The 243,793-nt window shown below is 43.0% G+C and overlaps 14 protein-coding genes, 2 long non-coding RNA genes and 2 other non-coding genes across 61 annotated transcripts; 7 read left to right on the top strand and 11 right to left on the bottom strand.

Moving 5' to 3' along the window:
• The first annotated feature begins 687 nt into the window (after positions 1-687).
• On the top strand, positions 688-16,954 carry LOC119005927 (histone-lysine N-methyltransferase ASH1L-like). Of its 8 annotated transcripts, none has more exons than XM_037074050.1 (14): positions 690-1,359; positions 4,126-5,029; positions 5,896-10,024; positions 11,409-11,757; positions 11,941-12,114; positions 12,206-12,300; positions 12,380-12,453; positions 12,556-12,601; positions 12,705-12,745; positions 13,565-13,635; positions 13,746-13,915; positions 14,455-14,568; positions 14,658-14,803; positions 14,889-16,954. In XM_037074050.1, the coding sequence occupies exons 2-13, from the start codon at positions 4,337-4,339 to the stop codon at positions 14,759-14,761; spliced, it is 6,060 nt and encodes a 2,019-aa protein (XP_036929945.1). In that variant the 5' UTR covers positions 690-1,359; positions 4,126-4,336; the 3' UTR covers positions 14,762-14,803; positions 14,889-16,954. The 8 variants fall into 8 exon arrangements, 5 of the variants coding, with proteins under 5 accessions (XP_036929949.1, XP_036929948.1, XP_036929945.1 ...); XM_037074049.1 differs by having other exon boundaries at positions 692-1,359; positions 14,455-14,546; XR_005070617.1 differs by lacking the exon at positions 14,889-16,954 and having other exon boundaries at positions 13,746-13,910; positions 14,455-14,546; positions 14,658-14,799.
• Positions 16,955-19,061: 2,107 nt separating this feature from the next.
• On the bottom strand, positions 19,062-36,635 carry rusc1 (RUN and SH3 domain containing 1). 7 transcript variants are annotated; one of them, XM_037075241.1, is made up of 13 exons: positions 36,520-36,635; positions 30,449-33,816; positions 27,378-28,223; positions 26,237-26,359; positions 26,059-26,135; positions 25,872-25,889; positions 25,438-25,612; positions 25,038-25,143; positions 24,871-24,917; positions 24,307-24,785; positions 23,977-24,212; positions 23,622-23,792; positions 19,062-22,631 (listed from the first exon to the last, which is right to left on the bottom strand). In XM_037075241.1, exons 2-13 carry the CDS (start codon positions 33,687-33,689, stop codon positions 22,466-22,468), a joined length of 5,685 nt encoding a protein of 1,894 aa, XP_036931136.1. In that variant the 5' UTR covers positions 33,690-33,816; positions 36,520-36,635; the 3' UTR covers positions 19,062-22,465. The 7 variants fall into 7 exon arrangements, with proteins under 7 accessions (XP_036931136.1, XP_036931137.1, XP_036931138.1 ...); XM_037075242.1 differs by lacking the exon at positions 25,872-25,889; XM_037075243.1 differs by lacking the exon at positions 26,237-26,359.
• Positions 36,636-38,038: 1,403 nt separating this feature from the next.
• Positions 38,039-42,573, bottom strand: fdps (farnesyl diphosphate synthase (farnesyl pyrophosphate synthetase, dimethylallyltranstransferase, geranyltranstransferase)). 2 transcript variants are annotated; one of them, XM_037075493.1, is made up of 10 exons: positions 42,354-42,573; positions 41,730-41,882; positions 41,506-41,646; positions 40,258-40,338; positions 40,040-40,162; positions 39,874-39,962; positions 39,709-39,781; positions 39,440-39,517; positions 39,220-39,354; positions 38,039-38,856 (listed from the first exon to the last, which is right to left on the bottom strand). In XM_037075493.1, exons 1-10 carry the CDS (start codon positions 42,354-42,356, stop codon positions 38,656-38,658), a joined length of 1,077 nt encoding a protein of 358 aa, XP_036931388.1. In that variant the 5' UTR covers positions 42,357-42,573; the 3' UTR covers positions 38,039-38,655. The 2 variants fall into 2 exon arrangements, with proteins under 2 accessions (XP_036931388.1, XP_036931387.1); XM_037075492.1 differs by lacking the exon at positions 42,354-42,573 and having other exon boundaries at positions 41,730-42,222.
• Positions 42,574-43,377: 804 nt separating this feature from the next.
• fam189b (family with sequence similarity 189 member B) lies at positions 43,378-53,048 on the bottom strand. 2 transcript variants are annotated; one of them, XM_037075490.1, is made up of 14 exons: positions 51,803-53,048; positions 51,665-51,721; positions 50,494-50,601; positions 50,223-50,339; positions 49,198-49,305; positions 48,862-49,022; positions 48,671-48,770; positions 48,420-48,492; positions 47,211-47,508; positions 46,752-47,140; positions 46,628-46,669; positions 45,240-45,415; positions 44,976-45,122; positions 43,378-44,889 (listed from the first exon to the last, which is right to left on the bottom strand). In XM_037075490.1, exons 1-14 carry the CDS (start codon positions 52,034-52,036, stop codon positions 44,635-44,637), a joined length of 2,265 nt encoding a protein of 754 aa, XP_036931385.1. In that variant the 5' UTR covers positions 52,037-53,048; the 3' UTR covers positions 43,378-44,634. The 2 variants fall into 2 exon arrangements, with proteins under 2 accessions (XP_036931385.1, XP_036931386.1); XM_037075491.1 differs by having other exon boundaries at positions 46,752-47,116.
• A 1,874-nt stretch (positions 53,049-54,922) lies between these two features.
• rab13 (RAB13, member RAS oncogene family) lies at positions 54,923-61,307 on the bottom strand. The gene is made up of 8 exons (XM_037074105.1): positions 60,551-61,307; positions 59,669-59,729; positions 59,288-59,348; positions 59,075-59,152; positions 57,601-57,690; positions 57,294-57,359; positions 57,111-57,161; positions 54,923-56,984 (listed from the first exon to the last, which is right to left on the bottom strand). The coding sequence occupies exons 1-8, from the start codon at positions 60,672-60,674 to the stop codon at positions 56,913-56,915; spliced, it is 603 nt and encodes a 200-aa protein (XP_036930000.1). The 5' UTR covers positions 60,675-61,307; the 3' UTR covers positions 54,923-56,912.
• Positions 61,308-62,289: 982 nt separating this feature from the next.
• rps27.2 (ribosomal protein S27) lies at positions 62,290-65,841 on the top strand. 2 transcript variants are annotated; one of them, XM_037074106.1, is made up of 4 exons: positions 62,290-62,421; positions 62,964-63,072; positions 63,779-63,889; positions 65,571-65,841. In XM_037074106.1, exons 1-4 carry the CDS (start codon positions 62,416-62,418, stop codon positions 65,597-65,599), a joined length of 255 nt encoding a protein of 84 aa, XP_036930001.1. In that variant the 5' UTR covers positions 62,290-62,415; the 3' UTR covers positions 65,600-65,841. The 2 variants fall into 2 exon arrangements, with proteins under 2 accessions (XP_036930001.1, XP_036930002.1); XM_037074107.1 differs by lacking the exon at positions 62,290-62,421 and adding an exon at positions 62,459-62,477.
• On the top strand, positions 63,424-63,555 carry LOC119006864. Its single transcript, XR_005070917.1, has one exon. It is a non-coding gene; the product is annotated as a small nucleolar RNA SNORA13 (small nucleolar RNA).
• On the top strand, positions 64,729-64,860 carry LOC119006866. Its single transcript, XR_005070918.1, has one exon. It is a non-coding gene; the product is annotated as a small nucleolar RNA SNORA13 (small nucleolar RNA).
• A 1,632-nt stretch (positions 65,842-67,473) lies between the features above and the next one.
• LOC119006240 lies at positions 67,474-81,033 on the bottom strand. 3 transcript variants are annotated; one of them, XR_005070726.1, is made up of 6 exons: positions 80,957-81,033; positions 79,735-79,899; positions 76,946-77,044; positions 69,557-69,706; positions 67,840-67,947; positions 67,474-67,631 (listed from the first exon to the last, which is right to left on the bottom strand). It is a non-coding gene; the product is annotated as an uncharacterized LOC119006240 (long non-coding RNA). The 3 variants fall into 3 exon arrangements; XR_005070727.1 differs by lacking the exon at positions 76,946-77,044; XR_005070725.1 differs by lacking the exons at positions 67,474-67,631; positions 67,840-67,947; positions 69,557-69,706; positions 76,946-77,044 and adding an exon at positions 77,524-77,662.
• Positions 81,034-82,486: 1,453 nt separating this feature from the next.
• Positions 82,487-130,214, bottom strand: kcnn3 (potassium intermediate/small conductance calcium-activated channel, subfamily N, member 3). Of its 2 annotated transcripts, none has more exons than XM_037074738.1 (10): positions 130,019-130,214; positions 128,248-129,374; positions 116,921-117,016; positions 104,934-105,230; positions 103,671-103,792; positions 102,043-102,184; positions 95,807-95,917; positions 87,972-88,099; positions 85,496-85,565; positions 82,487-84,514 (listed from the first exon to the last, which is right to left on the bottom strand). In XM_037074738.1, the coding sequence occupies exons 2-10, from the start codon at positions 129,346-129,348 to the stop codon at positions 84,086-84,088; spliced, it is 2,496 nt and encodes an 831-aa protein (XP_036930633.1). In that variant the 5' UTR covers positions 129,349-129,374; positions 130,019-130,214; the 3' UTR covers positions 82,487-84,085. The 2 variants fall into 2 exon arrangements, with proteins under 2 accessions (XP_036930633.1, XP_036930635.1); XM_037074740.1 differs by having other exon boundaries at positions 84,086-84,514; positions 130,026-130,214.
• Positions 107,094-109,753, top strand: LOC119006241. The gene is made up of 2 exons (XR_005070728.1): positions 107,094-107,245; positions 108,406-109,753. It is a non-coding gene; the product is annotated as an uncharacterized LOC119006241 (long non-coding RNA).
• A 12,294-nt stretch (positions 130,215-142,508) lies between the features above and the next one.
• adar (adenosine deaminase RNA specific) lies at positions 142,509-159,597 on the bottom strand. Of its 4 annotated transcripts, none has more exons than XM_037073909.1 (16): positions 159,468-159,597; positions 154,497-156,258; positions 153,598-153,923; positions 152,794-152,989; positions 152,373-152,557; positions 151,483-151,636; positions 151,042-151,280; positions 150,171-150,327; positions 149,427-149,595; positions 149,080-149,173; positions 148,861-148,977; positions 148,533-148,660; positions 148,232-148,414; positions 147,955-148,067; positions 146,886-147,013; positions 142,509-146,201 (listed from the first exon to the last, which is right to left on the bottom strand). In XM_037073909.1, exons 2-16 carry the CDS (start codon positions 156,123-156,125, stop codon positions 145,877-145,879), a joined length of 4,143 nt encoding a protein of 1,380 aa, XP_036929804.1. In that variant the 5' UTR covers positions 156,126-156,258; positions 159,468-159,597; the 3' UTR covers positions 142,509-145,876. The 4 variants fall into 4 exon arrangements, with proteins under 4 accessions (XP_036929804.1, XP_036929807.1, XP_036929806.1 ...); XM_037073912.1 differs by having other exon boundaries at positions 151,483-151,618; XM_037073911.1 differs by lacking the exon at positions 159,468-159,597 and adding an exon at positions 158,955-159,247.
• Positions 159,598-163,289: 3,692 nt separating this feature from the next.
• On the bottom strand, positions 163,290-167,929 carry LOC119005741 (homeodomain-interacting protein kinase 2-like). Of its 3 annotated transcripts, none has more exons than XM_037073631.1 (12): positions 167,806-167,929; positions 167,242-167,424; positions 166,688-166,879; positions 166,417-166,598; positions 166,125-166,248; positions 165,773-165,880; positions 165,545-165,625; positions 164,717-165,444; positions 164,449-164,531; positions 163,985-164,362; positions 163,581-163,662; positions 163,290-163,495 (listed from the first exon to the last, which is right to left on the bottom strand). In XM_037073631.1, the coding sequence occupies exons 1-8, from the start codon at positions 167,812-167,814 to the stop codon at positions 165,262-165,264; spliced, it is 1,062 nt and encodes a 353-aa protein (XP_036929526.1). In that variant the 5' UTR covers positions 167,815-167,929; the 3' UTR covers positions 163,290-163,495; positions 163,581-163,662; positions 163,985-164,362; positions 164,449-164,531; positions 164,717-165,261. The 3 variants fall into 3 exon arrangements, with proteins under 3 accessions (XP_036929526.1, XP_036929524.1, XP_036929525.1); XM_037073629.1 differs by having other exon boundaries at positions 167,242-167,460; positions 167,806-167,854; XM_037073630.1 differs by lacking the exon at positions 164,449-164,531 and having other exon boundaries at positions 167,242-167,460; positions 167,806-167,854.
• A 17,780-nt stretch (positions 167,930-185,709) lies between these two features.
• On the bottom strand, positions 185,710-192,875 carry LOC119005737 (homeodomain-interacting protein kinase 1-like). 5 transcript variants are annotated; one of them, XM_037073609.1, is made up of 11 exons: positions 192,687-192,875; positions 191,768-191,956; positions 190,369-190,560; positions 190,098-190,279; positions 189,820-189,943; positions 189,601-189,711; positions 189,360-189,443; positions 189,112-189,260; positions 188,145-188,990; positions 187,859-187,947; positions 185,788-186,039 (listed from the first exon to the last, which is right to left on the bottom strand). In XM_037073609.1, exons 2-11 carry the CDS (start codon positions 191,942-191,944, stop codon positions 185,816-185,818), a joined length of 2,178 nt encoding a protein of 725 aa, XP_036929504.1. In that variant the 5' UTR covers positions 191,945-191,956; positions 192,687-192,875; the 3' UTR covers positions 185,788-185,815. The 5 variants fall into 5 exon arrangements, 4 of the variants coding, with proteins under 4 accessions (XP_036929507.1, XP_036929504.1, XP_036929505.1 ...); XM_037073610.1 differs by having other exon boundaries at positions 192,375-192,873; XR_005070567.1 differs by lacking the exons at positions 185,788-186,039; positions 192,687-192,875 and adding exons at positions 186,599-187,080; positions 187,396-187,773 and having other exon boundaries at positions 191,768-192,366.
• A 7,105-nt stretch (positions 192,876-199,980) lies between these two features.
• Positions 199,981-202,385, top strand: LOC119005742 (neuronal acetylcholine receptor subunit alpha-7-like). Its single transcript, XM_037073632.1, has 4 exons — positions 199,981-200,093; positions 200,582-200,626; positions 201,682-201,791; positions 201,937-202,385. The coding sequence occupies exons 1-4, from the start codon at positions 200,085-200,087 to the stop codon at positions 202,049-202,051; spliced, it is 279 nt and encodes a 92-aa protein (XP_036929527.1). The 5' UTR covers positions 199,981-200,084; the 3' UTR covers positions 202,052-202,385.
• Positions 202,386-203,720: 1,335 nt separating this feature from the next.
• Positions 203,721-210,440, bottom strand: LOC119005740 (homeodomain-interacting protein kinase 1-like). 5 transcript variants are annotated; one of them, XM_037073624.1, is made up of 11 exons: positions 210,289-210,440; positions 209,370-209,558; positions 207,981-208,172; positions 207,710-207,891; positions 207,432-207,555; positions 207,213-207,323; positions 206,972-207,055; positions 206,724-206,872; positions 206,073-206,600; positions 205,787-205,875; positions 203,721-203,969 (listed from the first exon to the last, which is right to left on the bottom strand). In XM_037073624.1, the coding sequence occupies exons 2-11, from the start codon at positions 209,544-209,546 to the stop codon at positions 203,749-203,751; spliced, it is 1,857 nt and encodes a 618-aa protein (XP_036929519.1). In that variant the 5' UTR covers positions 209,547-209,558; positions 210,289-210,440; the 3' UTR covers positions 203,721-203,748. The 5 variants fall into 5 exon arrangements, with proteins under 5 accessions (XP_036929519.1, XP_036929521.1, XP_036929522.1 ...); XM_037073626.1 differs by lacking the exon at positions 210,289-210,440 and adding an exon at positions 209,977-210,282; XM_037073627.1 differs by lacking the exon at positions 210,289-210,440 and having other exon boundaries at positions 206,073-206,155; positions 206,315-206,600; positions 209,370-209,968.
• A 172-nt stretch (positions 210,441-210,612) lies between these two features.
• On the top strand, positions 210,613-221,565 carry LOC119005738 (neuronal acetylcholine receptor subunit alpha-7-like). Of its 10 annotated transcripts, XM_037073619.1 has the most exons (12): positions 210,613-211,516; positions 212,129-212,191; positions 212,797-212,909; positions 213,470-213,609; positions 214,098-214,142; positions 215,195-215,304; positions 215,468-215,547; positions 215,814-215,981; positions 216,478-216,672; positions 217,110-217,196; positions 217,311-217,420; positions 219,187-221,565. In XM_037073619.1, the coding sequence occupies exons 4-12, from the start codon at positions 213,532-213,534 to the stop codon at positions 220,072-220,074; spliced, it is 1,761 nt and encodes a 586-aa protein (XP_036929514.1). In that variant the 5' UTR covers positions 210,613-211,516; positions 212,129-212,191; positions 212,797-212,909; positions 213,470-213,531; the 3' UTR covers positions 220,075-221,565. The 10 variants fall into 10 exon arrangements, with proteins under 10 accessions (XP_036929514.1, XP_036929511.1, XP_036929517.1 ...); XM_037073616.1 differs by lacking the exon at positions 212,797-212,909; XM_037073617.1 differs by lacking the exon at positions 210,613-211,516 and having other exon boundaries at positions 212,067-212,191.
• Positions 221,566-227,397: 5,832 nt separating this feature from the next.
• Positions 227,398-236,918, bottom strand: snx27b (sorting nexin 27b). 3 transcript variants are annotated; one of them, XM_037075616.1, is made up of 13 exons: positions 236,403-236,918; positions 232,717-232,948; positions 232,271-232,463; positions 231,970-232,034; positions 231,770-231,874; positions 231,569-231,647; positions 230,145-230,308; positions 229,960-230,049; positions 229,295-229,444; positions 229,072-229,200; positions 227,918-227,977; positions 227,758-227,820; positions 227,398-227,641 (listed from the first exon to the last, which is right to left on the bottom strand). In XM_037075616.1, exons 1-13 carry the CDS (start codon positions 236,732-236,734, stop codon positions 227,597-227,599), a joined length of 1,707 nt encoding a protein of 568 aa, XP_036931511.1. In that variant the 5' UTR covers positions 236,735-236,918; the 3' UTR covers positions 227,398-227,596. The 3 variants fall into 3 exon arrangements, with proteins under 3 accessions (XP_036931511.1, XP_036931510.1, XP_036931512.1); XM_037075615.1 differs by having other exon boundaries at positions 227,772-227,820; positions 236,403-236,917; XM_037075617.1 differs by lacking the exon at positions 236,403-236,918 and adding an exon at positions 235,650-235,834 and having other exon boundaries at positions 227,772-227,820.
• Between the last annotated feature and the right edge of the window lie 6,875 nt (positions 236,919-243,793).

The raw sequence follows: 243,793 nt of genomic DNA, 5'->3' as shown, positions 1-243,793 counted from the left end.
TTTTCACAGTTAATTACCAAAAACTGTTGAACATAGCAAATACAAGGGAAACTGTGCTGACTGTCTGCTGTGTAGGCCTACAGCTGATCCATGTAGTCTGTAGTGTGGATGATACTGGAGGTGTTGGGAGGTTCGAGAGTTCACAGTTCACAGTGCACAGAGAGCAGAGAGCAGGAGGATCAGGGGGCCTGTGGGGGGCCTGAAGCCTCTCTTTATCCCTGAGTCCCCACAGTTGGCTGTTCCAACCCTGTGTGCACACCTCAATACAAAAAAAATATTGTTAATGTGACAATATTCTCGATTCTTAAAATAATAATGATGGTGTTACTGCAAAAATAAAAACAATTAAAAAAAAACCAAACATACAAAAGTAGATTTAAAATGTGATGGCTATATTATTATTATTATTACTTCATTATTATCAGTTATTACTTAAATTTTAAGTCAATGTTTGATGTTTACAATATGCCTGTATATTACAAATAGGTGTAGTAGTTTGTTGTGTTTGTTAGTGTGCTTCCTGTTGTACTCCGGGATAAAAAACACTGCTTGTAGTTTTTGGATCAATATCCCCTGTTTAAATGATGCATGATAAACAACTCTCCCATATTAACTTTTTAATAAGTGCTCGTAGCCCAGCCTGCCTTCTCCTCCCTCCCTCCTCTGCCGTAAGCTGAATCCCATATTTCATTACGCGATGCAACTTTTGCGCCGCTCCTCAAACCCGACCAGCAGCCTACTTTAGCCAAGTCGTCGCCATTTTATTAAGCGTCTAAATAGCCCTCCCCGATCGCCTATTATGAACCGCAATGAGATCCTGTGCTGTGTTCGCCGTTTTATCTCCTCCTCTGGCCACATGAAAATGGCCACGCAATTGCATTCCCGCACATCCACCAACCCCTCCGCGCGCTGTCAGCCCGTAACGCACACAGGCAGCCCTCCGCGCCTCGCGCTGACACGTTAACGGGCTTGTATGCAAACGAGGGGGCGAACAATCCGAGCCATTATTACAGGCGGGAGGCGAGATGTAACTTTCCCCGAAGAGAAGAAGTGAGGCGAAATAAGAATCCAGCGTAACCAGTCCGCCACCTAGCTGCGGAGACGCGCCGACGGAGATCTGTCGACTGTATGATTATGAAAACACCCGCGCCAATGTTGTTGCACAGTCGGCTCCGCGCTCCGATGAGACTGAAACTCGGTTTTAGGAGGTGTTTTAACCTCCGCTGGCCTTAGTTATGTAATCAAAGCAACATCTAATGCACCAAAGGCTCCGGATTGCTGTTGGTGCGAAGGGGAGAGCCGGACAGCAACACCTTCACCTCCTGCCTCAACGCAGTTGGCTCCGGGACGCGCTCTCGGGTAAGTAGCCTACGTAGCCTTATTACAGATTTTCATGGCAGTCTCTATTAATGTGTGCAGGCCTGTCATCATCAGCGAGCTCACGGCGGCGGCACAGGAGGGTTAGTGGGGATTTTTTTGAGTGCATCCGCTTTGGGCTAATTTTATCCCTTGTTGCTGAGTACGTTTCTCTCCTCGCATGGTGATATTTCTTATTTCAATGTTGCTGACACCAGCAGAAGGGCTGGCAGAGGACAGACAGGAGCGAGGAGGGGGAGAGGAAAAAAAAAAAAGAAAAAAAAAAAAAAGAAAAGAAGGTGGCTCGGGACTAATCCACATCACAAACAGCACCAGCGAGCACATTTTGATGCTACGTAGCACCCCACTTCCATGTTGAGTTTCAGTGCGCGGCGGCGGCGTGCGCGATTTCGGACGCCTAAATGTGCGTTTTATTATTCGATCAGGGGAGATAGGAGTGACGACAACAACAACACGTGCATGTGTGTATCATTTTGTAAGTGCGACAGCAGGCAGGCGGATAGTGATTTTCAGAGGTGCGCAAAGTCATTATGGAGAAGGAAGCCCCTGTTGACGTCCTCAGTAAACCAGTGATAGGTTGCTCCAGTGCGGTAACACCCCCAACTGCCCGTACTGTATCTACAGTAGCAACATCAGTCAGCCTACGCAGCTGCGACCTGGGTACACAATGTACGACCGACACACTTCTTATTCACTAACTAGGCGAAAGTGCGTGCGTGCATGTGTGTGTGTGTGTGTGTGTCTGTGTGTGAGGAGGAGGAGGGAGACTCACGTGAGAAACTTCCCTCTGTGTGAGGCTTCATGGTTCAATATGTTTGAGATGCCATCACATCACAAGCAGCCCTCGTTTCCAGCTGGGCTGCCGGCGCTCCTGCTGTTGTCAGGCAGACGATAATGGTGTTGTAGTTATTGATGATAACACCGTCATGGGATGGTGATGATGGCTGGAAAGATGGTGGGCCATTATCGTGATTTAATCGTCGCCTCAGCGCTGCCGAGGAACCACACTGACTGTGGTGTCAAGTCCACCCATCATCCTGTCACTGGAAATAGCTTCTGGTCTAATGTTGGAATAATTTTGAGTTATGTTGGAGAGGTATAGCTCTGGAGAGTATAAAAAGCTATTAGTACGCACTTTGACTGATGTTGAATGGGCCTGGCCTTTTTTTTTTTTTTTGAAGTTTGAAAACCTGCCACTCTTATCCCCTTGTAGTCACTTCGCACTACACCCGCGTCACTCATGCGACTCGTGCCTGTGCTCACTCTTCATCTGCCATCAAGGTCACAAAAAAAGTGGCCGCACTTCTTCGAGAGGGCCACTGTCCATTTCTAGGCCCATTTTTCACTTTATTGTAAGGAGGCTCGGCCTTGAAAAATAGTCTCCAAAACTGTTACATAACAGCAGTTACTGGAACAGATGTTGATTTGAGCTCAGTATGATTCAAGGGAAAGAGTTTGGGTGTGGAGTGACCAAGAGGCAGGAGAGATAGCCCACTGAGCTCTTAAATGAAAACATTATCTGAGATGCTCTCGTAGGTTTAAGGGGGGCAGCTCGGTGCGTCGAGAGACAGAAGAGCTATTTCGCAAGGGGCTCTCAGGAGAGAGCTGCAAGAATGCTCGGCAGGGTGTGTTTTATTAGAAAATGGATGAGTGTCTCCCTTAATGAGAGAGGGAGTATAATGAAGGAAGCATGACAGAAGATGCTACTTCCCTTCGGTACGTTAATAAAAACCGGGCTGAGCACAGTGCAAAGGAGAGTGAAAGTTTTTTTTTCCTGGTGAAGGGGAATGTTATTTTAGGGTGTGTTACTTGCTGTAATGTCACATTAAAAGTCAATTTACAATGGGGTCAATGAAAAGCTTACTTGACTTAGAGGAAGCAATGGGAGGAGGAGGAATTTGCACTCCTTTCCAAAAATAAGTTTTACCCTTTCCTACGGATTTGTGTTACCACTACTGAAAGGGGAGGAGGGGACTGGTCGGACCGTGAATGGAGGGATTTAGGCTGAAGAGGAGGAAAAGAACGGAGTGGAGGAGGAAATATGGTTCTGATTAACATGGATACAGTGTATGAGTTTGACCGTTTTACTGTGTGGTCTACAGAGGGAGAGAGAGGGAGAGGGAGAGAGGGTGGATGGGACTAATAGAGAATGCATGCAAAAGCTTTTCTGCCAAACATGAAAAGGGGAGTTTTGGAGAGAAAAGAAAGTACAGCAGAGGGAAGGGTGAGGAGACGTGCTTGTGGGAGTAGCTGAGAACAGAAGGCGCAAAGACAGTGGGGAAAGGAGGGGAGGAGACTGGATCAAGTGTTTGAATTAGTCCGGAGCTGATTGATTGATATATTGATTTTGGGGGGAGAGTACGGATAAAGACATGAGTAGAAGCGAAGAGGTTTAGGGAAGGTTTGCCGTCTCTTAGAGCGGCAGTTATTTACAGATTGTCAGAGAGAACTAGCTGAAGCTGTTTTTAAAGAATGTGAGTCGGTCTCTCTTCCAGTTAACGTCGACATTCTGGGAATCGGCGGCGTTGATTGGCCCCCTGGGTTTTCTGTATGATGAGATCATCTCTGTGGACATAGACTTTAGCACCTCTCCACAGCTGCTTACAGGAAGGGGACTTTCCCCTCAATTCCTGTACTGCTGCTACTCAGCATCTGAGCTCACTGAAATGACTAATCGCTGGCCTCTGTATCTTTCTGTCTGTCTTTTCTTTTCCTTTCTCTCTCTGCCTTAAACTTATTCCTCTTCAGCTGAAGCCAAAAGGACAAGAGAGAGATCTGCCTTCGCTGGATGAAGGAGCCTGACTCTCCTTGGACCTATTCTGGATATTGTTGTGGAAATCTCTCGACCTTCACCTGCACTCTACTCTTTGCCTTTGACCCCTCTAACCCCATCTAGGTCATTTAAAAGTGTTATACTGGAAACCCCACAGCGTGCAACTTCTCCCCCCTGACTTCTCTGATGGACCAGAGAGTGAAGGGGGGAACCCCTCCAACCACAAACTCCACTCTGGACCCCACCTCCGCACCTGAAGACTCTGGGCAGGAAGTGGCAGAGAAAAAGAGGAGAGGTGAGGGGGAGAATGGGCATGTAGGGGAAAAGGAGGAGGAGAAAAGGGGAGCAGGGAGAAAGAGAGAAGGAGACAAGGGGGCAGTGCTGGAGCTGCTCATCGAGGGGCGCTGTGGAAGCGCGGGGCAGCAACAGCTTCAGATCTCCGGCAGAGAGACGAGCTGCCCTGAGGGGAATGTACGACTCCGCATCGGACTGCAGGCCAAACGCACCAAGAAACCCCCTAAGATCTTGGAGAGCTACGTGTGCAAGCCCACCATCAGGACCTATCAGAGGCAAGGCAGGGGGGCACTGGCGAGGGGGGATGGCGAAGGAGGAGGAGTGGGCCAGCAGCAGAGCAAAACCAGCTCGGCTCCAGACGAGGCAACCAGAGATCATTGCTCAGGCTTGGATGCTGTCCAGACCACATCCAAACAAACTGCATCTGCTGCTGCTTCACCGCCACTCGCATCATCATCATTATCATCGCCGTCATCATCATCCTCGTCATCGCAGCCACTGTCCTTATCATCGACATTTACGACAGCTTCCAGCCCAGCCTCAGTCCCTGCCATAACCAGCCAAGGGACCAAGTCAGCCAAACAGGTGAGTTAAGGACAATTTGCCTTCACACATGTACAGATTCCCTCATTCCAGCTGCCAGTACTGCTATTAGTGTAAATTAGCTTAAAATGGGAAAACAAGCCAAGAGTTACATGGAACATACTGTACACCGTAAACCCCCAGACAGGCTTCTCTGGTGCAAAATCACCCAGCTTTGTGCTCAGATGTAATAAGGTCAAATGAGCTATTGTCTCGATACTGAAACCTAAGCAGCCCATTTAAATAAACAGACCTATAAATAGGACAACAGCACGGCAACCACTTGGAGCTATTACAGACATTGGTCCATCAGTCCCTATGACAATCGCCTGAGGGGAAGCTTATTGCTTTAGCCGTGCTAACGCCGCTCAAGCTGCAGCATACCAAAATTACAGGACAAGTACGAAATGTCAAGCCTTCTCATCTGTATTAGTGGCAATTTATAGCTACCAATCGCACAGCTTTCTCTCTCTCTTTGCCCGTCTCTGCCTGGCTCTCTATATCTGTCCCTCTCTTCTATTTTTACTTCCCCTCTTTTCTCTACCTGCTCTCATTTATCTTTCACTCCCCCTTCTGTCCCTGTCCCACTCCCTTCCTCTCTCTTTCTCTGCCTTTGTATTTCTCCTTTCTGTGTCAACCCCGTTCCTGTTTCCATCACCTCACTCTCTTCTCCTCCTCAGTATGCCCCCTTTTCTCTGCCTGATTGAGTCATTTTGCCCTCACTCTCTCTTTTAATGGGCAGACAAAAACAAAAGCATTTCAGTTATTGTCTCTTTCGCATTGTCCTTCACTGTTATTGTCAACAACAAACTAATGGATGTCGCAACCGTTGTTGTCTCTGACAGAGATTCCATTTTTGCCTTCCCCAGGTTCCTATCAAGCTGGCCGATAAGCCAGAGGTGAATTCAAATGGCTCATCGGAGAGGGTGAAGAAAGAGAAGGTAACGAGTGTTAATGGCCAGCCTGTCCCTGCAGGACACAAATCGTGTTCGCCCACAACAGACCGGACAGCTTCATCTACTCTTTCCACGCAGTGCATCCAAGCCCTGTCTGCTTCAGAAGCCAGGACTGAAGGAAAGACCTCCAAGAAACACAATGGTTTGGTACAGACGGCAAAACAGAAGGGAATATCGAATGGGAAAGGCTCCGCCGACATCATTGGCACTTCCACCTCATCAAAAGTCAAGGTTGGAAAACACAGCAGCTCTTCTGTTTCTTCTGTGGACTCCTCAACGAGACCTCCAGTCTCCTCCAGCTCCCACAAAGAACTGTCCAATAAGGGCAGGCCAGACTCTCCTTCCTCTCTCGCAGTCAACTCTAAACCACAGTCCTCCCCTACTGCGGATCTCTCCTCTGCCCAGTCCCAAGATCAGGATCTAGAGAAAAAGAGAGAGAAAGAAAGGAAAGTGGAGAAAGAGAAACGGAGAGACAAAAAGTCAAAGCGGGATAGACTGGAGGCTGAAAGAGCAAAGAGTGAGAGCAGGAAGGAGGAAGGGAAGAAGAAGAAAAAGAAAGGGAAGGATGGAAAATCAAGACACGGTAAAGAAAAGGATGAAAGACGTAAGACTGATGATATATGGAGGGATGAGCTGAAGACTGAAAGAGGAAAGACTGAGAAAAAGAGGGACAAACTCAGCCCAGACAGGCAGAGGACAGAGGATAATAATGCAAAATGTGGTGAAACAGTTGATGGTGGCAAACTAGATAAAACCAGCAAAGTAGTGAATCCATGCAGAGCAGATGAGATAGACAAGACAGATGACGGTTGCAAGCCAGTTAAACAAGCTGAGCCTGCAACAGGTGATACCAGTAAATCAAAAGAACAGGACGTCTCAAGACATTCAACTGTGCCTCCAAGCCACCCCTCTTCTTCTGCTCCTCCCTCTCTGCCCACTCCTTCTGCCCGTGCCCCTGTTTCCCCCCCTTCTTCCCCCCAAGAGCAGGACAGCCGCCCGCTGAAGAAACGTAAAGCCAGACGGCCCAGCTGGACCAAGCTGGTGCACAGAGCTCAGAGAGCGGAAAATCAGGAAGCCCCTTCAGATTCCCAACATAATCCTTCGCTAAATTTTCCCCAGAACCCAAAAACATCACTTCCTGCCAAGGCCACAATTCAGCAGACTGATGAATCACACCCAGCTCCCTCTAGCTGCTTAACCAGCGGCTCCTCCTCCGTCTCTTCTGCAACCAAACCTTCATCTCCCAAGCAGAATCACCCCACATCAGATCCAAGCCCCCCTGTTTCCAGATGCGCCATCACCCCTGCCCGAAAAAGGGGCCGCCCTAAATCCCACAGCTCTAGTGTAGATGAACCTCTCCCTAGACTTTCACCAAATGCCATCCCAGCTGAGGTGCCTCTTCTGGGGTGTGACAGAATTAAGAAAGCGCCCGTGCTGGAGCCAAGTCCAATCCTGCAAAGTGCTGCTCAGTTTAAACCCAGCCCCAAGAAGCGTGGCCGTCCTCCCAAACGACCCCTCCCCGAAGACCAGAGCGGAGATGCACTGAATCGCACTGAAGAAACGGACAGATGTCATCCTCCTGAGAAGGGCAGGCAGCTAAAGATCAGGAGGCTGATTAATGAGATGAAGAAAAGAAAGAAGAGGAGACTCCAAAAGGTAATTCTGTCTGGGTATGTAGGGAAGGATGGACGGGCTAGCCAGGCAGCAGATGGTGAGACCTCTTTGAGAATGTGTAAATCAATAGAGACGACAACAGTACAAACGCTTTCGGCCCTGTCCTCGTCCTTTGGGAGTACCCTGGGCCCTCAGATCAATGTGAGCAAGAGAGGGACCATCTACATGGGAAAGAGGCGAGGACGCAAGCCTAAAACCCAGACTGCTCCGACAGTCCAAACCAGCTCCCAGAACTCCTCTCAGTCGTCACTGTTTACCAACCCCTCTGAAACATCTCTCTTCTCCAACCAGCCCCAGCCTCCTCCCTCTCACCCATTCCCCTCCCCTTCTCTCACCCACTCCAGCGGGGCCCAGAGCCCTTACAGCGAAGGCAGCCTCACAGAACCAACAACCTCCCTACTTTTTCCTCACCCCTTCTCCCTCCCCTCCCCGTCATCCTCCTGTACCTCCCCGCGTCCTCCCTCCTCCTCATCCCTCTCTCCCTTTGTGAAGAAGAGTTGTCCGTGTCAGGGAAGGCATCACTTCCCCTTTCACCAGTCGTCATGTAAGCTCTCCTGCCCTACTCCTCCACTGCATCACGCTCCCGGCTCCCCCGGCCACCTGAAAGAGGCCACACCCTCACCCAGGAGCGAATCACACAGTGAAGAGACACTGCCTAGCGATAGCGGGATTGGAACAGATAACAACAGCGTTTCTGAGCGAGGGGAGATTCGGGGCGCTCGAGGCATGCTTAGGTTGGGTCAGGGGTCAGGAGTGATGCTGGGAGCTCAAAGGCACCCTTCCTCTCTTATCGACCGTCCCTCTCCTGTCTCCTCACCCCTGTCTCACATGCCCAGACATGCAAACCCCATCACCAACTCAGCATCTGTGGAGCGGCACCGAGACAGACACAGGCACAGGCGGAGGGATTACGACTGTTCCTCCTCCTGTACTTGCATGTGCCCATGCCCGTGCCCAGGACACAACAAGTGCACTCATTCAGATTACTACCCTTGCCTTGGGCACAATGCACTGAAGCGACAGAAAAATAAACACAAAAAGAAGCACCAGCAGCTGCACATGCAGGATCCAGAGTTTCTGGCTGAGCTAGAAGACCTGATCAGTCAGTTCAGCGAGGTCCATATTGGACGGCGAGGTTGGGCGAGGACAGGACTGGGACAAGGCTTTGATGGGAGTGGGAACGCAGCTGGAGGAAGGCGCCATCACTCCTCCTCCCATTCGCACCGCTCCAACATCTTCAGGATCAATCTGAATGGCTTCTACTCACCTCACCCTTCACCTTACTCTGCTAATACCTCCTACTCCCCGCAGCCCTTCTACCCCTGCCAGGCTGTGCATTGTAACAGGAAGCCAGACCGCAGGCAATGTAGCTGCCCATCAAAGTTTCAGGAGACCATTGAAAATATGGGATTTTACAGCAGCTACCCCCCGGCCACAACACTTTACCACCACCTCCCCAGCTCCTACCCTCTTCCCTCCCCGCACCAGTATGCTCCCCATCAGTCCCATCATGCCCACTTTCTCCTCAACCCCGCCAGGTTCCACAGGCGGAGGAGCAGGTTGCTGAGGGAAGGAGCTTTGGGAGGAGATGTGGAGGGAGACATAGGTGGAGGAAGCAGTGGAGTAGGAGGCTCACACCTCAGCTCAGGGTTCACATCCAGCCTCTCGTGTGGCTGTGGGAGGAGCGAACACAAACACAAGCATAAACACCGCCACAGGCACTGCGAGCAAGATATGGATGACGAGGAGGAGTTGCACGAGGACGAGGAGGAAGACGGGATGGAGAGAGAGGGGTTGGCCAGTTCAAAGTCAAGGTCAGGGTTCATTTTGGGCCAAGGAGAAGGAGGAAGGAAAGGGGCAAGAGGAATGGGGAGTATGCTGTCTAAAGAATCACCTTGGTTATGTGAGAACGGAAATGAGTCCTTCTCCTCCACTGCTGCCGCCACGTCATCATCATCCTCAGCAGAGAGGTACAAACACACATCCCTCACATCGCTGGGGCTGGGCTCCTCTCACCTGTCGTCATTCGGTGGAGGCTGGGGCGGACTGGGCCAGAGCTGGACAAAATTTGGTGGCATGGGAGGGACAGGATTTGGGAACTCAAACCCCAGCTGGAGAAGCTTCACCGGGGAGCAACGCACAGGCCGAATGATTGCATCAGACGGAGAGGACGACGACGACGAGTCCGCTCAAGAGTCACAGTTGTATAGAACGTCGCCATCCCCAACGCACACCAACCTGTTCACATCTGCTGCCATGGCAACAGGGGGGAGGGGTCTGAGGAGCAGATTGGCCGGGAGGAATCCAGGAAGTGGAGACAGGTCATGGAGGAGAGATGAGCCAGCTTGGACAGAGAGGAGAGAAGCAGGTGAGGATGCTTGAACGATTTCATCTATAAATAGAGCGCTGACATGCATGTGCTTCTGTTTGATGCCAAGGTGGTGCAAACACTTGGACATACTACAGTGTTAGTATGTCTCTGGCTGGGAGCTGTCTGTGCTTCAAAAATCTCCATTGTTAATATTGCCTCTTGAATTGTGTGAATGCATAGTTGTATTATGTTATTATTTCATTGGCATAAAATATGAATACATCGAGTACGGACAGTAATTTAGAACATCAACTGAGCTTGTCATTTTAAATCCATGAATAGCACCCAGATCCTGACAGCTTGCTGAGTGATTTTATGCCAAGAGTCTCTTCAAAATGCACAGCGTGACAGATTTTTATGTTTGCAGAATGTGGAGATGAGACCAATAGTTTGCCCAATATAGTGGCAGCACTGCTTTTTCTCAGGTGTTGTTGAGCCACACATCAAAGCCTGGAGGGTGTTTGAGAGGAAATCAGACTCCGTTTCTTTTTATAGCCAATTTCAGACTCCCTCTGCTGTGAAGGGGACGTGCTGAACACCAACCCCCCCGACACACACACACACGCAACCACTCTCTGCTCTCTGTTGGAATTCTTAAAAAGTGTTATAGCAAGAGGGCAGCATCTTGATGGGAGTCCTTCCAGAAAATCTTTGAAATCTTCCCGGTCTGCAGTGAACCGCACGCAGTTGCAGGCCGGGGCTATACCCAGTGAACACAGTCATTAGTTAACCGCCAGATCGGCTATTTAAAGCCTGGCCTATCCCTCACTGCTGGCCAACGGGGCCTATTTGACTTGGAAAAATCAAATAAGGAAAAGAGTGGCCAGTCTTGTCGGGTACTGCGGAAAATGGAACAAAAAGATAAATGACCTCAGGAGTGATTGATGAAGGAATAGTGGGGAAGGTCAGAATGGGGGCAACGAGAGCTTGTGAGTGGAAAATGTTGTTATTGAAAAAGGTAGAATACATTTGACAAGGGTTCATCATCTAACTGAACACACATGTGTTTTGAAGTACAGCACGCTAGCACGAGCACACACTTTTTTCTCTCTCAGCTCAGCTTTTTGGGATTGTGCTCCACGTGTGCATGCTCATATTAAAACGCATGCATTCTGCAGTGTTTGTCTCCGTTCTTGTGTTTTTTTGCTGTCTGAGTTTGTGTACATAAATCACTTCTTAATGCATTTCCCAGAAGTGATCTGGTCAGAGGAAATGTTGTGACTCACCTAATCTGTGGCCCCGCATGACTCAGCCTAGACTAGCCTCACCTCACACCTCCTGCTGGCTCAATCGCTGATCCACATCTGTCTCATTTCCTCTCTGCCACTTACACCCCACCCTTCCCTCCTGCCCCCCCCCTTTTCTATTTCAATGACTGCAGGTTTACAAGGTGACTCGAGAAGCCTGGGGCTGCAGAAAAGTGTGCCAACGTCAGACAGTGTGGCAGGGAAAAACAAAAGGAGGCCAGGGCGGCCCAGAAAGCACCCACTGCCCACCACCGTATCCTCCCCCGCGCACTCATCTGCAGCTCCCTCCATGTCATCGCCTGACCTCTTGCCAGGACACGGCCACAACAGAGATGGGAGAGAAGTGGGAGGGAGAAAAGAGGAGAGAGGGCCAGAGAGAGATCGAGGAGGCGACACAGCGCAGCAGGTGACAGATTTTGAGCTGCAGGCCAGGAGGAAGAGAGGACGGAAGAGAAAACATGGTGACTCTCCTTGTCATCAGAGGTAAACGCTCACAGCTGTGTTATGAAGTACCTGAGCTGGTTGACTTGAAAATTCAATACAACCACTCACTATTGCTATATTAACCCATCGTTTTCAGCACTGTGTGCTAAACCAGTGCCTTTTCTCTCTTTCTCTTTTTCCTCTCTATCGTTCTATCTCTCTCTCTTCATGCTTTCCTTTTAGCGTCGCCGAGGATAAACCCGAGGGTGACACCCCCACTGAATGTTTTAGCCAATCAGATGCTGACCAGGCTCCTTCCCAACCAGTTACCATCCAAAGAGAGGAGCGAGCAGATGGTCCTCCCAGGAAGAACTTTCTGAGGGCAGGACTTTACTCTGATGATTACAAAACCACAGAGTGAGTTGGAGTCATAAACAAACTGTTAAAACATTGTTCCTGTTATCATTTTTTTTTCCCTGTTTATGTATTTAATGTGTTTCTCTCCCAGTCCCCCCTCCTCCCAAGCCCAGCAGTGCAGAGAGAGTTTGGAGTACACACCAGAGGAGCGTGAATACAGCCTTTTACCTGCTCCCATGCATGTTGGTGAGTAAATAAGAACACGATGCAGCTGTAATTTGTTGTAGCTGCAGTAGCTCATCCGAACTCCCTTTGTTTCCTCCAGGGAAGTACCTGCGGCTGAAGAGGATTCATTTCCAGTTACCTTATGATGTTATGTGGCTGTGGCAGCACAATCAGGTATGGTAGAGCCCGATAACGCAGAATCAGGATCGAGCTGAAGCATCTTTGAGGATTAAAGTGATGGAGGCACATGTTAACTCTCATGCTGTGTTGCTGCAGCTTCAGAGGCAGCCTGCTGTCCCCCTGAAGAGGAAGCGGCGCTACTGTGAGTTGTCAGAATGGGATGTGTTGTCTTAAGGTTTAGTTGATGGATCAGATCAATACTCTTATATACTGTGTCCCTTTCTCTCTCTCTCTGTTTCACTTAGGCCGGCTGAAGGAGAGGACTTCATCCTCTCTCAGGACAGCGGTGAGTCCATGTGGCTTCGAGGGACGGTTCACCCCAAAATCAAAAATATATATATTTTTCCTTTTTGCCTGTACCGCTATTCATCCATCCGTAGTGTTGAGAGATGTCTGCCTTCTTTTGAATGTAATGGAACAAGAGGGGACAAAAAAAAAAAATCAAATTCAAAGACTCAACAACAGTGTTTCTGTCCAGAAATTATGACACAGTTACTCAAGATTCCTCCTGCCAGAAGGAAGCGTGACCAGTCTTCCTCCTGGACTGAGCTGTAACATTAATTAGTTTAGTTAGCTTGCCTCTCATCCACCATGAGGTCTGTAATATTACTCGTATTTAAGTGTGCGTTACACTGTGTAATCTACTCAGTTACTTCTTAACCATTCCGTTTTCTTTTTCCGCTTTTTCCTTTAGGGTTGCAGGGATGTTGCCACTTTTATCACCCCAAGGGGTTGCAGGGTTACTCGATGGGCGAAGGCAAGGGTACACCCTGAATGAGTTGCCAGCTCATCGCAGGACAACCCAGGACAAACTAATACTTTTTAATTCCAGTAGTTTTACTTGTAATTAAGTAATATTTCACTATTGTAACTTTACTTCTTTCAGATTTTCACTACTTTTTTCACCACTGGATACAATACACGTTTCAGTAAAACTCCTGATCTAGAAGGATAAATAATGTCACAAAAAAGAAAAATATAAAAATAAGTTTGACTTTGGGGTGAGCTATCCTTTTTAGGTTGATTCCCTCCACTAAAGAACGCTGCTCAATCCTACATCTGTTAAAACATGCTCGTGTCCCTCTGTTTTCTTTCTATTTTACAGGAGGAGAGCTCCAGTGACATCACCAGCCTGTTTCCTCACCTCGACATGGATCCTCTGACCAGCAGTGAGAGGTATGGAAAGAACACGGTGATGCACTATTCAAGACAAACTACTTAATGCGCTGGTACTGAACTGATGTCAGCGCGGATGGCTTATGTTTCCCCCTGTGTGCCCGGGCCAGGAGCTTTGTGGTGAAACACCACGTGTTCCTGGTGAGGAACTGGGAGCTGGTGAGAGACAGACAGATCCGACTGAGGATAGAGAGGGAGAGAGACGCAGAGGGAGAGGAGGGCGACGCGCCACATCCGTCCTGTGATGAAGCCAATGGGGACAACAGCCACATCAAGTCAGGTCCATGAAGCAAGTGTGTGTGTTAGTTTTTGTTTCTGTAGGTGTTTGTGTATGCTTACCTACGTGTATGTGGTTGAACTCTATACATTTTCATTTTGACTGTACATCTGTATAGATTTCTCCTGGTGTCCCGTGTTGTGTCTTTTACTTTACGTGTGCATGTATGTGTGCGTGTGTGTGCTCTGCTTACAGCCCGTCGTCCTCATATTTGGCTTGTCTCTCCATATCATACTCAGCAGCACAAACTAAGTGGTTTTCCAACCACAGAATTTCAGCCTGCAGAAATGTTTCCCCATTTCTGTCATCCACTCTTGGTGTCCAAGAAACCCAGCAGGCATCAACTTTCCCCATTAGCAGTGAAACCACACAGTTTCCATCAAAGCCTCCCTGACTGATGGCAGATAGGAATCAAGGGAAAATAAGGACATCAATAAGGAACAATCAAAGATAAATCAGTAAAAGAAATGACATGCCGTTTATATTCCCTCCTGCAGCGCCTTTACTAACATACTGAAAACTGTTTGATCTCTGACCCGCAGGTCAGCCAGTGGGGGTGGAGGTAACGGTTGTCAGCAGTGACCCCCACCATCAGAGTCAGGACACCTCCAGCTCGCTCACTGCCATCCCCTGTGTGAGTGAACAAACGCACCCACGTAAAACGATCTTTCCTTTTAAGAATGCAAATTTCCGCAAGGATGAAAATCTGCTTTTGCAATTAGCTGTGCATACTTTTTCACCACAGCCCACCAAAACCCAGAGCAGACCAGAGGAGGAGGACGGAGAGGAAGAAAAACGAGGGGAGGAAGAGGCCTGCAGCAGAGAACAGAGGAGGAAACGGCTGAATGATTTACTTTTGACCCTGCAGCATTCATAAGCTAACAGAGAGAGGTGAGCTGAGCATCGGACACTAAAACAGGAGGGACTCAAAGATGTACATGCGCGCTTTTATTGATCGTATCTTGCCTTTGTGTAGGTGGGACCACTCTTGAGGAAGGGACCAGGCCCACCACTGGACAGATGAACGGGAACTGATGTCATAACACTGCTATTAACAGTAGCAGTGCCACAGAGAACAAGCGAGCAAAAGGGAGAAGAGAGCTGGAGAATATTAGCGCCTGAAAACGCAAGAAAGACATCTCACACACTGACAGATGAGTGTGTTGAACCTAGCGCTCTGAAGGGCATCACACCAAGGATGAAACCATGGCAACACATCTTTTGTCCAAGTGGCGAGGGATGAGAGAAACGGAGATGGATTGTCCCGCATGAAAGAAAGAAACAGACCAGCTGAAATGAATTTGCACTAGTGCTGGATGAACAGGCACACTAAAGACTGTATGTATGCTGAGTGGACACACTATAAACACACACACATACACTTTGATGGCTCTTAACTTCGGCACCTTAAGACAAGACAGCGGAGACTGAAAAGCGGACACGTGCGGTACTCAGCATTTCGGCTCTGAAGTTTCCAAGAGACGAGGAGTTCACAATAACTGCCCGAGGGAACACAAATGTAGCCTGGGCCCTAACTAGGTCAAAATCGAACCCTCATTTAATCGTTAAGCTTTCAAAGTCACATTGCACCTTTGGGAAATGACACGAGGAGAAGTGAACCAGTTCCGAGCTGTTGAGACAGTGTTAGGGTTTTTCTTCACTTTACCAAGACAGTGTCTGCTATGTACCAGTGAATAGGCAGGGGAGGGGGGTGGGCTTAGTGATAGGAATTTTGGCATCGCTGCAAGAGAATTTCTAATGAGGTTTTAAGAAAGAAGTTATTTTTGAAAAAAAAAAAAGAGGACAGCTTGAGTACTGTCTGCTTAAGAAATGGACAGAATATATTCATGATAGGAATGTTTATTGTTGACTATTTTCAGTATTGCTTCCTGGGGAAGGGAGGGAGAGGGGTAAAAAAAAGTGTTTTGTTTACTTCGGACTGCCTTTGAGAATGTTTCGCTCTTTGCTCCAGAGCTGTGACAATCAGAATGTCCTCGGGGTGGGGGGGGGGGAGGACAGAGGAGGAAAGGGAACGAAAAAGAAATTGATTTGCCCCAAACGCTCTGTAGAAGTGCCATGTTGTCTCGTGTACGTACCTAAGCGAACTCATGCAGTCTTTAAAAGCAATATCTCCTCTGATAAGGACTATATAAGGACTTCCTTTGTTATGTTTTTTTTTCCCTTTTGTTTTTTAAAGTTGTGAATATTTGAGGATTGGAAGTCTTTTTTTTTTGTTTCTGTACAGTTGCAGAGTAGATTGTTCTCTTCTTAGGAGCATCGGGCTGAGAAACCATAAGCGTTTAGTTTCATGTGAATGTACATAGAGAGAGAGAGAGAGAGAGAGAGAGAGAGAGAGGGAGGGAGGGAGGGAGAGGGAGAGAGAGACCTGTTTTTCCTTCTATCAGCAGTAGCGTGTTAAAGTAGTATTATACATGACAATACTATTGGGATTATACATAAACTTAATAATCAAATCTTTCATTTTACTAACATGTTTTTAACAGATTATACAGCTGACCAATATACCAGTCATTTCTCCTTCAAGTTGACTATGATTGTATATGATTTTATTTTGTAGAATGACATAATTTTGTCTCTTATTTTTTAGCCGAGTGTACGTTGTTTGTTTGTTTGTTTTTTTTATTGGTCAGACAATCAGTGACAGTGACTTAATTTTTTTTCCCAGTGTTTAAACTTCTGCTCTCTTTCAGTAGTGTGGCTTCTAATAACACAAAGCCAAGAAAGTGCAATTTCTTTGATTGTTTACATACTGTATGTATATTTTTCCTCTTTCCTTTTTTTAACTAAGAGCACTACATTATTGCCAGTGGATGATTAACTTTATAGCAAAGGTACACATACAGAGTTATTTATCTAGTTTGCATGACATGTAACCTTTGCCTGTTGCCTCCGACTACGTGCATCTGAAAAACAAAACATCAAAAACAGTTATAACTTAACGCCATAGAATGTCAGCTCCAACTCTTTGCCTCTATAACCATAATAATAAAAGCATTTTATGTCTACTAGTACTAAACCCTGCGGACTTGTGGTGTGTCGGTCGTTCGGGGGAGGTTACTGCAGTGATTTTAATCAGTTCGAGCTAACAGTGCTATCTAGTGGTGTTAGATTGTATATCTCGCACTGTGTTGTCCTCCATAATGACCCACAATGGAGGACGCTATCAAAGGAACACGGTTACAAGATGGGGGAGGGCTGCAGCTCACGCCGGCGATTTATTCTCCTCTTTCTGCCCTTCACAACATCCGAGGGCATCCGGGGATCTGTGGATCGGAACAAAGAAGTGAGAGAAGTATTCTCTACAGACTTAAAAGGGACGGAGTGAGGTGTTGAAAGTGTTTTATAGAAGAAAGAAAGAATTGTGAGATTTCACTTCCTTTTGCAATCTGACTCATGTGGGTTGTTTCCTGTCGTGTTTCAGAGAGCAACAAATACCTGCTTTTAATTTATTCTGTCTGATGGAGGTTTCCTCTACATTTATCCATAATGGCTCACAGTTTTGAAACAAGTAACCTGAAGTCACATATGATATTACTATAATATTCACTTTTACCAAAATATTACCATGGCAAAAGTGAAGGTCACCCTTATATAAAAAGAAAAGTCTTCAAAAAACAGATATTAAGTATTAGAAATAAATGTGCAGCAATAATTGTTGTAAGATAAATTATACATATTTACATAAATGTATATACTGTTTACTGAGGGCAGACAGGCTACAAATACGACACAAGCACTTACACACTTGCACCTACACAAGGTGTTTTGTAGTGTTTGAATGTGACTCAGGTACTCTAAAGTAAGTCTAAAGTATTTCCATTTCATCCATCTATGCCATCCTTCTACTCTACTACAAGCCGGAGGCAAATATTGTGCTTTTTGCGCCACAATATTTGTGTGACAGCTTTAGATACAGATTACAATCAATAAATTTAATTTTCTCATAAACTGTAAGACTAAATGTTTCTTTATGTGTAAAGACAATTCTCCTTATTCTTGAGCCATATAAACTATTTAAAACTGTGCCAGTACCTTGACTCCAATACAGATCCCAATCCATCACATTTAGAAATCCGAAATATTTCATGAAACATTACAGTAAAAGTCTTTCGTCTGCTGTTATTACAGACTCTTTTACAGCAGTTTCATAACACAATGCAATATAAACCTAATTACCACAGTGTGGTATTCTCCGTCTCTGGGCACGACCTTGTGTTTTTCCTGCATGCTTCCAGTCAGCCAATCACCAGCACTGTTAGATCTTTGCATTGCTTGCTTGCTGCATTCCGATCAGCTTGCAGAGGTTGGCGAGGTGATTTCCCAAGGTATGAAAATTTGGTATTGAATGACACAACATTTTTCAACATCAAGTGGCATCAAGGCAGGTTTGGTCAGTGCCATAAAAGTATCGAAGTTCAGTACCGAGCCCTAATTGTCACAACTCTGACAACAGGCTGTTCTTCTGAGCTAATAAAAGTGGACATTTAAGAGATAAATGGTTCTCAAAAGAGTGCAATAATACAAATATATCATAATCTTATAGATTATAATATATTGACATTGTTCACATTGTATTACTTTGGTAAAATGTAAAAGTCAACCAACAGAACTTGAGTAAATATCAAAAGAAGGAGTAAATATTACATATATTTACAAGTTAAACCTGATAATACTATGCTTAATTAAAAATGTTGTAATAGAACCCAAAATTCATACTTTAGTAAAAGCAAAAATATTGTGTTAAAATGTTACTTTGGTAAAAGGGAAAGTTTTCCATACAAATAGAACCTGACTACCTGGCCGATTATCACATCTTCTGCTTGATATTCAGCATTTTCCTGATTTGTCAGAATTAATGTTTTTCTTTATTTCTTAAATCTGATTGATGTTCAAATTAATTAATAGAAAAATGTATGCCTTCTGTTATCTGCAAAGTAACACTTGCCTCCAAAATGTAGTGTGAAGTAGAAGTAGCAGAAGATGGGAATACCCAAGTAAAGTACAAATACCTCCAAACCGCATTGAGTAGCCTACATGTACTTAGTAACGTACCGTGGCTCAACATATACACCATAATGAGGCTTACATTAACTAATGTGCATGAATATGACTCAAACGGCATCACAGGTTTGGTTTATACTGATCATTTTATTTGGTGTATTTACAAACAAGCACATGCAGGAGGTGGACAATGACCGACACTATAGGGGCACTGAACTATATGCAATAGTAGGACACGGGGGGATGTCTACAGGCTACATGACACCAGAGAGAGCAAGAGAGGAGGAGGAGCAGGAGCAGGAGGAGCCAGAGGAGGAGGAGGAGGAGGAGGAGGAGGAGGAGGAGGAGGAGGAGAGGGAGGTATAGAACTCATCGTTACACTTGCACACACACACAAGTGAAAGTGCAGGATGTGCAGACACACAGAAGTGCTCACACTCATCTCTGCTTTCACCGCCACACACACTGCCATGTGCACGCTCCCGCACGCACACACACACACGCACACACACACGCACACACACACACACACACACAATGAACCCAGATAGATAGAGAGACACTAGATGGGTCAGATAGAGCTATTCCTTTCAGAAACCTCAAGATCAATAAATAGAACATCCAATAAATTAACAAATTTCAAACAAAATGCATTTAGACTATCACCGCACATTGGAATAGAAATACATAAACAAAACGAAAAAATATTCCAAACACATTGTAATGTGTCAACTGATATTTTATCTTTATCTAGACATTATTTCTTGTAAACATCTACGTATCATCCATTTGATGGCATCTTTTGTAATGTGATGAGCACTGGCGTAACTTAATGCTACCGGACAGGTGTCATAGTGACGGTAACGTCATGCTACATGGCATTGACACAATAACACACTTTCAATAGCTGAGCGTTCCCTGATTGATCAATGGCGATGACATTTTCTTGCAGAATGAAAAGAAGGTCCTTCCTGTCCAGCTGAAATCAGACTCTTTTATATTCATTTTTACTATTGAACCCTCAAAGACCTTGACTCTTCTGTATTTATTTTATTTCTCCTCCCCTATTCTAGCAGTCAGCATCTTACAAGTGTCATACATCATATGATTCAGGAGAACATTAAGTTTCAGTCTGGCTAATAAAGGTGCAATATGTAATTGACCACATGCAGGGCAGCATATCACTAGAGTAACTGCTAACTGCTGCAACCTTTGGCTGCTGTTTCTTAGGTAGCTCAGTTAGCTTTGCAGTTAGCGGTCCAGACCGGGAGCTCGATGCACCAATGAAATGTTGTTGTTTATACTGCTGACACAGGAACTAGCTTGTTAGCATGCTAACTACATTAGATTTCCCTGCAACACAATACAAAGATGTCATAATCAGAAAACTGCTATTTCTTTAAATTTTGGTGATTTTTCACCTTAATCTGCTAAGTTTTTTAATGTGAACTCAGACAGAACCTCAGGAACTTTAGTTTTAATTGTGAAAAAGATGTACTTTTTGTTTTAGACTTCAACATTTTTGTCAATATTAGACCTTTACTAAGCAAATTAAACCAATCAGTTGAAAATTATCCTCTGCGTTTTCCAGTGTAAAACATTTGTAATTCTACATTTCATTGTCTGAAATTTGTCTGAAAAAGTTTGGAGAGCAGGACTCAGGATGTTTCAAGGGTGTGGGCGCAAAACATAAAAATGGCACCAGCTGCATGTGGTGTGGCACCAGTGCGCAGAAGAAACTGTGTGGGTTTCCTTGACAAATCGATGCTGCAGAACACAATGGCGTAATAATGTTCACAGTGGAGCCCTGAATGCTCAAACAAGACAGAAAACTCCACTTTACACCAGGTCTTAAAGCAGATGGATTGGATGAGCGGTTCAAACGCTATCAAACATTTTAGAACAACAGCTCTTTTTAGCTGCCGCCGGGGATCGTCCAGGTCTTTGAGGGTTAATCTATTGTTTTAGGCTTCAGGTGGCAACTTGCATGGGAACACCAAACCAAAATGACTGTCAGACAATCAAACAAAAAAGTAGTTGTACAATTAACCATATGCATAGTCATCAATACAGAATCTAGAGAATAAATATATGACACAAAGCAACATTAGAATCAACATATCACTTCCACCACGACCACTATCATTAATATCAATGATTATGATGAGAAGCAAACATGGCAGGAAGGGTTAATACAAAAGCTGAGGTACGAGGTGAAGACCAGCCACCAAACCTACAGACTTTACAGTAGCATTGATGAATTAACCACACATCTGGGACTTTCTCACTGCATTGAATTCAAGGTCAGATAGTGCTGAACAAGAGCTGAGCATAGTTCTGTGAAGGTTTCCGATGAGTAGCTACAGATTGCTGTTGTCTGATTTTATCTGACAACTGTGTGTGGAGTAGATAGATAATTTCTGGCATTCATTCGAAGCATTCATGGCACATCACAATGCATACAGTTTAAGATATGAGGCTAAATGACTTAATGAATACGACGTCGAGACGTTGGCAATACATAAAGCACACAGGAGGGAAGATACTGGATTTCATTCTCAAAACAAACAATGTTCTTCTTTTTTTTTGCATGTATGACAATCATGTAGTGAGTGTGAAGTCGAAGAATGAATCCATTCATTTTGAATCTTCCTCATTGTGGCCACAGTATTATTAAGCTGCTTTCTCTTGTTCATCTATCTTTCTATCTATCTTGGTAATATCAATCTCAATTTATATACCTATATATAGATTTTTTTATGTATATTTATACAGTCAATTATATTAGCAGAAACATGTCAAACACTCATGAACCAGGCGATAAAGGTGAGAGGTCAAAAGGGGTGAAAGGTCAAGAGAACACAGATCTACACGGCTACAGTTCACTACATTACTACGCAGTATGCAACAGGAGCTACGGCCCAGTACTCTAACGCGCTTTCTCCAATTGTCAACCCGCTAGTCGCGATCCTCCACAGCTAGAGACATTAACGTGGCTGCAACTGGGCTGTGGCCCCCTCGCAACAGGCAGCCGCTGACCTGAAAGCGCTTGAAGCTGCGAGTGGTTCATAGCACAGAATCCCCCCCCGTGTTTGTTTTCAGACCAGCGGCTGACGAGGATGGCAGAAATTGAGAAAAAGGACGTTTAAAGGGATACTTCACTCTGAGATCAAAGGTCTTCCAGCGTGAAATGATCTGAATTTGACTTGAGTCATTATTTCACACCATCTGCCGCGTTCCTGCTGCTACAATCCATTAGTTTAATGCTACCAAACTGGATGGATTGTGATGGGAAAAAACACTCCCATATGTTCATAAAGGGAGAGGACTGCAGGCTGCTCCTGGTGCACGTGAGGCAGAGCAGATGGCGTGATGCACTCAACTCAAACTCTCACCAAGCAAGCGTGAAATATCCCTTTCAGAGTAGTGGAGCCTCACCGTAACCTCTCAATACTCGCCTAAAATATATATTTATATATATATATTTATTTTGTTTTTTTTATTGATTGAGTGCAGCAGTTATGGCTGAAGTCACATGATGAGGGAGGTGTAGCCAATAGGTACGAGCCCCTCTCTGTCTCCCTGACGACAGCGGATCCAGTCCTGATCGACTCCTCCTAACACCACCAGTTCCTCCCCTTTGCGGAAGCTGAGCTCCGACTCGGCTCCGGTGTGGTCACACAGCGTTCGTACTGACCTGAGGACAGACAGCAGAGATTGTCTCAGCCAATGCGGTCAACGTACACGCCAACACAAACAACAGCATCACCCCCAACAGGCCATGTAGCCAGTTCTTTGATGAGTCACAATGCAGGATCACTCAAAGTCAGACTGGTGAGTCATCAATTACAGTCTTTCGAAGACAAAAATGATAACAGGAGCTCTTCTGACGTCTGCTACACCCAAAGCTGCTGGGAAAGATGTAATTTTGAGAAAGAGGAGACATGCCACAACCTGAGGAAGGCAAGTGTATTTTTATAATGGATTAGCAATGTTTTTATTTTTAACCATCCATTTTTCATGCCAAACCCTTGCTATGGATGAGGGCCTCTTTCTTTATCCTAATGATATTCCTTAAGGGATTGTGTTATAGACACTAAAAATACTGACTTCCCATCAGACCAGTCGATGTTTTCTAAATGCAGGAACACAGGGGCCTGGAATGTGACAATCATGCTAAATTGAATTTAAATTGCAGTGAAAATGAGTTGTGTCCACACAGAAACTTACAATATCAACCCCCAAATTTAAGAATGGATTGGTGAGTGGAACTGCAAAGAATGCTACTTGAGTAGAGTAGAAAAACAATGAATACAGGGTGTTTCCAGTTTATACTAAAACATTTGATTATATTTAAAAATCTGCTGATTGAAGAAGTAAAAATTGTCTGAAAGCAAGTCCAATGCATCCAGCTTTAAATGTTTTTTGGATGTGCCTGACTATTACACATTATTTGTCATCTAAAATTAGACAAAAACAAAATCGAAAGAAATCTGACCATTTTAGGAAAATTTAGACAACACCTATATGTTTTGTTCTTCAGTCAAAAAAAAAAGGCGTGTAATAGTTCGCCTTATGTTCAGGTATCCAAGGTGTCCACACACAGTTTCACTGCATCTCAGCCAACAGAAACACAAAAATCCACTCTCCCTCCATTACCATCAGCATCTCTTCATGTCTGTTGTACCTGAGTGGTCTGGGTTTGTCCTTCATCTCCAGTGCATCGACTTCCTTCTCAGACTCTGGCTCACTTTCTCTCTGCAGCTCCGGGGCCCTCCTCATTATTGGGGTGGAGCTGCTGCTGCTCACCATTCGGGTCAGTGCGGTGACACCAGGAGCCAGCCACTGAGAGGGACGCCTGCAGAGACAGACAGGAAGAGGACGAGAGGAATGAGAAAAACAAAGAAAGACTGTGACCATTCATGCAGGTTTTTTTTTATATGTACAACAGTGACCTTAGAGTTTCTTAATGGATGAATGTATTGCTTTCTCTTGAACTACATGATCACTCATCAGTATATGTGCTAAGTTTGTTGACTTACCTGGTCGGTGGTGTGTGACCTGTTGGGCTGTTGGGACTTTTAGAGGCTCCAAAGAGCCGTCCCAGACCCCAGGGAACCTGAGCACCACCGCCGACCGGAGTGAAGTCACTTCCTGCCTGGACCTGGAGGTCTGGCAGATTCGCCCTCATCTCCTCCTTTTTCAGGCTCAGCTCAGACAGGTTATGGCTCAGCCTGCCTCCCCAGCGCACCACAGCCCCCCATCCCTGCTGGATCACCTATAATAATAATAGTAAAAAAAAGTCACTCCTACAGGATAAAACAAACATATTTGAGTTAAAACACTGCACAGTGAAAATCAAAGGTGGGTACCTGTCCTGCCTGCTGAGCAAAGCTGTCCTCCTCGATATTAGGAGGAGGTAAGTCTCCGATTTCCTTCTCCTGCACCCACATGAGCTGCGGACTTGTCTGCCCGAGACTGACTGAAGCCTTTACAGGTGCAGCGCCATATTGACTTGACTCCCCTGATCCTAAATTCTTTGGATTAGCCAATGGCAATGCTCTCTCTGGGCTTCCAAAATCTACCTCTGACAGGCTTTCAATAAACCTGCTGTTTTTGGATTTGGAGTCTTCTGTTGAAAGCTGGGACGTAGCGTCCTGGCAAGGAGGACTATGGATATCTGGACTGTGGCTGTCTGGCTCTAAGTGGTGGTGCTGGAAGAGCAGGTCGAGGTTGAAGGTCAGCAGGCTGAGAGGCTGCAACACGAGGAGCAGCTCCTCGAACAGAGGCTGGCAGGTGGTCAGCGACAGACGCATAAAGGAGGTGGGGCGGTAATATGTCTCCAGCACATCTGAGAGGAAGGGGAGAGAAGAGGTCGTGGTTAGGTACATGGGCACCCAAAAGAGTGAGATGACATTAAAAGGAGGGAAGCTTACCGCTGCAAGACTGAAGGTGAGACAGCCAGAAATCGAGAAGTTTGGTACTGGAGGACAAAAAAATAGAAAGAAGAGAAAAAAGTGAGGATACAAAGAGGACATGTGCAGGCAAAGTGACATATAGTAAATTACCAGAGGAAAACAGAGGATTTGGAGGAAGCGCTTACTTTAATAGGCCAAGAAGGAACGCGTTGAACCTGTGTTTGCTCTGTCTGAGCTGGGGGAGCTCTCCGACTCGATCTTGAAGGCTGAACAAAGCCTGTGTTTTTGGGCCTAAGAGATGAAGAGAGAGGAATTTGACGAGGTGAGCGAAAAACATTGCACCGAAACTTGGCACTCGTAAGGCCAATCAATACTTGCTTCCTGTTGTTCGCTTTATTCAGCATTTCAGACACTAAAATCAACAAGTATTGACTGATGTGTGGGAAAATGAGAGACGGACGAAGCCCAGGGTTTATCCTTACCATCCAGGGAACAATACAACAGAATTAACAGCTTGATGTCATATCCAAATCTATGTATGCAAATTTTCCTACGTTTCTATTTTTATTTTTTTTCATGTGCTACCTGGCCTGGTGGAGGCCTGGACCAGACTCCAGGCTGAATTTGGCCTCCTGCCTGCAATCAGGTCACTCTGGTGGGGTTTCAAGCCATCGGTCAGCAAGCTGTGCAGGGCTGGGCAGAGGCACTGCAGCACCAGACGGCCCAGAGATGGATTTATGGTGCTGTCTCCTGATAAGGCCTGAGAGGAGAGAAGAGAGACACGAGAGGAAAGTGGGATGGAGTGAGGAGGGAGAAGATGTGCGGTGATAAGGAGAGACAGGGGGATGGATGAGGGAGGATGACTCAAGAGAGAGGGAGGAGAGAAAAATAGGACACATCAATGAAAGTGGGGGCGGTGAGGGTCAGTGCGATGTGATGTGGGGTGATGTTGAGGGGGAGGGGGGGTTAGTTTGCAAAGATATACTAAAAGATTGGGTTAGCTTAAGATATTCTAGTACCTTGTTAACTGAGAGAGACTGAGGAGAGACGGAACAAAAGAGTCACAATAAGAAAAAAGGAAGGGATAAACATCACATTCAATATGACATTTTGTTTCTTGTAGTAAACCAATCCCACAAAAACAACACAATAACTCAAGCCTTCATCAAAAATCCCACGGGTGATGTAAATTCATCGTCGACTGACCTTCTGAACGACCGTCCGAGAAGAACTGAACTGGGCCAAGATGGCTTCCACTGCCACACTGACCGCACTGACCAGAGCTGAAAGACAACAACAGTGAACTTCAGTTAAACCGTACGAGTTCCAGACATCAGGGATGAAGACAAACACACACACAGACACACACATGCAGGACGCACACCTTTTTTTTCCTGCAGGCACAGAGAGGACAGGCCCAGACCTCGCATCGGATGCTTCACATCCTCGCCCATCCAGGACGTCTCTGTCCTCTGCACAGAGCCAGCGAATGAGACACTGCGAACGGCTGACAGCGACAGTAAGGGTGCAAATTACTTACTGTCCGAAACAGAAGCAAAATGAATCACCACAGACAGAAATTCCATAACTGAAATATTAGCGTTAGGAGCAATTAAGCAATGAGAAGCACTGGAGTCGGCAGATAGAAGCAGATGGTGCTACTGACAGCAAACAGTGTGTGAGGACAGCCTGTAAATATTGGTTTACTACTGTGACGAGCGTTCAACATCTGGATCTGTGAGGACGACGTTCTGTATGCATGAGGGATAAACAGGATCTCATGCATTCATCTTGACTCGAACACACAAACGCACTCGTACAAACACTTGTAAAAGCATAAGAATATGTTGGAGTAACTGCAGAGCTGGAGTGGGGGGGGGGACAGGTGTACAAGCTACCACATCAGTCAGGTCAGGTATAATTAGACACAAAAGGCAGGTGTTGTGTGTAGTTGTATATATATGCAGACATCTTGAAAAGAACAGGATGCAGTGGGTCTTAATTACTGTGAAATTGCTCCGAATGTACACGCACAACGATTAAAATAAACTTGAAATAAAAAACCATCATCAACCAGCTACTTGTGTTGTGCTTGGCATGAAATGTTTCCAATTCAACACGACATGCGAACACAAAAACAACAGGTAGACAGAGCAGACGAGACGGACACAAAGACGGACAGACAGACAGACAGGGGAGGACAGAGAGAAAGAGAGTGATGAGAGTGGCTCTAGACACCCTCTGACAGGAACAGCTGTTCCCCTTCTGAGGGCCCTTCGCAGATTTGAAAGGACAGGGAAGATAAGACGTATTGGATGACCTGCAGGGAGCTGCCTACTGATACATAAAACAGCTACAGTTACCCAGTTCTTTCAAATCTGCAAATCCCTCGGGTCGAAATAGGGACAGAAGTGTGAGGGCCACCATATCAAGAGGAGAGAGGCAGACAGACTGACGGGCATGCTCGCAAAGATGTCAGACAAAGTGAGAGGGATGTAGGGAGAGAGAAGAGAGAGAAGTCTTACTCGCCACGCGTGACTGCGGAGGAGCCTGGTGGAGTTTTGGGGGTAGGGGGGGAGCCCTGGGCGGTATAGGAGGGTAGAGGTTTGGATAGTAGAGGGGAGCAGCGAGGGCAGGCAAGGTGTGAGAGCGGGGGAAAAGCGGGGAGCTGAGGGAGGAGCCTGCTGCGCCTGGAGGGGGCGCTCCGGAGCGCTGGGGAGGGGAGAGGGCTCCGATTGGGGAGAGGCGAGGAGGGTGACCTCGATGCAGAGGGCAGTTTTTAGGGTGGTAGAGGTAATACGTGGGGAGAGGAGGGAGATCTTTCGATGTTCTGGCCTTGTAGCTGTTGTGGTCTGTCTGTGAGCGTTTATCTGAATACAGAGAATCCATAGCACTGTTTGAATACGTCATCATGACATCGATGTTCTTATACGGGGTGGTGCAGCCCGGAGCCTCTGGGGTGCTGCTAACAGGGGTGTCTGGCTTGGTGTGTGTGCCGCTATCCCTGTCTGAGTCACTGCAGTAGAGGGAGTCAAAATTGCACACAGAGTCGGACGCAAAGTCCCTGAGTGTGTCGAAGATGTTTTCATCATCGCAAGGAGAGTCTACACCAAAGTCAGCCAGGGATTCATAGCCAAACACAGCATTTAATTCAGCACTGGAATCATCTCTGTGGATACAAGCTGAGCTGGGAGCAGGAGCCCACTGTGTGTTGCACCGCTCGTCATCTTTGGACTCCCTGCCTACATGCCTGTGGGGTCTGGGATCTGCAAAGGGCTGGGAGTTACAGTAGCCTGGGCGAAAGGGGGGGAGGGCAGTGTGGAGGAAGTAGGGTTGGGAGGACTGGGCAAGGGACAGCGGGGGGGAGGAAACTGCTTGTCAGAAGGGGTAAAAATCGTAAAGGTGCGGGAGTCAGGATGGAGAGGGCAAGCGCGGAGGCAAAGAAGTGACATGAGGGAGCAAAGCGGAGCGATGGACAAACAGTGGAAAAACAACCGAATGGGATGGAGAGGTGAGAAAAAAAAAAACAAGATTAAAGTCAAAAAGAAAAAGAAAGTGTGGCAAAGAAATGGGAAGGAGAGAGAGAGATGCAGAAAATGTTAGCGTCTGTCGAGAGAAAAATGCACATTCATGAGTGTATCCCAGCAAGAAACCCGTCATCATGTAACATCATGCGGTAATGCAGCATTTAAAAAACAGTTGATTGACAGTTACACATTGACAGGGCATGAGAGTCAATGGGGTTGATTTATGAAGAGCAATAACCACAGTCTTTCATTTAAGAGGGTTTGACACAACAGGAAATGAGACCGTGACTGCACAGGAGGAACACTCAGTCTGTCAATCAGACACTCATTCACCATAATTAAAATGCCAAAGACTCATCATATCTGGATTCAGAGGCTTCCTCACGGTGTTCGCTTTTACTTTCATTTTTTTCTTTTGCATCGACAGCGATGAATATTAAGTGTGTGCCAATCTTTTTTGCACTGCAGTACAAGCGAGACATCATCACCTCTGGATCACCTTCGCTCTCCCCCTCTCTCTCCCTCCTCTCTGCCTTTGTTTCCTACCTCTCTCTAGCTCTTTCACCATCACCCACCACTCCCTCCCTCCGTCCCTCCTCGGGCAGTATAGCACACAGTACAGTGTAATGCTGAGTCAGTCAACTGATTCAGATAGAGTTCTCTCTCCGTTCCTGCTCAATCACCATGTCTGCCTCTGTGAATAATCAGAGTGTGGCAACACAGTTTTCACTACACTCAAGCACTTGTGACACACTGCCAGGCTACGGGCTACAAAATGAGCTGGAAAGCAACCATACCTTGGTTAGACTTGAGCTGTCTTTGAACTGTAACCAACACATGATACTTCCTATTTTTCTGACACGAGCTCTCAGCAATTGGTTCATGTGCTAAGATCCACCCCTTGGACTCTTAAAGGTGTACACACCTATATCTGACTAGTTGCAGCATCATTACTAGTATTCATCTAACTTTTTTTCTGACCAAAAAGCAAAAATAAAGTCAAGAATTTATGATACAATATGGATAAAATTTGAAGAATGTGAAAGTGAACAATTTAAGCTAAACGTTCACCCTGCTGCATTTAGACACTGACAATCTAATCATGTCTATGCAGCCGACTGCAGCACTGTATGAGATAAGTAACTTGATCTTGGCTATCTGTGCCACTCCAGGGAGCAAGGGTGGAGGGGAGGGAGCAGAGAGACGGCAACAGAAAAGCATATACACGTCCCACGTTGATGGGATTTAAAACCAGGTGAAAGGGGAGCTGGAAAAGATTTTTGGACACACAAACAGAAAGAAAAGAGAAAGTAAAAGATAGACGAAAGAAGGGAAAGATTAGCGAGCTCACTGGGCGCTCCATTATCCCCCTCCCCTCGGCCTGAAGGGTGGATGAATAATTGAATAAGGCGATGATGACATCACACTCTGAAAAACCAGCGCAGGAAATACTGGCTGGAAAGTTTCCAACCTCCTCTTTCTCTCTCCTCATATTACCTTCACTCCCTTCACTGTCCTTATCCCCCCATCTCTCTCACCCTTGTTGCTCATGTTTCTTCTCCAGCTTTCACTGTCTTGTTGAAATCACCCTCTGTTTATCCCCCGTCATCACTCATCCATCAAATCACGCATCACCCCTCTCTGTGACTCACGCTCGCCCTCCATCTCTTCGCTCTCTCGCTCCATACATCATACATCATTTTCAAATATGAGTCAACATTTTCACCTCCCTTGGCTTTCTGTTTCTCTCTATCTTTCTGTTATCAATATATTATTATTATTATTATTATTATTATTATTATTATTATTATTATTATTATTATCATTCTATTATGTTCTGTCCAAGGACATCATTTGTGTGCCACTGAGAAACTGAGCAAGCTGAGCGCTAGTCCGACTTTTCTCAATCTGTTCCTCTCCATCCTCTGGCCAACCTAGATTTGTTGTGTTGCCAAATCAGAGTTACTTTGATGTGTTTATTTACTCCCATACACACACACAAAAAACACACAAACATACACATTGCCTCCTTAATTGTCATCAGCATCATCACTGAAATTCATCCTCACCTGAAGTTCTTGATTCAAAAGTCCTCCCTCCATCGGCTCGCCCTCTCACTTCCACCTCCACCTCCTCCTCTTCCTCTTTTTCTTCTTCTTTCTCTTCCTTTTTCTCGCTCCTAATGTCTTCACACTCCTGCTCTCTGCCCATGGTCCACAGGCTGCTATCACTGACAGAGCAGCCGATCTTCTGTGAGGGGCACAGCTCTAGTTGTCCTCCCTCCTTGTCAGCTCTCTGGAGCATTTCCTTCAGTGCAGCCATCGAGGTGAGGGCTGGCGGAGGCTGCATGAAGAGGGCCTGAGCTTGTGAGGTGTACTCCCATTGGTTTCCATCGCTGCCTGCCGTCTCTCGCCTCCACCTCAGGTTGTAGAGTATGTCTGGATCTGGAGTAATAACATTTGGATCAGGGTCTGGGTCAGTGATCACCTTTGTTGTAGGGGAGGCGCTCTTGTTGCGGTAGCGCAGCTCTTTGAAAGTTGTCACCTTTGGAGCAGGAGATGAACCTGATGAACTGAGCTTCTTTTGAGTTTCTAGTTGAGATTTTCTCATCTCCAGAGGTGGAGGCTGTGGTGGGGCATCACAATCAGGTGTGAACGCTATGAGCCAGTCAAATCGCTCAGGTTGTGCAGAGTTGGCAGGGAGAGTGCTGACTTTGGTAGGGGGCAGAGATGGCGGGATTGGGGGTAGGGGACGAGGTGGAGGAGGAGGGGGAGGTGAATCTGGTAATGCAGCAGGATAGCGGAAAGACTCGTAGCTCATATTCTTTGTTTTAGTTTCATGAGTATTGCTAAAAGCAGTATTGTAGTAGGAGTCAGAACTTAGGCCGCTGTTCCTCTTCCTTCTCCTTGCCATCTCAGTGAATGAGGTGGTTCTTTGTGCGTCCTTGCTCTCCTCTTTCTTTTTGCTTTCCTCAGCTATATCTACTCTTCGATCTCCATCTAACTTGCCTCTGCTGCTCCATCCATCTCTGAACATCAACCCGGTGTCACATTCCTTCTCATCCTCCCTTTCTTGTAGTCTGAACTCATATGGAGATTTGGACAGGATAACATTATTTCTGTCTCCCTCATCCTCCAACCCTCCGACACAGTCACCAAGCTCTGGGCTGAGTTTGAGAAGCTCAGCTTGGGTCAATCCTGCTAGCATCAGTAGTTTCCGGATCTCTACATCCAATGCATGGAAAGAGGGGGGAGGAGGCAGCGCAGGTGGAGGCGGTATTGCAGGGGGAGAGGAGGAGGAGACTGAAATAACTGGTGGAGGAGGAAGAGGTGGGGGGCGTGTGGTGGGAGGAGGAAGGGAAAGAGGGGTCTTTTCCTGTTCGGCTTGAAGAGCAGCGAGCCGCTGCGCCTCCTTCCTGGCAAGGTGTCGCTTCCGAGGTGGAGGAATGGGAGGAGTTGGGGTAGGGATGGCAGGAGGCGGAGAGGAAGTAGTATATAAGGTGAGGTAAGGGACTGGTTTAGAGGCAGGAAGAGGAGGAATAGATGGTGGGGATGGAGGTAGGGGTTTCTCACACCTGAAAGTGGTGAATGTAGGGGATGAGGAGTTAGTGGAGAAAGTGGACAATGTAGGAGAGGTGGACACCGCCATGGAAGTTGTCTCCCTGCTGATATTGATGTAGGTGTGGAGGTCAGAGCTCACACTGGCATGACGTGCTGGAGGTTTAGGGGGTCTAGGTGGGGGCTCAACAGGGGAAGGGGTGAGGGAGTCGGGAGCGAGAGGCTCATCACAGTCTGACGGAGCAGTGAGGTCAACCCCCGCATCCGAAAACTCCTGAGAATCTCCCATCGATCCTCCACGACTTTTATACAACTTCCAGGGAATGTCAATGTTGCCCATTTCATCCATGACATCCGACAGATCCTGTTCTTCCAGGTCTCCAAGATCAAATCCCTTCTCGTGGAGTCTGGCAACGTAGGCCAGCTTCACTTCCCTGTTCACCTTCTCCAAGCGATCCAGGTGATCTAGCCGATCCCTTAGGACATCCCAATGTTGTTCCCCCTCCAGATCCCAACGGGCCACTTGGATCACCTGACTGAAGCGCTCCATTTTCCCAAACTCCCCTACTGACTCTAGAAAGTCAAGTAAACCTAATTTGGTGACCTCAGATTCGCCTTTGACTCCTAGATAGTCAGGCGAAGGTGAGTCGAGGGCAGAGGGGTAGCCCTCATCTGGGGAGCAAGGAGGAATTGGGGAATGGGATGTTGAGGAGAAAGGATTGCGGTTAAGAGGAAGGGATGGTGGTGAGCACAGAGAAGACTGGCACTCAGGGGCTGGTGGAAGAGCGTGCTCTTTAGGGGACAGAGAGATGGATAGATTATCTTGGTCTTGGGAAGAGCAGATGGAGGTGGATTGATCTGCACAGTCAGACTCCAGATCAGAGCAGGAGCTGATGGAAGTGGAGGATGAGGAGGTAGAGGAGGACAGTGAGAACTCCAGGAGGGAGGGGGGACCGTCACAGCAGGAGGGGACCAGGGTGTCATCATCGTCATCGTCGTCATCATTGTCAGCTTCGTCTTCATCATCATCAATGTCTATATCCCCACTGCTCTCTTCCTCATCGTCTTCCTCCTCTACCTTTATATTTTTCTTGTTGTCCAGTTCGGAGCGTTCATCTGCATTCTTGACGTTGTCTTCCAGATTGGCAGCAGGGCGGGCAGAGGCTTCCAGCTTGGCCTGAGCTTTCAGAGAAGGCTGAGGCAGCTCCTTGGCCATCTTCCCATCCTGCCTCTGGGGTAACGGGCCTGGAGGAGGCGGTAGCTTCAGTTGCTGTCTGATAGAGATGGTGTTGTTGTTATTGTGGTTGTGGTTGAACATGCTGTTGTTGTCCTGTGGGGAGCGCCCATCGCAGCACAGACATGGGAGGCTCGGCTCGTTGCAATTCGGGTCGAGAGGGAGAACAGACGGAAGCGGAGGAGGAGCGGCCGCTGGTGCAATTTTGGTTGCGGCAGATGCACGAGCATTCTTGGGTTTGGGTTTGACTGATTTAGAGATGGCTGAAACCTGTTTTTGTGGGGCGAACCTGGACTGGCTTACTGGTGGCCGTGGCTGCACTGCCACCCTAGGCCTGGTGGGTGCAGTGGGGCCTTTGGTAGCCCGGCGTGGGGAGGATGTGGTGATCGTGTTCATGTTTTTATCCTCCCTCTGATAACCAGGGCCATGAGACTTTGGTGCAGCTAAGGTGTTGGTCCGTCTGTTGACGTCAAAGCGCCGTGGCTTTGTAGGCTGAGAGGAGCAGCTAGAGGACTGCATTGTGGGAATGGGACTTTGTAGGATACTGTGATATTTCTGTTGCTATAGAAACAAGTGTTGTAAAGACTGGACAGATCCAAACTATGACGCGCTGTGACGGTCACATCTTGGCTTGACTCCCAAGATCCTGTAACATCAAAGAAGACACACACAGTGAATGAGTACGAGAAATCAGCTCTTCAAAGTCGTTTTCTTGCTCTACATGTGTTTTCATATTGTGCTAAGTTGAACTCATCATCTGGACCATTCATTAAAACGCAATTGCTTTTGGGCTTTCTGATTTATAATTGTCACACCCCAGGTCCTGGGAGGACACACAGTCTCTCACACAGTCCCGTAAAAAACCTAAAACATTAACACGCATCAACACTATTCGATTTTTTTAAATTCGATTGCAAAAAATGGCACGTAGTTACTTCTTCCAGCTTCTCAAGTGTAAATATTTGCAAGCTTTGACAATTCTTTTTTTTTTTCTTTTTTCTTTTATGAGTTAACTGAATATACTTGGGTCATTGGCTGGACAAAACACAACAGCAGAGGACATCACCTTCAGAAACTGTGATGGTTAACTTTAACCTCTTTTTATGAATCTCTCTGTTTTACAGGTCCAATTTCATGGGAAGTATAGGTGGTTACCAAGCAACATATTTAAAGTTTCTTTGAAATTACCCCAGATAACCACAATAATGACCTAAAAATGTCTTGAAAATTACCCAAATGTTATTTAAAGGTGCCCCATGTAGAATTTTAGACGAAAACATTAAAAACTAACCAAAGCTATCAACAGAGCATGAAGAACCAACGGTATTGACATTATGTCATAGACATCTGTGTATTGTGTTGCAGAGATATCCACTGCAGTTCGCATGCTCACAAGCTAGCAACAGCCCCTTTACGGTAACACTTTTGTGTTGGTGTTGCAGCTGGTTTCTATGAGGTCTCATTCTGGCCACAATATGCAAGGCTACTCAAGCTAACTAGCTCACAGCAGCTACAGTTAGCAGCATCTAGTGGTTACTCTCGTGATATATTGCCCCGTGTTTGAGTATGAATTCAACAAGATCTAATTCTTACATATTGCACCTTTAAAAATAACATTCTTCTACTTTTCTAATAGAAATTGTTGGAAATGTAAATGGTCAAAAATTGACTTTGATTTACTGACCTGCAGAAGTTGGGCTAGAAAACGGTTGGAAATTAAAATGTCACATTAAGAAGGAGTTAAAAGTGCACTATGTAGTTTTGGATACAAAACTGAAATCAGAAGAGAAAAATCTTTGTGAATTTCTTCTCAACATCATGCCCCTTTAAACATAAACCAGTTGGACATTTCCTGGAAATGTATTAAAGAAATTACAAGCTATTTATTGACTGCTTGTTGGCAGAATATTATTATGATTTTCATTAAATATCCAGGTAATTATTTTGGTGACTTGGGGACCTGTAAAATAGAGTGTCAGCAAAAAGGCTTGATCTAGAAAAATAAAGGTGCATGAGTTTTATATATAATATATTCTTTGACCGTAGAGCTCCTATGATCTTTTTGTTCCCACCCCACCATATCTCAAAATACAAGCTTGTTCTGCTGTCATGTTTATAAACAAAAAAATTAAGCATAGCTTTACAGCACATCTCATACTCATGTACTCATGCAGTTTGCATAATCATGCAAAATTATGCTCATAGGCCTTGCATAGCGCACCTTTAATCGATCAATTGATAATGAGGAAGATTTCAGGTTGCGACCCTGGTGTATGTAAAAGGTTGCTTCCCTACAACATTTCAGTGACAGCATTAAAACTACGTTCATTTAAACAAACAGTCTACATGAAAATGTTCATTCAGGCCATCTGATCCGTTTGCATCCTATCATCCTGGCTCTCAGATGTTATCTATCTTTTCAAATTCACACACACACATATACACCCACACACATATCACATGAGATGGTCACTGTGACAATGATTGTCAACTAATATATAGCTTAATAGCTGTCACTCATCATCTGCATCAGTCATGTTGAGCCTGGCTGAGCACTGATATTCATGAGTTTACAGTAGTCAGCCTGTATCTCAATCTGTGCCACTCTCTCCATCTCCATCTCCATCCTTACAGGCTGACAATAAGACGCGGATCAAAAGAAGAAATAAAAAGCCCTGCACCTAAAGCAATGACTGAACATAAAAGCACATTTTAACTGGAGCATGAAATAATCAGGCAGCAGCAGGGAGCAGCACAGAGTCTGCTGTTTTAAAGCCCATTTACCGAAGGCTACTGCTCATATTCCTCCACAGTGCCCTTCACATCACTGAGGAATATAAATCACTCCAGTGCCTGGGCCTTTCCGTGGGAACGGCCACTACGGCCAACAAAAAGCCTTGACACGAAATAAAAACAAAGAAACTGCATATGCTCATGTGTAATTTAACCCGTCCTGTGCTCAGTATTTACCCCTGCATGTATCGATCCCACAGAGCTGATGGAGACAGGGAGGATGGGAGGAGGAGGAGGGGGGAGGAGGGGGTACCTCCGACCGCATCGCCCTGATATACAGGCCCACCCGCCCCTGTTATCACTCACATAACACACATTATATTTAGATTGTAATCAGAACAGATCAAAATAACATAATAATACAATCATGTTTTTTTTGTTTTTTTTAAATAGTCTAAGAGCGATCCGATAGACATCAGTGCTGGAATCGCACGACTCCTGATCTACGCAGGCTCCGTGTGGGAATAAGAGATAATTCTAACACGACTACGCACCGCAGGCTCGCTAACAAACTACAAATGTGCACAATCAGAGGATAAATGAAGACCCGACTCACGATCAGATTCAGGTAAAGATGGATGAACGTCTCCATCTCCGGTCCGTGTGAATGCGAGTTCTCTCTCCGACGTTAAACAGCCTCAGCATCTGTCTTCTCGCGAGCATCCAACAAACTCGCACAACCCCCTCCCTCCTCCACCACCACCACCATAGACCCAGCCAAACCACACCCCTCCCCTACTCGCCTTATCATCACATCCCAATTTTTCTAGAAGTCATTTTAAGCTTCACCTCCTTCCGATGATTAGTTTGGAACCATGGCCCAAGAGGAAGAGTTACACTTCTCTTCATTTCTCTTAAATCTTCCTCTCTGAAAGGTGTTCATGCTTTTATTAGTCTGTCCTCAGGAAAGCCGAGTAATTCTCCTTTCTATTTTACTACATTGTATAAGAAGTAGTAAAAATAAAGATTGATTCATTTTTTTTAAATTTTCATCTCTGTAAAGCATATAAATATTGTCAGATTGCCATAATCATATGTAAATATGTGCAAGACCCTCCATAAAGGAAATTGGCTAATTAAGAATGCAAACCTCACACACAGCCAACTGTGATCTCCACCCATGATTATCACTGTTAATCTATCAGTGATAGTCTCAAAAAAATCATTCATTAAGTATATAAGATGTCAAAAAATAGTCAGAAATACACATTTTAATGTGACAAAGCCTGAGCAGATGTCTTCAGTTTTCTTCTTTTATGTGATTAGAAGTCCAGCCCCCTTAAATATTTAATTTACTCTCGATTTATGACAGACAAAAGCATTGAATCCTCACATTTGAAGACAATGAAAGAGAGAAGTTCTAGCATTTTGAGATTGACTGAAACAATCAATCTATTGTCTGGTGACCCTTTAACAACCTTGCTCTGGCTCTCTGATAATTTTTTTTAAAGTAGCTGAATAGGCTCAGTCTAAATAGTTTATTTTTTGTTTAAGGTTGGTTTTATTACTACAGTTAATACTACTAATTATCTCATGCGCATAGACTAACACTGGTACGGTTAACATTTAGAGCTCCATAACAATCCCCTTTTCAATGTGTTATGTATCAATGTACATGTACATATGTTAGGCGATTCACTGTTCTTCCTCAACTAGGCTAGTTGTTATTTTCCTTAAAATGAATAGACAGCTTTAAATTGAAGAAGTACATTGTTCGGAACAAAACATTTATGAGTAACAAGGCTACTTAAGTTAAAAAAACAACATCCAGAGGCCTCCAAATATTTTCATAACAAAATAATAATTACAATTGTTTCATTATTGATTTAAATGAAAGGTACCTCATGTAAAGTAGCACACGTGTACTCAGAGGCATGTCATGCGTATGCGACTCCCAATGACAGCAGCTATTACAGGCAAAAGGAGGGACCAGAGATTGGATCAGGGTCGCTGTGACCCGCCCCCATCATCCCTCTGTGGCACTTACACAGGCAACACACACACAAATGGCCTTCAAAACTCTAAATTGAAGAAAAATATGATGGGAATTAAAAAAACATGAAACAGAAGAAGAATACTGTTCATAAATTATTTATTAAAAGTAATAACATCCTGGCCAGAACAGACTTTATAGCAGCAGTATAAAAATATATGGACTTAGAGAGCTGATCAGGTTTCACTCGCTGTTGGAATACATCTACAGTCATATACAATGTCCCTTAAAGTTCTTACTCCAATAATGCGTCTACAGTATGCCTACAAAATCAAATGATTTTGGTTTTGAATGTTGGATTTGATTTGTCACATCATCCTGCCATGAAATCTTCAGGGCAGAAAGCTAGACCATATGACTCTTTTAGAGCGCTTCTTATATCCATGCTTATTCCTCTTCAGTGCAGAGATGACAGGGGACACTGTATATTACGCACTGGGTTCAATAAATAGATAACATGGAACAAAAGAAACAGGCTGTCGGATGACATTCAAAACCAAGTATCAACCAAGCATTGTAAAGTTAAGAAACTGCCTGCAGGATTTCTAAATATCACAGGCGTCTTCGGGTCATGCTGTTGGGGAGTCAGAGCATTATCCCTTAAAGTCCTCTTTGAAAACAGAGAGATCTCCGTCATGATAAAAGTCAAAAGGGAACCCGGCTGATGCACCTGATACCATTTGTGACCACCGTTCTCCCTCACTTGTTCCTCTTGTAGATCTTATTGGCAAAGTTGTGGAAGACTGAGTGAGGGAGGTTCTGAGCGTGACCTGTGATGAGTTTCTGTAGCCGCTGGTAGCTCTCATCTTCATATTTGCGGTACAGCGCTGGCATTTGCAGGGTGTTGTACAGTGCTTTGACCTTTTCCACACTGGCATCGTCGTGGCGCCCGTAACATGCCTGAGGAGGAGATGAAGGTGAAGTTATGTTTTGGTAATGAACGATGTAGCGAGCGACTTTAGTAGCTTTTTAATTAATACACTTATTTCTACCCCATTTCTGGTGTAAGCCCCGCCCATTCTGGCTATGTATACAGATACAGATGATTTTGTTATCAGTAATAATAGCTGTTGTAATTGTCAGCAGATGCTCATCCCTATTAATTACATTTGATCTTTGAAAAGGATACACACCTAATATAACCTGCATTGTAAATTTACAGTATATTACACATTTATTTAGCTTCATCTGACTGTGGCCCAAACAACATCTGTACAGACCACTCTGCACATGGTTAGAGAGCGTTACTGTGTGAAGTCCCACCTCCAGCTCTGCTCTCTGTTCGGGAGTCATGATCTCCAAAGCGGTCACCACCAACCAGCTGCATTTGTTATCCTGGATGTCTGTACCAATCTTTCCTGTCACAGCAGGGTCTCCGTAACAGTCCAAGTAGTCATCCTGCAAATGAAACAACATGAGGTGGTTACTGATTCTGTATAGTTGGCAGCATATAGTTCCGCATGTAAGGTGTTAAAGTAATTACCTGTATTTGAAAGAACTCTCCCATCTCAAGCAAGATGTGTTTGGCATTGTTATGCTCCACTTCACTCTTAATTCCTGCCTACAAAAGTAAAGTACAATAGTTATAGGGAAGACTAAGACATTACCCTGTTACTTTCCCTGTGCAGACTGTGTCAGCTGGTTTTAATTTAATGTTCTTACAAGACCAGTTCTGTAAACTATAATCGGCTGCCATCACCATCCTGTCTATGAGTTCCTTCTGCCATGTGTGTACAAGACAAATACACTCACAATGTACATCGCAGCTGCCACCGGGAGGTAGAAGGAGTAATAGGCAGTCTTGTATTTCACAATAGCTTTATACCTGAAAGCAGAGGAGAGAAATAATTACATTGTTTTGATTTGGTTAAAAACATCTTTCTCTGGAAATGTGCTACACAGATTTAATTTCACCACCTCTCCATGGTGAATCTGTTGAGGTCAATCTGACCAGGAGGAGCCGTCATGAGGTCCAAAGCTTGGCCGAGCTCGGTTTGGAAAGATGTCTGAAAGAAACAGAGATGCTTTAACAGTCCTGTGGTAGTGTGTGTGTGCCTGTATAATTAATCAGGATGTATAGTACCTCAGTAAATAGCTCCAGAAGGTGGACGTAGTAGGGCTGATCCCTGCAATGTCTGCGAAGTAGTCTGTAGATCGACCCCTCTAAGAGAAATGAATCATTGATGGCATCCAGACCTATTCCATCCTTAGAAACAAACACACAGGATTGTCCTAAGAAAGTGAGCACACTGGCAATAGTGAAAAATCAATAAACTTTAGCTGTAATGTATCAAGTCTCACCTTCTTGTACCAGCAGGGCTGTCCTCTCCGAGTTACAGACGCATCCATAATATCATCAGCCACCAGGAAAAATGCCTGAAGCTGCAAGCAACAGAGATACCGTTGTAACAGTTAATGACTGAACAAACATAACACCCCTGCAAAGTGTCATTACAGCAGCCAGTCTCAGTCTGTGCATTAGAGATTAACTTGTAGCGACCCATTAGGCAGCACATAACAGCTCCCTACCAAATAAAACACATTTAAATAAATTTACATGGTTAAGATTAGATATGGGGATCATGTGAATTTATTGGATGGACGCATAATCAACCACTCTTTCTCTGCTTTGTTAACATCAGCATTGGTGAAGGACTTCTTATACTTCTGTGAAGTTGACAAGATGGAAATCTGACCATGGATTATTCCAGACAAGCCCTCATAGATAACAAAACTACAGGGTAAGGCTGATATCACATTAAATGTTTCTTTTTAATCAACAAATCTCGTGACATGAGAAAACCAAACTAACACCAAAATTGTGTCCACAGGTATCATTAAACTTAAACTTCATGCTTTTATGACCTTTTCAAAATAATTTTAAACCTCTGCAGGTAAGACTAAAGGTAAGTACTTCATATGTGAAAAATTAAAAATGGTTATAGAGTGAGTTAAGTATGAAGTAAAAAGACTGTATTAGGGTCAGTGTGAGTTTCAAGATTTGTAACATCCGAAATGTGGACTTTCATGAGAAGGACTTGACTCTTTAGATGGATAAATGAAATTAAGCTAAATGATTGTGTAAGTTAAGACCTCACGCATTCAAGTTTAATTTAATCTCAAGACTATCTACTGACATTTAAAACCTAATATTTATAAAGTTGAATTTAGAAATACATTCTAAGGAGCTGCACAGACCCTGTGCCCATGTCAGATTGGTCCCAAACCCAGTTGTTCATACTGAAGACATACATCTTTTTTTATAATACATTCTATTGTATACATGTATATTTTTACCTGCCCAGGGACTACAGACATTTATTAACATTCTTGTTAAATCCAAAATGATAACACAGAGGTTTTTTTTTTATCCTGATTTTATACTGTTCTGTAACAAGTTCTGTCCCTATCAAGTACAACACACAAAAACAAAAGGTGTGGCAATAGTTTTTGTATAAGCTACATCAGGCTTTGGCTGCACCACTACAGTTGGTTTTGGCCTCAATTCATAGGATTTATTGACAGTAAGTGAGCAGACCAAGGCCTCACCAGCTCAATGCACCAGCCGACCAACAGAGCCCGCTGCACCACATCCTGTGTGAGCTGATTGGGTGGGAGAAGTTCCCTCAGTGAGCCAATCACAGACAGGCCTCTGTTCCGCTTGCCTCCAGGAGAATTATACACCAACACCTGAGAGAGAGACATGCAGATACATGAAACAGCAGTACGGCAACTGTCAATGATAGTTCAGCTTAAGACGAGACAACACACACCTCTCTCAACCTGCTCAGAGCGTCGGCCAACGCAGGGTCGCTGAGGTCCCTCTCTGTCAGCTCCGTCACCAGCTCCTCAAACTGGCCTTCAAAGAGCTGGCAGTCGGACAGCAGCGCCTTCTTGCCGTGCGTCCCGTTGCAGAGGTTGTCTCCCTGGAAAGACGAGGTGCACAACATCAGAGATGTGTTCTTTAACTTCAGAGGGGAGGCGGCTAACGTTAGCCACATGGTTCGGATTGTTTTAGGGGCATTAATGACCCAGCTCAGCAGGCGTCTCATCCCCCAACGAAGCGTTCAGATGTCCGACCAACCGTAAACAATCTGCAGTCAAACTTGTGGGACTGTCGCGGTAACTACTCAGTAACATTGTAACTTGTTCCGGTTGAGGAAAACTGCAAGGCTAGTTAGCTCCATGGTCTCATAGCCCACTGAGATCAGTAGCAACAGGAGCACGGATTAGCTTAGGTATAGAATACTAATATTAGCTAGCCAGTTCCCTGGTAACGAAAGGAAGCGTTAGCTGACATTAGCTCATGTTATTTTCCTATAACCAGCCCATTAATAACACCAGCCATGACACACCACATCGAAATATTTTTAGCTCAAACATATCATTTTACGTACCATAATGATGCTGCGCTCTTATCCCAAACTGTTCGGTTTTATACAACAAAGTTGTTTATCTTATGTTTCTTCGTCTTGATGTCTAACAGAAGTCTGTGAACGTCTCCTAAGACCAGGATGTGCCGCTTGTAGTTCACTGTGATGCTCCTGTCCGTTTTATTATAAAGCAGCAGAACTAACTTTCCCAGCATGCCTTGCGAGTGGCGCGGCTGGGTGTGGATTTCGAAGGCTCCATTTGACATTGGACGTCTTAATTGGTCGGTCGAATCGAACCAGGATGGGCTTTCACACGGGCTGACCAATAGGGTTTGAGAAGAGGTGTGGTTTAAGTGGAGTGGGGAGATTAGTGAAGCAAAGGCTGAGCCTCATTTGTTACATTTTTACTGGAGTGAAAAGAAGGAAACTGGATGAAACATAGACAACAAAAGAAAGAACATTAACCTTCCAAAATAGTCTGATAATATGACCTTAATTATATGTACAAAACATCAACATATATATTTGATGTCTATTATTTATTTCATATTTTGAAATACATAACTTGCATTGAATGTTTTGCCATTGACACTGCATTGAAAATCTGGAATAGGTGTCATACTTAGATACATTTATTATTCAGGTTTCAAGGCTCTGTCCTGTTAAGCCTGCCATACAGATATACATTTCTTCAAATTAATTATGTTTTATGCAAGACAGGAGGTAGAAATACAGCTCAGTGCCTTATTAAGGGAGTGTGTATGCGTGGAAATTCTTAAAATTAGTTACATACATATGAGTGTATCCAAAATGTGCCTTTACTAATACAGACTCAGTATCATCGCTTAGTGTGCACACACCTAAAAATTCTTTCCAATGATGAGAATAATAATATTAAAAACCCCAATCTGACACATATATTGATACACAAATCCAGGATCCAGAGCTGCCAGAGCAGTCATATGTCACTGTGACTGGACTGTCAGCAGCCTAAGATTTTTTCTTCAACCACCCATCCACGAAAGAGACCAGTGCCAAACACACAGAGTGATGTCCAACCTCGTGAAAAATGTGTCCGTACGTTTATTGCAAGAGACTCATGTTGTCAGAGTCACAGTGCAATTTACACCTCTTTATCTCACAGGATCAAGCTGCTTTAACCAGGTTGAAACATTTTCAAACCTTACCGCCATCAAATTAGGATGCAAAGTCATGTTTGGAGCCATCTGGCAGAAAACTTTGGGAGCACTGCAACATCTTTGACTCTCACCTTAACCTTCAGCTATCTATGAACACAAACACATTTCAAAAGGCTACTAGCATAGGTCTTGGGTGCAAGAGGGAAAGAAAAGTAAGAAGCATTGCCAAAACATGCAGATCAAGACATTCTGAGGACATGTTACGTAGTTACACAGACATTCAGGATCGAATGCACAAGGTTCCTGCTGTATTCGGGAGGCAGTAGCAAAAACATGCACATACGCAAATCAAACCACTGTGTCCAGGGGCCACCCACAGATAATGCATTTTAAAGGCTGAGCATGTGTCTGTGGCGTGCAGTGATGTCAATGTTAAAAACGCTGGCTGCCTTGTTTTTTAAGGCCAATGTGGAGGTGGGAAAGCGTGGCGAAAGTGAGAATCTGAATTGCAAATTCAAAAAAGACAAATTTAGCAACAAGGATTTTCTATTCGAGAGTATTTATCCTCATGTGCATCCTCATCTGTTTATCTTACATTGTACTCAGCTAAACTATATGGTTATTAAGATGCATTGTTTTTTTTTGTTTTTTTTTTATCAATGGAAGACAAAATAAGGGTTTTCGTGATCACTTCACCTGAGCAATCCTGTGGATGAAATGCACTGTACAAAAGGGTCAGAAGCATATTGCAACCCATAGTTATGTAATTGACTGAATGTACATGGGAGTTGTAGCATGAATGCTTGTTGAGGTCCGTCTCCGGTCTTGAGGATCAGAAGTTTTCGGGATGAGTATTGAGAGAGGGAGAGAGCAGAAAGGATGCTTCTTGTTGGGTGTCTCGGCCAGTTGTGGGTTTACTCTGTTAGAACTGGGTTGTCCAGAAATGAGCATCTTGTGACGGGTTCACTGGAATTAAGCAGTGAGCTCTAGGCTGATGTTCAGAGTTATAAAGAGCACCACTGAATAAGGCCATTTGCACAGGTGGCTTCAAAGAGGAAAAGGAGAGAGGACTTCAAAGATTTCAGGTCTGCCTTACTTCCTCCCATACCTTTCAACTCCACCTTTTTTCCTCCATCTCCTCCTCCTCCTCCTCCTCCTCCTCCTCCTCACAGTGCAGACTCTGAGTACAGAGCTCCTGATGACCCATGCGGTGGATTGGGTGTCATCAGGCGACGTAGCGACGCAGAGGAGGAGGAGCTTAGATCTCCACAGCTGCGCAGGTGGATCCCCTCTGGTGCCCGACCGCCGTGGTGGCGGTTGTGTCGACTGTCACTGTGGGAGTGGTGGTGTCCACGGCGGTGGGGGTGGTGGGTATGATGGTTGGGGTGGCCTCGGCTGGTGTTCCAAGGTGTCAGCAACACCTGAGAATAAAATTTAGACAAAGAGCAGATGCAGCTATTCTGATACAGGTGAAATAAATTAGCTTAGTCACAGCATGTTGTCATACTTGTTCCAAGGGCAGGTGGTTGGTGGCAGCGCCGTCAGTTCCACTCCTCCTCTTTGGCCCCTGCCCTGTGTTCCCAGCATACTCGGTGGAGGGCGATAGGTTGCGTTTGGAGCGCTGCAGGAAGCGAGCCACCAAACCTCGAGTCACCTGAAGGAAAGGTAAACGGGGAAGACAAAATAAGATAGTCAAACAATATCCCAGCTTCTGCCAAGACTTACATAGAAAGGGGTTGTTGCTCCCGTATTTTCTATCAACAGTTTTCACCTTAAGGTCTCCGAGGGAACGGTGGCAGTCTTTAGGTAAACGCAGTGGTGAGGTGGGCGTGGGTTTAGAGGGCACCTGCACCCCTGTGGCTGCTGATTTCACGCTGCCTTTCCTCGGCAGAGCTGCAGCAGGAGGCAAAGAGGTGCGAGGCAACAGACACGCCTCAGAGGACGGACCTTTGAGATGGAGTAAGTAAAAAAAAGAGCTTTAACTTTTTAAGTTATAATACTTTATGACCACAGATGGGTTCAGGGGACATGAAACAAAATGAAGAATATCAGACGTCAGCTTGCTGTGCTGTATTCCCCCTCTGTCTGGGGCGCTCTTCTTTAGCTCCTGTCTCTTTAAAGGCTCCCCTCCCAAATACCAAGCCTGCTCTGATTGGTCAGCACAAACATGCCTGACCCAGCGCAGCTAACAACAACAGAGCAGCTGTGCTAAATCTATTCTTATATGCCAAACTAGCTGCAAGGCATAAATTCTGCACGTGTGACACAGTGACATATTGTGATGTCATGAAGTCACAGAATTAAAGGTGAGACTACTGACCAGAGGTTTAAATGTAACTTCTTAGCTATATAAATAAGGGGAAAAAGAAGGAAACAAGATGGCAGGCATCCCATACAGAGCTTCATGGCAAAGATGTACATTTAGAAATTAAGTTTATGAGCAAAATAACTTGACAGTAACAACATCCTGTTAAAGAGCTAGGAACCTGACAACATATCTCAAAATACACATATAATCTTTATATGTATACCTGGCAGCAGAAATGGGTAAGCAGTCTCAATCTGTTCTTAATCAGTTTTTATTTTTTCTTTTATTATTTCTGCCTGGATAAAGCCTTGTTCTAAAGAATTATACTGTATATATTCACCAACTATGGAATACTGTTGAAATGAATATGCCAGATTGTCATCATGCTCTGGAGGAAAGAAGACCATATGATTTTGTGTTGAAATATAATAACTGATACAACAAATCCACCATTAAAAGTCCAAATTTGGCTGCCTGAAATCTCAAAAAGATGCGTTGTTCCCTGGCATATCCAATATTGATAAATCAGTGTATCAGTTCAAAACAATGTACACGAGGAACTGGTAAGGCACTTTATTGCTCCCACAGCAGAATCTAATTCATCATCTCTAATCAGATCAGTGCTAATGTAGATGGTTGGATGTTGTGGAAGAGAATCATAAATCATCTGCACAGGGGGACAGATTTTCTCCTGCGGTGTTTAAATCTGCATTTGTCTCTAAGAGGGTTTGATAGATGACGGCCATTAGGTGCCATTGTGTTAAATTATATCTCACCAAAACAATTCTGACGTGTTTTCTTTTGGGCTTTTTGACCTTTAATTGGACTGTCAGATGTGAAAAGCCTCTTACCTGTGCCTGTTGATGCTTTGCTGCCAACAGAGCCAAAGTCAACTAGATAGAAGGAGATACAACAACAGGTTATCGCACAGGAATAGTGACGTAAATGATGTACTCATTCTCGTGCGTGACTCACCTGTATCAGTCGAGGAGCCGAGGCCTGGCTCACTGTGCGACCTCACCAGGCGTAGGAGCCCTGCGCTATCCCTTCTCACTCCTTCTCCATCCTTCTCGACCTTCCCAGCCCTCCGTCGAAGGTACAACGGCAGCTGGCCCAAGAAGGGTGGACCGTTACCCTGCCCGCCACTCTGCTCCCTGGCAGCTGGGGAGGATAAGGTCGGAGGAGCAGAGGAGGCTGGGGTAGCTCCATGGCGTGAGGGAGTGGAGGGGCAAATTCGAAACTCTGGGATGGAGGATCGCTGTTGAGAGGTGGAAACTTCTATTGCTTCCAGCTGGGAGCAGCTACTGGCTAGCATGGCCTGGCGACGCAGGACTGGAGACCTGGAGTGCAAAAACAGGAGAGAACTAAAAAATATTAGTTGTAAACTGTGAGGTCCTCCATTAATAAACTGTATGCACGTTTGTTCATCCTCACCTGTATGTAGTGGTCGCTGTGCTCGGTGAAGAGCAGGAGTTGGACCTCTCTCCTCTGATGAAGCGCCTGGCTCTTGGTCCTCCTGCCAGAGGACTCTCTGGTGTCTGACCCGCGGGACCACGAAAGCTAAAGTGCTCCCCACCCTCTACGCCGTCTCCTCCCTCACCAGCGGTCCTGTTGCCCCTCTCCCCCTGGTTCCTCAGACCGACCTCCATCAGACAGGAGTCCTCAGAGGGAGAGGAGTCATCGGGGATGTCCACGATCTCTGACATCAACAGAGATCCACTGTCCATGGATACTAAGAAAAGAAATGTAATCTTTTATCATGAAGGGACAACTTTGGCTTTAGTTTAATTTGTATTTACAGCCTGAGAGACTATTTTTATTTGTTTTGTGTGCAACATTAATCTGGCAATAGACAAGTTTTTTGTTTCAATGTATCATTATTAAGGCTTTGTTGATTGCATAATGTGAGATAAAGAATGATGACAACATTAGCGTTTATTTGAGTTTCCTATAACCTTGTTTTCACTGTGCCATTTTGTCTGCCTACAGGCACAACATCTGTGTAAAATGAAGGCTGACTGGTGATCCAGTCGGCTGGCAGCCCAGCACAATTTAAATCTGCTTCCATGTCTCCATTATAGACTAAATGAATGAGTAAAACGGTTTCTTCCTGTGTAGTTGGAAAACAGAAACTCACCAGTTGTCTTTGCTACAGTGGCACCAACAATAATACCATTTGGAAATGCTGTCTGATTCCACTTTATAGTGCTGTGAGTAATAACTGACTTTAATCTGTGGTCCATTTAAAAAAAAAAAAAAAGGGTTTCACAGACAGAACTTTATTGTTTTTTTTGCATAATAATATTAAAATGAATTGATTGTAACACTTGTTTTGATTAATTTTCCATAATTTGATAAATTGTTAAAAATATCACATTCTCCATCTTCATGTATATGAAGTCATGTTACATTACCCATTTACTATGTCTACCTTTGCACTATTTGTATTGTTCCCAATTTACAGAAACATGTGATATGCATAAAGACATTGTATGTTGTTGGTTATTGTTGCTTTTCCATATATTTACTATATTTCTTCCACTAACTTGCATGCACATTAGATTAGATCCCTTCTATGTGTACACATGCTTGGCCAAAAACAGCTGATTCTGATGCTGAAGTGAGTCTGTGATGGTTTCTCACCTTCTCCACTGAAGGCAGTAGAGGTTCCTCTCTCTCCAGACAGCTCATTGCCGTGCTGGTCATACACTGTTGCCTTGACAGTCAAATTAAACCAGGATCAGTACAGGCAGCAGGTTAATCACACTTAGCACACACAGATACATACACACACACATATATATATATATATATATACACACACACACACACACACACACACACACACACACACACACACACACACACACACACACACGCACATACACACTCACCTGGCTCGCAGCTCTCTGGCCCATCACAGCTTCATAAGGAGGGGGGCAGTCAGTGGGGTACAGAGGAACAGGACTCTCCATGGAGCCATTGTACGTGATGCTGTCAATAAGAAATGTTACACAGATCATTTCCTTTAACATTATATTTATATGTATGTTTAATATGGGTTTATTAAGTGCTGATGTGGTACCTCTGAGCGTCTGTTTCGGAGCTGCAGGTGTACTCAGGAGGGTAGTAGGGGGGTGGAGGAATGGGCGGGACAAACTCCTCAAAGTCCATGATGTTGGTCAGGAAGGCGTCCTGAGGAGTGGTGCATTCTGGGTTGACTGAACGAGAGCGATGTGGAGCCAGCTAGGATGGAAAACATGCACAAAAGTTACATGCAATGGGCCACAGCACTTGTGCATAGTCTGTTTTTTTATGTAAATCCTGATGCATGAATACATGCATATGTATATGGTATTCGTCATTTGTAGGAAGCAAAAAAAAGCCAGTCTGGTGAAAAATGTGCTGTATCTGCACTCACCAGGTGCACAAGGTCCAGAGAGAATATGTGGATACTGCAGGTCACAGTGGACAGAGTACAGATGATGGTGGAGAGAATGCTGAGACCACACGCGCTGAACAAAAGGTCCTGAAAAGAGATGCGCATTCAGAAAATGTAAATTTGCCGTCATGTTTAACATTTTGTTGGCAGGAATATGTCATATTTAAAGAATAGGTTGACAATACTAACAAATCTCTATTGAACATTGACAGAATCTGTCCACAGACCACAGAAAGAAAGACAGACATAGACATATGAACATCTAACAAAATGACTGGGTTACACCGATCTGCAACTTCTAACAAGTGGGGGCCAGGGCCGTAAAGTTGTGAGGTCTAATGGCCCCTTTCCTATATCCTAACTCTCTAGCTCCAGCATCCTGGCTTGGATGACAACCATCTTCAATCTCAGCCTTCATTATAATCTCAACTGCACATCTGAGATAGTATGAGGCGATAGAATCACAGCAGTGTGGGAGAAAGTCATAACGCTTGACTTTCTCCCACACTGCTGTGATACTATCGCACTGACAAAAATCTGTCCACATTTGGAGAAATAATTAGACCCTCTTCTGTCATGGTTACTTCCTACAAAATGTCCTCAAGGAGCACATTTTGCCATAATGATACGTACACACAAACACACACACACACACACACACACACACACACACACACACACACACACACACACACACACACACAAACCCACAAAGGGAAAACATAAACAGCTGATGCTGTCACGACACTAACTTGGAAGACACCCAATCTGCTGAGGCCTCATGCTGGCGTCAGATAAACTTTTGAATATATTCTAGCTCAAAATGAAGGCTTGAGGTCTTTGAAATAAATATATTTTAATGACTACAGGACAGGAAGAATGATGACATCAAGCAAAACCTGTTTCAGTGTTAACATACACACCTGACAAACTGTGAACTTTTCCTTTAATGGTTAACTTTGGCATTAAAACGATTGTCTGGGTCTCCAGTACAGAACACCTACCTTCAGCTGATGTCTGACTGAGTGACAGTCAGCGATCTGATAGAGGACCAGGGTCTCATCCTCCGTCATGGAGCAGGGTTGAGTGGGTGCGCAACACACACACAGTCCGTTCTCCACCTACACACATTCCCATACAGAGTGGGTTGGTGTGAAATACTGAAGTCCACACTAAAAACATATCCATAGTTATTCCTGGCACGTTCCACATGCATCTGGCTAGAAGGGCATTGCAGCATGAGGCAGAAGACAATACTTGCATAAAGTTGTTTACCTGGCAGGTGAGCATCGACTTGACCATCTGTGCGTTCTGACAGGAGAGCATGGAGCCGGCCAGGCTGAGGATCACACACACTGCGGACAGCAGCATGAACAGTGACACCTGTGGAGGAGCACACAGCCATGTTTGGATTTAGAGCAGCATGTCAAAACTCGGGTCATGCAAGGCCAAGAGTATGCAGCAGATTTATCCTTTTTTTTTTTTTTACTGAGTCAGTAATTCCCTGAACATTCAGTGAGAGAAGAGCATCTAAAAGTGAAGTTGAAAGAAGCAACCAAAAGTCTTATAAATATCATGTTCAAATACTAGTTTGGTAAAAGGGAAATTCCCCCATACATCTAGTGCCAGACCAATGTCTTAAACATATCAAATGTAAAAATTAAAAAAAGCAATTTTCTCGCAATAAATGTACTTCAGTAGCAGTAAAGTTAAAATTAATTGCATATATATTTACATGTATGTATAGACTGTATACAAGGGGCTGACTGGTTATCACACTGGATATGTTTATGTATTGGAGTCTGTTTTTTTAATCTGACTGCCAATTCATAAATTCATTTAAAAATGTCTGACTTTCTGATGCTGCATGTAATCCGCAAAGTTTTGAGAAACTATCCAACAAATGTGGTTAGTCAAAGGTACAACATCTGGCTCAAAACTGTTGTGAAAAGGAACTAAACAGTAGCAGCAAATGGAAAAACTCAACAATCATGTACAATGTGAGAACTCAGTAAAAGCAGTATGAGTACAACTACACTTTGTTAGAGGGCGCCGTAACAAAGGGCTTCAAGATTTCACACAAATCACAACTAGGATTGGCTTCCATTCTATCCGTGATGTCACAAATCATGCTCGAAGACCCGTCTCTTTAAAATCTGATTTTCAGTGAGCACAAAGCAACTTTCCACTTTCATCAGGTAAATGTGTAAACAAGCCTTCAGGTGTCAAAAACATGTTTTTGTATAGAGCTGTCGTTTTAACTTTTGTTTTTCTTGCTTTTTTGGGGCATATTGCGAGACCAATCTGGAGCCAATCAAAGGGCCATAACCACTGACCCTGGGGTTTTTATGGGTTTCTCTTTACCCTGTTGTTGATTTGTTACATGCTTTTGCACTTACAAATAAGGGACTCGAATTCCCTTTTCAGCGGATGGAAATATACATACCACCAGCGTCAGAGGTCTCCTCCATGAGATTATCCCAACTATCCCTGACGCCACCACCTGCAGACAGACACCACATCCATCAGAACACCGCCCTCAGGATGTCTTTGTTGTATCAATTCTGTATGTTTTGTCACTTACAAAGAAGCCGGCCCAGAATGGACAGGACTGCCTCACGCGGGCTGAGGACGTGAAGGCCATGCTGGTGAAAGAGAAGGCCAGGACCATGGCCCCTAGGCCCAGGTGGCACAGTCCCAGGTACAGGAGCAGCCGAGCCCCACCAGGCCCCCGGCCCGACATGCCCCTGCGGCTGTCCGACCACCCCCGGGACCCCGAGGCCGAAGCCACGCTGCTCGAGTCCGACGGCGAAGGCATGTTAGGCTCTTGTGTGTGTGTGTGTGTGTGTGTGTGTGTGTGTGTGTGTGTGTGTGTGTGTGGAGGAGGCTTGGAGAGGCTTCACAGCTCACTCTGCGTTCATGAAACAAACTTGTGTTGTGTGGGCAGAGGTGCAGGAGAACACAAACGCTGGCTTCAGAGCTCCACTCTGTCACAATTATGCACCAAGCAGCTCTCCACTGGCAGGTGCCATAGGTTCTGCGCAGTGCCCCATGGTGCGCACTACGGTCCAGCGAGCCAGTCCAAGAACTCCGTCAGCAGAAAGTTGAGAATTGAGCAGCCACTACGCCGTACTCACCTCATTTTGACGTTACAGCCATGACACCAGGATTGCTTCGGTCAATACAGTGTCTCAGTTCACAGGCCTCCTTGCTCTGTCACCCTCTCTGACGAAAACACAATCACGCAGCCGAGGCGGGTTTGTTCTCACACATCACGGTCACACGCTCGTTGGCTTTTTCGCTGCTCCCTCCTCTCCGTCTTCTGCCATCTTCCACCTCTCCCTCCTCTCGCCAGTGGCACTGCGGTAACCGGAGACCCGAGCAGGCCGCAAAATATTCAAGCATCCCACAGAAAGATAGACAGCTGATCCCTCGTTTTGTTTCCGCCGCTGGCAGCGCACAACAGACGACGTGAGCCGGTCAGTCCGTGTGTCCGGTCAGGAGGAGCATGTGCGCTCCCCCTCCCCACCTCCTCCTCGTCCCCCTGCACCTCTTGGCCTTATGTTGAGGTGCTCATCCTGTCACGGAAGAAGAAAGAGACGGCGTGCGGGACCGGAGCGCCAAGATCACATCGGCACGTTCGGGAAGCGAGACTAATTACCTCGACATGAACAGGAAATAAATATCCTCCATCGATTTTCAAACTGCACCAGAAATAGCAGCCGGGCCGGGAGGAATCTTTCCTCACGGGTTTCGATCTTTGACAAACTCCACCTCGGGGGTTTTGCGGTGGTACACACGCGCACCTAGAGCCCCCCACCACCCCCCTCCCTCTCCTCCTCCACCTCCGCTGCCTCTTTCCTCCCTGCAGTCACGCGGGCATCCCGTTCAGCCCGTGTGTTTGTGAGCGTGTGTGTGTGTGTGTGTGTGTGTGCGCGTGTGTCTCCCGGACGTTTACCTCAGCGTCTCCCACCAGGTGTCACATGAACCGGACAACAACATAGTTCGCAGGGTTAGGGTTACCTATGGTCCGGGATCACATGTTTAAAATCCACCCGAGTTAATTTGTGGTTCTTCTTTTTAACTGGCCCCTCCCTCCGCTGCCCTCACGTCCTTCTCCCGGTTCCTCGGTCGAGCTCTGGCGCTGCGAGGAGAGCGTATCGTGTTTGCAAACCGAAACCTGCCCTGCGTGATGACAAGGCACGCAGCGCGGCGTGCAGGCAACTTGAAGATGCGGCAGAGCGCGTGCACACCATTGTGGTGCTGATGCTGGGAAGGAGGGGCGGTTGCCTAGTGACGGGTTCCAGCTCCTGGTGCTGCAGCGGTGGGGGTGGGGGGTGGGGGGTGTTACTGGACTGACCGCCAGGGGAAGAAGTATACAGATCCTTTACTTAAGTAAGTACTAACATTATACTGTGAAAATACTCCACAACAAGTAAAATCTTACTTAAAGGATTAGGTCACCCAAAAAATTAAAATTCTGTTATCCACACACTCACGTGCCAATCTGAAGTCGGGTTAAGTTTCTCAGTCCTTAAAACAATGTACAGCGAAACAGCATTCTCCTTGTAGATGGGGACTTGTTTCAAACTGTAAAAACATAAAATGGCTCCATACAGCTCGCCTTTATTTTGCTGTGAAGCTCAATAAATATTTTGTGGGCTAAAAAACTTCACCTGACATTACATCGGCAGGGGAGTGAGCAGATAATGACTGAATTTTCATTTTTGGGTGAACGTATCCTTTAAGTAAAAAAAATATTTTAAAAAAGTATTATCAGCTAAATACCAAAAGTAAAATGGTCCCTGTCAGTGTTTTACTGTAATATATCATGTTTTTGGATTAATATTACTGCTGTTTTAATTTGTAAGTTGCATTTAACTGCCGTTGAAGTGTAAGGTTGATCTTATATTAACTTCCTTATATATTGTTGTTGTAGAACCAAATGTTTTTGACAAGACCTCAAGACGTTTCTGGCAGTGTTTGTAGTGACAAAAACAGGCACTTTAAGCCAAAACACAACCTTTTTTTCAAACCATAACCAAGTGGTTTTTGCACCTAACCCTAACCAGACCGTAACCACAGCCATGTCACAACATACCTAAAGAAATTAAAGTTGTACAGTACTTCACTATATGTGTTTTGTTTTATTCCACCACTGGCTGCTGTACAGGGAAGGTAGTAATTAAAGAAAGGCAGCAGGGGGTGCTGGAAAGTAAGCGTGTCCCATAGGTGTCTGGTCTAATTTAGACCTGTGTGTTCACCAGCACTGTGTCTGTCAATAAAGCTATTTCCTGTCAGTGTCCTTGAGACACAAAACCCCCTTCTGCTCTTTATCTGTAAACTGCCCAGCTACTTACTAATGAATAGATATTGAGTATTTTAAATAAGAAAATGATTGACAGACAGTGTAAACAGGAACACACTTCAGTAGTCTAACAACTACAAAAAAAACCTTCTCACAATCCAGAAGTGTGATTTTTTCCATATTTTTCGATCCTTGTCGATCTATCTGCTTAATATTGTTATTCTGATTTTATATTCTGACCTATGTCGTTTCTACTTGCTGTTATTTTTCTTTCTTCCTCTGTCTTACCCTCTAACCCTAACCCTGAGAATACACAGTGTCATATATTCATGACCATCAAACAAATCCAAGCTACGTACTCTCATTTTCTTATTCAGCCAATGAACAGATTCAAACTACAACACACTCATCATGTTTTATTCAGCAAGCGGCAGGCGTCTAAAAAGACACCGAATGTAAAAGGAATGCATAAAAAGTGTACAAAGGAAACACAGTTTGTGATCGGAGCTATGTTGAATGAACTGAATCAGCCTGAACAGGTCTGTCATGTCAGATGTAGCTGATGTGTGATAGCGTTTAGTCAGAGATCTGTCAGGCACTTCAGATTAAAGGCAAGACCCACTAACTCATTTCAATGAGGGGCCACGGGAGTAACGCTGCTTCCCTCACATCCGCTCCATTCACATGCATTATCCATCATTCTTTCTTCTCCCCACTCATCTTCTCATATTGCACTTATCTCCCTATCTTCCATATTCTCAAGCTATTCACCACTTAAAGGCACAGTTCACCCCGTAATTAGAAATCCATATCTTTACTCTTAGTTCTATTTACCCAATAGATGTGTTCGATGTGTGTTGGCGAGTTTTGAGGACAGTGGCCGTAGAGATGTGTAACTTCATCTTGAACATAATCAAACTAGACGGCAATCGGCTTCAGGTGCTCAAAGGGCCAAACAAATATATTTTAAAAAACTAGAAAACTGATCATAACACGGTTTGTGGATTATCTTCAGTCACAGGGTCTGGATTTCTGGAAGGAAACATTCCTGTTGAGTTTTTCAGATGAATCTTTTGCTGCTTTGAGTCCCACAAGCTGAGTGCCATGTGGTTTCATTATATACGAGATACCTCTATGGTGAATACCTCCAAAACTCAGCAGCTCACACATGAACTATCTAGCTGGATAAACAGTGGTTCAGGTAAGAGGAAGGATCTGTGTTTTGATACTGGGGTGAGTTGTCCCTTTAAAACAAAGCGTGCATATCACCAGGGTTCGCTTCAGATTCAATTCCATAAAACCGACATCCACAACTCATTAAATCCATTACCATCAAGAGCACTTTCTCCAACTTCTTACATCGACTCAAGGCTTTCAGTGACATGTTTCTGTAGATTCTGTTGAATGCATTAAAATTCAGTTCACCATGGAAATATTTCATCAGTTCTCAAAGGATGAGCACAGCAAAAACCATAAATGTAGTCACCATTTGAAGCGTCTCTGAATTAAATTTACATGCTGCTAAAATGTGGGGAAACAAAAATGTGTCTCTTCTCAACAGTTAACTGACAAGGCACAATGTGAATTTGTGAGTGAGTACATTTTATGATTGATTAATGAATGCATTTACCAACTGTGTCCAGTGCTTTAAAACCATTGAACAGAATCGCTGAGATGCACGTGGGCCGCTTGAATTTAACATGAACAGGAAATGACAAACATTCAGGGTCAAAGACTACGACCAGAGGCCCACTGTGTGTGTGTGTGTGTGTGTGTGCTGTCTGTCAATCTAAACACTTCCCATCAGACTCCTCTTTTGCCACTGAGCTCCTCAAAGCTACATGTGTTCACACGTAAGAAATGGTTCCATCAAGCTGAGCTGGTTCTTATATTGTTAACCAGCTGGAAAAAAAGATTTAAAAGATAGCTCTTTTAAGACATAAAGCAGTGACTGTCATAGGGGTGATACAGTGGTGATAAGCCAGAGAAACACAGGGTGGAAAAACAACAGTCTAACTTAACTACACATGGTGGGAACTACTTGCCGAAATGCCGTCTAAGCTACCTGTTAAGAGTCATCTAGGACGCCCACTTTGCAGCATATTCAAGATCAAGGTGAAATACAATCCCCCTCAACAACTTTTCAACTCAAAGAAGGAATCTATAAATTATATTTCTGGCATAATTCATTTTAAAGGTTCAAACACTTATAAATGGGACACCAGTAATTTAAGGTTTAAAAACATACTCTTTGCACCTGCATGTGACATTTGAGCCCACCAGATGGAGACAGAAAACCTGCTGGCCTGCATTTCTCCTCAGTAATACTGATGTGTTCTTTATCTTGTATGGCGCTTTTTCTTATGCGTGCTGGCCAGTGTCTTATCTAGAGAAGAGCACACTTGGAAGATTTCTTCTCTGAACTGCTCGTGATTTTCACCTCTCGACCCGTGGGGCCCTGCGGACAAGGAAATACAGACAAAGACAGGAAATCACAGACAAGGTTTGACACAAAGTCTTATGTTCAGGGGGGGAAATGCTCAAGTTTTGTATTATTTGGTTTAACAAGTCTGTTGGGACTTACTGGTTTCTTGCTGGATTTCTGTAGTATGTCACGGGCCAAAGCCAGAAAGGACTGAAGGTAACAGAGATAAGAAGAAAATGAAAGTCAAGGCATTAGTGGCACAGTAACACATAACCAAAGACACATGCTCATACGCTAAAGATTAATGAGGTATGAAGGCATTGTTTGGTTTTTCCGGCTCACCTCCTCCACATTGATGCTGGACTTTGCACTGGTCTCAAAGAACCTGATGCCGTGATCCTTTGCTAGCTGTTAACAACAGACATGGACCTGATTACAGCAGGTCAGGAGCTGGGTAATAATCACTTCCTGCTTCTTATATAAAGTAAGTGGAAGCGGGTCCATCAAAAACATGCGTGACACACTCAGTCCTTCCTCAAACAACCACGCCCTCTTCTTTTTTCCATCGTCTTGTTCTCACAGTGAAACAACTGACTACTACTGCATGGTTACACTTTTTCAAAGCTGTAATTGTTATGGATCACCTCACCTTTTCTCCCGTATCCTTGGTTACTTTCCGCTTTGCTTCGATGTCGCACTTATTTCCTAGCAGCATTCGACTGACCCCAGCCGACGCATTCTGGGAAAGAAGGAATGCAGGTAATTGATTAGGGAGAGTTATGTTTGCATAGCAGAAAGAACATTTATGAAGAGATCAAACATGAAGTCTGAACTGATTAGAGCGCATTAAACTGCACAAGACGGTTACTGTGCAGCAGCTGCTCAGCAGGAATCCTGTCTCTGTACTGAAGACCAAGATATTCCCACAGAAATGATTAGATAAAATGACTTATTGAAGTAAAATTGGGTGAGTGGGTTGTTGATTTTTATTTAACAGCGATGTAGGGACACACGCATTTGCCATTTTTGTTTCAATTTCGATGAGACTGTGGGCATTTGTATGCGCAGGAACGATTCTCTGTATGAACGCAAACAAATTACTTTTATATCACATTGTCGCCTTCGCACCGATTAAAACAGAATCAAGAGTTTAATGAAAGTTTTATGAAATCCTCTCAGTTAAAGGGTCCATCTGGCAGTATCTAAGTTTGCTGCACACAAGTTGTGTACGATCTAAAGCCTTTTAATGAGAAAGAACCAAAGACTCACACAGCCTGATGGGCAATGGTGGTACTCACTGTATTAATGACATTTTAGATCAGGAACATGTTATTTTACCTGACAAGACATGATTTAACCTGATAAGCGGATATGTGGAGCCAGCATGGGCTATTGTTTGAGAACCTATTGTAACATACAAGTTAAACATATAGTAGTATATATATAGCATAGTTAAGTAGATAATGACATTCCCCCTCACTGCTCTGTACTAAAACCTCCCGAATTTTTTTCTTAATGTTCAGATGTATTCCTATGGTTTACAAAAGATTTGGATTCTGTGTGCCAACTTAATTTACACTGACCCAGTGACATGTATACTTATACTGACACACCTGAACAAACATTTCAAGTGGTCCCTTTATTATGATACCAGGATTATTCAAATAGACCTTGTAGTTGCAAAGATAAACACGTGGAGACACAAAATAGAGGCTGGTTCTTAACAGGTTAATGATGTGTCCATGACTGTCCTGGTAGAATAGGGGTTAAGACTGTAATACTGTAACTGCAACATCAGCAGTTTAGTTCCGGGTCATTCCCCTTGTCTCTTTCAACTATCTACTATCGACTGAAGCCATAAACACATTTAAAATATTTATATAATAAATAATTAGGAGGGTGCAACTGACAGACAACCTCAATTTGCTCAGTAGAAAAAGCCCCAGAGACAACTCAAAGGTAAGAGGGGAAAAGGTGCTTTTCATGTAATTTAGGTGAACTGACCCTTTAAAATCACAAGAAGTTGGCCCATGCTTGAGACTAACATGCATCTAAATGACTAAGCACTATTTTTAAGTCTTTCCTGGCTTTCTTTTGCTGCGGCGGAGTGGAAAGAGACTCACTTCTTTGATGCTCTTCATCCAGTTCTGAATGTTTTCGAAGGACTTCTCGTCCGTGATGTCGTACACCAGGATGATGCCCTGCCACAGAGCGAAGGGGGAGAGACAAAGAGAAGGGATTTAAGGAGTCAGTGAAAGGTACAGAGCGAGCACAAAGGGGCAGTGATGTCAGCCTGATTATCCAGTCTGCTTGTTCGGCAGGCGTCCTGCGCTCACCATGGCTCCTCTGTAGTAGGCTGTTGTGATGGTCTTGAACCTCTCCTGACCTGCCGTGTCCCTGCACACAGCACACACACATACAAAGTGAGAGAATGTGCGCTGAGGCGCGCACATCGTGCATACAACTATTGCAAACATTTCATTTGATTTTACACTGCGATAGCAAGCTGAGTTGACATTGCTCTAACAACAGCCTTATATAACATGAAGAGAGCTTGTGGCGGCCATGTGCGATGGCTTCTTGGACAGTAAACCCTGTCACAAAGTCCTGGTTTGGAGAACAAGAGGGAGGTTCCTCTTTCCCTCTCCGGAACATGACTCAACGCATCACTCAGCGTTATCTGCTTTCAGAGAAAATCTCAACTAAACACCTCTTACCACACTTGTAGTTTCACTTTCTTTCCATCCACTTCAATGGTTTTCACTTTAAAGTCGATGCCTGAGAGGACAGGAAAGGGACAGATAATGAGTTAAATACCTCGGATATGAACTAAAAACACACCCACCCCACACAGCAGGATATATAGGTCAACCCCCTCACACAGGGTGGAGACCTATTCACGGTCAGTCCCACAGGGATTTTGACCCCTGAGTGCACAGACGGTAAGGATAGACCCCAAAGAACGCTGTGTTTTTCGAGTCTTCCTGCTGGATGGACAGGCTGACAGAGGGATAGACAGTGAGAAAGAAGATGGGGGGGGGGGGGGGGGAAGAAGAAGAAAAAAAAAAGAAGGCTGTGCATGCCAGACAGCCAACCATTCTTCTGGGAACGTAGAGATGGTAAAAAAGATAGGAATGAGGGTGGGTGGACCTTCTGAGAGCAGAGTGAGAGGAATGAGATCTGAGGGAGAGATGGGGGAGAGGGTCAGTAGGGGGGAGAGAGATATTCAGTAAGAAAGAGAGAGAGCGAGAGAGAAACAGAGAGAGAAACAGAGAGAGAGAGAGAGAGAAAGAGAGAGAGAAACAGAGAGAGAGAGAGAGAGAGAGAGAGAGAGAAAGAGAGAGAGAAAATTAAGATAAGAGAATGAAGAGGAAAGAAGACAGACAGAGAGAAAGAGAGCTCAGACTAGTTCAGACATGAAATACAACAGTCTGAGGAACCAGTCTGTGCAGTGTTGGGCATCAAATAGAGGAAGAATGACATGTCAGCATTCAGTAAACACTGGCATGTCCCAAAGTTTCACACTCACACACTCACACACACAGAGGCCAGTCATGAGCTAGTGGTGACATGTTAAACATTTCACTCAAACAACGTACCGATTGTGGAAATGTACGTGGAGTTGAAGTTGTCCTCGGCGAAGCGAATGATCAGACATGTTTTGCCAACTCCGCTGTCCCCGATGAGCAACAATTTGAAGAGGAAATCATACTTTTTCGCCATGACCGGAGCTGTTCTTCACAGTTAAAGCAGATCTAAACGGAGGGGGGGAAAGGTGGAGTTATCCCTCTCTGGAAACACTTTTTCATCCAGTCTTCGCTGCTCGGTTGTGATGAAAATGGAGCAGGCTTGTATTAAAAAAAAAGGTTATTCCATGTGAAGAGTGGATCCTCTTTTCCTTTTTTTCCCCTCCTTCCCTCTCAGACTTGTCACCGGTAAATTCCGATCCCCCTCAGTGCCTCTGCGCTCTGTTTGGATAAAGAACACACTCCATCCAAAGTTAGCTAAACCGACCGCGGATCAGTCTCCATCAACGAATCTATTACAGATCCATTTTTGCTTTGCTTTTACAAAAAAGGCAATATTAGTCCGTTTACACACTCACACGCAGTGGCTACGTGTTTTTCTGCCACCTAAAAAAAGAAAAAAAAAAAACTTCGGCCCGGATCCCAGATCCGCTCAGAGGCTACGTAGTGTGGGAGTGCTTCATGGGAGTAACGGCTCGGACCAGCAGGAGCCCGGAGAGGACACAAGATGGCGCCATTTGATCAGAGACCGGTCTTTAAAACACCTGAGAGGACATGGTCCTGAGTTATACTGCCAGATTATATCTAACATGGAGGTTGTACACATAATACAGTCATCACAACGGTAGTTTTCTTTTTCTGTCTTGAAGTCTGTGGAACCATTTTGTCCTGCCAGAACCACTGAGAAAAGGAAGCTGCATTTAATATAAGAAACGGCCTCTAGTGATGTCACTCAGTAGCAGTGTGCATCATGGGCAATCTGGGCGTAAAGTTTTTTTTCCTCTTTTTTTTTTTTTGGAAGCAGTCCACGTTAGCATAACACTGCTATAAAACTGTTGGTCTCATGTTTACAACAAATTAGCAAATCAATACAGCAGAATCAGAGCTATCACCCTTTTAATCACCTGGCGCCTACATCACCCACAATGCAATATAGCCACCGAGTGACATCACTGGAGGCAACATATCAGATTACAGGCAGCTTCCAGCCACAAAAGGCTTTATACTGTATACTTTTTCACAATACCTGTAAACAGACTATAATTTGAAAACTAATGGAGTTTACCTTTAAACTAAGTTACTTTCAAATGAACTAAAGTCAGGAGCATTATATTTTATTTTTGGTACATTTTTTGGTTGTTCACTCTTACAGTAAAAATAACCTACCCTGTTTTATCATTGGTGAAGATAGACCAGAGGAGAAATGTTTCAAACACTTTGAAACTTAATGCAACGTTCCATCATCATGGAGGTGAGTAGATAACGACTGGATTTTGAATGTATGACTTTACTTCAACCCAAAACTTAAAACAATACAATAAAAACAAACACAACAGTTCAGTAGGTGGAACAGAAATGTATATATCCCTATCACTTTTCTTCTTTTTAATTTGGGTGAACTTCTTTAACTGAATTGTATTTTCTGATAAACTTAAGCCCTATACAGTAGTTTACACTGTTGAAATGCTCCTGTCTGAACAAGTTGCTCTGGATACAATTTTACAAGAAAATAAGATAAATTCATCGTTAAAATATTTTAAAGCTACCGTCTTGTGTTTTATAACTGATTATTTATTTATGTATTACCATTATTATTTTCTAGAAAAAGAAAGAAGTCTCTTCCTCTTCTGTCTCTTCCGCCGGGTCTCTGCTCGTCAGCCTGAAGTTTCCGGTGCGTGCGCAGTGTGATCTTCCGGTGAGCGTCCAGACACGCAGACATGCCTGTGAGTAACACTACAGCTTTTTATATTCGCCATCAATCGTTAAAAAGTATTCCAGGGTTAGTGATTTAACGCGATAAAACACCGTGTTGTGTCTCTGCTGAAATCGACGTGTTTGTGTAGCTGTAATATGAATGTAAAGACGAGAAAACCAGCTCAATATGGCGAAACACGTGTACAACAAAAGCAGCCCACGCGCTTCCTTCTCACCACCAGGCACATGTTGATTTTTTTTGGAGGCTAAAAATCAAGTTTTTAGGATGGTGTGGGTCGTGACTATTCAAAAATATTCTATCAGTTTCTTCTCAGCACATTTACTCTCCTTTGTATGATGTTTCCTGTCGTCTGGACGCGCTAACCTTACAGATACGTCGATCTTTGCCTCGTGACATCATGTGGGCAAAGTTTAGTGGCTGCGGACAGAAATGAAACTTATCCTTTTTATTAATTTGAGTAATTTGTACAGTAATAGTAATTTGAAGACTGTATAGAGGATTTTTACTGAATGTCGATGATAAATCTTTTTTTCCCCAATGTCCTTTCAGCTTGCAAAGGATCTGTTGCACCCAACTCCCGAGGAGGAGAGGAGGAGACACAAGAAGAAACGACTAGTGCAGTGTCCTAACTCTTATTTTATGGATGTCAAATGTCCAGGTACGTTAAGTAACAAAATAATACAACAAAAAGCACACACGTACTGAGACTCAAGCTTCATGATAACATAGAATTACTTGTTTTGTGACATCAAACGTAATTTTAGGGGAATTTACTTTTATGCGAATAAAAACAATGTATCTGTAATTTTTAGGTTTAAAATTTGCATTTAAATTATTCTCACATAAATATTGGAATTCTATGTTAAAGCCTTAACTATAATTGCCTATAGACAGATGACTTTAACTTTATAATTATAGCTTACAGCTATTTTGGAATTGTGATTTATTGTATTAATATAATTGATGGAGGTACATCTCATATCTACATTAGACTTATATTAAAATTTTTTGCCTTTATGTGTTGCCCTTTCATTGTTCCCCTAATGATCGGGGTGTCAAATAAGGCATACAGTGACACTTGTGGCTGCCTGCTGAATGAGTTTCAAGTGACTCTTTTAAGCAAACAGCTGCAAGAACACATCTGTAATCACAGAGTTGTGGTATTGGGATATTGTTGGGCCAAACATAGTCTCAAAACACAAAATGAGTATTCAGATGTGTCACTGAATAAACGATCAAGTGAAACACTTAAATATACCTAACTTGTTTTTTTAGTAGTACATGATCATACCATGTTTGCTATGTGTAAGAGTTCATGGCTGCTCCAATCCAATGGTTTGTTTGTGTGTGTTTGTTGTCCGCAGGTTGCTACAAGATCACCACAGTGTTTAGCCACGCTCAGACTGTAGTGCTGTGTGTCGGCTGCTCCACAGTGCTCTGTCAGCCGACAGGAGGGAAGGCTCGCCTCACAGAAGGTACTGGAAAACAAACAAACACGCACAGAGAATAAACTGTCTTACCGGTTAATTTTTAATGAGTCATTCAATTTGAACTCTAATGATGACTTGCATCATGAACCAAAAAGTTCTTGCAGAAGGTGTATGGTAATCATATTATTATTATTATTATTATTATTATTATTATTATTATTATTGTTATTATCATCATCCATCATCATCATCAACAACAACAATAAGCCATCAATCAAAAATGTAACATCTCCACTAGTTTTCACTTTCTTGTAACCAAATTTTGATTGTGTGTAACATTAATATGACAGTATACTATAATGTATTCAAGGTTATCAGATCATATTGTCTATTTGTATATGTGTTTAACATAATCTAATAATAGATCAGTATATATGTGTGTTCTGTAAAACTCTGTTCTGCACATGTCTAAAACTGAGATACAAATCCAGCATGTACAAAAAAAAGTAGTTACTCGTAAAGTCTCATATCTTTAAGACCCAACTTGACTGAATCTGGACTGTATCACCTGATTTGATACCCAAAACCATATATTTTCTTTATTTCATCCATCACTGACAGTAACCTTACATGCAGGATGGCACAGCTCAGACTACTGGTAAAGTGAACAGTATCCTGGTGGCAACAAAAAGCCCCAGGTTCACTGTGTTAATGGGGTCTTGGTAATTCAGTTGATTGCATTTTTTAATAAAATCACATTTTGCAAAATAATTGAACCGGAACCTGGAGAGATTTCCAACGCTTTAGGCAGCATGTACACAAACCCAATATTTAGTTGGGGTTGGGTAATGGAACTTTACTGTGCACTACATCTCTTAGATATTTGCCTTTGTGTTGCCCTTTCAATGTATTGGTCATGAATGGGGTGTCAACCAAGGCATACAGTGACTCTCGTAGATGTGGCAGAAATTCATCTTCTTTGATTTATTTCTACACAGTAAACTGCGAGCACAAATTATTTCTCATTAAAATGTGTTTTGACATATTGTTGGTGATCTGTTGTTTCTGATAAAAGATGGATCAGAATTGGAACACATTCCAGAAATGATGATACATTGTGTACAACATGTTAGTGAATTGTTTGAGCTTCAGGTCAAGGTTTGTTTTTACCCACTCTATACTGGGCTCTGCTGCCGTGGCAACCAAGGGCTTCTCAATGTGCTCAGCTTTGAGTTACTGTGGGTGCAGCTGCAACTATTGTCACTAAAACCACACTCGTTTTTAGGTGATTCAGTCTTTGAAAGGCAGAAAGCAACATGAGTTTTTCTCTTTTACGTTATCTGTCAGTGACGCACCATCCCCATTCTGTTGACTGGCTTTATACTTTTAATCCCAACTTTAATAAGACTGTTGATGCTACCTCGCCTGATGTTGGACTGAATTGTAAACTTCTAAAACACGGTTTCCATCTTTAGGCCGACATTGACTCAACTAACGATTTCCGTGAGGGAGAGGGGTTTAGTTTTCTGTAATTAATCACTAAAGACTGTCTGCCTGAAATTAAAGATAAGTTTTAGGTTGACACTGTGTGTTGCTATGGGCATCCTAATATTTAGTCTATCCAAATTGATGAACAGCATGAATGGAATATTAGTTGCAATACAGCCAAAAGCACCATCAGTAAACACACACTAACATCCATCCATTTCAATCCATCTCTCCTCAGGATGCTCATTCAGGAGGAAACAGCACTAGTTTGACCAGATGTGGTTGGACACAGTTGAGGAGGATGAGAAGAACTTGATGGACATCAAGTAACACTGCCATGGAGCTGATACACCAATGAACACATGGAGAGCAGGAATAAATATTGTAATATAAGAAGTCTTATCTACAGAATACGGACAGAGATGCTTGGCATTGTTAACAGCCCATCAACACCAATATCCATTAATTCTTGTCTCTTAATAAACTTAGGTTGTTTTTTGGTAAAATAATCTTGCATGTTTGTCATCAAGTTTGTTCTCTTTATCTCTTGAAGGTTCTTAGTTGTCATTTGTCTGGTAAAAGACATGTCAGCTCAGGACCCTTTAAAAACTTGCTGGTAAAGATCAGGGAACTTGAGGCATTTGTACAGATGTATGGCCTCAATAGAAGTTGTGAGTGACTTTGTTTGCGTTACACCTTTGATCAGTTAGAGGAAGGTGAGGGTATATAATAAGCCTTGCAGCTATTGCCCAACAGTTGCTCAGCACTATAGATTTATGCAAATTTCCCTAAACACTAGAGCCATTCTAGGAAAGCAGCCACACAGTGGGTGAAATGGCAAATTAACTTCGAGTTTTACCATGTAAAAGCTGCACTCTGCCTCATTGAATGTTGACTGATGTGTATAAAAGCTGGTAATAAATCCAGACACTATCTCTTCCAAGTTAATGCCACATCGAAATCAATATTTTATGTCCAAAGCCAGTGGTGTTGGTTCAGGGCCCGCTCTCAGTATAAAAGAGTGTTGATTCAGGGAAAGTCATCGCTGGTTCTGCTTCTGTTTTCTGATGCTTGTAAAACAGTTACAGTAATGTGACACTAAATGACATCATAATGAACAGTGTGGTTGTGAATTTACATGTGCTTGCAAGCTTCGTGTGAAAATGAAAATGTGAGATGAATTCTTGTGAAGTTGCAAAAAAGAATCGCACTTGCTCGGGGGTGAAAAAAGATTGAGTTAAAGCAGATAAAAATTCCTGTGACAGCATTGAGTTGTACACTGAATAAAGAAACTGAATCAGGAGAGAGTTAGTGAATGATAACTTTCTTGTTGCTATGGTGACATTTTTCTTGTGTCTTGCTTGTGTATTGGACACAGCTTACAAATAAAATCATGGGAAATGGGAATGTGGTTTCGATGTGTGTTCTAGTTACTGATAGACTAATCAAGGATAAACATCCATTCTTCTTTTTATCCATATTCCATTCTTTTGCAGCCATTTTAAACCGCAATTCACACTGTAATTCTGACTTGTACTTTTGACTAAAGCTGTTCTTAGATAAATGGTTATTTATGTAGACACCTTGCTGAACAATCTTGTTTTCATAGCTGGGCATCTACAAAAAAGAGCAATTTAAAGTCATGAAAACTTCTCAGAAGCTGCATATTTTTTCTTGCTTGCTGTAGTGAAGTGTTAATCTTAAGCACCATCGGTCCTGCACCAAACACTGTCTACTGCCAGCTAGCTGGGAAGCTTATTGTCATGATGGGAAAATTAAGATTATATCAAAAACTTGAATGCACTGATCTTTTTTTTTTTTTTTTTAAATATGTGAATCCATTTTTTCATTTCTTGCAGCTAATTATTTCATTAGGAATTATTCTGATGAGTGACTGAAGAAATTAAATATAATAGTGAAACATTCTAGGCCATCTCATCCCTATGACAGTTTTTCTGTTATAATCTAGCTAGAAGGACCATGAACAAGGTAGCAAGTTGGATTCTATGTGGTCTGAACCCTGTCCAGTGAGCTGGCAGTGCTATTGAAAAAGTTAACGAAAAACTTGGCAGATGGTAACAAAATAATCTTTTGTCTCTTTGGCAAGTGTGTATTCCATTCAGAAAACTGCTCCCCCATGAAGTCGGGGTAGATGGATGTGTGCTGAGTTTACCAGTAGGAGTCCTGACCTTAAATGGCGCTCTGTTGTGGTTTTTCTAGTTAGAGGTCGGACATTTCAGATTCTGAGTTGTCTGGAACGCAGTGTCAGGGGTCAGAAAGCAAATTGTTCAGGCTACAGCTGTGGGAATAAACAAACAGGTCAATGCATTGTCATCACCAAACATAACTTTTCAAACCAGCTGGAGTAGACTTTTACTCAAGTACTATTTGTATGGCTGACTTAAATGTAACAGTAGTATTATTTTAACATGGTAACTTCACTTTTACTAAACTATGACTTTTAAGAACTTCATACAACACTACTGATACCATTTAACAACACTCACTGGTTCAGAACGACCCCGCAAAGAGGCTCAGAGAGGAGAAATAAGAAGGTCAGTGGAGAGCATATGATTCCTCCTGAGAGGGGACAGAAACTCCACATCTGGACACACCTGCAGGGAACATTTGTAACTAGTATTGTGATCACAGTGTGGCAACACTTTAACCACTGTAAAATGCTGAGTTGTAGGTAGGGGGTGCTGTAGTGCAACGTCTCAGGGTGCTGCCTTTCTGCCTGTAATCTTCTTCTTAGATAAGGTGCACATTGAGAGCAAGAGGAAGACAAAAGATAACCATCACAATGTCTGTCCCCCTGAAGAATACCAAATACCTAGGCAGAGTGCAAGAATTAGTATTCATTCACTGCATTACAAAAATTTGACTTAAAGTGCATAGGCTTAGTGTAGTGCGTCTTTATCTCATACATTGACTGCGACTTGTTTATGTCCGTCGATGTGTGTGTACCATTGTTCCAATGTAAAATAGCCATAAACTGGCAAAAGGTCAGACTGCCAGAAAGCAGAATAGTTCTAGAAATAAACATTTTAAAGTAATGATAAAACTTTAACTCACTAAATTCTTTTAAATATGTGTAAATTAAGATTACACACCAAAGGAGTAGTGACTCTTTTAAATCAAACTGTCAGGGGAATCTGTTTAAAGCACCCGCATGGTTGACACAAATATTGATATTTAGTGCTAGGGTATCCATAATTGTATCACAAGAGGAAGAGATTCGATAAAATGCTGTACCAGTATTTTGTTCAGGTTGTCGCTGAATGGAGCAGTGGCCTGTTTGGTCAAAGAATTGATCTATTTGTGCATTTATCCATACATCTATAAACTAGCATTACTTCTCTCAGGGCTTGCTGTTCTTCCTCTAGACTGGAGTAGACCATCACTGTTCCAAGATGCTTTAAGCCTGCCCTGAAACACCAGCCCATCTGAGCGACAGTTTAGTTTTGTGTGGTACATGACCACAGTTAATTTCTCTGCCTGAATCAATGTAGAAAGACAGGGATAGCAGGAGGGGCTGAGTAGTCACCAAGAGAAGTGTTGGTGGGGTCCACTCGCACAGCCAGAGCTCTTTGTCTCCTGCAGACAAAGCCTGGATGCCAAAAAATGCCAGAATCTGAAGTCATCCATGCCATGTTATGAGTGGGAGGCAGGATGAGATGGGAAAATCGATAGTGAGGGGTAGAAAAAGCATTCACAGACATGGCTAGATGAGTTTTTACAGTATTGATCCGAGCAGTTTGCATTCTTGTCCCAGCTTTAAACTCGGCAAAATGAAAGTTGCAGAATGAAAAAGTGATTTGAAAGAGGATTGGGGAGAAAGACAAAATGAAGGACCAGACGTTGTGAAGAGATTACAAGAGTTTTACAGGAGAGGGTGTGGGCCTGAAGCAGTGTGTGTGTGTGTGTGTGTGTGTGTGTGTGTGTGTGTGTGTGTGTGTGTGTGTGTGTGTGTGTGTGTGTGTGTGTGTGTGTGTGTGAAGTGACTGTGGAAATTTTGTACAAGGGAGCACCCTATGACACACGAAAGACAGGCTGACCTGGCCTTCCCACTCTGTACAGGGATGCACAAAGCACATTGGACAGACCTGGAATTCAGTGCACACACATGCACATACACACATGGCGTTTTGTTTATCTGAGTTTATCCTCTGCCAAGGACGGAGCCGTTGCACATCATAAGCACCCAGTGCACAATTAACTGACCTGAACACTGATGAGCAGAGTCTGGCTGACCTCCAGCAGAGCAGAGCCAGTGTCTCGGCTGCTTGTCAGACCCCCCTGGGAGTCCACGGTGACGAGTCGTGTCCTGTCACACGCTGACACAGAGAGCAGGGCACAGGGCAGATGGCATCTCTGGTACACAAGACAGCAACACACAGTGGTCATGACAAACTGACAGAATGTATTTCCCATTGCTAGAATGTATTCAATCCTTTAGAATAAAGTGTCAAAGACATTTCCGCAGAGGCTTATTCAGAGTCTTCCAACTTGATGCTCTGTTAATGCTAATGTGGATACATTAACGCTTCACAATATCAGAAAACATTGCAATATTTTGGTCTTCTGTGTTATATATTGCAACATGAAAAAGGACAGAAAAGGACATTTCACCAGTTAACTTGGAAAAGCTCAATAGACCATATTCCCACAGTGGCCATTTACCTCTGATATTATGCTTTGGTTCTGGAATGTCAAATGTCATGCTGCTGTGTTTCAGGTTGCAAGTCCCTTAAATGTAGGAAATCTGACAAATTGTTATCATTTCTATTTCAAAATCGCTGCCTTGTAAATAAGGTCTTTAGAAGAAGTCACCATGGTTACAACCAATGAGCAGCAGCTTTGGAAGTATATATCAAGCGCTGAAATCTTCACATCTTCACAAAATACAAAATATGAGAGTTGAGCTGATTCACCTTACTTGACATTACACATACTCAGTGTAACTATTGCACACGGGCACACTGCAATGTTGATGCTGAAGTGATTTTTTGTGCAGTCCTAGCACACATGGAATCTATTTGTATTCAATTTGTAAGATTAAAAACAATTGAAGATTGGACATAAAAATATTAATGTGAATATGCAGGTGGTAATTGGATTGTTAAAACACCATTTGCAGCTCAGTCACAGTTTAATTGCACACTGTATTGGTAATGGCTTTGATGACTCTGCTTGATCTGTAGCATAATCAGCAGGCCATTTGCATCCACTCCCCATTTTCCCCTCAGTTGATTATCTTTTAACTGCTGTTGCTTTATGACCATTGATACAGTCTACCCTAAACTGTGTTAAACAATGTCTTACCTCGAAAAGATATCTTTCCACTACAGGGAAACATTAAATATGAGTGAAAATCAGTTTAAACTGACTTTAAGTCATATTACACTGCATAGAGACAGACCGAGGAAAAGACAGGCAGCAAAAGAAGGATATTTAGCTTGGACAGGTTTACATCTACCATGTCTTGGCAAAAGGCGTTAAATATGATGAAATGTGAGTGTAAGTGTGTGTGTCCCTCGTGGGCTACATCAGGGTGTCTGTTAAGGTTTAAGGTGGGTTTATGTTGCTTTCTTTCACAGAGGCAGTTGGAGTAATGGGCCCTGAGCTCGACATTCAGTATTGATAAATTAGTAAACATATGCTTAAAAGACACACAGAGATTTGCACCACACACCTGCATACACACTTGCGCACAAGCTTGCATGCATGCACACAGAAACAGACAGGAACACACACACCACATGCACCACTGCAGGAGCGAGGGTCACTGTGATGGATGCTCTCCCTGAATGGCCATGAGTATTAAAAGCCCGGCGACCTGGTAAAAACAATCAGTCATGTCACTTTGTCACAGCTCCAAATTAATCATTCCTGTGTCTGTGGTAATTTCCTGCATTAATTATTCTGACCATGTAGCTTAAATAGTCTGCAAGCGATGAGTGTGTCTGCCAGCACCATGTGTGAAAGAACATTTAGGGATATGAAGGGGAGTTAGAGGAGTCACTGAGAGGTAAGCGAGGCTGTGAGACTGCACCCCCTTCTGGTGAAGCGCTGCTAGCTTCAGCTCCACACCCTCTGACACGGGAGAGGAATGAGGGGACTGCTACAGGGTGAGGATGGACCAAGGATAGATAATTTCTAGTCTGGCTCTTTTGGTAGTGAAATTACAATACTGATTACTTGTTCATATCATTCATCAAAGCAGTGAATGGAGTGATGTGATTGAAGGGAGAAAAACAGGGTGGCAGAGAGAAGGTGTAAACACAGACTGTTTCAACCTACTGAGAATGTTTGAGCACACTGGTTTGTGTTGGCTAATTGCAGCCTAACTCCTAATGGAGGAGAGAGATAATGTGCTAGGACTGCTGTCAATGCGTGACAGAGAGGCTCAGAAAATGTAAATATATAATCACTAGCCAGATGCCACTCAGTTGTTTTGGTAAGCTAAGTTGTCACTGAGTGTGTTTGCACAAATGGATTATTTCCTCTGTCAGAAAGTTTCTGCAGTTAGAAAAACGCATCTGATTTGCATACTAATACATATTTCAACTGGAAGTTTACATAAAAAAGATAGCAGATAAATTATGTATTTGAGCAATTATTTATAAAGGATTCATTTCAAAAGTACACAGACAATACTGGCAAAAAAATTATGAAATTGAGTGCCTGCGCTACAGTATGTTATATAGAGCGGATGCAAAGCTCCATTCATTCATATGCACAGATTATGGTGATCTTTATTTGTGCATGCATTTCACGTAAGGCAGGGACCACACAAACACACTCGCAAAAAGCTATTTACAGTCTCCTGTCCACCTGACCTACATTCTCCTGGAAAGTGAGGAGCGCCACACCAACACAAAGTGACAAAACAGGTCAGGGAACAGAGACACAAAAAAGAAGACCTAATATCTGCCACATTTGTCAGGTACCAAGCAGTTACAAAGTTAATTATCAAATTGTAGAATAAGAGACATCATGCAAAGATGGAGATATAGTGAATGCATGTATGGTTTCATTCTTAAGTGTAGAACTGCAGATCAATACAGAACAGTTAATCTCAAAATCCAAACAATCAGCACAATAATTGATGATACTTCAGCGGAGTATGAAATAAAAAAAAAAAAAGATTATGGATTCATATGATTTTTTCACATTACATCAAGTCCCAAAAAATCAATCCCACTTGAATGTCCAATTTGTAATATACTCAAGCCTATTCCTGTTGGAATCACCCAATCAACAGCTTTCTCTGAGCTCATTAAAAATAAACAGCCAGTGTGAAGTGCATGCTGATTGCTAATCAACAGTTTCACAAATGCACGCATGCAAGTGTGTGTTTGTGTGACTTCCCCTGCTTGCCATCCTTTCTAGCCCGAGTGGAAACTCCTGTCTGAAACAGACACAAATGGTTGCTATGGAAACCACCATCACTTTTCTGGCAAGTAACTGGGGAGGGATGGGGGGTGGGGGGGAGGTGGACAAAAGATGAGAGTTCAAATGAATCTGAAATTCTAATGGAATCCTCTCTGTGTATATGTGTGTGTGCATACAGTGTCAGCATCTGTCTACCAGTGCAGAAGTGTGATAAGCAGAAGGTATGCCGCTACCAGTGGGGAGGTAAGATGGAAAAGAGCAGAGGAAATATAACTGGATGCAGAAACTTGCTGTGCATGTGGGACTGAGGGCAAGGTTTGGGTGGGATAAAGAAGGAGGAGGACAAAGAACAAAAAAAGAAGCAGAGAAGCTACAGCCCAGTTTTCAGCCCCTTCTCCTCATTTGATGGCAGACAAACACTAGCCACAGAGAAAACGCATGCACAAAGTTAGTATAATAATGCACCCAGAGTACTGATGTCAAGGGACAACTCTAGAGTCGGCTACGCTGCTAAAAATATCTCATTTGACTTGAACCAAATACGAAAGTCCCACCTGGATGCTGAGAGCTAGACGAGTAACACTGCCGGCATGTTGCTGTGGACCGTTCCTAAGGTGTAATTGGCTGACATCCCCATACAAGGGGGCAGAGGCCAAAACATCTGACCTGTCTCATATACAATGAGGTGTCACATTCTGACACTGGGGCACTGCCTCAGAAGCAGAAACCTAAAAGAAAGAGAGAAAATGGAACCGTGGACTTGGAATTAAATGTTTAAGTGGCAATGGGCCCTGGCTGTGAGTATAGTATGCAGAGGAGTTACAGGTAGCAGGGGAAATGGCAACAGTTGAAGTCCTGTCAGGGGAGGAAGCAAAGCACAACCCCCCGGTGGCATCATTAAAAACCCCATCGTCTTTCCCTTCATCCCGATTCAACTGAACAGTCTGAAAAATAGGTCAATTACCAACCACTGCTCTCTTACTCTCTCTCTCTCTCTCTCTCTCTCTCTCTCTCTCTCTCTCTCACACACACACACACACACACACACACACACACACACACACACACACACACACACACACACACACACACACACACACACACACACACACACACACACACACACGTCCCCTGCACACAGCCTAAGGGGAGTGTGGGCGGCCAGTGTTGCCATGGAGCTAAAACTGTACTGGTCTGCTTCTGTGGTGATGGTGACATGGGCATGTCCTGGACCCACTACCTTAACCTGAAATGTCATCAAAGTTTACAAATACTGTCACATGCCGAGTACGCAGCTGACAAAAATGAAAACAAGAAGTCTTTTAAGCATCGTGGAAAAAGCACAATAATTTATTGCACGCTCCCTCGGGACAACATGAGTAGCACTTCTTCAGCGGCATTGGTTCTTTCTAAGAATGATAATCCTGTTTTATTAATCTGCCAGGCTGGGAATATATGTACAGTCCACTTTACTGTATAAATTCCTTTTTGGGTGCTGGCCAACCTTCTAAGGTCTTGGCATTAAAACTACACAGACATTTATGGATTTCAAAAAAATTAAGGGGCTGCAGTACAGTGAGGGTGAGTTAGATTTTAATGCCCTGAAAGCTGACTGCACAACTATAGCTTGATGGGTCAGGTGAACATCTAATAGTATGTAATCGGATCTGTTATACCAACAAACACACACTTTGATAATAATTATTTTATCCAGTATCGCTAATGGAATGATTGTGTTAGAGTACTACTCCAATCGAGTCTCTAATGGACTTAGTATGAGAAAAGTTGATTGATCAGAAAAGGCAGAAAGAATATTGACATAACCTACTGCAACCTTTAATGTGTTCATCCTTCCCCATTAAATAAAAATGTCTACGTAGGTGTTTATGAAAGGAGGAGATGGCAGTAAGTAAGTGAGGCATAGTAATGTGTTTCTACAACTTTTTGACTTACTAAAGCCAGAGACGACCGGCCACCCTCATGCAAGTGCCTGTCTATGCATGCACACACATGCACACATGCACACACACCCAGTATCTTCCACCCAGTATCTGATATACACAAAATCACCATCTAATGCATGCACAACTTGGACTGTATTTGTAATACCTGAAAATCAAATAATGCTATGAGGATTTATCAGGAAGCGGTGTGTGGCCCACAACTGCTTGTTAAAACAAAAAGACAAAGACCTACAAAGTGGCCCTGGATATGGGGAGGAGGAGTCGAGATGGGTGGGGGAAGATTGGTAAACTGGACAACACAATGTTTTCTCTTCCAGCAAACTACATGACCTGAAGAGAAGAACAATTTATAAAGAGGAAGTGTGAAGGTGAACAAGTCAAGATGTCACTGTTCAAGTACAGGACAACAGGAAAGATGACCGAAGTCCATGCAGCTGCTCTTTCCTGTTATCCTGTAGACACAAATGCAGAACAGGACGAACTGAAGGCGCTTTGCACAAAACTATACTCAATATAGAGGCTTACATTAGGCAACATGAAGGTAATCCAAAGAGACAAACAAACAGAACAATCTAATGTAGAAAGCAGATCAAAGAAAAACAGGCAGGTCTATAGAACAGGAAGGCAGAAATGGGAACATGGCTGGTATATGTACTCTGGGACTGAATGAGAGACAGGTGTGGAAGGAGGAGCTGCTTTTTCTAGATAGTAACAGCTGGAGAACAAAGAAAAAGGCAGGAAAGAGAGAGATTATTACACATAGCAGGCAGAATCGAACCTAGGCTGCTGCGGTATGGACATCTGAAGACATTTGGTTGAGACACTGGGACTGGCAATAGTATTGAGATCACCTACTCACCATTACTCACCTAAAAGTACAAATGCCATACTGTACAGATACTACACTTCAATTACACTTCATTAATTAAAATAATTTAAATATTGTCATCAAAATATACTAAAAGTCTGAAAAGTAGTAGTACCACCTAACTGTCAGCCTTTTATTGTTATATATTTATATATGGTAGTTTTGAATTGATATTACTGCTGCATTTAAGAGTATGTTGCATTTTACTACTGCAGTTGTTTAATGTCAAGCCAATTTGAGCTATTGTATACAATACTTTGTAACTTAATTACAGCAATGCATGATGTAATAAATTACTAACAAATGTTTGCAGCATTTCTTGCCCTGTGAGGACATTAACTTGTAAATAAAGCTCAGATGAATACAGTAGCGTAGAAGGTACATTATTTGCCTCTGAGATATAGGGAAGTAAAAGTGACATAAAATAACAACTACAATAACTGAGCAGATGTTCCCCTATGCTGGGGGTGGAGTGTATCCAGTCTATGAATCATAGTCTCTTTCCCACTATTATTTCTCCTTTCATCATTACCACGGCAACATCACTGTCACTCTCGGACCAGCTCTACCTGCATCAACACACAAGAGCAAATACAATCTGACTTCAGTACTGACTCTAATCCTTCTCATCATACATAGATAAACACACACGTGCACGTACAGACCTGTACGTGTTAAAGGGCCTGTCCCTCTGGTTGCCAGGGAAACACCAGGACATAAGGCATCAGAATGAGGGGTTCATGAATCTCCACTTCCTAGTGAATTGTGAATGGTGGAGTCATCAGAGGGGTTTTACTGTTATGAAAAGAATGGAGAGGAAGCAATAGCATGTGTGTTTGTGTATGTGTGCATTTGCTCCTGTGTTGTTCGTGCAACAATGGGGAAGAGCTACACATGTTCACGACATAACATTTATTTGACAGAGGCTCCCAGTGTTCCACTCATCTCTACTGTCAGCACAAAGAGAAATTAGAGATAAAAGACCCTGTTGCGATGGGAACAGCCTCCTGCTGACAGAGCCTGGTGACATTTGGGCCGGTTGTTATGATGATGACATTATAGTTGATGGATGTATCACATGATCACATGATGCACAATAACTCATGAGCCATCCTCCCAAATAATGGAGTGTTGGGTAAAGTCTCTGCTTTTAAGTTTAATGAGGCAGCTGGACTCCACCGTGCAGACAGAGTAGCAGGGAACACAGAGCTCAGCACAATCAACAGGAGGAAACAACAAACATACAGTACACATCTGTATTGTTCTATTCTTTGTGTGAAGGCACACAGGATCAAACTTTTCTCAAACATCCAGCAAAAGCTCTCTTTTGTAAGTTTTGAGAGATAAGAGAGAGGATTAGAATTCTAAATTATATTAAGTCACCTTAATAAAGTTGGGATGAAGGGTCAACTCTCAAGCGAAGATGGATGCGTTCTTTAGATATTCCTTAAGGACTATCTGGGCAATAGTTAATGAGAATCCCTATACCACAAAAAGAGCAAAAATTAGTGTTGTGAAAAAAAAAGTAAGTATGGCATATCTTGGCTAGACAGCTGTCAATGTGGCGGTGTCCTGGTTCACACTGATGACATCATTATCTCTGTCTGGGTTTTTCTGTTCTAAGGGCAACTGGTAACCCCTAAAAGCAAGGGGCAGACCTGGGTGGGCTGAAGAAAGGAGAGTCAAATAAGGGAAAAGAAAGTTATTACTGACTGACTGCATTTACGCCTTATAACATACAGTACTGTAGCTTCCCATTTGTATTTCCCATAAGCATGCACACCTCATAGTATTTGCCAGTGTATGGCTGTATTTTAAATATGTCTTGGTGCACCTGAATGACAAAATTATGTGCACCAGTGCAAAATATTATTCTGGAGCCCTGGTTACATTTTTTTTTCTGGATTGGCCTTTTTTCTAGGATTTTGTAAAATGTTCTTGAGTAATAAATGTTCGTGCAGTAATATTCTTTCTGCAAAGCATGGTTTAATATGAATAAAAACATTTCCCAATTTCCATTTTCTCTGGGTCCTTTGCTACCCTTGGCTCAAACTGCAATCCTGAATGACTAAATGGGTTTCCTGTAAAATGAGGAGACAGCTGGAGAGAGAAAGAGAGAAGCAGAAAAACTGGGTTACGGACATTACCTTGGCCTGATAATTATAGAGCACAATCATGACAATGAACATGGCCTGAGAGAGATGATGAATGCCGGGGCAGCATAAGAGCCTTTCAGTAAATAACACAGATAACAAGCTCATCACATCTGGGTATGTGCTGTGCCCAGGGCAGAGCAGTGCCTCAGGCTGCCTCACTTTCACACCTCTGCTACTCTGTTTTATTTTAACCACAGGCCAGACACACATAGGCTGGGTTCATGTGATTCCTGTTTTATGAAAAAATGATAATCAATTTCCTCTGCTATAGACAGATAGTGTAAATGCTAAGACTGCCTTCAAGCTCAAGTAAAAGTTTAGTGTGTGACCACATCTGGGACAAGCATTCATGTTTAATTTAAAATAGCTCTGACTAGGGATACACAGTTGATCAAAATGTTATCCAAATTGAATCATCCAAATTGCAAAGGCTGACATTTTTTTTATTAGGATAAAATGTGTGACAACATACCATTAATAATCATGCATAGTGGTGATACAGAGATGCCCCAGCCTATAAAATAATATTCTCCAGACGTAAAGGAACATGTTTGTTTGTTACAGAAACCAGCAAAAACCACATTCACAAATTACCATTATTACAACAATATAGACTCATATTGCAACATCTGTCAATAATAATGGCATTATTGCTTCCTCACATATCCTCCAGCCATAGCTTTGACTCAACTATCATTCGTCAGTAAGACCTAAATATAAGGAAGGCGCTGTTGTTAGGATCTCAATCCTAACTCATTATTTCACATGGAGTATGGCCAGTGAGCAATTATGGAAACCAGTTGGTACTTTTTTAGTTTGGCATATTTTGACAATCTGCACTCAAAAAATGCATTATTACAAATAGCAAATACTCATGTGTGTGGTCCTTTTCCAGAATATTCTGAACAGTGGTGCCATCACTACCCTTTCAATTAATGTAGGCTTCCCATTTGAAGTCACCGTAATTGAAAATGTTGTAATCTAAAGACATTAGTCTGAGAAATCCACATGGTCTATTCCATTTACAAAGGAAAAAAAGGGTAAAATGAAAGAATTTTATTCAATTTCCTTGATTGAACCTCCCAAAGGGATTAATAAAGTTGTCTAAGAATAAAATCTAAAGAGAAAACAAATGTCACCCTATTGCAAGGCTTGTCTGCCTATTGTGAGCATTATTTATTTCTAAAACTTTACTTCTTCACCCACACTTTGCTAGGCCTGCTTTGAAAGATTATAATGCTAACAAAGGGATTACACTAATTAGAATGATGAGGACTTACAAACATGCAAATCCTAAAACAACCAATGTTGTGTTTTAAAATGCATCTCTCACTGCAAGGGAAACTTCCAACCAGGATTTGAATAACAGAAAAAGTGACAAATAGGGTGAACAATCTTGCAGAATGACTGAATAAGTGACTGGTAAGGTTGTTATGACAGCCTTTATAATCAGTTAAGCAAGGGACTTCATTGAATCCATAACACATCAGCTGATGTGAGCACAAAATGGCTTTTTTCCTCTTGTGTTTGTGTGTTTGTTATTTATTTTTCCACAGTTGTATTTGGTTATTCTTGCTGGCTTTAGTCTAATAAAGTTTTAGGAATATTAAGCTATTCTTTTTGATTATTATACTCAGTTTGACTATTTATTCTCTATGCCAGCACAGAGGTCACCTAATAATTGTAATTTATATTCACTATTACATTGACTCCTTTCAGATAAAGGTTGCAGGAGGTTTACTGCAAACTTAATCAAAACCAACACATGCCCGATTCAACCATGACATTTTCTCTAATTATAACTTAATTTATTTAAATTAAAACAAAAATCATTTTTGCTTGTCATGGATGCAAATGCACTGAAAAACAAATCCAGCATAGCTACTTAGACAGCCATCCCCAAAAAAGATTATTAAAATGTGAAACTGCTCCCTACTTTTGATGAAGGTAAAACCAGACTATTGCATACCCACCTGCCCATCCAAATGTCTAACACGTGTCTCCACCTCCACTCACCCATGCTCATGCTGTATGATGTTAGCAGTGTTTGGTACCAGTATAGAGGACACTGATGGAGCAGAAACTGGGACCTGCTGGCTGCAGGTAAGGCACAGATGAACAGAGGCAGCCTTGGACATAGACTGAGGCTGGACACAGACTGTCTCTGTTCTGGATGCTTTCCTGGGGTTACACACATGGATTAACACACACACACACACACACACACACACACACACACACACACACACACACACACACACACACACACACACACACACCAGCATGTACCAGACTACACCGACTTTCCTCTGTGTTGAAAAGGGTTCAAACAAAAGGCAATTAATCCCAACTTAAATAACCATTAAGCGCTGATAGACTTTGCACTCAACACCTGTTAATATTTGCACTTTGCTACTTCCTGCAAAACCAAATTTGAACCATATCTATCTTCTTTTTTTTTTTACTCAATGTTTTAGTTCAATGTGTGCACTGTTCTTACTTGTGAGTTCTTACGTAATTGCCTACATACTTATTTCATAACCTTGTGAGACAATGATGAGCTCATCTTGGCTACAAAGAAGATAAAAAACACCCATGGCAGAAAACTTACTTATGTTAAATTTGATACTGTGCCATTATTACCAAGTCTGCTTCGTTTATTTTCATGGCTTTATTTTTCCTCCTTGTTCATAATAACCATCATTCTTTTACGTTTTCAAATTCCCAAGTACTTGAGGTTCCCTGTAAATAGTTGGTGTCATTTCATTGCTTGTATGAGTAACGAGTTGTACAGCTTTGAGTTTCATCACTGTCCTTTAATTAAGTAAAGGACAGTGATAAGTCATTTAAAAGAAGGCTAGCTAACAGCACATTGTGACTCATTTTGACAAAAATGTATTTGGATACTAAAGCTTCATTAAGCCTTGCTGACTAAGATTAGTTCAAAGAAGCAAAAGTTATTGCAATAGACTGAAATGTTAAGTGTTTTCGGTTCACCATGTGTACTTAGCAATATCTTATAGTAAAAAGAACTTAGTAATGTGAAGTTAACTAGCTAACATTACCCTATTGTAGCTACGTTTTCCAAAGTCTATCAAGTTTTCCAATTCAGCTAAGAATAAGAGTTAACTATTTTCACATAAAAGGCTCGAAACTCCAACACCTAACAGTTTGACGCCCAAAGACAAATTAATAATTAAGTCTTTGAAATATTATTGAAGAAACAAAATCTACTCACTTGTAAATCCGCGACAAGCAGCTGTCGGATTCTTCAACCGTCGAGTCGCTGTCCATGGTGCCGTCTCCAAATATCGCGAGAGGACGAGCAACGAAATGGGAGGTAATCCTTTTACCGCGGGGCATAAGAGAAAGTTGGCCCACATTTGTATATATATTTAATTATATATCTAAATAACAACTCTAAATTTAATTTGTTACAGTATGTATCGTCTAGATTGTATTTCTTCTGTGGAGACGCACAAAATTAAACGAGAAATGTGCTTATCATTGTCCCACACGGATGGAAATAGAAGGCTAAACTGAATAGAAAGATAGCCAATGTACCACGTGAAAGTAGAATTTCATATCTATCTATCTATCTATCTATCTATCTATCTATCTATCTATATATATATATATATATATATATATATATATATATATATATATATATATATATATATAAAATATTTAAAAAATATATAAAATAAAATACAGCGACACAGAAAACATGGAAGCTGTGATGTTATAGATATATACTTTATTAATTCTCTCTGATAAAATAAAATTACAAAATAATTTCAACCTCAAACGGCACTTTCCTTGTTCATAATTATTTAACGTATTGTTAATACATATATCATAATTGTCATGACGAATGAGAAGAATACTATAGTTTAGTAATATTAGATATCAGCTATAACTGCGTTTAATCATAATGGTAGAAAAGACTAAGCAATACAAAGCTAGATTTCGTTAACAGCATACTATACAATATTCCAAGCGTATGTAATTCAGTATTCCGGCCACAGCGTGTCGCTATAAGACAGTTTTCAATAATGTCTCCATTGCAAGGGTAGGCTTGTCTCCTCTCCCATCACACCGTTATAATTCCTCAGATATACCTTAGTCTCTCTTTCTATGTTTTATTGATTTCAAAAAACAACTGCTCCTTCATGGCCATTCATCCTTTGTAAGGTTTATGTGTGTTCCCTTGTGTTCATCCGTAGTCCACCTGGGTCTGTTTTTAAAGCAGTGAAGAGCAGTCCATGTACAGCACTGTAACAAGTCCATGCCCAGATTTTCACAGTTATTCCCTCAGAAATATTGTCAAGATATCTGCAACGCCTCCTGCTATCTTTTGTCCCCAGTGACAGCAGCGTTCCCTGCCTCTTATTGAAGTCCATTTAAGAGAGAGCACTTTGGTTGTCGAGGTGTGTGTATATCTGTGTGTACTACGTGTGGGTGTCTGCTCCTGTGTCTGCATGGCAGTTTAAGTGATCGAGCAAGCAAAGAGTGTTTTGAGTGTATTTCTTTACATGGAATACATTCATGATAACAGTGCGTTGTTTTGGGACTGCAAGCTTGAAAAACAAAAAACAAAAATGGCAGTCAGTAAGGTCTTCTTCCCCTCAGAAAAAGGGTCACAGACAAAACCATACACTGTGAAAAAATATTAATCACATCAACTTATAATCACACAGCTAACCTAATGACTGGATTTTTTTTCTTCTTCCATAAAGTCAATTAAATTACTAATGCAAAAATCTATTCTTCTGTAATTCTACATTTTATCAGAGAATGAAAGCAAACAAACACTACAGCATCCCAGTCAATCTGACTCCTCTGTCTTCGGGCCACCTTTCAGTAAGAGAATAAGCAGATCATTTATTATTGATGGACAACGTTTTGACTGTTATTTTAACTGTCTGCAGCAGACCTCTGGGTAGATAGTCTCCAGTTAATTTAATAACATAAAATGTGGAGCATTAAGCTTGTGCAGGGCTCTGTCAGTTGTGATATCATCCTCAAAATCAAAACAAATCGAAATGCCACTTCAACAAATGCTCCCGTCTCAAACCTAGTATTTCATTTTGTTGTAAATTTTCTGAGGTTTTCGTAAGAAACGTTCACAGAAATGAAACCAAACCAAACCCACAAATACACTTAAAACATCAACTCAATCGGTAATTCAATTAATGCAGTAATAAAGCCTTGTTGTGGTTGTGTCGGACTGTCATCTGCTATTGTCTCCATCACAAACAGACGTTCTGATGACTCACACCCTTCAGTGTCATACCGGCTTATTTCCGCCCGATGTGTAGTTCGTGTTGTTCAGTGAACACTTCCGATTCTCCCAACCGAGTAGTTAAAATGTCACAACTCTGCATCGTAGGCCTAAACTACTGCATTAGCTCACATCCACAAAAGATAAGTCGTTTGGATGAACATTTTTTACAGTGTGTCTACATTGCTTGGCAGTGCTCTGTGGAGATTGACAGTGCATTGAGTGCTTGGCAGTATAGGCTTTAGTATTACGTTGTGGGCTACTACGTTAATGTATTTGTGTGAGTGTAAATAGGGCTTGCGTCATGAAAAGTATTCACGTTTTGTGCTGTGTTAACTTGTATTGCGTGGATGGTGTGAGATATAAGTTGTGTGTGTGTGTATGTATGTGTGTGTGTGCATGCCACTAGTTCTTTTTTTTTTTTTTTTAAATCATGGTCGTATTGATCGAACCTTCTGTTAAAGGGATGCTCGTTGACACACAATTAGCATTCAGATAGAAAATACATCATAAGGATAAAAAGTCATGGTCATTAATTCCTGATGAAGGGAGAGAGAGATTGCAAGAGGGGGGAGGAAGGAGAGAGAGAGAGAGAGAGAGAGAGAGAGAGAGAGACAGAAAAAGAGGGGGAGAGAAAGATAGAGAATAAAAGGCCCTTTTTTCAGTAATTGGAGTGGATTCCATTTAGGAGCTTCAAGTTCATATAATTATTCCTCGTTATTTCTCCTCCTCTCTCCTTCCCCCTCCTTGTCCTCTCTACCTCCATTTCTCACCCTCTTGACATTCTTCCTCCCCCTCGCACCTTTTAGAGTCTCCATTTTATCTCCATTCTTCTTCTCCTTACCCCGTCAAGGAAAGAGCCCCAAAGTCCCTAACATGTCTCATCATTCACACAGGCACTCCATCTTAATCCCATTATTTTTTCCTCATAGTTCCGTCTTCATCCCTCTCTCATGGAGCGCTAGTTTCTGAGGATCACCTCACATATTCTCTCTCCTCTCTCTCTCTCTCTCTCTCTCTCTCTCTCTCTCTCCCTGTTTTCTCTCCTTATTTGTCCACTCGTGCTCCTCAGAGCTGTCTTCAGCAGCTAGAAGTGCAGGTGTTGAGGTTGGGACTAGCCTCCAGGCTCCCCTCTGGGCTCAGTGGTGGGGGTGACAGAGGGGACTCCAGGGCCAAGGAAGGGGCCTGGGACAGAGGCGGTGCTGGAGATGGGACCTGGACTGGAGAAACTGAAGCTGGAGCAGTGGTTAAAGAGGAGGCTGGGGACAGTGGGACCACAGCGCCTCCTCCTCCACCACCACCTCCTCTACCATCCCTTGAGTCCCTCTCTCGGAGCAAGTGGACCAGGGCGGCGTGCTGGGCGCTGAGGGTGGCCGAGAGGTGGGCAGGCAGGGTGTTGAAGCCGGCGGTGAGCTGCTCCACCCGCGCCTCCAGGGACAGCATCTGGCGCTCCAAGTCCTCGCTGCGGTCGTTGAGCTCCGACATGAGCTCATACATGACGCTCTGCATCTGTGAGAGGAGAGGAGAGAGGAGAGGAGAGGAGAGGAGAGGACAAGAGAGGAGAGTGGGAGATGACTCAGTGCACACGGAGTACTTCGAAGAAGGGAGACAGCTTGCAAATACGTAAACAGGAGTATAACAAGGCTTGCTTCACTAGAGCTTTTTTGGAGCAAATTCTTTTGTATTGAATAAGCAGTCAGTGAAAGTAATAGAGAGTGAAGCAAATGTGGAAAGAGGGCAAGCACGAGGCTGGGGATGAGTGAGTAAGGCACTGTGCAAGAGGAAAAAATGTCCAAGAGGGAGTAGGAGCTGGAGTGAAGAGGAGGCTGGAGGGAAATCTCTGTGTGGGCGTTATAACATCGCGAAGAAAGAGAGAATAAGAGACAGGAGAGAGAGGCTGAAAGGAAGGCCTTGTCCCTGCATTGCACATCCTGGGCCTCCGTAACCATGGTAAACGCACAAGTGGCCAATTGAGATGGAGTCATTGAGATGGCATAATTGCAAAATATTTGGTGCTAAAGGCAGCGCTTCCTGGAAAGACACACACACACACACACACACACACACACACACACACACACCCTCGCTCGATCGTTTTCCACCCTCTTATTCAAGTCTCCATCTCACTCCCTCTCCTCTCTCCCTTTCACGATCACATAAACACTCACACACAGACTCACACACACACACACACACACACACACACACACACGTGTGCGCTCACATTCTCACTCAGACACCCACACGGTAACAGAAAAACATGAGCGCTCCCCTCCCTCCTCTCATTTCCTCCTCGCTCTCTCACTCAGTCATCCCTGTTTTAACACTTGTTCCGTTTGTTGCTAGGAGACACAAAGCCACATAAACGGGCAGGTCAGCACTGAAATGGAGGAATGTTGTTCTATATTTTGGGGGGCAAAGGCATGCTAGGTATGAATTACTTATCTGTACGATGGCTGTGTGTCTCACAAGTGTGTATGTGTGTCTCACCTTTGAGAGGTCCACTAGTGTGTTGGCCTGATCACTGAGTTTCCTCTGCTCCATTTTCACACTGCGTAATCTGCAAACACATACACACATGTTAAATACACACACACACACACACATAGACAGTTAAAACCCAGTAAGTACACAGTGGCCGGTCCAGAGAGCTAATCCCCTCGGGTGTAGACGACAACAATGTGGAGCGGTCACCTTGCCTATTTCGGCTTCATTTCTACCTGCAGTGTGTTGCCTGAGTTGGATGTGAACACCCCGCGAGCAGACAGTGTGCCGCTCTGTGATCACTGTAATTTTGTGTTGAAGGTGAAAGTGTACATACATTTAAATAAAGGTGCAATGCCTACAATATGGCCACCTGTCGAGGGTCACCCCAAACAAATGGGGAGCAGCATATCACCAAACCGCTTACTGCTGCTCAACAAAAACTGTTCTAGCCATCTGCAGCTGCCGTTAGCTAGTTAGCTCAGTTAGGCCACGCAGCTAGCAGCCATGTTAGCTGACTCGAGTCTGCCTGGAGACGACCTGACATCATGACAGAATTCACCGTATCCAGGGCAATAGGGCGAACTGCGAACATGGCTGAACACCGGTCTGGGACTGGCAACAGCCTCTGAGGCCAAAGGATGCTAGTTTGACAACAGGGGATAGAGTATGGAGGTGACTGTCAGCGTTACTGACGGAGACAGGCATGGACATGAGAGGTGTGAAGTGGGAAAGAAGCGAGCAGGGGGCGAGGAGCTAGAATATATTCTTACTTTTCTTAGTCAGTGAATTGAGGATTTTTTTTCGACCAAATCGGAAGGTGATTGTCGAAAGACAAACCAAAATGTTTTGGTGAGATTTATTTAGTGTCTCTTGACAATGAAGGGAGTGTTTTTTTTATTTTTACGATGAGGTAACGAGGCAATTAAGCTCGACACAGTTCAGTAAAAGAGACCAACTTGAATTCAGAAATTGTACAGTTGCATCTTCTGTTTATATGGAAATAAGTGTAGAAATATTTACTTTCTTGACATTTTGTGAGTTTATGTTGCTTATTTGTAAGGGATAACACTAAAAATGTGAAATGTATCAAACTAGCCACTTGCATTCACCCTATTCACCCAGCTGAAACTAAGTGGACTATCAGAGTTGTAGCACGAGGATGGACCGAGGTTAGCTGGTTTGCATGCTAACATCAGCAGACATCTCTGTGACATTCTTCACCTTCTGTAGATCATGTTCTTGTTTTTGTTGTTTAAATTAAAATTCTGAAATTCTGGCCTTTCACGTTGTGCCTTCAGTGTTGAAATAAGACAGAGACCTCAAAGGTGGATTATGCCATTGTGTGGAGTACATTTTACTTTGTTTTACTTTGTTTATATGTGGCTGACCCTGCCAACTTTGTCGAAAAACTTATTTCAGGATTATTTTCCTGAGAGAACAGCTTGTTTATTCACTTAAGTCTGCAAATATTACAATTCTGACTTTGAATTTCTCCTCTAAAACTACTTAAAGCTTTAAGATCTAGAGTGGAGAGAACAGGGCAGATTTAATATCAAGAAACCTTCAGGGGAAGAACACCTATGGGGAAACAAACTTAGGGGAAGAAAATTAGATAAGATACAATAAATCGCCTTTCTTCACTCCAATTAAAAATAGGACCTGGCTGAATCTCAAACCACAAAACAATAATTAGTGAACTGAAGGTCTAATCTGTGTTTTCATACAACAAACCCTGTGGCTTCCTTCATTATAATGAAGCGCGGACTGATTTTATGAAGCTGCAGACTCAGAGGAACTTGTCTCCTTGTTACATGGCCCGGGATAAAAAGTACTCATGTGCCCTAAAATGACCCTGCCACTGTGTTCATAGAGTCTCATCGACAGTCTTTATGTAACAATTAAAACAGCCTGAGGTCTCTTGACTCTCTTGGCTTTTTGAAGGCACTTGTTAACGTTCTCCAGTCTAGACCGAACTGTTAGAAGATCAAAGAGGCAAGCAACAAAGACGAGCCACTTAATTGTGATGCCGAACAGTGGATATACAAACATCTTTGAGTCAAACAACCTTTAACAAGACAGGCTCCCTATTAAAACGTAACTAAACAATGCATGATTAAGTTGTGCTGTACGTATCAACAACACTCCTCAGCAGAGATACTATGACGATCAGAGTGTCTAATAGTACACAACGCACTGATCGTCCTGTCCCTCAACTGTATTTGCCTGGAGTGAACTCGCCCTTTAGTAGATGATGATTCATTTTATGTGTGTGTGTGTGTGTGTGTGAAAGAGAGAGAGAGGGAGAGTGTAGGGATTCATGCACTTTATCGGATTATCAATGTGATTCAAACTGTGGGTGGATAGAAAGTACGGCTGATTTCAAAGGATAAGATCAACTGCACTGTTTTGTGCATGTGCGTGCTTCTGCATGTGTGTGCTTCTGCATGTGTGTGTGTGTGTGTGTTAGGTGTGGTCTCACTGATGTATAGCCTGGAGGAACTTCCGCTGGTGTTTGCGGACTCTGGAGTGGTCGATCTTCTTCATCAGCTTGGTGTGTTTGTAGATGAGCCAGGTTTCCCTCAGCACGTTAGCCGCTGCGTTCTTTATCTGCTCCCAGACGATCGACACACACACACACACGCACGCGCGCACACACACACACACACACACACACACACACACACACACACACACATTGTTAGCAACAGGTAGCCCTTGGCAACTGAAGCAGGCAACAGGTTTACCCGCCCCTGTTCTCTTTCTCTTATTCCCTCCGTTCGCTATTGTCTCCCTGCAAAAGGAAAAAAAAAACAAACCATCGTTCTCCTCTTAGACGCTGCCCTCATTCTCTCTGTCTTCTCCCTTCACACACCGGCTTGCTTGCCAATGCCTTTCATAAACAGCTCGCTCCTTAGGGAGATTTGGCAATGAGAACCAACAGGAGTCTCTCCCTCATGCACGCTCCTCTCTTTTCTCTCTGTCTGTCTATATGCCACATTATATCGTAGACCAGCTCAGGTGGACTGCATTATCTTGGCTGGTTGGGAGTCATTTACATCAGCACCATTGTGGTTCATTAAAACCAGCGATATTCCATTTAATCATGACATTAACGGAAAGAAACAATGGCGGCGTTACTTGCTGCACTTAAACTAGCTGTCAGAAACAATCCTGATCCCAGCAGAAGAGACTGTTGGGAGAACAAGTCATGGCAATGATGCTCGGCTCAGTCAATGGCAGGACGCTTATTTTTCTTCATGTTACTGGTCAGACAGGCTTCAGATGTCTTTGAGGTTGATGCGATTTAATAAAAAAAAAAAAAAAAACAAAATCGTTCAAAATGTCAGGCTCAAGATTGATTCATGTGGCACGGATCAGGCTTCTACCACATGAATCCATCTCCATATCTGCAATCTGTATGTTTCGTGCACTGTATGTGCTTATAGGTTGCTATGTAATTATGACACAGGGGTATGACACCCGGCACAAAAAAAAAAAAAAAGCGCGGGTGGATACCACAGAGAAGGCAGAAGGGAGAGAGAATCTGTAAGGACATAAATTGAATGAGAGACTTCAAAGAGATGCTGAGCACTGAACAAAGAACAATTATACCCCCGTCTGAGGAGCACAAAAGACCCCGGCAGCTTGGCTAATCAGCACCTATCCACCGCAGTCAAGGACTGCTCACACGCATGCACACCTACACATACACACGCACAGACAAACACACTATTGGCTACGGATGAAGAGAGTAGGAGGCTCTGGGCCTTGCAGATGTGTTTTCAATGACACCGAGGAAGTCAAACCGAAAGGAGCTAATCCAGCACACTATGGATAATGTACAAGACCGCTCCAGGAGATTGGGCCACACAGCCAACCAATCACTCTTGATGACAGTCGGCCCCACAGATGTATGATCTCTCACCTTTATACAGCTCGTGCGCTGTCAAGATATTCAAATATAGCACGTGACTCTCATGTGGATGAAGTTTAAAAAATGTTTACGTTGAGTTCACATGCCATGACAAATGGGATTTGGATGTTAAAGGGCTGGAGTGTGAGGTAAACCCTGCCATCCCCTGTTTCTCCCTCTGAGCCTCAGCTCCCAGTGTGTATCAATAGGATTACAGAACTCCCATCCATGTGGCAGGGACAGGGACAGGCACAGGCACTGATAGAGCTGCAAAGATCTTGAAGGGGCATCATCAAAATAAAAACATTTTAGTACGGCAACCACTGCCACATTTATGTCAACATCACTCCTAATTTCTTGATTAGATATCTTTTGAACCCTCCTCTTATCTCTTATCTAAATTTATGTGTCAGATACTTTATGTCCCTTTGTCGACTACTTATTTGTGCCCCATACAATCAAAATACCTCTTACCCGGCTGGTAAAATGTACAAATCAACATAAAATCACACTGATTGGCCTGAAATGGGAAAGAAGGATCTTATTAATGTTTCAGTGGCTTCATTACAGAGCCCCGGGGTGGCTGCAGGAAGAGAGAAAACAAATATCCGGCCTGCGTTTTACACTTGAAATGCAATAGCGATGCACATTTCGAGAGATACAATCTGCCCCCAAGCATTTAGAGACGTTAAACATTAAAAAGATAACAGGAGGGTTAGCGTCAAATCTAAATCACAAGTACTTACATTGTTGGATATTTGCAACCGAGTGTCAGTGATAGTCAGGAAAAAGTTAATTTGTCCTGATTATGTGGGAACAAAACACACTTTCTCGAGTTCTAATCATGAGCCAGGTTACTGAGGAGCACATTTAATACCCCTCATATCTACAGGCCCACTGGTAAATTGATATGTCAAATCCTATTTATCGGCTGATTAATCATTGCGGGCTGAGTGAAATATGATGAACGATGGCATCTTGTGCCTGCCTGGCTGACTCGCCGAGGAAGTTTTTCACACAAACTTCCTGTCCAGCAGTGCAGAGGGAGCCTGTTGCTCTGCTTCGGGCCATTTAATTAGACGATGCGAACGCTCCACCCTTCATTCAAATCCTGCGAGCTGCTCCACATGCAAATAACAGGGAGTGATGATACCACACTGTTTGTGTCTTGCAGCTAATTCCCCCACAACACCACTCAGTATTTTTCTTTCCCTCTCCTCCTGGGAGCTGATGTAGAAACGGCGGCAAAGACGGCAACTCAACATGAAGCACAAAGAATACTCCGCAAGAAACCAAACGACGGCAGCAGCAGCCGTCCCCGGACCATATGGCTTGTACTTGGGCAACCATGTTGGGGCCATATGGCTGGTTTGGGTCAAATATCTGTTCTGGCTGCTCCCCTACATGGCACACCTTATGGCAGGTACAAGAGAAATCTGTGAAGGCAAGGGGTTCCCACACCTCAGCATGTTGGGTGGTTGATGACATATTGCTGAGTATGAATCAATCAGTATAAATAGATATATTTTAGAAATGTCATGACAGTAAACACGGGCGCATTCTTAAAATAGGAGTACCAGCTCTTTAAAATAAGCATGGACTTGAATATTAACATATTGGTATCTAGAAATAAAATAATTTTGAAAAAATTGATTCGGCTCTGACATTTCATTTGTTGCTCGTGGAAGAAAATAATCAACATTGTTTTGATTCATCTTCCGCAGTGATGGAGACATTTGTCAAGCATCAGAGGGAAGAGCCGAGACGCCTGACCCCTGCCAACCCAGGAGAGCATTAATGACCTGTGTATGCAATTAGTAATTATACGCTGTGGTGCTAGAGATTCAATGGTGTTTTCAAGGAGAGCACAAAACATAAACAAACAGGCCAATTACCTTGGCAACAACCTCCCATGTGGCACAGTGACACGTGGCCTCACCTGCTCTGACCTTCCTTTCACAGCCAGGGTGACAAAAGGAAAAGAGACAAGTCACACACACACACACACATGCAGACGCACACACACACACTAACACAGTCACACATCCCCGGACGCCCAGAAAACACAGGACAGGAGAGGGATCACAGAAAGCTTCAGAATAATAACTGTCTTCTATTAGTTGTACTCATTTTTTTGTCTCCTGAATGAGGTCAGAGGTGAGAAAACATTCCCAGCGCACCACGGAGAACCTCTCATGAATGTCGACGGTGCGCTCTTATGTGGTTAAATTGGTAAAAAAAAAGTGAACAACATCAGAGAGATGTTTAAACGCATTTGTGGAGTGTCAGATCAATTTCTGCCGCTGTCACAATACGTCCACACTAATAATGATGCGTCGGAGAATCAGTTATTTTTACCGCGCCGAGCGAAGGCTAGCTTCGTGGAAATCTTCGGGGGGTCTAGATTGCTCCCATTTGGCTAGTGGTGTAAACATTGGAAGGCACTGCAGCGCCTCCTCCTTGGCCGGAGCCCAGAGTGTACTCTCTGAATATTCAGGACGGGTTGAAGCTCTGAATATGCCACAGGGACTTCTAAAAGTGCTCTGAATTAACCAATGGCCTGGAGTGGAGGCAGAATACACAGTCGGAGTGCAGATTTATAGAAAGACCTCACATTTTCAACTTTGGAACCCGATTTGAAAAGCTTGAAATAAAAGTACTGACCTCAGAAACACAAGGTTAGCCGCATTCACAAGGTCAAACCGCTTTCTGCTTCAGCGAGTGGGATTTAATAGACATGGTAGTGCCATCCAAAGGAAGGAGACACCACTTAGCCTACTGTACAGTAAGTGTGTCGCCTTTTTGTCAGTGTCGAGGGCGCTCTTTGAATGATCATGGCAACGTTCTGACTGGATAAACTTCAACAGTGCTCTGAATTAACCAATACTTCAGTGTGGAGCCACACACGCATGCCAGCCTTTAAAAACACACATTGCATCGGGACAGCAAGCCCTGACATCAAACGTGTCACACACCATCGACTTAGGAGCCACGTCAACGGTTATTTAATTAAGACCCGTGTTAATCCTATCAAAGGGTGGGGAACACTTCACTTCACTGAACACTGCATGAAAAATGAACCCTGTGCACTGAACTCTAGATGATGATTTTAAAGCACATGATAAGGTTAAAAGGACCTCGGCACCCAATCTGCACCGCACAAGATCTCAAGATTTTCGACTTGAGTCCTGTCGGGCGTGTCTGAAAATCAGATCTGAGGATGAAAGCGGCGAAGCCTCAAATGATGCAAAGTGAAAATATTTTGAAGTGTGTGTCAGAAAGTGTCAAAAGCACTGCACGTATCTGGACTCAAAATGATCTGTCGGAGGAAGGGTTTATTTTGCTGCGTGCCGGTGTAGAAGTCTGTTTGGTTCTGCGTTAGGCGCTGGTGAACAACCACACCCGACACCCTTTCTTTACAACACGACACACACGCAACGACAAAGACAATGACATCAAAAACACAGATATGACCAGGAACACGGTTCACTGGCTGAGCGCTTGGCTGATTGGCATTTAATTGACATTCTTGTTACGACTTCAAAGGGAAGGAATCACCAGTTCACTGATGTAGAAGGCCAGTGTATGTGCTTTTGTGCCTATATGTGTGTGTCCGCACACATATGAAGATGGCAGGATGGAGAGTCTGCTGTTGCATTATTCATTACCGAGCCTTGAGTGATTGTACTCTCTTGTTACACTGATATGGCAGCGAATGGCCCCCACCATGTAAATCAATGTGGATACAACAACTTCAATCACTGGTCTCTCAGTAATAGAGGGCAGGAGACAATTACCATCGCATAAACCCAAGACCCTTTGAAGGAAATGTCACCAAGCAGCATGCTGTATTGAGCTGAATGGAACTGCTCTTTGGCACCTCCCTTTACCTGACGACTGGCTTTGTTAAGATGGTGATTTATTGATTTTAGGAGGACATTCACATTGAAATGTTTGATACTCTTCTTTATGATTTAAGATGTGAATAAAATATGACCCCCAACAGTTTTTTTTTTCAAATCTATTTCAATGAATGGCAACGCAATGGCTTATAAAAGTTACACAAAAAACATTACTTTCAATTGGACTTCAGGAACATGAGACTACGGTTGCCAGGGGTTACGTGGAGAGATTGCAGAGTAGCTCAATTAATTTCAAAATGTAATCATGAGTTGATTTTGGATACATTCACATACTGTGGGCTATGTGTTTAATTAACATACAAATAGGATTTGCAAATTGGTGTGAGGCTGAATCTTTAGTTTATTTACTATCACAATAACCAGCTAAGGTAATAAAACAGCCTAGTGCAACCATTCAACCAGCCTGAGTCAGTTTTAGCAACACCATGAGCTCAAACTAATGAATTAGGCTCTTCCCATTCCAAATTGGCACAAATATAACAAATATAACTCCATTTCTATGAATAGCTTGAATGCAAAAACTCAGGCTAGTTGTTCTGTGATGCTACATGCTAACACGGGTATGCTGATGTGCTAACGTGTTCCTAACAACGCTTATACACATCACATTCGGCCTTTATGTAATCTGGGACATTATAAGACAAGAGAAGAAAGCACTAAAAGCATTTGGAATAGAGAAGTGTGTAACACCAGAGACAGAGGTTGTATGACACCATTCCCACCTCTCCACCAAACCCAATTGCCTGCTCTATATCAGCCGGGTGGACAGTTGAGATAGTTTCAGAAAGTTTCAACTTTTGGTGCAGGTGCAGAGAGACTAATACACGGGATTATAAAAAAAAAGGTTAGACAATTCAAACATTAGACATGAAAGTTGACAAGAAGCCCCTCGTATTGTTACTTGTTGGAAAAACACTTTTTTAACCTTTTGGGGCAAACTCACAAAACTTTTCAAATGTTATATATTTATTTATTTTTCACATTTGAGTTGTGATTCTGTACATGTAGTATTTTTGTCCTGGTGACCATTGATAATTAAGTTAAGGCTCTCTTCCCATTCATTTTGATTGGGGCATGGTCTGGTTCTTTGTTCTCTTCTCTTGTTTCTGGTCTTACCCAAAAGAATAAGCCAAGACTGCTGCCTAAAAGGACTTTGGCATGATGTTAAATGTGCATCGACATAGCATGCTAACATTTACTGAGGCTAATATCTGCTCAAAATTAAACGGCAGCTCATCCATCAGTCAAGATATTTAACTAAGAGCCAAAGATATCAACTTGTTGGTGGTGCTATTGAAAAGGTCAGAGGATCACTGAAGTGATTAGGATATGGTTCATCCTCTGGGGAACAAAACAATGGCTTTATAAATGTCAATGACAATCCATCTAAAAGTTGTAGAAATATTTCAGTCTGTGCCAAAAATATCCAATGATTAATATTAGCAGTATCCAAATGATCCAAGCCTGCATATTTTTTTATAAGTTCACTTGGGGGTACATCAAATACAAAAGACTGGGAAAAAACACATGGTGAGCTGAATTCAAGATTTTGAGTAATTTACATCTAAACACAAACACACACACATGCACACACGTGCACACACGTACGCACGCACGCACACACACAAACACACACACACACACACACACACACTGTTCAAGGTGCTAAACGCCTTGTGAAAACAGACTGTCTCTGACCCGGTCAGAGTCTGCAGGAAGACAAGGTGAGAGCCAGGCTCCGTTAGAAAGTCTGTTTGGCGTCTCTGTCCATATTTTATCCACACACTGAAATTATTGATCTCCCCACCCCACCATTCAGTCACCCAGATACCCTGCTGCCATAATGTACCCTACATATTTGATATGGGAGCTATTTTTAAAACCTGAGTCTTTCAACTGTATGAAAAATTGAAAAGGAGCGATGGAGGGGAGGGTATGAAAGATGGAGTGAAGAAGACAGGGAGGTGGCAAGGAGGAAGGGAAGGAGGGGGGAGAGGGAGGGACGGTGACAGAACGTCATAGAGAGAGAGAGGGAAGGGGGTTTACTGTAAGAGAGACAAATGTCAGAGGAGAGGGGCGGTGGGCAGGTCGGAGGGAAGGCCATGAGGCAGGAGAAAGATCGGAGTGTAGAGAGAGGGAGAGAAAGAGAGAGAGAGACGGTAAGTGAGGGAGCAGAACAGAGAGGGGGAGAAAGGGATGACCTTTCTATTGCCTTCGCTCAGTCAAATAACATGGCACACTGTCACAACAATACAGGGTGATAATGTTGGGGAGGGTGAAGGAGGGACAGTGAAAGGACAAGCCTCTCAAAAACCTTGTCTTCAACCCCCGAGGCAATCTGACAGTATAGTACAAAATCACCCAAAGGAGGACAAAACGTCAAACCTGTGCTTTTTTTTTAAACGAATGTCCCGTTAGATTAAGTCAATTTGTGCTTCCCTTGTTTTCCACTCATTCACACCACACAAGCCTACACACCCTCTTGGTGAGCTGCGTGTCCATCATGAAGTTGTGTACGTGTTTCTCGGCCTTGGTCAGCTCCAGCTTCCTGGCTACCACAGCAACCACCAGCGCCGTACAGCCTGCGCCCTGAGAGAGAAGAGGGAGGGAAGGAGGGAGGAGGAGGAGGAGGAGGAGAAAACAGAGCGCTGAGTGAGTCAGTAAAGAGGAGGAATTGGTAAATTGGTGGCTTTTTGGCCGGGGAATTAGCCCAGATGATTGAAGGGAGCGAGGACAAATATGAGGATGGGAGACGCGCGACAGAAGGAGAAGTGAATGGGAGAGAGGAGAGGATTAAGAGGGATAACTCTGTTCCAGATCCACATTTCCTCACGTCGAGAGGAAAGCCAAGTCTATTTTCACTTCCAATCCATCTGGTGTGAGATCCATTCTATATCGCCTCTATATGTGGCTGAAAAATAGTCCCCCTTATAGATGAGAAAAAACATCAGAGATTGACACTACCTAATTTCTTTTAATTAGATGCTGTCAATCTGAATTACATGGTGTCAGTCTTCTTCTGTCACAGGAGGCTCCAGGCCTGCAGGAAGTGTAAAAGTGTAAAACACAGACTGGTTTGTCTGTGTTCCAACTCGGCCCACATGGGACATATGGCAAATTCATTTGGGGGAGAGTGACAGCAGTCTCTCAACCAGGAAGACATGCTTGAGAGGAGAAGAAGAGCAGGAACACAGGGAGGAAGACAGACTTAATTAACTTTCAGATTAGACACTGTCTTCAATGGGGCTGTTGAGTGCTCGCAGGTTCCTCTGAAGGGGCAGGAAAGGAAAAAAAAAAGGGAGAGAGAAAGGAAGTGGAGATAAAGGGAGGGGAGAGTTATGAGTAAATATAAATGGGAGAGGAAGGAAACACAGAGAGGGATGAATGAAGGCGAGGCGCGGGTGTGTGCGCAGGCTGGGAGGAGAGAAAGACAGAGAAGAAGGCAATGTTAATGAGGTCACATATCTCCTGATAAGTAATGAATTAAGATTAAGAGCGTTTAATGAAAATGTATGAGTGCGCTCCCTTCCTGCGTTGTGAGCGTGTGCATCTCACAGCGGGAGAGGACGGGAGAGTGGAGGAGATATAACATGAGTGAGTTTTTCGAGAGCGAGAGCGAGGGAGCGTGCAACATTTCTGAAGCGTGGAGAAAAAAAATAGCCAAGACTTGGTCGTGCACGCTCCCGGACGATAAGGCAAGGTTTTGCCAAAAATAACTTTGGCTGGACTCAGTAAAATGTACCGCACTAACACAGCATCGGTGCCCACGTCTGTACACTCATCCACTCTATTTGTGTTTATTCAAAAAGTATGAATAAAATATGATTAGAACCGGTGGAAAAACCCTCAGAGCATTGGAACATGTCGATGCTTTAGGTAGAAAAAGCCCTCGACAGACAGTACAGTACGTACAACTGCAGCGCGGAAGTGCACGTACCCAGCTGTGTGTACGTTTGAGCTCGTGTGTTCAAAATTGTCCTCTTCGGTCAGAAACAGCAGGGTGCTGATTGGTTTGTCAAGGCAGGCGACGTGCTGGCAAGTGAGTGTGTGTGTGTGTGTGTGTGTATGAGAGTTTATTTGTGTATATACGCCTGCATCCATTTGATTTCAGCAGGGCTCCCTGTGCAATCTCCACAGAGCGACACGGCTGATGATGGCTGCGCCGCTGTGATTTGTTTCATACGCCTGGGTGTTTCCTTCACTTCCTCCACTACGGCGCAGCCATCAACGTAGCTGTCAGGGAAAAAAGGGGGGAATCACCCATCTGCGCTTCCGTGCAACATCCACACACAGTCCAGGTTAAAACGACGGCATCCCCCCCGGCTTCGTGGACGGGTCGGAGGAAAACAGTTCAGGTCAGCGGGAGGATTGAGGGGACGATGTTCAACACACAAAAAATGTTACATTTAATTTGCTCAATTAGTGAGCACAACACAAGCACTTAGAGACAGACAAAAACACATAATAGGTTTGAAATGGCAGCTACTTTGCATCTGTTTAACCTGACAACCCATCCAGAGCTACAGTATATCAAGAGGCTGCAGCAGATGGAGGGCAAACAAAAACACAAACTCACATGGGCGACACAACACCTTAACCCCCTCTCTTCTCCATTTGACATCTCTATTCATCATGTAAACATTTGGGAAATGGTTTATAATGCAATATAACATAGTTAAATTGAGATATGAGAATGTATAAATTCAAAATCTGCTCCCGGTTTACAAAGCCGTCAGTGTATAAGACAGAAACAGACATACAAAGAGAAACAAAGACAGCAAGTACTGAACACATAATTTAAAGGTGCAGAATAAAGGATGGTAAATAGTGCAAGACGGAACTGTACAGTTGTATATGCAGAGAAAGTAGGTGTATATACAGTATATTAAAAAACACCAATGGTCAACACTGTAAAAAGTATACCAGTCAGCTAGTCTGTATGTTATGAACATTACAAATAGTGCAAAATCTAAAGCTAAGTTTAGTCACATTGGCCCAAGCTCCTCACTTTGGGAACTCCCAGCCAGAGGGCCTGAATAATCACTGACATCTTTTGAATCAATTTTTAAAAAATGCATCTTTACACAAAAGCTTTCAGCAAGTTCTATTGCCAACACATCTCATCTGTTTTATGGTCAGTATTCAGCTTTACTGATTGGGGGTTTTTAATTTCAATTTTTGGATTTTAATTTGCTTGTCTTTATTTGCCTCAGTCTGCATGTTTCGAGCTTGTAAGGTACTGTTCAACTTTATTTTAAACCTGCTGTATAAATACAGCATTTCTTCCTTCTTTTTCACCTCCTCCTCATTCTTCTTGTTCTTTTCCTACTTTTCCTTGTTTTTGCTGTTTTTGTCTTCTTCCTTGGATAACTATTATTACTATTAGATGTATAGGGTTATGTTATAGTGTGTTATAAGCAATTAATGTAACGTTCATACATCATATATAGGGGTTAAAGTAAAGAGCGTACTAACATATGTACATGAATGAAGAAGGAAAAACTTAAATACACACATGCATACATACATTACAACAACATACATCCTTTGCTGTATAGAAAAATAAAGAGCTCCCTGTGCGGTGCTGGTCTACACACACACACACACACACACACACACACACACACACACACACACACACACACACACACACACACACACACACACACACACACACACACACACACAGACTGACACCTGGCACACCCCCAGGTAGCCTTGGGGCAGTGGTATATTCCAACACTGTTGGACTTCATGTGTTGTCATAGTAACAGATGCGAGAATTTCTCCTATAGAAACTCATTACAATAATTCTCAACCATGAAAATAAATAAATGATAACCCTGTTCTCTGCCCCTCGACTTCTCACCCCTGCCACATGCCTTACCTTTCTGTTTCCACCTGCATCCTTATCGCTTTCTCTGATGATCGACGGAAAAAAAAACAAAAAAAAAACAACCCACTCAGAACACTCTGAAGTGTGTGTTTGTGACAGGAGAGGAGAGTGTGTGGGGGAGTCACACAAAGAGTGTGTGTCAAGCTCTGTGTCAGTGTTTGTGTGGAGGATGCAGTCTGTAACGCCGGGCTTGGGACGTTCTGTATGCAACCCCCTGGTTTGCACCTTTATGCGTGTGAGTGTGTTAACATTATAGTAAGAGTTGTACTCTAAAACACAAGTTGGATGATTCACTCAGCAAATGGGGGTCTGTGTGCCTGTGTGTGTGTGTGTGTGTGTGTGTGTGTGTGTGTGTGTGTGCCGGAGTGTGTTTATTCACACATCTAATGGACTATACAGTGAAGAAAGTAGGTGAGCTGGCAAATACAGAGAGGCTGGACAGACACGGTGAGGATGAGGGAATAAACATGCAGTATCTCAGTGCTACGCGAGGGAATATTGAACTTGCTTGAGTTTCTTGGAGACGTTTCATCTCAGTTTGAAACCAGCAACACCTCACTGGTTGGTCAGAGCTGAAGAGGAAGCCTCTTGGATGGGAGGTGAAACATCCCCAAGAAACTCCATCAGGTCCATTTGCCACCGTGCAGCACTCAGACATACCTATGCCCACGATGACTGAGAAGCTTCACCAACAGTACGCATGCAGGTATGTGAAAGTTTTGGGGAAGTAGCCAGTGAGAAATAAAGATGCCAAAATCCTCTGTGTGAGCCTAGTAGGTGATTCAAATCACGATCTTATTTTCCTGTGTTGGTGTGGCTCATCACAGTTAATGTTGCTCCAGCACCATCACGACAACTGACAATATCTAATTTTTGTAATATCATATTAGAGAAACAAGCGCATGGGAGAAATTGTATACATTCTAACAGTGGGTTAATGGTGGATCAGTGCAGGATTTAGTGTAATCTAAACAATTCAGAAGGTCCTCTCTATAACCAGTGTTTGTTGTGTCCATTCTGAGCTACTGTTGGCCGTGCAAAGTTACTGTTACAGTTGGCGACCCAGTAACTTTCCGTGGAAAATACTTATGGACTGATTTTGAGAGGTACCTTTGTTTAGATTTCTAATTTGCTCATTTGCATCTTAAGGTACCGTCACACGTTAACACTCAGCCGTTGTGGTTGCTGCTTGACTTTAGGTGCACTCAGCTCTCACCTAAATGGAAGATTGCTGTGGAGATGGTTTTGGAAATGAGATGCTATTGTAGCAGCGTATCATTTTCTTGATTAAAACAAAAAGAGTTCAGAAAACTCTGTCAAACTGCTGTTTGTGTTGCCAGTGGTCCCATTATCTTACCGTGTAACTTGACTGTTCTGAGGACTGTTTACGGAAGCTTTTTTGAAATGTTAAGTGGTGCTCGTATTTTTGAATGAGCTCAGCGGCTATACTTTTCACCCACTTTAACGAGCTCAACCACCCTACAGGCATTATCTCTATGGGTGAAACCTTGTGCACAATTATTCCCTCGGGTTTTAAATATCCATCAAAATCCTCATTCAGGCCTCCTTCAACTTTTTGAGAAACACATTGATAATGTAGTGCTTAATGCATTGCAGGACTCTGTGATATTGTTACGTAATTTGTCTAAAAAAAAAAAAAAAAACAGCTTCATCCCCAACACAGGTGAGCGCCCATTATGCAGTGACTTTCAGCTTTTCATCTAAACATAGTCTACTTTTACTCAAAGTGCTCTCCCCCTTGGCAACAAAAAAAACCAAACAAAAAAAACCCATGCAGCACACCGTGTACTATGAAATAAGTATTCCCAGGTAGCACATTATCATATTTTGAGTCCTAATTTTTCTCTCGTGACCTTATAAAAATCAACCACAGCCACCACACGTATTAACACGTTTAATTTGAGATAACCTGACATTTAGCTGTAGAGCTATTAAGACATTTTCATTTTCTTGCATTTGAAAAGACACTAATTTCCTCCAGTCATTCAGAGCAGCAAATGTTAGAGTGACAGCATGGTTGTCGTTTCTACATTCAGACTACAAAACGAGTTGAGTAATTGGACAAGTTTGAAAAAAAACCTTGTGGTTATTCCTTTAAACACAAGGACAGCGTAGATGTAGAAGAAGAGGGGCCACTGTGACAAAGTAGAGACAGACAATGAGACAAAGAAAGAAGCAAGAGTGACAGAAGAGGAGGGGAGGACACCTGTGAAGTGAAGCAAAGAGAGGAGCAGTCGGCAGCTTAAACACTCATACCAACAGATGGACGGCAGATAGAAATAAACACATGGCCTCAGGGAAGGAGAGACGGACAGAGAGGAAAAGAGAGATGGAGGGATAAATAGAAAGAGAGCGATTGAACGAGAGAGCGAGGTAGATGGTGCTCACAGGAGGAGAATGAAAGAGAGAGAGAGAGAGAGAGAGAGAGAGTGGGAGGACATGGCACACTGAAAGGTGGGACCTTCATTATGTAATGAGGACAGACATGGGAATAACACACACACACACACACACACACACACACACACACACACACACACACACACACACACACACACACACAAAACACTAACATGCTCTTGTTTGCACGCCTACACGCCCAAAACACACAGAGGCACAGATGCAAGCTAATTCAGGGAGGATTGCCCAAATTACACAAATGGCAGAATTTCTCTCGCAAATGACAGAATGCTCTCTAATCTGCTGACCTTTGAACGAGGCGAGGACAGCACCGTGGGGGGGAGGGAGAGCGAGAGTGGAGAGAGGGGAGAGAGGGGAGGGGGGGTAATCCACTGACCATGATTCCTGTGAGCAGGCAGACTCCTTTGCCACAGTAGGTGTGAGGGACCATGTCTCCATAGCCGATGGACAGGAATGTGATGGAGATAAGCCACATGGCTCCCAGGAAGTTACTGGTCACATCCTGGGCATCATGATACCTAAAAAAGGAAACAGAGTCCATGTTTAGAGGATAAAGCCAGTCAATGGTAAAAGATAAAAATAATGATAAAGAAGATAGAAAAAAAATCATAACGGGCCCACTGGTCCTGTCTGCAAATGTGGGCGTCAAACCGAAAAAACACGCGTCCTTCAATTTCACCTGACACAGAACATAACACATAGCTGCAGCTCTTGCCTCCATCGTTCCTGTTATATGCACAACACTGTTGCCATGGCAACCAAACCCGGTGCAGATCTGAAACAAAGTTTTCCACCACCCCCCCCCCCAAAAAAAAACCACAGAAACGGAAATGTATCGCCTTGGATGTTAGCATCAGATATATTTGCTCTGAGCTCTCTGTGTCTAAAGCAGTTAAATAGATTTTTCCCCCCCATTCATTAGTTTGGTTTGGAGTTGTGGCAAAATACCAGTTAAACTTGAATGGAGACCAAAGAACGGCTTCCCAGCAGGCGGGCCATGATGCATTTGATCGAGCTTATTAACCAACTGTGATTTTCCCAGATTTCCTCGGTAATCTCAAAAGCATCTGAGCGCATCAAAAAGGGATGGTCACTTCTTGTCATCCTCTTGATGGCACATCAGTAACATTACATGACTCACTAAATCAATTAATGTTATCGTTATCAATCATTAAATGTAAGTGGGCAATTTGATTTACAGTTTGAAACAGTGGGACGGCGAGGTCAGTGGCCACTTCACATCCTCTGCTGGTTTCATGCAGATGTCAGATAAACGGCAGAAAAGAAAAGAAAAAAAAAATCTTTCTCATGGCCAAGTAATGAATTAGTGAGCTAAGCGGCTGCTGACTGTAGCTTAATATCATATAGCAACACACGACAGCTGTATCAGTCTTGTCATCTAACTCTTTTACTTCCCAAAAAGTCAAACTATTCCTATTTTTAGATAAATTGTAAAACTTTAACTTTCAGGCTCAACATGTCAACATTTTTTGTGTCAGATGAGTAAGGAAATCAGAAAATATTTTCTTTTTTTTCCCTTAAAACATGACAAGTAATTGATTAATAGGTTATTCGTTAAAGCTTTAGATTCATGTATTGTAATTTCCAGTATATTATTCTGTTATTAACGAATCATTCACATGTTAATTATGTCCTTATATCTGTTTAAATCTACATTACAGTGGGCTATAACAAAATCAAGTGTTTGTATACGGCTTTTGGTGAATTATGCTGACTAGGGCAATTAAAATAAAGTGTCTGAGACAAAAGTGGACAAACGAAGTAACTACTCCATCGCCTGGATCAAATTAAGTGCATAACTGGTGAGAAAGCCTCGTAAACTGGAGTCTAAAGAGGGATTGAGTTACACACATGCCCCAGATTATATTTCCTGCCAATTGCATTTAATTGCTTGGTTGAATTTGTTGTCCAATCACAGTCCAGCTCTCTGTCTCATGCACACCCCTTACAAAATGCAAATGACCTTGCTTGGTTAAAACTGACCTCTCGCACACTCGTACGGTCCAGGCGGCGATGATCCACAGGGAGATGCTGAAGACCAGCAGCACCGTCCCGGGGCAGATAGTCATGAGGGTTTTCATTACAAACCGCGTGTTAAAATGCACCTGCAACACACACAAGCACACACACTCAGTACAGCAGAGCTGATAAATACTGTAAAGCACATTTTATTTTGCATATAGCCGTGAATCCTGAACCTGTGCGCAGTTTCCCACACAGACTTGTTTTTGCTAATTAGTCTTTTGGAGTATCTCTTGATAGCAGCAGCGCTTGGAGAATCTCCGCTGTAATTGGAGTCGAGATTCGGGGCTCGCCCTCTAACACGGGGTCAAGCTATACACTGTCTTTGAGTAATTGGTCCATTTCGGCGCCGTTTTTATCTGCGGCTCATTTGTCATCAACTACTGTCAGACGGCCGATCTGAGAGCCCTGGAAGGGTTAAGCGTCTGATGAATGAGTTGTCATGTCGGAGCTGCACTTCAATGGCAGCTTCACCTCCCCTCCCCCGTCATCACAGCCCGAGGGGTCAGGACAGCGCCACCGCTGACACACTGCAAAATTACTCATCTAAAAATCTACTCCATCTCTCTCGAAGTTCTCCTCTCCTCCTCTTCAGAGTTTGGATGCTTCCAACGCTCCACGCTACATCTCCACTGCCTGATTTTACAACAATGTTTATCGTTTAAAGTCATCACGAACATGGCACCAGTCATTTATTGTGCGGCTCGTGCGGCGTCTCCCCGCGCTCGCGCTGCAATCTCATTCTGGTCCTTTTCTTTTCACGCCCCATTTGAGCCGCACGCAATATCTTGTTCCCATTTCACGCTCCCGTCTCATATTGTATTATGAAAGAGCCTCCACAGCTTACAACTAAGTCTCTATGCACAGCGACGACAAAGGGAGAGGGCTGAGCTGGTGGATGAAAAGAAACGGGGTGACGAGAAGGACGGAGCAGAGGGAAGGGCTTGAGATAGTTGGAGAGATAGAGGCCGGGATTGAAAGGGGCAGTGTGGACACAGATTTAATTCAGAGGAGAGAGCTCTTGACCTTACCTTTACAGCTCCCCTCACCTCTTTCTGACTTTGAATGGACACACTGGACACACACACACACACACACACACACACACACACACACACACACACACACACACACACACACACACACACACACACACACACACACACACACACACACACACACACACACACACACACAGCCACACACACACAAAACTCCTCTGACCTTATTTAGGGCACCTATACTCCTGGAGGAGGCATCAGTGAAGAGTTTGCTGTGCAGGAGCATGACTCTGGCGATGAGGTAGAGGCGCAGGAACATGGGCACACTCAGCACCATGTCCAGGTCAGCCTCGGCCTGCGACGGCGCGTATGAGAAGGCCAGCCGCGCCCGCCACTGAAACTTAAAGTCCCCGGGCACTGGGTGCACCGCAGACACCAGCAGCTCCAGAGCGATCAGCAGGACCCTCTCCATGGTCATGGCAATGCGCCAGTCGTCTGCTCCGTTGTCGATGACAAACAGCTGCAGGGACAGGAAGGACATGAAGAGAGTTAAAGGAGGGAAGGAGTTACACTTGTTTTAATGCGTCACCGCGCAAACTTTTCATCAGGATCCTCTGCTGGCACGGTCCAATCATCAGTACAGCTGACTGATCTGATGATTAAAGGAACCAGCAGCAATTTAGAGTAAATGTCTCTTTTCCTTCTCATCTAATCAGTAATCTATTCAGACTCCTCTCTGTGCTTTGGCTCATTTTCACATAACCTATAACTCTTGCTAAAATTAGATGATGCCGAGTCATCTCAAGTGGCCGCTCTTGAGCAAATCAGGTTCCCTAATTATCACAACAACAATATTATTATCTTAAAATAAATACAACCATGTCGGCGCTTCTAACAATGGTACTTTAATTGCAGTTTTCCCTCCCTGTATGTTGTTGTCTTTGTGATGGTAATTGCTGTAGTTGCCCTTAATATCGTCGCCAAAGCCGTTGTTATACGGAAGCGGTAAGAGCGGGTTTCATTACGAGGGGCACTCCTCCAGACGGTGCTGACAGGAATTGTGGGGCAGTGGTGGTGGTGGTGGGGGTGTGATGGCCGGAGGAGAGCGGTGGAAAGAGATGGATGAAATGCAGAGGAAATGATGAGATAAAGATAGGAACGAGGAGGTATGAGGGAAAGGAGGACACGGCATCAAAAAAAAAAAAAAAAAAGAAAAACTCGTTTTCACTCGTCCTCTTCTTTTGAGTTCATAAAGGGAATTTTCCAGAGCAGTAAAATGATGTCAGCCTGTTTATAGCACAAAGCAGTGGCCGACTCAGGATGTTTGGGGAGCAGGGGTGAAAGGAGAGGACGCAGGGCATCAGCGTTCAGAAATTCATGATACACTTATAGAGAACTGGAGGGGCAGCCCTAGAGGGCACGTTTACACATTTTCTCCAATGGAAAGGCAAAGTAGAGGACAATTCAATATGGTTTTTCAAGTTTTTCAGTTTTCTATGTTAACAAAACATACTGCCTCACAAAAATCAAGATGAAATGCAATCTGTTCTACAATATTTTTGAGGAATGCTGGAAATAGGCTGCAATCTTGCACTTCAGCTGCGCAGGTGCATTCCTATTCCTCATGAACAACTTGGACAGAGAAGGGTGAAAGAGAGAGACAGGATTACAACATAAAATGAGTAGTACAGCTTTAAAAGAAAGGCCGGAGCACAGCGAGAGAAATGAGGAACTCCCCTGCTGTAAATCAGCAGAGTTTACCGCCAGATGCTGTGCAGCCTCGAGAAACAGCCAGTGCTAAGAATTGCTCTTTACCACATGATTCATCTCAAGGGCTTTTCAGCCCACACAAACATTTGTTTTGGAAAAGAAAAAAAAAAATACAATAACAGGTCAAACATCAGAACGAGCAGGCGTGACAGCCCGCCGCTCTGTGTCACAGCCAACTGGTCACTGACGGAGGCGGACTGCAGCTCTGCCACTTCCTCCACCACCTATGGACACACACACTGCATATTTCATCTTTTATCTATGTCTGTCTCAGCAGGATGCAAGTGTTTTCCTTGTTCTGCTGCTGTTACATGTATGCACACATGTAGCGAGCACATGTACACACACACAGACACACACACACATGTGTAGCCTACGCGCACACCTAAGTCATTGTGTAAGCTATCATTTGAACCGAGGGTCAAACACTGGCTGTATTCTTTAATGATTTCACTGTGTGTGTGTGTGTGTGTGTGTGTACGCGTGTACTGTACGTGTGTGTATTTGTGTATGCCTGAGTGAGTTTGAGAGAGTGTGCAGACCCAGCCTCGTCATGGTGACTGTTGCCAAGGCGACAACATCAAAGAGCAGCCAAGCTTAATTAGGATCCCCAGCGAGAGAGAGCGAGGGAGAGAGAGAGAGAGAGAGAGAGAAGGAGGGAGGAAGTCAAAAAAGAGAGGAACGCAGTGAGAGATGAGACAAGAAGAAAGAAAAAGGAGATGCAGGAAAAAAGACGGAGAACCGCGTGTGACAACGAGCGATGAGGTACGGAGAGGAGAGCACAGACAGGTTGTCTAACACTCATGTTAGCTGCAGTGACTTGCAAAGGTTTATGTATGCGCGCACGCGTGTGTGTTTGTGTGTATGTGTGCGTGCGTGTGCTCACATTTTTAGAGACACAAAAATCAAGTCGCACAGTCACATTACAGACTCACCTCCAATCTGGGGACAGAAAGCGGGTTCCCGTAAGGTGAACCACTGAATTTCAGGGTTAAGACTCTTTTTTTAGTGAAAGTTCGGCTCAAGATTGGAGTTACGTATGTAGTAGTTACATTTAGGTCTCCGGGGACTGAATGTGAGTCGATGCAATGTTCTCCTTAGAGACAAAAATAAGTTTCTATGTCGGGCACCAAACTCCTTTTACATGTCGTCATTCGTTCTTTTCTTTTTCTTTTTTTTTTCCCGTGTGTGTGTCAGACAGACATCTTTCTCCTTTTCTCTGACTTCCTCCCAAAATCCCTCTCTCCCCTTCCTTCTCTCTATGAATGACATCTCTCCAAATCAAAACGGAGGTGATCCAGTTTCTTGCCACTGGAGGAAATGAGTGCCTCTCCCTTCCTCTTCCCTCCACCCTCTTCCCCTCCCGTCCTGTCCTCCCTCACGCTCCTGCTGTCGGTCTTTTCCTGGCTAAATCGCCACGAGGAAGGGATAAATAATTAAATTCCATTAGGAAAGTAATCTGTCAATGGAAAAGAGTGAGTGCCACTGCCCCCAACAAGACCAGGACAGAGGGAGGGAATGACGGAGGACGGGGGGGGGCCGGGACGAGGAGAAGTATGCAGTGATTGTCTATGTGTGTGTGTGTGTGTTCAAACACAAACTGTCAAGAGTGAAACAGGGAGGAAGATCAGAGAACAGCACAGCTAAATAAACTTAGACATAAAGAACAAGCCCATTGGGACAAACGAACAAGATCATAGGGAGAAAAAGTGTCCTCTGCTGTTTTTTTTTTTTTTTAAATTCTAACAAAACATGGCATCACAGGGCAGAGGGCAAGGGACGAGGAAAGGCGACAGAAAGCAGACAGGACAGAAGGAGGGCGAAGTGGGAGAGGGAAAACAAAGAGCAGAGCGGCGGGGTGGAGGCGGGGGAGGCGAAATGTGTGAAAATGAGAGCAGCAAAGATAAGCTGAGGTCTCTTCACAGGTGAAGGTGTAAGGTCTGAGAGGACACGCTCCACCTCAAGCAACCCCGACTGCTACATCTGCAACCTGCTGGAGGAGATTATCATCCCTCCACCTTTCCTCCTCGGCCACGCATCCATCCATCCGTCCATCCGTCCGTGCCTCGACCCCTTCCAGTCCCTGAGGCCACCTTGGTAATTGTGTTAAGTCCCTGATTGCAGATGTCTCTCATCACGGGAACCAGACGCAGTGCTGGCCAGACAGCCTCTTGCACATGTGCATGCACATACACACATCCAGACGGCGCTATCAAATGTAGCACAGACTCTTAAAAAAATAAAAAAGAAGTAGATGCAGGCAAATCAGCCTCATGTCGACATTCCCCCACGGGAGCGAGAGAGACTAAACTCCAGTCTGGGACGGAGACGGCCTTAATCAGCGAAGGAGACAGTGACAGAGCGAACACTGAAAAGCGTGCACGCATACTTTTACACACATAGTCACACCTCTGGGAAATGTCTTGGTCCTACAGCGTGGAAATCCCTCAAACAGGCAGAAAATAACTGGGGCGAGCCAAACGCACACGCGCGCGCACAGAGTGTACGTGAATATGCAGAGAGGATAACACGCTTTCCTCGACTGTAATTGCAGCTCTGAGGGAACACCCCCGTGGCTGTTTCTACACAGTCGACACGCAGAAGGAAGGAGAGAGGGTGTCGTGGAAATGCAAAAGGGAAGTGCTGGAAAGCGTGAGAGATGAGGAAAGGTTCGCAGCGAGTGCACGAGTGTTGCCGCCACCAGGAAAAATCAAAACAGCAACCGGGAGACAGTGAAGGGAGGATTCCACCAGTGCTGCCTCGAGACCAGGAATCTCCCTCGTTCCACATGAAAAAAAACAAAAAACAACCTTAGTTACTAAAAATGGCCAGAGGCTTGCAGGAGATGGATCTGATAAGCTAACATTTCTTGGAAATGAGAGGGTGAAGCGCTTCTTTCATGTCTACTTTCCGAGGAGGACACTGTTTTACCTCGCTCTCGTTTTTTCAGTCCTCCATTATAAATCCCAAGGTGGATGTACGTAGAATGTAGAATATATAAAGTATGTAGAATCTGCAGAACACGACATCGCGAGTCCGAGTACTTTAAAGCAGACAGCTTTTATTGGGAAGAAGTTCACTTTATTTTCTGAATGCCGCCTTTCAGCTTTTGAGTGGCTGTGAGTGCCAAGGCTGTGTCTTCTTGATCAATGGACTGCTTCTAAAATCCTCCAAAAGTAACTTAATAACACAGTTCACTAATGCTTAAAGTGCACTAATGGAGCGGAGAAACATCTATTTCTCACACACTCCCTTGGAGTTCTATTTGATTAATTTCAACGATGCATTTTTTTGCCTTTCAAGGCTTCATTTCTGGCATTCTTCTCCCTTGCAAGTACTAATTTTTCTTGTTGCTTTGTATGGAAAACTTTGCTGGTGTGTGCATGCGTGAAGAAAAGAAAAGAAAAGACGGTGAGCTGGCAGATAAGTGAGTCATGCAACAGACCAGAACTTCAAATACGTGAACGTGCGAGTGTGGACGTCCCTGCGTGCCGCATGAAGCACATGAAAGACGAGGGGCAAGCCTCCCAAATTTGCAGACGTTCAATTTTTTAACCAAACACTGAGCCTGGATTTGATCCTGTGAATCATTTATCTTTCTGATGTGCCACTGTGGTTCACTCAACAGCCATCCTGAGAGTTTTTCTGCTTGATTCATAGCTGGCTAGACTAATGATATTTCAATCCTCAAGCCTCCATTATTCCTGACCAATCTCAGTCAACGGGTACAATGTTAACTCAAACTGATGGCGTGCAGCTGCGCTGATTGGACGGTAAATCACAGCGCTCTCAACATGTCTCCTGCGTTCATGCTGGTGATAAGAATTCTAGTAATATCTGTAAGATAATATTGTCTTTATCATCGGTGACGCAGTCCGACAAAGAAGCACACAAAAAGCAAGGTTAGGCTCAGTCATAGAACGATGAAGCAATTGGTGATAGAAACACATGTTCAAGGACAGCGATGAGACCATTGCTACAAAATCATACAAGGCTGAGTTGTGTTCATGTTGCAGCGTTAAGGAGCTAAAGTGGCCCAAAAATATTTCTCCTTGAAACTTTGGTCAAGATAAACTTCTCGAATACATTCCTGAAATGAAGTGATTTGTCACAGTTCAGCAAGAAAATGGATCAGATACCAAATCTTGATCCTTATAAGAATATTTCCTTTTGTTTGGTGTGCAATGTGACACGACAATATAATGGGCAAAATCATGCAGGTAGAAGAAAGGTTGACACAAAAATGAAAATTCAGTCATTATCTACTCACTCTGATTGCTAATGTTAAAAGGAAAATTTAACTTAAGAAGTCAGGTGAAGTTTTGTAGTCCATAAAACATTTCTGGAGCTTCACAGCAAAACTCTAAACATTCTCCTAAACAACTGAAATAGATGGAGACTTGTTTTAAAAAGTAATAAACAACTGAAATGTTTTTAAAAAGAAGCCCAGAGATCCCAAAGGTGTCTGAAAAGATTTTATTAGCTGTGTTTTTAGCTACAGCAGAGTCAATTTCTGACTTCTGGAGACTTTGATTATCCTGAAGAAGCTTTATGGAGCCATTTTATGTTTTTTCCTTTTATTCACTTGTTCCAGCTGCATTTTAAGACATGTTCCCATCACCTTCAGTTGTTTAAGGGAACGCCGCAGTGCTTTCCATTGGCATGGGCCATGGCATTTAATACTTAATTTCCCTTTTTGAGTTAAAGATAAAGAGTTAAGAGTTAAAGATTAGCATTGCAGTCCTAAAACATCGTCAGAGTCTGAATGAAGAGTTTGAAACAAACGTTTTGATGTGAGAACCAGGGATATCATGCTTTTTTTTGCCTCCACACATCCTCAGTGTCAACTTGCTGGAGTTGCCCTGCAATTTACTGTTTTCTGGAGAAGTCTCATCTTCGTAGAGAAGTACGTTCTTCAGCTGCTCTGACCCTACACTGATCACACCTGAAATCCGTAGGACATTTGTCCTTTGGACTGTAGGAACAAACAGTTCTGCTAACAGCTGAAATGATTCCAGACCTCTTTAAGATAAAATGTCAGCACTTTTTCACTCAGCCACTAGCAGCAGGGTTTGATGGCCACTTGCAGTCCAATCGTGTGCTTTTATGCAAATTGCACAGCAGAGCTGGAAAATACCAGCCATAACACGCCAGTAACCACCTGCACAAGCACTCGCTGATCGCATATTTTTGCAAAGGTTTGAGACATTATCAGGACAAAGAAAGGCTCCTGCAGAGGAGAGGGAAGGGAAGAACCACAAGGACATTTCTGTAAAAGTGTCTCCGACTATCAGAAGTTTTCAACTTAACAATCAGCGTTTCAATAATTTCTATATCTTATTGTAATAAAGCAATTGGATTAGCCTAATCACTGTTTTCTGAATGTGTGGAATGAATCAAAATGTAGATTTATTAAACAGCTGGCAGAGGATTGGGGATAGTTTGTCATCAATCCAGACAATTCCCCTGAAACCTCTACAAATCTTATCAATTATAATTCATGATTAAGTGAATCTAATGACGTTTAAAATGATTTACTAATGGTAAAGATGAATCTATTGTGTTTGTGACTGTAGATAAATGTAACCGAATCCCCCAAAATTAAGATATTTTTGAACAGCTAATGCCATAAAGAGTCTTAAGCCTGTCTGTTCTGCAAAACTGATCAGTAAAAAGCTTCTGAATTCATGGGGTTTTAATTCATGTATTTTTTTCTATTTATCAATTTATTTATTTGACTTACTAACAAGTTACAGGTGCAAAATGTAAGAATTTTCGTTCAAAACGTTCAAAGGTTAACTAAGATTATCAGCAGAACGTTCGGATGTGTTTCCGACTCAGAGAGGTTTCAGAGAACGTGCCAGTGTGCTAATTTCATCTCAACACACAGGAAACCTCCTGAAAATCAGTGCACCGACAGTTTTGGTTGTGTTTGCATTTGTTCTAAAAACATTTTTCCAGTTTGCTGAATTAAAAATGAGAACCAGAACCCCGGAGTGTCGACGTTGGTCTGCTGACTAAGCACAACAGGAAACTGCAATGTTCTCACTTCCAATCAAACATTTCTCATGTCAGCTCGCTGTCACTGTCATTTTTCACTGTGTCGCCGCAGTGACAGCTCAGAAAATCACACACACTTCTGCTACACGTTCATGTCGGTTACAGCCTGCTCCCGTTTGTTTTATGCAGAAAACAATTATCTGTCTGCCATAACAAGCTAATTACTGTCAGTAGTTAATGAGAACTCAGATTATTTTCTTTGATGGCGGCGAATAAGGGAGAAATGCGCAAACCAGGGTGATTTCAAATGATTTGCACTACAGTCAAAATTGGCTGTTTCTCTGTATTTCATGCTGAGCACAATTGGTTTGGGCTGTCCCGTGACGGATTAGAAGAGACAGTGGAGACGGAGACAGAGAGGAGGAAGAGGGGAGGAAGATCCAAAAGAGGAAGGACGACACAAAAGATGCGACAGAAGAACAGAGACTGAAAAAAAGGAGGAGAGGAAGAGGAAATGTGCAGGCAAGTGTTAAACGACAGGGGAAGGGTAAATAGGTGCGAAGTTGAGCGCCGGGTAACGGCGGAAGAGAGGAGAGGGGGAGGAGTGACGCGAAGCTCAACAACAAAATTGAATTGAGGCCCAGTGGAGGAGAAGGGAGACACATCTAATCTGATAAGCAGGAGGAGAAAGAAAGGAAAAAGATAGAAAAAGAGGAGCACGCTGATGGTGGTAAACAAAAAGTCTTGTGAGATAGGAGACGCGAGGAGGGAGAGAGGAATGGAGATCAGTGGGAGTGAGAGAGAGAGAGAGAGAGAGAGAGAGAGAGAGAGAGAGAGAGAGAGAGAGAGAGAGAGAGAGAGAGAGAGAAAGAGAGAGAGAGAGAGAGAGCGAGAGAGAGAGGGTATAAATGCCAGATAAACCCGATAACATCATTGTGATCTGGAGCAACTCTCTGCCTCTCTGAGCTATTTTCCGCATATGTATATATATATATACGTGTGTGTGTGTGCACGTGCTTGTAATATCCTGTTACATGCAGGGCAAAAAAAACGCTCCGGCAGAATTTGAAGTAATCTGAGAGTGAGATCTTTATTGAACAATGCCTTTCATTTTGCACAGCGTTACTTCTCAGTCTGTCTGTGTGTTTGTGTCTGAGACCTCCAACAATAAGAGGCAGACACGCTCACCTTGCATGCCGCTCATGTATAGTGGCAAACAGGCTCGGTGCCCGGCAGGCAGGCAGGTGCCGACTGATAAAACTAACATGCATGTAATGAAACATGTATGGTTTCAGGTGCAGCCTGCTTGCTGTATATATGAGTGCAGTATTTGCACGCACTGCACTGAGCTGCTGTGGAGGCACATCCCTGCTTCACTCAGCGAATTGTTGTTTTGCATGTAAGCGTTAAAAAAAATGTTTTAATCAGTTAGTTTTAGAGCTGTTTAGTTGGTGGGATTTTTTTAAAATTTGGACAGAGATGTCTCTCCCGGTCTAACGGGGAACAAATCATGCAACACCACCTCCCCCTCTTCACGCTTGTTGCTGTGGGCATGTCAAACCGCAAAAGCTACAGCAGCAAGCAGCTTGCTAACGTTGAATAAATAAGGATCCTGTGATGTTCTCCGACAGTTTATGTGACGTTGCGCCTGGCAGCCCCTTCTTTTTTGTTTGTACCTGTAATATTTGAAGTAAGGGACATGCAAAAAAAGAAGGGATGCTTAATCATCGTCTCCTCTGCATCCTGTCGGGGTTCTTATGATACATCGTGATTTCATCTCAATGCAGAAAAGTAAATAATGTGGAAGTTTGAGATTATGATTGCCTGCAACAATTACATAAGACCAGGCTGTATGTTTCTGGGGCCTGAACATCGTGCGTCGTTCTTACATTCGAAGCTTGGCTACTTCTTGAGTTTTTTGGTTGTTTTGGCTTTGAGCAAAGACGCACGTAAACTCCTCTGTTTATTTCAGTCGTGGATCAGTTATCATGAGCGTTTCTCTCCAGCCATCTGCTGCTTTATAGATCCTTTCAGCTCCTTGTTTTCATTTTCCAGCCAGTGACTTCACTTCTTTGGTTCGCGCCTGAGACGGCTGTTTTAATGAGAAAAAAAACTAACAAAAAAAACAAACAAACCTAAAAAAGCGCTCTGAAAAAAACGAATGTATGCTACCGGCTCATCACCAAACAGCAGAAAAACAAAGCATGCGAAGAGAATTTAACTGCTGATGAGCCCAATATTTTCCTAAATAGCCGATTTAAATTCAACCAGAGGGAGAATGAAAATCGGACCACGAACGAATGCAGATGTGGCTCCATAACCGCATGATGTGTAAATAAGCATCTGCTTGCTAACAGGTTCAACATATAAACTCAAAAGATATTATAATATGTTAATGTCCACAATAATTTTCAAGAAGATTCCGGTTTAATAACTTGGGAGTGACATTTGTATTTTTTAGCCATCATTCCTTAGTACTTCTACACAAGGTAAATGCCGATTGAACCTCTCAGGGATATATTCCAGCATTTCAAGGGTGCTCACCTCTGGTTTTACCTCCAAGTGAAGTGCTTCAGATAAAATGACTAAAACGTCGGACTGTTTGAAACCTTTGTGATTATCTGACCGCAATTTCGCCGTGTTCCCAAATTCAAGCAATTTCAGAGAGTGCAGTGATATAATGGCCGATGGAAACGATAGCCAAAACTACTACAATAATACCCAAGTTGTAATAAACCAGGATTATCCTTTAAAGCTGTCAGCTGCTGCGGAGTAAAAAAAAAAAATGCTCGTAAATTATCGCCATCCTCGTTCAAGTTATTATCAAAAGTGATTTGGGGTTTAAATCCCGAAATCTCCTCCCCCCCAGCCTGCCGTGATACCTTCCCACTACCCTCCCCGAGCTCCTGACTTCATTTAATCAAAAGGAATGATTTCTCACAGAGATTAACAGAACACCATTTTCTCTCTCGCTCGCTGTCGTTCGGCCGTACTGTAGCGGTATTAGCGTGCCCGTCACGTGCGGCAGCCACAGTGTGCGTGGGAGTATGTGAATGTGACATCAAACTTGCGAGCAGAGGCGAGGGTTCTTTTATCAATGAATGCTAAAACACACACACACACACACACGGGCATGTGCACCACATGTGCATACATCGAGTCGGCTCCTTGAATCTTAATACACGGCGGCTTCCCATTACTGACTGATTACCAGTCTATCAGTGCCTGTGTATGACAGTGAATAAGCAACGGCCGTCTAGTTATTGATCCGCAGACGGAGAGACTGAACCTCAGAGCTGAGTGCATCAGAATCCCCATCACACGTCCGCTGCAACCTTAATAGACATTTTCAGCAACATCCAAGCCGTGATGTAATGAAAGAAAAAAGGAAAGTCCCCGCATTAAACTAATATGTGGCGAGATGGATGACTGTTGCTCCGTGGTTTAGCTGGTGGGAGTAATAGCTGGTGTGGGGGCACTCACTGGGTCTGATTCCCGCAAGGCTCCCATAAATAGTCAATGTGCATCGATTGCAAATGGCTTCGGATGAAAACCCTGGCTAAACGGCCGTGGTACCATTATATTAGTGAAATGACAAACAGCAAAACAGATATCATGAAGCGTGAAAGCATTTCTGATTGATTGTTTCAGCCCTACAAGAGGTTGAGGCTTTGTGTGTGCCTTGCATGTGTGTTTGTATATTAATGTGTGCTCTCTCTCTCTCTCTCTCTCTCGCTCTCTCTATTGAATGACAGGATTGTTATCGGCCGAGTGTGTATTTAACATTCAGTGTGGATCGGCTCGATGCAAAGCCATGCAGACTGTTTGGCCGATCCCACTACGACTCTCATTAATGCCATTAATTTGCTGGAGCACACACACACCTGGGTCCTCTGGTCTATCTCAGGAACCTGAGGGACGACAACAGAATGTGTACACTATGGATAGGGCTCAGATGTGACTCTGTTTATATACGAAGGGAACCACTCCTAGGAATGGCTGGTGGCTATTTTGGGAACTCGTGCCAATAGTGAGATGAGACGATTGATAGCATTTTCATTTCTGTCTCCTAAATATGAGGCTATAACCAGCATGTGGTTAGCTTAGTTTGGCACTAAGACTGGATAAAAGGGGGAAACAGCAAGTGCGGATAGCAAAATCTATCTACCAACACCTCGAAGGCTGTAATCACTAGAGACTTGTATGAACAGGAGCTCAGATTTAATTAATGGGAACAGTGGTGCCACTCCATGCTTGCACCGAAAAGTTATAACATATTTCAACTTCTAAAGCCTAAAAAAAATGAGCTCGTGGCGCAAGAGAGGCGTGCACACCTGGCACCAGTAGCTATGCAGAATGTGGACCACCTGCCTTTGAGTTAGTTTGCGTCAGTGGGTTGACAGACATGTCTGCCCGTGGGTGTGCGTGCGTGTGTCTTACCTGAACTTCCCGTGCATGGTAGGCTATGATGAGGCCCAGCAGGATGACTGTGGACAGACTGATCAGACACTTCAGGGCCAGAGAGTACATGGAGCTCTGTGGAGACAAAATCGACACACGCGCCCTTAGAAACACGCAGCACAAACACGACACACACTTCGCATCATCTCTGCGACAAACGGTTGTTTTGATAATCATCCTCGAGAGATCACAAACTCTTAAAACTGAGACAATAAACCACATCTGGTCCGGCTCAATTCGGAGCGAGTCCCAGATGTCACACTGTGTCCTCTGTCACTCCTCCTCTGCTAAAAATGGCATGTGTACCGTAGTGGCACCACCTCAGCATGGACAATGAGAACAAACACGAGCAAACAGACTCTCAAACGACGAGCAGAGGCAGAACGGTAGTATTCAAGCCGTCAATATCTCTCTGCAGCTGAGCTTTAAATCCTCTGCTTGTCTGGTTTCACAGGGCTTATAATCAATGCACTGGGCAACTTCCGATCAATACAACTCATAGCACTTCAGTGGCTCCTTTAACCCCCTCCACCTCCTACACTCAAGAGCACAGCAACATTTACTGGGGTTGATATGCACCTGCACACACAGTATAGACATACGTGCAATCGGCTCATCCACACAAGGAACACACGGCAGCGTACTCGTCGTTCACATTAAGATAAACAGATCAGACGGAAGATCAAAAGGAGGAAACACATTAGACTGTTGTTGAGTTTTTGTGTTCCCATTAGAGTATATTTACATTTTTTTTTTTTTTTTTTTTTACAACAGCATGTTTGATCCTAAATGTGCTGTCGTGATGAATAAATCAATTCAGGTGTCAGAAGCCCGAGCAGCAGGTATCACAACTTAAAAAAATAGATGTTAAAACTGAGTGATGTGTCCGCGAGAACACAGCGTATTTCACGACTTTGTTTACTACTAACAACAACAAAAAGATCCAGTGGAGGAAATGTTACTCCACTTCATCATCATCTTCTTTTTTTTTTTGCTTTCACCTCATCCATAACTGTCATGCATCAGGAAACCTTGTTAGCCATGCTGGTGGCGGTCGGTCCGTCCCCCACTTTGGTTCAAATCTTCAAGCGTTGTGATCAATCGTCATGAAATAATTGTAGCTAATCAACTGAAGTATTCGATAGTTGGAACTATTTCAGGTGTCAATCACCAACAGATCCTGCATATACAGGATGAGGCTGGTGCTATTCTTATTTTTGAATAAACCTAATAATAAATTAACAACAACAACACATCTCGTTATATTTTCCTCCTTCTGTGACGTGTTTACTGAAGAGGAAAATACCAATGACATTTATTTGATTCACAAATATGTAGTTCATTATAGTTAGGGGATCTCTCAGATGGCAGGTCGCCGTAGTTTTGAGCCAACATTACTCAGACAGGAACAAAGAACAATTTGTTGGGAACTATTTTCAGCAGTGGATTAACACGCCTCTTGTGCTGTGATGAGTATTTCCAGCAGGATGGTGCGCGATGGAACGCAGAGCAACACTGCGGCTCGCTGATTGTTGTTAATAATATAATACACAACATGTATAATATACATCAGGCTTTAATGATTAGTAGGATCGTCAGTTTTGGCTTTTCACAGGATTTGCTGACTATAAGAAAAAAATGTAATATCCACAAGCTTTTCCTTTCAATTCTGATTTACATTTTTAAAAAATGCTCAACCATTAGATTAAACTACGTTGCTCTCACTTTGTCTACCCTATCTGTGAGCGTGACTGAGGGCTCAACTGATATTGGCTTTTGTCAGTGTAGTTTTCAAGGTATTTTGGCGTCAATATTCTGTTTGAAAAGCTCATCCAGCTTGTGAAATATTCACAAAAAAAGATTATGCAGTCAGCAGCGAAATGTCAGGAATCAGCAGTCAAACAAAACATTTAGCTTGATTCTGGGCTTCGGTATCAAAACCTGCTGCGTTTAGTGCTTTCGGTTTTAAAAGCCGCACTCGCCCGCTGGATTGACTCATTTGTCTACATCAGCTCAAGGACCGTGTTTTGAATTGCAGAGTACAAAACCTTAAAAAAAAAAAAAAAAAAAGAGTGCATTAATTCTCCAAGGTCACATGACGAACACAGCAGCCCACTGTCCTCGTGAAGAGGAGCGCTTCAACTGCTGCCTCTCGGATCAGATATCTCTGCTGTTAAGTAGGACGCCATTGAGCATTCATCGCCAACCACTCTCTTAATTTGACTACGCGCTCCGAGTTTAGACACATATTACTCAGCCTTTCCTCCAAGACGTTATTAGGAAGAATCTATGTTGTGTTTCGGGTTCATGAATATATATTGCAAGTCAGCCTGCTGGAAAATAGTGTGTGTTAGTGTGTTACTGTGTCTGTTCAGCGTCTCTGTGGATGCTTCATGGACTTAATGGTATTAATTTGACGTCCCACAAACACTCTCACACACACACACACACACACACACACACACACACACACACACACAAAATCTTGTTTTGTTAATCCCCACTGCCACCCTCCTATGCTGAGTCTTCCTTTTCCACATAATTATCAAAATGAATATTGATTTAATATGAGATTCGGTGTCCGTCCTGCTATTTAACTCACACAGACATACAGACACACACACACACACACTCAGAAGGAGAGCGTGAAGTGAGTGTTGTTCATTTGTTCCTCATATCAGTGTGGTTATGGGCCACTGCACAACAATGGGAAAACACCATCTAGCCTCGGCCCTCCGCTGATTTCCTCCATCGGTTCGCCCAAAGCTCTAGTTGTCTTTTGGTCTTTATTTGCTCACACTCTCTGCTCCTGACTCCGTCTGCCTCTCTGCTGCCAAACATCTCATTTGTACTCGGAGGCAAACTAAGGCGCATAGGGAGCCAGCATTGTTGTGCTAATGGGAAAATGCAGAAATGGATTTCATAAGCGCATCTGTTTAGACACACAGGCAGCTTACTATATGTGATTTACTCGGAGTTCACCACCTCCCTCTGCTCTCTCACCGTGTTTACCTTCAGCCTGTCTGCTGGACGCTCAGGTTTGTTTTCAGTTCTGCCCGTCACACTGTCAGGAGCATTTTGTTTCTGCCTGTTTCTGCTTCACTTAGTCTGCCTGTACGGTGAATGACTCGCCTGTGACAAGACGTGTGCAAACACATGCTTGCCTTCTGTTCATTTTCACTTTTTTACACCGCCACTGCCGAGAATTCTCGATTCTAATTGGCTGGCTTTAATTCCTAGTAACTGGACACTTGTTTGCCGTTCTAAATGAATGGATCTGCATTAAACTTGAGATAAAGACAGCGGCAGTGAGGCTTGTTCATACTTCAGTAGGGACATGGACAGCTGCAAATAGCAGATGCATGCATGTTTCAATCTGTGGCACTTGAAAACAGGATGTGATCTCATGACAGCGAGCAGAAGACCTTCCTTTGTTCCACTGAACAGCAACAACTGAAAAGTTTGTACTTTCTGAAAGATCACGATGGTAACAGATCTCCTCACAGAGCCTCACTTATAAGCAAGTGTTCAGTTTTCTAGTACGCACACAGTATAGGTGCCAAGTCCGCTCGTCATACGTGACTTTGGGCTTGTTTTTCTGTAAAGTCGCTTATAAATATTGGTAGTCGCGGGTCGCAGGTTTTTTGGGCTTGTTCTTCCTCGATTCTCTTCCTATTGTATTGTATGTCATATTGGTTTGTCCTGGAACTGAAAAAAAAAGGATCATAACATATGTAAACAATAATAAATGCAATGATATAATGCAATACATTTCTGGATTTAGGGTGATATTCATGTGTGAGTGCGAAGTGTAATGATTTCTCTTTTTTTTTTTCAACCATGACCAGAGAAGTCGCTTGTTTTGGGATTGTTTTCATAGGCCCGCTTGCTTGTTTCTCTCGAAAGATCTGGCAACACTGGTACACAGTTGGAGTGTTACTAGTGTTTACATGTGGACTTCTGCGGACATGGGCAGATGGATGTAACACACATCAAGTGGGTTTAAGATGAAAACCTTTGAAATTGTGAGATTTAATAAAGTTTGTCATTTTGGAATACACGCTTAAAATCAGTTTATTTCCAAGAGGAGGAGAAGAGGATCGGTAACACGCTCTCTCATGTTCATCCATTAAGTATGGAGGCAGAGCGAGCAGCCAATCAGCTTAGCTCAGCATAAAGACTGGAAGCAAGTGGAAACAACTAGTCTGCTTCTTCTGTGTTCAAAAATAAACTTTCCAACACCCCTAAAGCTCAATAACTAATCTAAAGTTTATGGTTCACAAGAGGGTTATGTAAAACTAACAAACTGTTTCTGGGGGCGTTACATGTTGTAACCACTTACCGAAGAGAACAACAGGCGATCAGAGCACCTCCCTCAAATCTTCTCATCAATGCAGCTCTGTCAACATGCACACTAACATTACTCTACTTTTCTGAATATGACAATATATCACATAGTTATACCAGTCACATTTCATTTGGATATTCCGAAATAAGCATTTTCTGATCAGGACATGTGGCACCCAAGAAGAGGCCTCGCACCTGGTCAGTCACCTTTTCAAAAAGTCGGCGAAAGAGTCAAAGAGGGAAAGCTGTTCTTTGTTCATCAGAGAATGCACGGAAGCATGTAAACGGGAACATTCAAGGCACATCCATTCTGTGTTAGCCACAAACCGTGGAGAATGAATAACTGGAATTTCTAACTTCGATACGTTACACTGAAAAATATTGATATTCAATTTTTCGATACGGCAGAAAAAAAAAGACGTCTCCCGTCATCACTGGTATCTGCAGCACCTGTGCTCTTCCCACTGTGATGAGTCAAAATGTCTGCTGTGAAAACGGCTTCATGACAAACTGTTGTTCATCAAGAAACATGAATAAAAACATGCAACTCCATTTGTTGCCGTTACATGTCTGTGTGTGTACAGATTGCTCAAACAATGTACAGCGTGTTAGCTGGTGAACTTTAGCTGTGCTCGTAGGTGTTTTTGTTCAATTTGGACAGAACCAGGCTGCACGCTCACAACCAGAAAAAAAAGAGACAAGACTTGAAGCAGTGGCCGCTTGAAGTCGGAGGCCTGTGTACAACCATAAAAGTGGGTTGTTGTTTGTAGAACCTGACGGATTTCAGACTATTGACATCTATGGTATAAGTTTTAATCCGTGTCTGTGCGTAATGTGTAACTTGTGTGTGTGAGTGTTTCTTTTCCTGTTTCTTTTTGTCCAGCTGTGCATAAGTGAGTGATTAGTGTGTACTGATCAATGGCCTGGTGGATGGCATGCAGTGATAATGAGCTTTTTGAGCATCTTGAGTTCAATCTGTTGGCAGACACACACACACTCTCTCACACACATGCACACTAAGCAAGGTAGTACCTTAATGAGGCTTTTTCCCCAATTGTCCCCACCTCACCCTTGTTTACACAGATGTGAGCGCAAATATGCGTCGCTTGACGACACGTTACTCTCGTAGTGATAAGTCGCTCGCTACATGTGCTGGTAATGCATACGAATCTGTGTATACTCTCCCTGTCAGAGCGGTGCCTCGTTGCAATCAGTCTCCAGGGAAACAGGCAGTAGACAGAGGAGCGATGTCACCTTAACAGGATAAACACACACACACACACACACACACACACACACACACACACACACACACACACACACACACACACACACACACGACTGCATGTAGACACACGCCATTACGGACCTACACACTCAATTAAATCCAGACAAAGGGAGATGTGAATGCACACACGCACACACACACACACACACACACACACACACACACACACACACACACACACAAACACATGAGCAGGTGCATCCATAAGGAGCTGAATAAACAGACCTAAAGACCCTCCATAGGTGTGTATCCATAGAGGAGACAACTCAGTGACGTGAATGTTGACGCTCCCCCATGATGCAAGTTCTAACACACACACCCATGTGTACCAACGCACTCACACCTTCAGAGAGAGGTAGCCTAGCCTTGTTACACTGAAAGAAATGAGCATATTTGTACCTGTTAGTAGCAAGACCTGTGGGACCGAGCGTCCCTTAGAAGCCTGTGATCTAGAAGATGAAGGGAGTGTGGAGGAAAAGAGAGGAGGAGGAGGAGGAAGAGGAGGAGGAGGAGGAGGAGGAGGAAGTGGAGGGGGGAGAGCGGCGCAGAAATGCTGAGATTGCTGATAGCTCTTTTAGAGAATATGCTGGCAGTTGGTGAGTTTAATTCCCCCGATGAGCTGCACGGACTGTCTGAAAGGCGGCACACAGCCGCCGTTAAGTGGCCTCGCAGAGAAAGGTCTGTAAAGGTCTCCCAGTAAATGTCTGTGAGAAATGTCATCGATAAGGGAGCGAGGGAGGGGGCGGAGGAAGAGGCTGAGGTAGCGCAGGGGGAATGTGGGAGATGTTGTAAGCCTGCTGAGATGGCAATGACCCCCTTGGGGAAATGGAGACGTATTTAAGAAAGGATCATAAACACTCCCTGTCAGTGAGAAGAAGAAAAGGAAGGAAGACAGGAAAGGGTGACTGGAAACACTGCTGCTAATCAGCGAAATCATCTGTGCATGCGCTGAAAAAATTGGACAGTGAGTGGGTACATGCCTCTGACACGCGCACACACACACACACACAGCACCCATCTGGATGTCGAGGTGTCATGTGTGTGTATTGACAGTGTGACAGGTGATGCTGACAGCAGCTGTGCGTTCCCTCAGAATAGCCACGTTCCATTGCAGGCCTGAACCGCGGCATGGAGCCGGGGCCCCGAGGAGCCACACGGGCCTTTGTGAAATGATCTATTGATCTGACAGTGACAGGCCACATGCTGAGGTCCCAGGTGTCCGAGGGCCTCAGTTATTCTCAGATAGAGACACATGTCAGACAGGGAGCCCCGTCCCTTTTAACCTGTTCCTAATAAAATCAATAATAGAAGCTCATGAAAGGGTTTTTAAGAGGCATCGCGTTCATCCTGCAGGTATAATTTTAAGTGTCAAGGTCCTCCTGGGTCAGCAGCAAAACTGGTGACACCGATCATGAAAAGAGTTAAAAATACAGTGTGACACCATGCAGAGGTACAGTACAGAGCCCTCTGACAGCGTCTGAAGTTATGATAGCAATTGCTTTTGTCTCGGATGCTTTTTGTGGGGAAAGCTCACAATTCTTGCCTGAGAGCAAATTAAATTATTTCACATTCATGAATTATTTCATCATCTAATATTCTCTCTGCATAATCCGTCTTGGCTCAACAACTGTGATTGGACACATTTACAGTATAGGAATTCACTGCTACTGCCTACAGCACTGAATACCGAGAGTAGAAGAAGTGTCTGGATTCTTTAATTAAGGAAAAATGGCCAACACCACAAATATATGAAAACACTCTTTTACAAGTTAAACCCTTAGTTTAAGTAAATGTGCATACGTATTATCAGCAAAATGAACTTAGTTAACAAAGTTAAAGTGCCTGTGTGCTGTGAGTGATACATTATTGCATATAACGTTAACCAATTGTTAACAATGATGCTGATAAAGTTTTTTTTTTTTTACTGCAACAATTTAGTAATAATTTGTAGAAATTAATTTTATTTATTTATTTTTGCTCCTATTTATAATACCAGAAGATGGCGCAGTTTATAGGAGGTGATGGGGGGTCTTACAATCCTGTGTGGGATGGGAAAGACATTATGACACAGAAAAAAATTAAACTGAAAACAGAAACTGTTGTGACTGTTTGAGGTGGAATTAATTTTAGCAACTTAATATAGAGTGAGTGACTTTTTCTTTGTTAAAAATAACAGTTACATAGCTCTGTATTCTAGCAGTAATCAATGTTACAGATTGATTAGTCATTAACCCATGAACCCTCCTGTTCATGCAGCAAAAGAGAAAATACACTTTCTGGTATCCCTGCCCACTTTAACCAATCAGGATGGAGAACGTCATGAAGAGGCGGTCCTATCTGCTCGTGAATGTGCAGAGAGCAGGATCCGATTATTGTCCGCGTTCATGTGGTGACGTAAGAACTGTGAAATGGACAGGAACACTAACAACAGCTTTAAAAGTCAACAACAACATTGGTTGACTGTTTGGGGTTTAATTCAGAAAGCCTGTTCAACTCTTAATGTGAAATGTAACTTGTAGCTATAGCTATAAAAAGTTGAATATTTACACGTGGAACAAAGTAAAACAGAAGTCTGTGCTTGAAGTTGCATGAATCTGCATGAAGTGCAGCGCTTAAGTAAACTTGCCTAGTTACTTCCCACATAAGAGTTCCTTTCCTGCATCAGGACTTACTGATCTCAAACGTGGCCCTGATCAGGCACTTTGCCTTGAACTCGACTGAATAAACAGCTTGATCACCGAATGACAGATGAAATGATACAGTGAATGGAAAATCTCATCCGTAGTTTGTGCTGACAAATCTGTTTGTGCACACACGCTTACTCACTTTACCCACAGTCACGAACACCATGTCCTTCTCTGTTAACCTCTCTCCCTTTATCCTTCCGAACACACACACACACACACACACCCTGTTTAGTTCCATTCTTATTCTTCATCTCTATTTTGGGAGCAACATAGAGCAGCTGGTTTGGTTGAGAAGCGATTGTCAAAGACATACCGGTAGTCTTACGGTGCCATTAACAGGACATTATATATATATATATATATATATATATATATATATATATATATATATATATATATATATATATATATATATATATATATATATATATATATATATATATATATATATATACACATGTATAAATATACATATATATATATATATACATGTATAAACACACAGCCATTGATGTAGATTTTCAATAATGACAAATGATCCGTGCATATCACATTACCCCACACCACTTCTCAGGGATGGCTGCCAATACACCACACGTTAAAGGCAGCATCCATTTTCAGCGCGCGGGGTTTGTACGAAACGTGTGTGAGGGGATGGATCGTGCATGTATGTGTGGGTGAGCGATTATCAATAATCAATAGAGGAAATCATTCACGGCTTCCCCCCCAGACTAGTTTAAAGCACTGCACTTCTCCCTCCACCGTCCTTCTCTCTTTCATCCACACGATCTATATCCATTTTTCACAACAACCAGTGGCTTCTTTCCACCTCAATTATCTAAGTGAGGTCTTCCACTGTCTGATGGAACTCCAGTGTCTGTTGGAGTCAAACCAAATCTGCAACCATAAAAGCAAAGAAAAAAAATGTAATAGACCTTGGCAGCCGGTATGTAAAAGTGAATTTTGATCAGGCTTTGCTGAAAACCTGAAAGGACGTTTTGCACACTCTTGACTTCCTGCTCTTAACTAGATATCCTAATGAACATGGATTAGCCAGTAGATAGCACAATGGCTGCCCTGCTCATGTTCACAGCTGTCCATCAATCCGTATTGATAGGCAATTCGGCCCAATCCCGATGAGGACAGCACTGGTTGTAGCTTAAGAACCCAAATCAGGCTTTTCATTATCGTCTTTCCTTTTTCTCTCCTTCTAAAGCTCTTTCATTTCTCGCCCAGCCGCTTCTCTCTGTTCCGATCACTAGTTTGACGCCCACTGGACGGGCACGAGTGGAGAGAGAGAGGGAAAGTGAGGGGGACAAATGAAAGAAAGAAAGAAAGAAAGAAAGAAAGAAAGAAAGAAAGGAAAAGAAAAGCAGGATAAAGAGACACAGGCGTGGAGTTGAATCAGACAGAGAAAGAGAGCATTACCAGTGTCTGCCGTCTCCTTCAGGGAGGAGAATAGGTCGACAGAAGGGAAGAGGAGAGACGAGGAGGGACTGAGAAAGAGAGAGATTCGAGCCATGAATTTTCATTAAGAAAAAGGCACGGCCTCTAAAGCTGAGGTTTTCATAAAGTAATGAGTGGGAGACAGAGGCAAAAGAAAAAAAGGTGCCAGCCAGCAAAACAGAAGAGGCAGATTTCTCTGGCAATGACAGTAACAGAGAGAGAGAGAGAGAGAGAGAGAGAGAGAGAGAGAGAGAGAGAGAGAGAGAGAGAGAGAGAGAGAGAGAGGTATCAACTGGAGACCACAAACAGAGAGAAGCAGGGAGATGGAGACACACCCAGCTGGCCTATTCTAATAGGCTACCTGAAAATCTGCGAGCTCACATGATCCCATATCCTCCTTAACGCGATCAGTGATCCATATATGACAAGCTGCGTGAGTGGAAGTAATGTTTCCACCTTATTAGCCAAAGAAAGCCAACACTGTGTGACATGACGGAGAGACAGAAGGGATGGTTGCAAGGACAGAAGTATCAGGAAGGTGAGTGCAACATGCTCAGAGGCTCACTGGGACCCTGTGGCATGCGTGTGCGTGTATACACACAGGCACACACACACACACACACAAAAAAAACCCCACAACCAAAATAAACAGACAATAGCAGCCAGGGGCCAATTCAGCTTATTACACTCCCCATTACACAGACAAATGAGATCCTGGCCTCCTACTGATAATCTGCCCCCCATGTCCTCTGCATCGTTGTATTACATCACTGAGAAGCAGCAACTGTCAAGTGTGGTCATTACAGTGCACAACCCTCCAACAACATGAGCACGGTGCTGGTCACACTGAGTGGTTTGTGCCAATTACGAATTTGGTGATTAACCAGTGGGAGCTGACTAGTTACTGGCCACTGGCCCGACCAAGACAGCCAAAGCTGGGGCGTCCTGGAGACCAATTAACGGCCCTGGTTCGCTCCGGCCCAATATCTTTGATATGTCTTTTACTTGTCCTCTCACTTTGACTGCCTTCTAACAATAATAAAGGCGAACATAGTGAAGAGATGCTCAAAAATGGGCCAAAGGAAGATTCCAGCAAATTACCAACAACCATTATAGCAGCCTTGTTTGACACTGTGCACACCTTTAATGTAATGAGGTGACATTAAAGGGGCAATCTACCAATTTAGTATTGCACTTCAATAAAGTTGGGGGGCTTATGGGAGACGGATTAAAAACATCATGGTCTAAAACGTAGCAGCAGAGGCCGAGGTAACTCAGTAAGAGATCCACTGGATCCTAAATTTCCCATAATGCAACTCAAGTGTGTTAGTGTGTTATTCGTACTATGTCTTTCAAACGCCATGTCATCCGTTGGTGATGCAGGATTTTATCTATAAAGTCTCTAAGCCCAAGCAAAGATGACCCTGATGACATCACGCTGACATCATCTCTATGAGGCAAACACAACTGTAGTCGCACTAACCACGACTACTGAACTGATCTTCTGTGTGTGAGACCAGTGAAGCCTTTCCCCTCACCTTGGTGTACACGCCCCACGACAGCTCCGTCTCAATCACCATGACAACGATGCCAAACATCCCGAAGATGAGAGCATAGTCACTCAGCCGCTTTCTCTTCTCGAACAGCGCCCTGCGATGCCCCAGTTTGTAACCAATGTTTTGGTTCTTCCGTTTGGAGGCCTTGGAGGTGCTGCCCCTGGCCCCGGTGCCCACCGCCCCGACCCCACCCTGCCTGCTGCCTGTGCCTGGCTGCGCCCGCCTGCTCTCCACCAACGCGTGGTTCTGGTGGTAGATGGACATCTGGTTGGATGTGGAGTCGGTGATGTCATACCCTGCTCTGGGGTATGGCGAGTCTTCTTTGGATGAAATCACAATCTCCGGAGGGCTCTGGATTGGGGGTTGATTGGTAGAAGAGTGGGCCACCGAGGAGGTAGGAGGGGCTTCTCGCTGTCGGTCATGCCCCCCAGCGGTCGTCGCCCCGGCAACAGCTGAAACACCGGCCTCTTTGGTTTCGCTGCTGCTGTCTGATTCAATGAGGTTTCTGCGGGAGGCGCTGAGGCGGCTCAGGGGCTTCATGACCCCGCCTGTGTACTTACAGGAGCTCATGGCGATCTCCGTGAAGGGGTTACTGTCCCTGCGGTGGACCAGCGGGCTGGCCTGTCTGTGTTTGCAGCCCCTCTCTCTCTCCCTGTCCCTCTCGCGCTCTCTGTCCCTCTCCCGATCCATGGAGGGCGAGTGGGAGGAGTAAAAGAGGGCGTTGTAGACAGGGGAGTTGTCCCCACTCAGGCTGTGCTGTGAGCCCAGGCAGGAGGATAGTGGGGTGCTGGTGGGGTGCAGGGCGTTGGGGATGGGTGGGGGCAGAGGCTGGGCTCCGGAGGTTGACAGGGGCAACTTGGGGAGCGATGCTGGAGGCAGGTTGGGCGTGGCGGGTGACGGGGACGGGGTGCTGCCATTTAGGCGGTCGAGGCTTGATCCTCCCATGTGGTTGGAGTGGTTCGATCCTGCCTGGTTGCCAGCGGCGGAGGGATGGGATATACTGCCCAGGGGAAGGAGGAAGCGCTGGTCCTCATCCTCGCTCCCTCCTAGCAGAGCCAAGCTCAGAGAGGGGGGTGGCTCCATGGTCACGGATGTGGCCAGGCACCTGTCTACGGGCAAACACAAAACAAGAGAAGAACTGTCAGGACAGAAGCGCAGGGGAGAATATTTATCATGACAGGACAGACAGAGAGAAAGAGAGAGACTGGGGCTGAGGAGAGGAGCTCTGTGATGGATAACGGTTACTTAAAAGATATGAAGGGAGAAAGACTGAACTCCAGAAGCTGAAGATGTGTGACAAAGAGGGGCAGCAGAGTGAAGAAAAGTAGCCATAATTGAGGAATATGCTCTTCCTTGAGTCGCATTTGAGTCAGCTGCCCAGTCAGCCCCTCTCAGCGGTCTCTCTCCGTCTCCCACTGTCCTCTCTCATTCTCTCACATCCCTCAATGCTTCCAGCCATCCAGTGCCACAAAACATCATCTGTGTTACATTGACGTTAGCCAGGAGGAGGGTGCAGATCCTCCATGGAAATGAGATCAGAGCTCAGAGACTAAGAGGAGGATAATCACTCCTCCATCAGTCAGCGCTGATAGCAAGGAGAAGTCCTGTGACTGCGCGTGCACCTCAGTCAAACACTAGTTGTCTGCATGTGGTTGCATTTTATTGATTCCAAAACAGTAACCTACTTTCAGTATGACATAACCAGACACCTTCACGCCCCCCCACCCTCCTCCCCGTCTGTTTCTCTACCTACCTCCTACCTCTTCTCTCTCAGTGCCTGTCCCCCAGGTTAGTTGGGTTGAATCACTGGCTGGATGAAAATAGACCACCGCACTTTTTCTTTTTCATGTTGTCACGGCCATCCCATCATCCTCTCCGGCTCGCCTTCCTCTCATACAGGTCCCTCCACAGGTCCTCCTCGCTTTCGCCTCTACGAAATTGCGCGTCGCTTCCCGGTCTCTCCCCCCCCTCCCACCCCACCCCTCTCTCCTCTCCACACAGATGTCCCCCCCCCCCACCCACCCCCCCGCCGACTCTTCGTCTGCGCTCACACTCGATACGATCACTTCGCGTCTTCCTCAATCACCGGCGCTCTCTCGACGGTGCCCATTCCACCGATCCCAGTCAGTCACAATCGACCGGAGGTGAGGAGGAATAAATCCATGCTGACTGGATTAAACAACAACAACAACAACCACAACAACAAAAAAACAAAAAACAAAAAAAATAATTTAAAAAATCGGTCAACCTGTGGCTGCCAGCACGTCAAAAAAAGAAGATGCGCAAGAAGAAGATGTAGGAGGAAAAAAAAACAAACACGCAAAGCTGGACGTGAAGGTAACAGTCCACAGATGAGCAGTGACGCCTGAGATTTAATATGTGACTCCACCGACTTCCACTCAATCTCTAGCTCACTGTCTCCCCGGATCCGTCTCTCACTCTCTCCTCCAACTTCTCTCCCTCTTTCTCCGCCTCCAGTGCTGCCCGTCCGCTCCCATTGGACGGAGTCAGAGAGGCGAAATACGCGCTGAAAAACAGGTGGCAGGGTTTGAAAGGAGGTACCCGCCGCACAAATGTCTAATCAATTGCACTCAGGTTATTATTATTATTATTATTATCGTCGTCATCATCATCATCATCTGCATTATAATTATTTGTTTTACTGCAGCCTCAGGTAACATCGTGTGTTGTTGCTGCCTCTGTAATCACAAAGTCGGCCAATCTGTTTGTGTATGGCACCTGTTACGCCCACAGAGGGAGGCTGGAAATCAATGAAGCACACATGCATTGAGGGGATTATTATATATGTGTATATGTATATAAAACGTGTTGCCCTTATAAAATAATGTGTAGAACAAAACTATGCTGCGCTAAAATGAAATTAAGAAAAAACAAAAAACAAACAAACAAACAAAAAAACAAAACAAAACAGCAACACATGGTGTGGAGGAGGGTGTGGAGGCAGGAGCGTCTCCGTGCGCACTTATCTCATTTCTTGATTAAACCGGGTAATTCAGACAAAAAACAAAAAACCTCTGGATCATTGATGGTGTATACTGTAAAAACAAAAATATAAAAAAATAGGGCGTATATCAGCCTCTGACCATGATTATTTATTTCCTTATCTCTCTTCCTTATCCTTATCGTGTTGATCTGATGCACACACTACATGGATAAATAAAAAGTCACAGTTGAACGTCATCTGAATAATTAATACCTGAAGCACAATACTTAACCAAAACCAGTCTGACGCTGGTGATTAACAGGATAATAAAAGGATGATGTGCGCATTTACCGTCAGGGAATCCCCCGATTCTACCCCCAGCTGACTAATCAATGTATGATTCCAGCTCCACAGCGTCTATACAGCATAATCCCACATAATTAGACTTTTCCACCTGGCCTAATTGGTTTAGTATTGTGGCTCCCTGTGTGCGTTATGTGCGCCCTTTAATCGGATGAGCGCAGACGCGGAATTATGTGGGAGCGGATTAGACCGTTTCCTTATAACAGGTCAGCTTCTGTGATTATGCAACCTGACAGACATAAATAAGGCAAAAAGTCCTCAATGATTCCTAGTATTCGTACAAACAGCGGCCATATGCTGGCGCCTCACTCAGACGGTAAATGCGCAAGGAGGACAGACCGTGGGGCGGTAATGACGGAGGAGAGCCATATGTTTGTGCTGCCGGTGTCATGTTTATTTGTGTGATTTTGTCGTGTCCCCTTTGAATGTGATAGGGGATTATTTCCCCATGAGGAGGGAAAGTAAACACAGTAATGTGTTGTTCTGCCCCCTGGCTGAGTCGAGATGGGTCAGTGATGGAGGGTGACTGGCTCAACAAGCGGGAAATTCCTCACAGAAAGGCCCGGGGAAAGGTCAAAGGTCAGGGCAGCACAGATAAAAAGACATTCACTGTGGAGAACGGGACTGAAATAATGAGACAATGAGAGAAAGGACGACCGAATATGTATATTTAGGAGCTCATCATGTAGCCTACCTCTGATTTTTGCTTTAGACTGGTGCTGTGAGGATAATTCTAAGATGTCCAAGACAAGGTTAATAATAATAATAATAATAGTACAAATAATACATAATGAACAATAATGATGATGATAATAATAATCTGCGACAGTTTTGATTACAAGTTCATATAAATGATTAATGTGATTGTTAAAGCAAAAATATAAAAACTGATCAGGCTCCATCTTGATTAAATTGCCAGAATGTGTTTTTTGTTTTTTTTTACATTTATATAATTGTAAAAAAAAAAAAACAAAAAACGATCTGTGGTTCTCAACCTTTTTGAAAACAGGTTGCCAATATTGAAAAAAATATATACGTTTTTGTTGTGTGTGTGTGTGCATCCACATTTTGACTCACAAACAGACCCAGGGAAATCTATTTCAAGGATATCACTGATGCAATGTTAAACTGTTCACCAACCAAAAGCTCACTAAATATGTCTGTCGTATGTTCTATATATATTTTTTCCCACAGCCATCTGGCGACCCCTGGAAGTTAACTTGTGACCCAGTCAGCGGGTCCCGACCCCGAGGTTGAGAACCAGTGAAATAGATATCAGCATGTTTTTTTTTGTTCATGGCTTGAACTATGATTGGCCACCCCATTGTCCTAAAGAATGATTGGCTATCTGCCCAATGAGAGGCAGACCTTAGTTCGGTATTTTCAAATGTGCATTGTTTCATTTCGTATGTGTGATATATAAATTATATTTGTATGACACCACTCTGTTGTGATTAGTGGGAATATTTAGCTCTTAAAAGACCTGATTGTAAGTCACTTTGGATAAAAGTAAAGGACGGTAACAAACTGTAAGCGACTGTAATGTTGGTCATTAACATAGACATAAGAAATAGTAAATGAATGCTGTTCCAATGTGTGTATTTGGCCCCCCGCCCTAAAACAAATCTGGACACGCCCTGATATGGTTTTGATCTCACCTGCACAGTTGGTATAATCCTCCACCTTCTTTTTTCCCCCCTTCTTCTCTTCCTCTCCAATAAAAAGACTCATCTAAATTATGTAAAAGAATAATCATCTGGGCTGAACTTGTTCTGGCAGCAGTTTCTTCACAGCTGCTCTGCCAATAAAACACAGCAGAGAGAGAACGAGAGAGAAAAGGGGATTTGACAAACACAATACGATACAGTGAAGCGCAGAAAATGGAAAAGAAAAAAGAAAGGGGGTGTGGGGGTGTGGGGAGCTGCCAGAGAGCCAGGGGGGACATTAGGACTGACAGAAAATAGGAATGGTGGCAGGCCACACTGTATATCCTTCACAAGTCTTAATATTGTCGACAGAGGTTGGGGGGCAGCAGGGTAAGATGGAGAGTTCGGAGCAATGAGAGCAGAGGGGAGTGACAGGGGGGACGACTGATGGGCCCGCTGAATGAAAAGGTTAGTCCGCAGTCCTGCCCCGCAGCACACGTCAGACGCATGGCGCGAGAAATGTGTGAGCGAGAAAGTGAATAACAGAACACAACGAGGAATAATAAAGTGGGATGGCAGTTGCTATGCCGACGCTGTAGTATACAGATGAGTTCGTTCTCGCGCCACATGAGCCATCTCTCTATCTCATCTCCCTCTGAGTTTAAAGCCACATAAAAAAAAAAAAAAGAAGACTCGACTGCGAGAAATGATCCGGTATGAATCACGTAAAACTTCCTGTGACACAACAGGTGGGCGGATGGGTGGGCGAGGGAGGAGACGGAGGGAAGAGAGTAATGTGTCGGGGCGGAGAGAGGAGAAGGGACATGTAGAGGAAACGTGAGAACGTGGACAACGAGGGTGGAGGAGCGAAAAGAGAGAGGGATTGAATAGATCCTGCCCGCAAGGACCACATCGCATTAGATTAATGAAACGCAGGTTATTTTTTCACGCCGCCTCCTCTGAGCTGTCGAGTGCCCCCTCGAAAACACAAGGGGCGGGAAAAAGCACTGAAGTCCTTTACTTAAAAGGCATAATTTGATGTATTGGGAGATTATTCACATCCTTGCAGAAGATCGACACCAATCTCATCGCTCTGGAGCGAATATGAAGCGACGGGCAGCAGCCAGTAAGCTTAACTTAGCCAAAGACCGCGCAAGAACAGAAGCGCAAACAGCTAGCGACAAGATCTGCCAACCACACGTTTCAGGAAACAGTCCGGGACACAACCCTCCGTAGAGCAACAATATGTCATTTTTACGCTTCTTTTTTGTGTACATATTAAATATATGACACATAAATGTACTAACTGGCGATATTTAGAGGTGCTTGCGGGTGGATTTTGCTACCTGTCCTACATCAACAGGATCCAGCAAGCGTGTTTCTTCCTGTTTCCAGTCTTTGTGCTAAGCTAAGCTAGCTGTCGGCTGGTTGTGGCTTCCCATCTAACTCGTGGCTTAAGGCAAAAAGGGATCTACAGGATTTTCTACAAATTTCTCAAACCACTCTTTATAATAAAAGTAAAAATACAATATAGATATTTAAGTTTAATACAAATACAAATCTGTTAACAGAGACGATTTTGGTTCACATGGGAACTGTCGCTTTATACAGTTGTCTTACTTCACACAGATTCTTGTATCATCGTGTTGTCTGACAGGAGGGCACCGGACAACATCAGTGTAATTTGTGCTGGTCAATGTCAATGTCATCCATTAGCTCATTATTACTGGAGGAGTCTGGAATCTCCTCAGGGATCATCTTCATCTGTACGTTCAGACACCCAGAGTCTGCTCAAGGCCAGTGTGGAAGTAAGTATTTATCCCGCACCCACATTCAAAATTTCTACTCTCTTAAAAGTAGAAATGTAAATCTGAGAATGCCCCCTGGCTACATAGCCTTTGATTACATGTTATGATTGAATCAGTGGATTAAAATTGTTTTTTTAGATTTATATTCTTAGATTTACTTATATAAACGTGAAAGTATGAAGTATAAAATGACAACAAACAGGCAATAAATGAACAGTAAACACAACCAAAGGTACAACAAATTCTCACTAACATAAATATTAACATGTCCAAAAACAAATAGAAGTGAGAAGTAACATACTTCTCTGGTCCTGGCCCCGGTCCCATATACATGTGCAAAGAGACATTTATTAAATCTGTCACATACATACAACACAGTTGTATTACAGGGTTTTACAGATGCACAAGCCACTTTATGTAAGTGAAATGTAAAAGAAAGCATCTTAAATTGATCACATTCCAACAAATACTTATATGAGTACCGTAATTATACTGAAGTTCTTTGTAAAACGTATTGAATAATGTATGCTGGCTTCCAAAACCACACTGACGAAACTACGAGGTCACCTAATGCAGAAGAAAGGAAATGAAGAAGCGGAATTTTTCTCCCAATCAGACACCTGTTGTTGGACAGATTTATGACGAACGTCAGAGAAGTGCATTACTGCATGCCTCTCCTTAAGATAGGAAATCACTGGGCTGGCCCCACTGTATCAGACAGGCTCTAATCGTTGCCCTACGCTGGCTCCTCTGGATCTTAATGGCCCAGATTGCATTAGGGGACTGGAGGCAGTGCGGGCTAAAGCCACAGCCTAAAACCGCCAAGCTGTATGCAGATGGATCTGTGCACAGCAAACAGCACTCTGATCTGACTGCCTGAGAGAGACTAATCAAATACAGAGAGCAGGAGACTGGGGGGGTAAAAGATACAGAGGAGGGGGGGGGGTGGAGGTGGTGGAATGAGCGGTGGAGATCGCAGAATGCTGTGGGTAATGCGTCCGCTCTCCCATTAAAGTGGCGAGCAAGCAGCGCGGAACATCTCGCCTCCAAACAACTGTGCCCTTTTAATGAAAGGACTGACACACATGCAGGCGCACACACAAACACACACACACACACACACACACACACACACACACAAACGTATTGACACAGCTTTATTAAATGTCTGCCAGAAATTGTGCGAAACACCAAACAAAATGCTTACTGCTTCATGTCAGGTCTTGTTTTTGGAGATATAAAATATTACATGGGAGTAAAGCATCGTCGGCCCCGACTGACTGCAGGGGCCAGTCGGTTAATAGCGCCGCTACAAGTGCGTGCTGCTGTCACGCTGCTAATATTTGGAAGTGTTTGAAGAGTTCAGAGGCTAACTACAGTTTCACACTGTCAGCATGATAGCAAAGTGTATGCCGCCGTGGTGCTGATGTACTGGATGTGTGTTTGTGTCAGCTGTCTCCTGACTAAAAGTCACCAGTCAGCAGACTAGACACTGCCGGATTTCCACTCACACACACTTTTCCTGTCACTTTAACATCCAAGACCCTTTTTTTCCTCCCCATCTGTGGTTTGGGTTGATTTTGGTTGGCTTTAATGTTCTTTTTTTCCGGTTGGATACTGGACAGCAATTGTAGTCGTGGAGTCTCTGATCAGCTGCTCTTTCTTCATGCCCAAGGATGTCGAGTCACCGTTCCAGCCAGGCAAGGTGATTATCTTGGCTTTTGACGAAGCTAGCTATCGCAAGGCCAGGGACGATGGCAACAACGTATTCCCAGTTGCCACTCACGATCCAGGTGATGCCTGCGGCCAGTGCTGCTTCGCTCTCGACATTGCTCCTTGGGAAGCTTCTGGTCCTCTTGAATGACTTTGTGTCCAAGAGTGTTTTGATACGCTGTCCTGCAGTGTCCGCAGGTTCAGATGCAAAAACAGCCCAACTCAGGGATTCTGTGGAGACCTACCTCATTATCAGAGTTATTGTCACCTAGCTTCACCTAATTATCATAACCCTGGTGTTTTTTGCCCTTGCGGCTGAAAGAAACATATCTGTCTTCCTGGTGTTATTTTTAGTAGATTTGACGTTCAGTTTTAGTTGAGAATAAATTATGTACAAATTCACACTTAAATGTTTATAAATGACTAGACCTTTGTTATATATTGAACAATGTAGAGTTGTGCACTTATGTAACCCCAAATGTTTCCCACAGTGTTCAAACCCAGAGAAAAATTTGGTTTCATTTGGTCGCCTGTTGCTACTTCCAGGACAGGAAAGTCGGCAAACAAAACTAAACTTAACGTAAATGGAACTTTAAAACGTCGCCTGTGAACATTTGTGGTTTTTCTGGGTATTTACCACTAGCAAAACAAGCATAACCATGGGATCATTGAGGTGTGTGTGTTTGTGTGTCTGAATTCAGGTCAACTCTCGCTCAACTCAGCACTCACCAGAGACTTCGGTTCTCTCTTATTTCGCCTCCCCCTGCTGCTATTTGTCATGAATCTAGTGAGTGAACACAACACCAGATCCATTTGAAACCCTCAACAAATGTGAGACATGTGAAGTGATTCAGTGGATTCAGGCTACTTCTCCCCCCCGACCACTGATCAACTGCATAAAAGGTGTGGTTGCTCCACCTGTCAGCCAGCACCACCCTTTTCTTTCTGCCGATCAAAACGGCGGTGATAGTTCTGAGAAGCCGCGTCAAATTTAGTCCTGGTTTAATGCTGAGGCAGCGGGGAGTCAAGGTCTCGAACCTTTCGACAAAGGAACTGTAATACCGTGTGCTATGTGTCACCCTTGATTGAGGAGGCAATTGGCCAAGTATGCAGCTGTGCAGCTGTCCTGATACTAACATTTATACGTGTTAAAGGGGTTCAGGAGCTAATTACAGTTTCAAAGTGTCAGCGTGATAGTAAAGTGTATGCAGGGTTGGTGTCTGTGTGTGTCTGGGATTCTGCAGTTTCCCTGAGTCAGCTGTCTCTTATCTCTCAGCTAAGTGACACTGCCTGATTCCTGCCAGACTTTTTGTGACACTCTATTCCTTCAAAAAAAAAAAGAAAAAAAAGTGCGGTCGAAGATCAATGCCAGTTTTGCTTTGATTTAATGTAGTGTGCCTTCCTAGTGGTGACCAAATTATACTGCCACTTTTCTTCCCTGGTGCTGTTGTGCTGTACAGGGTCCAAATGTCCATTCAGTGGAGTCGTAATGGACACTAGCAGTGGTGAGTATATTATAACATACAGAGTGGCCACCATTACATTCAGCTACCGAATGTGAAAAGGGAAATAATACCAGCATCATAAATGTTGCCTATATGCCAAGCAAAAATCCAAATAGCTTACGTTCCAATTATCACTTGTAGAGAAAAAAAGCATCATGACATAAAAAAAAACATAAAAAAGAGGAGAAATTTATTTTTTCCCCGATGCAGAAAAAAGTGCAAAAACAAACACAAACCAGCTGCTCTGCGCTTGCATCATTACGTCTTTGTCAGCAATGAAGTTTTCCCTCATTACCAAACTTCTGCCTCCACATGAGCAACTTTTTTTTTTTTTAGCTGTGCAACCTGATAAGGGGACGTTGAAGAAACATGTTTATTGGCAAAATACAGCAGCTCTTCTCCCACATGAAATGAGGCCGTGGTTCGGATTTTGCCCACTTGTTATCGCTCCTTCAGGCCAGACTCGAGGTCCACTTGCTTGCTTGCTCTGGAGCTTTCTGATGAATCAAAAGTTTTCATCAACGATTTGCCAAATTGCAATTTAACTGTTGATTCTCTGTCTCTGTCAACACATATACATAATGTATATATTCATGGCACTGAGATCAGGGTTTCTAGGTCAAATTGGAATCCTTATGGTTGGTTTTTTTTTGCTTTGGAAAGTAACGTTGCTGTTATCAGCAGCCATTTTGTTAACATGGTGTTTGCTTACTCTGCCCAGACTGGGAGCTCAGAGCCTCAGGGTAGTGTTGGTGTTGTTTACCATCATGCTATCAGCTCCTGAAGGTATAAAGTGGCAGGGGGCTAGCTGGTTAGCATTCTAAATTCAGTAGGTATATCTGCAACACGAAACACAGACATACGGTCAAAACTGTTGCCTATTTCTCCACCTTTCTGTTCATAATAAGTCAAATTCTTACATATTGCAGCTTCATTAAACAAAACAAAACAAAACATAAAAAACATTACAGTACGTCTTACTGCAAAAAGTAATGGAATCACTGTATCATATTACTTTTTCTCAGGATGACTGAAAACTTTGACCTGATGGTGGCGCCACAGTTAAAGTCAGGGGATCAAAGTCTATCAAAAAAATGCTGTCAGGATCATGAATTTAAAAAAAATCTGATTGCAATTTATCAGCAGTTGTTCACATTTTTCAACCCACTGACATTTTATGGTTTGATATATTAAACCTCGATATTACTCGAATGTGACACCTTTAGGCTTCAATGACGGCCTGATCCATATGCACAGAAGATGAAAGTAAAAGCAAAGAGACTATTTGGATTAAAGATTAATGACACTATGTAAGGAGGTAACACTCCATTACACAGTCCCACTATTGTACTCCATTTGGACACATACTCCTACACTCAATTACTGCCCCATGATATAACGGATTATACGTACTGTATGTGGGCTTCACAGAGAGTGCAGCATGATTTCTTACCATGGCAGTAACACTGTCAGTTTTAGTTCTGTCTGTGCTGTTACCATATTACATTCATTTGTACCAAACCCAGTGAAATGGAAGTGCAGCTGTGACATTATTACTCTGTGGCCAGGACCATTGCATAAAATATTAGTACCAAACTGAAAGTACCATCCATTAGCCTCGGAGCACCAAGGCCCCTCTATTCATTTCTGGTGCCGCAAGGACTTGGGGTTCCGTCCCTCCTGTCACACCTTCGATGGCCTGTATAAATTTGCACCGGACTCCACAGGTTCTCATGATCTCGTGTTTTTTTTTAAGCTGAGCTCCTAAGCCATCTCTCTCCCCACTCAGCCTTCATGTATTCCCTCCTTCCCCTCTCTCGTTTATTTCCATTGGAGAGCATCGATTGGCTCGTTTAAGCCCTTCGGTCTGGACTAATATTTCACTCCATGCAGCCCTGATCCACTTGTCCATCCCTCCTCCCTCCTGTGCTTTACTTCTCTCCTTCTACCATTAGTCCTGCCCTCCCATCATCCAAATACTTGACAGGAGGAGAGACAGTATGAATCCAACTGGATGGGTGGAGATGTCGACTGAAACAAGCCCTCATTATGCAAACCGGCCATTTGGACTTCACAAACACCCATGTTTAAGTCACTATTTCCCACTTGAAGGGAACCTCATCATTGATTTTTAAGCTCCGACTGTAAGAGGAGGTCAATTATCATACAAACTGGCGGAACCAGAGGATGCCTTGCAACAGAGGTTGCTCGGATCACACTTGCAAACATCCTCCTCTAATGAAACAGGCTGTTTCGGGGGCATTAACAGTAAAACTATTTATGAGGCACTACACTGATTGGCTGGTGATGTTGCTGCCGTCGTCCTGTCCCTCGAGAGAAACAATTGCTGCTGAACAGGAAACAAGACCGGATCTGATGCTGCGCAGAACTGATTCAGAAGTACACACTGAATATCACTATTTGTTCCCAGTGACACATCACCACGAGTTCGGATGTTCATCGTGTTACTGCTTCACATCAAGACAAGGCTGAAACAGTGCCGAGTATCCATTATTGTGGTGTTTTCCATTATTATGGCTTTACGATGCATAACTCCATCTGTGCAAGATTAAACCAGGCACAGGCACATTTTTATTTCCATAATACCAACTTTCATTGTCTTTATCATAGCTTCTTTACGTTTTATGTATTCTTTTTACATCCCGTCTCTTAGTATCACTGCACCTTTGGCTTATTGCTTAATTGCTTGTCTATATATCTTTGCACTTTTGATGCTATTTGCGCATTGTTAGATGCTACTCGGTTGCCGTTGTTGAACCAGATGTAGGCCTACATTCGTTTGCTTATTCAGAACCTTACCCCCAAAAGCCTTGACCTAAAGTAGGCCATTGAAGATGGTGGTCTGGCCACAATGTCCTCACTTTTAAAGGAAACTACGTGTAAGATATTGCCAAACTATTAAGAATATTTAGAATAAGATATTGAGTGCCTGAACCCCAAATTGCTCCTGATGTGCGGTTGACACCTTGCATGGCGGTCTCTGTGCCGCGACCCCATCAAAGGGATAAAGCGGTTACAGACAATGGATGGAGATGGAAGATATTAAGTTTAAAACATAACAAAAATGACATAGTTTATAATAATCGAGTGCCTCATCTCAGTACTTCATTCCACTCCGCTTACATAGAGCGACAATTGCTAAAGTTTAAAAATGAAATCTGCTAGGATTATGTCATACGCTGGTCACAGAAACGTGATGGTGACGTGTACTTTACCTTTGAACTGTCAGTCAGCTAATAGCTGCACAACCAACTGAGCATATGAGCTAATGGCAGCTAGTAGCTACAGCCACACCTAAATAGAGGTCACTTCATAAAAAGCACTGGTTTGGATTAAATTGATTTTGGTGCTGACACAGATTGATTTCCATATAAATGCACAAATAATTCGTTGTTTTGTCGTTAGTGAAAACAATATGGACCTTGAAGTTGAAAACGGAGACTCGTGTTGTTTCAATGTTTCATGTTGTATCAAGCCTTCTTAGTGGTTTAAAAAAAAGTGACTTTGATGCTAACATAGTACTTGCACCTAGCACTCCAATGAAAAGGATTTTTACCCAAAAACAAAAATACGGTCAATCTTAAAAATGGCACTTTCATTGTAATTATGCTTTTAAATGAACGTTCGACTTGGGTACATTGATAAAAAGACCCTGGGTTGCATTTGGGTGACAATCTCACTTTAAGTGGACCAGATAATCATTGGTACCCATCTACAGAGCATCAGTGATATTGGCGAGATGTCTGCAGAGCCTGAAAAAAATAACACTAAAAAGAATAACACCCATCCACCCAGCCTCATCCTGTTCACCCTGCTCCTGTCAGCCCAAGAGATACAGAAGTATTCTCTGCTTAAAAAAAAAAAAAAAAAAGCCTGCCTCCACTCCACACACTCAGGCGGCCTCCAGCCTGAAGGCGAGGACATGTTTCCATCTGCTGATCCTTTGGAGCATTGCAGTTATTTGAAGGCAGCCTGGAACTAAATGCCACCTTGAGGAAAGGAGCACCTGCTGTAAAAACAAGTACCTACTCACTCAAACTTTCATCTTAAGAGTCTCTCTCCAGTCATTATTTCTAAGGCCCGAAGCTTTGTCACGGATGGGAGTCAAAAACAGAGGTGCCACTGGACGTTTACAGTCCCCTTAGTGAAACCCAACAGCAGCTTAAGAAGGGGCTGATAAATAAATAAAATGCTATAACAGACTGTGATAAGAAAAAACAAACAAAACCCAGAAACACATCACTCCACTGAAACAATGCTACGTATTTATTATTTTTTTCTTACTTTCTGAACCTCATTGGTAAAAAAACAGCATATTCCATTGCAGATTAATTAAAACATCAGGAAAAAATATAGAAAAGCAATTGTAGATGATTTACAAAATATATACATTAAACCTATACAAATACATCCACACACAGACATATATACAGCTTTATAATCGAACATCCAGTTTTGCATACAGTGGGGTCCAAAAGTCTGAGTCCACTATGAAGAACTGCTGTTTTAAAGATAAAAAATACAAAAGTATTGAAATAAAAAAATGACCTCAGCTTCATCAAGATAATGTCATCTTTTATGGTATAACTTATAAGAAATGTCCAGAATTCAAAAGGTAGATCCAAAACTATAGTCAGGAGTGGAACTGCTGACAACTGATACTCTTTGCTATAACCATCTCTAGCTGTAGTGACTAGCTACAGTTATCAAGCAGCTCAGGTAGCTATGTGGCCTCACATGAACATGGCTGGACACCAGACTGGGACTGGGCGTATCCTCTGATGCTAGATTGAAGAACGGGGATACAGCACAGGGGTGATTTACAGCAGCTCGGACCAGGACTATGACTACACGGATGTAAAGCAACAGGAGGTCTGGACAGGCATGAGAGCCAGGATATTTATACATCTTGGTCTGAACTGAGGACTAATGTTATCCAAACCAGAGGAAATGGTGGAGAGACAAACCAAGAGTGTTTTGGTGAGTTTTATTTTGTTTATGTGGAATTTGAAGTCAATTAAGTTTGTTTTACAAAGCAAAAACAAGGCGTTTAAGCTGGTCTTAGTTCTGTAAAAGGGAGAAACGTGGATTCAGAAGAGATATGGTTCTATTTATAACTGTCTAGCAAGAATAATAGATGTATAAATCATTAATTTCTATCAATCATCAATGAATTTTTTGACATTTTGTAAAGTTATTGGATTTACTTAAATCTCCTAGGTGAACCTTAACTATTGGGGCTCCTAGACTATCTAGATGTTTTAAACAAAAATTCTGGCCATGTCTTATAAATTGCTCCTTTGAAGAACTGCAATGAATACTAAAAACAATATCCATTTTCCTACATTATGTCTCCAATATGTAATTCCTTCCGCAGGTTCTACTGAAAAAATAATTTCCACTGGTTCTTAAGTTTAAAAGTAAAAAATTAAAACTTGAACCTCAGTATGAGAGCAAACTACACATCAACTAAAGAGGTGCCAATATGTTCCACAGAGGCACATCACCACAGTTAATATATGTGAGAGAGATACTGTTAAATGACTGTTCATCTGTGGATTTACAAAAACAAACCCCAAAAAACTGATGTCTTTTTGCACTAAACTTCCACAATAAAAGAGCAAAGAGGACAAGAAATTCTGACCTTCCCTCAATTAAAAAAAATATTTTCCTGACAGCATTACTACAAATAAATTATTGGACGAAACATTTGTTGGTTTTCAACAAATGACAGTTTCTGGAACTGGACTCAGGCTTCTGGACCCCATTGTACATCTGTGTGTTCATGTATTTGTATATACCTGATGTATATATTGCATCATTCCATCTACATGTCAAAAAAGACGGAGACCAAGAGACAACAACCTCTCCTTAGACAACAGAACTGTCCTCACTTAGCTGTTCTCAAGAACTGGCCATGCAAGAGAACCCAAAAGTCTTTTCAAATTGTGTTGTAAGAAAAACAAAAACAAACAGGCAGGACAGTTGAGACTTTCCAGGATTTGCTAGCATGGCCAGCTGCTGATGCACTTACAGACAGAAGTGAAGAAAAAAGGAGAAATACTCAAACGCACACTGGGAAAACAACATAGCATAAGAACAGACCATTTGTATTCCTTGGAGGTTGTGACATCAGTAATTCTATAGAAAAACACGAAGCACAGAGGTCAATGGGCTGATCAAAGGGGCACACTGGCTGATGCTATGCTTAATGGTACCCATACCAACAAAATGTGGATGCACAGCTGAGGGAGAACAGCAACTTTAAAACTGTACTCAGAACAGGGGCCTGATTGAAGGCTTCAGAGTATGTACAGAAGCTACAGCCTCAAATATCTGACAGTGAGTGTTTGGTCAGAATAGAATTTGGCATTGATATTCTTATTTACAGTGAACGCCTCTTGTGTACAATATAAGCTGGGACTACTTTTCAAGTTTACTTATGATATCTAACTAGGGTGCGTGAAAGATTGAGCTACCTGCTGCGAAGGTCCCATTATTTCTGCTCGCTGGCTTAAAAGGCAGCTGTTCTTATTTTTGGGGAGCCAAAAAAATTATAAGCACTTCATGAAAGAGGATTTAAAGTTGTAAAATTAACATAATCACAATTGCAAACACTTTTACAATAGTGGGTCATGCTGGGTTGGATGCCAATTAGCAGCACTTCTCAGCTACTCAAGCTCTCCTGCCGATATTCAACAACTAACAGAAGCCAAATCAAATGGGTCCCAACTGCAATGGCGATGGTCAGAGAACCTGCAAAAATGAGTTCACATGTCAAGTAGACCGGTGGAAAAATAACAGCAACGTATTAAAAACACTACAATGACAAAGTGAAAACTAAAAATGGAATCCAACCCAGTTCTAAGCACCAAAAAGGAAGCTGACAAACTCACAAACTGATCTGCAAACTAATACAACTCAACCTCAGAACCCATCTGCTTTCGTCTGTCAGTGGCTCAGCCTCTGGGGGAAACAGCCAATGTTTTGAGGCTTTTGCTGTAACCAGCATGAGACTTCATCTTCCATGTGCCAGTCACTGTTTACAATAGCAACTTGTTATGGAAGATTGGAGTTGAAGTTGATGGACAACCCTTAAATTATCTGCATATGAGTACAGATAAAGAAAAATGCTTAAATAAAAAAAAAAAACCTAGCCTCGTCACCCTAGCAGAAAGGTTCCAAGTTTGTGTTTTGGTCAATGCCCTCCGACTCCTATCCTCTCCACGTGGTGGGACAATTTCCACATTCAATTGCAGAAATTTATTCATAGAGATCGAAAACAAACCAGAATTGCAGCAGTGTTTACCATGGTGACTCTTCATATAGTGTTTAAATTATTCTGTTCACCCCGTGCATCTCTCCATAGTTCTCTGTGACCCTACTCATCCTCCAGGCTTTGTCCTCTTCCTTTCATGTCTGCTGTCCTTTCCCATCGCTCTTCCTCTGCAGCCTTTAACCATGTTCCATCGCAAGATACAGTTCTGGCTGCTGGCTACACGTTGTTTGATTGTCCTTTTTTTCCCCTTCAATCTGTTCCTGCCTTGTGCTCCTGCCCCCTGCCCCCGACATATTTATATCACCCCCTTATAAACAACACCCTGAACTGTCCTACGCCTCCTCTTGCTTTACCTCCATTGCTCCTCCGTTTCTACTGCTGCCGTATCCCACAGGGATACTTGCTCCATTGTTCCCATTTCCCTCCCCTGCCTCAAAGCTCTTCTCTTCCAGTGGTTTGCTAATCCAGGCACCGTAACCGTGGATGCTGAGAGCCCGGAAAAACTGTTGCTTTGCTAGCTGGAAGGACATGGCTGACATCTTGGCCTGGGAGTATGAGGGCAGGGCGAGGAGGTCTGTGCGGCCGCAGCGCTGGCACAGAGAGCGGAACAGACCGAACAGATTGGACTTGGACACTCGGGACACGCTCAGTTTGTTCCTAGAGGGAAGAAATTATAGTACTCTTTAGTGTAGATCATAAAGACAAGTGTGTCAGTCATGGAAAACAAAGATTGTCTGGCATGACCATTTTTTTCTCTCATTGCACAGTGTTTCCTATTTAGTTTACTTAACTGCCTACTGTTCACAGTTTTGTGTGACCTAAAGTTTCATTAAGCTTGTGGTTACATGACAGTTTTTACTGAATCTAAAAGGCACTCGATATGATCCATAATGAAATCAAGGCTACCCATGTGTATGTTCTGTAAATGGGTCATTCTTGGTTTCTTATCACATGATGACGTGTTTCCAGCAGCAGGCACAGAGTACCAAATTATAAAAACTTACTGTCAAATCTTAAAATTCTGTTTCTGGAAAGAAATTCCAGGGATGACCTTTTACAATGATATAGTGTCCTTATGATCAATAATTCATACAGACAGATAAAAACACATGTTCAGAACTCATTTTAGATCTACTGGGTACATCTACTTGAAATAAAACGATCTTCACTCAGGTAAATCCAACGTTATCGTTTGTCACTAGAGAACGACAAAAACACTCAGCAGCAGCACTGCAGTCGTTAAACAATAAATATCTGAGTGGATAAAAACAGACTGTGCGTCCAATCTAAAGCTATCAATATAAAATGTTTGTTGAGAAAGGATTTGCATTTGTTACATACCCATCTAGTTTGCCTTTGGTCCCATCCAGCACCTCCACGCTGTGCTGGTCTGGAAAACTCCAGTTCACACTGGACTCCTTCGTCTTGCCTGTGTGACGTGTTGAATCATACACACTCACCCGGCCCACCTACAGTCCAACAAGGTGGTGTGGAAGAAGGGAAGCGAGGAGACAGAGCATATTTTTTTCCATAGGGCTAATTTAGCTCTTCATTGTGATTCAGCATTTCCAAACAGAGCGTGTAAAATTAGTCGTGTAATGCATTTGTCAGTGTGATGGCTGTGTCACGCTGTGAGTCGATTAGGATGGAAGATTCAACCAATGTCACTGACTGTGTGGATGAAAGTCAAGACAGTGTACAAAAATGGGTTACAGCAACAAGCTTAACTGTGCTCAACCCCTTGTATATGTGGGCAGCATTACCACAGCGGTCAAGTGACCAGTGCCCTCTTGTACACATGTGTTAAGCAGCAAAGGCACAGCCAAACTTTCTGTGCAGCTTTCTTTTGGATGCATAAGAGCCGCCTGATTTATTTTTCCAATATATATGATTGTGATAAATAGTGTGAGTGGCCAATGGTTAGCAGTGAAGCTGTGTAACAGCAGAAAATTAACAGCTTATGTTAATGTTTGCCAACCGTACCAACCTTACTTTTACGTGTGTATTGTGGGGGGGGGGGGGGGGGACGGGGGGAGAAGAGACTGGAAGTATAAATAAACTCTTTAGGTTGCGGTTACACCTGTGAGATGCAGCATGCACAGAGCTGGTGAAGTCAGCTACACATCAGCATGGCAAAATACATGTGATTAGAGAGACATATGAGTTAAAAACACATCCGACATATTTGTAGTCTAGACACGTGGTAACTGCCAGCTCCTGCATCGAGTTATGAAAGTGACCTACCTGCTTTTTGCTAATTGATGGATGAGCCAAACTTTAAGAAGATGAGCAATGAAGAAACAGTAGTACAGGTACAAATAGGAGAGTTGGCAGCTTAATTGACTAATTTAGTTAGAATGACCTCAATACTCCAGATTAATGTCCACAAATGACACTGCCAAACATGTACCTCTGGGTGGTTCAGCGTAAAGGGAGTGGGGAGACTTTGGCCGAATGCTTCCCCGTCTCTGGCAAGTCGACAGCAGACAGCACGCGTCAGGTGCCCGTGGCTGTACAGATAGCCTGACAGATCAGAACAGCAAAGACACAGTGTAGAACAGAAATATGAGACAAGAAGCAGTGTAAAAGTGGGAATTCATCCAGCTTCACTGCCGGGAACTCGCATGAATATTTGTCACATTATCTGCTCATCATTCCAGGGAAATCAAAGTAACAGTATATTTTACCAAGCGTGATGGACTTCAGGTAGATGGGATTCAGGAAATGGGTGAGCAGCGCCCCCTGCAGACCCAGCACGTTCCAGCGCAGGATCTTATCACTGCAACTCATAGTTCGCAGCCTCTCGCCGTGCTGGATGCCGTCCCATGTGGGCACGATGGCACTTGACTCCACTGGGATGGTGCCCTCGCCTGGCACAAGCCACAACAAACACACAAACATAGACAAAAGGTTACAGAGTAAGGAATCATTTGCTTCCATGCACTGCACGGAGACATATCTATAAAGTGTGCCAGTGTCATCTCTCACCGTTCTCTACTTTGGTGCGGAGCTTGCCCTGCTTAGAATTCTCAAACAGAGGCTGATGACCCTCAGTGTCATCCCCAGCTTCACTGCATGACTTGTCAAACAGGGCGCCATCACCGCAAGGTGCCGTGCTATGGATGAGAGAGAAAGAGGAGACATGAGTTATTGACAAAAACACACACACCATGATGACATGCAGTTTAAAATAGAAGGCACCCTATTGATCCAAACATGAAACATTGACGTATCAGAGTGATGGTTGGGACAGCAGTGAAAGAGGATAACATGGTTGTAGGTGAAGGAGGAGAAAGAAAATATCTGATAGTCTCACCTGATATAGAGGTGAAAGGTGATGTCAGGTTTGATTTGCAGTTTGTTGTCCTCTGCCGGCTCAAATATACTGTCGTCTGTGCCGTCATAGTACTTGAGCAGCTCACGGTACAGAAACCTGAGAGGAAGGCAGATGGTGAGTTCGACTTATAAATAATGGGTCTGCAAGAACAGCGGGGTATTTTCAGAAACATTGATAAAGGGCGAGATCTATTTCTACCGAACAAATCCCCTTCTGGAGATGATTTCAGCGTGGCAATCATTAACAGTGTCTCCTTTAAGGCTCAGCTCCTCCCCTTTGACACAGCGATTTCCTGACAGAAAAAAGGGAGAAACACATTCAGTGTCAAACAACAATGCGATGCCTCTCAGTTCTGCAGTGACCTAGTTCTGTTTAACTTGACAGTGCATGCCTCTGAGCATGGACATCAAAAAAACTTCCTCATATCATGGGGAAAAAAAAAAAAAAAATGCAGTGACACCATATTTTTAAGCTGTAACACAATTCCTTAAAATGTTATTACCACCTGTTTGCTTCAGATTGTATGCTAAACATAATGTGTTTACCAGTTCCCAGGCTGACAACAGTCCCCAGGCCCTCTCCCCTCCGCATGACGATGGTGGCAAGAATCTTGCGTCCCAGAAGGCTGTGCTGGATGCGCGTGGTCAGGGCATTGAAACGCTGGTGGCTCAACATTGCTATCTGGTCATGCAAAGTGCTGCCACTCACTGGAAGCTAAAAAGAGGAATGTATGCAAGACAGGACAGGTAATGAGGATTACTGTATATAGTTTATATTTACTACAGCAAATTATGACTGTGTGTAAACACTGAAGTCTAAGCTGCATGAGTATCTTGCACACAAACAAAACTATGCAGTCAGAGGAAGTATAATGTTTGTATGTTGAATGTTTATGAGATTCCAATAAATAAAATATAAAAAAATCAACACTTCCTATAGCTGCTACAAAGCTAAAACCTTTCAGGGAACAAAACTGATTAATTCACAGTGAAATGACAATCATGTTAAATTAAAGAGTCTGTGTGTAGTTTACTTTAGACTGATTATGTTTTAACTGAGGTTACAAATGTGCATGTAAACGTTATCGTTAGTCAATCACATTCCCTATAGTGAGGTAGTTCTTCCAGTTACATGCAGGTGTTTAGTGTGATTAAACTGAAGCTCGTACTTTCAACACAGCAATGATGACATAAGCATAAACCTTTTGTCATGCATTTACATACTGCATTATCCTCATATTGAGCTAGATGGTGCACACAGAAGATATAAAAATGCTGATAAGTCAGTACCTCAGCTGGGATGAGCTCCCCAGTGCGGGCGGCTCTCTCAGCCTCTCCAATCAGAACTCGTAGAGCGGCATCTGCTGCTTCCTGTTTTCCCTGCTTCTTGTTGGACGCACACACTGGAGGGAACCAGCGTCCACCCAGTTTGGCCTGGTAGGTGAACCTGCGCAGGTGGGGCAAAGAGAAAGGCAATCAGATGTGGATTTGACAGGATTGTCTCACTCACTTTATGGGGCCCTGAGGCTCCAAACCAACATGAGAGGACTCATGGGGACAAAAGCTGACTGATACCATTTTGCTCACGTCTCAACAAAAAAGCTGCACTTGAACACACTGTAAAGACAGCTGATGGTCAATGGCATTACAGGAAATCTCTCTCTGGACCACTGGTGACTGTGGATATAAGAACTGTTATGATAAAGCAGCCTTTTTGCCACTGCTCTTGCTAATACAGCCACTTCATATTGAAAATGTGTCTGATAAAGAGTTGCAAATGGCACTGTGAAGAGGGGGAGGCAAAAAGTGAAGATACACTGCACTAAATTGGTGAAATGCTGTAAACTACAGCAACAGGCTCAAGGGGATTTCCTGTTTTTCCCTGTTTCTCTTCTTATGCACTGATTCGCTTAGCTGAACAGCCAACTGAAATGATTTCTCTCACCGCTGGATGATGGGACAGATTTGAAGTGCTCAATTGGGCAAAAAGTCACCAACAAAGGCATACTGTAACAACTAGGGATACACACGCTGACAGACACTTGGTCTGGTGTGTCAGGGTGTTATAATGGTTTCCTTAAATCAAATACGAGACACAGATATACACACATATAAAGTGTAGCTAGAACTACAGAGTTCATGAGATACAGTTCACACATACTTAGGCTCGTGTGCTGGCCCAGACTGACCGACCAGTCGGATCTCAGCAGCAAATCCCCGAGCTCTAGCATACTCGAGAAGACCTGACACTGCATTGTTGTTCAGATGGTTGATGAGGTCCCCAACTCCTGCCTCGTGTGCTGCTCGCAACTCGTCTGCAGTCAGAGGAGGCAAAGAGGGACATGTAGTCCCAGAACCACTGCCATCACTATCACTCGAAGAGCCCAGCGGCAACTGAGGCTGGAAAATAGAGAAAAAGCGAGGAAAAAGAGCTGTGAATGGTTTGGCCAAAGGGAGCAGAACAGTGTGACAGAGGTGACAAAATAAATTCTCACAGCTTGAGTGACCTGTTGTTTTAATAAAGTCATTCCTCAAATTTTTTAAGATATGCAGACCCGTTAAAATGAACAACTTGAGTTATTTTCAGTCTCTCCCTTCTAACCTTGTTGAGCTGCAGTCTCCCGTCAGCCATTAATTCTTTCACGGCCTCTTCTGCAGCCAGCTGGCGGGCTGCCTTTTTGCTTGGTGCTGAGGCCTCTGGAAACAAGTTGTCTCCGACCTTCACCCTATACATGAACCTGAACACAGGAAAGCGACTGAGAAGGAGAAAAGCGTGGAGAGAGAGATCTTTTTGGTTTCTTTGAGTTTCTGCTCCAAATTCTTGAATTATCATATTTAGATAAATGAGTGTCAGTGAGAGGTGCAATGTTGAGCCGATTATTCGGTGAGTCAGATGACAGAAACTTCATTGCTATTAACCTTAAACTCTGTCGATATTCAATCAGTAATTTCAAGCACAAATTTCAAAACATTGCCCCCTTATTTATCTAAGACTTGATTGCTTCTCTTTTGCATCTACGACAGTAAATGAGATGTCCTGTTTTGGATTGTCGCGGACAAAAGAAGCACTGGGCTATAAGCATTTGACATTTTATAGACTAAATGATTAATTGTGTAAGTAATTGAAAGATTAATAAATAACAAAAATAATCGTCAGTTGAAGCCCCAGTCGCCATAACAGTAGAGCTTATGGTGTACTAGTGATCAAGACAAATACATGCAGCATTTGCAGATGGTTCTTGGAGGAACACACAAGTTCGTATTATATCTCTAAACTGACTGCCTAAAGGGATGGAATATCAACAAAAAGAGGGTTTAAGTGTAAACAGACAACGATGGTATTGTGTTTTGTCAGCTGACTACAGTACTCATCACAGCTGATCAACTTCTTCCCTGAGGAGGAAATATACGACTACAAAGGGACATGCAGCGTGGGGGAGAACACGATCTGAGGATGTAGACAGCTTCAGAAGGAGGTGGAGGAGCTAGTACCTTGGGTCATGTGGTGGGCCTGCCTGCCCAGTGATGATGAATTCAATGGGGTTCCCGCTGCGCTGGCTGTACTCCATTAGGACAGACACAGGATTCTTCCCACCAGGGAGAGAGCGGGACAGTGGCTGGCGAGTTCCTTCGCCGATCCCTATCCCACAAATCCCCCCCATGTCTTCAGCTGGTCCCTGGTAGACAGTGGAGGGGACAAATAACATATTTCAAGTAAGGCTGTTTTTTGTGACTGTATTTTTGAATAAATGGCTTCTGTTTCATTCCCATTTAATAAAAGTTCAAAATAATCACAAACAAAATGTTGGTCTCCACAACCTACTACACTCAACTGATGTTAATAACCTGATCAATCTCAGGTGTTTAACGCAAGAATTGGCAGTCCTTAGCTGATCATCACATTCAAACTTACACTGGTATCTGTGAGTAGAGCCATCACTTGGTCCATACCGGCAGTCCCTCCTTCTTCTCCTGTGCTTGCCCCTCCCTGCATCTCTCCTATGAGGATGCGCAGGGTTGCAGCAGCGGCGTCCTTTTTTGCAACTTTCTTACTGGAAGCTTCTGCGACAGGAAACAGCCTCCCGTTGAGCATCACCTGCATACGGAATCTGATGGAGGGAGAAACAAACACAGACACAGCGATCTGTCAATATATGATTAATCGAGCAGCTATAATTTTTTCTGAGACTACTGTGTTGCATAATAAGCACAGTCATTTTCATTCTAAACTGGCAGCATCATGTGTCTTCATTACGGCAGATTTATTTCTTGCACTTTGAATCGATAGGTTTTTCTAAAGGCGCCTCAGGGAGGCTTACAACATGTGGGTGGAAAAATAAAAAAAGATGGATGTCGCATAATGAAAGCACATCAACATATCTTGTGTTTTTGAATATACACAGTTGCTACATTCAGGGATGCACTGATCCAACTGATACTTCAATTCAGAGCATGTGCGGATACAGTTTACAGCTTTATTATCATTGCTTTCTTTCCCTGAAATTAAAAGTCTACATGAAGGTACATTTTTATATAAAGTGAGACAAACTATGAGGTGCTACAATAACACTGACAAGAATATTGTATTACCGTTGATTGTCAAAACCTGATGCACTTCATTAAAGGATGAATACACAGACAATGATCACAGATAGATATTCTTTACCCCTGTATTAACTAAAACGTGACAAGTAACAGAGAAGATTAACAGACTAACCTTGGGTCGTGAGAGGGTCCCGACTGGTCAAGGAGCAGGAACTCACAGTTCTGGCCCAGATACTGGGCGTACTCCATGAGGCCGCTGACAGGGTTCTTCAGCCTCACCTCCTGTAATTTGGCCCACAGGTTCTGGGGAGGTGGAGCGGCCAGTGACACGGCTACAGTTCCCACAGTGTTGGCCTTCTCCGCTGCCAGTTTCTCGGCGTCCGTCTCTCTGCGAATGGCATTGAGGAATTCTGGGATGTCATCAGTGGCCCACTGTCCTTCGGCGGGATCGTCTTCTTTACATAAAATTGAAGTGGGCGCTAGAGCAGAGGATTGGCACTGAAAAGCAGAGGTAGAAAAGGGTTAATAAATCGGGGTACAGCTCCATAACTGCTCACCTCACCTGACTACATCTTGTGAAAAGGTGCTTCACATTCTCCAGATAATGCTTTTTCTCTTTAAGGAATATCTAAATAACACACATGCAAACACTCACATATCTGTCCAGTAGATATCAGGCTACAGCCAGCAGCCTGCTAGCTAAGTTGGACATAAAGACTGAAAACAGCAATTAAGTCTGTTTCCCAAAATGTCGAACTATTCCTTTAATCTTTGTAAATGCTGTGCCATATTGTTCTGCATTTAATATTTTGATTTTCTAATATTTCTGCCAGCCACTCAACGATCTAGGTAAAAAATACTCAATTTAAATATCTATAGTTGCGTTTCTGATCATAATTCATACTAAAATATATAATGTACTGTATATGTGACATACTGTGTTTGGCAATCTATTTGAATGATTCTTTGCTCTTACGTTTTTATTTTTCATCACATGACTTCCATGCCACCTTCATAAGAATGTATCCAACTTAATACGATTAAAGATAAACAAAGCAAAATTGTACTTACCACTTCACTCTGACTTTGCTCTGGCATCCAACCTTCTGGAAGTGGCAGTGGCTCCAGGCCTGGTACTGGTGGTAATGGTGATGATGACAAAAGCACGGACCCTACTCCCTCATCTCTATTGGCCTCTAACTCCATCTTACTCTCTTCAGTTGGGAGGCTCTGTGCGGCTTTAATGCTTCTCTCCATCCTCTCTCTGCGGTGGCTGGAGAGCTCCCAGGTGGGAGGGTTAACTTCTCCATTCTTAATGATCTCACCTTGCTTCTCCAGGGCATAGAGGGTGGGATTGACCTGCTTGGTAGTCCTTAAACCAATGTTTTTTGCTATGGAGAGAGCAGTAGCCTCCTGTGAACGCAGGAGATACTGTAGGACTAGCTCCTTCTGTTCAGCCATTGTGGGAAGCTTCAGTTCCTGATCAGGGGGACTAGTAGTGCCCGGATATTGTTTCTCCTGGTGCCAACCTCTTGCTGATGACCGGAACTCCTCAGAGTCAGATGACTCTAAAGAGAAGGAGTTAGAAGAACTGGATTCTGTGTCAGAGTTGTCGTCTCTGACCTGTCCCAAGTTTCCTGCTGTTTCTGTTTTTAGCTCAACCTTCACTTCAGCAGGGTGTTCTGAGCTCACACACAGATGGGATGGTGGACTTTGTACTTTAGAGTCTTGATCTTCCTCGCCTCTGACAGGTTCTCTGTAAAGAGTCCACTCAGGAGGGAAGAGTCCTTGCTTAGAGGCTTTCTGTGAGCGCTCCAAAGAGTATAGGACCTGGTTGACTATCTTTTTGGGCAGATGCAGCTTTCTGGCTAATAATTTTGCAGAGACACTCTCACTGGGTTTCAAAGCAGCCAAAGCACTGTGGACCTGCGCCTCAACGCCAGGAGTGACTTTATTAAAGCTCAAATTTGCTAAGCTACTGGATACATTGGGTCTGTCAAACCTTTCTCCTCCTCTGTTAGGCCTGTCTCGATGAAGGGACAAACTCTGAAAATTCTCATATAAACAGTCCGTTTGGACACGCCATTTTCTGTCGGAGTACTGATTGTGGTTTTTGCCTTGTGATTGGTTTTGACTCAGGTGTCGAGGGCCTGGGGTGCCTCGCGGGGCTCTTAAGGTGGTTGGGTATCCAAAACTCTGTTCTTGACTGTACCCCCCTCTACCCCTATGGCTACTGTTGTTTGGATATCTACTATAGTCCGACTGGGGCTGGTATGTGGAGCTAGGCGGCCCTCCAGGTACTACTCCCCCTCTGCCTCCACGTGGACTGCCTCTAAACTGGGGTGCCTCGGAGCTCTGTCCTCTAAGGAACTCTGCCTGTTGGTATAGAAAGGAATTAGGAACAGGACCAGGGCCGTGACTCGGATTATATGAGCTGTTATGAGCCACTGGTTTAGGGGCTCCTGTACAGTGATTTGGAATAGGTGGAGCGGAGGGACTGAGAGAGGCAGGTGGAGGCTGTATGGGCCCTACAAGATGGGCAGGACTGGGGTAGTATCTTGAATATGGGTCCTGCTGTGGGCCAGGTCTAGGGTAGATTGAGGCTGGGCCAGGCCTGTGGTAATTCTCTTTGGCGTGGAGGTCCGGTGGTGGGTGCCTGTGGAAGTGTTCTTTGGAAGGCCCTCCTCTACCTCTGCTCATAGCGCAGGGGTTGGGCGCGAAGGGGGCCGGTGCAGCTGGCTGTGCGGCGTCTGTATGAGTCTACGTCCTCTAGCACAAATAGCAGACACCCTGACAGGGAAGTCAAGGCAGGCCAAATGCACACTGAGAGCGCCTGAAATACAAACAAAGGACAACGTCAGGGGAATATTAATAAAGACAAATAAATAACAGTTAAGATAATTGAATGGTGGAAAAATGAGAAGTAGCAGCTAGGGCAAGGGAAACTATTCCCCAGCCAATAAAACATCTCCAGGTCCTGTTGGCAAACCTCCAAACTGCTCAAGTGTCCTTGGATAAGTCAGTGAATCTATACCACCTCCAAGGACAAAGTTTCTAACAGGATCCTAAACTCCTACCATCCTGAAAAGCAGATAACATATCTGGGTATAAGCCCCAACACAGGCCAACACTGTAAACTTCACTGTGTATAACTTAAGATTAAGCCCTAGCCAGTTTACAAGGATACTGCAGGGTGACATACTGTTTCTCCCAGCCACACTGAAACTTAATCCCAGGGTAAAAGGATGGTGATTAATAATTCAGACCTTCTTGTGCCTATTCTGTTTTATTTCTGGCCTTAAAAATTATGGCTGGATCTGGATCCATAGCGGAGAAGAAAAGTGAGACATTGATGCAGATGAAAAGTTCCAAGGACACATGAACGTCAAGCGCTGCCTGTCAGTGACAAGCTGTGGAAAGAAAACCATGCAGTCATTATAGACAGTCCTGACTATAACAGGTTAGCTAGGTTTATTCCTTCACCCAAAAAAAAAAACAAACAAAAAAAACAAATCATTCAATGAGTAGAAATGTACATCCTGAAATACATAGTCCAGAATTCCAATATCCTCCTATAGCACAACAAACATTGATTCAGCCTCAAGTGTCACATCTGACAACACTCAATAATGTCTATATCAGTGAGACCGACAACAAGGGGACACCCAATACTGAGTCAGGTTTCAACCCCTCTGGCCCAGTCAGCATCACTGGTCTGTCACATAGAGCTGAGCAGGCCCGAACGCAGCCACATTAACAGAGAACACCATAGTGTTGGTCCATCACGGTAATTTGGGCCGACAGGGCCGGCAGCCCTGGGCCCAAACAGGGCTGCAGCTGACTCATCTTGACCCTGATAGAAGGCAACAGTTGACAGCCAAAATAACAACTCTGTGTTTTTCTCAAGCCACCGTCATTATGTTTGTCTCTATTTTGAGCTTGGACAGAGGCATGAACAAGACGACCCCTCTGACAACTGATGAATCAACACTTTCACACACTTAATGCTGTCATGTCAAGACATGTCTAAATACCACCTATGCTCAGTTGGATGTTCAAAGTGACCCCTTCCTCTGAGACACGTTGGATCCATTGTCAACATAGCAGCGCAGTTAAATCTGGTTCATGCTCCAAATATGTTGCGCACAGATTTACTAGAAGCATAAGATCCAGTGTGCTCGCACAGTGTTGTTGATCTCACCAACTGTAGATGAAATCAAAGTGGCAGCAGTGGAAAAAAAAAAGTGGGAATAGTCAACGTTGCTGCTCCTGCAGCTTCTCAGACGACTTCAACAGAGACTCACGACAAGTCAAAGACAAACCTAGTAGACTAAACACTGGCTGCGGTCTAGAAATTGTTAAACCACGTGTTTAACTTCAGAAAAGGCAAAAACGTTGTCCAGATCGCAGTGATCTTCCGCTTTGAATGAGTGAGGTTCGTCTAGTTTTGTCGCTCGCTTTTTAAAGGTTGTGTGGGCTCCTGTAAAAGACGCGCTGCTTCAGTGTCACGCCACGAAAATAAAGCGAAAATCCACCGACTGGCTGGTGTAAGAAAAAGGAAACACAGGGAAACAAGACGCAGGTTAAGTTTCGATTTCATTTCTCGCAATAAGTTAAGTTTCTCTTGTCGATCACGTGACCTGCAGAGGCGCCCCGGTGCCAGGCAGCCATCCACTGACACGAAGATAACACATTGAATTAACTGTTAAATATAACACAATTAAAGCACATCCGTGGCCGTCTTTTAATTATCATGCTTAAAGAGATCGCCCCCGCGGTCCAACTCAAAACAATCAATGTGTCGGTGTTACTGCGGAGCCACAAGGACATCCTCTCCTGGATGCACGCTGTAGACAGAACACCGAGGCAGAGGAGACATCACATGCTCAGATCAGATTCTCACATTAAAAATAAAACGGACGAGGGGGAATGATAGTAATGTTATACATTTTGGGAGATACAAATATCACAGCCAAACGCCGAGATCTTGTAACAGGATTGTGACGGGCTGGGAAGGGGAAAAAAAAACAAACAAATAACGTAAGAGTACTATAAGGTGAAGGTCACTATTAAACACGAGGAGCACAAGACACAGGTTGTATTGTGAAATAATTACACAACCCGATTTTCACTCGTGAATCTGCTCATTTCACTCACAGCTGAACTTTGAAAGCAGAGCAGCAGGGAGGCGTACACTCACACACGTCACATCACCGTCAGACGTGTGACTGTTTCTCGCGTAGTTATGATTGAATATAATTAATTTAAACGAATCAAACATCTGTTCAATTACATACAGTCTCAGTTTGCTGAGATATGTTCACAATCAAGTAGAAAAGTACCGGGCTGCAGGATGCATAAACCAGTGTACTCCAGTCTGTACACCTGTCTATCTATCTTTGTTTACTTAAATCAGGACGAGCGAGCTCACGCTGTGACGTTTCACAGGTTGTCTAACTACGTTACACACAGCAAAACAGAAGACACCTCTTACAAAGTACACCCTGACATCAATCTGAGTCAATTCACCTTTGAGGTTTACGTGGGTCACAAGAGATGAATAACTCCACATTATAGAAGAGGGTGAGATCCTTTAAAGAGGGTTAGTCAACTGATGACAGCCCCTTCGCCGTTTTACTTTGGTTTTCCTTGATGCAGACTTTGAGGGAGGATGAGGCTGCAGCGCTGACTCGAACAGCTACAGGTTAGACGTGAGGCACAACATTTTCACCAAACCGCCGAGGAACACGTGCTTAAATGTCTAACTTTCTGAATGAGTTACGTTAAAGACATTTGATGGGACAAAGGCTTTAGCTAGCGGCAGCTGACCGAACATCGTTCCTCCTCCTCCTCCAGCTAACGTTAGCTAGCCTGCTAGCTCGTCACTGGCAGCAGTAAGTTACACCGCACTGGCACTGCACCATTTCCAACTACCGCCCGCAGCACTGCCAAGTCCTTGTCTGCTAACCCAAAACACACAGACGACTCTTCACCCTGGCCATACAAATGCTTTCAAGAACCGCAGTCGCTTTGAATTATTACCTTAACTCGCAGTGTTTCGCTTCAGCGGGCTCGTGTCGGTGTGCAATATTTTAATGCGGTGCAAACAATCAAAGAACTGGTGCGCGAGAAGTGACGCAGGTCCGCTGCGACGAACACAAACAGCTACACGTCGCGTGTTGATGCCGCAGCCACATCGGCAAGGTTCGAATATGTTTTGGGTCGTGTCCTTTTGGTTAGGATATCCTCGTGGGTATGAACTCTTAACTTTCACAGTTTTATTGTAACATGTTGCAGTTAAAAGCACACCTTCATTTCGCCAGAGCAGCTTTCTTCGCTCTATATGCTTAAATTTTAATTATTTCAATCGGCTTAATCATAATAAAACACAGCCATAGAAGTTTTTAGGGCATTTATTGTTTACATGTTGTTTCCAATCAAATTGTTGTCCCCCAAGTTAACATTTAATACACTTTTGACCATTTTCAGCTCTAGTACACACTACAGACATTGGCAACTGTGTTTCAAGCCATTTCTTCAAATATCACAATTTGTCACTCTAAATTATGGATGTGAGTGAATGAGACCTGTCAAAATCGAAACAATTTGGTGTTGTTCTTACACTTTGATCCAAGGTATTTGTCATTGTGGATACACACTAAAATAGTTATCTCCTCAAAGGACATTATTGATCATATCCCATTTCATATCTCTATATGATACAATATTGTCAACCAATAAAAAAACCTTGTGACAGTCAGAATAACACAAAAAAGTCTTTTGGAAAGGATGATTTATTAGAGAGGACAAAATAATGTCAACCCTGAATCTAAATATATTCTTTATGTTTATATGTTATATTTAAATAAAGTGATATTGTAAAGCCATTACAATCAGACTGCTGCTGTGACACAGTATCACTGTCTTGTATTATAGGAGAACACAAATGTGCATATATGCTGTCAGCTTATAATAACACCACCATAGGGAGAGAGAAACAGGGTCTATTTAATTGAATTCTCATGATGTCATTAGTTGCTCTCCTCTACTGCCCTAAACACAAGTCAAAGACTTTTTGGAGAACTTGAGACTCACACAAGCATTTTTAATAAGTTTTTTGGAAACAATGGATTATGTCTATCAGTATACATTTTGCACTTTTCTAACATATCCAGTGGGTGTCAGCATTACACTGTGAACATACTGATGTCAGACTGAAAAAAAAAACCCACGCACAAATAATATGAAGATTAGATAAATAAATAAATAAATAAATAACTTCATCAAATAAAATAACAGCAGTAACATTTCATCTGACAGTGCAGTCCACAATTTTTTTCAATAGACTCGATGTCTTTAAAGCTTTTTTGTTCTTAGGTACATTACAAACAGAATCATAAAAAATATTGAGTTCAACCTTAAACAAGGTTTTATTTGGAAGAAACTGCAGAAATCTTGCTTTATGAATATGAAAGGTACCCAGCAGACACAGCAATTTTATCACATCATTAATTTCCTTATCATTAGATTCAGGGTGGCTGTAGCTCAGCGGGTTGACTAGTGATTGGAAGGTCGCTGGTTCAAATCCCGGCTCCGGGCAGGGCGGAGCTGCGTGTCAAAGTGTCCTTGAGCGAGACACTGAACCCCACATTGCTCATCAGTGAGGGCCCTGCGATGAGCGGGCGACTTGTCCAGGGAGTACCCTGCCCTCGCCCTGAGACAAGGCTGGGATTCAACAGCAACACCCTGCGACCCCATGGAAAGGGATAAGCAGTTACGGATAATGACATCATTAGATTCATGAAAAAAAAATTATAAAAATGATCAACTACGCAATTACATCATATTATTGACTAACCACACTCTTCTGTTTACTGTGTCTACAGATATGAAGAAAACATTCATAAAAACTTCTTGTGACTTGTTTGACCTTAACATAACTCAACTTGACTTGCTTGATATTGATCACAGTAACTTGGGACTTGAAGGTTAAGACTTGAGACTTGCTAATGACCTCTGGATATCAGCAAGTCCAAGAACAATGTAGCAGGACAGTCCAAGTTGAACATATTCCCAACCACTCTGATGGGGACAGGAGACAGAGCTTTAGGCCAAACTAGGATGAGGGGGTCAGGGGTCCATGCCCACCTTTTGCAGCATTGTCCTACCGTAATTTATTTATAATTTTTGATGGCCCTACCTCATTGTTTCAATCGATGCACTCTTTACGTACAAAATAAACTTTTTTTAAAAAATGATTTTAATGTAAAGCAAAATTAAAGTATTTAATGTTAAAATATCATTTCTCTCCATTTTTTAATGTGCCCCTCTGATTAAACACTTGCCCCACCTTGGCCCCCCAAGTAAAATTTGTCTAGATCTGCCACTGGTCACCAGTGATTAACAATGAAAGGAACAAAAGGATAAACCAGAACACAAAATACACATAACAATGCCCCATTTAAAACTTATTATACAAGTTGATTGATCAGGCCACACACACACACACACACACACACACACACACAATACGTATGTACATTGTTGAAAGAGGGCAACTTAAGCACTATCTAATGCTCAGCAATGTGCAGTGAGGACAAAGGGGATTTACATGACATTTACAGGTTGTTTTCTCCACATCATACACTACAACATATAACTGATTGGTGACCTCTAGGCAGTGTTATTTCATTGAAAAACATGCATGTATGGCACATTTCACTGTAATTTGCCCTTTCATGTAAATTCCAAACCAACCAGCAGGGCATCGCAGGGAATCGAACCCCATCCCAGCACACACCAGGAGTAGCCAATACCAGTGCCTTTTGCTTTTTGGCCAAATATGATAAAGCAAAACCCACATTAACAACAGCATATGGCAGCATCACATAATATGTTAAAATGACATCTATAATTTGTTTTCTCATGAATTGATAAAAACTATGCAAATCATGTTGTTTGAAGCAATTGTTTAATAGGCCAGTTATTGCTTATTATTTGTACTCATGAATGCTGTTGTAATGTTGGAAAAAGAAACCTGATTTTGGCAGAGCAGTGAAGTTAGAATTTTACATTCTACAAACAGGGTATCTGCAGGTTGCAAGTCAAATTTAAGACTTTTTAAGACCTTTTTAAGACCATTTTGAACTGAACGATAACTTACACAAAGTATATGAAAGTAAGGAAAAATGCAGTCCCTGAAATACTTTAAATATAACCAAATGTATTGCCATTTGCAAATCAAACAATGAAAAATGGAGTGAGTGAGTGTGTTGGGGTTATTATAGTTTTCAAATTTAATCAGTCTTTAATTTTAATTTAGTTTTTCAGTTTGTTTTTGATTTCAATTTAGTTTTAATAAGTTTAACAAGTGATTAAGAGGTTTAGTTTTTATCTAGGAATTTAATTAAATTAAATTAACTATAATAACCCTGGTGCATGCAAACACACACACACACACACACACACACACACACACACACACACACACACACACACACACACACACACTCAAAATCCAAAGCACCCCCGCTTTCAAAGTTGGAGATGAGCCAAAGATCAAATCAAATCAATTTTATTCACATAGACCAAAATCACAATCACATCGCCTCAATGGGCTTTACAATCTGTACAGTGAACGACATCCTCTGTCCTTAGACCCTCGACTCGAGTGAGGAAAAACTTGCCATGCTGATGGAAAAAAGACCCTTTTAACAGGGTAAGAAAAATGATGGAAGAAACCTCAGGAAGAGCCACAGAGGAGGGATCCCTCTTCCAGGATGGACAGACGTGCAATAGATGGCGCGTGTACAGAAAAGTGCAACAAATCACAGTTTAAAAGTTACATTAACAGAATGTCTGATACAAATTATGTGTAAAGAGTGGAGACGACTGCACAGGACGAGGCATCACCAAGTGGCGACCTCCTGTCCACCGTGGTGACCTAGAAGAGGACAGGCCACACAAGATGATTAGTAATAGACAGAGAGAGGCATCAAGATTTACAGAAATATAGATATGAGGAGATGCAACAGAGGACTTCTTCTTCTTCTTCTTCCTCCTGGTGTCTTCTAAAAATCAAAGGACATAAAATATCTGAGCCTTACATCAAAATGCACAACAACTGAGACACAAGGAGAGTTGACTGTTACTTACCACATGTGGTTGAATCCTCAGATATGTTTGTGTTATCGCCAGCGTCGCTCACTGAGGACTCTGATGTCTTGTCCAGCACAGACTGAAAACAAAAAACACAAAAGAAAAGGTTATTCGTGAAAATATCATCGCATCTTAAAGCTGCCACAAGGCACTTTTCAGTTTTGTTGATTCTGGCAGCTTTTTACGACCAAATCTTTACAATTGTTAACTACCTCCTGCGATCAAGATCTTAATCTAGCCATCGTGTGGATTGGATTTGGAAGTGAGTGAAAGATAAAAACAACAGATTGTGTTTTGGTTTTTTTAATCATCTTAGCAAACTTGAATCTCCTGATCTTCCAGCAACGTTGTGTTCTCGGCAGTCGCAGGCCGAACCAGAATCACACCTGAAGACAACTCACCTACATTTCAGCCTCAATTGCAGGGAATGTGCTGTATTTCTGTTTTAGGGCATTCAGGCAATATGGGGGCTTTTTCAAGCAAATACTGACATGTGTCATTGTCTGCAATCAGAGTTCTCCCAGAACGAATATTTTTTTTCAAAACACATTTCATGTTTGTTGGAAAAACCAGAGCACCTGGAGAAAACCAAACATGGGAGACTATGCAGACTGTGACAGTTTTGATTGAAAACCCCCCCAGAAGCCAATAAAGAAACCCTACACAGAACATTACACATCCCTAAACAATGGGGGAAACACGGCAGCTGAACCTCTTCCTCAACCAAGAGAGAACGCGTTGGAAGCAATTCTTCTTCTTCTTCTTTGTCCCGGTGTCTTCTAAAAATCAAAGGACATAAAATATCTGAGCCTTACATCAAAATGCACAACAACTGAGACACAAGGAGAGTTGACTGTTACTTAACGCATGTGGTTGAATCCTCAGATATGTTTGTGTTATCGCCAGCGTCGCTAACTGAGGACTCTGATGTCTTGGCCAGACTGAAAACTAAAAGCACAAAAGAAGGCACTTTTCAGTTTTGTTGATTCTGGCAGCTTTTTAGGACCAAATCTTTACAATTGTTAACTACCTCCCGCGATCGAGATCTTAATCTAGCCATCGTGTGGATTGGATTTGGAAGTGAGTGAAAGATAAAAGCAACAGATTGTGTTTTGCATTTTTTATCATCTTACCTAACTTGAATCTCCTGATCTGTGCAGTGTTGTGTTCTCGGCTCTCGCAGGTGGAGTCTGGATCAGGCCTGATGGGAGGATTTCAGGAGATGGAGTGCAGCCGTCTGGTTGGATGATACTGCTGTCTTCATCCTTCAGAGGAGCGGTAGGAGGCTCACTAACTGCACTCTCCTGGTTTTCCAGCAGCGCTGTGTTCTTGGCAGTCGCAGGTCGAGTCAGGATCACACCTGAAGACAACTCACCTCCATTTCAGCCTCAACAGCAGGGAATGTGCTGTATTTCTGTTTTAGGGCATTCAGGCAATATGGGGGCTTTTTTCAAGCTTATATTGTCATGTGTCATTGTCTGCAATCAGAGTTCTCTCAGAATGAATATTTTTTTTCAAAACATGTTTCATGTTTGTTGGAAAACCAGAGCACCTGGAGAAAACCAAACATGGGAGACTATGCAGACAGAGACAATTTTGATTTAAAACCTCCCGAGAAGCCCAGAATGAAACCCTACACATCCCTAATTACTGCTGTCTTTGGTCTTCCCTTGCTGGTTTATGCCTTGCTTCTCTTTGTCATGGACGCTGATGCCAAAGACCCGTTCGTGATGAATGGATGAGCGAGGACTCCACGGGGAGTGATCCTCTCCTTTGCATCGACTCTTAGCATGGCCTTCAGGAGCTCAATACACTGCTCTCGCTCTTCGATCTCATTCTTGTTATCTTTCTCCAGACGCATCTAGTTAAGGAAACATTGGTCAAATTCACCATCAGTCAACTCATCCTCATGAACATAAAAAAAGTCAATCGACCATAGTGACAATGAACTTCACGCTTACTTTTTTCATTTCATCCAGAGACTTGAATTGGTGGCTTTTTCTGGGTCTTGTCCGGCAATCTCCAAAATACTCGGAGGGAGTCTAAAAGAAGGATTAAAGTGTTTGTATTAATGTTCCTCAAAATCAATCTGAATATTGTGAAATATTAACATGTTATGTCATCAAGAAAATATACTAATAAAAGATTAAATCAATTCTGTAAAGGTCAGAGAGGGTTCATTGTGCTACCTTGATCCTCCACACTTCACCATTTCTGTTGAAGAAATTCCGTGTATATTGACCATTGTCAAGATCATCGTCAGCTGGCTGTCCCAGGAGTTCAACAATGCTCAGCATCTGGAGATTAAACAGAGAATCAAATCAAAATATGTAAGAGGAAGGAAAATATTTTTCTGAGGAGGGCAAAGTAACGACCCGCCCGCATCTTAATGGCCTGTTAGGTTGGGTAAGAATAAAAGGGTAAGCAGATCGGAGGCCGAACAGGGCAGTTCATCCTGAAGAGCTTCTGATCTTTTTGTGACAAGAGTGTTTTTCATTTTTTCATTGTCTTTAAGTGAAACTAAACATGTAGATGACTTACTATTTCATATGAAGATTGTCCTAAGAACAGTAGACAGCCGCTGATCATCTGAAACATGGCACAGCCCAGGGTCCACATATCAATGGCCTCAGAAAACTCAGCACCCAAAAGAACTTCTGGAGACCTGAATGTGGAAGGGAAACATTACAGGGTGTTAACACTGTTATAATTTTTGAAAGTGAACACATGCAAAGAACATGTCACAGAGAGGAGACACACAGCTGCTTCTTCATGGTAAAAACAGTACACTACTAAATCACTCTAGCATAACAATAAAAATAGTCTACCTTACCTTAAAATTCGTGGTTGGACAGTCAATCCCTGCCTGGCATCTGATCTGGAAATGGCCAGACCAAAGTCTATCAGCTTGACTTCAAACGGCCGTCGTCTGTGATTCACCATCATAATGTTATCCAGTTTGACGTCAGTGTGGATCAGCTCGATCTCCTTCAGTGCCTTAAATGCTGTGGCCATCTGAAAGTACAAGGTTGGTAAGAATCTACAAAAGCCAAAAACTGAGTATTCAGTGCTTTGCTTTCCATCTGATGGTGCTGTATTCATACCTGTTGGATGATGGTTCTGATGTCACTCAGAAGCATAGGGGCACAATCTCTCTTCTTCCAGTAGTCATGAAGGCTTATATCGAGTGACTCGAACACAAACGCCTCGCCGGCGCTGGTCAGAAAACAATCAATGTACTTGACAATGTTGTGTTTGTCAAGGTTGAGGCTCTTGATCGTTCTCAGTATGGAAATCTGGAGACACAGGAAAGTTTGACATGATTAGTCGTTTGCAGTTAGTTTATGTGTTAACATGGGTGGAGTCAGGGAAAACTGTTGAAGCTGGACATCTTGAAGAGTGCTGAAAGGCAGAGCTTCATATTGTGGTGCTCCAAACATAGTGTACAAATAATGACTATATCTTTACATTAAGGTCATTTAATTACACTAAATAAAGTGAATTGCTTTTTCGCACCAGGCAGTTACTGCACATTTGACTATACAATACAATACAATATAATACAATACAATACAATACAATACAATACAATACAATACAATACGATACAATACAATACTTTACAACTGTGAACATTAGAATCAACAAATTTTCATACTTCGTTCCTGGTAGATTCCTCAGCGCATTTTGGAATCTTTACAGCCACAGTCTGACCGCTCCCGGTGTGCCAGCATTTCACCACCTTTCCAAAGCAGCCCTCTCCAAGAAGTGCCAGGAACTTAAACCCACTTGGAAGTTCAGGGGCGCAAGCAGCGTTGTATCTAGAGCATGCCATTTCTCTCTTAGACGGCAGGAACAAAAAGGGTGAAAAGAAGCACTAGGAAAAGTTACTTTGAAGGCCCATAACAATGTTTCAGACATTGTGCTACATTTAGCATAGATTTATTTTAAACCACTACTTTAGGTGTTCACAATCATGTATTTAATTCATATTCCACATTTTACTAGCCCAATTCACACAGGAGAAGATGCATAAAAGCCACAGCTTTACATTTATGAGCCACTAACATCTTCCCCAATTAATTGCTTATAATATGTTTTAAAAGTTTATAAATGAAATATTTGAAAAATCTCATTGCATGCAAATAACTAAACTGTCCTTAATATTATCAATTCATCTCAACTTTGTGAGTGCTGAAACAGTTAAGATGGAAATACTCACCTGTATCATGAAGACAATACAGTTTCTCTGTGTGACCTCTAAGACAGCGAGATATTTGTGACTTGATGTTAGACAGTTCAGTTCAGTTTGTACTTTTTTTGCTTTGATCCCCACGCATTCTGGAACACACACACACACACACACACACACACACACACACACACACACACACACACACACACACACACACACACACACACACACACACACACACACACACACACACACACACCGCGGTCGGTAACCATGGTGTAGAAAACTCGCGGCGCATGCGCAGCATGCAACGTGCGCTTGTTATGTAGTGAAGTAGACATGGCGGTCCTCACGGCATTTTTCCGCCTTCAAAAAAACCAAATCTGCAGTCTGGGTGTATTCTGGTTATTTTAAGAATACTCAGGGACAGCTGGTCGAGGATGGCAGCCCTGTCTGCAGGAGCTGCGAGAAGAAAGTTGGTGCGAGTGGCGGCAGAACATCCAGTTTACACGACCATCACCCTCAACTGGTCAGCGAATGGAAGGTAAGCTAACCTGGAACTCAGGTGCATCATGTATGTGTATGTCGAGTTTTCTCTGTCTAATTTGCTTTTGTCGCTAATGTAAACTGACCAGATTGTGGTATAACTGAACGAACGATTTGGCACGTTATCTGAACCGCTTATTAATTGTTGATTTCACTTTTTTAAAGTCGACCTAATAATTCCCCAAATATTGATGCAGAGCTGCAGTGAGGAGGATTTGAAACAAACACATACTGGATGGACTGATTGAGTGAATACAAACTGACTGAGATGACTGACTTTCATCTCAGCTCCGTTCACCTGAGCAGCGTCTACCTGTGGCTCAGCAGCCATCTGACCAATCAGATTGACCGAGTCCACTGACAACAGACGAGCAGGCAGACAGAGAGACAGACAGCCAATATATATCCAGCCAGTAATATCAGAAATATACAGTGGAGATCAAAATGAGAGAACAACCTATAATTTGCTAAATTTTAAAGTCACTCTTTGTACATATTTGAAGTTATGCTAACATGAATATAAGTGCAGATTTCTGAGCATGTTTCAGAATGTAAGTATATTCTCAAGCATATTATAAAAACCTTATTTAGGAATTTTCAGAAGGGGTCTGATCAAAATTAGAGAACACTTTCAGATACCTAGCTCTCCAAGTGACTTTGCAAGATGGGAGGCCGCTCTAAGGTGACTGAAACCCTGCGACAGCAGGGATGACCATCTCAGCCCTTGCAAGAGAGTTTGGGCGTTCCAAGTCTGTGATTTCAAGAATATTGAAACTTTACAAGAACACAGATTCATTTAAGTCCACCAAAAAGGCTGGTTGTCCACGCAAAACAAGTGCACAAGAGGACAGGATTATGCGAAGACTCTCAATGGGGAATTGGTTCAACACTGCAGCTGAAACTGCTCGCCAGTTGAACAGGGCAAGGATGTGTCTCGGCACACAGTGTCTCGCCGTTTAAGATACTTTGGACTGAAAACCCACTCAGCAGTGACCAAACCCCTCATCAGCAGAAAGAATAAAAAGGCTAGATTTGCCTTTGCTGAGGAGCATGTTGTGTGGACAGAGGAGAGCTGGTCCAGAGTGCACTTCAGTGATGAGAGTAAGTTCAATTTATTTTGGTCTGATGGGAAACATTATGTTCGGCGTCGAACTGGGGAAAGACTGAACCCAAAGTGTGTAAAGAAGTCAGTCAACTTTGGAGGAGGAAGTGTCATGGTTTGGGGGATGTTTTCTGCAGCAGGAGTTGGGCCTCTTGTACAGCTACATGGCAGGGTGAATGCAAATGTTTATGTGAACCTCCTTCGGCAACATGCAATTCCTTCATTGCAATTGTCTCCCAATCAGCCCGCAATTTTCATGCAAGACAGTGCGCCCTGTCACACTGCAAAATGGGTTAAGCAGTTCCTTGAAGCTAAGAATATTGAAACATTAAAATGGCCAGCCCAGAGTCCAGATCTAAACCCCATAGAGAATCTCTGGAAAGTCCTTGGCGACAAAGTAATGGCTAAGAAACCCACTTCAGTTACCGAACTGTGGAAGAGACTGCAAGTCAAGCGACATTGAAACCATCTTGTATGTACTGGCTCCCAGTACATATAAGATCTCCTCATATCAATATTTCTGTAAATCTTGATGCCTCTCTCTGTCTATTACTAATTATCTTGTGTGGTCTGTCCTCTTATAGGTCACCACAGTGGACAGGAGGTCGTCACTTGGTGATGCCTCATCCTGTGCAGTCGTCTCCTGGATCCACTCACTTTACATATAATTTGTATCAGACTTTCTGTTAATGTAACTTTTAGACTGTGATGTGTTGCACCAGCTCTTCCTGAGGTTTCTTCCATCTTTTTTTTTTTCCCCATCAACATGGCAAGTTTTTCATGGCAATGTGATTGTGATTTTGGTCTATGTGAAAAAAACTGATTTGATTTGATCTTTGGCTCATCTCCAACTTTGAAAGCGGAGGTGCTTTGGATTTTGAATGTGTGTGTGCACGCACCAGGGTTATTATAGTTAATTTAATTAAATTTCTAGATAAAATCTAAACTAAAACTCTTAATCACTTGTTAAACTTATTAAAACTAAATAGAAAAAAAACAAACTGAAAAACTACTCACTCACTCCATTTTTCATTGAGTTGCGAATGGCAATACATTTGGTTATATTTAAAGTATTTCAGGGACTGCATTTTTCCTTACTTTCATATACTTTGCATAAGTTAGCGTTCAAAATGGTCTTAAAAAGGTCTTAAGTCTTAAATTTGACTTGCAACCTGCAGATACTCTGTTTGTAGAATGTAAAATTCTAACTTCACTGCTCTACCAAAATCAGGTTTCTTTTTCCAACATTACAACAGCATTTATGAGTACAAATAATAAGCAATAACTGGCCTATTAAACAATTGCTTCAAACAACATGCTTTGCATAGTTTCAATTCATGAGAAAACAAATTATAGACGTTATTTTAACATATTATGTGATGCTGCCATATGCTGTTGTTAATCTATCATATTTGGCCAAAAAGCAAAAGGCACTGGTATTGGCTACTCCTGGTGTGTGCTGGGATGGGGTTCGATTCCCTGCGGTTCCCTGCTGATTGGTTTGGAATTTACATGAATGATATGGAGAAAACTACCTGTAAATGTCATGTAAATCCCCTCACTGCACATTGCTGAGCGTTAGATAGTGCTTCAGTTGCCCTCTTTCAACAATGTATGAACGTATTGTGTGTGTGCGTGAAATCCCTCCCATCTGACCACCTCCTCTCCCTCTCTTACACACAGAAGCTTTTCACCATATTGTGCTGTGTACAGACACAGTACGGATTAGTGTAGCCGTTTAAACAGTAACATCAACTTTAACCTTTCATGATAGTACGCAATGGTACAAGCAGTAAAATAGGGCATGGCATGCCCAGTTGTAAAACATTAGGTTTGGCAGGGCCCCTGTCAGAGGGCAGCTGTAGTGTTCTCGTTTTCTGTCTAGGTCTCTTGCCATGCCATATAAATCTAGAGAATGCTCTTTCTATATCGAGAGCAACCTTCTTGGAGATCCATAAAGGTAGCATTTGTAAGGGATATAAGAGTCGGGGGAAGACATTCATTTTAGTTAAACTAATGCGCCCTGTGTAGGATAAGGGGAGATCATGCCATCTTTCTAAATCCTTCTTTATTTTAGTTGCTATCGGAGAAAAGTTAAGCTTCCATAGCTTTGTCAGGTGTGGTGAAACTTTTATTGGGGACCATCTGACCAGGCAGCTGGTAAGTAAAGTTAACCCACTTAGATTACCTAGTGGCATGCCCTCCGATTTGCCAAAGTTAGTTTTGTAGACTGAGAAGGAACTGAGCTCATGCATAACAGAGAGAGTAGCTGGTATTGATAATTGTTAAAAACAGCAAAATGTCGTGCACACAGGGGTGCTGCCAGAGATTTCGAGCCCCATGAAAAGAAATGTAATTGGGACATGTATAAGCCGGCGAAAAAATGTGATGCTGTTTTATATAAAACTATGCATTTAATAAGGAGAGATTGTTGTATAAACGACTTCTCTTTTCTTCGTTGGTCCAAAAAATGTCAAAGATCAAAAAGTCACCAGGAGTCTTCAAGGCTGAGTGCAACAGAACTTTATTTGCCGGCAAAAAAGAGCGGGATCAGACACAGACAAAATCCATGAAAAACCAAACTGACCCGAGGCTCAAAGCCCTGAACATCCTCCTTTAAATGCAGAAAAGTGGGTGTGTCCGTTCGGACAACATGGCTTCAACCAATCATTCACACTCTTTCATACTTGTTACCTTTCATTTCTTACTTTTATCATTATAACAGTTACCATTAGTCACTATTTACTAACTGTGGTTACTTTATACTGACCATGATCTAATTGTTATGATTATTTTATACTACAAGATGACCCAAAAAGCAACATTACCGGATCAAACAAAAGTAATGTAATAACTGTAACCGTCTTTGGCAACTTTTATGAGGAAAAAAAATACCACAGCTGTACATGGAGAAGTGTCTGTCCTCCTGTTTGTCCTCTCGACCGTCCTACCGACACTTCGTCACATTTCTGCCTGAAAATCAGCGTCTGTCACCGGCAAAAGAGTTTAACTCACGGAGTGTCTGTGATGAAAATAAATCACTGCGACAGTCAGCCCTCCAGACCGAGACCGAAGTGAACCTTCCCCTGGAAAATGGCCTCCATCCCCATGAGTGAGTCAGACAGCGTCCAGTTTACTGATGGCGATAATGTAATTATGTAATTTAAAAAACGTAACTTTGTCACTTTTCAGGATGTTTGGTGGGTCAGGATCTCAGTCACTACACTTTATAACAGCATCCATACAGAAGCATCTCCGTGTGTATCTTTGGTATTTTTTTCCTCATATAAGTTGCCAAAGACAGCTCGTGTCCCCCGTCCGAGTGGTTGGGAATATGTTCAACTTGGACTGTCCTGCTACATCGTTCTTGGATTTGCTGATATCCAGATGTTGGAGTAAGTCACATACGTGAAAGTTTCAAGCAAGTCCCAAGTTACTGTGATCTAAATCAAGCAAGTCAAGTCGAGTCATGGCTAAGGTCAAACAAGTCACAAGAAGTTTTTATGAATGTATTCTTCATATCTGTAGACACAGTAAACAGAAGAGGGTGGTTAGTCAATAATATGTTGTAATGCTTAGCAGATCAATTTTATTTTATTTTTTTCAAACCCATGAACACAAGAATAAGATTAGATTACAGTTTTTATCCATTGCTTGAACACTATAGACACATGCTTAAACCAAAGTAACATAACTTGAAGCTGTTGTTACTATACCTTAAACAAAGTGTGACCATACCTTAAACAAAATCGCTGCTTTGCGCTTAAGTTGCAGTTCTGTAACACACTTGCTCCTTTCTGCAACACACTTGCTCCTGCACACTACACACTATTTCATACAAAATACACTTAGTTCAAAAAATGAAATCTCAGGATACCACTGGGAAAACACATTTATTCAAAATACAACACCCGTTGGATAATTGAAAATACTTAGACACACACCTGAAAATACTTATTTACAAAACTGAACACCTATCAGCCAGCTACAAAAAGGCCTCAGTTAAGCCATTTTGAGAACTTTGCTGTACTGGATAGACCAGAGCAGCCTAAGTTTGTTGTAGTCCGGGATAGTTTTAGTTTCCATCGCGCTGCTCTAGTCCAGAACTGGTTCACCAACTATGATCAATTTGAAGATGTGCACTTGCCCCCTTACTCCCCATTTCTAAATCCTATAGAGTAACTTTTTTTTCTGCTTGGAGAAGGTGTGTATATGACCGCTACCACATGCCCATATGCCTCTTCTGCAGGCAGTGGAACAGGCCTGCAGAGACATTGCGGTTAGGTCAGTCCAGGCATGGGGGATATTTTCCCTGATGCTTAGTGAGAGAAGACATTGCTTGTGATGTTGATAAGATCCAGTGGCCAGACCCCAACGGACAGTATGATCCATAATCCCACTTGCGCACAATTGTGTTTTTCTGTTTACAGTGATGTATTGTTTGTTTTATTTTTGCTTTAACTGAATTTACTGTACTGTAAAATATGTAGTGGTATAAACAGGGTCATGATCATGCATATAAATTGATTTGAGAATACACCTTGCAGTTCTGTGTTAACAGGGAATTTGAGCCTGATGTAAGACCAAGGTTTGATGCTCCTTTTATAATAAAAAGGCTGGAGTAGGGGAGCAGCAGGTGCAGCCACAGCTCACCCAAGACCACAGATAGGGGCCTGGGTGAGACATTTTGTAGGCTTTAAGGAAGACAGACAAAAATGAGAATGACGAAGGGGGGTGGTCCAAGTGGGCGTTGGTGACCTTGACCCCAGGTATAAAAGTGGGTGATCCGGGGAGATTTCTCAGTTGCCCCGGGGTACCTCATGGATTTATAACTTCTTCTCTTGGACTGAAGACTTGCTGCCTCGCCTCTGATTTGGACTTAGTCTCTGAGCTGTCTTGTCTCTAATTTGGACTTAGTCTCTGAGCTGTCTTGTCTCTAATTTGGACTTAGTCTCTGAGCTGTCTTGCCTCTGGTTTGGACTTAGACTCAGAGCCGTTTCTCCTCAGATTTGGACTTTAACTTTTGAGCTGAGTCACAGGGTCTGATAGTGGAATAATTGGACGGATAGGGAAGGTAGTCTCCCACTACATTCAAAGTTTGGACACTTCTGCTGTAGACAATGTTACTGCTTTTCTTGGTTCTTGTCATCAACAACTCATCTGTTATTTTATCCACAAACTAATTAACATACATCAACATTTTTATTCAATTGTTTTTTTCTTCTTAAACCCCCTGAAATAGTCTATCCTGTTTCCTCTGAATCATGTTATGAATTGGTGTCACTGGATCTTCTTTGGTATTCATTGCCTGTGAGGACATTCCCGACATCTTCCCCTGGTGCTCCAGTACTTCCAACTTCTTGCCCCTGGAGAAATAGATGTAAAAGCAGCTACCTTTGGAGATGCACTGGGTCAGCAAAACCTGTATGCACTTCATATCTGTGTACCACTACACAGACAGGTAGACATTATTGATATTCAAAATTTAGTGTTAACTTCGACATCCTTTCTTGTTCCTAGAAAGAAAAACCTCAAGTTATCGCCACACTTCAGCTGCCTGATCAGACATGTTATTATGGGACATGAGGAGATCCATTCATCAGAAGCTTCACAGCAGAATCATCTGAAAAGAAAATCTAGGGTTAATGAAATCAAATCAAATAATGCTTTGCTGGTTTGGCGAAGTATCGGCCACTTTCAGATATGGATGTGGTTCTCCATCCGGACCTGCAGGAAGCAAAGCTAGTCTTATTAAGGACAATACATCATTTTAGAGTAACATACGAAATTGTTAGTAACACCTTTGTTAGTTCCACACTCATGCTTTGGTTAAAAGAGTAATTTTTCTCCTCCGGGAGAAGCATGCAAAACACGAACAGTTAGATAACACATGATTATATCAGCTATGGCCATAACTTTTTGGAAAAAGCAGCTGTTACCGCCCTTTGACAAATTTTCAAAAACTTCGAAAGAATATCGGTGGTTTGAGAGGCCTAATCAAGCTTGATCTAAGTCAGTAAATTTAAGTCAGTAGAGGTTGTATCTGCCTCACAAGTCAGTCAACGTCAGTCTTGGTCAAATATTTCCCCCATGTGTAAAGTCATACATGGGTTGGGAGATCTCCACAAAATTATAAATCCATGGACAACAATAGCCTGTTAAATTCAGTAAGGCAATTGTTTGTTTTCTTTCACAGTTTTTGAACATCCAAAATTGTCTGGATGTGATTGGAACCCAATTCACGACCCTCCGGAGTATAATAGCGCCTTAAATTTTGTGAAATAAGTTGCAACTTTGTCCTTCAAAACTTTAGGACTGTTTTCTGCCAGAAAACAAAGTAGAGACCTTGTCTCACTTTAACCATGCCCCTGTACAGGAATACCTATACACAACCCTTGTCCACATCTGAACATGTGCATTATAACACAATGACCACTAATGTTCCTCTCTCAGTTCCACAGCAAACAGAGATAAATCGGAGATGAAAATCCTATGGCATCTGTATCCAAAAATAAACTTCACCATTGATAATAAAAGTAACCCAGAACTGCGAGTCAGGATGACCAGGAATGCTAGAATATGCATTTGTTAACGCAATAACGTTGATGTTTATTATTATTACACCATCCACTGGATGCTAACCAGCTTCATTTATGACCTTAGGATATTTCAATTAACTCCACCCCCCTTTGATTTATTTTCAGGCAAGACGATACATGGCGAGATCAGCGATTCAACAATGGCACCTTGAATAGACTGAACAACAAAAGCAACGACCTCAACAGCTTTAGGGCTAAATGGATGTTGTCTTAACATAATCTACAAGTTGATTTTGACTGGACAATAACAAATTTTGCTTATATAAATCTCTTACATTTCCAAACTAAACTTTTGCTTAAGGCCATCAAACTATCAAATATTGTTAAAAGCAATGCTTAGTCTTTAGCAATCAATCACTGTTTTTGTGTACGTGTGCACCTCATCATTATTCAAATCTAATTGTGTTCTTATCCATGTACTGCTCAATGCTCTGACCTTCTTTAAACATTCTATAGTTACTTTTACCTTTCAATGGCAACACCCCACTCGTCTGCCCTTATTTCAGCAGTGCCTATAAAGGTCAGATAGATTTCCCAATTTCCCCTGTTATTCCTCATGTTTTGGTGACTCACTAGGACAGATTTGCCTGGACATCCAGTGAGCTTATCGTTCCCACAACTTCACAATCACTCTGATCTTCTCATACGCTGGATCTCGTCAAATAAACACTTTATGTAGTCTATTCAGCCAAGTGAGTTGTTTGACACCTTCGTTCTAAACAATGCCAATTTATAGCGTGCAGGTCGTAAACTAGTCCCTGAATATCACCAGACTCACACTGTTGATCCTGTAGATTGACCCACACCACATGCCTTGTTCTCTTTCTTTTCCAAGATGTAAATCCTAATATGAACACTTATATTCTCCTTGGTCTTCAGACTATACTCTACGTATAGAGGGAAAGAGGCTGTAATCTCCTTCAATCTTCACCTTCCTGTGGCCATTAAACCATTTCCTTATAAACTCCTTCACAAACACCTTTTCTCCAGGTCTCCCTCTGTCTCTTTTTTTTCCTTCTCAAGCCTCTCTAGCACCTCCTCCTGTTTTTGCCTGTTGGAGACATATGTAAATATACTCCCATGTAAATCAGTCAAATATTTAACATACACCTTCATTTTTTTTGTCCAAAAGGGATTGATTCTGTTGTAATTTGCTTGAGCGACACGCCATCAATGCAAGCGGAAGCGCCACTGCCCAATTTAGACCTGTGTGTTGGCAGATTTTAACAACGCGGTTTTTCAGGACACTAAATTTTTCGCAAATGTCTTGGTTTCGAGGAGATGATAAACTGCTTTTACACGTTGTTGAATTCATGATTTTTGTACAATCATGTTTACAATTTTATCCACAAATTTCTCCCATTATCTGTAAATATGTGATCTGGAAGTCTCCATTGGCTTATGACCTCCCAACATAAGAACTTGGCAACAGACTGAGCATCCCTCTGCTTGGTAGGACAAACCTGTTTGTCTACACCTACGATCATGTAACTCTTTTTCCTTCAGTTGATTTTATCATATCAACAAAGTCCTGACTAGCTCACACATATAATCTCTTGGAGTCCGAATATAACCAGGAGGGACCATCACCCCTCTCCTAACATTGTTTTTCACACAGACTGTACATCCACCTATAACTTGACCAATTTGTTCCAGTAGCTATGGTGCCAAAAACCCTGCTCGTTTGGAATTTTCTTCTCTTAACTTCCCCCCTTGCAACATGGGCTTGCCCATTTGCTTCTTGACACCATCTGGTGGTTTTTCATCCTCTGGGGTCGGCAAATATTCAACAAAATCTACTGTGGTGCGTCCTGCTAGAATGACATCCTCCCATTCCTATAGCCCCTGATGTTCTACAAATGTATCATGACCCTCCTTTACCATGCTTGTAGTGAATATAAAATTATGTTACCTTGCAGCCTGACTTTGGAACCTCTTTTGGAAAATAAAACTCATTCAATCAAATAGTAAACTGGTCTAACAGGCTGGTTATTGAGCCATAGCTCAACTTGGAGGTCTTGTATACAAAACAGCCATAGCGTCTATGTGGTCTAATTCTAAATGATAAGTCCTGTCCATTGCACACTAATTTTAAGCTTCTTTTTTTTTAAGCACAGCTCAGCTCACTGTTTTCAGTTGTTTACCCATTGCTGTATTTATTTTATTTACTAATTGCTTTTAGTTTACCTCTCATGTATATTTTACAACCCGAACATTTTTACTGATTAATTCTGTTGTATTTTTCTCTCATTATTAGTATTTTAGTTCCTTTCAATATCTTAGTATGATCTGGACCAGTAAGAATTTTTTAAATTCATATCTGTTTTTGTAATTTTCACTCTACTAAATTAGGTATATGATGTGTGAGGTATCTCTATGTTCTTTTTCCTGTATGTAAAACCAAACGACTACTAGGATTCAACACTAAGGGGAACGCTGCAAAAGGTTCCACACAAATTTAACACTGCAAAGCACATAGCCTTTGGAGGAGTTCAAGCCACCAAGGCATGTGGATCAGGTACATCTGCTGGAAAGTCAGCCAAACCTCATTCACTGCTCTTACACCGTGCACAAAGAGATAAGAGTCATCCGGTTTCTTTACAGGCAACAATGGTGTTTTGCTCTGAGGACTCTTAGTTATCTACAAGACATGTGTTTGTAGTAGCCCTTTCATTTGTGATATCATCCCCTGGATTACCTCTTCCTCTGTTGGGTACTAATTCTTCCGTGGAAGCCAGGTTCTGGGTTGGAGCTCGACTTCTGCCGGTCGGGCTGACCTCCTAAGTCCAATGTCCGTGCTGTGCCCGTAAACAACCATTTGTAGTTGTCCCAGTCCTTGGGTGGAGATCATCATTTTCATGAGCTCCTGGTTTTTACTTTTACCCAATGGCAGAGTTTTCTTTTGTTGGAACAGAAGCGGCATCCTTTGTTTCTGCCATCATTTCTCTCACATGTTCATAATCCTTGACTAACATTCGAGTCATGTGTAGGATGCCTCCTTCAACGTCTTGTTCTTTGCCAAGATATTCATCCTTGTTTGTCTTCATGGGTGCGTCTTGTGGTCCCACAATTATGCAACTGGAGCTGAGCAGAGTTTGTTTTGATTTGGCGACTCACCCATTCATCTGAACCTGACTGAGCCGCACACCTAAAGTACCTGATTCCTCCGCAAGCTTCTTCCTTTTTTCTTTCTATCTCTGATTTTTAAACAACTCCAAGATACCGAGCTTTGTCTGTCTCTCCTCTTATAAACAGTAGAATCTCTATATTAAATGGGACTCCTGTTGAAAGTTGCCCAGTTACAAATATCTAAATATCTGGATCGATGATAAGCTATCTTTTAAAATTCATATTACTGAACTAACTAAAAATTAAATGATCACTGATTTATCATAACTGAGCTTGCCTTACTTTGAAATGTATAAAACAACTTATTCAGAGTACCTTTTGTACTTGTTCTAGATTATGCTGATGTCATCCACATTCATGCTGCTCTCCAATTTTGAAACCTTTTGAGGCAGGGTATCATTCTGTACTTTGTTTTATTACACGTGATGGTTTTAGTACTCATCACTGGGTCCTTCACGACAAAGTTGGATCACCATCTATATCTGTGAGGGGGGAACAACATTGCATGATTTGTATCTACAAGGCCCTGCTGCATGTTTTATCTAATTATCTTACCAATTTTATCTCCTTTAGAAATTGTAATGTTTACACTTGTTCACTGGAGTCCTTGATTTTAGACGTTCCTACTATAAGAACCATATTGGGAAAGACTGTTTTCCAGTCTGTGCCCTTAGATGTGGAGTGACTTATAATCTGCTCTAAAACTAAACCATCTTATCTCTTTAGATATTTCAGGATTGACATTGTGAAATTCTATCCTTCTACTTTCTTGTTCATAAAACTTTAGATACTGTTAAAAACGATAATTACCCGTTTCAGGAAGTTACTCAAATCCAAATAAGTAAATCAAAACTGTGTTCCCAGAACACTGTGTCATCATGAACACCTCTTAAGAAACAATGGAGTAAATTTGCAAACCGCAGAGAGAGCCCGTAATGTATCACCTTAAAAAATTGTAACTTTTCCGGACTCAACTGAAAATAGAAACCTAAAAGTTCACCAGCTCCTTCTGAGAACTGATAACTGTCGCTGACGTCTGTGTCAGTCTTTCCACTGTTTATGTCCTTCAGTAATTATAAACTAATTCAGACATCAGATACTGAATCATCCAAGATTAAATCAAATCCTATACTCAAATAATAAAATCGCTATCAACAACCAATGATCTACTATAGCTGATCGGTCAATTGCCAAGCTCTACTTGTAATTCTTCCCTTATTCGTGTTCCCCATGTATATTCAATAACACTTTGTGCATGTAAATGTTGTAGCCTTAAACGTCTGTGAGTTTATAAGCATGTGCGTCTCTGTCTTCTTAGGGTTATCTCAATCTGTGTGCGTGTCCTTAAGGGGTTTGTGGGTAATCATTAAAGCTTTAAACAGTTACATTGGTTATCCGTATGTAAGTGTGGGAGGGGGAGTAACTCCACACTCGCAGCAGCACTCTCTCTGTCTGCGCGTTCACACATCAGCTGTTTTCTCTGAGTCCTCTCTCTCTGTTACGCGGTCACGCGCCCACTGAACTCCTCTCAACCGCAGAGAGTCAAAGACAGCTGGATCAACTTATTGTCAATCCTAAATCAACCCTTTTAATCTGCCAACATTGAAACCGCCATTTTAGGTCAAAAACTACGCCTTAAAGAAATATTGCTAGATTCATGACCACTTTATCATTTATAAGTTTCAATGTAATCATTTTGCTCTGAGGAGGTGTTTTTAGAGCAAAATCAATGTGTATGATTTGGTTTTACTCCCTGTACGAAAATATCCAGGCTCTACTACATATATGTCTAACTAATTGGCTTTGGATAACCCAAAATTCCCCAATATATCTAAATACCCAATCCTGTCAGTACTGTGGTTTGGTGTTTGTCACACTACTCCAATCATGCATTTTTAGCTGTCTTCTGTCTTCAGATCTTTTTAACGATTTATGTGAGCTTGAGATATTACTTTTCTCTAATTCAACTAATTTTCCTTTACTTCGCATCAGGGCTTCCCCCTCTAATATGTGGGGGCTACCATGCATTAAGGCCAATTCCATACTTTGAGCAGCTACACCGGTCAACCAAATAAACAATTGTCCTTACGTCCACAAATGCCTGCTTAGTGTACTCCTTGAACTTCTCCACCGTGAAACAAATCAAACAGCATCCTAGATAATTACTCATCCCCGGCTTGATAATGAAAGAAAGAACACCCCACTGGATTCCTCTGATCCACAGTCAACTAGGATGCATTGCCTTTAGTCACACAAATCATGTATGTATGTGTGTTTGAATCTTATATTTGACTTGCTATCAATTTCCCCCCCACTTTTCTTCATCTCCTCTCAGCATAATGTCCCTTTAGCTCTCCTTATTGCCTCTACTCTTTCTCTTTTAGGTGATCGATAGTGCTAGTCATGCATAAGACTTATAACATTATTGATAGGGAAATCTCCAAACCACCAATTCCTCCGATTCCTTTGTTATACAGCTAATTAACACCAATTAATATTTCCTTCATGTGAAATTCTGTATAGTTCTGCATAGTTTGAATTCTATTTCACCTAAATTTTAGTCCTTCAAGATGTAGTTCTGATTTACAGTAAAAACTTTAGCTGAAGTTGAAAAATCACCTATAAGGCAAAGGGAGGGAGGGAATCGTACTTCCCTATGGGTCATCCATCTAATATCCTATCTTTTAAATATCATGTCATCAATACAACACCTATGCATTGTATATGATATATTCTAATAATGCACATTTATATAGATTACTTACAGTTAATTCCATGGACAAACACTCAGCTTTCACATCAACTTTAGCTGACTGTTAACCCCCACACACAGCTTCAGAGGAAACAATAAGCACTGAACACTTCACACCCCCAGCGGGCCCCCTCTTTTTTCTTTGTACTCACAAACACAAACACTTATGCAGCTGAATTTCATCAGAGCTCTTCATACTGCAACTTGGTTTGTTGGACTCAGAATACGGAAAACCGCCTCTAACAGCCCACCAAGTGCCAAACCACTTTATATTAGAGTCCATGGGCGTCACACGCACCCGTTCAGTCATTGCTGCCACAGCAGTTTCCCTTTTTTCACTTATTTCTCTTTTTCACTTATTCTCTTATTCCCTTTTTCACTTATTGTCTATTTCTCTATTGTCAGCAATCTCTTTTCTCTATATTGTCTGAGCATTTCTTCTCTTCTTTATTATTTTTTATTCTTTTCTTATTTTCTTTTCTTATTCTCTTCTCTTATTCTTATTTCTCTTTTCTCCTCTCTTATTCTCTTCTCTTTTCTTCACTATTTGAGACAACTTAGCGCGTAGGAAAGTGACTAATCTCACGCATGACTTCCAGCAATGGCTTAGCTCCATACCTGCATCGTATTACCAATTAATTCAGAAATCTCTACCGCATCAGTTTCTCCTTTTCTCTTAATTTAGAAAATTTAGACAGAATCGTATCAACAAACTACACACCTGTTGCCCAGTTTCCCCCCGTTTTGGTAATTTTCAGCTTGACAGATGTTGGAAAACACACGCACAGTCCCATCCAGGGCCTGAGTTTGACCCCTGGAGCGAAATGCTCACCTTATTTGCCAGCTGGGGTGAAAGTCAGTCTCTGGACTCCTGCCGTGTGTGCAAGTTGTCAAAAGCCATCCTGCCGACAACGCCACCTGTAGTTCCTGGGCTGTCTTCCTCAAAGGTGTCGGCATGTAGTATGTTGATAAAAGAATTCTGCTGAGGCAAGGCTGGGTGGAATGATAGAGCAGTCTTTATTGAAACAAACTTGGGTTAGCCTCGCATCCGAACAGAGTGTGGCCGCACATCTGGTGTTCTCCAATCTAGGGCAAAGTAATGCCAAACGTTTTTGCCCTCTGCCCTATCAGAACTCCTACGCCTTCGATCTTAGGAGTTCTACCAAATGCCACCACCCCCTTTCTCTGGTGCGGGGGCCTTTTTTAAAGTCTGTTCTCCATAACAGCCTTCTTCTCCCAATTGGTCGCTTTGGTGGGTTCAAGGTACATCTATCCAATGGGAGAGAAGGATGGGTCTGCCTCACATCCTCTATGAAATAACTCTTGTGTGTGTTACTTAACTTTGCTGATGTCAGCTAAAGTGGACAGGATGGTCTCTCTATACTTAAATGACAATGTATACCTTGAGTCAGCTCTAAACCTCTGGTGTGGGGTCCTTCCTGTAGCTTATCTCTGATGCCCACCTCAGGGCTGATCAGGGCTCCAGGTTATGGGGACCCTCACCCTGTCACATTCCCGCAGTTGTCTAAGGGGAGCATCTAGTCCCGTCTCATCCCGTCTTCCTCCTATTCACTATTGTCTTAGAACCCAGGATGTGTAGGAAACACACAGATACTACAGCGGATAGTAAACTGCAATCCAAATTGCTTGCAACAAGACTGGAGAAACTCCAACAGTTCAAATTTGGAGTAATATTTAGCTCCTTTCCCAGTAAGCTAGCATGACATGTTTGATGCCAGCTGATTCATTCCAATTTCAATATTTCCATGAAAGAATGTTAAAAACTGAGCCCGTGACGGCCTTCAGAAGACAGTAATGTTAATGCCAGATGATCCACCATCATTTTCAGAGGGTTAAAAGAGAGTTATAAAATAAAAAAATCATCCATATTTATTTCAGAATGATTTCCATGTATTAATTCAGTTCTGAAATAAAAAGAGTATATGTATGTGTAACATATAATATAGTTCAAATTCAGCTATCACTAAAATAGAATGTTTGGTCAGTAGTTTGGGATTCTCACCTTCCTGCTTTGCAATAGGAACACAGGAGAACATTTCTGTTGCATGCAGATTGTGTGACTCAATACAACTCTCAATACAATTAGAAAAATGTTTATATTTTCTGGAATCAGAAGATTAAATCACAATGGCCATATAGTCTTATATATGTATTTTTTCACCCCAAATCCAATGCTGTGAGTCTTCAGTTGTGGAGATAAATTAGACCTGCCTGCGGGACTACGAGGGAGACAGTGAGCAGAAACTAAGTTATTGTCATGTTGTTCTTTTCACAAATATGAGAATGATAGTCACAAATATAATTTAAATGCATAGTTTTATATAAAACAGCATCACATTTTTTGCCGGCCTATACAAGGGCCCAATTAGATATCTTTTCATGGGGCTCAAAATCCCTGGCGGCACCCCTGTGTGCATGACATTTTGCTGTTTTAACAAAACCTGAAATATCAATACCAGCTACTCTCTCTGTTCATGAGTTCAGTTCCTTCTCGGGCTACAAAACTAACTTTGGCAAATCAGGAGGTATTTGGGGGGTATTTTACACACACACACACACACACACACACAAACACACACACACACACACACACACACACACACACACACACAATACATACATACATTGTTGAAAGAGGGCAACTGAAGCACTATCAAACGTGATTTACATGACATTTACAGGTTATTTTCTCCACATCATACACTACAACATGACATATAACTGATTGGTGATCTGTAGCACCACATACTGGACACAGGCAGTGTTATTTCATTGAAAAACATGCATGTATGGCACATTTCACTGTAATTTGCCCTTTCATGTAAATTCCAAACCAACCAGCAGGGCATCGCAGGGAATCGAACCCCATCCCAGCACACACCAGGAGTAGCCAATACCAGTGCCTTTTGCTTTTTGGCCAAATATGATAAAGAAAAACCCACATTAACAACAGCATATGGCAGCATCACATAATATGTTAAAATGACATCTATAATTTGTTTTCTCATGAATTGATGAAAACTATGCAAATCATGTTGTTTGAAGCAATTGTTTAATAGGCCAGTTATTGCTTATTATTTGTACTCATAAATGCTGTTGTAATGTTGGAAAAAGAAACCTGATTTTGGCAGAGCAGTGAAGTTAGAATTTTACATTCTACAAACAGGGTATCTGCAGGTTGCAAGTCAAATTTAAGACTTTTTAAGACCTTTTTAAGACCATTTTGAACTGAACGATAACTTACACAAAGTATATGAAAGTAAGGAAAAATGCAGTCCCTGAAATACTTTAAATATAACCAAATGTATTGCCATTCGCAAATCAAACAATGAAAAATGGAGTGAGTGAGTGTGTTGGGGTTATTATAGTTTTCAAATTTAATCAGTCTTCCATTTTAATTTAGTTTTTCAGTTTGTTTTTGATTTCAATTTAGTTTTAATAAGTTTAACAAGTGATTAAGAGTTTTAGTTTAGTTTTTATCTAGGAATTTAATTAAATTAAATTAACTATAATAACCCTGGTGCATGCAAACACACACACACACACACACACTCAAAATCCAAAGCACCTCCGCTTTCAAAGTTGGAGATGAGCCAAAGATCAAATCAAATCAATTTTATTCACATAGACCAAAATCACAATCACATCGCCTCAATGGGCTTTACAATCTGTACAGTGAACGACATCCTCTGTCCTTAGACCCTCGACTCGAGTGAGGAAAAACTTGCCATGCTGATGGAAAAAAGACCCTTTTAACAGGGTAAGAAGAATGATGGAAGAAACCTCAGGAAGAGCCACAGAGGAGGGATCCCTCTTCCAGGATGGACAGACGTGCAATAGATGGCGCGTGTACAGAAAAGTGCAACAAATCACAGTTTAAAAGTTACATTAACAGAATGTCTGATACAAATTATGTGTAAAGAGTGGAGACGACTGCACAGGACGAGGCATCACCAAGTGGCGACCTCCTGTCCACCGTGGTGACCTAGAAGAGGACAGGCCACACAAGATGATTAGTAATAGACAGAGAGAGGCATCAAGATTTACAGAAATATAGATATGAGGAGATGCAACAGAGGACTTCTTCTTCTTCTTCTTCCTCCTGGTGTCTTCTAAAAATCAAAGGACATAAAATATCTGAGCCTTACATCAAAATGCACAACAACTGAGACACAAGGAGAGTTGACTGTTACTTACCACATGTGGTTGAATCCTCAGATATGTTTGTGTTATCGCCAGCGTCGCTCACTGAGGACTCTGATGTCTTGTCCAGCACAGACTGAAAACTAAAAACACAAAAGAAAAGGTTATTCGTGAAAATATCATCGCATCTTCAAGCTGCCACAAGGCACTTTTCAGTTTTGTTGATTCTGGCAGCTTTTTACGACCAAATCTTTACAATTGTTAACTACCTCCTGCGATCAAGATCTTAATCTAGCCATCGTGTGGATTGGATTTGGAAGTGAGTGAAAGATAAAAACAACAGATTGTGTTTTGGTTTTTTTAATCATCTTAGCAAACTTGAATCTCCTGATCTTCCAGCAACGTTGTGTTCTCGGCAGTCGCAGGCCGAACCAGAATCACACCTGAAGACAACTCACCTACATTTCAGCCTCAATTGCAGGGAATGTGCTGTATTTCTGTTTTAGGGCATTCAGGCAATATGGGGGCTTTTTCAAGCAAATACTGACATGTGTCATTGTCTGCAATCAGAGTTCTCCCAGAACGAATATTTTTTTTCAAAACACATTTCATGTTTGTTGGAAAAACCAGAGCACCTGGAGAAAACCAAACATGGGAGACTATGCAGACTGTGACAGTTTTGATTGAAACCCCCCCCAGAAGCCAATAAAGAAACCCTACACAGAACATTACACATCCCTAAACAATGGGGGAAACACGGCAGCTGAACCTCTTCCTCAACCAAGAGAGAACGCGTTGGAAGCAATTCTTCTTCTTCTTCTTTGTCCCGGTGTCTTCTAAAAATCAACGGACATAAAATATCTGAGCCTTACATCAAAATGCACAACAACTGAGACACAAGTAGAGTTGACTGTTACTTAACGCATGTGGTTGAATCCTCAGATATGTTTGTGTTATCGCCAGCGTCGCTCACTGAGGACTCTGATGTTTTGTCCAGCACAGACTGAAAACTAAAAACACAAAAGAAAAGGTTATTCGTGTAAATGTCATCGCATCTTAAAGCTGCCACAAGGCACTTTTCAGTTTTGTTGATTCTGACAGCTTTTTAGGATCAAATCTTTACAATGGTTAACTACCTCCTGTGATCAAGATCTTAATCTAGCCATCGAGTGGATTGGATTTGGAAGTGAGTGAAAGATAAAAACAACAGATTGTGTGTTTTTTTTTTTCATCATCTTAGCAAACTTGAATCTCCTGATCTTCCAGCAATGTTGTGTTCTCGGCAGTCGCAGGCTGAACCAGAATCACACCTGAAGACAACTCACCTACATTTCAGCCTCAATTGCAGGGAATGTGCTGTATTTCTGTTATAGGGCATTCAGGCAATATGGGGGCTTTTTCAAGCAAATACTGACATGTGTCATTGTCTGCAATCAGAGTTCTCCCAGAACGAATATTTTTTTTCAAAACACATTTCATGTTTGTTGGAAAAACCAGAGCACCTGGAGAAAACCAAACATGGGAGACTATGCAGACTGTGACAGTTTTGATTGAAAACCCCCCCAGAAGCCAATAAAGAAACCCTACACAGAACATTACACATCCCTAAACAATGGGGGAAACACGGCAGCTGAACCTCTTCCTCAACCAAGAGAGAACGCGTTGGAAGCAATTCTTCTTCTTCTTCTTTGTCCCGGTGTCTTCTAAAAATCAAAGGACATAAAATATCTGAGCCTTACATCAAAATGCACAACAACTGAGACACAAGTAGAGTTGACTGTTACTTACCACATGTGGTTGAATCCTCGCATATCTTTGTGTTATCGCCAGCGTCGCTCACTGAGGACTCTGATGTCTTGTCCAGGACAGACTGAAAACTAAAAACACAAAAGAAAAGGTTATTCGTGCAAATGTCATTGCATCTTAAAGCTGGTGGCTTTTTAGGACCAAATCTTTACAATCGTTAACTACCTCCTGCGATCAAGATCTTAATCTAGCTATCGTGTGGATTGGATTTGGAAGTGAGTGAAAGATAAAAGCAACAGATAGTGTTTTGTATTTTTTGTCATCTTACCTAACTTGAATCTCCTGATCTTCCAGCAGTGTTGTGTTCTCGGCTCTCGCAGGTGGAGTCTGGATCAGGACTGATGGGAGGATTTCAGGAGATGGAGTGCAGCCGTCTGGTTGGATGATACTCCTGTCTTCATCCGCCAGAGGAGCGGTAGGAGGCTCACTAACTGCACTCTCCTGGTCTTCCAGTGAGGTTGAGTTCTCGGCGGTCACAGGCCGAACCAGAATCACACCTGATGGCAGAATTTCAGGAAATGGAGTGCAGCCGTCTGGTTGGATGACACTCCTGTCTTCATCCTCCAGAGGAGCAGTAGCAGGCTCACTAACTGCACTCTCCTGGTCTTCCAGTGAGGTTGTGTTCTCGGCGGTCGCAGGCCGAACCAGAATCGCACCTGATGGCAGAATTTCAGGAGATGGAGTGCAGCCGTCTGGTTGGATGACACTCCTGTCTTCATCCGCCAGAGGAGCGGTAGGAGGCTCACTAACTGCACTCTCCTGGTCTTCCAGTGAGGTTGAGTTCTCGGCAGTCGCAGGCCGAACCAGAATCACACCTGATGGCAGAATTTCAGGAGATGGAGTGCAGCCGTCTGGTTGGATGACACTCCTGTCTTCATCCTCCAGAGGAGCGGTAGGAGGCTCACTAACTGCACTCTCCTGGTCTTCCAGTGAGGTTGAGTTCTCGGCAGTCGCAGGCTGAACCAGAATCGCACCTGATGGCAGAATTTCAGGAGATGGAGTGCAGCCGTCTGGTTGGATGATACTGCTGCTGTCCTTCAGTGGAGCGGCAAGAGGCTCACATTCAAAGTCCTCACTTGAACTTCTCAATGTCTTGAGTCCATCAGTCTGGACACTAAAAATAAAATCACACACACACAGACAGACACACACACAGACAGACACAATTATCCTGTTATTGTCATGGCATCTGAAAGAATAATGTCAATTTCCTCTTGGATCTTGTTGACACTTACTTTGTGTAGTCTTTCGTGATGAATGGATGAGCGAGAACTTCACAGGGAGTGATCCTCTCCCAGTCAACCACTGTCAGCATAGCCTTCAGAAGCTCGATACACTGCTCTCGCTCTACAGCTTCAGTCTGGTTATTTTCTTCCAGACGCATCTAGTTAAGGAAACATTGGTCAAATTCACCATCAGTCAACTCATCCTCATGAACATAAAAAAGACAATCGACCATAGTGACAATGAACTTCACGCTTACTGCTTTCATATCATCCAGAGACTTGAACTGGTGGCTCTTTCTGGGTCTTTTCTTGCGAGCTTTTCTGTAATATTCAGAGGGAGTCTAAAAGAAGGATCAAATTGTTTGTATTAATGTTCCTCAAAATCAATCTGAATGATCAACTGTTGAGTGTTGTGAAATGTTAACATGTCAACAAGAAAACATACTAATAAAATATCAAATAAATTCTGTAAAGGTCAGAGAGGGTTCATTGTGGTACCTTGATCCTCCAATGGTAGTAGTCAAGCTCTTTGAAGTAAAAAAAAGCACACTCACAGCCACGAAGATATAATGTATTTGGCTCACCCACGAGTTCAACAATGCTCCGCACCTACAGATTAAACAAAGTATTACATCAAAATATGCAAGAGGAAGCAAAATATTTTTCTGAGGAGGGCAGAGTAATGACCCACCCTGACTATAGATGTAGATGACTTACTATTTCGTATTCATTTTCTCCTGAGAACGGTTGACAGCCGCAGATCATCTGAAACATGGCACAGCCCAGGGTCCACATATCAGAGGCCTCAGTAAACTCACGGCCCAAAAAAATTTCTGGAGACCTGAATGTGAAAGGGAAAAATTACAGGGTGTTAACACTGTTATAATTTTTGCAAAGAGCATGTCACAGAGAGGAGGCACACAGCTGCTTCTTCATGGTAAAAACAGTACACTACTAAATCACTCTAGTATAATAATAACAATAGTCTACCTTACCGAAAAATTAGTGGTTGGACAGTCTGGCCTATCCTGACATCTGATGCATGCATGGCCACACCAAAGTCTATCAGCTTGACTTCAAACGGCCGTCGTCTGTGATTCACCATCATAATGTTATCCAGTTTGACGTCAGTGTGGATCAGCTCGATCTCCTTCAGTGCCTTAAATGCTGTGGCCATCTGAAAGTACAAGGTTGGTAAGAATCTACAAAAGCCAAAAACTGAGTATTCAGTGCTTTGCTTTCCATCTGATGGTGCTGTGTTCATACCTGTTGGATGATGGTTCTGATGTCACTCAGAAGCATAGGGGCACAATCTGTCTTCTTAAAGTAGTCATGAAGGCTTATATCGAGCGACTCGAACACAAACGCCTTGCCGGAGCTGGTCGGAAAACAATCAATGTACTTGACAATGTTGTGTTTGTCAAGGTTGAGGATCTTGATCATTTTCAGTATGGAAATCTGGAGACACAGGAAAGTTTGACATGATTAGTCGTTTGCAGTTAGTTTATGTGTTAACGTGGGTGGAGTCAGGGAAAACTTGAAGAGTGCTGAAAGGCAGGCTAACCCAAATTTTATTAAGCAACTATTGCACAATTATTTTTGCCAACATGCAGTTTACTGATGCCTAAGAGACTGAATTAAACGTTACCTTGATTAAAAAGGTATCGATAGGATAGGCTACCTCACAAATTCTAACAAGAATCTCTTGACCCCCTTACTATCTGACCAGTCCTCTCAATTAGGTAAGTTAACTTTTTTAATATAACTCAAAATGTCGGCATGTTGTATTTCTTTGGTTCTTTCTTGTATGCCCTTTATTATTCTTATTGTTATTATTATTAGGCTATCAATATTTTTAGTGGACAGGCTGCATGAGATGCCCTTGCACCATAGCCAATGTCTGGGTCTCAGGACTCCGCCAAACCCTAGCCCCTTTAGATGGAAAAGGCGGCACATTTGCAGCAAGGTAAAGGCTGCAATCTGCCGCCTTTTCTATCTAAAAGGGAGGACATAACCTGTAATATTCCTTCTTTTCCAAAAAGCCACCATTGGGGCAGGCATAAACATGTGACGTGATGTGAAGCACGAAGTTGGGCATGAACAGTGACGTGCAACATATGCGTCGGAAGAATTTTTGTGATACTAGGAATGTAACAGTCGTGGGTGTCAAGATAAACCACGGTAAAATTTTGTTGTTAGTATGAGACCGTGCGGGGTTAAGAAGTCGAAGGCTAGAGGTTGAGGGGTGGGGCGATGGTGTCACTGATATGATTCGCTGGCAACACAAGAGCGCAAGGGCAGCGTTTTCGGACTTTTCCACCGGGGTTCAAAAAAGTGCTTTTATGCGTTTACAGGATCCATGTAGACGATCAGCCAAAACGATGCAAAACATGTGCGTTTCCACACAATTGCGTTTCCATGTCAATGGCCCTTAAATCCTCGGACCTAGCCGCAAAAAGGACAGCCAAATTGGCGGCCCGCTGCCCAGTATAAAAACGCAACCGAGATCAGGTAGCTGGATTAGATTAAACTTGCCCCTTATTTTCTTTTCTCATTCGTGGCCTTTTTGGAGCCAAGTTGACGGAAATCTGTCATAGTGATGGAACACCTAAGTTCATGTAATATATTTTACACCTGTGAAAATTAAATCAACAAAGCTTCTCACCTCATGCATGGTTTGTTGGCACCGGCGTCTAGGCAACTTTATAGCCACAGTCTCACCAGTCTCCTCGTCCAAACATTTCACCACCTTTGAAAAGGCGCCCTCTCCAAGAAATTTCAGGAACGTATATCTTCTGGGGAGTTCGAAAAGGCGAGCAGCAACAGCTTTGGAAGGTGCCATCTCTCTCTTAGACTGTGGAAACAAAACAGGTGAAAAGAAGAAAAAGAAGTTACTTTGAAGGCCCATAACTATGTTTCAGATTTTGTGATAAATAGTTTATATTTATTTTGCTACCATCCAGTGGTTTCTTTCTCTTCTTTTATTTACTTAATATTCCACATTTCAGTGATCATCTGATCTGATCAGGTCTGGGGTCTAAGCATAATTAAGGGAATTTCCACTGAATGTTAATGTTGGGTACATTGTCGTTAAATTCAAGATAAATCTACTTTAACCTGTTAAGGAAAACCGTTCCAACAAAGGAAGACCCTTCACTAAGAAAGGGCGCTCCACAACGTTGTAAAAACTTTGCTAATAGTTTTAAGCATCAGATCTTAACAGTATGTACTCATGCCACACACTGTTGGAAAGCTGAGACTGTCGTGATTACCTCTGTGTTTCAACCTCTGTAACTCTGTGTCAGTATGTCATAGAATCACACTTTCACATCTAAAAAAACTCGGTACTTGGTACCAAGCATATCCCTGAGTCTCAAACTATGTGGGAGCTGTCAAGCTTTTAATTTCAGTATGCCGTTTTGGAAAAAGAAGCTTAAAATGGGAGCGTTCACTAACAGGTTAAATAATCATCAGACTCTCTCTCTCTCTGTGACCTGTGATTGCCTGCAAATAACTCAACTGTCCTAAATATTATCAATTCATCTCAACTTTGTGACTTTTGAAACAGAAAAGGAGCTACTCACCTGTATCACAGTGGTTGAAGACTATTAATGTCTCTAGATCAGCTCTGGAGATATGCAAGCCAACTTAAGAAAAAGATCAGTACAGATCTCCGTCATTTAGAACTGTCCCACATGACAACGGTTGCTTTGATCCACCACCCTTCAAAGTCGCGCGCGCGCACACGCACAGTACCCATCTGCAGTCAAGATGGCCGACAGGGGCGCCGCCATATATCCAATCCATACCGGAAGTCCCTGGCGGAAGTTAATCACCAAAATAAAAGCTTTATAACTCGTACGTTTGCACCATAGACTGTGTGGTTTACAGGTAACATAATTATAAGCATTTTGTGCAGTTACCTGTTTATTGCAACGGTACAGTTGATTAGTTAATTGTCACGACTTTAGTCACAAGTTAGTTAGAAGCCTATAATAATCACCAAGTTATAATGTTAACATTTCATGGATTTAGCTTCAGTATCAACGTAATGAATACAAATGTGAATATCATGTTTGTGTGGTGGTGGGGGGCTTCACTCACTCACTGACTCACACACACACGCACACACACACACACACACACACACACACACACACACACACACACACACACACACACACACACACACACAATAGGACTGAAGAAAGACTAAGATTAAATAAACAGAATTCTCAAATTAGAGAATGAATAAAATGGTCAAAACAAATGCCATACTTACTATCACATTAGTATATGGTAGATATTATTTTTTATTGATTAATGTTTCATCATTTACAATTAATTTTGATTGTAAATATTAATATTACAGTTATTAAATGTGAATACAATGTTTGTATGTGTAAGTGTGTGTATGTGGGGGGCTGCTCACACATATCATTCATGCTAGAACTGAAAAATCATAAGGCCAACACTGTAAACCATTGGTAGTAATACAGTGTAAGGGCTATGTTGCCCAGATATTATGCAGGATCTTGTTTGCAGGAAGCTGTCATGCTCTCCCTGTCTCTAATGTATATGGCTGAGCCTGTCCACCAGAGGATGCCTTCATTAAACACAGTACAGACTACCCACACAGTGTTTGCTCAAAAGCATAGTAGGGAAGCTTAGCTAAAAACATCAGTCCTGCTGGTCGTCTCCTCACCTACCAGGGATCTTCAGGCATGAAGGGGCATCATGAGCGACACAGTGGCCCCAGACAAGTGTGACTGCAACAGAACGGGGAGTTCCTGGGTCTGGAGATGGGTTCATTTTCATGTGTAACTATGCATTTACTAACTATTCTATTAATTCTATTTTATTTCTGGAATACAGTTAAACACAACATTACACCATCATGCTGGCAACATTAATAACTCGACGTGGACTTTTTTGTGACAAACATTTTATTGTGTTCCAATGCTAAATATTCCAAAGTAGAAAAACAAACATCCAGCTCACATTTCATCACATGTTGCGAGTAAGTCCACGATAAAAATGAAAAACAAAAAGAGAGGAAAGGTAAACTGATGTGATGACAGATCAGTGGATATCAGGGAGTCTTCATGTATAGATGAGCAGAGGAGCATGAAGGATGAGTTTGAAGCTGCAGGTCACGGTATGCACAGCTTTCAGTATAGTGAGTGACTCTGACACACAGCATCTCCGTCCTCAGAGGAGTGTTCATTTTACTGCATTTCTCACCCACTCTGTCTCTCCGGCTCCCTCTCCCTCTCTCCTCCTCTCCCTTCTCTGCCACTGCCCGCGTCACACTCCTCTCCACTTGTTCTATCCAACATTTTCTTCCTGTCCATTTCCCGCCCTCTGTCTCTTTCTCACCCTCACCTCCCCTCCTCATTTCTCCCTCTTCCACTCGTTCTCTGTTCACACAGAGGAATGCAGTATGTGGCCGGCTGTGGCTCTGTGGCTGCTGATACTTGCGACTCTGCTGCGGGGTGAGTGACTTTCATCTGTGCTTGGAGTGAGACTGCGCTCGAACAAGTGTGTGTTTTTCTGCATGTGCTGTTTACTGCATGCCGCGATCTTGCATTGTCCTCTGTGGCTGATAAGCGTGCACGCAGCAGCTCACTCGGAGACTGGGAGAGAGTGTGCTGTTGTGCAGCCACAGGCAAAAAAAATAAATAAAATAAAAATTGATTGCTTTTTGTTAAGAGCAAGCAACAGCCTGTAATGTCTTTACAGCAGATAAGAATACAGATAGATAGATAGATAGATAGATAGATAGATAGATAGATAGATAGATAGATAGACAGACAGATAGATAGAAAAGGGTGATTATGAGGCTGCTGGTGGTCAGTTTACTATGATAGGACTTTATGGACACTCTGGACTATTAACCTGAATTATAGGCATACCATCTTTCAAGCCATATTGATATTAATTAAGGTCCAGTTAGTGAATTTAGATTTGACACCAAGCACATTAAACTCAGACCATTTAACACTCCCTCAGCGTATACCGCAGTTTATAAAGCGGTATGAACCGACATTGTGCAGCTATTTAAAGTACTTTTTGAAACTTACTCAGTGCGCCTCTCATATCCACCAGCGACTGCTCCCTGCACATCTAAGTGATTACCTCATGGAGAATGAATCAAGAGTGAATCGAAGTCCTTGCTGGAGTTATAGGGCGAAGACAGTCAGTTCCCCGCTCTCATCGTCGTGAGTGCTGTGTGTGTCTGTCTGGGGTGTTTCAGTGTTTAATGGCCTCACTATTTCCTACACGGGATGAAACCGACAGATTTTACGGCCGTGGAAAGACTTTGACTGTCTGCTGGCGATCAATCAGAGATGTAATTGATTAGGAGGAGCGGGCGTCTTTCTGTCTGCTCCCCCCTCTCCTTTCTTCCTTTCTCTCACACATTCTCATTCTTCTCGTGTCCCGTGTCGTCTACTCCACTAAAGACCTTCCATGTTCCTACCAGAGCGGCTCCATCTTTAAAACATAACCTTTCCCGTACTCCTAAAAGCTCAGCCTCTGTTGTACCTCCACCAGAGCATGTCTTGTTTCTCCCTCTCATCCACCTGGCCTACAATTTCTACACCACTTTTTTCTATCATCGTAATCACGCCGTTTTTCTGCAGGTGCTTCCTCTTCATTGCTTTTTCCAGGCATAGCCTTTCTCTTTGCAAGCGTCACCTTTTCTCTTTCTTTGTGAGAATCCTCTCCCCTCCATTAAACTCTGTCTCCCCCCTCTCCCCCGTTCAGTGTCAGTGCAGGGTCCTCACCAGCGGTTCCTGCTCAGGGAGCTGTTGAGGGACTACAATCCCATGGAGAGGCCGGTGGCCAACGACTCCCAGACGCTCACCGTTCAGTTCTCCTTCACTCTAATACTGTCAGGTCGGGGTAAAAAGGGAAAACTATGGAAAGGGAGGTGGACCCAAATGCAGTTAAAGGAGGCAAGATAATGAGAACAAAAGGCGAGCTTTATTGCAAAGCTGAATACAAAAACCAAAAGCGGAAGAACGGGGATGGAAAAACAAAGTAGCAACTAAGAACAAGTCAAAGTAGCAAAGCAAAAAAAATAAAAAGTTCAAATCAATGTCAAAGTACAAAATCAAACAGAACAAAATACAAAATAAATCCAAAACCTACCAAACAGGATCATGAGCAAGGATCAGGAGCAAGGAGCAGACATAGAACATGAGACAGAATACAGCAAACAGAAACAATGACCAGACCAGGAGTGAGGGGAACACAGAGACTAAATACACAGACACTAATGACATGACGAGGAACAGGTGAGGAGAGAGGAGGAAGGAAGCCAGGTGAGATAATGAGGGGGAGGAGCACAGAGGAGCAGACCAGGAGGGAACAAGACTACAGACAGAGGGAGCCAGAGGGGAGAACATAGGAGAACTTAAAGGACACATGAGGGCAAGGAACATCAAAACATGAGACACAAGACATGGAACATCAAAACATGAGACACAAGACATGGAACATCAAAACATGAGACACAAGACATGGAGAAAGCAAAACGAGACACAAGACATGGAGAAAGCAAAACCTAACACAAGACATGATACAAATATGTAAATCAAATACAAGAAGCCAAAAACCAGAAACAAGAACAAACAAAACAAGAGTCATGACAGAACCCCCCCCTTAAGGGACAGCTCCCAGATGTCCCTCAAGACATACATTTAAAGTCCAAATGAAGCCGGGAGGGTGGAGGGGGTCTGGAGGAGGGCCAGAGTCAAAGCCGGGAGGGTGGAGGGGGTCAGGACGAGGGCCAGAGTCAAAGCTGGGAGGGTGGAGGGGGTCAGGGGGAGGGCCAAGGTTCAAATAAACAAGGTGGAGGCGAGAACTGGGGCCCACTGGGAACCAGGGACGTGGACTGAGGCGCAGGTTGGAACCTGCTGGAGACCGGTGACCAAGGCGTAGGCGCTGTCTCAGACTCGCTGGAGGCCGGCGACGAAGGCGTAGATGCGGCCTTGAACTTGCCGGAGGGTGACGACGAAGGCGTAGGCGCGGCCTTGAACTCGCCGGAGGGCGACGACGAAGGCGTAGGCGCGGCCTTGAACTCGCCGGAGGGCGGCGACGAAGGCGTAGGCGCGGCCTTGAACTCGCCGGAGGGCGGCGACGAAGGCGTAGGCGCGGCCTGGAACTCGCCGGAGGGCGGCGACGAAGGCGTAGGCGCGGCCTGGAACTCGCCGGAGGGCGGCGACAAAGACATAGGAGTGGCCTGGAACTCACCGGAGGGCGGCGACGAAGACATAGGAGTGGCCTGGAACTCACTGGAATCCGGCGACGACAGCGAAGGCGAAGGTGCGGGCTGGAACCCCCTGGAGGCTGGTGGCGAAGGCGAAGGCGAAGGTGTGGGCTGGAACCCCCTGGAGGCTGGTAACGAAGGCGAAGGTGCGGGCTGGAACCCCCTGGAGGCTGTCGACGAAGGCGTGGGCTGAGACCCACTGAAGACCGGTGGCGAAGGTGTGGACGGAGACCCACTGGTGACCAGACCACTGGCTGGGAAACCCTCAAGGTTCTTGGCCGGACCACCGACGGAGTTTTGCCGGGAGCTGGTGGTCTGAGAGCCGATGAAGGGTCTCTGGCAACAAACGACCTTGGCCGGACCCCTGACCGAGGAGCAGACAGTGGACTTGGAGTGAGACTCGGCCGGGTCTCCGACCGAGGTGCAGGCACTGGGCTTGGCGTGGGACTCGGCCGGGCCTCCGACCGAGGAGCAGGCACAGGGCTTGGCGTGGGACTCGGCCGGGCCTCCGACCGAGGTGCAGGCACTGGACTTGGCGTGGGACTCGGCCGGGCCTCCGACCGAGGTGCAGACACTGGACTTGGCGTGGGACTCGGCCGGGCCTCCGACCGAGGTGCAGGCACTGGACTTGGCGTGGGACTCGGCCGGGCCTCCGACCGAGGTGCAGACACTGGACTTGGCGTGGGACTCGGCCGGGCCTCCGACCGAGGTGCAGGAGCAGGCGCTGGACCTGGCGTGGGACTCGGCCGGGCCTCCGACCGAGGTGCAGGAGCAGGCGCTGGACCTGGCGTGGGACTCGGCCGGGCCTCCGACCGAGGTGCAGGAGCAGGCGCTGGACCTGGCGTGGGCCTCGGCCGGTCCTCCGACCGAGGAGCAGGAACAGGCGCTGGACCTGGCGTGGGCCTCGGCCGGTCCTCCGACCGAGGAGCAGGAACAGGCGCTGGACCTGGCGTGGGCCTCGGCCGGTCCTCCGACCGAGGATCAGGAACAGGCGCTGGACCTGGCGTGGACCTCGGCCGGTCCTCCGACCGAGGTGCAGGTTCAGGCCTCGGCCGGGCCTCCGACCGAGGTGCAGGAACTGGCGCTGGACCTGGCGTGGGCCTCGGCCGATCCTCCGACCGAGGAGCAGGAACAGGCCCCGGCTGATCCTCTGACCGAGGTGCAGGAACCAGACGTGGCGTGGGCCTCGGCCGGTCCTCCGACCGAGGTGCAGGAACCAGACGTGGCGTGGGCCTCGGCCGGTCCTCCGACCGAGGTGCAGGAACAAGACGTGGCGTGGGCCTCGGCCGATCCTCCGACCGAGGTGCAGGAACAAGACGTGGCGTGGGCCTCGGCCGGTCCTCCGACCGAGGTGCAAGAACAAGACTTGGCGTGGGCCTCGGCCGGTCCTCCGACCGAGGTGCAGGTACAGGCCTCGGCCGGTCCTCCGACCGAGCTTCCAGCCCAGGCCTCGTCTGGACCGCCGACTGAAGACCACTGGCAGGCGTCGACCGGACCGCCGACTGGGGGCCACTGGCAGGTGTCGACCGGAACGCCGACTGGGGGCCACTGGCAGGTGTCGACCGGGTTGAGACTGAGGCCTGGACTGGGAGCTCGGCTGTGGCTGAGGCTGAGGCCTGGGCTGAGAGCTCGGCTGTGGCTGAGGCTGAGGCCTGGGCTGGAAGCTCAGCCGTGGCTGAGGCCTGGGCTGGAAGCTTAGCTGTGGCTGAGGCCTGGGCTGGAAGCTCGGCTGTGGCTGCGGCCTGGGCTGGAAGCTCGGCTGTGGCTGCGGCCTGGGCTAGGAGCTCGGCTGTGGCTGCCGCTTCCAAGGCCTTTCTGAGGTTATCTAGCACCGCTATCATCTGAGCGATCCAAGGGAGTTCCTTCATCCAAGGCCTAAAAAATAGTTCTTGGTCATAGTCCGCTATGGCCTTTAGCTTCTCCCCGGTGTCAGCCGGGCCACTCAGAATCTCCATCAGTTCGATCCCCAGCCTACAAATTACAACACTGTCTGGTTGGTCCATTTCCGGTCCAGTCATTCTGTCAGGTTGGGGTAAAAGGGATGTCTAGGAAAGGGAAAGGTGGACCCAAACGCAGTAAACAAAGTAGCAACTAAGAACAAGTCAAAGTAGCAAAGCAAAAAAAATAAAAAGTTCAAATCAATGTCAAAGTACAAAATCAAACAGAACAAAATACAAAATAAATCCAAAACCTACCAAACAGGATCATGAGCAAGGATCAGGAGCAAGGAGCAGACATAGAACATGAGACAGAATACAGCAAACAGAAACAATGACCAGACCAGGAGTGAGGGGAACACAGAGACTAAATACACAGACACTAATGACATGACGAGGAACAGGTGAGGAGAGAGGAGGAAGGAAGCCAGGTGAGATAATGAGGGGGAGGAGCACAGAGGAGCAGACCAGGAGGGAACAAGACTACAGACAGAGGGAGCCAGAGGGGAGAACATAGGAGAACTTAAAGGACACATGAGGGCAAGGAACATCAAAACATGAGACACAAGACATGGAACATCAAAACATGAGACACAAGACATGGAACATCAAAACATGAGACACAAGACATGGAGAAAGCAAAACGAGACACAAGACATGGAGAAAGCAAAACCTAACACAAGACATGATACAAATATGTAAATCAAATACAAGAAGCCAAAAACCAGAAACAAGAACAAACAAAACAAGAGTCATGACAAATACAGGTCATGGATGTGGTACGCATGGCAGAAATGCATCATGAACACCATTACACACCCATACAATACATAAAAAAAACACTCCCAAAAAATTATAGGTTGTCATGTTATTGGAATCCGCACATGCTCATATGTTATTATTAAAGGGTTACTGGTCACTGTAATTGTTCCACCTCTCCACACTGGGTGTGACAAGATCCCGTACAGCTGAAGCAAATATGAAGCTTCAGTTGTCTGAATTCTTACATATTGCCCCTTTAAGGTTATATTGTGGTCAAACCTAAATATCATATTCCTGGATAGTTTCAGTTTAACAAACAAAACTCATTATCACATACATGTATGTAACACTGTGATGCTGCCCTCTCACTGAAGTCACATAGTGCAGAAACATTCACACTGTTACAAGATTCTGAACCATCAAAATAATTTTGAAGTTCTTCTTTTAAGGTAAAAAATGTTGCTTCATATTACCGATGTTTGTTATGTTCTTTGTGTAACGCAAGGATGAAAAGAACCAGATCATCACCACGAACGCCTGGCTGCAGATGGTGAGTACGGTGAACGACAATTTATGATGTGATATTGATCTGTGTAGATCTTTTTGTATGCTCCCCATCGCTCGCAGCATCAGCCACACGGTATTGTCCCTGATGCTGGTTGGGTTTCGGCGTCACGATCATCGACACTTGAGAGGGACATTCGTACTTGATTGCAGATAACTTCATCTATCTGGTGCTAAAACGGACTGTGATATTTGTGTCTGTCAAGCCAAGACAGGTCAATTTTATTTCACAAATCAATTTGGCCTCAAAGTGTTTCGCTCTCTACCATTAAACCCTTGGTTTCATTAAGTTAAAACGCCCCCAAAACTTTAGCAGATCGTTCTTCTGGAACAAAAACACATGAGATAAGATAAAGTAAGATAATCCCTTATTGATCCCTTAGAGGGGAAATTTGGGTGTTGAAGCAACACAAGGACAGAATAAGTTCAGGTACTTAAACAGAGAAACTTAGAGAGAATAAATGATTAACCGTGCAAAGTAAGAATAGAATAATATAGAAACCATACAAGAGCAACTAAACACACAATGCAGAATGAGAGCCCGACCCTTGATTTTTTGGTCCAGTGTCAATACGATATTATAATAAGAACATATACATTAACATAATTTTGCAGTGACCCCCCGAATAAGGTCACTTGTTGCAAATATACATATGTAATGGAAGAAGGATATCTTTTAGATTTACAACTTCATTGTCCAGAGATTTAAATAATAAGTCCAAATACATTTTTCTGTGTATTGTTCTGTAAAAAAACTTTTGATATCAGTGAATATCAGATGACTTATAAGCCGATACTGAGACATCTGTGATAGGTCAATATCAGCGGATAATATCGACTGATCTACATATAGGTATCATCTCAAGCAAAGCTGACATAGTAGATGCCACATGCAAAAGAGTAGACCAATAATAATAGTATTATTAGTCTATAATAATAGTATAAAAGTAATAACAGTATGAAAACTTAGACTGACAGTGTGTGTCTCTTTTGTCTGTTTTTGTTCATGTGTAAAACCGTTGTTGTGCTTGTGTCTCCCAGCAGTGGTACGACCACTACCTCCAGTGGAACCAGTCAGAGTATCCTGGAGTAAAGAACCTCCGTTTCACTCCTGACCAGGTCTGGACCCCTGACATACTGCTTTACAACAGGTATGTGCCGCACATAAGCACACACACACACACACACACACACACACACACACACACACACACACACACACACACACACACATTCTCAGGGCTGCTGCTGCTGCAGAGCTCTAAATTGTCTCATCACTGTGCTGACTTCCTCCAGCGCTCATGATAAGTTCGATGCCACCTTTAAGACCAATGTGCTGGTAAACTCCAGTGGATTCTGTGAGTATCTGCCTCCAGGTACGTTTTTTTTTTTTTTTTTTTTTGTTAATTAATCAGCATCTTGTCCTCAAAACTAAACTATGTCTTCAGTCATTCTGCATCCATACAGAATTATTCAAGCTGCAGCAAATGAATTACTGCAATCCAATATTTTCCTCTTCACCTACCTCCAGATGGCTGCACCAACAACATTTTAATCAAGTTTCCCTTCATTACATCCTGGGATGATTTTACTTGACTTTGAAAAAATTGAAAAATTACTTGCCATTTTCCCCCTTTGCCCCTACCCCTGTGTGCATGACATTATGCTGTTTTAACAAAACCTGAAATATCAATACCAGCTACTCTCTCTGTTCATGAGTTCAGTTCCTTCTCGGGCTACAAAACTAACTTTGGCAAATCAGGAGGTATTTGGGAGATATTTCACACGCACACACACAGGCGCACACACAATACATACATACATTGTTGAAAGAGGGCAACTGAAGCACTATCTAACGCTCAGCAATGTGCAGTGAAGACAAACATGATTTACGTGACATTTACAGGTTGTTTTCTCCACATCATACACTACAACATGACATATAACTGATTGGTGATCTGTAGCACCACATACTGGACACAGGCAGTGTTATTTCATTGAAAAACATGCATGTGTGGCACATTTCACTGTAATTTGCCCTTTCATGTAAATTCCAAACCAACCAGCAGGGCATCGCAGGGAATCGAACCCCATCCCAGCACACACCAGGAGTAGCCAATACCAGTGCCTTTTGCTTTTTGGCCAAATATGATAAAGCAAAACCCACATTAACAACAGCATATGGCAGCATCACATAATATGTTAAAATGACATCTATAATTTGTTTTCTCATGAATTGATGAAAACTATGCAAATCATGTTGTTTGAAGCAATTGTTTAATAGGCCAGTTATTGCTTATTATTTGTACTCATGAATGCTGTTGTAATGTTGGAAAAAGAAACCTGATTTTGGCAGAGCAGTGAAGTTAGAATTTTACATTCTACAAACAGGGTATCTGCAGGTTGCAAGTCAAATTTAAGACTTTTTAAGACCATTTTGAACTGAACGATAACTTACGCAAAGTATATGAAAGTAAGGAAAAATGCAGTCCCTGAAATACTTTAAATATAACCAAATGTATTGCCATTCGCAAATCAAACAATGAAAAATGGAGTGAGTGAGTGTGTTGGGGTTATTATATTTTTAAAATTTAATCAGTCTTTCATTTTAATTTAGTTTTTCAGTTTGTTTTTGATTTCAGTTTAGTTTTAATAAGTTTAACAAGTGATTAAGAGTTTTAGTTTAGTTTTTATCTAGGAATTTAATTAAATTAAATTAACTATAATAACCCTGGTGCATGCAAACACACACACACACACACACACACACACTCAAAATCCAAAGCACCTCCGCTTTCAAAGTTGGAGATGAGCCAAAGATCAAATCAAATCAATTTTATTCACATAGACCAAAATCACAATCACATCGCCTCAATGGGCTTTACAATCTGTACAGTGAACGACATCCTCTGTCCTTAGACCCTCGACTCGAGTGAGGAAAAACTTGCCATGCTGATGGAAAAAAGACCCTTTTAACAGGGTAAGAAAAATGATGGAAGAAACCTCAGGAAGAGCCACAGAGGAGGGGTCCCTCTTCCAGGATGGACAGACGTGCAATAGATGGCGCGTGTACAGAAAAGTGCAACAAATCACAGTTTAAAAGTTACATTAACAGAATGTCTGATACAAATTATGTGTAAAGAGTGGAGACGACTGCACAGGACGAGGCATCACCAAGTGGCGACCTCCTGTCCGCCGTGGTGACCTAGAAGAGGACAGGCCACACAAGATAATTAGTAATAGACAGAGAGAGGCATCAAGATTTACAGAAATATAGATATGAGGAGATGCAACAGAGGACTTCTTCTTCTTCTTCCTCCTGGTGTCTTCTAAAAATCAAAGGACATAAAATATCTGAGCCTTACATCAAAATGCACAACAACTGAGACACAAGGAGAGTTGACTGTTACTTACCACATGTGGTTGAATCCTCAGATATGTTTGTGTTATCGCCAGCGTCGCTCACTGAGGACTCTGATGTCTTGTCCAGCACAGACTGAAAACTAAAAACACAAAAGAAAAGGTTATTCGTGTAAATGTCATCGCATCTTAAAGCTGCCACAAGGCACTTTTCAGTTTTGTTGATTCTGGCAGCTTTTTACGACCAAATCTTTACAATTGTTAACTACCTCCTGCGATCAAGATCTTAATCTAGCCATCGTGTGGATTGGATTTGGAAGTGGGTGAAAGATAAAAACAGATTGTGTTTTGGTTTTTTTAATCATCTTAGCAAACTTGAATGTCCTGATCTTCCAGCAACGTTGTGTTCTCGGCAGTCGCAGGCCGAACCAGAATCACACCTGAAGACAACTCACCTACATTTCAGCCTCAATTGCAGGGAATGTGCTGTATTTCTGTTTTAGGGCATTCAGGCAATATGGGGGCTTTTTCAAGCAAATACTGACATGTGTCATTGTCTGCAATCAGAGTTCTCCCAGAACGAATATTTTTTTTCAAAACACATTTCATGTTTGTTGGAAAAACCAGAGCACCTGGAGAAAACCAAACATGGGAGACTATGCAGACTGTGACAGTTTTGATTGAAAACCCCCCCAGAAGCCAATAAAGAAACCCTACACAGAACATTACACATCCCTAAACAATGGGGGAAACACGGCAGCTGAACCTCTTCCTCAACCAAGAGAGAACGCGTTGGAAGCAATTCTTCTTCTTCTTCTTTGTCCCGGTGTCTTCTAAAAATCAACGGACATAAAATATCTGAGCCTTACATCAAAATGCACAACAACTGAGACACAAGGAGAGTTGACTGTTACTTACCACATGTGGTTGAATCCTCAGATATGTTTGTGTTATCGCCTGTGTCGCTCACTGAAGACTCTGATGTCTTGTCCAGCACAGACTGAAAACTAAAAACACAAAAGAAAAGGTTATTCGTGAAAATATCATCGCATCTTAAAGCTGCCACAAGGCACTTTTCAGTTTTGTTGATTCTGGCAGCTTTTTACGACCAAATCTTTACAATTGTTAACTACCTCCTGCGATCAAGATCTTAATCTAGCCATCGTGTGGATTGGATTTGGAAGTGAGTGAAAGATAAAAACAACAGATTGTGTTTTTTTTTTTTTTATCATCTTAGCAAACTTGAATCTCCTGATCTTCCAGCAACGTTGTGTTCTCGGCAGTCGCAGGCCGAACCAGAATCACACCTGAAGACAACTCACCTACATTTCAGCCTCAATTGCAGGGAATGTGCTGTATTTCTGTTATAGGGCATTCAGGCAATATGGGGGGTTTTTTCAAGCAAATACTGACATGTGTCATTGTCTGCAATCAGAGTTCTCCCAGAACGAATATTTTTTTTCAAAACACATTTCATGTTTGTTGGAAAAACCAGAGCACCTGGAGAAAACCAAACATGGGAGACTATGCAGACTGTGACAGTTTTGATTGAAACCCCCCCCAGAAGCCAATAAAGAAACCCTACACAGAACATTACACATCCCTAAACAATGGGGGAAACACGGCAGCTGAACCTCTTCCTCAACCAAGAGAGAACGCGTTGGAAGCAATTCTTCTTCTTCTTCTTTGTCCCGGTGTCTTCTAAAAATCAAAGGACATAAAATATCTGAGCCTTACATCAAAATGCACAACAACTGAGACACAAGTAGAGTTGACTGTTACTTACCACATGTGGTTGAATCCTCGCATATCTTTGTGTTATCGCCTGTGTCGCTCACTGAGGACTCTGATGTCTTGTCCAGGACAGACTGAAAACTAAAAACACAAAAGAAAAGGTTATTCATGCAAATGTCATTGCATCTTAAAGCTGGTGGCTTTTTAGGACCAAATCTTTACAATCGTTAACTACCTCCTGCGATCAAGATCTTAATCTAGCTATCGTGTGGATTGGATTTGGAAGTGAGTGAAAGATAAAAGCAACAGATTGTGTTTTGTATTTTTTGTCATCTTACCTAACTTGAATCTCCTGATCTTCCAGCAGTGTTGTGTTCTCGGCTCTCGCAGGTGGAGTCTGGATCAGGACTGATGGGAGGATTTCAGGAGATGGAGTGCAGCCGTCTGGTTGGATGATACTGCTGTCTTCATCCGCCAGAGGAGCAGTAGCAGGCTCACTAACTGCACTCTCCTGGTCTTCCAGTGAGGTTGAGTTCTCGGCGGTCGCAGGCCGAACCAGAATCACACCTGATGGCAGAATTTCAGGAGATGGAGTGCAGCCGTCTGGTTGGATGACACTCCTGTCTTCATCCGCCAGAGGAGCGGTAGGAGGCTCACTAACTGCACTCTCCTGGTCTTCCAGTGAGGTTGAGTTCTCGGCGGTCGCAGGCCGAACCAGAATCGCACCTGATGGCAGAATTTCAGGAGATGGAGTGCAGCCGTCTGGTTGGATGATACTGCTGCTGTCCTTCAGTGGAGCGGCAAGAGGCTCACATTCAAAGTCCTCACTTGAACTTCTCAATGTCTTGAGTCCATCAGTCTGGACACTAAAAATAAAATCACACACACACACAGACAGACACACACACAGACAGACACAATTATCCTGTTATTGTCATGGCATCTGAAAGAATAATGTCAATTTCCTCTTGGATCTTGTTGACACTTACTTTGTGTAGTCTTTCGTGATGAATGGATGAGCGAGAACTTCACAGGGAGTGATCCTCTCCCAGTCAACCACTGTCAGCATAGCCTTCAGAAGCTCGATACACTGCTCTCGCTCTACAGCTTCAGTCTGGTTATTTTCTTCCAGACGCATCTAGTTAAGGAAACATTGGTCAAATTCACCATCAGTCAACTCATCCTCATGAACATAAAAAAGACAATCGACCATAGTGACAATGAACTTCACGCTTACTGCTTTCATATCATCCAGAGACTTGAACTGGTGGCTCTTTCTGGGTCTTTTCTTGCGAGCTTTTCTGTAATATTCAGAGGGAGTCTAAAAGAAGGATCAAATTGTTTGTATTAATGTTCCTCAAAATTAATCTGAATGATCAACTGTTGAGTGTTGTGAAATGTTAACATGTCAACAAGAAAACATACTAATAAAATATTAAATAAGTTCTGTAAAGGTCAGAGAGGGTTCATTGTGGTACCTTGATCCTCCAATGGTGGTAGTCAAGCGCTTTGAAGTAAATACAAGCACACTCACAGCCATTAAGATACCTTGCATTTGGCTCACCCAGGAGTTCAACAATGCTTTGCACCTACAGATTAAACAAAGTATTATATCAAAATATGCAAGAGGAAGCAAAATATTTTTCTGAGGAGGGCAGAGTAATGACCCACCCTGACTATAGATGTAGATGACTTACTATTTCGTATTCATTTTCTCCTGAGAACGGTTGACAGCCGCAGATCATCTGAAACATGGCACAGCCCAGGGTCCACATATCAGAGGCCTCAGTAAACTCACGGCCCCAAAAAATTTCTGGAGACCTGAATGTGGAAGGGAAAAATTACAGGGTGTTAACACTGTTATAATTTTTGCAAAGAGCATGTCACAGAGAGGAGGCACACAGCTGCTTCTTCATGGTAAAAACAGTACACTACTAAATCACTCTAGTATAATAATAACAATAGTCTACCATACCGAAAAATTAGTGGTTGGAAAGTCTGGCCTATCCTGACATCTGATGCATGCATGGCCAGACCAAAGTCTATCAGCTTGACTTCAAACGGCCGTCGTCTGTGATTCACCATCATAATGTTATCCAGTTTGACGTCAGTGTGGATCAGCTCGATCTCCTTCAGTGCCTTAAATGCTGTGGCCATCTGAAAGTACAAGGTTGGTAAGAATCTACAAAAGCCAAAAACTGAGTATTCAGTGCTTTGCTTTCCATCTGATGGTGCTGTGTTCATACCTGTTGGATGATGGTTCTGATGTCACTCAGAAGCATAGGGGCACAATCTGTCTTCTTAAAGTAGTCATGAAGGCTTATATCGAGCGACTCGAACACAAACGCCTTGCCGGAGCTGGTCGGAAAACAATCAATGTACTTGACAATGTTGTGTTTGTCAAGGTTGAGGCTCTTGATCATTTTCAGTTTGGAAATCTGGAGACACAGGAAAGTTTGACATGATTAGTCGTTTGCAGTTAGTTTATGTGTTAACGTGGGTGGAGTCAGGGAAAACTTGAAGAGTGCTGAAAGGCAGGCTAACCCAAATTTTATTAAGCAACTATTGCACAATTCTTTTTGCCAACATGCAGTTTACTGATGCCTAAGAGACTGAATTAAACGTTACCTTGATTAAAAAGGTATCGATAGGATAGGCTACCTCACAAATTCTAACAAGAATCTCTTGACCCCCTTACTATCTGACCAGTCCTCTCAATTAGGTAAGTTAACTTTTTTAATATAACTCAAAATGTCGGCATGTTGTATTTCTTTGGTTCTTTCTTGTATGCCCTTTATTATTCTTATTGTTATTATTATTAGGCTATCAATATTTTTAGTGGACAGGCTGCATGAGATGCCCTTGCACCATAGCCAATGTCTGGGTCTCAGGACTCCGCCAAACCCTAGCCCCTTTAGATGGAAAAGGCGGCACATTTGCAGCAAGGTAAAGGCTGCAATCTGCCGCCTTTTCTATCTAAAAGGGAGGACATAACCTGTAATATTCCTTCTTTTCCAAAAAGCCACCATTGGGGCAGGCATAAACATGTGACGTGATGTGAAGCACGAAGTTGGGCATGAACAGTGACGTGCAACATATGCGTCGGAAGAATTTTTGTGATACTAGGAATGTAACAGTCGTGGGTGTCAAGATAAACCACGGTAAAATTTTGTTGTTAGTATGAGACCGTGCGGGGTTAAGAAGTCGAAGGCTAGAGGTTGAGGGGTGGGGCGATGGTGTCACTGATATGATTCGCTGGCAACACAAGAGCGCAAGGGCAGCGTTTTCGGACTTTTCCACCGGGGTTCAAAAAAGTGCTTTTATGCGTTTACAGGATCCATGTAGACGATCAGCCAAAACATGTGCGTTTCCACACAATAGCGTTTCCATGTCAATGGCCCTTAAATCCTCGGACCTAGCCGCAAAAAGGACAGCCAAATTGGCGGCCCGGTGCCCAGTATAAAAACGCAACCGAGATCAGGTAGCTGGATTAGATTAAACTTGCCCCTTATTTTCTTTTCTCATTCGTGGCCTTTTTGGAGCCAAGTTGACGGAAATCTGTCATAGTGATGGAACACCTAAGTTCATGTAATATATTTTACACCTGTGAAAATTAAATCAACAAAGCTTCTCACCTCATGCATGGTTTGTTGGCACCGGCGTCTAGGCAACTTTATAGCCACAGTCTCACCAGTCTCCTCGTCCAAACATTTCACCACCTTTGAAAAGGCGCCCTCTCCAAGAAATTTCAGGAACGTATATCTTCTGGGGAGTTCGAAAAGGCGAGCAGCAACAGCTTTGGAAGGTGCCATCTCTCTCTTAGACTGTGGAAACAAAACAGGTGAAAAGAAGAAAAAGAAGTTACTTTGAAGGCCCATAACTATGTTTCAGATTTTGTGATAAATAGTTTATATTTATTTTGCTACCATCCAGTGGTTTCTTTCTCTTCTTTTATTTACTTAATATTCCACATTTCAGTGATCATCTGATCTGATCAGGTCTGGGGTCTAGGCATAATTAAGGGAATTTCCACTGAATGTTAATGTTGGGTACATTGTCGTTAAATTCAAGATAAATCTACTTTAACCTGTTAAGGAAAACCGTTCCAACAAAGGAAGACCCTTCACTAAGAAAGGGCGCTCCACAACGTTGTAAAAACTTTGCTAATAGTTTTAAGCATCAGATCTTAACAGTATGTACTCATGCCACACACTGTTGGAAAGCTGAGACTGTCGTGATTACCTCTGTGTTTCAACCTCTGTAACTCTGTGTCAGTATGTCATAGAATCACACTTTCACTTCTTAAAAAACTCGGTACTTGGTACCAAGCATATCCCTGAGTCTCAAACTATGTGGGAGCTGTCAAGCTTTTAATTTCAGTATGCCGTTTTGGAAAAAGAAGCTTAAAATGGGAGCGTTCACTAACAGGTTAAATAATCATCAGACTCTCTCTCTCTCTGTGACCTGTGATTGCCTGCAAATAACTCAACTGTCCTAAATATTATCAATTCATCTCAACTTTGTGACTTTTGAAACAGAAAAGGAGCTACTCACCTGTATCACAGTGGTTGAAGACTATTAATGTCTCTAGATCAGCTCTGGAGATATGCAAGCCAACTTAAGAAAAAGATCAGTACAGATCTCCGTCATTTAGAACTGTCCCACATGACAACGGTTGCTTTGATCCACCACCCTTCAAAGTCGCGCGCGCGCACACGCACAGTACCCATCTGCAGTCAAGATGGCCGACAGGGGCGCCGCCATATATCCAATCCATACCGGAAGTCCCTGGCGGAAGTTAATCACCAAAATAAAAGCTTTATAACTCGTACGTTTGCACCATAGACTGTGTGGTTTACAGGTAACATAATTATAAGCATTTTGTGCAGTTACCTGTTTATTGCAACGGTACAGTTGATTAGTTAATTGTCACGACTTTAGTCACAAGCTAGTTAGAAGCCTATAATAATCACCAAGTTATAATGTTAACATTTCATGGATTTAGCTTCAGTATCAACGTAATGAATACAAATGTGAATATCATGTTTGTGTGGTGGTGGGGGGCTTCACTCACTCACTGACTCACACACACACGCACACACACACACACACACACACACACACACACACACACACACACACACACACACACACACAATAGGACTGAAGAAAGACTAAGATTAAATAAACAGAATTCTCAAATTAGAGAATGAATAAAATGGTCAAAACAAATGCCATACTTACTATCACATTAGTATATGGTAGATATTATTTTTTATTGATTAATGTTTCATCATTTACAATTAATTTTGATTGTAAATATTAATATTACAGTTATTAAATGTGAATACAATGTTTGTATGTGTAAGTGTGTGTATGTGGGGGGCTGCTCACACATATCATTCATGCTAGAACTGAAAAATCATAAGGCCAACACTGTAAACCATTGGTAGTAATACAGTGTAAGGGCTATGTTGCCCAGATATTATGCAGGATCTTGTTTGCAGGAAGCTGTCATGCTCTCCCTGTCTCTAATGTATATGGCTGAGCCTGTCCACCAGAGGATGCCTTCATTAAACACAGTACAGACTACCCACACAGTGTTTGCTCAAAAGCATAGTAGGGAAGCTTAGCTAAAAACATCAGTCCTGCTGGTCGTCTCCTCACCTACCAGGGATCTTCAGGCATGAAGGGGCATCATGAGCGACACAGTGGCCCCAGACAAGTGTGACTGCAACAGAACGGGGAGTTCCTGGGTGTGGAGATGGGTTCATTTTCATGTGTAACAATGCATTTACTAACTATTCTATTAATTCTATTTTATTTCTGGAATACAGTTAAACACAACATTACACCATCATGCTGGCAACATTAATAACTCGACGTGGACTTTTTTGTGACAAACATTTTATTGTGTTCCAATGCTAAATATTCCAAAGTAGAAAAACAAACATCCAGCTCACATTTCATCACATGTTGCGAGTAAGTCCACGATAAAAATGAAAAACAAAAAGAGAGGAAAGGTAAACTGATGTGATGACAGATCAGTGGATATCAGGGAGTCTTCATGTACAGATGAGCAGAGGAGCATGAAGGATGAGTTTGAAGCTGCAGGTCACGGTATGCACAGCTTTCAGTATAGTGAGTGACTCTGACACACAGCATCTCCGTCCTCAGAGGAGTGTTCATTTTACTGCATTTCTCACCCACTCTGTCTCTCCGGCTCCCTCTCCCTCTCTCCTCCTCTCCCTTCTCTGCCACTGCCCGCGTCACACTCCTCTCCACTTGTTCTATCCAACATTTTCTTCCTGTCCATTTCCCGCCCTCTGTCTCTTTCTCACCCTCACCTCCCCTCCTCATTTCTCCCTCTTCCACTCGTTCTCTGTTCACACAGAGGAATGCAGTATGTGGCCGGCTGTGGCTCTGTGGCTGCTGATACTTGCGACTCTGCTGCGGGGTGAGTGACTTTCATCTGTGCTTGGAGTGAGACTGCGCTCGAACAAGTGTGTGTTTTTCTGCATGTGCTGTTTACTGCATGCCGCGATCTTGCATTGTCCTCTGTGGCTGATAAGCGTGCACGCAGCAGCTCACTCGGAGACTGGGAGAGAGTGTGCTGTTGTGCAGCCACAGGCAAAAAAATAGAATAAAATAAAAATTGATTGCTTTTTGTTAAGAGCAAGCAACAGCCTGTAATGTCTTTACAGCAGATAAGAATACTGATAGATAGATAGATAGATAGATAGATAGATAGATAGATAGATAGATAGATAGATAGATAGAAAAGGGTGATTATGAGGCTGCTGGTGGTCAGTTTACTATGATAGGACTTTATGGACACTCTGGACTATTAACCTGAATTATAGGCATACCATCTTTCAAGCCATATTGATATTAATTAAGGTCCAGTTAGTGAATTTAGATTTGACACCAAGCACATTAAACTCAGACCATTTAACACTCCCTCAGCGTATACCGCAGTTTATAAAGCGGTATGAACCGACATTGTGCAGCTATTTAAAGTACTTTTTGAAACTTACTCAGTGCGCCTCTCATATCCACCAGCGACTGCTCCCTGCACATCTAAGTGATTACCTCATGGAGAATGAATCAAGAGTGAATCGAAGTCCTTGCTGGAGTTATAGGGCGAAGACAGTCAGTTCCCCGCTCTCATCGTCGTGAGTGCTGTGTGTGTCTGTCTGGGGTGTTTCAGTGTTTAATGGCCTCACTATTTCCTACACGGGATGAAACCGACAGATTTTACGGCCGTGGAAAGACTTTGACTGTCTGCTGGCGATCAATCAGAGATGTAATTGATTAGGAGGAGCGGGCGTCTTTCTGTCTGCTCCCCCCTCTCCTTTCTTCCTGCCTTCCTTCCTTTCTCTCACACATTCTCATTCTTCTCGTGTCCCGTGTCGTCTACTCCACTAAAGACCTTCCATGTTCCTACCAGAGCGGCTCCATCTTTAAAACATAACCTTTCCCGTACTCCTAAAAGCTCAGCCTCTGTTGTACCTCCACCAGAGCATGTCTTGTTTCTCCCTCTCATCCACCTGGCCTACAATTTCTACACCACTTTTTTCTATCATCGTAATCACGCCGTTTTTCTGCAGGTGCTTCCTCTTCATTGCTTTTTCCAGGCATAGCCTTTCTCTTTGCAAGCGTCACCTTTTCTCTTTCTTTGTGAGAATCCTCTCCCCTCCATTAAACTCTGTCTCCCCCCCTCTCCCCCGTTCAGTGTCAGTGCAGGGTCCTCACCAGCGGTTCCTGCTCAGGGAGCTGTTGAGGGACTACAATCCCATGGAGAGGCCGGTGGCCAACGACTCCCAGACGCTCACCGTTCAGTTCTCCTTCACTCTAATACAGGTCATGGATGTGGTACGCATGGCAGAAATGCATCATGAACACCATTACACACCCATACAATACATAAAAAAAACACTCCCAAAAAATTATAGGTTCTCATGTTATTGGAATCCGCACATGCTCATATGTTATTATTAAAGGGTTACTGGTCACTGTAATCGTTCCACCTCTCCACACTGGGTGTGACAAGATCCCGTACAGCTGAAGCAAATATGAAGCTTCAGTTGTCTGAATTCTTACATATTGCCCCTTTAAGGTTACATTGTGGTCAAACCTAAATATCAAATTCCTGGATAGTTTCAGTTTAACAAACAAAACTCATTATCACATACATGTATGTAACACTGTGATGCCGCCCTCTCACTGAAGTCACATAGTGCAGAAACATTCACACTGTTACAAGATTCTGAACCATCAAAATAATTTTGAAGCTCTTCTTTTAAGGTAAAAAATGTTGCTTCATATTACCGATGTTTGTTATGTTCTTTGTGTAACGCAAGGATGAAAAGAACCAGATCATCACCACGAACGCCTGGCTGCAGATGGTGAGTACGGTGAACGACAATTTATGATGTGATATTGATCTGTGTAGATCTTTTTGTATGCTCCCCATCGCTCGCAGCATCAGCCACATGGTATTGTCCCTGATGCTGGTTGGGTTTCGGCGTCACAATCATCGACACTTGAGAGGGACATTCGTACTTGATTGCAGATAACTTCATCTATCTGACGCTAAAACGGACCGTGATATTTGTGTCTGTCAAGCCAAGGCAGGTCAATTTTATTTCACAAATCAATTTGGCCTCAAAGTGCTTCGCTCTCTACCATTAAACCCTCGGTTTCATTAAGTTAAAACGCCCCCAAAACTTTAGCAGATCGTTCTTCTGGAACAAAAACACATGAGATAAGATAAAGTAAGATAATCCCTTATTGATCCCTTAGAGGGGAATTTTGGGTGTTGAAGCAACACAAGGACAGAATAAGTTCAGGTACTTAAACAGAGAAACTTAGAGAGAATAAATGATTAACCGTGCAAAGTAAGAATAGAATAATATAGAAACCATACAAGAGCAACTAAACACACAATGCAGAATGAGAGCCCGACCCTTGATTTTTTGGTCCAGTGACAATACGATATTATAATAAGAACATATACATTAACATAATTTTGCAGTGACCCCCCGAATTAGGTCACTTGTTGCAAATATACATATGTAATGGAAGAAGGATATCTTTTAGATTTTCAACTTCATTGTCCAGAGATTTAAATAAGTCCAAGTACATTTTTCTGTGTATTGTTCTGTAAAAAAACTTTTGATATCAGTGAATATCAGATGACTTATAAGCCGATACTGAGACATCTGTGATAGGTCAATATCAGCGGATAATATCGACTGATCTACATATGAGTATCATCTCAAGCAAAGCTGACATAGTAGATGCCACATGCAAAAGAGTAGACCAATAATAATAGTATTATTAGTCTATAATAATAGTATAAAAGTAATAACAGTATGAAAACTTAGGCTGACAGTGTGTGTCTCTTTTGTCTGTTTTTGTTCATGTGTAAAACCGTTGTTGTGCTTGTGTCTCCCAGCAGTGGTACGACCACTACCTCCAGTGGAACCAGTCAGAGTATCCTGGAGTAAAGAACCTCCGTTTCACTCCTGACCAGGTCTGGACCCCTGACATACTGCTTTACAACAGGTATGTGCCGCACATAAGCACACACACACACACACACACACACACACACACACACACACACACACACACACACACACACACACACACACACACACACACATTCTCAGGGCTGCTGCTGCCGCAGAGCTCTAAATTGTCTCATCACTGTGCTGACTTCCTCCAGCGCTCATGATAAGTTCGATGCCACCTTTAAGACCAATGTGCTGGTAAACTCCAGTGGATTCTGTGAGTATCTGCCTCCAGGTACGTTTGTTTTTTTTTTTTGTTAATTAATCAGCATCTTGTCCTCAAAACTAAACTATGTCTTCAGTCATTCTGCATCCATACAGAATTATTCAAGATGCAGCAAATGAATTACTGCAATCCAATATTTTCCTCTTCACCTACCTCCAGATGGCTGCACCAACAACATTTTAATCAAGTTTCCCTTCATTACATCCTGGGATGATTTTACTTGACTTTGAAAAAATTGAAAAATTACTTGCCATTTTCCCCCTTTGCCTTTCAAGGAATATTTATCAGCACTTGCAACGTAGACGTGCGATGGTTTCCATTTGACATCCAGCGCTGCGAACTGAAGTTTGGCTCCTGGACATTTGATGGCTGGCTGCTGGACATCCAGATGAAGGAGGCAGATGTGTCAGGATACATGCCCAACGGAGAGTGGGACCTGCTGGGTAAGACCAGGTTGTTGAGGCCCTGGATAACAAACATGGTTGCTTAGGAACAATGCTCACATAATTGCTGTGCAGCACTGTATCTGACCTGTGAAGACCTGAAAATTGATTGGATTAATATAAATAGATGTTTAGAGGTTTAATGCAAATGCGGCCTCATTACACTGTAAGCCTTGATGTTTTTATAAACTTATAACTGGGAATATATAGTTTATCAGAGACAGGCAGTTACCAACCTTGACTTTCATAAAATATAATCCAAGTTTCAGCTTTCAGCTTTCAGCTTTTTCAATCACATCTTTTTATGATTCTGCTCCTGGCATTTCACAGCTCTATACATCCCATTCCCCTTTCACTCAGTCACAAATATTCAATGGTTGTAACACATTACACTCAGTTTTATTGAGTTCTTAAGAATCTCTATGTGCTGCCTTCTTGCCCTCTCAGCCCTCACTGGTGTTTTCTGCATTAAAATGTCATCTGTGTCTTCCGGCAGAGGTCCCTGGAGGTCGTCATGAAGTTTTCTACGACTGCTGCGCAGAGCCCTACCCGGATGTTACCTTTGTGGTGACTTTACGAAGGAGGACCTTGTTTTACGCCCTCAACCTCCTCATCCCTTGTGTGCTCCTCTCATCCATGACTTTGCTGGTCTTCCTGCTCCCTGCCAACTCAGGAGAGAAGATCAGCCTGGGTGAGGACTAATAAGAGGGCGTGGAGAGGGACAGGGTTGACAGATGTTTTTTTTTCCAGTAAGAGAGTTTGAATATGAGAAAACAGGGGGAGAAAAATATATTTCCTGGGCTTTTTTAGTATTTCTCTCACAATCTGTCTGTCAATATTGCTAGAAAAACCTTCAGTCAGCTATGCAAAGCTTTGAACGGTGTCAAGAGGGCTGAAAGTGAGGGAGGAAGAGTCAGAGAGAAGTCAAAGTCCGATAAGGCAGAGGGACAATGAGACTAAAAGAGTAAAATCTAATGAGTTTTCCTACAAGTGTAAGAAAGACAGATGATAGTGGCGAGAAGTCAAGTGCAACAAACCGAATATTCTGTTCCACCCAGTGTACTCATGTACTTTCTTCTTCCTTTCTTTGCAACCCACTGCTCCCTGGTGTCTTGCGTCTGCCTCCAGGCATCACGGTTCTGCTTTCTCTGACTGTCTTCATGCTGATGGTTGCAGAGATTATGCCCGCTACATCAGATTCTGTTCCCCTGATCGGTCAGTGTCTTTCGCTCCGTGCACATGTGTGTTTCTGTGGGTTTTGAGGGAGGAACTGACAGTGACTGTTAGCGCCCCTGTGAGTGAAATGTGCTCCCCTCCTGTACGTCTCAGGTCAGTACTTTGCCAGCACCATGGTGATTGTTGGGATGTCAGTCGTAGCCACAGTCATCGTCCTTCAGTTCCATCACCACAACCCCAACAATGGACAAATGCCCCGCTGGGTGAGTTTAAATATTTGAGGTTCAAGGTTGATTCATTTGTCATATTTTTACTTATTATTTACAATCAGTTGTCCCTTTATGCCAAAACACAACCTGAAGACATAAGCTGTGACAGGTTCTCTGGGAACCTAAAACTGTTCATCCGATCCACCTCACCTCCACTGAAGCAGAAAGGCGTGACTGTCAGCTTCTTGGTTTTGCTGACTTTGAGAGGAAGGGTGGTTTCAGTGCACAGCCCCACAATACTGTAGATTTCTTCTCATGGTTGTTTTCTAATCCTGCTGATGATGTTGCTGTAGCCTACAAACTTCCCATTTTCTTGATGTTTGTACAGTGCACAGTGTAAACAGGAGGGGGCTGAGCACACAGCCCTGGGGGGCTCCAATGTTCAGAACAAACCTGGAGGAGGTGCGACTGTCAGTCTGAACTGCCTGCGGTCTGTTGTTCAGTTGCAGATTGTGGTACTCGAGTACAGAGTGCTAAATTTCATTGTTTCAGGACAAAATTTTGTCGAATGCTGAGCTGAAATCAAACAGCATTCTGATGTTGGGGTTATTATTGTCAAGTGTTATTTTCAAGGTTTAAAACTAGTAATAAAAGATTAGAAGGTGACAATTATTGAAAGTTGTACGTAGTATATTTAGCTTTATCTGCAGTGACAACAAAAGGGCTGTTCATGCCTACTTTAAATGCCATTAACAGGCCATAAGATAGAAGAGAAGACAAAATAAGAGATTACAGATTTGAATAATTAGAAGAAGAAGACGACATATCTAGACTTCTTAAGACTTATTAAGTGGGCTTAATAGGGAATTTTATTGAACACTCTTCTGTGTCAAATGTCAAAAACAATATTCAACACAAACAAACAAACAAACAAACAAACAAACAAACAAACAAAAAACCACACCCACACAGTATCATTGTCCTGTCAATTGTTCTCTGGGCTTTCTGCTCTCCCGGTGTTTTTATCCACTCATTACCCTCCCCCGTGTTTTCTCCACCTTACCCCACCTGCACCTCATCCCTCCGCCAGTTTAGTTCGTATTTAAGCGCAATCTTTAGTTAGTCTTTGTTGAGTCATCTGTTGATATTCTCTGAGCCTGCTATTGTGTTTCACTGTTCCTTATGTTCAGTTGTTTTTTTCCCTGTTCCTGTGATTCATTGTGAAAAAAACTTCATCTCAACTTGATCTTCCTGCCTTCATTTGGGTCCACCTTCTCTGCACCAGTGTGATTCACAGTACAATGACTTGCAGAAAGAAACTTGAAAAGACAGGATTAAAACTCAGGGGTTCAACCAACTGGATAAAATAAACAGGATGAATCAAGATCATTATTGTGGCCAATAATGAGGCTATAATGAGGCTTGTGGCTGTAAGTGGCTAAGATGTCACTGCTCGATCTCAGAGGGTGTGAAGCTTCATTAGGACTAACACTTCATTTAATACAGCTATGTACCTGATCATGCAGTGCTTCGAATAGTTAACAGTCGAGTTGTTTAATCAATTCAGAAATTAAAAGCCTTGGGGCTGACTTTTCTTTCTTTTTTATTAACCCAGGTCAACAGTTCATTTGCAGTAATGTAAATAAATATGATAAAATAAAGGCTTGTATGACATTTTTTTTTAAACAAGCAACACAGTGATTAGCGTAGGCGGGGATAAAATGTTATATCAAGATTTATAGCAGGAGCTGGGTGTGCTTGTACTTGCTCAGCAATATGTTGAAGGCCAATAAAAGAAATCTTGTGCCCTTGTGTGCCAGGTGCACTTGGTTCTGCTGCAGTGGGTTCCCTGGTTCCTGCGGATGAAGCGTCCAGGAGAGGGAGCAGAACCGACTCTTTCCGGAAGCCAGGCAGACTCTCAGAGCAAGACCCTGTCCTCTCCCACCACAACCACCACCACCACCACCATCCCCACGCCGGTGCCCTCCATCCTCCCCCAGAGCCTCAACTCCCTGCAGGCCAGCCTGGCTCAGCTCAACCACCCTCTGTCACACCCTCTGTCCCTCCGGTCCAATCCTCAGCCTGTAATCCATCCTAATCCCGGCCACAGAGATCCAAGCCCCAATCCACACCCGCAGCCCAACGGTCATCTGCTTTACATGGGCTTCCAGACCTTCCAGACCACGGCAGAGCTGGACCCAAATCAGAGAAGCAGAGCCACAAGTTACGGGAGGGTTAACAGTGGACTAGGTGGAGGAGAAGGAGAGGGATCCACAGCAGGAGGAGGAGGACCAGCTGGAGATACACCTATCCATCACCACCTCCCATCTTCCAAGTTTGGGAGCTCCCCACAGGAAACTCAAGTGTCCCCAGATCCGGATCAATCGACCACATCCTCTGGACCCTGCGGTCTGGAGGCTGTGGCAGGAGCAGGGAGATCGGCTGCCTTACATACCCACAGCAGTGTGATTCGATCTGTGGCAGTAGACAGCCAGCTGCAGGCTCTCCTGGCGGAGGTGCAGTTCTTAGTCGAACGTGTTAGGGAGCAGGACCGGCAGCTCAGCTTGGCAGAGCAGTGGCAGTTTGCCGCTGCTGTCATCGACCGCCTGTTCCTGGTGGGATTCAGTGTATTCAACATCATCTGCACCATCGCTATTCTCATGGCTGCACCCAACTTTGGAGAAGCACTGTCAAAAGACTTCCTCTGACAGACCAAAAGCAGAGAGATCAGAGAGAGCGGGGGGACGTTGAGGAATAACGCAGATTAAGATTTACTGGAAGCACAATTGCTGTTAATGACACTGAGACATAAAACAGCAAATATTTCCTTTGCAGCAAGGAAGGATGGACTGTGGCACATGGTGCGATTCTTTTCTCTTAACTTGAAAGTCTGCCATTTTCCATGGTGGAGTAAACCGAATCATGTTCACATTCACATTCTTTCGCAACAACAGTTGAGTAAGAAGTGAAAGGTTTTTTGGAATAGTTTTGTGAATGAAACTGCATGACTTTATTAAATTTATTATAAAATATTTGTACCGCCGTCTTGAGATGCTACATTTAGATGCTCTGTAGAAAAACTGGACACTGATATGCTGCTTCTGAAACAATTACACTCATGCAGGATTAACATCATAGTTTACACTTTTCGAGTTACTCACCTTTAAAAACACTAAAAGTGTTTACAGGTGCTCAGCCACTTATCGGTGGAAAATGTTCCTGACGATAGACCAGAGTTCCTGTGTGCTCTTCCTCAAATAAAGTTAAATATGCACTAATTTGCACACATTTCTCGAATAAATATCCATGTTTCATTTTGCTGATGTATTGGTGTCGAAGGTTTTTGGTATTTTGGAAGTTTTCTCTCCACCAGTCCAAAAAGACATGTTATAAGGATGTATATGTTTAGGAGCAAGATATCTCAAAATCTAAATCTAAATCTTAATTTAAGATTATTCCCAAGTTTCTCTACTTTTAATAGGAATGTAAAAGTCACTGCGATCGGTATCTTTCCACACGAGCACCCCGTTCCTGATTAAAAACAGAAAAAGAAGAATCCTTATCACAATAATACAGCCAGGACATCATCCGTGTAATGGGATGATGACATTGGTGATTCGCTTCTGCAGCAACTTTATCAATCACATTAGCTTTATTATATACTGCAGTGAGTGCAGTGAAGCAGGAAACTCATATTCTGAGAAAAAAAAATGCTGCATACTGCAACAGGGATCTTTTTTTCCCCTTTGCAAGTCAGTTTTCTATAAATCTAAACTGTGCATTAACATGATATCTGAGCTGATGGGGGGGCGGGGGTTGGGTGAAGTGCTGTCTCTTGTTTTTCTGAATGTGGAGTTCACTTTTACAGTCGCAGCTTGAAGAATATATTTTCAAAAAGCCCAGGTTTATATCCACTCACATTCTTGTATGTGCATAAAACTGTCAACTCTATGACCCTGGTGTCGGAGACTAGAATGCCAATAGGCTGTTACAGACCGAGCTGTAACCATTACGAAATAAATTGTCTGGTCTTTTGTACTCTCCAGACGTGCATCATATGTTTAATTCTCTGGCTCCCCTGCCTTTCGGTCAAAGTTTTCGAAGGATCGAAGTTTAAAATAGGATGCGGAGGCAGGAAACAGCACAAGTAAAGGAGGGGTGTGGAGGTGGGGGGAGGGAAGATGAAGGTAATGAAACGTGGCAATAAAGAGGGCAAAAGGAGGAAAGAGACAGACAGAGAGATGGAAGGGAGGACTATGCAGAGGCACAGAGACGGAGGGGGAAGCATAGTGAGGGGGAACACCGAAAGAAGGCGGTTCGCATGGTTGAGAGAAACAGAGGAGGCAGGAAAAAAATGTGCTGAGAAGGCGAATAGGAGCCGATAAAGTTTTTAACTGATTGCTCATTAATGAGAGAGGGAGGGGTGGCGGAGGGAGAAGGAAGGAGGAGGAGGAGAGGAGTGAATCCCTCTTCCTCCCCCTCCTCCCCCTCTGGGATGCTGCTGCTGCTAAACTGTACTTAGACCAGCATTTAGGGGTGACTGGACATATATTCTCAATTGGCAAAGGGCGTCTTTATGAAGATTTATTAGAGGGATTTTGGCAAACACACTCCTGTGTAAAATGATTGACGATGAAATAATGCAAACACTTTATGGATGATTGAATTTGGCTAATTGGTGTCTTGGCACGGCTGTACTCAAAGCTTCAGCACTGAGGCTTTTCATTTGGCTTTCAACTTTTTTTTTCCACTCACAGTACAGTATGAGGCAGGCAGGGTAGTTCACTACTGGAGCATCTCACAGTGCGTTTCAATGGCCTACTGAGCTCCTTTTGTCTTTGTGGCTGCCGGGGCTGCTGCCTAACACAGCTGAGCAATGCAATTCTGCACGGGTAATAAATCTAAGATACTCTCCCCCTGCGGTGACATCCACCTGCTTGCTGTTGACAGCTCATGCGGAGCCGTTTGTTCAGGGGAGAAGCAAACTGAGTCACACAGAACAGAGGGGACTGATGCGGCGAGCGGGAGAGTGGGATGCAGAAAGTGTGTTTGTCATTAAGGGGGCCACTGCAATGTGTGGCTACAGATGTCGCACAAATTCGCACTCACATCCACGGACACGTGAAGCAGCACAACCACGGACCCACTCACACATTAAGTGGTAACGTGAGGACCCTGCTGCAGACCTAATGCAGTAACCACACATTCTCCCTTCTCTTCCTCTCTCTCTTTCTCTGCTGTTCTATTCCACCACTGCGAGGGGACAATATATAAGGAGGGGAATAATGGTTGATATTTAATATGGTGTGTTTTATTGGTTTAATCAATTCAGAAATGTCAAAGAACTGGGGAAATCTGAAAGGGAACTGCAGTATTTTCTTAGTTAACCGACTTATTTCTAGTCAGTCAGCTCATCCTACTTTAAAAGTGAAGAAGAGGACATTGCAGGCAGGTTGCCAGATTTTCCACAGACAATCAAAATCCTCTAGACTTGCATATCTTTGCAAAATAGGAGGGGGTGAAAGAAAACCAGCACAGAGAACCACACATGCTGCCTGCAAATGTACTTTAAGAACCAAGCGAGTCACTATGATGCTCCTATCTGAAAGGTGCAAGAAATCTGAATCAGAAGTGGAAATCTTCATTGACTGAATAAACTGAATAAACAAACCGCCCTCAAAGGACAACACAATTTCCATACTGTTTTACTTTAAGTTTTTATTTGCAGGATGTAAGTAGCCACCTTTCTAGTTTAAAACATTGTTATTACCTCATCAGTATTCTAAATATTATCTGTCTGAGTTTTACAAAACTACATAGTGCATAGTAAAAGCACAAAATGCCCTCTCTGGTGCCAGCGTTTAGTTTGTCCGCTCAGGGATACTGTAGAAACATGGTGGTGCAACTAGCAGACTCAGTGGAAGAGGAGCTGCTCCCTCTGTAGATATAAAAGACTCATTCTAAGCGAATAAAAACACAACATTAATTAAATTCAGGTGATTATACAATAATGAAATCATAATTCTGAATACTTTTTCCATTTTGGCTCCTAAAGCCTCCTTAATCCTACACACTGGACCTTTAAACGATCATTCAAAAGTGTTACTGAGAACATTCAGCTACTAAATCTGGCATTTCATTTCCCTCTTCCAGTTCACTCATGTCACAGCTCCACTTTTATTCTAATCATCTGCCCCCTCATGTGGTTGCCAGTTTGTTGCACTTCCTAATGTTGCTAACACTAGCTACTGTTCATGTTGCTAGCATTAGCAGTTTTAATGATAGTTAATGTTAAAGTCCTTAATACTATCTAGCGAAGGTTAGAAATGTTAGAAACGAGCTAATGTAAAAATTGCCAGCGAGCTTTAACGTGGCTAACACCAGCTATCTGACATTACTGTTGCCAGCAACACCAAGTTACTTTAATGACACTAACTCTAGTGACCTATTTTTAGTGTCGCTAACGCTAGCTAACATTAAAGTGGCTAATGCTAGCTAGCTTACATTAGGCCAGTACAGTATGCTGGGCACATACTGTAGAACCATTATGCTAACTTGCAACTACCAAGACTAGCGGCTCACAGACCTTGTTAGAAGCTGTAAATGGCTCTTCTTACAGAGTCAGAACACTTACGCAGACAAAAACAAAAGAACTTCTATCCTGCACCTTTCTCCAACTCTATACATGTATTCAAAAAAAAAAAAAAAAAAAAAAAATGACGCATCTGCATTAAAATGTTATCTTTAAGGTAGGCCACACTTCCTGTCATATGATTAATTAGTGGAATGAAACTGATCAATATTCGTCTGATCTGTGCAAGACGTCTCTCAGGACAGGTCTCTGGCCCAAAGATCTTGGCTCTCAAAATTCAGATGTTCCAACAGAATATCCCCCACCAACAACACTCAATAGCTATTAATTCCCGGGTGCAGGTACTCGATGCAGGTCGATAAGGAACAGCTATTTTGCTGCCTGTTGGATAATTGTCTCCCAGATCTCATTAAAGTATGTTGGAGTTGGGGGGAATAAGGCAATGCAGAGGGAGAGAGAGAGGGAGGGAGAAAGAAAATAGATGTGGGTACACAAAGGGAGATTGGGAGAACAAGCGTGAAATCATCTTTATGGGATTAACCTCACTCTGCTTACTAAGAGCCTGGAGGGTAACTTTTGGCAGTCCTCGACTCTCAACTCCCACCTGCTGGTTTAGTCTCAGGTTCCGACACACACAAACACAAAGAACCCCCCCCCCAAAAAAAACCAACTAACTTTGCATCAATAAATCGGTTTATTTAAAAGAATATGTTACAATTTATTACAGTAAGCGACATAACCAAACACTTTGTCTTAAATTTTACATTTCAACATGTCAAAGAATCTGCAGGTTGTCAGTGTCCCTCCTTTTCCTTAGCGTGGCTCTCTGAAAACCAAACCATGTCAGGTGAAAAAAACTGAACAACAGATGCTGAATTTAACATCGTATCTTACTGAAATAAATAACGTTAGTGACACTTAAAAAGAGAGGGGGGAGCGCACACATGGAGGTGGGCAGATCAGATCCTTGTCAGACAATTGAACACGTCAGACATGGTCCAGTAAACAGACAAGAATCCTGGGAAATGCATTCGGCCTTCAGGGTTGCACATTCAGTCTCTCAATTCAAGGCTCAACACATTCAATTAAACCTCTTTCACCAAGGTCTTCTGAAGCTCATTCATCACCCAAAATGGCTTTTGTGAACAGCACCATTGTTAGAACAAGCACTCTTAGTAAGAGATGTCAATCGATGACTCTTTACTTGCCTGTAGTTAACAAAAAATACTGTTGATATTCTCATTACGAGCTAAAAAAGGCGCTGAGCGACAATTAAATACTATGATTTCATGATATTCATCAGCGTCATATCCTGATCACATGACCGTATCTTATTTTCTTTGTGCATCAGTTCATTATTACGTTACATGTGTTTTTGCATAAATAAGCCATATCATGACACACAGTATATTGATTTTAGATCATGATAACCAGCTGTATAACCCTGCGCTTACATGAGAGCTCATCTTGTACAAGCTAGTAGCAACTGAACATGTAATATCATATATATAATATATATTAAATGCAAGAAATAATGTCCTTCTAAAGAGTTTTTAATGCTATGAAGCTACAAAGACTTAAAGGGGCACTGTAGTTTTAGAGAAGAAATTTAAACTTAGGTTTTTATGAGGTAATAATACAAACTCAGAAATATTTATTTCCTCCATAACTGAAAAAACAAGCTGTTCTCAGAGGGAAATAAGGTCCCCAGAAACAGTTTGAAGCAAGAAAGGTGGCAGGGTCCACCACATATAAACAAACATTTAAACATTATGAAACTGTGTTTGTCCTTAGGTCAGTTTGTTTATTCAGTTTATTCAGTCATGAAAACAAGTTTAACGAGTTTATTTAGTTTGTTTAGCCATTAAAAAAAAAGTCAACGGAGTTCTTTCTTATCTGATTGAAACTTCTTCCCCAAAACTACGTAGTGCACCTTTAATGATTATGACAGTTTCAACACAAATTTGCAAAAAGCAATAATTCATATTTAATATCAGCATTTAAAGTGTCATGGTTTAATAGTGTAATCACCTGTAATTACATTATTTGATGTGTCAGTGTTTTGTTTAGTATTCACCATTACACCATCAGATAACTACTGCATGTTATGACATTATCATTACATTAATGTCGGAATGAGAACATTTACCAGCCTCATTTAGAAGGACATTAAATCAGACTGTTTATTATTACTTTACACTGCAGAGTTGCTACAGAGGCTTCAGTGAATGTGCAGTTATCTTCGTATCTATCATGTTGATGTAAGGTGCAAGCCGCCCTTTCTCGCTAAGAAATCCTCTTCCCACTTAACCTGAATCTGGAGTGCATGGGTGGTTTAACAGTAAAGCAGTGGACCCGCTACAGAGATAAATAGTGCTGCCGTTTGAATTACAGGCCTATTATAAATCCTGTGGGAGTTCTTAGAAACTAAGTAATCACTGTCCGCAAGAGAGCACTCAGGAAGAGAAGGACCCCTGCTGTCTCATAAGGGTAATGCACACTGAACATACTGTACTTCACTTGTCCGATCAGTTCTCTACAATGGCCCCAAAACATTAGCATGGAGTGTTTACGTAATACCATAAATACAGAAAGGTTTAACACATGGCTCTGCACAATGCGCTCCAATTGATGATGCAGTACATAATCATACTGTAGTCAGTCAGTAAAAGCTGAATGTAAACTAAGTGTGAGTATTACGCCCACTATCTGCTTCTTAGGTTACATTTCCCACATTTGGAGGTTGTTAATACTGTTGGATAAAGTGCAACATTAGTCGTAAGTTTAACATGTTCCTGCTCATATGTCAAATCCTCGCAGCGGTGCACACTGGATGGAAAAAACTGTCTAACAATCCTACAACGTGTCTGTATCCCTTCTCTCGTTTGCAACGTTACAATGTTAATAGATTGCTTTCGTAAAAGTAAATTTTGTGGCAAACAGATGATAATCAATGCATGTGGCCTAATTCAGCCCTCACTTACATTCTGAGGACCTCGCACTGGCTGGCCTCTTGTCTTCCGGGGGCCCCCCTTGCACGCATGGTAAACATGCACAAACACATTTGCGCGCTAATAACTGGCCAAAAAAAGAAAGAAGACACTGCTGCTCTGCTCGCTGAATCGAGAAGCTGAGTCTCTTCCTGTGATCAACTCTCAGTATCGCTGATAATGTGTTATGTGTGTTCCCGTTTTTGAGCACTTACAGCTTTCACTTTCCCTTGTTAGTCCACTGATATTTCCTTATTCACTTCAGCTTTCTGTTCCTGGCATGACTGCTTCAGTGGAGGCTCATGTACTGGTCACATTCTAAGTCCCTGCCAGTAAGAAGAAGGCTTGCATGAGTCCAGTCTATAGAGGCCTCATTTCTTTTTTGACAGAGCTCTGCTTAATGCATGATTATAAAGCACTGGATTCAAGACTTCTGGTTCATGTGTCTGTAGCTTTCTATGCGTTTGTTTATCCGATTTGTTCAGTTGCGGATGTATTGGGGGAAGCTTCTCAGGGTGTAGCTGATGGGGTGTAAATGATGACCATGTGCTTGATAGCTGAGTGTTGCTGGGGTTGGGGCTGGATGAGGGCCGAACTGAACTGAGTCGATGACGACGCTGTCCAGTTAAGAGGTAACAATCTCCCTTCCTAGATGCCTCCATCCCTTCTGTGCCTCAGCAGCTGGAAAATATTCTGCGGAAGAAATGGTAATCAAGACAAAGACGCACAAACTCAGAAACAGAAGACTGTGAAAGTCACAGAGGGCTATTACTGGATCATAGACTGACAAGAGGCAGGCAAAGCCTTACCTTGCCACACATACCATCTTTGCTGCAGTTCTTATTGTCCTTGTCAGTTGCCTCTTCTTCCACCTGTAGAAACACAAATTGCAGGCATGATGTATAAGTAAAGGGCACAAATACGTGACTTGTAATATAGTAGGTTTTTCTGTAAGCAGATGCTCTTTACCTCCTTCCTCCACTTCAGCTCACAGAAGACTCTCTCGAAGCACTCATGCATGTAATTGAACTGAACATCAGCCATGCAAACATAAAGAAAGAAAAATGACATATTTCACTTTGAAAGGATGGTTTGACATTTCACAAAAAGTGCTTTTTGGCTTTCTGGCAGAGATGGTTGATGATCTGACACCACTCTTATATCTGTACTGTAAATATGAGATTACAGCCAGCAGCCTAGCTTAATTTATTTCAGCACAAAGACTGGAAACAGCTAGTCTGGCTCTGTCATGCGGTAACAAAATACACCTACCGGCACCTCTTAACTTCACTAATTAACACATTATATCGTGTTTGTTTAATTCATTTGCAGTTTTAGGGAGACTTATGTGCCAGACTATTTCTTGGCTGGGACATTTCACCTCTTGGAGTCTCTGCTCATAGCCAGGAAACTGCACAAAGCCAAAAAGTAGTGTAGAAATAGCTTTTACACTACTCATTTTGTATGGATTAAACAAACAGGACATAACGTGTTAGTTAGTGAGCTTTAGGGGTGCTGGTAAGTATATTTTGCCAAGCAAGATCTGTTTCCTTCTGTTTCCAGTCATTGTGCTAAGCTAGGCTAAGCAGTCAGCACAAACAGCTACGGGAGCTTAAGCTGTGCTGGTAGGCTGATTTGTTTGTGCATTCTTTATGTTAAGATAAACTAGCTGTATGCATTAGCATCATATTCACTGTACACACATGAAAGTCGGTATTGACCTTCTCCCCAAACTTGCCAAAATATCTGGTGAACATATTTGAATGTAACACTTTTTATTTAAATCATGCTGGTAACATGCTGGTATCCTTAGCAAGGGTCATTTTAGTAGGGCTGGGTATTATAGAGATATTATATTGCTATCATTATATGACTATATATCGTCTGAAAGTGGATATCTTTATATCATGATATTTATAACATTAGTGTTGTCTTTTCCTGGTATTAAAGGCTTTAAAAAATGAAGCAATATAATTTACTGAACTTACAAGACTGTTTTACCTGTTCTAATACTTGTCTTTCTCTACTTATTATATCCACATTACTGATGATGATTCATCAAAAATCTCATTGTATTATGTATTATTATACTCATTGTGCAATCATGTGGATGTGATACTCACGTAGGGTGTAAAAATCTTGACCCAGCGTGGTTTCTTCTCTCCCCTTGCATATTCAAAACAAAAGGCCATGCCCTCTTCATCTGTGTCCCACCTCTGCATCTCTCCCCAGTCAAACGCAATCACCTGGTTCTGAACAAGATGGAGGATTTAGTACGCTAACTCACCATACATACAATCTTATGTTTAAACAAACGGACACGTGGTAACAAACAGGTGCCCTTGCCTCGAGTGTCCCTTCCTCAGTGCAGGCGTGCAGCTTGAAGTGGTGAATGCTGATGGCTGTGATGACGTGTCCTTTACGTCGGGAGTCACATGAACAGTGGGGGAATATGATCTCATTGTAGCCCTCGCAACCCCTCATCAAACTCAGATACTGAGAGAGAAAGAGACAAGATGAAAGATAAATAAACATAAATATAAACATATTACAATATGAAGTTTGCAACTGACTGGTGTTTTGATGAAGTGTGCACCTTGTGATGTTTTACTTCATCTAAGCTTTGTAGCCATAATGCAGAGTACAGTCAAACACTAGTTGTTCTCTGGAGCCAAACTGATCTGAAAAAATAGGGTGTGAATATTTAGATTCTGTGGCAAGTTTAAACTCTCTAAAGTGAGGGTTATTTATTTATGTTTTAAGACAGAGCTTACTTGGCACTAGCTTACTTTCCCCCTGCACATTTTTCCTGCAAGGATTTGTGTCTTTGACACCTCAGTCAAACCTACACACTCACTTAGTGAAAGGAAACTTAACAGGTGGGAGAGAGAAGAGTGATATAAGACACACTATACCACAGTGAGTAACTGTATCTGTCTCTGTCTGAGCAAGTTACTCAGGAACAGTAGTAGAGTCGCTGTGTGGTGTCTGTCCATAAGTAAGACACTGACCATGGACATTTTCTTCTGCTCTGCCAGCTTCTGCAGCTGGTAGGACTTCTGCTCTGCTTTGATGAAGCCTTTCTTCACATCATCCAAGGCCTGCAAAGATCGAGGCACCGTTAGAAAACAAACAAACAAACAAGAGAAACAGATACATACACACACAACAGAGACAGGCAGACAAATGCACATACCTGGTGAAAGAAGTAGTTGACAGCAAGCTGGTTGTCATTGAGCAGAATCTCCTCTTCTGTGGTGAAGAGCCACTTGCGCAGGGTGAGGCAGGTTCCTGGGATGGCTGAGGTATAGTTTTGTACATACAGTTTGTGGGGGAACTCGTTGGGGGCAAGCTTACGCACTGAGGAAGGAAGAGAGACCCATAAAAGAGAAAAAAGAGAAACAGGGAGTTAGGGAGGGAAGGAAGGAAGGAAGGAAGGAAGGAAGGAGAGAGTTAAATCACATTCCTATGCGGTGAGTACTTTTCTTTCCTGACCTTCTCTACATTTTTGAGCAAAATAATATTATCTTTCAGTGTGTTCAACGGAACATTTAGTGTCAAATATTTTATATACTCTGTTTGATGCTGGTAATGTGACAAACAGTCAAATCGTTAACTAAAAAGGGCTGTGAAAAGAAGTTGTGGGCGAAAAAAAAAAATCCAAACGTGGATGCTGCCATCTGCAAAAACGATATATTAGGGCTGCAGCAGTCACAGCAAGGGGAGCAGATATGTGACAGGGAAACCGAGGAACAGAGTAAGCAAGAGGAGAATGTAACTTGGTTGAAGGGAGGTGGGTGTGTGCCCTGCTATGACGACAAAAAAAATTATGATTAATTAATTTGGTGCTGACCAAAAGGCTTTTGGATGATTTTCAATGTAGAATTAGATTATTTTTCAAATCAAAATTGAAGTCGTGTACCCCCCCCAGAGGATAACTAGTCTGAATGAGAGGTAGGCCAGACATTTTTGACAGAGCAAATGAAACATACTCGCAGATTTGACTGGTTTGCAGGCTACAACAATGTGCTGCACTCCCAGTGCACAGCCACTGGGCCTGTTGGTCAGCAGTTTATTTAGATGTAAGCCCGATGTCATGTAAAAACGGCAACAGCAGCACTTAGTACACACTGGTAGCCTTTTCGGACTAAGGTACTTTCAGACAGCTATTTTGCTTGTGTTTGTATTGTGGTGGGTTTTAGCAGAATTGTTTATGTATTAATTAGACTAAAAAAGTTAAGAAACCTTGAGAAAGGAATGGACTAGTTGCTAACACATCTCCTGGCTGGCCCAGGAGGGAGGGCTAGAAGGAGAAAGTGGGATTTCTATGGCTTGATACTTTTAAAAAGTAGCTTGTTGTTGCTGGTTCCTTTGACCATTGTTCAAACACATTAAAAATCCCTTTCAATTTCACTGCGGCTTATGTCTTTGTAGTGACAACAGAGCACACACATCATGGAGAATACAGTTAGTGGTGCTGTGTGAAGTAAAGACCTACTTCAGATATTATGTTAAAAAGTATGGTTGATGAGGAATTGAAACAAAGATTAAAAAGACATTTTCAGTGCAGTAAAGGAGCATACACCCAAAGTCAGAGCTCAATTACATGCTGTTACTAACCAAAGGTGTGGTTGATGACCTCAAACAGAGCGAAGTAGCTGGCTGTTACACTGTCCATCCCTAGTTTCATAACCACAGCCTGAAAGAGAGAGGAAGAGACAGAACGAGCGAGGGTGAGGAAATGGAAAACACTGGTGGATGACTTTCCTGAGGTCATGGTTATAATGGTTAACACTTAGACCGGCCTGTGTATGTAATTACCTGGTAAACCTGGTCTGTTGTGGAGTTTTTGCGAACTCTGACAGTGAGCGTGGTTTTGTCGGGCATGGCTATTCTCAACTCCACATCTGACACGCCGTTATAGTTCTAGACCATGAGAAGAAGAGACAGGCTGTGCGGTGAGTCACAGGACCACATAGGATCACAAGAAAACAAACACGCATGTCGCTCTTTCTTTTTACCTCATCTGATTCGGACAGGAACTCCTGCATGATGTCACTTTCTCCAATTACCCGTACAGAACACACTGCAGATCAAAACAAATTTCATGAGGTCATGAGTTTCTTTATATGTAGCATGTGTAATAACAGTGGTTATGCAACGGCGTATCAACAGTGTAGTTATGGACTTTGCAGTGGAAAGTATTTTTCTTGGCCTATTACTTAACTAATAAACCCAAGCGAGAATGAAACCAATTTCTTAATTCTGGCTTTAAAAAAGTTTTACAGAAGCCCAACACCTCCGACTCTCTCTCTCCCTGACCTTTCTCCAGGTATTCTTCCAGGCCTCTGCGTCGTGCGTCCAGCTGCTGCTCTGACAGGGAAAAAGGCCATTTGCCAGGCAGCTTGGGGAATGTAAAGTTGGCAAACTCCCTCTTCAGGTTTTGGTGTAGGATCACAAACTCGCGGTAACGCTTGGAGCATAGCTGCCTGCCTGCCATGTACACATTATAAACCTGGAGGAGAGGGTGCGGGAAAAGAGAATAATGATAATAGAATGACAAGAAGTTCAATTAATAGATCTTCAAAATCAAAATCAAATTCCTGCCCCAACAAAGATCATTTGTAACACTTCCTTGGAACATTAGGCCTGAGTACAGAGTTCATGTTAAAGTTGCGGACACTGTGTATCAAAGTGATCTGTGTACACATTGATTCTCCTCTTCTCAATTAGCCATTTACAGTGTGTATTCATCCAGGTGCACCCACCACAAACTTTTCCTGGTTGAGCTCAGTGTGTTTGTAGCTCGGGACAGAGATAGGGACGGCCTGCTTGTCGGAGTAGTCGTAGCAGGACTGGGCTGAAACATCGTCTCCTGGATCCAGGCAGTCGGCCTCCTGCGGCGGTACGGACAGCACGGCCAGCACCAGTTCCCTCTCTCCGGCTCGGATCAGGTCCACCACCTGCTTGTGGGTCGCTCCCTCTACATTCACACCATTACTGTTGAAAACATGAAGGAAGGCATGCAGATGTTAGAGAGGCAACACTATTATTAGTTCACTTTTCTCAGTGCTGGTGAGTTTTTTTTTTTTTTTTAAATTTAGCAGAATTTCATCAGATAACTCTATTTAAATCAGAGTACTACTTTCTTACTTTGTGTTTAAGGCACATTTTGAGGCTTGAGCTTGTTCTGGACTAAATTACATGAGAAGGTTTTACATTTCCAGCAGCAAAAATATAAGATGAGACAATAAACGACATAAAACAATCAAATACACAAATACTACACACTGCAGCAACATGCCTGAAGACAAACTAAGAACAACAATGATACATTTGTGAGTTTGCCAAAGGAAGCATTTATTCAAGACTGTTGTATTCAGACACCTTAAATCCTCTCATCATCATTTTGCGTTGTAAGGTTATCTCAAGGGCAAAGGGTGAAACACAAAATTATGAGACAGCCCAACAAATTTAAGGACATTTTGAGATCCCTCAATAGTACATACATTCTGAATGAGATGGCGGAAGATGGATGAGGTGTTACAGATAAATGGCCTGAAATCTGGAAACAGCTCCCGTTTATGCATGGCAGAGTGACAGAGGTCTTGTCCTAAAAAACACTCATCTTCCCCCTCTGGAATGGGACCTTTGGTTTATGTCATTAGCACAGCTGAGCATGAGCAACAGTGGGTGTGTGCCCTCTGGCAGGCATGTGTCAGAGGCCTGACAGTGCTGATGACAGCGCTGTAGCAACCAGGCCTATAGTTTACTCAAAACAGCCACAGCGTCTCTTATAAAAGCTCTCAGCATCACCTCAACAGTCTGTGACACTTTTACGACAAATTACGTTATGTTATGGGTGCCAGAACGAGATTCAGTCAAATTAAATTTCATTATTCAGTGCTTTGTGTTTTTGTGCTACTGTAACAGGTTTTTCCAATTTAAACAACAGCTTGCAAACATGCATGAATGCATGACAAATGCCACTTGTTAGTCATTTGCATAACCCTGTCAAAACCCTGGAAACAACTTTAGTCACAATTTGTGTGGCATAAAATGGTTAGTCAAAAAATCTGCTCTGATCCTTTGAAACAGTGGCTTCCTCTTATATTTTGTTAAAATATATTTGTACTCTCAGATCCAACTTAATCCTTAAGTCTGCTTTTTCTACCATCTAACCCCCAAAACGAACTTTCTTCAATAACTTTCAGGGGTATAACGACATGCAAAAAGATCTGCATATGCAAATCTTAATTTTTATATGCTCTCACAAATTGACCAGAGAAGCTCAGGAATGTTTCATCATTTCTTAACGAGAACTACTGAGGCAGCCAACGTACAATCAACGCAACCGGTAGTGTTCACAGGTGGGAAACCTTTTGAATCCAGCAGTGAATCAATTATTGAATCAATAACAGTAAAAATAACAATCCATGGGGACAGTAAATGATAAATGGGAGGGGGGCAAACTTAAGAAAAAGAAGAAAGAACTGTACTCAAAATAAAGCACATAGTCAAAACAAATATATATGTAAATATCAGCCAGAACTTGTGACAGACAGCTTATCTATATATATCAGCTTATATATCAGCCATTATATGTCATTGCATGGCTTAAAATGACAGCTGACAACTAATAAATCAATGGCAAGAGATAGCTAAATATGCATGCCAGAAAAAGCAGGCCGACTGAGGCAGTCTGCACATAGCAAAGCCCAAACGAGTGTTGATGAGAAGAGGATTATGTAAGTGTAAATAGACAAAGACTGATGGAGGAGACAAATAAAACCATCTTGCAGGTGTAGTGGGCGGAGGAACACATGTCTCGCACAACACAAAATACAGACTAAGCATGCTGGTAGCTCTTTTTCATTCTAGCAGTTTATGACTATATAATAAGAAACTGATGTAGTGGCCTTTGCACTTGCACTGTCAGCAGTCAGTTGTGAACGTGATAAATAGTTGTTAAGCGACACTCTCCTGCGTGTCATTATCTTCAGCCCTTTTGTCTTTATAATTCAAGGTTATAATACATTTGTTGATATCACAGAGGTAGAGTAAGATTAAAGATTTTTTTGTGTGCAGCAACAGATACACATGCTAAAACTGCCCGAATATACATTGCACAGCTTAAACACAGAAGCGGCATTGTTCTAACATTATGTATATCATCAATCTGAAAAGAGATGTCTTGCACTAAAGATTATTCTGTATCAAAGGCTCAGAGCAGGAGTTGTTTGTGAATATGCAAAGATGTATTGATTGCATAGCAAATAGCAGAGTACCACTGCAGCTAGTACACAGGCGCTCCACTATGTGTATATTTACTTAATGTGTGCATACTGTGCCTTGGCAGCAATGCTAAAAGGCTCTGGGCACCAAAGTCAAATCTACAGCTGACAACAATAAGTACACAAAGATCTACTCATTTAGGCCTGATGTATCCCTTTATCCCAAATTAGGCTAGTAAAGCCCTAGTAAATGCTACCCACACTGTGACCGCTGAACTAGGGTAGCATGAACATGAGCACAAACAATACATTCAGCCGATAATCAAAGGACGATATTGATCAAAATATCTAACACAGAGCTGAAATAAACAAGCAAACACACATACATTCATCCACATGCTCGCACACAAACAACATAGAAATAATGAGGTCAACAAACTGCCAGGTTACTGCAGGCCATCCATTACCAAAGCAGTGTGCAACAGCCAGCCAATGAGATACTGAACTTTAGAGAGCGAAGCCAATCAGAATTGAACCGAAGGCATCCCTCCCTTTCTGCATCACCTTCCTCCACACAAACAGACACACTGAAGCGCCAGTGCTGATGCTGAGCTGTGTGCTGCGTGTTCCTCTCCATAGCAACAGAGCCTAACATCAGCTAGCAATCTCCATGCATACTAACGTGGCAGTGAGGACAACCACCTCCATCCGAAATGCAGCACGCCCATACGTGCTCGCTGAGAGTGCCATCAAAACCATTTGTCAGATTCAGAGATGCTCATGGGAATGATTTGCCTTGTTTTTAACCTTCAGGACCTGTGTCAGCACAGCAAGCTAGACTAGATGCAGCATTGCACACTGCATCTGCGGTGACATGAATGTGTACAAGGGGTGACTAGAGAATATTTGGCATGCTGTGGACGAGTGGAATAGGTTCTGTGTGACGGGAATCCCTAATGATCACTGGATCCGTCTCCTGTGACACATACACAGACCCTCCTTTCATCAGGATGAACTGCTATTCTGCCCTGCAAGACCAGTATGATGCCTGCAAACACGGGCTCCATAGTGGCCAAAACTGGTGCCCGTTAAGAGACCGTAAATGATGCTCACGGGTCCCGCTTTCCTTCATTTTGACTGACAGCCATTCTAAGGTGACTCAATCACTCATATGTTAGTCAATATATGCATTGAGTTAAGCTAAAACAGTAGCCACTTACACCTCCAGGATCCTGTCCCCCTTCGAAATACCGGCTCTGTCGGCGGCACCCCCCGGTAGGACAGCACTCACATGCTGCAGCGGAGCGTAAAGTTCCCCGTTAATGCTGCGCAGTTGCCCTCCTTCACTAACTTGTCCCCGGACATTGAACCCATAGCCCGAGTCGGACTTCACTATTCGGACTAGCCGTGGGCCCGAGGTAACGGTGGTTGCCGTCTGGCAGCTGCCGCCGGTGCCCGGTGTAACGTTACCGCTCCCGGAGCCGTTACGAGAGGAAGGGTGAGGCAACGGAGGGACCGACGAACAAATTCCTTGCTCCTCGACGTCCGCCATTTCTCTACACTATTTGTATCATCCACTCCAGGTTAGCCGGCGATAAATATCCCACAAACATTAGCTGATAGTAGCAGGCTAATCAGCTTGGCTAGCTAACTGACCGAGATTACCGGAAATAGCCGACAGTGCCCGACGACTCCCGAGTGAGCCCCGGGATGCGTTCCATGTGGGTCACCTACACTCCTAAGATAAGAAAACAAAGAAGAAGAAGAAGAAGAAGAAGAAGAAGAAGAAGAAGAAGAAGAAGAAGAAGAAGAAGAAGAAGAAGATTATTCCCGTAGTAGATCATAATTGTAAGATATAAAATAAAATACAAATCAAGATTATGAGATAAGAAATCATAATAGTAAAATAAAAAGTCGAAGATTTGGAAATAGAAAGTCAAAATCATGATATAATACATACACAATTATTAGGGGGAAAGTCAGGATAAGGTAAAAGTCATAGTTATGAGACTAAGAAATAACAGTAATTCATAATTGTTAAAAAGTTTTATTTGAAAATTATGATTTAAAATCATCATGACATAAAAAGTAACATTTATGAGGTAAAAATTATGATAATGAAATAAAAAAGGGATAAAAATAAGAAGTCACAATTATGAGGGAAAACATCAGATCCTGATCCTGAGATGAACCCTAACCCAGCAGTCGAAAATGATGGCAAATCATAATTGTTTTGTATAAAAGTCAGTTTTGTGACTTTAAAAAGCCAAAAATTGTGAGACATTAAGTCATAATTAAAGTCATACTTGCATTCTTCTTGATTTTTGATTTTTCTACATGATTTTTGTTTATTCTGGTGCCCCATGTGGACAAAAGTGGAATGAGCACCACCTTCTCCTGTTGTATGGACCTCAATCTAAGCATACTGTGAGGTAGTGGTGGGTCACTGAACAACATACCTTGTGGTTATGTGCCTTAAGCACTCTGTCACGGAGCTGCACAGCCTGGTTCAAATTATTACACACACATGCTCACAGTGTGACAAAGGTGATGCTGTTATGTAAAGGTTGCATAATTTGTCAAGATATTTACTTGAAGGTGGGATGTAACAAAGTACAAAAACTGAATGACTGTACTCAAGACGACAACTAACTTTAACTCCCTACACTTTCAAAAAGGCTTTTTTGTGTGTTGTGACTGAGGCCTAGGTTCATAGATGGCCGATAGAAATGTATTTCAGATGGTTACTTTTTAATTTTATACTTTGAGTACATTTCAGAGTCTGTACTTCATTACTTTTTCTTGAGTAGAGAAACTGAATCAGTAATTCTACTTATACTGGTGTTATTTTTAACACCTACTTCAACTTGATTAAGGATTGTATGTACTTTTGGCACCTCTGCATTTACTTCGGAAAGAACAAAGCAAAGAAAACCAAGCCCAGATCTCAGTGCTGGGCGTGGTGTATGATTGACAGGTAGAAACAGCTCTCTGATCTTAAAGCAAATGCTTCTTAAATAGAAATGGTGGCAAGTGGAACTGCAAGATGTTAAAGTAAAAGTTCTTCCCAACGCAAATGACATGATTTAATTGTCTTATGTGAAAAGTTGTGTAGTCTAAATGTACATTTTATTTGACGTAAAGTAAATTATATTAAATTGATCCTGTAGAGAGGCCTTGTGTCAATTTCTAATGTCATATTCCTAATTAAGTTGCATTTGCTGTAATTCAATTTCTTCAATTCAGTTCAATCTAGAGCACGAGTTTCTGGTTTCTGGGAAACTACTGAAGGTGCCGTGAGCAGTCTGCTTTGTAGAAGTGACAGATATTAGTGGCAGTCTCTCCTCATCTGTGCTGACTGCTGCAAGGCTTTGGACATCCATATTTTCTTCTTTAGGGACACTGTAAATCTGTAAAGATGATGGTGGATCAGAATTGACGGAGGTTTCCCTCTCAGGTGGAATGCCAGGTGTATTCTACATACTGGTATATGGCTGCAGTACCGGAGCAAGTTGGAGCACTGAATTGTTTTCATTTAATACAAATGAACTAGGTCAAGAGAGGTTTTAATTTTATGTTGTATTTTATAACTGCACATAACTTAACGACAAATGTCATGTCCTGGAAAGTAGCACTAGCCTTGTTATAGTTGTTGTTTGTAAGCTAAAGAAAGAGAAGCGATATGAGTTGTAAATATTTGTAAAATCATTTCAAAGTGGTATTTACAGCTCTCTGATGCTATCATCTTACAGCCTTTCTTCTGACTTCTGCCCCAGGAAGTTCAGTGTGGAGCAGTTTAGCGAGTTCTGGCCTCGTTCACTCTGCACTGTTGGTCGTGTCCGCACCTAGGAGGGAAATCTATTTACCAAAGAAGAAGAGAAAGAAAAAAAACGTCTGTCTCACGACATCTCGACATTACCTGCTCTTACACATGTGGACCCACGAGATAACATGTTTTCCACATGGGCCACATAAATTATGTCATGTTGAGCACACGTGAAAATTATGGTACCACATGTTTGGGCGGAGTGCTAATGGTATGATTCCTGCAGAAATGGTCAGGTAGGGAGGGACTTGTCAGGACCTTCAGGGGAAATGCTGAACACCTTTACTGTCTGGCTGACCTGTAATTACGCTGGCTGCATACCGTGCTCTGGTTCTGGTGTATTATTTTGCTCATTCTTCCTTTTACACACGCCATATCACACACTCACACATACCAACAGTACTGATATTACTGATTTCCGCATTTTGTTCATTTGTAGTTTGACACTTCAAGGTAATGTTTGGGACTGCTAACTGCAATATGGACGTTAGCTAAAACACACTGTAATGCCAGATGATCCGCCTCATACAAACTAGGCTGAGAAAAAAAGATTTCAAATTTGCAGGATCATGATGGTATAAACAAATGATACTTTAGAAATGTTTTTTTTGTTGTCATTAACATGACACAGATAATGTTCAAACTCAGGCAAGTGACCTTCTCTAAGTGGAGTGGAGAACTGAAGTGGACAGTTTCCTCAGTGTGCTGGATAACAACAAGGGGTTTCTCACTCTGGCAGCAGCCCTCAGAAAGGACACAAATGTGCAAAGGAGAAAAGCAAAATAAGAGTTTAGGTCTGTGATTAATCCATTTTTTTTTTAAAATAATCATTTTAGAGAATAATTTGAAACGGATAAAGAGAGTAAAGACTGGACTACACAGTCAGCACTGTTTTCTTGTTCCAGAATAAAGGGAGACATATATATTTGTAATTCTGCAGCAGGATTTTTTTTCCCACTCACACAGTGTGGAGGAGATGAGAGAAGGGGCTGCCACACATGCTACGGCATCCAACAGGCAGTTTTAGGAGTCAGTGCCTTGCTCAAGGGCACCTCTGCAATGCCCAGGATGTGAACTAACATTCTCCAACTACTAGTCCTCATCATACGTTTTTTAGTTCAAGTGGGATTTGAATCAGCAACCTTCAAGTCCTCAAGCCAAGTCCCTACGGGCTGAGCTATTGCCGCCCGAAACATGACCAAAACTGAGCTTCGTGAAGCAGGAGTAAGTGGAGAAGAAATGGCACGTTTTTAACAGAAAGACCTGTAAAGTGGTTTAAGAGGAAATATTTAATCTAACGCACTGCTTCATCTCCTTGGCTCATTGTGTTTTTGTCTATAAATGATGAACGCTAAATAATAGCAGTGGAATCAAAAGCTTCATATCCCGCCAAAATAATAAAGTGAATTAAAAATACCTTAAGTTGCAGTCAGGTAGAGTTGACGGTGTGGTTTTTCTCCCCCAGGTAAAGTTTGACCTGAGCTATGCCTGTCAGGGTTATTGACTGAAATTCCACTGATGTAATCATCACTTTGCGCAGCATCTTTTTCTGCAAGAATGACCTGCAGCTTTCCTAACCTGGTGGTTCCGGTTTTCATTCTAGTATCGTCACTTTGACACTTCATACTTTTTTCCCCTGGAGGGTGAAAAGAAACAAATATGCAGCACCTTTGCATGAGAAAGCTGTGAATTCCTCTTCCACATATATTTATGTTTGAGAGTCTATTCAGCTGTTTTTCTGTCTTGATGCCACAAACAAAGTTGAAGTGTACAATCATCACTTTCAGTGTGATCTGCACTCAGAAAGAAGAAGAAGAAGTCATACTTTGTTTATCCTGTTTTAGGGGAAATTACGTTTTTATTTTATTTTTTTAACCTATACACATAACTGACTGGCTTTACTGGTTTGAGGAGGGGCTTGAGGGAAGGCAAGAAAATACTTGTTATTCTGTACATTTTGGGGGGAGAAAAGGTGTGTCAAGCTCTTTAAAAGAAGTCTGTGTCTGTGCTCTTCTCATTCTACTTCACTTCTCACTCTCTCCATCTTCACAGGTTGCCATCCAACTTTGGTAAGTGGAAATATTGCCATAAAATATTTTCTGTCTTTATTTATTTATTTCTTTAAAAAAAAAAAAAAAAAAGACTACGGCCTTACCAATTTTTGCAATGACTTTATTTTGATACTTGAGACCTAATATATAGGATTGGGTTTGATGGAGGCATTTTGTATAGAGCCGCGTCTAAAGAGAATAAACATGTCAAGAAATGGTCGGGTTTTAACAACAACAATTTTGATATTATAAAACAAAAATCAGGAAGTTGGTGAGAATGCAGTAAATAATGATAACCAAGGATTTTGAGAAAAAAATCATATAGAAAGAGCAAAGCTGATTAAAAGGAGTGTGGGCAGCGTTTGTACGGAGCACAGACCAGTGAGGAGAACCCAGTGAAGTCGGTGTGCGAGCAGATGCAGTGAATTGTTGTTGTGAACGAAGACTGTCCTGTCACACCAAACTGACAACGTGCTTGCTCATGTCTCTTGTTTAAATATACACTTCAAATGTAGCAATTATCACTGAGGGTGGAGAAAAAGACGACAATGCCACAAATGTGCAAAGGAGAAAAGCAAAATTAAAGTCTGCGATGAATCAATTCAACATTACAGTATTGATTCAGTCAATTTTAAGTGAATAATGAAAGTAAACCCCGGCCTACACAATGCAGTCAACAGTATTTTCTCGTTCAAGCCACCATGCCATGGACAGCGGAAGACCTTAAGGCCGTCTTTGCGAAGTATGCTGGAGCCGACAATGCTATGACCAAGGAAGAATTCCTCAACCTGGCCAAAGCTGAGTTTCCTGACGCAGGAGTAAGTAGAAATGAAATGGCACACCATCAACAGAGACCTGTAAATGTCACTTTGATGTATATATGATGATTTACAATATATTAACAACTGCTATTGTTTTTGTTCCTTTAGATCACAACCATGGAAGAAGCGGATGCATTCATGGGCCAACTAGATGACAGTGAGAATGGCACTCTTTCTTACAAGGAGGTCAAAAATCTGTTAAAGCCCCTCTGCATGATGTACCAACCAAAATAGAATTTAAGAGAAAAGATGACTTTGGCCTGATAGCTTCATAACTTTCTTGCCGTAACAGATTTGTACCAAATGTAAAAACCATGTACTTCAACTTGCATCAGTTTTATAGTGACATCTATTAAAGATATACATGTCATTATCAGAATGTTCTTGGAATTCAAAGTTGCTCAAACACTCACAGTTTTATCACAGATGGGTCACTTTGTTGGCTCGAGAGATGTGAAGGAAATGTGCTGAATCTGTGCGTGTGTCGCAGATTCTGAATGTCAGAAATGATGACAGAAGAAATATAAAATGAATGTGGTCACGTTTAAGAAACATTTTGTGCGTGTTCGTTAACGAAATACTGATACTGTGCAAACTCTGGCATCGTACCCTCTGTGCTGCACATCTTCTCTGCAGGAAAGCCTTTAAAATGATCTTTAAAACATAATCTGTCTTTTCTTGAAACATGTTGACACTAAGCTTTTCTGGAGGGTGAAAAAAAAGTAGAGAACACTGCGCCGTTGCATGAGAAAGCTTTGAATTCCTCTTTTACAGATGCTTATGATTCACAGTCTATTCACCCGTTTTTCTCACAAACAAAGCTGAAGTGGACAATTTCTTCAGTGCGCTGGATTATGTAGAAGAAGAAGAAGAAAAAGAAGTCATACTTTGTACACCCTGTTTTAGGGGAATTTTCATTTTTTGCTACCTATACACAAGAATATATGTATGAAAATGTGTAGCTTCGCTGACCTAACTGAGGGACTTAAGAGAAGGCAAGAAAATGCTTGTCATGTTGTACACTTTTGTGTCCATGCTCTTCTCATTCTCCTTCACTTCTCACTCTCTATGGCAATGCCAATTTTGCAGTTACTTTATTTTAATAGTTGATACCTAATATGTAGTATTGAGCTTGGTGGAGGTATTTTGTGGAGAGCTGCTTCTAAAAAGAATAAGCATGTCAATATAAACAAGTGAATGAGGACTTTCCTGACTGACCAAACTGGCAGTTTGCTCCACCAGTACTTGATCGTGTCTGTTGACTTTACCCCTGAGGGTGGAGAAAAGCCAACAAGGCCAGGAATGCACAAAAGAGAAAAGCAAAATAAGAGTCTGTGATTAATCAATATTTTAAAAAGAATTTCATTATCGTCATGGACGTGGAATGACTGTCAGGGTTAGTGGCAGAACATGAACGAAAGGTGGGTCTGAATAACAAAATAACTACAAAGACGTGTCGAAAGCCTCGCAGGTGAAGGAGAAGAAGAAAACAGGAGCCATGGCTGGTCTAACCTGTTCGGGGGCTCTAATGACTCCACACCTCAGTCCCTCTGTGCTCAGTTTGTCTCGATCACGAGGCAGGCTGCTCATGGCAGCTTGTAGCCAGACAACCAAAAACCAAACATTACCATTTCCTATTCAAGAATCTAATCTGACACAAGTGAAGTGAATGCATCTCAGTACAGTCAAACTTCATGTTCATGAATATATGAATGCCAGTTGAGCATAAATCTGACACAAGACAGGGCCTCGAGGTTACTGCAGGACAAGTTTAAAAGCGTTTCTCCTGAGTAGTTCTCACACGTGACCACTTTTATTTATGTTGTTTCACTCATCACTTCTCACATTCAAAATCAGCGATACACACAGAGATTCAGCACATTTCCTTCACGTCTCTCCAGCCAACATAATTC

The sequence above is a fragment of the Acanthopagrus latus genome, chromosome 17 (genome assembly GCF_904848185.1).
Source record: "Acanthopagrus latus isolate v.2019 chromosome 17, fAcaLat1.1, whole genome shotgun sequence".
Lineage (NCBI taxonomy): Eukaryota > Metazoa > Chordata > Actinopteri > Spariformes > Sparidae > Acanthopagrus > Acanthopagrus latus.
This window is presented reverse-complemented; position numbering and strand designations above follow the sequence as displayed.

Excerpts from the sequence above, each read along its gene's own strand:
- LOC119005927 (XM_037074049.1), top strand. The coding sequence starts at position 4,337 with ATGGACCAGAGAGTGAAGGGGGGAACCCCTCCAACCACAAACTCCACT. Across the intron at positions 11,758-11,940 it reads GACTCTCCTTGTCATCAGAG|CGTCGCCGAGGATAAACCCG; the intron begins GTAAACGCTCAC and ends CTTTCCTTTTAG. Across the intron at positions 14,547-14,657 it reads CGCTCACTGCCATCCCCTGT|CCCACCAAAACCCAGAGCAG; the intron begins GTGAGTGAACAA and ends TTTTCACCACAG.
- rusc1 (XM_037075241.1), bottom strand. The coding sequence starts at position 33,689 with ATGCAGTCCTCTAGCTGCTCCTCTCAGCCTACAAAGCCACGGCGCTTT. Across the intron at positions 26,136-26,236 it reads GTGCCTGCAGGAAAAAAAAG|CTCTGGTCAGTGCGGTCAGT; the intron begins GTGTGCGTCCTG and ends GTTGTCTTTCAG. Across the intron at positions 25,144-25,437 it reads CCAGGCCTCCACCAGGCCAG|GCCCAAAAACACAGGCTTTG; the intron begins GTAGCACATGAA and ends TTCATCTCTTAG.
- fdps (XM_037075492.1), bottom strand. The coding sequence starts at position 42,008 with ATGAGACGCCTGCTGAGCTGGGTCATTAATGCCCCTAAAACAATCCGA. Across the intron at positions 39,963-40,039 it reads TTCTGGAGCTATTTACTGAG|ACATCTTTCCAAACCGAGCT; the intron begins GTACTATACATC and ends TGTTTCTTTCAG. Across the intron at positions 39,355-39,439 it reads GAGAGTTCTTTCAAATACAG|GATGACTACTTGGACTGTTA; the intron begins GTAATTACTTTA and ends TTTCATTTGCAG.
- fam189b (XM_037075490.1), bottom strand. The coding sequence starts at position 52,036 with ATGCCTTCGCCGTCGGACTCGAGCAGCGTGGCTTCGGCCTCGGGGTCC. Across the intron at positions 51,722-51,802 it reads CATTCTGGGCCGGCTTCTTT|GTGGTGGCGTCAGGGATAGT; the intron begins GTAAGTGACAAA and ends GTCTGTCTGCAG. Across the intron at positions 48,771-48,861 it reads TCCGAAACAGACGCTCAGAG|CATCACGTACAATGGCTCCA; the intron begins GTACCACATCAG and ends TCTTATTGACAG.
- rab13 (XM_037074105.1), bottom strand. The coding sequence starts at position 60,674 with ATGGCGAAAAAGTATGATTTCCTCTTCAAATTGTTGCTCATCGGGGAC. Across the intron at positions 59,730-60,550 it reads CACGTACATTTCCACAATCG|GCATCGACTTTAAAGTGAAA; the intron begins GTACGTTGTTTG and ends CTGTCCTCTCAG. Across the intron at positions 57,360-57,600 it reads CCAAGGATACGGGAGAAAAG|CTAGCAAAGGATCACGGCAT; the intron begins GTGAGGTGATCC and ends TGTTGTTAACAG.
- rps27.2 (XM_037074106.1), top strand. Across the intron at positions 63,073-63,778 it reads TATGGATGTCAAATGTCCAG|GTTGCTACAAGATCACCACA; the intron begins GTACGTTAAGTA and ends TGTTGTCCGCAG. Across the intron at positions 63,890-65,570 it reads GAAGGCTCGCCTCACAGAAG|GATGCTCATTCAGGAGGAAA; the intron begins GTACTGGAAAAC and ends ATCTCTCCTCAG.
- kcnn3 (XM_037074738.1), bottom strand. The coding sequence starts at position 129,348 with ATGGAGCCACCCCCCTCTCTGAGCTTGGCTCTGCTAGGAGGGAGCGAG. Across the intron at positions 95,918-102,042 it reads GCCTGCTCACAGGAATCATG|GGCGCAGGCTGTACGGCGCT; the intron begins GTCAGTGGATTA and ends CTTCTCTCTCAG. Across the intron at positions 84,515-85,495 it reads CACTAGTGGACCTCTCAAAG|ATGCAGAGCGTCATGTATGA; the intron begins GTGAGACACACA and ends CTCCTCTCACAG.
- adar (XM_037073909.1), bottom strand. The coding sequence starts at position 156,125 with ATGAGCAGAGGTAGAGGAGGGCCTTCCAAAGAACACTTCCACAGGCAC. Across the intron at positions 152,558-152,793 it reads CTCTACTCACAGATACCAGT|GGACCAGCTGAAGACATGGG; the intron begins GTAAGTTTGAAT and ends ACTGTCTACCAG. Across the intron at positions 148,415-148,532 it reads CCGCACCAAAGTAGAGAACG|GCGAGGGCACCATCCCAGTG; the intron begins GTGAGAGATGAC and ends GGCTTGTGCCAG.
- LOC119005741 (XM_037073629.1), bottom strand. Across the intron at positions 166,880-167,241 it reads AGGAATCTACCAGGAACGAA|ATTTCCATACTGAGAACGAT; the intron begins GTATGAAAATTT and ends CTGTGTCTCCAG. Across the intron at positions 166,249-166,416 it reads GTCCAACCACGAATTTTAAG|GTCTCCAGAAGTTCTTTTGG; the intron begins GTAAGGTAGACT and ends TTCCACATTCAG.
- LOC119005737 (XM_037073608.1), bottom strand. The coding sequence starts at position 192,010 with ATGGGCCTTCAAAGTAACTTCTTTTTCTTCTTTTCACCTGTTTTGTTT. Across the intron at positions 190,561-191,767 it reads GCCAACAAACCATGCATGAG|ATTTCCATACTGAAAATGAT; the intron begins GTGAGAAGCTTT and ends CTGTGTCTCCAG. Across the intron at positions 187,948-188,144 it reads GATCAGGAGATTCAAGTTAG|TTTTCAGTCTGTCCTGGACA; the intron begins GTAAGATGACAA and ends TTGTGTTTTTAG.
- LOC119005742 (XM_037073632.1), top strand. Across the intron at positions 200,627-201,681 it reads CGAACGCCTGGCTGCAGATG|CAGTGGTACGACCACTACCT; the intron begins GTGAGTACGGTG and ends TGTGTCTCCCAG. Across the intron at positions 201,792-201,936 it reads GACATACTGCTTTACAACAG|CGCTCATGATAAGTTCGATG; the intron begins GTATGTGCCGCA and ends GACTTCCTCCAG.
- LOC119005740 (XM_037073623.1), bottom strand. The coding sequence starts at position 209,612 with ATGGGCCTTCAAAGTAACTTCTTTTTCTTCTTTTCACCTGTTTTGTTT. Across the intron at positions 207,324-207,431 it reads GAGAAAATGAATACGAAATA|GTGCAAAGCATTGTTGAACT; the intron begins GTAAGTCATCTA and ends TTTAATCTGTAG. Across the intron at positions 203,970-205,786 it reads CGAGGATTCAACCACATGTG|AAGACACCAGGAGGAAGAAG; the intron begins GTAAGTAACAGT and ends TTTGATTTTTAG.
- LOC119005738 (XM_037073613.1), top strand. The coding sequence starts at position 211,831 with ATGAGTTTGAAGCTGCAGGTCACGGTATGCACAGCTTTCAGTATAGTG. Across the intron at positions 212,192-213,469 it reads ACTTGCGACTCTGCTGCGGG|TGTCAGTGCAGGGTCCTCAC; the intron begins GTGAGTGACTTT and ends TCCCCCGTTCAG. Across the intron at positions 213,610-214,097 it reads TAATACAGGTCATGGATGTG|GATGAAAAGAACCAGATCAT; the intron begins GTACGCATGGCA and ends GTGTAACGCAAG.
- snx27b (XM_037075615.1), bottom strand. The coding sequence starts at position 236,734 with ATGGCGGACGTCGAGGAGCAAGGAATTTGTTCGTCGGTCCCTCCGTTG. Across the intron at positions 229,201-229,294 it reads CTGAGGAAGGGACACTCGAG|AACCAGGTGATTGCGTTTGA; the intron begins GCAAGGGCACCT and ends CATCTTGTTCAG. Across the intron at positions 227,821-227,917 it reads AGCTGAAGTGGAGGAAGGAG|GTGGAAGAAGAGGCAACTGA; the intron begins GTAAAGAGCATC and ends GTGTTTCTACAG.